We start from the raw sequence: 243117 nt of genomic DNA on the forward strand, positions 1-243117 counted from the left end.
CACATTGGCTTATAAATAACGAGTTTATCAAGGTTGAGAGCCTACAAGACACTCAAGACTTTGCATTTTCGTTTCCAAACATGAAGTGCTTTCCAGCTTTCCCTCTCCTTATGGTGTTTTTCTTAGTTTTTTCAAGTGGTAATAATTCCTTTCCCTTAGCTCCTCCATTTTTTTTTTTTTTTTATTTTTATTTTAGTGGATGGGTTAATTATACTTACAAAGCCTCTATATATCGTATTGATAACTAGAAACGGTTTTTCTTATATCGAACGCCAACTAAATTGCACTTGCAAAAGAGAGAAAACGTAAACAATATGGAGCCTGTCAAGGATGCCGATGGAAAAACTTCTATGCATGAGTCAAAAGTGTACGTTTTTTAAGAGATGAGAATCGAAAAATGCTTAGATTCGGAGTTTTGAATAAAGGCTAAAAGTCTCTTTTACCTTTCATAGTATTCCTATAATTTCTTCATGATAAAACCGTTTCCAAGCCATGATTTTCTCTTTGACGCATGTAGACTTATGTGTATCACACACAAATTCAGTTATTCCTAAGTGCTAGCCACATTTCAAAGTTTGTCAACGACTTTGAAGGTTCCGAGGAGCACGAATCTTCACACCCACAATTTAGAAAAATAATAGGTCACTTTTAGCTAGGTTTTCAGGTAGCATTTTCGCTTGTATTTTTTCTTTATTAGATCTTCCCCTTGACAATAGAAAGGATTACCTAAGAAATACACTACAGGCTAAATAAACTTCAATATTCTTGCATATATATATGTGTGTGTGTGTGTGTGTGTGTGTGTTTAGTGATTTCCTTTTGGTGTTAATTGAAAGCAGGTACTCTGTTAGGAGAGGCGCAAACATGCTCCAAGCCTCCTATCAATATTATCAACTGCTCAAAGTGGGCATGTGTCCAAAGCTGTGTTGAAAACCAAGGCGGATGGATTAATGGTGCATGCATCGATCAGGACACTTGCTGTTGCCAATTGGAGATATTGCGAAATCAAGCCTAGATATTCCATCAATTTCTTCCTCATTTACTTATGTTGAAAAATAATTGTGAGGGGGTGGGTGGGGTCAAAAATAAGTTCAAATGAATATGAAATAAATCTGTGTTATTGGTTGGTTGTCATGAGTACTTATTTATTAATTAATGGGCCAAATCTTAATATTGCTCCTATTCTTCGTTGCTAGTTGTTGTTTATTAATGAGTGTTGCTAAGGGCGAAAGTGACAGAATCGGGATTTCTCATTTAGAAAGTCAAAGTATAAATGAAATATCAAATTTAATTTTGATAGGGATTAAACCTAAAAAACAATATATATAGTGTATATGTAGTATCATTCATGACGAAGGGTATTACAAGCTTTTTTTTTTTTTTTTTTGACATGTCCGCACAAAGTGGGAGGAGGGGGATTCGAACTAGTGACCTTCGCTTCATTAAACGTAGTCCCATAAGATTGAGCTACCTCTTTAAGACATTACAGCTTTTACTACAACGTAATAATCCACATAACACTTATTATGTTTACAAATTAACGTGATAGTTCACACAACACTTGTCACATAAATCACTAAAATGTTGGCTCTCATGTGGCGGTCCACCTTGTACTCATTTTCATAAAGAAAAATGTTAGGCTTATAAATAAATTTTACAAAAAAAACTTTTATAACATAATGTGGCACAATATGATTAGGTTTCTCAAAAGTTGAATTTATCTTATTTCCAATCATGTTGTGCCAAATCATGTTGTAAAACTTTTTTTGTAAAATTTGTTTGTAAACCTAACGTTCCTCTTTCATAAAATATGGGCTAGTAACAAAGAGAGATGTTAGGCTTACAAACAAAACTTTATAAAAAAAAAAAACTTTTACAATATGATTGGAAAAGAAATAAAATCAACTTTTGAGAAACCCAATCATATTGCGCCACGTTATGTTGTAAATTTTTTTTTTGTAAAATTTGTTAGAAACCTAGCATTTTTCATCAAGAAATCTTATTTTCAGTGATTCATTAAGACATGAAACGGCAAGTCGTGTGGACCGTTAATTCCCAATGCCGTATGGGCTTCTGAAAACCGCCTGAAAAAATGACTAAATGACTGTTGCATAGGCCTGGCGGCCCTGGCCCTGGCCCAACTGTGATACTTAATAATCGGTCTTAAACCCTGTATCTTTGTGTTTGTCTTGTTTATTCTCATGTTGTCGGTTCCTAGTTCTAAGAAAATATACCTGCAAAGACTCTTGTCGATACAAGTGGATGGGATTCACACACACACAAAAAAAAAAAAGGATAGAAATGGTTAGGCATTTTTTTTTGTAAAATAATCAAGTGAATTTGATAAGTTAGATTTTTTTGCTTAAGAGTGCCATTAAGGGTACTATAATTTTTACTACAAATTGTTTTACAAACTAATGTGACAATTCTTAATTGATAAAATTATTTAAAAAAAAAAAAAAACTTGGCTTATCAATTTAATTAATTAGGTGACTAACTTGTCAACCATACACTCTTAATTATAGATTGTATTAATTTGTTTCAAAAATATAATAATCTCCAAACATTTTTCTTTTACTTAAATACTAGTGAAAATACAGTGACCCTAACACCACTCTTATAAGTAGTCATAGGTTAGCAAATATTGATGTCATAAATAGGTATTGAATGTTTGATTTTTATGTAAGCATCTATGATTTATAACTTTGTAGCTTCGGTTATGATTTTTCAGAGCTTTTTGCTTTATGATATAAGGACGTTATGCTCGTAATCCTTCTTCAATGAGACTGAAATTTTTTCAAAAAGAAAAACACCACTCTTATAATTCAGGAATTCATCAGCTAGCTTTAAATACATTTATTGTTTTCCCACGCGACAAAATATTTTAAAAGATCAAGTGGATTTGCTTTGAGATTGGAAATTACAGATATCTAGACACCTAATAACTCCATTGGCTGATTGGGTTAATTGCTTGCAAGCTTTGAAATAAATGAGCATTAATTCTTTCTTTAAAAACATGGCTAAAATGGAATTCTGCTAGAGGGAAGAATTATCATATTTATTCACCGTCCATCGAGGACACAGAGTGTTGCTAGTGTCTAGTGATGCTATAAAATTAATGGTAGATTGAACATTTCACATGAAGGTCCGTTTGAAATTGCGATTTTAATAAAAGTGATTTTAAAAATTGTGTTTTCGAAATCATAAAGACGTTTGATAAAACATATTAAAAAGTGTTTTTTCTATCAAATATTTATTATGCGAAATCTTGATTTTGGTTTAAATTCTTTTTTCAAATAAGTGCTCTTTAGGATTCTTTTTCTATTTTAGATCATGTATTTTTTAAATCGCAATGCCAAACACCTTAAGTTTTACGATGTCTTTTAAAAACGCAGATTATTTTTATGAAATCACAATTCCAAACACACCTTAAGTAAGGCTTGGAGAATACAAAATATCATTTCTCATCATTTTTACACCAAATTCCTTACAAACTGAGATAATAATACACATAATACTTATCAGGTTAGTTACTAAACTTATTATACGACTGTAGACCTAGCCCTAAGGCTTCCATTCTGCCACCTCGGCCCACCTCTTCTGCTACTTCCTCCGCCGCCTTGCCTTACAGGGCCAACAACTTTCGTCCTCGTTTGACGAAGCATTATCCTTTTAAAATAATCTAACAGCTTAAAAGGTGAGGCTATGAGGACCACCATGGGAGTGCTAAAAATGAAATGCACTTAAAACCCTGATTTTCCGGGGGAAAGACTGAAAATATTCCATTAAACTATTCTCATCACAACCACCTATAATAATAATTCGACCAAATCGACACCCATCAAACCCCAAATCAATGCTTATTAGTTTTTTTTTTTTTTTTTTTTTTTTTTTTTTTTTTTTTTGGAAAAATCAATCGTTATTACTACAACAAAGAGTCAAATTAATTGAGCAAATACTTCAACCTTTGACCAATGCCTAGGGTTCATCGTTTGATAGTGTTTGTTTCCCAAGACTCATGATTACAATCAAAGTCTTCCCTCCCACCCTCAGCCAAAAAAATATTTTCAAATTATTAACAATTTCGGACATTAAATATGACAGAGCTCACATGTTTGAACGAGCAAAAAGATGAACTCTTTCCGACATGTTTAGACAGATAAATCTTATAAAAATATTTTTGTTATTACTGTTTAATTTGTTAGCTATCCGAACAACCAAAATCTCTTTTCCCAGCAAAACCACCAACCAAGAATGTTACAAGGACCACATACATAGTCATGATGCAGAACATGTTGAAGCAGCATAGGGAGAAGTGTAATTATGAGTCCTAGACATAGAAAGTTAAGGCCTGCGAGATTATTCATTGCCCTATATATATATATATATATATATATATATATATGGATCCAACAATAGCCAATAACCTCAGACTGGCATTGGGTATGATGTGATTACACTTTAGCCTGCAGCTTTGGGAAATATATATATATGTTAATCAGGAGGAGAGGTTATTAAATTTGATTAATCAACACAACATCAAAAATCAAAATAAAAATGGGCAGCCATTTCTCATAACCAAAAAGTTCTGTAACTTATTAGAAAGAAAAACAAATGTTCTGTAACTTCCGGTCTTTTTTCCCCGGTAATCTGGCCTTTGTTGAAGGGAATGTCGAGGGTTACAGAGAAATTAATAATTTGGAGCTCAAATAATCAAGAGAATTAGGATCGGGTGCAAGGAACTGATTATATTGCATGTGCAATGAAGTTCATGTGAAAAGGTACCCGACCTCACCTCTTGTGTAGGCGTCAGTCAGTACTTACTCGGATATCTAGCAATTGTCTGAATGTATAGGATTCGGGTATCGTCTCACATAAATTATTTATTGCATTCCATGTGGTCTTGAGGCTTTTATGCTCACCAATAAGAGGTCGACATATCGGCCTGAAGTAAGACTAGAGGAGAGAATAACCATTGCCCGTCGCCGTACAAGTCGGGATCTCTCTCCGCAGATCTAAGAATTACCCCGCCCACCCTGGCATCTCTGAGAATCATCGCTAACTACACCACAGCCGATTCTGCTGTTGATCAAATCAACTGAAACCATAGAGATAGACAGATGATTCTCATAGCTAAGGAGAGAGATCCCGGCCTGGGAAGTGGGGTTCGGCCTAGGTGGTTGTGGCGTCTGGCGTGGCTGACGGTGGGAGATGACTGTGCTGGGAATGGTTTTTTTTAAGAGTGAAAAAAAAAAAAAAAAAATTAGATCCTGTATTTTCCTAAGACAGCGTTGAAGTTATTCTCTTATTGTACATGCATACAATACGAGCAGCGAATTTGCACGCTCTCTAGATCTTGAGCGTAATATATGGACTAGGTTTTTGAGCTTATCAAGCAAGAGTCTTATAAAAATCTGCCACTGGTTTTGCAATTGCTTAAAAAAAAAAACGTGATACCTCGTGAACTGATCGCGTTAATGGAGTTGATTAATTAACTGAAAACCAGCTATATAGTCCGACTATTAAATTATTATATGTATTATATGAAAATAAACAATGGGAAATGTGCATGCATGCAGGTGATTCTGATGGAACCCCTGAACAACTGGATGATGATTAATTATAGAACCCCCGAGATTCCTTTTTGTTTTCAGAGCATAAGGCCACAACATTCTTGACTTGAGGCACAAGACCCTTTATAATCTAACCAAATTATTTGCCTCTAAATCCAATGGGCCTCTAAAATAAGAAATATCAAGCAAGAAAATGACTTTATTGAAAGAATTGAGCTAAAGAAGGTGATGAGCTAGGTTAAAGAATTCACAGGGTATTTGGGTGAGAATGATGCGTCACTCTCGATTGAGCCATTTCCAGCCTTTTATGGAGTGTCTTTTCGGCTCTTAGTTGGTTAGGGAGGGGGCCTAAAGATAACCCCCCATTACATTGAGTAAGTGTCTCTTTCGTCCCAAGAACATTGTGGCGTGATGATTGCGTGTAATACGACCAGGATATTCTTCGAGTGCACCCTTCTCAAAGTCGTTGCACCACTTTTTTGGGCTTGGCTTGCATTTTATGAAAATGAGTATCACATTGACTGTCGTATAATTATTTACATTTTAGTGGCCGAAATAACAAGTATCGTTCATAAACTGTCACATCAATCTTTATAAAATTTATAATAAAAATTATAGTACTTCAAACACGTTCATAAAGTGAGTGATCCTGTAGTGGACTCCGTTTCAAAAGTGTTTATAGTGGAACATGATACTAATTACAGCTAATCCCATTTCCCATCACAAGTAGTGCACCACTAATGATCTTGAAGTAGAAAGGGAATTTGAGCAGCAACCGTTATTCAAATTCAGATTGAAAAGTAGTTGTTCGTTGAGATAAGAAAAATGATTTCACGATCCCCTCAAGTTGGATCGTTTGGTGAGAAAGACAAAAAAATAAAAAAGGACAGGAGAAAGTTTGCCTTCATTCTACTAAATTAATATTTATCTTTAAAGCATACAATTCTCATGCGCATTTTAACACATAATTTATTAAATTCTATATAAAATTTATGTCAAAATTATTTGTTCTAAGTAGGGGTTGAATATATATATATAATCTTTCTATACATGCGTGCGTGCATATTCATTTTTAAAAATACTTATAAAATTCACTTATTGTAAAGAAATAAGAAATGAATTAGTGAACAACCTTCATTTTCCTATGAAATGATATATAGAATCATATATATATATATATATATATATATGAGTAGTGATTTTTAGCACACCGGCGTGCTTACTGTTATTAAAATAATATTTAAACAGTAAAAAAATAATAATAATATTTTAACACCGGTGTACTTACTGTTCAAGCACGCCGGTGTGCTAAAAATCACTACTCATATATATATATATAAATCGCGAGTTACTAGAATTACATATTCTATTAATTTTCAAAGAGAATCAGAGAAAAATTAAAGAGTATTAGTCAACTTAAAGGATGCAATTGTAATGTGGATGAGTTATGTATAAATTATGAGGAGTGAATACAAAAATAATAATAATAATCAAGAGAGAGCACGTGTAAATAATGGATTTCACGATTAATTAATTAAATACCAATGTGAATGAATTCAAAATGCTTGAGAGTACATGTATAAATAATAGGTCAGGATCCATATTTAATTTTAAATTGTTTGACACCATATTTAAATAATGTGGTACAATGTACATACTACATAATTAAATACAATAAAACAAAATATTGACCGTAAAATAAATTTTCATTACACCTGAAGGTGCAGAGTGCAAACAATTAATAGATTATGCATTACTGTTAAAGGGGATTCATAAAGCTATAATGACGCGGTCTACTAACAAAGATTGAGAACTTATAGGAATGAATCCACAAAAAATACAATCTTGAGATCAAATTAGGATCGAGATCCCCCACATTTAGGAATCTTTGAAATTTTCATTGTTCATGAAATCAAGGGATTAGAATCTACTGAAATACGTAGGGGAATTCCAATATCTGAAATTTTAGATCTAGGCCGTTTATTTTTCATCTAAAAGTCATTGTTCTGCCACGTGTCCTACTACTAATAAAATAATAAATTTTTATTATTTTATTAGTAGTGGGACACGTGGCAGAACAATGATCATTGGATGAAAAATGAACAGCCTAAATCTGAAATTTCAGAAAGTAGAATTCCCTAAGGATTTCAGTGGATCCAAATCCGAAATCAAGTAGAAGGTTGTGAGAGCGCTTTAATATGTAGGGTCCTCCTGCCCGAACAAGAGGCACATTCTTCCGAACAAGTTGCTCCGATAAGTCACATCTCGCCGTCCACTACAATTTTTTTTGTTCCTCGCACTTTGGACAAAGGATTGTAGATTATTTAACATTTAGAGGAACCCAAATGTATTTTAATCTAATATATGATGTCAAACTAGTTACTTCCAAACATTTCATGCAAAACTTGGGATGATTTACCATATTCTTTCCAAATCTAGGTTATCTTAAGCTTAATATTCTAATAAAAAAAACAAATTTTGAGATGGAATAAGTCAAATTATCCGTTAATTACAATCATGGTAACTAGACATGAAAAATCAAGCTTCCAAAATCATGAGATTTGGAATATATATATCACACAACAATTTTTTCAAATACCAGAAACACCATCATCAGCTCTGAAATAGATCACCCTCTTTCAAACTCTTCTTTTTGTTTTGAGGCCTACACCTTAAAACATGTCCTTATAGAAAACGCCTAGAGACAAAAGGGCTTTTCTTTTTTCTTTTTTCTTCTTTTTATTTTTTATTTTTTATTTTTTTGAGGTGGAGACAACAGGGATTTTAGTCGTACATGGAATGCTATACCCTAAGCCTTTAGCCAAAATGATGCGTTTTACACACACACACAAAAAAGTGAACCCACCACCAAAATCTGCACAGTCATCGTCCCCACCAAGTCACCCGCCACCGCCGCCCAACAAAAATTATCAAATCTACACCACACATTCTAATCCAATTTTACAGTTAATATTATAGTAGATAGTGAAAGCATTAAACTTGAGAAAGAAGTAGTAGTAATATTTTTTTACCGGAGTAATTTCTACTGTTTACTTTTATACAAAAAGAGCACCAATAATTATTCACTAAAGCACACGACAAAATCACTCCCTTCTTTTTCAGGGATTTGTCCCTGAGGCCCTGACGCACTCGACCAATCATCAACACAGACCACATTTTCCAATACAGCAGTCAGCAGAATAACACAACATTTTTCCAGAGAAGAGAAAGAAATGAAGGAATACAGCGCATTGCAATATATATATAATTTTTTTTACCATTTATTATCTACAGATTCTAAACCACCGATCCCCATTAAATAAAAAAGGGACTAAGATTACATTAACCCCCGTGAAAATTCCAAAAAAGTTAATAAATCATTAACGCTAAATTTATGATGAATTTAAATATTTCCGTTTTCACCATCATCGTCATAATCGCCGGACTGGCGGTGGTTCACCTTGGCAAAACTCAACCCACGGGCCATTGCCGGAGCGTGCGGCGCGTCGACCACGGTGGCCGATGACATTTCCATCTGGGAAACCCTAACCGCGCCTAGAAGCCTCTCCGGCAGCTCTTCCTCCGCCTGCGCCTCCACCACGAACCCCATGTCGATCGTCACGCTCGTCACGTACCCCAGCGCGAGGTGCAGAATCGCGCTCGCGATCGCCGAGCTCCCGATGTCGACGTCGATTTCCAAGTAGTTAGGTGCTCTATGGTAATTACACGTCAAGGCCTTGCCTAGTAAGCACGCGCTGTAGTTCCCAACCGCCTTTTTCACGATCCAAGGTCCTTTGACGATCCGATTCACGATCTTGAACCGCTGGTTCCGGAACGAGTCGTCGCCGTTGACAAACCGGTAGAGGAGAGAGCCGGCGGGGATAGGTTCCTCTGCGGCGAAGTAGAACACGGCGCTGTGGTGGTCCTTCCCGGGGACCTGGAGGTTCACAGCTAGAATGAAGCTCTTGAGGGACTTGCCTAGAGCCTGAGCCTTACGGAGCGCGTGGAACACGCGGTTATCGGGCCGCGCGAGTACGTTGTCGAGCTTGGCGGTCGATTTCAACCAGTCCATGCCAACCGGCGAGAGGAGGTACTCACCTGCGGGGGATTTGATCCGCTTGGTCAGGTACTGCTTGGAGCGGAGTGAGAAGAGGTCGCCGGGCGGCGAGGCCCAGCCGTTGGTTCCCGTGTGGAGGTCCACGTGGCGAAGGGATCCGCCATGGATGGCCTCCGACTTCCACTCCATCCCGGTCGTCGCGTTGGTGGTCTTCGTCGTAGTGTGCTCACCAGATTTGGAAGCCCGGCCACCGTAGCTCCGATGCTTTTGCTTCGTAGGACACATGTTCATGTCACACACACACTCTCTCTCTCTCTCTTAAAGGACTCTCTCGATTGTTGAGGGATCGAAGAGTCTTGAAAGCGAAGGATGCGGTGGTGTATATTGTATAATAAGGGAGGGACAAAAAAGCACCCCTGTATTTGGAGGTAACTACGAGAGAGCCCTCCGCCCTTTAACATGGGACAGCTAATTTTCGTTGCAAAAAGTCTATTATGAAGGCTTTGCCTTTTTATTTGCATTTCCCACACTTGTCCGGCAATTAAAAAAAAACACGTAGAGCTTTTACTAAAAAAAAAAAAAATTAATTAATTTTAAAAAAAAAAACATGGAGAGCTTTTGGCTTTTCCTACCAAAATCAAGGATTTAATAAAATAAAATAGACTTATTATCTAATTCCAAAAATGAAGAAAAAAGAAATTTAGTTTATCAACTTATAATAAACTAAAAACATGTTTAGAATTGTGTGTGAGAAATATAACTTTTAAGTCAAAAAGAATTTTTAAGCAAAAGCTTTATTTTTAAGCTTTTGTCAAAAGTACATTTTGGCAATTTTTAGGCTTTTTAAACTCTTAAAAGTGCTTTTAATTTTTTTACCAAACGAGTACTTTTTTCTTTAAATGAATTTTTTAAGTGCTAAAAGCAGTTTTAGACTCCTCAAACACAATCCTAAATAGACCCTAAATTATAAAACTTTCCTTCAACTATGTTAGAAAGAAAACTTTGTCCTTTGAAAACATTAATTATTGGGTTAAAATCTTTTAAGATAATTCTATGATGAAGATTTTGTTAGGGGTCTAATAATAGAGGTATTTTAGGATTATATTACCTTATGATAATATGTTATCTATATAGATAACATTCGAATTATGGACTATAATTTAAATATTAGAAATAAGTATTATCATTTGAGTAGTTTATTGTACTTATTCTTTTATTTTTACTATGCATTGTAATTATCTATTTAAAGACATCAAACTCATTAATAAATTAAGCAATTAATCCCAAACCTTAAGTTTGAAAAAAGATTTTTAGGTTTCCTCGAAATCTAAAATGTTTAGGTTCCCGAACCTTAGAATCTAAGGCCTAGATTTTAAGATTTTTGTATTTCAATTATTTAGTTATTTATTTTAGAGTCAGTATTACATTAGTTATCGTTCTACGGGTTTATCTCCAAATAAGTGTAAGAGTTCTACTCAAAGTCTAAGTCGTTGTAATGTTCCTATGATATTTTAACAAAAAGAAATCAAAAAATTAATCTCAAACCTTGCGTTTGAAAATGGTTTTAGGTTTTCTCAAAATCTAAAATGTATAAGTTTCCTTAGAATCTAAGGTCTAGGTTCTCTCAGAACCTAAAATCTATTCCCCTTTACGTATTCACCTAACATATTCTATTTGTGTATATATATATATTCTCAAAACAAAAATATCAATAAACAACCTAAACACAAAACACTTCTAAAAATAATTAACAAACGTAGCCAAACTCTAACTATTAGTTTTAATCGAATAATTCAGATTTTGTTATCTCAACATTTATCACCTCTCGCATCATATCCTTAACTTTTTTTTTTAATTATTAAATCTCACTAACTTACATGCTAAAATAGTAAAATTTAAATCATTTTGTAGAATTGCCTAAAAAGTAGAGCATCTTGATCTATTAACTACTTAAATATCGTATTATTTGACCCTTTTGGATTGAAGTGTTTTAAAAACAAGTGTAATGGAAAGTTTAGAATTTTAGAGTGTGCCAACTAGCAGCACCATTATAGAACACAATCTATTCACCTACCCAATATGCCAAAAAATTTAAAGCTAATGAAAAAAAAGAAAAAAAAAAGAAAAAAAAAAAGAAAGAAGTTAGGCTCTTAAATATATCTCATATTAGGCTAGCCCAATATAGCTTTTATATTGCAAAGGACACAAACTTTCTCTAAACCAGTTTAAAAGAAATTTCATTCAATGTCAATATAGAAACATAATGGTCCGACACAAATTTCCTCCAAACCAGTTTAGAGAAAATACATTTACGACAATCTACTTTATTAAAATCACAAATAAATTAATTCGATATAAAGGGGTGTTGATGTGGCTTAAAAACGAAAATAATAATAATAATAACATTTTTTTATGAATGAAAATGAAAAAAAAAAAAAAATTGTTTATTCATGTGAATAAAATAATTTAACCTTTTGGATTAAAAAAAAAAAAAGGATTAACTTCACAAAGGCTCTTGAACTTTTAGTTGTTTTGAAAAAAAAATCCTCAAAGTTCAAAAACTCATATTTTCACCCCCTTAAACTTATAATTTGATGTAATCTACCATTCTCTTAGGATTTGGCTTTAAATCCTAAGAGCATTTCCAATGAAAGAATCAAATGTTACTTTTATCTAAAATAGCTATTCAAATGTTTAAAAAAACCCTACATTGGATTAGCAAAAAAAAAATGTAAAATAGATATTTGATTGAAAGAGTTAAAAAAACTAAATGTAGCAGCATTTTTTAAGGAAGCCATTTTATTTTTTACTCTTTTTCTCACATGTTTTTTCTTTTTCCTAAATCTTGTCCTACTTTTTCTCCAAAAATATAGCTAATCGGATGTAGATACATTTAAAAATTCATTAGCTAAAAGTAAGTTTTGATGAGCCATTTTGCATAAAAATTTGGTTTCTCAATTGTGAATGCTCTAACCGAGGTTATAAAAAATATCAAAATATCCTCAACTTTTTTTAATGTTTAATTAATGGTAAATTTAGAAAGTCTCAGTGGTATAAAATGTCATTTTATCAATTTCAATATCTTTTTAACGCCAAACCCTAACTAATGAGGTTAAATTACATTAAATTAAAAGTTCGATAAGTAAAATTGAAAATTTTTAAATTTGACTCTTTTAAAAACGTGTTAAAGTTCAAAAGCCTTTGTGAAATTTTTTAAAAAACAAAGAAAATGGTTGCTAAATATCTAATATTAATCAGGATATTAAATGAGAAGAAACTGACAATTTGGACGGTAACTTTGACAGACCGCTGGATCTCATCGACGTTGACGCTAAAGATAGTGACACGTGGTGGTTAATAAGGACAAAAAAAGACGTTAAGGATAGAAGTAGAAGGACGCTTTAATTAGGTGACTTGAGAATGGACTGACTGCCACATCTTACAACAACGTCATCACAGGCGTACTAGTTTCTCTTAACTTTAAGCTGATAACAGCTCATAACGGTGTTGCAGAATAATTATTGTTTGCATGCGATAATTAAATAATGGTTTACTTTAATAATAATATTAAGCAAGAAAAATTATTCCCCCCCCCCCCTTCCCACTAATGAATATATGTATATTATTTTTATTATAATATGGACAAAAAAAAAAAATCAAATCAAATTGAGTTAAATCTATTAAATGGATATTTTTTTTTTTCAAAGTAAGTATATTTTTAATAGTATTGAAAGCATCTAATTCTCAACTTGGGCTTATCTCTAATAAATAAATCACGAAATATCTTATCTACAAAAATAAGCAGTAAAAGTTGTAAGATTGTGAGAGAATTCTAATTACTTTTTGTTGAAGACAATCTCTACCGTTTATTTTTGCACGTAAATATTTCTGGTGATTTTTTTTCACCGGAGGTAAGGCATCACATGCTCTAAAAATAAACGTCAATTTAATAAATATGAGTGAAGAAATTTTCTATAACTCATTTTTTTTTTTTAAAAAAAGGTAAATATATCATAAGTCTTTAAGTTAACTCGTCAAAACTGAAAAATTCATAGGTTTATTTTTTTTTTAGACTTTTTACTCTCTTGATTAATCGAAATGTCAAATAAATCTCTACCATTAAATTTTTGTAACGCCCGTTAGTCCCAATCAAAACGTATTGTTTTACCGCATTAGCATAATAACTTTTTCATCAATTTAACTTTCAAAAAAAATGAAAAAATTGAAGGGTTGGCCAGTAGTTGGGCTGCCACCCCTGGCCACTCTCAACCCCATGCTAACGTGGTAAAATGATAGTGTTTTGATTGTGACTAATAGGCGTTACAAAAATTTAATGATGAGAATTTATTTGGCATTTCAATTTACACAGAGAGTAAAAAATAAAAAATAAATAAAAATAAAAAACTTAGAAATTTGACTACGGACTTATGCTATATTTATCCTAAAAAAAATTAAGAAAATTGCCCTTATAATAGTCAAACTTCTATTTAAAGAATAATAAAATGTATTAATGGTTACAGTTAGGTGTGGTGACCCTAAGTCGTGTTTGTTTGTTTATTCTATTAATTGATTGACAAATTTGATCCTCTTGCGACTTTCTTATATGCTGACTTCACTGTCGTTATTTCAGTCTCTTTCCATAGCGCTGAGTGTTGACCGAAAGAAACTTACAAACCTGCATTTTTAATTCATTTATTTAGATTCTTTTATATAATTAAATAAGAGTTCAAATACATATTCTGGACACTTCCTGGATAAAATAAGCTCATTTTCCTTACCCAGAAAAAAAAAAAACAAAAAACAAATAGTTCCTTTCCCTCGAATCCATTTTTTGCTTGCATGTTGTATGGTTGGATAAAATCCTTGATGCAACTAGCTTTTGTGGGTGGGTCATGTATGTATATGAAACTTCAACAGTTAAATACGCGGGATTCGGATTAATTGCAATTTTCTGTTTGAATTATAGTTTGCATGATGGTAAGTATGAGCGAGTCTTAATAAAAATTCTCATAATTGTCTGTTCAACTCTAAAAATAGACAATTTTAAAAGATTCATAATTGCACGGAATTTCAATCTTAATATTTGTATTTACTCATTTGCGTTAAGAGGCGAACTCAAGTAGTTTGAGGTCCTACAAATTTTTTTTATATCTATATTTGAATAAGATGATCCCAAAAATTAATTATTTTCCCTCAAATTGTTTTATATATAGTTTTGCCCCATATCAAAATTATTTTTGTTAACCATATAAAGTCGACAAGACAACCTTTGACTATGTGTTAACCATATATACAAAGTCAATATTTCCAGTGTCAAAATGACCATTGTAAATTTCAATTCAAGATGTCTCTTAATCAGGATAGAAAATATAACCTGATGCCCCTTTATTACATTCAAATGGCCCATTGACAAGAGCATGATGTTTCCTTGTCAATGGCTTTTGGGTCAAATTGACACTTCCATCTTCTTAACATGTAATGATAGTGATATCTCAGGTTTACCAATAAAAAAGAAACTAATAACAGGATTATATAACATGTGGGTAAACCTTGAGCACTTGAATTATCGTATACCCAATTCGAGTTAACAATAGGAAAAATATACCCACTTATCAACTTGACTGCAATTTATAGACCGATCCACAAACACACCACATTTTCTAACATTTCAAAGTTCATCTACTCAAATAAGTGAATCTCATCGAGCTTTTTTTATTTTTTTTAATTGAAAATTAACTATAATTTGAACATCCAATCATAAAAGATATCCTTATCAATGCTGACTAGTCTCACCAACCAAAACCAAAGAGTATGCCCATCTTAAAAAGGATATGAGCCCCACTCATGTTCTAAGCATTTCGTCAGTATTCCACCAACTCTTGGAGGGAATGCTTTCATTAAAAAAAGTGAAATTCCATTTCTACTCCTCGTTCTTAGAATACAAATAAAAGAGAAAGATATGATTATCAAATTTCACAATTTTGATTAGAAAATAAAAAAGCTTAGAAAACACTTTCACAATTTTCATTCATTTTTATATATTTCATCGTCCATATTAAAATTTACAAATTTAATGGTGTATATGTTACTAAATTATTTGAAATTTTATATGACATAACATAATATTCAAATGACCTAACACTATTAGATGCAATAAAATAAAATCTAACCTAAAAAATAAAGACCCATATGAGTTCTGGGCTCACACTCCGTTTAGCCCGCCATTTAGCAGCCTAAAAATGCATTTTTAAACAGAAACTGCTGAAAAATGTTTCGTTCGAGTGTCTGAAAAAACAGAAAGAAAAAAGAGGTTGATTTTTATGTTTTCAAATAGCAGAGAGAGAGTACATTTAAAAATTAAAAAAAAAAAAAAAAAAAAAAAATTAAAGATTTTAAATGTCAAACTACAATTTACCAAACATTTAACTGCTTTTGTGTGCCCACTTGAAATCAAACTGCTCATAGACCTCAAAAAGGATTATTTATTAGAGATATCTGCAGAGAATCGGCTAGTTTATTAGTAATGAATCTAGTTCATCGTCAGTAAGTACCAAAAAAAAAAAAACTCCCACACCTACTGAGAAAAATCTTTCAAGTAGAATTAGAAATGTTAGAATTAGGATACAAGTAAGCGTAGGGATAAGTTACAGAATATACCATCCAAACTTTCTGGGAAGAAAGAAACCAAAACACAACAATTTGAGCAAAAAAAAGATACGGTTCCATTTTGGGGAAGAGGGATGATATTTTGAGCTGGGTTTATATAGCTCAACTATGCTCATGCTTTTCAGGTAAGGAAAAAGAAATGGAAAAAGAAAGGAATATCTGTGCAAAATTTAATCCATCATCAATCGTAAAACCGCCAGTAGCATAGGGCCTTCAATTGCACCATCAGTATTCCAACAAGAATCTGCATGTCCACATTGCAAATGACAACATCAATTTTGCAGTTTGTAAAACTCCACATGGAATTATTAAAAAGTACTAAGACACTAGAAGGAGCATGCCACAATCATGAAAATTTATCTGATTATCACGCTTATTGCCTTTTTTAACTTGGACGCCACTAATCAGCCCATACTTCTGTTAATCAATCTGTTTTATGTAGTTTCTAACTTTTATATGCACACAAGTTTTGAATTGTGTTTCTTGAGCACAATCCACAACCAAAAAATATGACAAAATTCATAAAAGCAAAATTGTGAAAATATTTCCGCTGTGAGCTAGATATCAGCAGTATTTTGGTCTCCTACATAAAATAGCTGAAGTTTAACATCGAAGAATGGGTTAGACCCAACATGAATGCAAGGTTTGTCATCGTACTCAAATCCCTCTAACTCCTGGACAAATAAAAGGGTGCTTAAATTAAAAACATCTGAAAGCCCTGACTTAAGAAATTCTTCAGTTTCAGAGAGAAAAGGCATAAGAAAACAAGAACCCTACTCATAACCCATCATATCCTCACTAACAAACCATTGGCAAGAATACAAACTGATGCAAGCCATTCAAACAACTGCTGAAAATGGCAGGCACCCTAGAATCAAATTAACAGTCCTCGTACCCAAGCACAAGATATGGAAACACCACCCTTATGATTAGGATTTCCTTTATTAGTTTGAATCGGTTTAGGAGTTATTTTACCAGTTTTAGTTAACTTAGGATGTTTTAGGAGTTTTAGTTCATTAGGAATTATTATCCCTTAAGGATTAGGAATCCTTATTTAATGCTTAGGATTTGGATTTGTAACCTACATAAAGACATACTATGGACTTGTTTTCATTATCGTTGATTGAGTAAAATTTCTTTTAAAAGAGTTCAGTGGGTTCCAATTATCTTTCTGGTGGATTCCAGAACCACTTGAGTTAATGTGTTTAAGTTACACCTTCCACTACATCAATTAGTATCAAAGCAAAGATTGGCCTTGTTGGATGTCTAATTACAGAGTTTAGGGTGTGGGGTTTCCTGGGGCCATTTCTTTAACACCAAAGGCCTATTTGTCATATGCCATGGGGTTCTATCCAAGAGAACACATGCCACATTATGTTTACCAGGTTCGTTACTATCTGAGATCATGCTATCAATAGAAAAAGCATTGGAGATGCCACTCACAACCAGCCTATTGACAACCATTATAAAATAATAATAATAATAATAATAATAAAAATAAAAATTAGGTTAATGATGCTATGGACTTATGAGTCTTTATTTTTAATAATTAGGTTAATGATGCTAATAACAATCAGCTTCTATTGTTATGAAGCCTGAGGTTAAGGATGAAAGTATGAATTTAGAGAAGGAGAAAAAATATATCAAGAATAGAAAGGAATTAGAAGAGGCTAATGATATGGGGTTACAAAGTTTTGGTCACGAAAATAAAAGAAGATGAACAAGAGCCAAAAGAAGGTAAAGAGATGCATCAATTAATAAAGTTGTGAGTCAAATGTTAAAGATAAAAAAATAAAGAAAGGATCTTCTAAAGTCTTCCATCAAATTAGTTCCAAGTAACTGCTTGTTGGAGACGGAGGATATGTTTGTAGATACTTGGAAGTCACTTAGTGGCACCTTAGGGGATTCCAGGCTGATTTTTGATCCAGGCATTGGAGGAAATTCAACTGAGAATATAATGATTCTATGGCCATCAGTGAATCATCATTGCAATCAAGTGCGGTAATTGTTGATAGATTCTTTATTTTGATTTAGGGTGTCATGGTAGATCAAGGAAAGTTCAATCAAAACTCAAGAACGAGTTTTTCTAAAGCGGAGACTGATGTAGTTCTACATCAGGGATCATTCATTCATGAGTGATTTACGTGAATGGAGACAATAGGATTTTCTTTATTAGTTTAATTCAGTTTAGGATTTGTTTTATGAGTTTTAGTTGATTTAGGATGTTTTAAGGAGTTCTTCCAAGGCAGGGCCCTTCGGACCCACCCCCGGAGAGTAAACCCTGATCCCGTGCACCGCACCCTTGGAAGTTTCTCTACACAGAGGGGGTGTAGCCCCAAGGGATTGTTTGCACCCATGAGGTGTTAAACCTTAGACCTTGAAGGGAGCAAACCCTCAAGACCAAGGCAATCACCACTTGGGCCAACCCCTTGTTCATTTGAAATTTATGAGTCTTTATTTTTAATAATTAGGAATTCTGATTCCTTAAATATTAAGAGTCTTTAATTAATTTGTATCACAATTGCTAGTATTCTCAAGATTTGGATTTGTAGCCTATATAACGGTATGCTATGGACTTGCTTTCATCATCGTAGATTGAATAAAATTTATTTTAACGGAGTTCTTCTATTTTCTTAGTCGATTCCAATTATCTTTCCGGTGGATTCCATAATTACTAGAATTAATGTGTTTAACTCTTTGTTATTCTACACCTTTTACCATCAGAAACAAAACAACTTAATCAGGTCAGCCTGAAACCAGATGCCAAAAGGGATCTCTTTTGGATTTCCATTTGTTTTCATCAATGATTCACTCGAATATAAGATAGAGATAGAACCACCAAAAAGACAAAAGAAATATTCAAAGCTAACCCATAACTCAAAACCAAATAAACTCAAGTAGGTCTATATCAATTGCTTGAACCTTTAGAAGTGTGCATTTCCTAGTGATTCAGAAGTATTAGTACAAAAAACCTCAGTTTAACTCAGGAAACTGTAAAATATTTTATACATGTACACATATACTTTGTGTGTCTTTATTTTCTTTCACATTTTCTCAGCTACCAAACAACGCATATAGCAGAGCTACTACAAGGAATGTATATCTACAAATGCCCAAAACAAATTATTTGTTTGTTCTTCCTAATTTTCTCAGCAACCAAACAGAACCTATACAAGACAACTAAAAATAAAAAAACTGCTATAACACGCAGCGGCAAGAAAATGGCACAGCAACTAATTCTTTCTAAAACTAGATTTTCCCAAAGGAAAAAATAAATCAACCCCTCAGAAAAGTCAACAACCATGATCCAAAAACCACTCAAATGGATTCCAGTTAACTTGCTAAAACCCTGATGAATCATCCATTGAAAAGTAACCAAAGTCTAGTTAAACACCAAACAGTGGAATAATAATACTGATTATGACAACTTAGCATTAAAAAAGAATTCAATAAAAAATTAGGGCTTGACCAACCTTTTCCGTTTGTGAGTGTTCCTTAGTGTGCCTTCCTCCTCTGAGGTTGTTTTTCGGTGGCTAATCTGTAAATCCAGTAGACCTGGAAGGAAAATAATATGAATGAAGAGTAAATCGGAGGTCTGCTCGGAATTGGAAGGGAAGGAAAAGCAAGAGTGTGAATAAGAAAGAAATAAAGGGCTAGTACCAATGCGAAGACGTGAGCTGCTATTAGGAGAACCACCATGAAAGGCAGTGCTTCGAGGAGCCATGACCGCGACGACGGTGACGGTTGCTCATTCGCCATTTTTTGTGTGTATGAGAGAGAGAGAGAGAGAGAGAGAGAGAAGCTCTCGAACGAAGGAAGGGCTTTGAAAGAGAAGCTCTCTCTGTCTGGAATTTTTTTTTTTTAAAAAAAATTAAATTAATATTTTAATAAGGTAAAATAGAGTATTTTTATTAGGACTAACAGTTGTTAAAAAATTTTAACCGTAAAAATTTTATTGACATTTTAATTAATCTAAGGAGTAAATTTTTGAAAAATAAAACTTAAAAAAATAAAAATTTTGTCGCATAACTCAAAAACTTATAATATATTTACCCTTTTTTAAAATATAAAATATAAAAAGTTAATAAACATAAAATATTTAAAGTTAATGGTTTTAGGGGCAAGGGTAAGGGTAAACGGATCCGGATAATAATGCTAACCGTATAAACCAAATCCATAAAACCATTACTTATCAAACAGAGCATCCAATTCGCTCCCACCAGGCTCTATAAATTACACGACACGTGGGTGCCCTCTAGAGGTGCCAAGTAGACTATACGCGGCAGTTTTCCCATTCCTCAAGCAATACTCTTTCCGGAGCGACACTTGCGCACACGAATACACAGAAAGTACTGTTGTATGCTGATTGCCGAATTGGGGTCTCTGGCGACTCGGGCTTCGTTTCTCTAGCGCATTTTAACAAACACTCGTTGTGCAAAATCTCTCTCGCATGCTCTGTCGCCAATGAGGAATGTCTTTGCGAGTCTCAACCGTCGCCGCCATATCGCAGTGCTCTCCAGAAGTAACTCCTCTTCACCCACACTTAATCTCCTCTGCTATTTTCTTTGAATTTTATTTTAGCTTCTGTTGGTTGATGAGAAAATGTAGGATTGTTTAAGCCGGAAGAACCGGTACCGTGAGAATTGAGATTCATAATTTGTTTATTGGCAATGGAACGGAGGCTAGGTTTATTCTTGTACTTGGCAATGTGATCCTCTCGTCATGTGTACGGACGGGCGTCGTTGTTTCAAATTAGTTTTTAGGTGTGCTATTGTCGAATTGCTATTTGATATTTTTCTTTTAATATACTAAGTGCATTTTATAGAAATTCGTTCTGAGAGAGTTCGATTTTGCTAGTCGTTGGCTGAAATGACGATGATCTATATGAGGAGTATAATGTTGGCTGTGATTTTGCATTACTTCAAGTAATTCTCGATGACTTAACTGTAAATGACGTCCAACATCATGAGAAGGCGCTTTTTGATCCTTTTTTTTTTTTTTGGGATGAATCACGCTTTTTGATCTTCACTTTTCTGTTCACTTACTAGGTCATAATGTTTCACCCAGGGGCAGAGCCAGAATATATATATAGGGGGATAAGAATTTTAGAGAATTAGCCTCATTAGGCAGAGATTGAGACTGATAAAATAAAATTTACTGTCCTGGAATATTTACATTTATGGGGTGTGTGATCTTGATTTTCTTATTTAAATGAAAGAGATGTAATCCCTCTTTAGTTTATTTGCCACTTCGTTTGTTGCTGTATACGCCCCTTTACTATCAGCATGGATCATGATATGGGTGTTGCTGTCTTAACCTATGTTCTCTTTGCAGCTTTACGCCGTGATGCTTCCATTGAGGCCATCTTTCAGAAATGCATGTCATTGGGATGTCAAACAGATCTTGAAATTGTTAGAAGACAAGACAATTCAGCTTCATTATACTTGTTGCACCGAAATTCGTAAGTGGATGGCTATCTTAAAAACTGTGAATTTGTGAATTCTTGACAATGGTCTCGTGTGTCCAGCACTCCCTGAACGGTCATTATTCTTCTTTGAAGTTTTTCTACATTTCTATGATTGTTGCACTTCAGCTTATAGATATTGCTGCAGATTTTCTACAGGCTTCACCAGCGTGCACGGTGAAAGCCCATCTGCAGAGTATGCAAAGCTGAGGAAGGAATCACTAGAAAGTGAATTTGGGCATGCTCTTGGAACCTATGGGAAAAGTGTTTCCTTTCTCCCCCGTTTTGGACCATTTTTGGCTTTGTATAGAGCAGCAATTATTTCATTGCACGTGTTTCAGCTAAGCATTTGGCAGTTTTTTGTTCAAGACATAAAAAAACGCGCCATAAAGGTATGCGACATTCTAGTTTTCATCTTCCCACTGGCTTCTGCCGAGTTTAAAGCTTATGATGAAGTACGGTGCTTAGCTTATGATTTCTTCCTATAGTTTCATTCAGTTTGCAACCTCAATTGGATGCCATTCTATCCTTGCTAACCACCCCCCCCTCTCAGGAACATTCCTTATCTAAATGAACTGATTTATTCTCTGCTTACATAGATTCAAGAATGTTGGACTGGCACTTGTAATGATCACAATGCATCAAAGTGGCATTTGCCAGCACTAAGCTATTACAGTTGCATTTTCTTTTTGCTGTTTTAAGCTGCCCGGTGGTTTCCAATGAGCTATCCATATTGTGGATAAATTACTCCTCGTTCTCTTGTATACTTCATGTCTACTAGGATTGCACTCCTTTGCACTTTTTGATATATATACTACATTACTTATCATTTTTTTTTTTTTTTTTTTTGGAATTGCAACTGGTTGTATTTCTCAACCCTTGAGCCTAGGCACCATAGGTTTTGTGTTGGGAGTCTGGTTTCCAGTCATCTCTTCATGCTAAGACATGTCTATATGATTTTGTGAAATGTTGGCCAGCAATATCAACCAACGAATTCTGTGATTGTTGGCTGCAGCCAATGCCATAATGCCTTTACTCTTCCAGTTATGCCAGCAGAATTATGACACAAATTTGTTAGGTTGCTTCACTTGTTTGTGCACATCGATCACTTGATTATGTACGTTCCCTAGGCACACACGTCATCTCTGGGTCTGTGGTGAAATGTTCAGATCATGGATGGGTTTGTAGGTCACTGATTTGCTGAGTGTGCATTCCTAATTGATGTTGGACCCTGTTAGTTGATGCTCTCATTGTTATAAGCTTTAATTTTCTTATATTCAGGTCAGTGTCAGCTTTGGTTAGCAATATGATGGCAACATTGATAACGTACACCTGTCAGTAGGGTCACTGTGTCCTACAGAGGCTGCATTGCTTGCTCTATTGTTTCTCATTAACTAGTTTTTTATTTGTTTTTCCCCCTAAAAGATAAGGGTAATGTGTGTCAATTGCTTTTATGTATAAGTGATCTGCTGGTTCTGCTACAATACATGTGCCTCTTGCCCTTACATATCAGTGAATCTGGTGGTAAGGGAGTTTTCTCTGCTTTTCTGAAGATGCTTGGGCTTTGTATGAAGCCAAGGCTTCCTTCTCAGAGGCAGTTGTAGCTTCTCATATTATTTAAATTTTAATAAAATCTAGCCCTAACAAGGTGACCCTTACACTCCATGCCTATATGTTAATGATATTGTTTTCTTAGGTTGTATGTTTGGGGTCAGCAATCTAAGCCTTCAACTGTTTATGTGTCCCATAGTTAACCATACCTTAATGTCTTCCTCGAAGTAGAGTTTGGGCTTCTCCGTCTGATGGATTAATTTTAACAAAATTGAGATATTATGCAGAACTTGATGTTGCTAAGAATTTTCTTGATTGATAGTGGTTTAACTTAATTACTCTCACCCAAAACAGTTCCTGCATAGATTGGGCTCTAAGTCAGAATGGGTGATTCAGCATCTTAAATTTAAAGTTAACTTGTGCATAATAAGTATCCATAATACCGTGTTGTGACTATATATATTGCTGCCAATAAGTATGTTGCATGCTCCATGTTACCAATGGAATTTCCAGTGAAACATTGGCAAACAGCAGGCTATGATTTAAATTGTAGATGTTTGGCGCATGAATATTTCTTGAAGCTATTGCATGTTTTTCTTTCCCTGCTGGAGAAACACATGAACACTTGTAACTGACTGAAATTTACATGAACTTTTGTACAATTTATTGCAGTTCCGTGAAACTCTAATCCATTTGGGGCCATTCTACATCAAGGCAAGTCACTTATATTGTTGTGAAATTTTCTTGTCTTTTCCTTTTTAACAGTCTTTAAGATTCTTCATGGATTCCTTCCTTTTTCATTTTGTTGTTTGGTTGGAACTAGATACATTAAAATTTCAAAGTTTTGTGTCTAAGTAGGCTGCATATGTACATGTTGTTTGCTGCTAGTACGTCAACCTTTTAAGGTTAATATGCATCAATTAATGCTAAGGGTTAAGGATTTGATTCTACCAATGGTTGAAGATGAAGAGCGGGAGGAAAAGGAAGAACTTGATGACGGTGCTAAAGGCAATATACATGAAGCACATAGGTGTACTTAGGCTCTTTGATTTTGAGGGAAAGAAACATAGATGTATTCAAAAAACAAATGTGTGATGAATGGGTTCCTATGTAGTAGATTGTGGTGAAGGTGGCTAGCTGGTAAATTCTCTTGGTAAGTCTACCATGACTTGGGAGAAAATCCTGCCTTTAAGAACTGTTGCTCCTTTGGTTGGAAAAGAGGGGGAAGAGAGAGAGAGAGAGGGAGGAAAAAGAAAAGGGCAGGAGGTAGAGGGAGAGAGTTGTTTTTATTTTGAAACACATCATACAAAAATGTGCCATTACAATTGTTTCTTTATCCGTCTCTATGTGATGAATGTTGTACAGTGATCGGGATAAGGATTAATCATCTAGATTATAATTTTCATTAAATAACTCTCAAACTGCTGTATGGTGAAATTTATGCATCTGACCTAGTATTATTTCTATTTACAGCTTGGGCAGGCTCTGAGCACAAGGCCAGATATATTGCCACCTGTATATTGCGAAGAGCTTGCTAAGTTACAGGTTTACTAGATTTATTTCTCCCATTTGCCTCTTCACCAATAAATTTTGTAACCAAATACCATGACTATAGATCTGCCATGTCGATTTTTGTTCTCATTCTCATGATTGAAGCATTCCCGTTTGTTGTGTAGGATCAAATACCCCCATTTCCAACTCATCGTGCAATTAAATCTATTGAAACCCAGTTGGGTGTTCCTATTTCACAAATTTTTGCTGATATCAGCCCAGAACCTATTGCAGCGGCATCGTTAGGGCAGGTTTATAAAGGTTAGAGAATCTTTAATGAATATGGAACAATAGATGCAATCTATTCTGGTAGTACTGATATATCTCATCTGTTCTATATGGATGTCCTGAGAAGATCTGTTTGTTTGGAGAAAACTCAATCTAAATGTTCTGTTTTGTTGCTTCAAGTCTTGCAGCTCACCTGCATTCTGGAGAGCTGGTAGCTGTTAAGGTACAGAGGCCAGGTATGAGGCTTTCACTTACCCTTGATGCGTTGTTATTCCATATGATTGGAGGTCAATTGAAGCGCTTTGCTAAGGCACGCAAAGACCTATTGGTAGCAGTAAATGAAATGGTAAGCCTTCTATACCTCTACTGTGTAGATTTTCTGCATCATCTGTTAATTATTTCTGATATAAAGTTGCGCCACAATTATGATTTTCCAAAAGATCCTTAATAACTGATTATGGATACAAAATCTGCCACTTATATAATTGAAATGGGCTAATCTTGAAATTCTATTCCTACACAAAATGCAACAGCCAACAACCCCACTACTGGCATGCAGATTCAGGAAATAACTATTCCCAGAGTTTCAGTCTCTCTCTTCTCAATATCTAACTACCGCACCTGGTTATGAGATAATCACTTTCAAACTCTCTCTCTCCACAACTCTTATGAGCACAAGAGTTTATCTTTGACTCTGTTATGGATAAGCATCGTCGCTGCATCCTTTATCTTGTCATTGATTATGGATACAAAATCTGCCACTTATATAATTGAAATGGGCTAATCTTGAAATTCTATTCCTACACAAAATGCAACAGCCAACAACCCCACTACTGGCATGCAGATTCAGGAAATAACTATTCCCAGAGTTTCAGTCTCTCTCTTCTCAATATCTAACTACTGCACCTGGTTATGAGATAATCACTTTCAAACTCTCTCTCTCCACAACTCTTATGAGCACAAGAGTTTATCTTTGACTCTGTTATGGATAAGCATCGTCGCTGCATCCTTTATCTTGTCATTGATTATGGATACAAAATCTGCCACTTATATAATTGAAATGGACTAGTCTTGAAATTCTATTCCTACACAAAATGCAACAGCCAACAACCCCACTACTGGCATGCGGATTCAGGAAATAACCATTCCCAGAGTTTCAGTCTCTCTCTTCTCAATATCTAACTACCGCACCTGGTTATGAGATAATCACTTTCAAACTCTCTCTCTCCACAACCCTTCATGAGCACAAGAGTTTATCTTTGACTCTGTTATGGATAAGCGTCATCACTGCATCCTTTATCTTGTCATTTCCCATCCTTTTTTTTTTTTAAAGAAATTTTTAATTCATTCCATTGTTAATCCCACCCCTTTTTTATTTCTTTAATTCATTCTACCATTAATTCATCTTGTCACCTGAGCTCAACTTCTAGTGTGTGTACACACACACACATATCCTTTTATGTATGCTCATTTTTTTTTTCTCAAAGTTCTGTTCATTTCCCTTTTTTTTACTCCGTTAAGTATATAGCCTCTTTACTATTATGATCTTCTGAATAAAATTGTCAATGTACATTCTTATGGATAGCTTCAGGTTTCTCTTTAATGAACAGGTCAGGCACATGTTTGATGAGATTGATTATGTCCTAGAGGGTAAAAATGCTGAGCGTTTTGCTTCTCTCTATGGTTGCGATCCATGTAAGTTTTTCCTTACTTCTAACTATTGCAGCATATTTGTTAGTTATTAAGGTCATGATGTTTGAGGATGTTTACTCCGTGTTTGACAAAGAGTTCTCCTTTCTCCTAAAAAAGTCAACCTCATTTCTTCACATTAACAAACAACTTTCTTCACTTTTCTCACAAAAAATTCAAAACTCCTTTCTACTTTATATCACATCAATCAATTCCTTCCTCCTTTCTCCTCTCAAAACTCTTTGCTAAACGCACCCTTAATTATCCCATTCTTTATGGTTTTTTTAAGGACCATATGGTCAAGTTGAAAATATAGTTCTGAATGTTGTTAATGGCAAAAGATTGCATCATCAGTCTCTAGCTTAGTCATAACAGCTTGTAAAGTTGTAACATCTGCTTTTCATAGAAATGTGTTGTGGATGCAGGCAGAGCCCGGTGGCATCTTCTTACATACGAGATTATTTATTTAGGATATCAGTTCCCTTCCCTCAATGTGTGTGTGTGAGCGCGCATGCATGTGAATCAAGAGTTGTATGTGATGCTGTTGATTTGATTAAGTTCGCGCATAATTTGTTTTAAGCACAGAAATCTGATGGGTGAAACAGGTGATAATCAAAATAGCAGTCAACAAGCTACTGCTAGGAAAACTGTGAAATATAAAGAAGCAAACTGTGTTAAAGTTCCAAAAATATATTGGGACCTTACACGGACTGCTGTGCTTACCATGGAATGGGTTGATGGAATTAAGCTCACAGATGAAATTAGCCTGAAGAAGGCCTGTTTAAACAGACGGGAACTGATTGACCAGGTATTGGGCAGAAATTGCTCCTTATGTTTGTGCATTGACAGTTCATAATAATTTATTTTTCTGTGCGTCACATACACAATCTCTAAGCAAATACATTGCATGTAATTTTGTCTCGAGTTCCACATGTATCTTCCTCTTTCACTTGTCTTCATAGGGATTGTACTGCTCTTTGAGGCAATTGCTTGAGGTGGGATTTTTCCATGCTGATCCACATCCAGGAAACCTTGTTGCTACTGACAATGGCTCTCTTGCATATTTTGATTTTGGAATGATGGGGGATATTCCTCGCCACTACCGAGTAGGACTTATTCAAATGGTAAGGAAATATTTACATGGTATTTACTGAGGGCAAGGCTCAGTTTGAGTGTAGATTCATTATAGAAATTTCAAACAATCTTTTGTGACGTTTTATTATCTGTTGATGAGATAATAGAACAGGGCCAGTGTTACTTTTAGAAGATCAATGTGTGGATTATATGTGGGTTATAGATCACATGCAAATAAGTTCTATACAATCACTTGATTCATGGCTATTATGATTTTTTTCTTGCTTTTGGAATGACACATTTATCACAAGAAAATACAAATATTGTAAGTTGGCATGGTTGTATGCTGGTAGTTGAAGTGAAGCTCTATCATGTTTATACCGTTTGCAGTGCTTCCAGAGAAGAATGTATTACATGGTGATTGTTACTTGAGCTTGTAAATATCATTGATTCAACCAGATTTTTTTTTTAATTTTTAATTTTTAATTTTAAGATTGTGATATTTTATAAACTAGGATGTATTTAGTGGAATAGTATGTACTGGTGAAAAAAAAAAGTTGGATATACTTATACATCAAGAGTGACAAATATGCACTGATTTGGCCGTTTATCTGGTTGAGAGTTTCAATACATGAATTTTTGAGAAGGCTTCTCATCATCTTCTCATCAACAAACTCATCTTGTTGGAATTCTTCATCAACAAATTCATCTTCCTCCTCCACATGAGATGGATTCGGTAGATGAATTTGAGGCTCAAGAACAATGGTCATGGCAGCGCGCTGCGGACTCCGCATGTCAAACCGTTCCTTTGTTGAGACCGCACCTCACTAAAGGTAACCTCGTTATCCTCATCCGTGAAATGTAGATTTGGTTGACGGCGATGATTGTTAGCAACACCCATGGCGGCAAACTGCTTGTTTAAGGCTTCTATTCGAGCGTTAATTCAGGTGTCCAGTCGCTCTTCGACTCGATCAAATTGAACAGCAAATTGCTCTTCCATGTGTTGCGCCCATGCCGACAATTGCTCATCATGTGTTGTTTCTTCGCACTCATGCATGACACCAAGGCTTGCATATTTGTTTCCCCCGTTGTGTCTTCTTCCCGCCATGGTAGGAAAGTTGCTGGGCTCTAATATCTACTGATGTAGTGTGACATAGTGGGTTCGCAAAGACAAACAATAAATAATTCACAACTCTTCTCAAAACCAAGAGTCTATCATGGATTCAAGGTATGATAGAAGTAAAACCACTCCCAAATGGTTTCCCATTGATAATCAATCAAAATAACATCAAAGCTGCGTTTTTAGGTCACCTATAACATGTATTTATAGGAAACAAAACCCTAAACCTAGTAGAACCTCGAAATAAGTTGGTTACAGACATTTGTTTCAACAAGTTCGAACTAAGCCACTTACCAGTTTAAACTAGAACAAAAATCGAACTCACTTGAAGCCTTTGTCCAGGCCCATCCCAAGTTAGTTCGAATTGACATGGAACACCAACTTCTGTCTACCTTTTTTTGTCTCCTCATCGCAGCTCATTTTGACCCTGCAAACGTTGGAATCAACAAAACTTCATGAAACATAACTTTGACCTTTGAATCAACTTTCTAACGCCACCAAGCTTGCCTCTATCTGATGTCAAAAACTTGAGATATGGCCTTTTCATTAAAGCAGGTCTGATTGGAAACCACTTTGCATTAGGAATGAAGGTGGCATTCAGACTTTTTCAAACATACCTCTAGCATGAAAATCATTGAAGACATTCATGACATACCTCTTGCATGAAATCATAGAAGACATTCATGGTGCCTACGTGTAGCACCTCCCAACAAGCTTGGAAGAAACCCAAAGTAAAACCATCAGGATCCGGAGCCTTGTTGCTATTATGATGTTTACCAAACAATTTCCTTTTGTGGACTCCACAAACAACACGTTTATGATGTGAACCCCACCAAAAACACTTTTTAACTTTCTGTCACATAAAGAACTATTTTTAAATTAAAACATAAAAAACCGTTTTCAAAACACTTACCAAACTTGCATCAAACGCTAGAGGTTTTGATTTGCATGGGAAGGGGTAACCACAATCAAAGTGCTACTTTTGCTCTCTTTGTAACACTCCGGTCCTATATTGGGAAGATGAGTAGCCCACATAGTGTGGTTTATAAGAGATGCTCATGGGTGCTGAGTCCCACATTGCTTATTTACTAGGTGAAATTGGGCTTTATAAGTGATTCTAGGGAAACTCTAAATTGACTAGTCCTTTTGGGGTGATAGCGCATATGTGATTAGCGTTTTTCCCTAGGTCGTTACACTCTTACTTGAGTGATCGGCAGTCTAGATTGAGAGTTTCATCTACTACTTTTTGTATGTTTTATTTTGGAGAAAATTTGAGAAATAATGAATCGGAATGTAGGGTTGTGGTTCAAAACTGCCAAAAGATCACAACAAACACATTTCTCTGGTAGCTTATGCATTTATGCATTTTGAAGATAGCATTCAATGTATCATTTTCCAGTTGAATGCAGCAACAAATTCTCTTTTTCCAGCATGAAAAAGTACCTCATCACACTCTTAACTTCTAATGAAGCAAATTTTACAAGTTAACCCCCACAAAACCCTCATCTCTGGCTCTTGTTACATGTACCAAACAAATGTGTTTCAGGTTAAATTTTAAACCAGATAGCATTTGAGTGCCTACACACTATTCCTGTCTTTTATTTTTTAATAACATTCTTTTGGTTTTGGGCCCATCGTTCTCCTTTTAGCCCTTGTTATTGTTTCTTTTTAACTTATATTTGAGTTTTGCTTCGTATATGAAAAAGTGCCTTAGGTGCCCAGTCATGGTAAGTGCTCCATAGTTGGTGTGCTGGACATATTTGATGTTGTAAGAAGTTCATCGGTTCAGGTTACGTTTATTTCATTATCCCATCAGTAATTGAAGATGGGTTTTCTTCTTCTTCTATGCTTTAGGGTTCTCTTGTATACTTTATGTGTATTAGGGTTGCGTCTCTTTGCACTTTTAATGAATTGAATGACTTATGAAGAAAAATGTATTTGATGATGGGTCCTTAATATATCTTTGCATGTTTGTTTATTGTTCCAATTTATATTTGAAATCCTTTAGTGATGTCAACCTGTCTATCATGCAATTCTACTTTTTCTTCTTCTTTTTTCCCCTCAAAGTTAGGTCATTTGAAAGTGTTTCATCTTGATGCATCTTGTGCGTTTTTTAATTATTCTCTGTTGTCTCGTGGTTTCTCTTCCTCAGCTTTCATCTATTCGAAAGTTGCTGGAATTCACCCTAGATTGTGTATCTGTTGATAAATTTTTGTTTCTTTCAGCTTGTGCACTTTGTTAATCGTGACTCTCTGGGTTTGGCAAATGACTTTCGTTCTTTGGGATTTATTCCTGAAGGGGTTGATAGACAGTTAGTTTCAGATGCACTGCGAGCATCCTTTGGTGATGGAACCGGACAATCTCAAGATTTCCAGGTTTGTGCTTTTCATCCATATACCTTTCCATCTAAACCTTGTTGCAGCTGTATAATCTTGATAATTTTTTTTAGAGTATGGGATGAACGTAGGCATTATTAGCACTACATATTTATTAGTCTATGCATGTTTAGATATAATTAGGCGTATCACATATTTGATTGTAGAATCTTTTGTTTTGGTTATGATTTATGCAATGAAAAGTTGGAGCACCTATGTCATGATTTGAGAAGCTTTAACTATGTCCTACCTGCATCCTTATTGCCTATTTGATTTTATATACTGAATTTATATTGTTGGTTAGTTTTCATTTTGCAATAATTATTTTGGGGATCGTCACTTTTCAGTTATACTTTAAATGTTCTAAATAGGATAAATGCTTCAAAATAGTAGTAGTATAGTTTCTGTTGAGTGTGGGCATTGGAAGACAAAGCTTTGTCTGGTTTGTGAGAGATTACCTTTGGGTGTACTGGGCTTTTGGGTTTGTGCGAGTTTGTGAGAGTGCAATCCAAATCATTGATGATGGATTTCTTGTGGACATATGCAATTGACAGAATCATATTGAACAAATTTTGTTATTTTGTGTTAATTTTTTTTTTTTTTTTTCACAACACACTTCATATCTACTACCACATTGTTTCATTTTGGGAACGGAAATTTTGCAATCAGATTCGTGAAAGTAAAAATCAATAGAAATTTGGGAAAATTATGTTGTCTTTCTCTATACCTTGGTCTATGTTCTTAATTGTACCATCTAAATATTGGTTTCAATGTGATAGAAAGATATAGTGAGCTGGAGTACTCCAAAAAAATAAGATGCGAATGATGTTGCACTACCAGCTTCTTTAAATGATCTATATTTCTTTTCTGATAGATATGCTACAGGATCATCTTCCATTTTTCTTCACTGTATTCCCATGGGTTTCCCTCTTACGGAATTTTTTTTTTTTGGTTGGGGTTTTTTTAGTAGCAACCTCGTAGATTGGATTTTTTCTTTTTGAAGCCATTGTCAAATATCTCGTATTTTATTTTTTTCATTTATCTGGAGAGACTGTTTAACCTCGGGTGCTTTTCCTAAGACATGGTTACCATATTATTTTTTAGAAACTCCAGTTCTAGATATGGTTGGCATTTTCATTTGAATATCCACTTGTGTTATAATTCTATGGTGTACCCTGCATTATGTTTCTTATTTTCAACTACTAGGGCAGCAGCAGACATGTTCTAAACATCAATCTGTTTAGATTAGATGTCTAATGATGTTCTAGAAGCTGTAACATCCATGTGGTGATGTCTCTACAACCGAAATATGGGCACGATGGCTCACTGGATATATGATGGTCGCATTTTCTTAATTTGTTCTTCTATTCTTATCAGAAACTCCTCGAGTGTGATTGTGGTAATAAAAGCACAAAAATTTACTAATTTATCTTTGCATTGAATTTCAGGGAGTAATGAACCAGCTATATGATGTTATGTATGAATTTAATTTCTCTCTACCCCCAGACTATGCCCTGGTGATAAGAGCTCTAGGATCACTAGAAGGCACAGCAAAGGTTCTGGATCCTGATTTCAAAGTCATAGAGAGTGCATATCCTTTTGTTATTGGGAGACTTCTGGAAGACCCAAATCCTGATATGAGAAAAATTTTGAGGGAATTACTCATCCGTAATAATGGATCCATTAGATGGAATCGGCTAGAGCGGCTGGTAGGCTGTCTCTTCTCTTTTTATCTAATGTAAAATGTAGTTTATATTGCTTAATATATAACTTGATTGAAACAGTGCATGCCATTTTAAACGAGAAGATTCTTTGTTAATGTTAAAATTGTCATAATTGATTCATATGGCTCATCCAATTTAAATGAATGTGCTCACTGTTCATCCAACACCTCTGTTACCTGTCATTTATCTTTAGTACTGATATCTTTTTTTTTTTTGATAGGTAACAAATGGCTGGACGCATTATTTATTAGTTGGTTTTTACATTGTTTCTTGACTTGAAGTCTTCTGTATGCATGTGCATCATATCGAATCTGTGTCCAAGCTATTGGTAGACTAAACTTCGATTGCAAATTTCTATAAACCTCAGACATCACTGGAGATACAGAATTTATATGACCCATGCAATCAATAGATGATCCGAAATTGTGAAGAAATATTCCAGCATAAGCTAGTAGGAAAATTATTCATTCTTGCTTGCTTTTTTTTGTTCCAGTGGAACTCATGATAAATTGGGCCTTCCGTCATTTGTTTATGACTACAACCATTATCTGTAGTACATGTGCTGCTTATTATGGTCTAGCTGTCAAATTTCATTGTTGATAAGCATAATGGCGACTCATGATATGGTGTCAACATTATGAATATGAAATGCAATTTGAAGATTGACAAGATGACAAGAAGATTTTATGTAACTTAACCTTTTGTTATCTCTTTGAATATTTTGTTTGTGCTATGATTTTTCATTAATTTGGTGTTGCTACTTTGAATTATTTTAAAAAGGGGTGTATTTTTTTTCAGATTGCAGCAATATCTAAACAGTCTTCCAAGTCGAGTGGAGAACCCCCTAATTCTGAGCAAAATTCTTCAAATCCTCTGGGATGGAAATCATTTGACATGCGTGCTGTCGTTAATGCCACTGAAGATCTTCTGCAATTCATTTTATCTGAAAAGGGTGTGAGGGTGCGTGTTTTCCTTCTTCGGGATATAATTCGAGCAGCTGATGTTTTTATGCGGGACAATGTTGTCGGTTGCAGTCCTAGTGAGAAGCTTGAAGCAAGAAAGACATCAGAATCCGAGGTTTGTCGAAATTCATGTTGTTAGTTTATCTCACAGTTGAGTCATGAAGGCTTGAACAATTTTTCTTGAAGTAGCTTCCTTAACTTGAATGTAGTCAGGTAAATTCTAAAGAGCACATGATTCACAAGCTTTATGTGATTCTTCTAATTTATAACTGGCTTTTGATGGAGAGTATATTGATGTAAATCTTGAATTACTTCAAAAACTTTCTCAGTGCCATGATTTTTTGTTTGCCCTTAAAACTTTAAGAGGGATTGCAGAATAAACTAGTTATATTTTGTTCGCCATTGCATCCTAGTTTCCTCCGTAAGCCATTGCCATGTGCATCTTACTTGTGATGCTTATTGAATAGTCGTTTGTGTCATGAGACTTCGCGGTCTTCCTACTCAGTTGATCATATGGGGATATAACAGCTCAAGTGATACTTTTGACAATCATTTTCATTCATTGAAAACCCATCATGGATATGATATGTAACTTTTATGATGTTTTGAAAAATTAGGAAGTAATAGATTTGTTTCTGTTTCCCATGGTAATTATTAGGAAGGAAATCCACTTTTTTATTCTAATATGGTAATGCCCTTCATACCCATTTATCAAACAACTTTCATACCGGTTGATGCAGCGTGTTTTAAGTGGTTTTTCATGTCAGCTACTTAAATAAACAGAAGTGTTAGTCACTTAAAACTCACTACATCAGCCGGTATAAAATGAGTGTAATAAATGGGTATAAAAGTAGCATTACTCTTATGATATTTGTATCTAATACAACCATTGGAAAATCAGAAAAGGCAATATATGATATTTCGTTTGACTTGTTTCAAAGAAAGGTATTTAGTTCCGATGTTAAATTGTTAAATTATTTAGTTTCGATGTTAAATTGTTCTCGTGTTTCTCGTTTGTAAGTGTAAAAGTAATGGGATATTGATACTTTATTTCTGTATTCTGCAGGAAAATTCTATGCTCACAAGGATTTTTAATGGTTTTCGATATTTCCGTGAAGCAGTAAAGTTAGCCCCAGAGGTGTGGACAGCAATGCTTATACGCATGGCGGCGAAGCCAGAGGTCCATAAATTTACTTTTGATAGCATTTCAGCCTTGGTCATGCATTTTAGCCACAGACTTCCAGAAACTTCATGGGTTTGTATTTCTAGATTTCTGCACAAGTTGGTGAAAAACTGGAGCCCTGATGATCTAAGAAATCAGTAATCCCTTTTTATCAAATTTCATTGTGAGCCATTTTTATTTGTTTCCTTACAATTTTAATATCCTTGGTACTCTTGGAGGTGTATATATTCAAATGAGTGCCTCGTTTGTCGACGCTTTTTGGAGAGTTTTTTGCTTGAAAAAGTGTTTTAATATGACATAAATATAAAAGTAATTTCGAGTGTTTTGTAAATATCTTGTGGTTGAAGTTGTTTAGCAATCTTGTTTTTTTGCTAAAAAGCAAAAAGCTCCCAAAAAGCATTTCCAAACGAGGCATCAAATTTAGATTGAAATGAATAAATTTAGGATATTTTTATTTCAGCATCTTACGCAAATGATATTGCGGTAAACTTGAATAAAAAGAGATCTAAGCCAAGCCATTGATATTATTATGGTTGCTAGTTGTTATTTGCTTGTGGGTTTGTTTGGTTTAAGAAAGGCGATTCTTTGGATGAGTTTGGCGACGAGAATAAATGATTTGAGTGAAGAAAGCTTCTTAGATGGTATATGATCATTTTATAGTCTATATTAGATTTTGTAGCATTTAATCGTGTATATATTGTCTAAGTTGCCACTAGAGAGGGGAGGGGAGGGGAGGGTATATTTGACATCAATGTTATTGTGTGTGCTCCTTAAAGTATTTGCAATGGATTCTCTAAATTTCTATCTAAAATAACTATTGAAAGCTATCCTTTTTTATTTTAGCTAAGGGCTTTTCAAGTATATTTACCATCTGATTATTTTTTTTTTTATATATATATCATTTAAATACTCTTATTTTTATTTTTTTTAACCCAAACCACGAAGAGAGAGGGAGATATAAATTATAAAGAAAGAAAGAGTAGAAGAGAGAAACGCATAAAATACTTATGCATTGGTTTAAAGAATCGGATGTAAATGGTTTTTAGGCTTTTGAGCTAGCCGTTCTACATAAAACTCTAAAATCCAAGAATGGAAAAGTTCTTCTTTGTTGCCTTTTCCATATTCTATAATACCTAAGATATTGTTCTTCATATTTATTTTCGTAGAAGCAGCTTCCATTCTTTTAAAAAGGGGAACAAAGTGGTAACAACTAACAATATTGCACCCAACTCAATAAATTCTCAAAAATAGAAAAAGAAACTAGAATGTACGATTTTGAGCATAACTGGGAAACATATTACTTTAGCTATGCAACAAGGAAAATGGTAGGTATTCTTTTAATATTCTCCTCGTTAAATACATTATAATTGGGAGGACACCAAATGAACACGTAGCATTTTCCTACTAATAATAACACTTTTTCTAATGCTTGAAAACTCTTAAATGAGTCGAGACGTGTATGGTTAGCAAGATCATCCAAAGAGACTCCGAGGTTACTGTATATCGTCACACAAACGGCGTCGTATAATCACAGAACTCCCATATTCAAAACGTTTAGGCAGATTGCAAGAGTTTCTGCAGCATCTTTGCGCATGCCCAAAAACAAACTTTGCCTTCTCGGGTTGGTTCGCAAGATCTCCCTCTTTGCGAAACCCAGATCTCTCGCGGTCGAAGAGACCTCGAGCTCGGGGCTCCGAGTTTCCCGTTCGCGCCTCTGGTCCTGTTTTGTTCGGCTCTCTTTCGGTAAACAGCTTGACCCCGACCCGATTTTCTCTGCGTTTTGTGGTTTTTTCAGCTCTCTCTGTTCTTTCTTCTTCTTCGAGTGTTTTTGGTCCACTCCGTGTTTGTTTGGTTTTTCCTTTTCTGCTTCTTTCTCTGGAGATACTGCATCAGATAAGCTTATGCTTTTCTTCGACTACATCAGGAAATGGGTACGACTGCTAAGTCTACAAACTCTCTTGCTTTCTTGTGGAATCATTGGGTTAACGATCCTCATTATTCTCATTTAAGAGTTTCGTTCCATGCTCAAAATTTTTATTATTATCGTAGTTTTAGTGCTACTTCTCCTAACACTACCGATAGTGGTAGAGATAATGTGGAAAGTCCCAATCAGTTCTTGAAATCTGTGAGAAATCAATGCACATCTGGAAGCTTAAGGAATCTTGGTGATGCTTTATGCCTGTTTGATAGAGTGCTTCATATGCACCCTTTGCCTTCCATCGTGGTTTTCAATCAATTGCTGAGTGCAATTGCAAGAATGAAGCATCACTCAACTGTGATTTCTCTGACTAAAGAAATGGAACTATTAGGAATTGCTTCTGATGCTTGTACTCTAGGCGTTCTAATTAATTGCTTCTGCCATTTGAACTGGGTGGATGTCGGCTTCTCCATCTTAGCAAGAATTTTGAAACTTGGTTTTCAACCCCACTATATAATTCTAAACACTCTTGTTGGGGGGCACAGTCTTCAGAGTCAACTTGCTGAAGCTTTAAGGTTCGTTAACGAAATGGAGAAGAATGGCTATAAACCTGATACAATTACCTATGACATTCTAATAATTGCTTCTACCATTTAAACCGAGTGGATGTCGGCTTTTCTATCTTAGCAAGAATTTTTAAACTTGGTTTTCAACCACACTATATAATTCTAAACACTCTTGTTGGGGGACTCTGTGTTCGGGGTAAAATTGCTGAAGCTTCAAGGTTCGTTAACGAAATGGAGAAGAATGGCTACAAACCTAATACAATTACTTATGGAACGATAATAAACGGTTTATGTAAAATAGGTGAGACCAATGTGGCTATTGGGTTGCTTAGAAAGATGGAAGAAGGAAATCTTGAGCTTAATGTTGTAATATATCACACAATTATCGATAGTTTATGTAAGGACAAATTGGTAATTGAAGCTTTAAACTTTTTCTCGGAAATGACAATTAAAGGAATTCAGCCAAACCTTTTTACTTACAAACCTCTAATTCAAGGCCTATGCAATTTTAGCCGGTGGAAGGAGGCAATTGAACTATTGAATGAGATGGTGCAAAGGAAAGTCATGCCTGATGTGTGTACATTCAACATATTGGTGAGCACACTCAGTAAAGAGGGAATGTTGACAAAAGCAAAAGAAGTTTTGGACGTGATGATTCGGAGAGGCTTAGAGCCTGATATAGTCACTTATAATTCTTTGATTGGTGGCTACTGTTTGCAAAATAGAATGGATGAGGCTGTCAAAACATTTAATACAATGGTTGAGAAGGGTTGTTCACCTTCTATTGTTAGTTATAACATATTGATCAATGGATATTGTAAAAATAGAAGAATTGACAAAGCAATGAGTCTCTTCCGTGAAATGCCTAACAACGGAATAATTCCCGTTGTTTTCACTTACAACACCCTTATTCTTGGTTTTTGCCAAGTTGGAAGACATAAGACTGCATTAGGGCTACTCCATGAGATGCAAGTTTGCTGCCAACATCCTGTTCTCAAAACTTATGTTGTTTTGTTAGATGGCTTGTGTAAGAATCGACACTTTCCAGAGGCAATAACATTGTTTCAAGAGATGGAAGACAAAAAGTTAGACCTTAATATTGTGATTTACAGCATTTTGATTGATGGTATGTCTAATGCTAGGAAACTAACGGCTACAAAAGAGCTCTTTAATACTCTTCCTTCCAAAGGTTTGCAACCTAATGTTCAAACTTATACTATAATGATCAAAGGGCTTTGCAAAGAGGGACTACTAAATGAAGTAAGAGAATTATTTGAGAAAATGGATAAGAACAATTGTTCACCTGACCATTTCATATATAACACAATGATCCAAGGCTTCTTGAAACATAATGAGACGTCATTGGCAGTGAAATATCTCCAGATGATGGTTGACAAGGGTTTCTCAACCGATGCGATCACTACAACCATTTTGATGGACTTCTTGTCTTCTAATCAGGCAGATAAAACATTACAAGAATTCTTTCAAAAGTTTGTGTGAAAGCTTTCTAATTCTTCAACGTGCAGGACAAATTTCATATTTTATCTCTTACTGTGTCAATCTGTAAGGAATAAAAGCATATTTGCTGCAAGTCATTAGGGTGATATTTCTTTCCGTGTCTTTTAAACTATTGTTGTGTATTGCTATTCCTATGTTGTTGCCTTTTCTTACAATTGTCTGTAGAGTTGTGTTGTAATTATACTTGTTTTCTTGAAGATTTATTCAAACGTTTTAGTGATGCAGAGTTATTGCAGAATATTGTTCATTTGAAGTTTGGGGTTCTTGATGGTTGCATGCTTATTTGCCCCCAAAGTTATACTTTTAAGTTTTTCATCAGTTAAATTAATTTTTCATTTATGTGATAAATATTTTGGAATAATGATATGAATATTATGATCAAACAAGTGTATCACTGTTATGATATAGTTCAATGAATACCTTACGCATATTTATAGCCTGAGCGTTTCTTTGTTCCATATGCCTTGTGAAATCATAATGGACATGGGACTGCGAAACCAATTTGCATAATGTCATTTGGTTAGCTTTTCAACATAAGACGTTGCCAATAATTATCTACATGCTTCTTCGTCCATTTAACTCCACTACTAGGGGACCATGACTCATGAAACAGAAGTCATTAGTTTGAATATCTCATTCCCCTGTCCCTTGTGGTCAAAGAACTTACAAAAAAAAAAAAGGACTAGGAGATAGGCAACTTAGATTGCAATTCTCAACTTAATAATCAAGAAATCTACTTTTTAAATGAATTAATTGGATGCTTATTGACCTAATTTGTTTTACGAGCGGTTGCATATTTATTTTAAACTTATAAATTAACTGTTTCAAATCAAATCTTATTTTTATTAAGAGATAAGTATTTCAATTCCATCTCTTTAAAATATCGGTTGGCTTTGTTGATTACTTATTATCATTCTCTTTTTTTGTTTTTTGTTTTTTTGTTTTTATTAATAGTTAAGTCCTATCGCGTTGAACATGGCTATAGTTGTCCTATCATGGTGAACACGGTTATAATTTTTCTATCAAGGTGAACTTGATTGTAATGGTCCTATCATGATGAATATGATTATGATAAGTTGCACATCTTTTATCTTTGTTTATTACTTAATATTATAAAATTCAATAGAAACACAGTTAGTTTTAATCATATGATGCAAGTATGCAAGTGTTGAAATGAATTGGAGTTTAGCCACATCAACGTTAATCATGCTCTATAGACAAAGTTAGTTTATCTCACAGTTGAGTCATCAAGGCTTGAACCATTTTTCTTGAAGTAGCTTCCTTAACTTGTATGTAGTCAGGTAATTCTACTCATGTTTCTAAGATTCACAAGCTTTCTGTGATTCTTCTAATCTATACCTGACTTTGGATGGAGAGTATATTGATGTAAATCTTGAATTACTTTAAATACTTTCTCAGTGCCATGATTTTTTGATGATAGTGACGATATTGACCACGACCTTGATACAGAGCTGGAGCTTCTAACTATGACGAATGCAGTATGGATAAGATGCCAGAAACTGACCAATTTTATATCACCAGTGCATCTTACTCGTGATGCTTATTGAATAGTCGTTTGAGGCTTGAGACTTCATGGTCTTCCTGCTCAGTTGATCATATGGGGATATAACGGCACAAATGATACTTTTTACAATTATCTAATGCAACTTGTGTGATGATATAATTTCAGCCTTGATCATGCATTTTTGCCACAAACTTCCAGAAACTTCATGGGTTTGTATTTCTAGATTTCTGCACAAGTTGGTGAAAAACTGGAGCCCTAATGTTCTAAGACATCAGTAATCCCCTTTTAACAAATTTCACTTTGAGCCACTGTTATTTGTTTCCTTATAATCTCCATATCCACGGTATTCCCTGAGGTGCATTTATTCAAATGAGAAGAAGATGAAATAGTTGCAGATTTAGATTGAAATTGAGAAAGTCAGAGCACTGGCTTTGGAACAGAACCAAAAGTTGTGTGTAAAATAAAGGACAGAAAATTGTAGGAAACACCGTTCATATCTTTAGTACGAGATTACTGTGGATAGAGATTTTCAACAATTTTTCTACTTGAATTGTTAACAATTAGGGTAGTAAATGTAAAAGAGTTTTTATAGAACCCTCTTGCCTGAGCAGGGAGGTTTTTTTATATTTATATTTGCTGTCTAGCAATCCCGACAGCAAATTGCTAGAGAACCGGATTCGACTATGTACTGTACCACTCGATATGCTTGACATATGGCAACTTGTAGTCATATGCATCTCTTCCCCCATCAGAAGGGACGTGGTAACTAAAGAAGATAATGTCTTTGTCTCAAATTGCATATTCCATGCCCTGGTCGAATTAGCAAAGATTTGACATCATTATAAATTTACAAGTCTTAATCATAATTTTCACATAGTGAATGGAACAAGTAATATGCAGTTTTATATTTAAATTTCAAGCTCATAGTGTCGTGCTAAGATTCTATGAAATTTTTTGTCTTCATTCATCTGGACTGTTCTGGATTTTCATATAAAAATATCTCGAATTGAAAAATAAACAAAATAATTGACACGTACCAGCTAAAGTCTAAGCATTCTCTCTCTCTTTCTCTCTAATCAAAACCTTCTTTGAATTTCACCTAATACATTCTTTTGTAATGCTAGCCATGACTCGTGAATTATGCATTAAAATAAGATAAGATCGAAAAAAGATAAGCTAACTGGAATGAGACGATATAATCAAGAACCCAACTCCCGTGGACTAACCAATAAAAGGACCCTAAGTCTAACTACCGTGGAATACATAACCTATAATTGAAGACCTTGGAAGTTTTGGAGCAGGAAGGGCGGGAGTGCTTGATGTAATCTTATGTGCATTGAGAAAAATTGGGATCCAAATAACTAGGGGTGAAAAGGTAGACGGTTATTACCGTTAGCCATTTTTTAAGGGGTTAGGAAAAATTGCTAACCGCTAATCGTTAACTACTAACTATATATATAAAAATACATGAAACGACGACATTTTTATGTTTAAATATATATAAAAATGTATAAAAATTTAGAAATGATGACATGTGTAGTAAGGTATTATCGTATTACCATAGAAACGATATTGTTTTGGTTTTTTCTTTAAAAAAAAAGAAACAATTCTTTTAAAAAGCGGGTAACGGTTATTTGGGTTATTAACCATTTATGCAGTTAGCGGAGGCTGTTACGGTTAGTTGTTTTAGTCAATAACCACTAATCGTAACCGTGAAAAGACCTATACAAAAAACCTATAATTGGGCTATCCGACGCTTATAATTAGATTGTTTGAATTGCATTAGTTGGGATTTAGATTGCCTATAATTGGAGTGCAATTCAGACAGTCCACATAAAAGCGGTAAGACCGGCTTATTTTGGTAGTTTATTGAGAGGAGGATTGTATAGCCACTTGTCCCACCCTGCCTCCAATCTCTAGTTTGCCCGAAATATGTGGGTCTTATAGCTCCTTTACGTGGTTGCCTGCACTCCAATCTCTAATTGCCCCAAATATTTGGGGTCTTGTAGCTCATTTATGTGGCCGCCCAAATTGTACTATAATTCAGGCTGATCAATTATAAAAACGTTGGCAAACGTTCTTATCAATGAACATATTCATATTTTTAGAGAAAAATTTAATGCTCCCAACGTTCTTATCAATGAACATATTCATATTTTTAGAGAAAAATTTAATGCTCCCAACGTTCTTATCAATGAACATATTCATATGTTTAGAGAAAAATTTAATGCTCATGGAACTCTTTATTATGATGCAAGAGGCAATGTATTATACCAATGCCTTTAGACTACATTGGAGAAAGTGACATATTTTATATAATATTTGATTGTTGAGATTAAACAATAAACATGCTTGTTCCAAGTGTATAAATGTGCTGTGGCTTTTTCTAGCCAATTGATCTCGATGCAATTAGGCTAAATGTCAAAGAGAATACAATCAATTAAATCAAAGTTATCCTCAATTGTTTTTATCCAACCGACATATTGTACACCTAAACCGTACGAAGTTGTCAAAGCTAAATAAAGACACAAATTTTCTTCCAAATTGAGTTTTAGAACATTCTTTTAATCTGATATGTTAAATTAGGATTTGGATTTCCAACAACTTATTCTCTAATTGTTAATAGTTTAGATAGAAAATGTGAGAAAACATTTATGAGACCCACTTGCTTAAATAGGTGGATAACCTGTCCGAAATGGAAAATGATCATCTTTATTTCAAAATCCTTATATTTTTTTTTTATTTAGTACATTTTGAAGGGTAGCGTTGTCCAAAAGTTTTAATAATGGTAGTGCGTTAAATGCAATACCCTTTAAAATACACTAAATAGAGGAAATAGAGAAATTTTAAAATGGAGAGAATCATTTTTCATCCGAAACCTACTTAGATAAATAGGTCCCATAAAAGTTTTCTCACATTTATTGCTTGAATTACTAACAATTTAAGCAATAAAATTAACGAGAATTTCTATCCGTTACACGTGTCTTAAGAGTTAAGGGCATCCAATTTTTTAGATTAATCTCAAATTTAATATTTGTCCATTTTACCTTAAACCGAGTGAGAGTGGGAGAAGATAAAATAAGGATCTTATCCCTTAAAACATTTCGACAGAAGAATCTAAAGAAAGTCAACACATAAGATTCCAATCTGAGAAAGGTCAACATTATACATTCACCAAACTCGATTGTCACCAAATGAAATCGAAATTCAGTGATCACCACACTTTCTGCATGTGTGCCACGTGTATCGCTGCACCAATAATTGGTGGAAACATGTATCATATTTGTTGGCTTTTTGACTAAGACTCGGTATTACACCCCCGCCGTGTCAACCTAGCCTTTTCCCCCCTCACCCCTTGCCTACGCATACGACACACCCCATGTTTAGCATGAACAAACAACTTCCCTTTTTTTAATCCCTATATTAAATTTTCCTCCCTTTTTTTTTTTTTTTATTAATTGCATAGTCCAAAATCATTTAAAAATATTAAAAAAAAAATGAGTAATTCTATAAGCCCTTCAAAAAATAAAGTGACTCTTAAAATTACAATTTTATCAAAATTCAATAATGATCAATCACAAGCTCAATAGTGATTTTAAGAGCCGCATCATCCTTAGAAGGATACAAGAGTGACCCAAGAGAAACTTATAGCATTACTCAGCGTTAAAAATCACGCTTTATCTCACTATATTGATCCGTCATTTTTAAAAAAAAAAATTTAAAAGCTAATGGGTACTTTCACGTCAGTCAAAGTAAAATGTAGTGAAGTATGTAGCATTATTCTAAAATAAAATTTAAAAACTAATTAACAGTGTTACATCAAAAAAATAAAATAAAAATATGGTATAATATCTATCTTTCTCCATATTTATCTTTAAATCATGAATTATATATATATAAAGATATTTACAAAGGTGACACTATAGTATTGTAAAATTGAATCTGATCCATAAAAATGACCGGATCGGATTTAACTTGATTTCGCTTTCAATTTTGTTTATACTTAACTAATCAATCATATTTTTTTTTCGCCCTTCTCTTTTCAAACACCAAAACTGAATTCTCTCTCTTTCTCTCGCTCTGAGTTTTCTGTTTTTCAATTCCCCTCTCATTTCCCTTCCCTCCTTCAGGTACGCTCTGTAACTTTCTATATCTGAATTGCTAATTTCGAATTTTCAATTTCAGAGATCGACGTGAATATCTGTTTGCTAAATAAGGTCATTTTTCGTTCTTGTTCATACGCAGGTTAAATTTGGAAATTCGTAAATATCCAAATGGTCCCTCTAATTGTGAGATCATTGAGCTTCATTGGCCTGCGAAAATAATTGATTTTCCTTTTGTGTCATCAACTGCTCGTGCATACGTTATCCAAAATCTGTATTTGTTCGTTTTTTTTTTCTTCTCGGCAATTCGTGAATTCAAGCGATAATATGGGTTATCTCAATTCGGTGTTGTCATCTTCAAGCCAGGTTCATGCCGAAGACGCGCCCGTAAGCGGCGGGGGCCTCAGGTTTACCCTCTTTTGATCTTTGTGTTATCAATTTTTTTTTTTTTGGCTGGATTTGTAGATTGTAGCTGTTTTGTGTTGCGCTTTGTTGAATTAGATGTTTTTCATTGATGTGTATGTGTAATTGGTCGAGTATTGTATATCCATTGTGCATTATTTACTACCTTCTGTTTTGGGTTGAATTATGTATTTGTTGTATTATATATCATATATACCTTTTGTTTTTCAAGTAATTATAGTAAATTATGATGTTTTTATTGTTATGGATAAATGTTCTTTCTTTTTAGGAATCTCAAGGATTGGCTATGAATATTGATATATTTATCTGTTATCTAACTTAATCAAAAGGCCTGTCAGAATATGGGTTCCTTATTGATATATCCATAATATGAGGTTTTTGTTGGTCTGGTTTCTTCTTCAAAAGCTGAATTGTGAACTTTATCTCAGTCCAATGGGGGTAATGGGTGACAACTTTAGTTTCCATTTGCTCAAAAGGAAATGAAGTGAGGGAAAAGAAATTGTTTGTAATGATGGTTCAAAAGTCAACTTTAACACCTTTTATTTGTTAGGAACATTAGTCAATCATATAAGAATATACTTCTTTTTATATTTCATTCCCTTTGTTCTGTTTGTCGATTTCGGGGACGTTATTATTAGGTATTACCCCTGACATGCATTGTTCTGCATTTAATTCAACTGGATGTTGCTTAACTGTATTTTTGCACTTTCATCGTTGAAGAAGTTTGTATGTATATCATGTTTTGTCGTGTTGGGTACACGTCAATGGGTCAATGTCAGCTGACGGAACAAAGTTAATTATCCTTCTCATTCTTAATGACTGACTTAGTTGCGGTTTGTCGTTTTGGGCACAGACCAACAGCGTGGGTGTCCCAATCCTTCTCTTTTTTTTTTTTTTTTTTGAGCATTTTACAAACAACCATGTTTAAATGGTGTTGACTGAGCATTTTTTTCAGAAGTATTTGTTATTGTCATAATTGTGCTACAATTACCAATTATATCCTGTTTATACTTGGAATATATATTTATATAAATTGTTTGTACATGTCTTATATAACCCAGTTTTTGGAATCTCATTGATATGAGTTCTTTGCAGTTTGTTGCTTAATAGAGGAGTTTGTTAGTGATATAGATTTTTTTTTTCTTAGCTTGGAGACTTGGAGTTGGTGAAATAAATGGGCTAACATTTCAAAATTTAGTGATTAATACGTCAGAACTAGTTCTTGGGTTTGTTAGTGATATAGATTTTTTTTTCTTTAGCTTGGAGACTTGGAGTTGGTGAAATAAATGGGCTAACATTTCAAAATTTAGTGATTAATACATCAGAAATAATTCTTTGACCAAATTTAATATGACTCATATCTCTTTCTCTCTCTCTCAACAATGAAATTATATGGGATGCTTTTAACACTAAATGTATATATGTCACAACAGTCAGAATGGAAAGTTCAGCTATGGATATGCAAGCTCTCCTGGGAAAAGGTCTTCAATGGAAGATTTTTATGAGACACGAATAGATGGTGTTGAAGGGGAGATCGTTGGTCTGTTTGGAGTCTTTGATGGTACCTCTCTCTCTCTCTCTATACACACACACAGACCCAGACCCAGACCCAGACCCAGACATGCCCGCACGTACATGCACATAGGCATGAGAAAAGGAAGTTTTCTATGTAGAACTTACAGACAATTGTGTACTTTTGTGTCTGTGAGTCTGCATGCACATGCATGGGCATGTTGATTGTATCTATGCTCATGCTTAGTGTTGGAAACTTCATCTCTGATTCTGTCTGTTGTACCATGGCTTCTGATGTATTGATTTCTTTCAGCTGCATGCTGTTACCTCTAATAGCATTCACTGGATAACATTGAATTAGCACGTTATCCACATAATGGTTCCTTTTAAAGGGATACTGCTGAATGATTTTTTACATTTTTAGATATTCGGATATCTGCTTCACGTGGTCACAGAACTTAAAAGCCCTTTTCCAAGAGATGTTATTGACTTGGATTGGTACTGTGTATTTTATTCTGAGGTTGTTGTGGCTTTTCTTCAGAATTTCGATGGCACCATCCTGGACTGTGAAGCAATCCTATCCTGACCGGTGATTCGTGTTTGCTATGCCATGAAATCAATCTCTGTGGTGATTGCCCATTAGGGGAATCCTCGCATGCGTGATTTGTGGATACTTCAACCTTCTCTTGCTTAACCCACTCGTAATGTGTGATTATCTTAAATAGCTTTTGCATGGGAGTAGACTATTTTAGATATGATTTGACTATGTTTATGCAAGCATATTTGCAGCATTATTTTCAATTTTGATAAGCAATTATTTTCTTGTAATCATACCATGTATTATTTTCGTCATAGGCACCGTTAACCAAGTTATTGTCATTTTCCAAACCTCTAAAAACCATGTGCTGTTTCCTGCTTATATAACCGTTAACCAAGCTATTGTCACATTAATTTACTTTATTTTTCTTTCCTTTGGAATGTCAAAGACAAATAACACTCCAAATCTCTCCTTTATGGTTGTCCAGGTCATGGGGGTGCCCGAGCTGCTGAATATGTCAAGCAAAACCTTTTCAGTAATTTGATCAGGCATCCAAAGTTTATTTCTGATACCAAATCAGCTATAGGTTTGTCACTTCTTATCCGTACACCATTATGATTTCTTTCTTAATGTTTTGCATTTTGCTATAAGTCTAAACTTGTTCTTTCTCTGTGCAGCTGATGCGTACAACCATACAGACTCAGAGTTTCTGAAATCAGAAAATAGCCAGAACAGAGATGCTGGATCAACTGCTTCCACTGCCATCCTAGTTGGTGACCGTTTGCTTGTTGCAAATGTTGGGGATTCTAGAGCAGTTATCTGTAGGGGTGGTAATGGTAAGGCTCATAAGTATTACTTAATTATCTACTTAACTTTGACATTGATTTGGTATATCCATTGGAGTATTGGACGAAACCAATTCAAAATCTTGTGGATGTTAAAAATGATTTTTTTTTTCTTTCTAGTTTTAGTCATCGTTCTGATGCACTATTTCTTACTAGAGTTTTGGATTTTATGTGGTCTTTATCGTAAGAAGCACTTATAGTCGAGGGTCCATCTAAAGGGACTTTCTTTCTACTTTTGGCACTCATTTATTACAATAAAGGCTTTGGAGAAGTTCTATATTTGTCCAACTTTTTTCTTTTAGCACATTGGATTCCATGGCTAGGTTTTGTTTCCTTTTTAATATTGTTGTTGTCATAATGTCATGTAATGGAACATGTTGTAGTAGATGCTAGTGTTCCCCTGGTTTTATTATAATGGTTTCTCTCTATATTTTTCTTTTACAGCTTTATCAGTGCGGCATTAGGTAATAAGTATATAGGTGTTTGGTTATATATTGATTTTAAACTTCCTTGTGATTCAGTTATTTCCTTTAGTTCCTGGCAGCATTGGATTTTTTTCTTAGCTAGAATTTGCTAATTATGTTGTTTCCTTACCATCCCATTTAGATTTTAGAACTCATTCTACCATGCATACTTGCATTTGGGGAACATATATGTTTGAGTACTTTATGGGAGGTTTAGTTATCAGTGAAATCCCTTGACAGCTATACAAAAGGAAAAAAAGGATTAAAAAAAAATAATCCTTTTTCATTTCTTTATATGAATATGCTAATTAGCAAACCTTATGATTCAGTTATGCCATTTCTTTATGATTTCAGTTTTGGTTAGTAGGGTCCCGTTGCTTTTCTGAAATCCCTTTTTTCATTTTTATATCTCATTTTGAGCATGCAAGAGTTTTGATGAAAGGTCCTTTTGAGGCTTAGTCTCTCTTCATTTTGGGAGGCTTAGTTTAGGTTTCATTTTTAGGAGTGCTGCTGAAAAATGCTGCATATCAACTCTCATGTGAGCGGATTCTGTTGATAAATTATTTGGTTCATTATGTATTTGCTTATAACCTTGTGATTTCCTGCAGCCATTGCTGTTTCTCGTGATCACAAGCCGGACCAAACTGATGAGCGGCAGCGGATTGAGGAAGCAGGAGGATTTGTTATGTGGGCTGGTAAGGTCATCACATGTTAATTTTCATGCTTTCTGGTGATTGAGTGAATTGCTTGTCTTGGTGACTAAACATTATATAATCAGGAACTTGGAGAGTTGGAGGAGTTCTTGCTGTTTCTCGTGCATTTGGTGATAGGCTCTTGAAACAATATGTTGTTGCTGATCCAGAAATTCAGGTGCGTCTTGATGTTGACTTTTGATGCTTATCTAAATAAAGTGTCTTGATTAAATTTTTGACGTGATAAATGGTTCAAATGAAAGAAGCTTAAGAGCACGAGATTGGAGTCCCGTAATGCAAGGCCCTCTTTAGGAAAGGAGTCTTCTGATTGATATTGTTAGAATTGGAGTGCATCAAACTTGTTTGCCAGGCATCCCATTTTCCGTTTTTGAGAATAATTAGCCACTGACATCATTATGGAACTTTCAGGAGGAAAAGATTGACAGCTCCCTTGAGTTTCTTATCCTTGCTAGTGATGGACTGTGGGATGTTGTCACAAATGAGGTATGCCATGCTTTCAAATTCTGGATTTTTTTTTTTTTTTTTTTATATATATATATAAGTAATTGAAATTCATAAAGCGCAAAGGCGCAACCCAAGTACACATGCACCACCGTCCTCTCACGGTCTTCAAAGCTTTGGCCATTTCTTTCTTTCCATATACACCGCATTATGCAGGATGGAATCATCTTCCACAATGCCGCACTATGAACACTACCAAACTGACCTCTTCCACGTGCAAAGAGATCTACCACTCGACTTGGCATGACCCAATCTAACCCAAATAGACCAAAAATAGAATCCCATAAGATGCTAGCATCCTCACAATGATTCTGGGTTTATTCCCCTTTCCATGTCTCGATGAGGCTCTTGCATGTAGCAAAAGCCCAAGAGTGGATAGCGTGTCTTCAGAACTCATAAGTACTTTCTTTTCACTCTACCTCATTAACCTCATGTATACTCACCTGGCATTTTCATCACTTGCAGAAAACAAACATTGGCTATTTATTGTTTTGAATGGGTGTCAAGTGTTTTCTTGGCATTTTGAAATTGGACGTGTGGGTACTCCCAAGCTTTTTAACTCACTGATTCTTCCTCTTTTTCTCAGGAGGCTGTTGCAATGGTTAAACCAATTCCGGAGCCAGAACAGGCAGCAAAGAGGCTGATGCAGGAAGCATATCAGAGAGGTAGTGCAGATAATATTACCATTGTTGTTGTCCGTTTCTTGGCCAATCAAGGGGGTTCCTCTCACAGCAGCTCCGGGTAAGCACCCTTCCTAATTAGCTGGGTGTGGAAGATGGGGGGTTGCAATAAAATCTAGTAGTTCGTAGTGATAGAAAATCTTAGAATTGTACTCCTTAAGGATAGAGATATAAACAAAGTCATCGGGCTGCTGGTGTGTGTCACACATTATCAGCTTCTAGCATAGAGCTGTATCTGGGAGCTTATTTTCTGTAGCTAGAAAATATGCGTGTTTGAATATGTAAAAGAACCTCGAAATTCCAATGTCATTTGCTGTCTGACTCTTTTCATTTGCAATTGGATTTTTCTTTCTTGATGTAGTCTACAGTTACGGCGTCTTTCTGAAACTTATAACAAGTGTGATAATCATATTTTTCGGATAAGAAAGTACAAAACAGTAATGAATTGCTTTTTCTGAGTGTCATTTTCCTTTCTTTTTGAATCACACGTGACTGTCTCCCCCACCCCGGCCAGCCGCCTCATTCGGTTTGCAAAAGATCAACTCTTATCGTTTGCAACTTTTGGTGGGGGCACGATGTCAATTGCCAACCCAAAAGGATGGGCGGCTAACAGCTTTGACAAGCCAGGCACTACTTTTGGCTAAACAGTTTTCGAGTATTGTCTGAACTTGACCTCATTTCATCACTCTAGGTAAAAAAATTTGACAACTTTCAATATTTTGACTTTTTTTTTTTTTTTTTTTTAAGTGAAATTTAGGCTTATTTTATTCTCACATTATTAAATTGTGCGTAAATCATTTAGTATAGAACAAAATTGTGAGGATATTAAACCCGGTGAATAGCATTATTATTATTTTAGGAAAATTCGGACTTTGTTATTAATAATCACAAAAAACAGGAATACAAAACTCCTTCAAGACATAAGTCTTAACTGCACTCTAAACCCCATCCTGTCCCAATAAACTCAAATTTCTCCAAGATGGAATACAGGCAGTGGTATGCGCCACCGAAGGCTACCCAACACCACTACCCCCATTAGGTTATTCGAAATCTGAGTGGGAACATACTTGTCTACAAGTTGCTGTAGAGAAATCTACTAAAGCATCTTTGGCCTGTTGAACCAATACATTCGGGTGGAGAAAAGGACCACCATGGACGAAATCATTTCTCCGATGCCACACTCCGTGCAATCCCCGCAAACAAACGAAGTTCTTCTCTATCGCAACTCTTGAATAATTCTTTCATCACCCGCTCAAACATTGGACCGCCGAGAGAGCTCTTTTGAAATTTTTTTAGATTTGCACTTCACACATCCCTAGCATATGGATAATCCCACAAGATTTGGAATTTGATTAAGGATTATACCTCGTGATATGGGATGGAGGTTACTTTTGACTTTTTCTTTTTCTTTTTTTTAATTGATGTAATGTGCGATAATGATAATGGCCTTCATCTTTCTTTAGTCACTATGAGACGACTGCGTGGCCGTGGTCCTTTGGTTGGCTCATCAACCAACAATAAACAACCACTTTACGTGGCATACAATTAACAATAAAAATTAAATAAATAAATGTGACACCGAAAGTGACAATCAAATAAAAACACTTCCAATGATTTTGCCGTGATTTTCTGGTTGGGAATAGCAGATGACTTGATTGAAACTGAGGTCTGATTAGAGATTCACAACACTTGGTGAAGAGAATCGAATACCAAAAAAATCAACTGTCTTCGTACATGTTAGATGAGTGCCATAAATGCGATTTATAAATGCATCCTCGGATCAACTAGAGAGGAGCCGATTCTTCAAAACATAAGAATCCAATTTCAGTTAACTAGAAGTAACAATTAATGTTTCAATATCTAGTTGTTGGTAATAAGAATTTGAATCATCAACAAATTTATTATTCAGATTATTAGCAATTTAGACCTTAAGTATAAAAAAGTTATTATAAGACCTACATTTCAAACAAATTTCAAAACGGTCTGCCCCCGGTCAGATAGATGGGTTTTGTAATTTTGTATAACTGTAAATCTCCCAACTTGTTAAGTTGCAAAACTAGTATTGGAAACAGTGCAACTCTTAAGAACCAGAGTGGAGGAAGCAAGCAAAAACTATTCACCAGGAATGTCATCCAAACGCAGAAAGCGGAAAAAAAATACTATTAATACTTTCACTCTTACACTTAAGTATATATTTGCTGACGTGGCAATAAAAATTACAATTAAATTTTAGATCTAATAATAAATTTTTATTCCACATACCAAGTTGCCACCACCTTAGACAATTTGGGTACCAAGGGTATGGTGTCAAGTCAAGAGTTCAGACTGTCGAATGAATTGTGGCCTGGTGGGAGGACTTGTGTTACGATGCAGCTGGCACCTTTGAGGTCTCGTTGCAGAGTAGGCAGCAACTCTTGCGTGCACTGCACACAGTTGGCCCCTTCGGTGTGTAGACGAAGTGCAGAAATATGTGTAACATTTCTAATAAAAGAAAACATTGAGTATTTGTAAATAATAATAATTAAAAAATAAAAAACTTGTTCCAATGGCGAATGGCAATGTGCGTAAATTTCAAAAATGAGATTTTAGTGTAGGAATATGACAAAAAAAAAAAAAATCAAAATCAAAATCAAAAGTGATCATTTCCTTCTCGGCAACCAGACAGAAGGAGAAGAAGTGAATGCCTAACATCCATCGGGCAGTCTTCACCACCAAGCCCTACATTTATAAGCTCCAACTTGGCGGCCGAATCATCGGTAAGGGGGCCGAAGTCGAAGATTGGCATCGGCTGAACGACAAGAAAAGGTCAGGTAGATATTTAATGTGAATTTTAATAGATTATTATTGAATTTTGATTAAATAATAATTTTAAAAGTTACATCAACTTAGAAGATTTTTCTTTTCTTTTTTTTTTAAAAAAAAAAGAAGGGAAAAGATGATAGAGTTATATGAAGAGATAGAGTCTATACAGAGAGAGAGAGAGGACTCAGATGAATGAAGCCATTTTCGGCAAGGCATGCAAATTGCCATTACGCACGACGAGCAAACCATAATATTTTTATCTTCATCATCCTCCATAAATGCTAATATTAATAAATACCATAAAATAATAATCAACCCGTTTGTATGAAATTTGTATCTAAATGGAAAACAAAATTAAAAAAAAAAATAAAAAAATAAAAATAAAAAAGGAAAAGAAAAAAAGAGAAAAAAAAAAATAGAGTTATTGAAGAGATGGTGATTGACATGTACATATATGGAGAGAAAGAGGACTCGGATGAATGAAGCCATTTTCGGCAAGACATGCAAATTGCCATTACGCACGACGAGCAAACCATAATGTTTTTATCTTCGTCGTCCTCCATAACTATAAATATGAATAAATACCATAAAATAATAACCACCAAATAATAAAAGGAAAGAAGAAAACAGCCATCTCCTTCTTAAAAAACACACACACAGAGGAGGTTTATATAGAGGGAACAGGGAAGTGTCTTCTTTTTGTTTCACTGTTTTATCATACATGTGCGCATTGTATGTCTTCCTTGCCCATCAAGGAGTCAAATATTCAACAAATGACCACTATTAATTATTATACTTTCTGCCTTGCTCACCAATCCATGAATATTCAAAGAGAATGAAAACACATGGTAGGAGTCAAATATTCAACGACAATGACCAGTATTAATTATTATACTGTCTGCCTTGCTCACCAAGCCATGAATATTCAAAGAGAATGAAAACGCATGGTTTTTTAGCATCTTCTTAATTTTTCTTTTCTTTTTTCTTTTTTGTGAGTCTTTTTCTTTTTCTAGTTTGTGGGTTAGAATATGAGGTTTCCTATATGACTATATGAGTAATTCTATAGCCCATAACTGATCAAAGGAATAAATGAGACTGCCTCCGTTTCTAGCTAGCATTACTCTTTTTATATATGATACATTAAATTTAGTTTAAGTAAACTGCTATTAATGACGTTAAAAATTTAATGTGCGTTTTAAATGTATATAGATACTTGACACTATTTTAAATGGGTTGGAAGATATTTCCTTCAGACTGGTTTGAAGATAATTTTTTGTCCTTTTATATATATTAGGATTAATTAGGTTTTCCCCTCTCTACTAGGTTTCATCTCTAGCAGAGAGCTCTGTCAGAGGGGGAGAACCTTTGTTCTCCCCATCTGACCCTCCTCCCCTCTCCCTCCTCTACCTCCCCCCTCCACTCCCATTGCATCACCCCCTTTCTCTTAGCAAGCTAACCTATTTATCTGATGCTCTTAGGTCTTTGGGCGATTTTCCTTTTCCCTTCCTCTCCGCCTCTTCTCTCTCCTTTGGTCTTGTTTTTTTGCTCTAGGCTTTTGGATCCGCCGTTCTTTGCCCGATCTACTATCCTTGGCGAACCCACGTCGTCGCTCGCCCCTCTGCCTGTCCTCTTCGGCTCCATCCAGGTTCTTCGCGTTCCAGCCATTTTCCCTTGGCAACCTTCCTCGCCGACGTGGTTTTCGTTTTGGGTTTCTTGTTTCTTTGTTTTATTTTTTTGTATTCGCTCATTTTCTTGGTTTTTCTAGAGTTTTTTTTTTTTTTTTTTCCCTGTTTTTGCTTTTGTTGTTTCTGCTTGTTTAGGTACTCTTTGTGAGTGATGCTCATGGGGTTTCACTCAAAGTTCTCCCTCCGTTTAAGTGCGCTGCCGATCTCCTCTGTGCCTGCTCCGCTGCCCACCGTCCTTTGCTGGGCTGTTTTCTCGCGCCCCCCACCGCGATGAGCTTTCAACGTCCCTTTCCGTTTTCGGTTTTCGACGAGCACGTGATCGGCTCTTCTTTTCAGCTGCTGTCATCCTCTTAGTGTTTTTTTTTTTTTTTTTTGTTAGTTATTTCCTTGTAATTTTGTCTTGCTTTCCTTTTTTTTGTTCTTTCAGTCTTGTTTTGTTTCCCTGTATCGGTTTTATTTTTGCTTGTAATAATGTTCGGTCCTCTCTCTCGATCTGCCCGCCTAATGCCCTTCGGGGTAGTTGATTTGGTCAAGACCTTTAGGTTGTGGGTGTGAACGTTATCTTGACTTTTGGGTCGAGGATGATGAGTTTTGACTTGGGTTCTCTGCCCTCAATGCCAAAGAATAGGAGCCACATATGCATTGGTTTGAGAGTGTTTGTCGCAGATCTGCTGTTTAATTTCAAAATTAGTCATAGGCTAGCGGATTTTGTTTGAGTCTAGAATATAATATGTCATTTTTTACGCTTGTAACCTTGTAGCTTCGGCTATGGTTACTTCAAAGCTTTGCTATGTGTTGTTTGAGTTTTATGCTTGTTTATCAATGAATGAAATTGAACTGTTTAAAAAAAAAAAAAAAAAAAAGATTAATTTGGTTTTTTTTTTTTTATTGAACCATCTACATTGTAATCAAATCTTTGATTACTTTTTACTACTTATATATATATATATATATATATATATATATATATATATATATATAGGAACTTTTGTATTAATATATAAGTCATGGCAGGTATGGGTCATGATTTCCAATTGGGAATTTATTTTTCAAAGGGCTTTTATCGGAGTTTGGGCTGTTTGGCCATTTTGCATTTTGGCTCCTATCCAATAAAACCTAAAAGGCCAATAGGCCCTAATCAAACTCTCAATAAGGAAAATGTTGGATATATGAAAAATGTACAAAAATATGGAAAGCAAGGAAGAACACGTGGACATAAAGAAAGAATATAAAAGCAATTACCACAATTGTTATGTACTAGCAGGAGGTGTTCTTGGCCCATGAAAGCTTTTTGTAGTACAGCTCCCAAAAAGTCGGTTAGCTTGGCCATGTGGACTCCCCTTGAGGGTGTGGACGGGTTATTGGGCTTCGGGCAACGGTCTAAGGGTCCTTGCTGTTTGGATTGGACCCAAGCCTGCTCGAACCCAAGGGCCACTGGGCTTACTGTTCAACGATGAGCCTTCAAGTTTGTTGTGTTTGGGCTGAGGGCCGGTTGGCTCATCGATACTCAGTCCAGCACCTACAATAATGATAAAGAATAACTTTGGGTGTTTCAAGTTGGAATAGGATCCCCAAATAAAATGGAGAGGAGTCATTTACACAAAATGATGAGATCAAATTGTCTGATCTTTTAAAGTTTAGGACAATTTTGTCCTAATTTCAACTTATGGGTACGTTTAAAAAGCCTATAGAAATTTGTCAACTTGTTGGTGATTCTAATTATTTTATATGGAATTTAACATAAGGAAGAAGTTGTATGGCCTAGAAAATGCCACCCATAAATTAAAAAAGTCAGATGTCACATCTCAGGGGGCCTTTTCGTCTAAGTCCATAAACAAAGCTCAAAAGATGATGATTTTGGCTAATCCAACATCTTCCTACTAATCATAAACTAATTATTTAATTAATCTAATCCAACCACATAATCCAATAGCAACTCAGATTTTGATTCACTGTCATTGCTGAGAAAGTGCGCCACCTCAAAAGGCCGGAGAAGGAGAAAAGCAAAATTCCATTAATTGCTACAACATACCATTAACTTTTTCTACAAAATCAACGGTCGATCAAACACCTTAACAAAAGTATATACACAAAAAAGCGTCAATTTATTACGACGGCAAATCAAGCTTAAAACGACGGAACGACGCCGTACCCGCCACATACACGATCAACTTCGACATCCGCCATGTCCACCCGCTTAGCGAACCTCCCTTTGATTCGCGGCCTCGTCTCGGCGTAGGCTTTTCGGGAGGCGTACCGGATCGTCTTCTCGAACTTTCGGTTCTTCCTCTTCTCTCGGTACCTCAGCACCCTCGCTTCACGATCGGCCGATGATATCTGAACCGTCCGATTCGCAGACTCCATCACGGGTTTACCGTAAGAATCGGACACTTCGGTCACCGCGCTGCCATCCGGTACCACGCTAACGTCGAGCGAGGAGGAAGACATCTGTGCAGCGAAGTACAAGATCAGCACTAACATAATTTTACCATTTTCTCAATTAACAAACAGATATTTGTTCTGAGCAAGAAACTTACACTCTGACTGAGACAGTGAGTGTTGTAGGCATAGACGTAGGGCTTGGAAGCGGAGAAATCGAGATCGAAGCAGTTGTCACTGAGCTGATGAACACTCTTGCTCTGAACGGGCACGACTCCGTCAGTACCCGAACTGTTCTGCTCCTGCGCTTCTAACTTTGGATCCACGTGTCCGTAATCCAGATCCAGATAGGGATCCATGTCCGGAAACACGAACTGTCCCGTATTCAGATCCGGATTCTCAGTCACCTTGTTGTTGGCAGGGTTGGTGGGAGGGTTTGGGAGCAACCAAGAGGCGGCCTCGGCCTCTTCTCTGCTTACATCACCGTCGGACAAGTAACGGTCGTCGAGGAGGTTGGCGGCGGCTCCGGACTTCACGGCGACTGTGTCGTAGAAGGGCGTGACGGGGACTCGCTCGTGGCGGCGGGCGAGGGGATTGGCGGAGTGGATGTCGCGGTCGCACGTGACGCAGAGGGCGGCGGCGTCAGCCTTGCACGTGACGTGGGCGGGAGCCTGCTCGCAGACCTCGCAGACCAAGACGCGCGCGTGGCGGGACGCGAGCTTGTTGGCCGCGTGGACCTTGGAGTCGCAGCCCACGCAAAGGAAGGCGGAGTCTGCTCGGCAGAACAGCGTCGCCGTTGCCGATTTGCACGAGTCGCAGAGCTTCGATGCCATAGTCCACTCTCTTTTCTTTCGGTAAACTGCAGATTCTCTTTCTCTCTCTCTCTCTCTCTCTCTGTGGTGGCTGTTGATTAGGTGTAAATTAATTGGGTCTATCTTGTGAGGCTAGGGAGATCCGGGATCTAGCCAATAGAGAAACGACACGTGACCAAGGCTTAGCCAAAATAAATGGACAATGGTCATTGTGGGGGAGGTTGGGGTCCGGTCTGCTTTTGGACTTTTGTCTTTTGGCTACGCTTTTGCGTAAAAAGTCGTAATTGCAGGTGGGTCCCACGAGGGTGCCATGTCGGTGTCCTTTCGAGAGGGATCTGTACTATGCCGTGAACTTCGCTGGCAAAAGTGAAAAGTGAAAAGTGAAAAGGAAGTACTCGTGTGCGCTGCGGTAGCCTGGATGTCAATGCTTTGCCATGTTTGATACTCTATCCTTGGCTCCTTGCCAGCAATTTGGTGTAATGATGTAAGAAAAACTATAATTTTTTTTTTTAAGTCTTATTTAAAATTATTATTCAATTTGAAATTATTATTATTAAATTTTAATTTATTGATAATTTTAAATGTTATATCAAATTTGAGATAACTCTAAAAAAACTCTAATCTTCTTTATATTATTACTCAGTACTTTATTGTCCCATATTAGTTTTGCATTGCATTTGGTCCCATATATATTATTGGAGTATTTTTATATTTTTGCTAGTCTTGAGAATATTCGTGGTATTTTGATAATTTAGGAGGACAGAGTCACAAATAAATGTTTGAAAAAGACATTTTTAATTTGATGGTAGTTTAAGTGGGGTATGTAAACTTTACCAAATATAAAAATAATATTGGCAAGTGGTGTTAAAAAACAAAAATAAAAAAGACTCTCTCACACATGGATGGAACTACCTTAAAGCTTGGAGGGCCAAGGGCATAACTCATAAGGTGGTCCAAAAAAAAAGAAAATTATATATATATATAATAGACTTAAAGTTTTAATTCCGTTCATGCTACCCACACATTAGGAAGGCAGACGCCATGGGCCTCATCCCAACCCGACGCTGGTATTTATGGCCGTCTCTATGTTACGTGTTTTTGGGGCAATACTATGGCGTGGAAGGAATGCCCAAATAAGTCTTTTGGCTCTATTGATTTATTTTTCGGTGATATTTAATATTTATCTTCTTGAAATGATTAAAAGGGGGTATTTGTTATGTGCAAAATATAGCATTATTTTATCGTGTAGATTGTCTCATATTTTAATAATTATTTTAAATAAATGATTAAATGTTATAATTTTAGATTTATTACTTTGAAAATATAGTAAAATATCATAAATACTAAAATAAAAATTATTGAATCTATAAAAATGATAGATGTTGAAATCATACCATGGTGGAGCCATGGAGCGCCCAAAGATGGTGCCGACAATGAAGAGTGGGAACTAATTACACGAAATTTGAGATGCACACCTTAATGGAATATGCCTCTGACTATTCTGCTGCTTTGACTGGTGAGGGGTGACCTTTTGCTTTGTGCTCAAACATCTCACCATCAAATTTGTAGACATTTATGAAAAAAAGACTTCCGCGTTTTTTCTATAGGAAAGGGGATAAAGCTAAGTTGAAGAACAAACCTATATATATTTACTAAACCTATCCTCTGAAACATTAACTAGGGCTGGATTTTGGCTTACATTTAGTGATTAAATAACACTTGAGATCTCTTGTGGTTTAAATAGATGGTGTTGAAGCATGTTTTTGGATGGTCGGGTAAGTCGGTGAGCCACCTACAAAGTATAGAAGAAGTTACTAAAAATCGTTGGTTTGCAGGAATTGGAGAGCATTTGATGCTTAGGTACTATGATATTTTAGAGAGAAATAAAAATGAAAAGAGAGTTCGGAGAGGGAGGGGTCTTTGCGTACTTGGGGGGAGGGCCTTTTTATTGTGAGAGGCTCCTTAGAAATGGTCCAATATGGTAACATTGGTGTTAGTAGTATGTAGTTTTTCTTGTTGGGTATGTTATTCCGTGTTTGAGTGTATTGCTAGACGTTAGTTATTGATGCGGACGTATGGTTTCCATGTGGAAATTATAAGTTTTTCTTGTAATAGTGGTTGAATGGTCAGAAGGTGAGCCATAGATTGCTCACTACTATGGATGCTTGCCACGTGGCCGGCTAAAATTGCCTCTCTCTTTTTTTATTTCAATTTTTTTTCATCTAAAGGTTATTTGAGTAGGCCTATGGTGATAATTTATATTCACACCAAATGGTTTGGATCGCAAGAAGAATCTTAGCATTTACCATTATTAGCAATTTTTTCCTTAATATTGCAATATTCACTATCGATTTGAACCAAAAGATATCTCTAGTTATTTAATCATCGGAAGCAAGCCAAATCTTGGGTGCACAAGGATCTCATGGCCCATATTTGACTCTTATGCTGGGTTGGAACATTGGAGGAGGGAAAGAAGAAGGGTAAAAGGAAAAGTGAATGAAAGAAAAAAGTATCTATGTTTAGTAGGGAAAAAAAACGGAAGAAGGAGAGGGGAAAATGAATAGTTCCGTCACTCCCTTCATATATAAGTGCTGATGTGACACTTTGACGATGATCATCAAAATTTTGGATGGAATGTTGGTATTGAGGCATATTAGTGAAACTTTGAGAGCTAATTTTATTTTATTTTATTTTTTCGAAAAAAAAAAAAAAAAAAAAAGTAGTTGGATGTTTAGAAAGCCATGTGAATGTGAAATTATGAGGGTGAAATGGACGTGAAACCATATGGGTTCTTGCTAGGGCATTTATACCCAGACATTTTGTGATAGACCGGCCCTCATGAGTCATGAGTGAGAGAGAGATGCAAATATAAAAGTAAAACAATGATATGTCTACATCGTAAGAATATTCGAGTATGACTAGCATCAAGGGTTTTGTTGAGCACCTATTACACGGTATATTTTTAATAAAATTTTATTCTATAATAAAGATTTAAAATTAGTGCATATATAATTTTATATAATTTAAATTTTTTTAAAAAAGTCATTGACTTCATATATTGACTTTAAATTATAATAATAAAGTGGGGACACCCTATTCCTTGTTATGTCCATCAGTCCATCGTCGAAGTCCAAACACAAATAAAAAAAATTAAAAAAAAAAAGCATGCGTTAAGGGTACCAATAAAAAAGCAATTATAGTAATTAAGCAGTTGGACAAATGATATTATGTTCTTCTCTGACCAGTGGCCATCCTCATCTCAGACCCTGGCCTACACTCCTATAATATTGTAGCTCCCTTATAAATATGATTTCTGTTGGGCTTAAATAGTCCCAACAGCGACCCATCGATGAAAGCAATGAGAAGGCCCGACACAAAACTCAATGCAAACATTGTTTTACGAAAAAAAAAAAAAAATCAAATTTAATCTTTAGTTTTTTTTCAAATAAAACTTTCCGTCAACTTAATATTTAATTAATTAACATAATGTCATGTTAGACCAATCATGTGATTGTTGTTTGATACATCATTTTTAACATAATTGTGCCATGTGTCACATATAGTGAGTACATGATGTGTAAGACGAGAGCCACGTAGCATTAATACTTTAATTAATTAGATAGTAAATTGATGGAAATACCTATTTAAAACTACAAAATAAACAGAACGAAATATTGAAATTAAAAACCCTAAGAACTAATAAAAATTGCATGAAAACTGGATGACTAAATTTAATTTTTGTTTTCCTTTTTCTTTTTTCCTTTTTTTTTTTTTCTTTTTTTTAATTGATTCCTTTGCTGTCATTGCTGATACAAACACTACTAGTGTTGGACGAAGTCAAATTGGGAGGATCTATTTTATGATTTACATTAGATTTGTGAAATCTAATGGTGTATAAGTTGATTGTTGTTATTGATGTTTGAGTAAATGGCTTATTGAACAAAATACTTGCACCCTGCTTTCCTTCCCATTTCTTCTTTTTCTTTTTTTTTTTCTTTTTTTTTTTTTTTCTTTCTTTCCAATTTCTTTCCTAACATACATCTTTCTGAAGATGAATTCTTCATCATAGATTTTTCTTATTGTTGCATTTTGTATTTTTGAGAAATTAAAAGATTATAATAATTACAACGATGCAGTGACAATGACTTGTAATCATGGATGGAAATTGTATTCGTGATCTCGATAACATGATAGCAACAACATTGATAGACAGCGTTGATGGTGGTTGATGAAACGTTGCGATACTAGTGCTAGGCTGCTAGAAGTTAATAGCAACATAATGAATTCAAATCCATATGGGCTCCATCTGTCCAAATTGCAGAAGATCCCAATCCACATTACAACAACAATAGAAACTACACCGATAGCAATGTGAAGAGTAATTAAAAATGAAATGAGAATGGTAATATTGGTCAATTTTTCATAAAAAGAATCTACTTAAATATTTTAAGAATTGATATGAATATGATACAGATTACAGGCTGATGTGTTTGTGATGACACTAGGTGGCTTGACTGCTTTGAGAAATAGGCAAAGTAACAAGAAGGGTGTAATTTGTATTATGGAGTAAAATGGGCTACAAATATCAATATTTGGAAAACACAATGCTGCAATCAACGAGAGAAGATACCAGAAAATGAATGGAGCTAGCCTTTCACCCACTGAGAAGCAATACTGCTACTTGGAAATAGGAGGCTCTCCTAACCACTTGGCACGAAAGCCTGTTCCCTTACAATCAGAGCAACACATTGATCCCTGGAAGTATAATGACAACATATAAAAGGGTCATCCATGCTGCAATTATAGAAACGGCGGATTGAACGAACGCTAAGGATTTATACTAGCCGTAGATTAAAGACCTTGTAGATTTAACTTACCACTCCACCACAAATAACACAACTGGTGTTTCTTGAGGGGACTTGGCAGAGCATGTTATCACCAAGAATAAAGAATCCTGTACCCCCACACCATTTGCATTCAACATGTCCATTTGAGTTGCAAGAAGAACAACCAACTGGCCTTGGTTGCTGAAAGTGGCATGAACAATGGAGAAACAAGGAAACAAGCAAAATATAGATTATTAACATGTCTTCATAAAGAAAGAACGAGCCTCAACATCAGGCCAGTTCCACAGAAGTAGCAACGCATGATAAATAAACCGCAATCCTCTATTTGTAACATAAAGTATCTGACCAAGAAAATAGCTATCTTTCTGCCCTTTCCAATACTTTAGAGGGAAGTAATTTAGCCCAAAATCTACTCCATGTTCACTTTTCTACATCACTGAACATGGCTCAATATTCGAGGATGAAATAAAATTGGTTTCTCCTGTTATTATTTCTTTACTTTTCTTCTTCTGCAAGAATTAGCTTGATACTTAAATCAAAGACGGAGATTTCTGGAACCATTTCCTAGATACTCTTTGAAAGCAAGTGAGTGGTGAAGAACCTCAGATGAACAGGAGTTGTTTAAAAGAGAACAAACAAAATTACTGTCCTTTTAAGTTACTAAGGCAGAACTAAATATATAAACAAAGCCATGGTTACTCAAACCACAAGCATAAATTCTCATAGCAATCACCCACGAGACCAAGTATGCTACACGGGAAACTTAAAAATAGCAATTCATCTACTCCCTCCCCACAAATAAGATGAGGTTTTTTCCTTTTTAGACTGTCCTAAAATGTATGAAAGTTTCACAAACAAAAGCATTTATCCATTTAACTTCCTATGTTACCCTCAAATTTAAGCCCAAATTTTTGAAATTTTGAAAGCAGCTTTTTTGGTTCACCTAAGAGCATTTTAGGAGAACTGTTATGTTTACTTTGTTACATCATGCATGCCGTTTGCAAACTTCCATCTATTTTGATATAGAGGGAGTAATAAATAGACCAATCACATAAGAACTCAGAAACTATAAAACTAAGGGCAGAATGTGAAATCTATATTCCTAACAAACGGATTAAAAAGATCTCAAGTTTAAAATGGACAGCAAACTAGAACACTGAAAAAGCCATTTATCACACTTGAAAGGGGCAAAGCTGGTAACAAATACTCATTGAAGCATGCATATAACACATTTGTAGCTTAGAATTATGAGGATATGACTGCTATCTTGACCTGTTTACTTCTGCTCCCAATGGGAACAAACAACCCCTAATTTAAGCATATTATACACCAACACAAGAAAAATACTCACGGAATAGAGGGTTGCATAGAGGTCCTTTCATCTTTTAATATACTGGCTTATATAAAGCATCCTAATAAATTAATTCAAAAATTAACTTTATGATCTTTAAAGAAAAAAAAAAGCTAACTATTATAAATGGAGTGATCATAATTAGTTTGACAACAACTTCCCTTGATAAGGAAGGAGATGTGACAAGGCCAATCGCAATGATCTAAAAGACTTGTAGGCATGGTTAAAAAATGTTCATGCGCCACCCCCCCCCCCCCCCACATCATCCCTGTCCCCACACCAAAATTAAGTAAGTTGTCCTAATTCACCTATAGTGATTTTGTCATCAATGACTAAGAATCAGAAAAGCACAAGTAAGAATCATGTATTAGTGTATTACACGTTCTGTTTCTACTTTTATCTCATTGGTCCACTTCCTATTGCATTGTTGTGGTACACTCCTACCTCCTAATGAACAAAATCATATCATTTCTCCACACAATTTTCCAACATCTTCAATTTCCATATCAAACTAGGTTTGAGGAAAGAAAATAAATTGCTTTTCAAAACATGAGCATAAAGCTACAGATATCAATTTAAGCATAGAAGTGGATTCACTGGATTGTTTGTTTTACCTATCAAAAAAATTAAAAATTCATGGAAGTATAAAGAATGACTAACAAGCTCTTTTCGTCATGCATTGCACTAGGGTTGCCCAAATGGATTCCTCAAGTGAGCTAAGCATCTGGTCCATGAAGCAATCACTAATCACCAAAGACCTCATTAAGGCAAAATCCTAAAAGGAAGATACTCTCAAAGGCTAGAGCATTGTGATACTGCCACTCAAATCACTAAACATAGGTGAAAGGTATGAAGATTTGTACTTTTCCATCACATTTCAAGATTTAAATGGCATGTATGAACACCTGACATTTATTCTATGCCTGGTAAAGTGCAAACAGATCTCGTTTTCCTAAATGCCTTGTCATTTTAATATGTAACATTTTCCAGTAGCTTCCTTGGAGACACTTTGTTCAAAAGTGTAAGCTTTGTTGCATCTAACATTGGATTCCTAAACCCGACCCTACTAACAGATTGGCACGCAACTCATTACCAAATAGACTATCATTGTAATTATCAGTAAACAATTAGGGAAACCCAACTAACAAATAGTTGAAAGAATTAAGAAAATATTAATGTGCTCCTGCTACAAATTAAGCTCCAACTCCATATGTGGATTTCGCGTAAACTGCTATAAAGAGGTATGTAGATTTAGTAACTGGCTCTCCAAAGATGTTAAGTTTTATTTCAGATTAGCTGTGGACCAATAGAAATAAATCCAAAACTACTCAAAAATCTTAATTTTCCTAAAGCTACGTTTCTCGTTGCGCAGAATTGCATCTAATTCGAGGATTCCACTTCTGCAAAACTCAATCATATGCATATATGTATATATAAATGCGCGAGCGCGCGCGCAAATTCATTATATTACGAAACCTACTGAATCTAATTCTATGCAACCAAACACCACTTCATTCGAGAAATTGAATAGAGGGAAAATTTAACAAATAAAACAAAAAAGATTTCAATAATTGATTGTCACCAACACAGACCGGAAAAATAAATTATAAAGGGAAAAAAAGAAAAAAGAGCTTACCTGAGAGATTAACCAGGCTTTCTCCATGCGGTTGGCGAAATTGAAGGAGCTCTCGTACGAGTCCACCACTGAAGCCCGAATAGCACAAACCCTAGAACTCGTGGACCTCGCGGCGGCGGCGGTTGTACCATGAGGTACAATCACCCGGACACCAATCGGCGACGCGAAGGTTTTATTCTGGATTGGTTTCGGCACAATCACATGCCTACTACAACACGTACAATTCATCGTTTCTTAATTCTCTCTTTCTTTTTTTTCTTTTGCTTTCTGTAGGAGAGAGTTATTAACGTTTCCGAGGTCGTTTTGTGCGTTTACGTAGGGAAGTTCCCTCGATTTTAAAGAAGATTGCTGAGAGATATAAAATAATAATAATTAATAATAATATAAAAGTTGATGGATTGGGTTAATCCGCCATAAAATTTTTAAAAAGATAAACTATAGATTATATTAAAGGAAAGTGTTTGCGGCCCTGCGGGCGTATTAATCCCCTTATAAATTTATGTGTCTGTCTAGATAAAAAATTATATTTTTGTGATTGGCCGGAGATGACAAGGCAAAGTCATGACGGCGGCTGTGCCATGGGGCACCAAGCGCGGGGGAGGAAGCCTTGGTGCCCTGTGCAGCGCTCTCTAAATAGTTTAACTATTTTAACTAACAACTTTTATTATTCCCCATTTAAGTTAAAATTGAGAGTATCTATTTAGTTTAAAATGAATGGTAATAGTCTTAACATTAAAGTTGAATGACAAAATTTTACAATATTACTTCTCATTTTACACTAAATGGAGAGGATCATATTCCCCGGACCACCGAATTTATTATTATTATTATTATTTTATGTGCCTTAATCTATTTAGATAAAATGAGAACGACTATTCCTTGAATAAATCAAATAAAATATTATTCTATAGGAATAGTCATTCAATTCTACGAATCTATTCCGTATATTAAACACGCCCTTACAGTAAAAACTGTAATACCCATGACACCACTCTTTTATTTTATTTTTATAACAAATAGATCATAATTAAACGGACAAAAAGATGATAAATGATTATATCCACATATTTAACTTGCTTCCTGTGATTAAATAACTAGAGAATCTCCAGTTGTTCAAATTAAAGATTGCAAGTCATCGCCTAATTCTACAATCTTTGCCGTCTATTTAAATCATTGACAATTTTCAGAAGCCAAATCCCATATATCCACCTCCAATCTTTGACAATATTGGAGAAAATGAATGAGATAGGAACAAGACCAAATATAATATAATAACGCAATTATATTGACACTTCTAAATAATGTTTATATATATTTATCAAGTTGTATATATACTAATTTTATAAATTTTGAAATTATCTAATTAAAATATAAATTAGAGTTTTTCATCATTGTGAAATTATATATAATAGAAAAAAATCTAAAACATCCTAATTCCTAATCGATTTGGCCAACCGTATTCGGTCCAATAGAAAAAATAATAATAATAAAAAAAAAAAAAAGAATTCCCAAGTTTTTAAGCTAGCAAAGCAAAGTTTGACCCACAAGTACCAAAGTTGAAATCTGAAATTGATTTCCCCAAACTCCGTTCCGTTCCCACTGGCTTATTAAAGCGACAGTAAACAATCAAAATAAATATGACGACAATTTTGGCGTCCACCTCATATAAATACAAGAAATTAAATTCAACGCAAAAAATTATATTCAAAGCTGTATAAAACTTAATAATGATTATCTTTTCGTTGAGTAATGTTATAAGTTTTCTTAGAATCTTTTTAGAGTCATTCTAAATGTGTTTCCAAGAGATAGCTCAATTAACTGGGATTACGCCTAATGAAGGGGAGGTCATTTGTTCGAATTTTCCTCTTCCCTCTTGTGCGGACATGTCAAAAAAAAGAGTCATCTTAAACGTGATGTGGCTTTTTTTTTTTTTTTTTAACATGTCCACACAAGAGAAGAGGGAGGGAAGATTCGAACTAGTGACCTCTGCTTTATTAGGCGTGGTCCATAACCGATTGAGCTACCCCTTGGGGACGTGATGTGACTTTTAAAAATTACCAATATATCAAAAGTCAATAAATTACATTTCAAATTTAAGTCGCATTATATTTGAGATGAATTTAAAAAGACTATTGGAAAACTTATAATATTACTCATTTTCATTTACTCAAACGTATCCATTTAGAGTTTGTACAAGAGTGGGACAAATATACTAGAATATTATAAAAATAAGCATAAAAAAAATATGTAGGAATAAAGCAAATATGATAAAATATTAGAGAATACATATAATATTTGACTTGTGGGCCTGTGGGCTTTGAGCGGGAAAAAAAAAAACTCGGATGACTTCATTGGGATTGGCCCTCATATCAAACAGAACTATGAAACAGACCAACCCGAACGACAATGGAATGCGACAAACTAAAAATAAACGGCACACTTCTGCGGTTGTGCCCAAAGGCCCTTAACTATTTAGTCTTATTATTGATAAATAATAACGCTACCCTCCACACTTATTTTATAATGATTGATGTATTGTGTTTTAATTTTTTTTTAATTGTTAATCTGATAAATCACTTAAAACACGACACATAAGTTAATGTAAGAGAAATGATTGGCATCAATAATTTGTTCATATTTCTTATATTCTCTTACAAATTCAATAGATCAACTTTTAGATTTTTTGGGTCTGTCGTTGGCTTATGTATATCGTTGACTTATATACATAAGTCTACAAATTTAATGGTTAATTTGTAAGATGAGATGAAAAGAAAATATATTAATATCAATCATCTCTCTTAATGTAAAATGAGTCTGAAAAATAACATTATTTATCAATAGAATAACTAATGTGCATGGTGTGCGGAAAAAAAAAAAAAAAAAGTCGTTTTAAAATAGGCAAGAATCCCTATTTCCTAGGTTTTGGGTTAAGGGAAAGAGTTTAACTTCAACGTGGATGGGCTGTAAAAGACCACTTTTATAGCCCCCAATAAGGAATTGACACATAGGAAAAATGCACAAAACTATCATATAGCCTGAAACACTATATTTTTCCTTATTTCTTCTTCTCTCTCATTTCTTTTTTCTTGCCGACAACTCTTCTCCCATTTATTCTTCTTTCTTCTTCTTCCTTCTCCTGAAACGCTGGCCTTGACCCACGGCTGGGTCACGCTGTGTCAAGGCAGCGGCTTGAGGGTGATCCCTTTAAGGTGGTAAAATCCCTAAAGGGTTAACCTTCCCCTCTAGGATTTAGTTTTGAATAAATAATAAGTTTTAAGGCATTATAATTGATTTTTGAAGTTGGTTTTGCATTTTCCGGTGGGTCTGCTGGGTTCGGCGGCCATGGGTATTTTTGGTTTTTTTTGGTTATTTTTTTTTCACTTTGATTTGCTGTGTTTGTTCTCATTTTGGTTTTCTGCAATTTTCTTAAATGGATGAGGTGTCACAAGGTGGTTGGATGCTGCAAAACACCACTTTTGCATCCCATCCGCATGGTAGGGGCTCTCTAAGGGAAAACTTCAGTTAAAACCTCTGAATTACCATGCATTTTGAAAAAACTTTTCAAATTTCAAAAATTTACAATTTTAATTATTGAGCTTTCAATTTTATACAATATATTTCATCGGTCATATTTTAAACGTTAAAATTTATAAAATAACCTTTATATCCTATTCCCGGTTTATGGTTAATGAGTACATTCGTTTACCAAAATGAAACGCAAAGTAATAACGCAACTTTCCAAATGCAACTATAAAAGTTGTTGTGGTTTAACTTGTTTTGAAGAGAGCCCACATATAATATCAATTATGAACACCATGACTTTCTTCCCTTGCTCCAACCCACTGTTTTTTTTTTTTGGAATGATGTAGGAGGAATTTCCATTTGTCCACGTCCTTCATAAAATGTAAATCACACTCCTTCCGTTCCTGTTAAACAAATATCGAAGATGTATGACTATTATATTTTTTGTTTTTACAAATTTACTTACATTATTTTAAAATGATAAAAAATTAAGCAATAAAATTTGATAGATAAACAATTGATAAGATATGCACTATGTGAATTGTTATATTAATTTGAAAGCAACTTGTGGTGAACGCTATAATACCATAGCTAACACTCAGGGACGGAGTCAAAAACTATTATGGGTACGGGTTAGAAGTCAAAAAAATCTGTTGCTAGGGGCTGATTGGCTTATTATTATTATTATTATTTTTTGTTTACCTTAAAATGTTTTTGTTCTTAGAAATTGGAAGGCGGGTCGTGGCAAATACCTGCCCCCTCCCTCTGTCCCTGCTAACACCTGAGTATGATCATCTTTATTTCAAGTAAGGAAATCACGACACATTGACTTTAAAAAATAAAAGATAAATAAAGATATAGTTCAAAAAAATTACTTTTTGGAGTCAAATTAAGAAAAAGCTATTTTATGATTGAAATTAAATAATTTAGTACCCGATGTTATTATGTGATTTAACTTTAGGTGTATGAACCATATATAAAATAGTTTAAACTCATTTCCCCTTGAAATTGAGAAGGATTTTATTCAGAAAAGGCCTCCCAAAATTCATTCCTTAAAAACTTTCTCACAAGCCAGTCGTCACCACATCAGAAAGCATATAACATCTCCTTCTCTCTCTCTCTCTCTCTCTCTCTCTCTCAAATGGAAAAAAACAACACCATGGCTTCGCCATCATCGCCAACCGCAACAACCTTTGTGCAAGCAGAAACACACACCTTCAGAGACCTAGTCCAGAGGCTGACCGGGTCGTCGGTGGACTCGGAGAAGCTCCCGGTCAACCCATCTTCAAAACTCTCCCCAAAAACCTTCACTCCCGCCGGTGAGCCCACCGGGCCCCGCCGGTCACCCTTCAAGCTCCACGAGCGAAGGCACACCCACACCATGAGAAAGCTCGAAATCAAGCTGGGCCTCACCACTCTCCGTAACAACTCGCCCCTCCAAACTCAGCGAGTCGACTCACCGGTTCAGAGCCCTTTAACCCCACTCCGGTCCGAGCCAATGTTTCTACCCATTTCCTGGGCCGAGTTGCCGTCGTCACCGCCCTTGTCGGACGAGGAGAAAGCTGTAGCCGAGAAAGGGTTTTACTTTCACCCATCGCCGGTGAGTACGCCGAGAGGCACCGAGCCACCAGAGCTCTTGACCTTGTTTCCACTGAGTTCGCCGAGTCAGAAAATTCGCGATTCGTAAAGATATTTTTGGGCTTTTAGGAGTTCGACAAAAATATGTTGTGTTTTTCTTTTCTTCTCGGCTAAGATATCTTTAAATTCAATACTTCGATTGCATGCGGGTTTTGGGTTGTTTATTAATATATTTAAATAAAATTTTCCACTTATGTTTTTTTATTGCTATTTGTGCGTAAACTTTCTAAGATATATGTGAGTTTGTGGGTTTTTTTTTTTTTTTTTTTTTTTTTTTAAAAAAAAATTTATTGATGTAACAGTGCGCTGTGGTATTATCACGTTAGTTCTCAAAAATAAAAAATAAAAAATAAAAAATAAAAAAATCTCAATTTCTCTGTGGGTGGTTGGGCCAGGTCGGCCACCCTAATCAAGTCTCAGTGATAGCTTGCGTAGATGTAACCATTCTATCATGCCATCTTTACATTTGGTGGTTGCGACCACTAAATTTGTACGATCATCACAGTGGGTGGTCCGACCACTAACACAAAAGACTAAAGACCGAAAAAAGAGTGATGTGTGGCATTTCTAAAAATAAAAATAAAACGGTACTATGAGAGGTTTGTACGTCTCTAATCACTTTTTCAACAGGCAATTTGACATATCTTTCTCTTTTCTTCTCTTCTCTTTTCTTTTTTAACTTCTTGTTGGTAATAGGGATTGACTAATGCATGCATGATTTCTTTGGAGTGTTGAAAATGCTCCTTGTGAGAATACTTTGTGTTACAATATCTACTCTACCTAACTAGGCTACAAACAAGTATTTATGGTTGTAGTAAAATTAAAATATTTATTTTTCGACAAGAAAATATTTTTGACGAAAAATGAGCAACAACAAAAATAGGTAGACAACTTCCGGCAAAGGCCTAACGGTGGTTTGTAAGTAGTCCGACTGTTTAAGAATGAGAAATTCAAACTCAAATGATGATTTACAAAATTTAAAAACGAAAACCATTTTCAAAAACTAAATAAGCTTTTTTTGTCAAATTGAAAATATTTTCGATCACATCAAACAATGAAAATATATATATATATATATATATATATATATATATATATATATATAATTTTACACCAAATCAAACCCAACTTAAATTATAAGGTAAAGTCCACTTAACCCCTCAAATTACCACCACAATGACAATCTACTCCCCAAACTATCAATTATGACAATTTACCTCCCAAACTATCAATTACGACAATTTACCCCCCAAACTACCAAAACAATGACAATGTATCCCCCAATGCTAGCAAAATGATGAAATTATTCATATAAAATTTTCAATAAGGCAAAAAAAACCCTTAAAATTTTGAAAAAAAAATTAAAAATTGGGGTTTTTAATTTTTTTTTTCAAATTTTTAAGTTTTTTTTTTTGTCCTATTGAAAATTTTATAGGGCTAATTTCGTCATTTTTTTTTGAATTAGAGGTACATTGTCATTATTTTGGTAGTTTGAGAGATAAGTTATCGCAATTGATAGTTTAGGAGATAGATTGTTATTAAAATGGTAGTTTGAAGGGATTATATGGACTTTACCCTAAATTTTAATGCCCGTAAATAACAACGCTCTTCGTGGGTTAAAAAAAAGGAGCTAATTAAAGTAGCGTGAATGAGATGATCCTTATCAATATCATTATATCAAAATACAACCCAAATTACCCAATATAAATAAATAAAAAGAAAGAATTCGGAAAAAAAATGATCAAGGCGTGTTTGGTGCATTGGTGGATGTCAGGGTCAGTTAACTGTTTCTTTTAACTCAAAGCTGACTTGCGTGTACATATTCCCCAGTCACCGGACGCAGTGGCGTCTAGATTACATGGGAAGGTACGGGCCCCACACGGAGGTCTCCGGGGCCGACTTGGTCTTTGTTGGGACGTTAACGTCATTGTCCAACCACGTCGCACCAGATCCTTCCCTGCTTCAGTTCTTATCCTCAAAAGTCGAATCACATGGAAGAAACTTCGCTAGCTGGTCCCGATCCTCCTATGACAGACATGCATCGGTACCGGTAGACCAGTTTTTCGTGTCAGAATATCACTAGCTAGAAGCGCATGTAAAAAAAAAAGAGATGAGATCTGTCTTTTCTTTATGGACAATTATTATTATTATTTTGTCATCGGCTAGTCGGTGGGATTATGCCTAATAAAGCAGAGGTCACTAGTTCGAATCTCCTTCCCCTTTTGTACAAATATGTAAAAAATATATATATATATGATTATTATTATTATTTTTTAATTTTAAAGAAATGATAAGTTTTCAAATTATAGAATTTAGCTTCTTTTTTTTTAGGCATTCTTATTTTTCAAAACTTAAAAGCTTTTTTATAATATAGCGAGTAAGAACTTATGAAAATATACTTAATTCTCAACGGTAATATACCACATTTATAATAGGTGACATTTTCCTAGCATGTAAAAAAACTACCTAAATTATGTAATTTAAGAATAAGAAAATCCTAATCCCTCATTCATCTCCTATCAATTTTCTTTTCTCAAGTTCACTATTAAATTTGTAAAATTTACATGTGGTTAATTTGTATATATATAAATAAAAGGTTCCAAATAGAAATAGAACAGAATTTTCCAAAAAAGGTTCGAATAACTTTATCGATAGCTTGAATATATGTTATGATTTCGGTGGAATTGAAATTAGACTATGATTCTCAATTTCACTTAATTTATTTAATAATTTAGATTAAATTTACTAGCATACATATTGTCTTAAGATTTACAAAATCTAAACTCAGTAAAATAATCAGTTACCTCAAGTAAAATAGAGTGAATCGTTATCCGCTTATATCAATATCATTCTATCAATATAACGTTCATATAAGAGGCGTCAACCTTAATTTGGTCACCCCTTCTTTCTTCGTCCATATATATTAAAAAAAAAAGATTCGTTATTATTTATTCTCCTATAAACTAATAAAAGATGACGATATGTTATTAGCTTGGTGTGAAAGGGTAGGCCTGAAAATAAAAGAAAAAAAAGAAAGAAAGAAGAAGGTACTAGTACTGTACTACCTTCTTTTTTAGCCCTGTCCACGTCTTTCCCTAGCATTTGTACGACAAAACGCATAAAACTATTTTTTTAAAAATATTTTTGTGATTTCAAAAAATAAAAAATAAAAAATAATTTTTTGTGCGTTTGGGTCTTTGAGACCCTGAGATGAACTAATTTCTGGTTTCTGACATACAGAATAACGTAACACATAAATTGTGATTTAATATTGTGTTAGAAAATAAGTGAGAATGTAATAATATTTAAGTGTAACCTCAGTCAATAATTTGCATCAAGGAACTCTAAACTCTAAAACCACTTGGTTAAGAAGACAAAAAAAGAGAAGAAAAAAGCAAGAAAGAATTTGTAATTTGATATCGAGAGTAGCCGCAATCAAAGAAAAGAAAGAGAAAAGACGAGGGATCCAGATCAGGTGCAATTAGACTGCTCATGTGAGAGAAAATCCAAACCCACCCACTCTGTTTGAACAAGTGCTAGATACATAGTCGAGTAAGATGAGGTTCGGGTAATTTCTCAAATGAAAATATCTATTACACGTGCAATAAACAACCTCATAGTACCCTATACCATCCCTCCCACGAAAAAAAAAAAAAAAAAAAAAGGGAAAAGAGATTGAAATGAATTGAATTTTGATACCCAATTAGAATTCTTTGTACATAGTTTTGCATTTTAGAAAGAGATGATTGTTGTTAACAGTGCAATCGATAATTATCCCATTCTCTCAGCTCTCCCAGTCAAAGGTGTGATCATAAGGCTGTCAGCCTAACGGCTCATTGGTCTTACATTTCACAAAGGGGAAGAAGCACCAAAGGAATTATTGGCATCAATTGATGGGGACATGTATGGAGTTGTCTCCTTCTTTATCAGAAATAGTCAAACTTAAATGCACCATTTTTCAACTCATACCTTAAGCAGTAATCTAATCAGTTGAAGAAAATTGTAAGCAAATTAGGTCCACCATGTCCAAATATGCATGTCCTCGAGAGACATGCCATGGGTATTTGGTCAATGACAAATGAAAAATGTCTCTAAGAAGTTTCGCCCAATTTACACATTCAATAATAATTCTCTCTCTAGCCCTACATGGTGCACTAGAGCATTCACACCCGGCTAATCGAGCCAAAAATTTGGGTGATGGCTACTTTATCCTAAAATTTGGTCAGTATTATTGTAGCTCACTAACCTTATTTATTTTTTATTTATTTTTTAAATTTCTTTTTGATAACACAGAGTAATTCTATGTGACCTACTAAAAATAATGTGACTATTAAAATCACCATTGAGCTTTTGATTGATCATTATTGAATTTTGATCAAATGATAATTTTAATGGTTACATCATTCTTAGTAGGATACAAGTAGGCCACCTAAAATTATTCAATAACACATATACATGACTTTGAAAAGTAGGCATTTTTTTTTTTAAAAAAAAAAAATTTAAATGGAATAGTAAAAGTGAATAACTAAATTAGAAAATGAGATGTAAGAGGATAGTTAAAGTAAAACACAATAATTTTTTAGGTGAGGTTTAACTTGTTTCGACGTAAAATGTTTTATGAAAAAAGTTTTTTCTAATTTTTGTACGAGCAAAACGCCAACAAATATTTTCATCAAAATCATTTTTCTTGAGAAACGATTTGTTGAGTTGGATGTAAATGGACAGAGTTTTCTTCCAAAGTCTAAACTGGGTTGGAAGAACTTTCTCCAACTCAATCTATAAAAATGACATGTGTATTTTGAACATGTAAAAAAACACATGCATTTTTTTTTTTTTTTTTTAAAAAAAAGACACGTCATTTTTATAGATTGAATTAGAGCAAGTTTCTTCAACCCAGTTTGAAAAAAAAACTTTATCGAATTTAAATTATATTTTCACCACATTTCCTTTAAGCAAAACAGATTTGAATACCAGTTGATCAATTTTCCATAATTACTCTATAAAGTTACATCCTTTAATTTAAGATAAGGATATGTCTCCAAAAAATTAAGGAAAAATATCTATGTAAAAAAGAAACGATTTTCTATAGGCACAAACAAAAGTCAAGCTGTTCTCATGAGCTGCCACATAAGGAGAAGCAGCCATGATTGTTTAGGTCGTTCTCATGGATTAAGGCTGCACATATTCTTTGAAATTGTCACTAGAAAAAGACATTCCCCTTGTTATTATAAGCCTTTGAATTATGTTGAATATAGTGGATTTGAGCATATGGATGAGTGACGCAAGTATTTTCGACAAAAGGTTGAACAACTTTCGTGAAAGAAAAATTCTCGATGTCCTGTTCAAGTTATGTTCCATAAATCATTGCCAATGTAGAAAGAATTGGACCACCTCAAGATTTATTATTTATTTAAGGGTTAAATACTCCATACCCCCTTAAGGTTTTTCAACTTTATTTTTTCTTCCTGTGGTTTCATTTTTATCACAGGAGGTCTCTGTGGTTTTGATAAGTGACCAAATTAGTCTATCCGTTAGTTGACCGTTAGGACTGATACGTGGACCAATCAGACGTCGACACGTGGCACATATTTAATTTATTATTTTTTTTTTAAAAAAAAGTATATATATTTTTTTAAAATTAAAAAAATGTATTTTTTTTAAATACATTTTTTTTTTAAAAAAAAATAAAAAAAAATTAAATATGAGCCACGTGTCGACGTCTAATTGGTCCACATGTCAGTCATAATGGTCAACTAATGGTCAACTAACGGATGGACTAATTTGGTCACTTATCAAAACCACAGGGACCTCCTGTGATAAAAATGAAACCACTGGGAGAAAAAATAAAGTTGAGAAACCCTAAGGGGGTATGGAGTATTTAACCCTTTATTTAATTTGTTGGAAAAACTTTACTTACATCCTGAATTGTCACCTATTTTGCAATGTTTTTCTCAAAGTTAAAAACCTCTCAATTTCGTGTATTGAACTTTTAATTTTTTTAATGTTTCCCTCCGTTAGAATTTTCCGTTAAATCCTAACAAAATTTCCAAAATACCTCACATTTTTTTGGAAAACATATTTACAAATTTTTACAAAGATTGAGGCATGGATAGTTTTGTTAAATTTACAAACTCTAAGTTAGACCGTAGATCAGACAGTCTAATCGAAATTAGACCGTTTGATTGAGACAAATGTCTCATATACTAGTTATATATTGAACCTTTTTGACAAAATCCCCCTTTTCAAGAGGAAGGGCAATCAAAACATTGAACTTCAATTGCACCAGAAAGGGCAAAGTGCAGCAACCCACATTGCTAAAGTAGCTAATTCGCAACATATAAATTATTTTTTGACATAAGTGAGTGCTGTCTTCAGTAACTGATTTTGTTTTCCCCTTTAAAATTATTTTCTTCAGCTATTTAGTGTAGATGTATAAGAGGCAGAACGGTGCAAATGTATAATGTAGCAGGTGTCAAAGAATTAATCTTGACACATAACCCTCTGTTGATCCTTCATGTTTAAATCATTTAACTTTTAAGGCCAAATAATAAGAACCATTGGTGTATGGTAAGCATATTCCAATATATATACTTGTGTGTGTGGTTCAGCAATCAGCATCCCCCATCTACATGTAGATGAAACATTTCTCTCACTTTCTTGTTTTCAGTTGGCCAAGCCTCTGTTCCTAATTGATTTTCAGACTAAGCCAGGCCAATGACAACTTCATATATGGATGAAAAATGATTGCTCAATACATAATTATTTCAATGCTTTGCAAACGATTTAAAAAAAAAAAAAAAAACAAACAAACAAACCTATGAAAACTATTTGTAAACTTTTGAATTCACTCAGAAAACAGGTATTGTCATAAAATCGCATTTACTGGCTCTTCAAACCAGAAGTGTAACATGGTTACAAGTAGAATTAGGGCTTCATTTTCAAGAAAAGATAAAAATTATAGATATTTAGATTCTCCAAAACATAAGCTAAGCCAAACAACTATAAGATATTACATTAAAAACAACAATCTACCTGCTATCACCAATGAAATCAGTAGACACCACACCATCTTCAGTGTAACCCAAAATGCCTTAAGCTTGCCCTCGGACTCATCCCTGAGCATTGACAGATTGAAAAAGATATTGAATAGAACATATATATATATATATATATATATATATTTGCATCATGAAGTATGATAAGAAAGCATTCCCTATATGCTTCAATAACCAACAGAAAATAACAGTTGAAAAGTCCAAGGGTAAAAGATTGATACTCCAAAACTCGATAGCATTTTTGGTCTCCTGCTAGGTTGCCTTCTTCAAAAGCCCATTCTAGTCGATTTGCCATTAAGTTTCAGAAGAACTTTTCCAACAGCCTATTCGACCACAAAATAATACTCATCAATTAGTCAGGCTGCTAAATATGGTATACTCTTCTAAAAATGAATGCCAATTCTAGTAGATATTTATGCACAACAACATTTACAGCAAGCAACATTGTAAATAAGATGTAATTAACTACCTACGCAGATCCCGTGCTGCTAGGAGTAATGTTGAAGGAAGCAGCTCTTCTACCCCCCAGTCCTTTCCTTAAGGGGCCATCCATAGTCTTCCGTGTGAAATGGCTTGCTCTCAATATACAAGAGAGAAGTATAGCTAGAAGTGGGGAAGAGATCTAGCAATACAAGAAAATTCAAAAAGCTAGAATCTGAGGGAGCGGCCCAAAGAAAGAGTTTTAAAGAATAAGGCCTTTAATGCCACTAAGGTCCTCTCATGTTCCTTAAAGCTACAATTGATTCTTTTTTCCCTCCATATACACCACATAAGGCAAGGCGGAATAATCGTTCAGACTGCATCAAATTAGGACCTACCCCATGGCGCTCTCCAACAAGCAAAGAGGTCTACCACCCTTCTAGGCATAACCCAGGCCAATCCTACACTGCTGAAGAATGTATTCTGTTAGTTTTAATTATTGGCTAAATGTTCGGTGATCAAAATGGATTCAAAGTGTGCCAAATCTCTATGACGTCTGGATGGGACTCATAGCCGTCCGGACGGGATTTCTCCCGAGAACCTCGTCTACAAGTCCGTCTGAACACGCCGCACCAAAAGAACGGAGAAAGTGATGTTGCCCTAGAGCCCGTCCGGGCGAGCCCATTTACTGTCTGGACGGCCCGTAGTCTGCTAGGTTTAATTTAAATGTAATTGAGTCCTAATTAGACTAGGCTAGGTTTAATTTGAATGTAATTGAGTCCTAATTAGACTAGGGGTCTTGGTATTATATATATAGATCTCTACAGATTTGTAGGATACGAATTTTGACCGCCAGAGAGTTCGTGTGAGGCTGTGCTTGAGTGATTATTTTGTTGTGAGCCAAATTGATTCCTCTTAGAGGATTTTTGTTAGTTTTGATTGTGTGCTTAATTGAAGTCTATCGGAAGGGTTCGATAAAGGAGAATCACGTTGAAAAAGATTATGAGCGAGGAGACAAGTTGGAGGCTTGTCGATCTTACAGAGCCAAGGTCTTGCAAATGGTTGTAAGTGTTCCTAATGTCTGTAATCTCTGTTCCTAATGTCTGTAATCTCTGAATAATCTTTTGATAGTGATTTCCTGAGTTTGGCTGTTCCGGAAAGGTTTTATTTTTAGAGCATTTTCTAAAAGGTTTCCTCTTCGTCACCAAAATCTTTGTGTTTGATTTTACTTGTTTTTTGTGATTGTTTGCTTTGATTTAAATATCTGTTAATTCCGCATAAAATCGTGATATTTATCTGTTTAGAGTTTTTCATATTCCAAAGTACACATACGAACTCATAGTCGAGCAGAAGATCGTCTATTGACTCTCCACTCTTTTTACACATGCAATACCACTCAACTACAATGATATGTTGTGTCCTTAGATCGTTCACAGTGAGAATCTTTCCTAAGGCGGCCAACCAAGCAAAGAAAGCAACTTTCAAGAGAGCCTTATTCTGCCAAATACTCATTCAAGGGAAAGAAGTGTTGTCTTGGGGAACAAGAACATTATAGTAAGATCTACAATCAAACAACCCTCTCCTTAAAGGTATCCAACAGTGTTTGTCCTCCGCTCCCAGTCTTACTCTAATGGAATACAACAAAATGTAGAGAGAGGTAACGAGATGGATCTCCCAATCATGAGCTGCTCTGTGGAAGATAAAATTCCACTGATAGGAGGCACTAGAAAGCTCCAACCACCTAGTTTATAACTTATTTTGACTGGGAAGTGGCCAAAATGTACACTAGATTGTGGACAAACCTGTGCTCCGGTAAAAATAATCAGTACATCTGCAGTTAAAATAATTAAAGCATGACTTCAGTGTGGGAGCGCCCTGCCACCCTCCCTCCAAGGCAGATTAGGGCACCTAGGTCTGAACAATATGAAAACGAACCACAAATTTTGTTGTCAATTCCTTCAGAAAACTGAATACGAGAAGCTAAGAACAACGACAATGGACAAAAGCAAAAAGAAAAGCAATAGCAATAATAATGAAATGGATTACCTTAACTTCTGAGAAGAGGACAAAAACTATGTACATCAAATCCCTGCGAGGATCAACAAGATCAGGTGAACCATAAACAGAAGACCCAAACAAAAACTTTAATTTCCAAAAATTTTACAGAACATTATGTCTAATTTCAAGAAATCATACCAACATTATCGACAACCAAGCATCAAAACTTCAAATATCAATGGAATCTAATTTATAATTTTACACTAATACAGGGCACAAAAGATAACGTCAAAGGGAGGAAGCAGGGGACCATAGGTGAAAAAGAAGAAAGAAGAAAGAAGGAATGAAGTTGAAAACAAGAAAACGGAAAAAGGAAGCAATAAGCAAGAAAAAGCACAAATTCCTTGTGCATTTCAACATAAAAACTTAGGTTATATATCTCTATCCTTAAGAATATCCTAATTTATGCTTTGCAACAATCTCACAAAAAACCCTGAAATTAACACAAGGCAGAAGTACATATAAGGTATAAACAAGAACCCAACTCCTCCCTAAAGCCCACCCATTCTCACCAATTCTGTGACGGCCGTTTAGAAGCCTCTTGTAAGGGCCATGAGGCATGAGTTTAAAGTGGAAACATGATAATCACTTAGCTCTGTTGTGCACATAATGAGGAGGCTATTCAACAAATCTCCTAATTTTGTTATCCAAGAAAAAGTATCAATGACAAGGAGCTCTCTTAATCTCATGCAAGTAAAGGCTCTAAAAGGAGAAGAAAAGCGCTATCAATATGGATGATACCAGAGAAAAACGACACCGATCAACAAAGATTGCAAGAATACACTAAGTCACAAGGACCCTTCAGTTTCTCATGAGCTTCCTTCATGGTCTTTCCATCTTTCTCCTTCCTCCAAAGTGTCTCAACACCTCCATTTGCTTTGCATTTAAAAATTTGCATCACCTCCATTTTCCCACCAACAAAACGGAAAATTTATTCTTCTCAGCAACTAAATACACACAGTCCAATGCTTCCAAAGCAGCATCTTTTTTCTCTTTTTCAAAAAAGAAAAAGAAAAGTTGATTGCTAGAATCAATAGAAACACAGTTCCGCCGGTTGAGGGAATTACTTATAAAAAAAAAAAACGACTTTCTCCTCATCCAAACTAAACTTAACCGTTATCAGAGACAGGGAGGAAGACAGAGAGACGATATTATTCCACACGCTCATTTTCCCTCACTTTCTATTCAGCCAAACACGAAATCATCATTATACAAGAAACAGAGAGAGAGAGAGAGAGAGAGAGTTGTCAGACATGGTGGCAATGGCCTTGAAAGCCTGATTAAGCGAAGGGTCAGCTGGCGATTGCCCAAAGACAATACCCCCTCAAGATCTAACGGTTGAAAATAACCAAAAAAAAAAAAGACGCAGTCTAGTGAAGTGAGAAATATGAATTCTTGATAAATCAAAAATCGGAGAGAGGAAGAGTCATTGTGGAGTTGGGGGCTTACGGAGAAGAAGGCTCAGATACAGGAGGAGTGGCAGATCGGAGCGGAGATGAATAAAGGACAAAATGGTCATTTAAGGTTTCAATACAAAAATCACGATTACATGAGAATTGACACGTGTACTTTGTATGGTTAGAACTTAGAAAGATCATCCAAAGAGAGATCTTGAGTGAAAACTCGGTCTGCCGAGAGAAACGACGTCGTGTACTCTGATGTATAAGAACCCAGACCTCACCGTCTTCTCTTCAGAAAGCTTCGAGAGATAGAGAAAGTTTCTCTTTATTTCTCTTGGGGCCACGACTGCATCAGATCTGCTTCTTCTGCTTATTTCTCTTGAGCAGAGCCACTGCATCAGATCTGCTTCTTCCGGAAATGGGTACGACTGCTAAGTCTAGAAACTCTCTTGCTTTCTTCTTCAATCATTATTGTCATTTAAGGGTTTCTTTCCATGCTCTCAATTTTCATTATTGTCGTAGCTTTAGTGCTACTTCTCCTAACACTATCAATAGTGGTAGAGATATTGTGGAAAGCCCCAATCAGTTCTTGAAATCTGTGAGAGATCGATGCAGATCTCGAAGCTTTAGGAATCTTGATGATGCCTTAGGCGTGTTTGATAGAATGCTTCACATGCGCCCTTTGCCTTCCATCTTGGATTTTAATCAATTGTTGACTGCAATTGCAAGAATGAAGCATCACGCAACCGTGATTTCTCTTATTAAAGAAGTTGAACTGCTAGGAATTGCTCCCAATGATTATACTCCTGCCATTTTGATTAATTGCTTCTGCCATTTAAACCGGGTGGATTTTGGCTTCTCTATCTTAGCAAGGATATTGAAACTTGGTTTTGAACCAGACTCTATAATTCTTACTACTCTTGTCAAAGGGCTCTGTATTCGGGGTAAAATTGTTGAAGCTGTGAAGTTGGTGAACAAAATGGAAAAGATGGGCTACAAACCTGATACAGTTACCTACGGAACAATAATGAATTATTTGTGTAAAATAGGCAAGACCAGTGAAGCTATTGGGTTGTTTAGAAAGATGGAAAAAAGAAATCTTGAACTTGATGTGGTGTTGTATAATACAATCATTGATAGTTTGTGTAAAGATCGATTGGTCACTAAAGCTCTGACATTTTTCTTTGAAATGACAAGTAAAGGAATTCAGCCAGACATCTTCACTTACAGTTCTTTAATTCAGGTCCTATGCAATTTCGGTTGGTGGAAAGAGACAACTAAATTATGGAATGAGATGGTGGAAAGGAAAATCATTCCTGATCTGCATACATTCAGCATATTGGTGGACACGTTTGGTAAAGAGGGGAAGTTGAAAGAAGCAAATGAAGTTTTTGGTGTGATGATTCGGAGAGGCATAGAGCCTGATACAATTACGTACAATTCCTTGATTGACGGTTACTGTTTGCAAAATAAAATGGATGAGGCTGTCAAAGTATTTAATACGATGGTTCGAAAGGGTTGTTCGCCTTGTATTGTTAGCTATAACATATTGATCCATGGATATTGTAAAAATAGAAGAGTTGATGAGGCAATGATTCTTGTCCGTGAAATGTCTATGAAGGGAATTTTTCCCGATGTTGTCACTTACAGCAATCTTATCGGAGGGTGTTGCCGAGTTGGGAGAGTCAAGACTGCGTTAGAGCTACTCCATGAGATGCAAGTTTGTGGCCAACATCCAGATCTCCAAACTTGTGCTATTTTGTTAGATGGGTTGTGTAAGAATCTACACTTTTCTGAGGCAATGACATTGTTTCAAGAGATGGAAGAAAAAAAGGTGCACCTAGATATTGTGATTTACAGCATTTTGATTAACGGTATGTGTAATGCTGGGAAACTTATGACTGCAAAAGAACTCTTTAATAGTCTTCCTACCAAAGGTTTGCAACCTGATGTTTGGACTTGCAATGTAATGATCAAAGGGCTTTGCAAAGAGGGACTATTAAATGAAGCAAGGGAGTTTTTTGAGAAAATGGAAGAGAACGGTTGTTCACCTAACCATTTCACATATAACACAATCATCCTAGGCTTCTTGCAACATAATGAGACATCATGGGTAGTGAAATATCTCAAAATGATGGTTGAGAAGGGTTTCTCAGCAAATGCGACCACTGCAACCATTTTGATCGACTTGTTGTTTACTAATCAAGCAGATAAAACTTTGCAAGACTTTTTTCAGAGGTCTGTGTGAAAGCTTTCTACTTCTTTAATGTGTATCACTTTTATGATATAATGCAGTGAATACTTTATGCATATTTATAGCTGAGATTGTTTATGCTTTTTGGGGTCATATGGACAGTGGAGTTGGAAACTAATAGGTATGATATTTTATCTGCCTGAGGTAATATCGGTTGACTCTTGGTTATCACTTATTTTTGTTGTTTCTATGAATATTTGAGTCCTATCATGATGTTCATGGTAATGAAGTCACTTGCAGGCTCTTTGTTTCAAATAGCTAACTTGTCGCATAACAACTTGATGATAACCACACAATCAAATTTATTTATTTTATTTTATTTTATTTTTTTATTATTTTATTTTTTTAACTTTAATATTGATCCATTAATGGATATTGGTCTTTGTCTTTTTTTTCAAAATTCCTTAGGTCCCGTTTGGTTTGCGGAATAGGCCCTTGAATGGAATAGCTATTCCTGTGGAATAGCTATTCCTTTGTTTGATAAGGGTCTATTCATAGGAATGATTATTCCATGGGAATAGCTAATCTCTTCCTCAAAGGAATAACTATTCCTCTAAAGAATGAGAAGAATAGCTATTCCTTTCCAGTGGGAATAAGGACTCCGTTTAATTTGCCACAAAAGCCCTTAGTGCCTCTTGACTCTCATCGTTCCCATCGACCTCTTCGTCAAGAACCATGACTGCTTGAAGAAGAAGAGCTTGAAGATCGTCTTCCTCCAACTGCAACTCGTCCATCTTCCAACTTTGTGTCTCTCTCTCCATCTCTTCTATCTCTCATCTCTCGCCCCCTCTCTGTTTCTGGTTTCGTTTTTTTGTGTGTGCTGTGTTTGTGGTTCCGTCATGTCTTCTTCAAACTGCAATCCATCTTCCAGCCAGGTATTTCTCTCCATCTCTGTTTTTCTGATAAGGGTTTCTGTACGGTTTGTTTTGGAAGAAGATAGGGTTTCATTTGATGTGTTTTGTGATTTGGTACTTATTTCTTTGTGGGTCTGATAAGGGTTTCTGTACGGTTTGTTTTGGAAGAAGATAGGGTTTCATTTGATGTGTTTTGTGATTTGGTACTTATTTCTTTGTGGGTCTTATATTGACATGTATTGTGATTTAGATTCGTTATTTCGGTCTCTGTTTCATATTGATTTCGGGTGATTTTGGTCGATGTAGCTAAAATCAATTTGGGTATTTGTTTCGGTGATTGAAGGGTTGATTAGGTGTTCTTGTTTAGTTGTAGTTGATTAATTGATTGCAAATCTTGGGGTTTGATTTTGGAGGTTTTGTGGTTGAATTGAAATGTTCTGGGCTGTCAAACCAATTGGGTTTCGAGAGGGAGTTTTGATTTGGTGATTTTTGGGGGATGGCCGAACTTGGGTCTTGATTGGGTGTTTGTGTTTGTAGTTCATCTTAGGCTTATGATTTGTTATTCTGGTTGGTTTTAAGGGTTTAATTAGATGGGTGCTTTGATATGGAATTGACCTAAAATGTGTAGGATCTTATGCTTCCTAAAAGCAAAATAATTAACAATAAACACATAATTTTGTAAATCTAAACCTGTAAATCTGAAGACCTTTTAACAGATCAAAGAGTAAAAATCTCATGAACCATCCTAATCTTAACCATTAGTGTAAATGGATCTCATGTAAATTATCATCATGCATCTTATCTCAATTTCCAGAAGCCCAATGTAGATGCCTAACTCAAAATCTGCAAACCAAAAAAGGCCATGAATAGATTTCATTTCATCCAATAGCCAAAACTCAAATAAACTGAACATAATGGCTGAGTTGCAGATGTGCTGATAATATAATCTTTCCTAAGTACGATTGCTCATTTACTTGTTGCATTCTATCACAATAACCCATTAAAGCCAATCTCTGTTTTCTCATCCTACTTTGCTGGAGTAATCCTAGAGAATGGAGGTATCATATCAAATACATTCTAATTGCATTAGCTGATCACTATTTCTTTCCAATTGCATAAAGTCACAGAAAATTTTAAATGCTGACATTGACAAAACAGAGAGCACCAACAGTTATGGTCCAACATAGGGAGTAGTAACAGTGATATGGTCCGTAGCTTTAATGAGTCATAAAGTGTTAGATATTAAATCCCCGCATGCTGTTAGAGCAATAACTTCTTGTTAGATACTTATTCTAGTGCTCCTTTTCTTCTGTTATGTTTCTTGCTGGCCTGGTTTTGTAATCCTTCTATGCGTTGGTTGTTTTCTTATACCTTATAATATAGACATGTGTTGTTTGTTTACGGCTATGGCGCAATTAAGTTTGACTACAAGGAACATGATAAAGAAGAGGAATTTGACTTCAGTGTTGATGTTTTGGGTGGATATGTTGTCAGTTGTTGTTACTTTTTTTTGAATTGTTATGTGTTTTGGTAGAGCACCATATTTGAAAGAAATCTTTGAGAGATACATACTTTATTGATTTTTATTCAGTGCAATGGGATCTTTACCGTTTAATATATGAGGATGATGAAACTTGCCATAACTATTTAAGAATGGATAGAAATGCATTCAGCAATTTATGTAATATGCTTGAAGCAAGAGGTGGATCAAAAGCCACAAAACACATGTTAGTGGATAAGCAAGTTGCAATGTTTTTATGAGGATAACTTTTATAAGGAGGTGGTTTACACCATCTCATTTCTGCCCACCAATGAGCATTTGACAACTAGGATTATTACACCAACTAAAATAAGATGCAGAACACCTGATTAAAAACTCTCTCAAAATTACAAAAATCCCTCATTTTTCCCTCTCCCTCCCTCTCTCTCTCTCTCTCTCTCTCCAGCGGCGCTCTCCTTCAGACCCTTACTCCCTTTCTCTCTCTCTGATCTCTCCCTCTCCTCCATCTCTCTCTTTGACAACAACAGAGGTCTTGCTGTTGAAGACGCCCAAGTCCAATACGCCAGAGTCCAGCCTAGATTTTTTCGGAGAAGATGTCGGAGCCCAGCCTGATGCCCGAGAAGACGCCGGAGACCAACCCTACGCTGGGAGCCCAACCCAGACCTCTCCGGTGCAACGGGGATTTCGTGATTTGTGTTGTGTGGTGTGGTATTTTTTGTGAGGTTGTAATACACAAGATACTTTTTGTGGGGTTGTAATATGGTTGTATGTGGTTCATTGGTTCATATGCAGATTTTGATGATGGTCAGTACAATATGAAAGTTCATGATAACTCAGAAATTTTGAGTTAATTCCCAGCAATTGTTCACTTTGGTATTGTTGAACTGGTCCAAGTTTTGGCCAAAAATGTTGTAGCATTGATGGTTGGTAGCGAATCTACAAGATCAACCAAAAAATTTGAGAACAATCATAGCTTCAATGTCTCTTTTGTCCACTAAAGAATTTGAAACTAAAACCAGATCCAATAAAGAACGAATTTATGCACTGAAATTGATGGCAGCTTCAATGGCATTGATGGTTGTGGTTCCTTTGTTTTTTTATTGGCAGGTGAGAAGGAAAATTTTACACAAATTTTGCTAGCCAGTTCTCTTTACAAAAACAAAAATTTTGCCTTGACCAAGTTAGATGTTTTTTCTTCGCCGCCAGCGAGGAGAGAGAGAGATGGAGCACCAAAGAGAGGAACCGGTGTCGGGCTAGAGAGAGAGAGAGAGAGAGATGGAGCACCGGAGAGGTCTAGTCTCTGGCATCAGGCTGGGTTGGACTCCGGTGCCTTCAATCGGAAGCTCTGGGCTAGGCTTCGGCAAGATCATTGCTACTGCCGGAGAGAGAGAGACAGAGGAGACGGAGAAGTGGGGGAGAAAAATGATGGGTTTGGGAAAAAAAAATGATTTTTTTTATTTGGATGATGTGAGAAAGGATTTTAATCTAGTGTTTTGCATCTTAATTGATTGTGTGTGATTTTCCTAGTTGTCAAATGCTCATTGGTGGGCAAAAAGGAGGTCACCACCTCCTTATAGAAGTTATCCTCTGTTTTTATATATCTTAGCTCATCACGTCAAGAATAGAATCATAAAACGTCAATTTAGGCATTTAGGAGAGACAATTAGTAGGCATTTCAGAAGCGTATTAAATGCGGTTATACGATTACACATGGAGTTTCTTAAGGAACTGGAGCCAGTTTCCAAAAACTCTACAAATGAGAGATGAGAATGGTTTAAGGTATATTATAATGCGTTTTTTGCTAAGTTTATGTCATTCAACTATGATGTAACATACTTATATTTTTGTTTTTATATATAAAGAATTGTTTAGGTGCATTAAACGAAACACATTTTAGGGTGAGGGTACCTTTAGTCGATAAACCTAGATACCGCAACAGAAAGGGAGAGATCACCACAAATGTTCTACGCGTATGCTCACAAGACATGCATTTTATCTACGTTTTAGCTGGTTGGGAAGGCTCTGCTGCAAATGGTAGAGTGCTTCGAGATGCAATAAATAGGAGAAACGGATTGAAAGTACCACAAGGTAAGGAAAACACATTTGCCAATTTAATTATTTTAATAATCCTTCTTTGTACTAAAGTCATTTTTTTCTTCTTAAAACAAAAATTTAGGTTACTATTATCTTGTTGATGCTGGCTACACAAATTGCAATTGCACCATATAGAGGGAAGCGATACCACCTAAACGACTCGAGAGTTGAATATCAACCAACAACCGCAAAAGAATTCTTTAACATGAAACATTCTTCTGCTAGGAATACCATTGAGATTTTTTGGGCTACTTAAATTGTGTTGGGCTATTTTAAGAAGTCCATCATTTTATCAAATTAAGATACATAATCAAATTATTATAGCATGATGTCTTCTGCATAACTAAGTACGAAGGGTGATGCCTGTGGATCCATTAGAGGAAGAATTGGACCGACAACACCACACACATATTGTAAATAATAATGATCTAATAACGCAAATTGAGGCTTCAGATGAATGGAGTGCATAAAGAGCAACTATGACAAATGAAATGTTTAATTTGTGGAGGGGAACTAGGCGAGACAATTGATCATGTTACGATACATTACTATATGTAACATTTATTTAAATCTTTTTTTGTGTGGATGGCAATTGACTATCTTTTTTTACGTGATTAATTGAAATTGTGATATGATGATTATGTGCTTTTTATTTATTTCTTTTTATTAATAATTTTGTAACATAAATGAAGGGGAAAAAAAAAGCCCATATACTTGACAAAAAAAAAAAAAAAAATTATATATATACAATATAGTTGTTTATGTTTCAAAAATAAACAAAAAATAAAAGTCCTTAATAAAAATAAATTATATTTCTATTATAATGGTATTTTAGGAAATTTGATTACAATATGATTCAATTCACTATCCTATTAGATTGTACCAAACAAAGGAATAGAAATGGCTATTACATTCTACACTCTATTCCAGTGTTTCAACCAAACTAAGGAATATGAATAGTTATTACATTCTACACTCTTCTATTTCCAGGAATACCTATTCATTTTTCTGATGAAATAGTCATTCCACGAACCAAACGAGCACTTAGTTATTTGTTTTTGCAAATCCTTCAAGATTTACTTGACCGTTTAGATTTTTTATTGGCACAAAAGGTCAAACCGTTTAGATTCATTTGTGCTTCATTCTACCCATTTTGCACCTTGACAAATGAAATTAATACATTTCTATTGGTACAATGAATTCAAGGAATAATAAAGTTGTTTCTCATTTGTTTCTTATTTGTTATCATGTATTAGAACGCACCGAGTAAATTTACCCACCTTAAGGTGGGTAAGTTTCAAATGATCTTCTCTATTTTAAGTGACAATAAGAAATTCGTTTTGTCATTCAGATTAGATTTTATAAATCTAATGGGTTATATATTGACACATGATGAATATATTGTCACTGTTATTTAAAAATAATGATTTACAAGAACAAAATAAAATCCAAACCATGAATTAATTCTTTACATTTCACTTAAAATGGGGAGGATCATCATCCATTTTCGATTATTCTCTTTGAATTGAAGAAACTACGTTGAGAGATAGAGAGGAATATTTAATACCCATTTTGTTATGTATCTTATCGGTAATAGAGTCCAAATTTTGTATTGTGTATGAGCAAGACTAGAGATGTGTCTGATATGTTGAAACTGGGCATTATTTAGCTCAACCAAAATTTTGTCCACCACAATAAATACTATATGTATATATTTTTCGAATATTCCATTTGATACATATTAAAAACATATTATAATATTAAAAAATAAAATAAAAAAGCTATTGCACCCTCTTGTCCACGCCAATATGATTAAAAAACATGAACCAATTTAAAAGATTTTGCTTTTATCAAATCTTAAAGACAAACAAAGAGTACCAAGTTTGATTAATCCAAATGAAAGCCGAGAAGTTGAAACGTGTGCTTGATATGGTTGGTAAAAGACCATCCAAAGGGACATTTTTGACAACTTCGGCATGCTGACAGAAACGACGTCGTGTGCTCTGGTGAGAGTTTGTCTTATATCTCTTAGAGCATTCCCAATGGAAGAGCCAAATGTTACTTTTATCTAGAATAGCTCTTTAAATGTTCAAAAAACCTTCCACATTGGATGAGCCAAAAATATATGTAAAATAGATATTTGATTAGAAGAGCTAAAAAAAAAGTTAAATGTAGCAGCACTTTTTAAGGGAGCCATTTTATTTTTTAGTGTTTCTCTCTCCTGCTTTATCTTTTTTCCAAATCTTTTCTCACCTATTTTTTAGAAATATAGCTAATCGGATGTGTAGACACTTAAAAATGGCTTAGCTAAACTAGATAAAAGTGAGTTTTGAAGAGCCATTTTACATAAAAATATGGCTCTTCCATTGGGAATGCTCTGAGGGTTCAGATCCTCTTATTCTTCTTGGCTATGTTTGCCCCCGGCCAAGGCCGGCACTGTAGCTGGAACGGCACTGTTCCAGCTACAGTACCAACTGACACGTGGCAACAAAAATTGACTTTTGCATCTTAATTTTTTTTTTTTAAAGCAAAATATTAAAAAAAAAAAAAAAATGAGGGGAAAGATGGGGTGGTTCCAGCCACCCCATTTTCCATTTTTGGCCAGGAGCCACCCCCTTTGAGCCACCCCCTGGGCCGATCTGGGGGTGGTCGAACCACCCCTGTGGCCAAAGGGGTGGTCCGGCCACCCCCTTGGCCAAAAAAAAAAAGGATCGGGTGCATTTGAGGGTGGCCGGACCACCCCCAAGGGGTGGTTTCGGCCACCCCATACGGCGACCACCCCCTTGGCCACATGGGTGGTACGACCACCCCCAGATCGGCCAGGGGGTGGCTCCAGCCACCCCCTTGGCCAAAAATGGGGTGGTCCGGCCACCCCATTTTGGCCAAGGGGTGGCTGGAACCACCCCATCTTTCCCCTCATATATATATATATATATATTTTGCTTTAAAAAAAAAAAAAATTAAGATGCAAAAGTCAATTTTGCTGTCATGTGTCAGTTGGCACTGGAGCTGGAACAATGCCATTCCAGCTACAGTGCCGGCCTTGGCTGGGGGCAAACATAGCCCTTATGTCTCTTCAAAGTCTAATCTGCTTCTTCCGCTTTTCTTCCACTACATCAGGAAATGGGTATGACTGTTAAGTCTACAAACTCTCTTGCTTTCTTCTTCAATCATTATTCTCATGTAAGGCTTGCTTTCCATGCTCTAAATTTTCATTATTATTGTCGTAGTTTTAGTTCTACCATTAGTGGTAGAGATAATGTGGAAAGCCCCAATCAGTTCTTGAAATCTGTGAGAGATAGATGCAGGTCTCGTAGCTTTAGGAATCTTGATGATGCCTTGGGCGTGTTTGATAGAATGCTTCACATGCACCCTTTGCCTTCCATTGTGGATTTTACTCAATTGCTGATTGCAATTGCGAGAATGAAGCATCACTCAACTGTTATTACTTTGATTAAAGAAATGGAACTGTCAGGAATTGCTCCCATTACTTATATTCTGGGCGTTTTGATTAATTGCTTCTGTCATTTAAACCAGGTCGAGTTCGGTTTCTCTATCTTAGCAAGAATTCTGAAACTTGGTTTTGAACCCGATTGTATAAATCTAACAACTCTTGTCAAGGGGCTCTGTCTACAGGGTAGAATTGTTGAAGCTGTGAAGTTGGTTAACAAAATGGAGAAGATGGGCTACAAACCTGATATAATTACCTACGGAACGATAATGAATGGTTTTTGTAAAATAGGCAAGACCAATGAAGCTATTCAGTTGTTTAGAAAGATGGAAAAAAGAAATCTTGACCTTAATGTAGTGTTGTATAATACAATCATTGATAGTTTATGTAAGGACAGATTGGTAACTGAGACTTTGAATTTTTTCTCTGAAATGACAAGTAAAGGAATTCGGCCAAACATTTTCACTTACAATTCTTTAATTCAGGGTCTATGCAATTTCAGTCGGTGGAAAGAGACAACTAAATTATGGAATGAGATGGTGGAAAGGAAAACCATGCTTGATGTGTGTACATTCAACATATTGGTTGACGCATTTGGTAAAGAGGGGAAGTTGAAAGAAGCAAATCAAGTTTTTGATGTGATGATTTAGAGAGGCGTAGAGCCTGATACAATCACGTACAATTCTTTGATTGATTCTTACTGTTTGCAAAATAGAATGGATAAAGCTGTCAAAGTATTTAATACGATGGTTCGAAAGGGTTGTTCGCCTTCTATTGTTAGCTATAACATATTGATCCATGGATATTTTTAAAATAAAAGAATTGATGAGGCGATGAGTTTCTTACATGAAATGTCCACGAAGGGAGTTTTTCCCGATGTTGTCACTTACAACACTCTTATCGGAGGATTTTGCCGAGTTGGGAGACCTAAGACTGCATTAGAGCTACTCCATAAGATGCAAGTTTGTGGCCAACATCCAGATCTCCAAACTTGTGCTATTTTGTTAGATGGCTTGTGTAAGAATCTACACTTTTCTGAGGCAATGACATTGTTTCAAGAGATGGAAGAAAAAAAGGTACACCTAAATATTGCGATTTACAGCATCTTGATTGATGGTATATGTAATGCTGGGAGACTTACGACGGCAAAAGAACTCTTTAATAGTCTTCCTACCAAAGGTTTGCAACCTGATGTTCGGACTTACAATATAATGGTCAAAGGGCTTTGCAAAGAGGGACTATTAAATGAAGCAAGGGAGGTTCTTGAGAAAATGGAAGAGAACGGTTGTTCACCTGACCATTTCACATATAACACAATCATCCAAGGCTTCTTGCAACATAATGAGACATCATTGGTAGTGAAATATCTCAAAATAATGGTTGACAAGGGTTTATCGGCAAATGCAAACACAACAACCATTTTGATCGACTTGTTGTCTACTAATCAAGCAGATAAAATTTTACAAGACTTTTTTCAGAAGTCTGTATGAGCTTTAAAATTCCTCAACATGCAGGGCAAATTTCATATGTGTTGTAAGTCATTAAGGTGATATTTATTTCCATGTCTTTAGGACTATTGTTGTGTAATCTTTTCTTACAATTAGTCCTAAACTTGTGTTGTAATTAATTAATTTATTTTTTTAGATTTATTTAAACATTTTGTTGATGCAGAGTTATTGTAGAATATTTGTTCATTTGGAGTTTGGGGTTCTTGATGGTTGTGTGCTTATTGGCCCACCAAGTTAAACTTTCAAGTGTCTCATCAGTTAAATTAATTTATCATCTATGTGATAAATACTATGGAGTAATGTTATGAATACTGTGATCAAAGGAATGTATCATGTTTATGATATACTGTTAATGCTTTTTGGGGTCGTATGGACATTGGACTGTGAAACTAATTTGCATTTACGGATAATTATTTAATTTATTTGGTTAGCATTTCAACATGAGGAAGTTGCTGATAATTATTTACATGCTTCTTTGTCTACTGGCTCCGAGAAATTGATCATAGTTGTCCTGTCATGGTTATACTGATCCATTAAGGCCTGTCTTTTATTTCAAAATACTTGAAGCTATTTGGTTTTGCAAATCCTTTGGATACCTGACATTTCCTCCAAGCAGCACAAACTCAAACTCAGTCAATCATTTTTCCTTAATTGCTGTAGACAAGTTACATTCTTTGATATAAGGATATGTCACTAGAAAAACACATTGCTTTGTTATTATAAGCCTTTATTTTTTCTTTCTAATCCAATTTAGGAAAAGAGAAAGGGAAAATTATATAAACAATAAAAATAAAGGGTGGATAATCCAAACAGAACGCTCAAAACAACCATCATTAGGTGCAAAGACACCTAAATTTATTGGCAATGGGTCAAATAAATGACCCAACCCATTGAGAGAATTGATACCGCCATGAACGGCGGTTAACAAAAGCAAAGTTCCCGTAAAGGAAAAAACCTAAAAGTAGGCTTCACAACAAGAAAGCATGCACTAAAAGACGGTGAAAATGAGCAGCCCAAAGAAAAAAATACACAATAGAAATACATAGAAAATAACATAAAAACAACAAACCCAAAAATCAGCGGTGGAAATGGCGGTGACGTGCCGGCATCAGCGGTGTTATTATATGCTTTTGAAATATGTAAAGATAGTGGATTTTTGAGCATATGGATGAGTGATGCAAGCATTTCCAATGGTACAGTCAATTCAAGAATTGGAACACCTTTAATTCATTTGTGCTTCATTCTACCCATTTTGCCTCTTGACGGATGAAATTAATACATTTCTGATGGTACAATCAACCAGGCATAATAAACTTGTTTCTCAATTGTTTCTTACTTATTCAACATGTTTATGTGGCCATCATGTATTAGAATGCACCGGATGGATTCCACAAAAGGATGTGGCATACATGATTTCTTTCTTCTGTAAATTATTCGTAGAAGTTATTAGTTCACTAGGTGGTAAAGGTATTTGTAGACTATTGTAATTTTTTTAAGGAGAAAATGTAAAATCAATCCTTGTGAAAGTGACTTAAAAGCCCTTGTGGTGCCGAACCTATCAAAACTAATTTTGTAGCAAAAGTTAAAACAAATACAAGAATTTTTCGAGTAAAATGCATTATCATACATAATCCAGTACAACATGAAATCAACTGAATTCAACAAAATCAATATCAAATAATGTACACAAGTTTTTGGCCACACTACAGTATTTACCTTATTGTTCCCTAATTTCAAAGAGAAATGCTAAACATCTCAAATTTTTGTTCCAAAAGTTAGTTCCCAAATGATGTGTCACTATTCCATGAGTTGGTGACACATTTTCCAAAATAATAAATCTCATGGTGCCTGGAGGTTGGAACATGATGCTTGGCGCGCACCCAACCATTTACAGCATGTTCAGTTGCTTTAGACTATAGCTGAGAAGAGTAATTTGTTAATATCCTGAGAATCCGATTCATGCCTCTCATCATCCTGCCATCCTTTTCTTTTCTCAGAAATTTACATTTGTCATGTTGATTTCAGACATGTAATATGAACACAATTTGCTCAACTAAACCATTTCCATCATGAATGATGAAGAAGAAAATCAAGACAGAGCAAGATCACCAATCAGCTCCCATCAGTATAATTTGTAGAAATTTGAAAATCAATTGCAGTTATACACCCTTACCTGTCCTTGATCTCACTTGAACTGCCCACTCATCAACGATCTGCATAATTCAAAGATCAAAAAGGTGATTAGTGTGTCTTCCAACACTTCGTATGTTTTGGTTGCTTGCTGGCAAGTGGTGCAAACACTCCAAACACCACTTGGAAAAAACATAACCTTCTTAGTGATCATTTTTTTTTTTTTTTGGAAAATACAATTTAACCCCCAAATTTGAAAAATACAATGAGAACATTTTTGGACATCACATAGAGATGAAATCCCCAACTTTGAAAAATGATGGTGTAAGTAAAACTCAAATGCCATCAAAAGATAGTTAGAGCATACTTAAAAGAGAAAAGGTTGTGCGACCATTTTGATCGACTTGTTGTCTACTAATCAAGCAGATAAAACTTTACAAGACTTTTTTCAGAAGTCTGTGTGAATGCTTTCTACATCTTTAATGTGTATCACTTTTATAATATAATGTAGTGAATACTTTATGCATATTTGTAACTGAGATTGTTTATACTTTTTGGGGTCATATGGACAGTGGAGTTGGAAACTAATAGGTATAATATTTTATCTGCTTGAGGCAATATCAGTTGACTTTTGGTTATTACTTATTTTTGTTGTTTCTATTAATATTTGACTCCTCTCATGATGTTCATGGTAATGAAGTCACCAGAAGCCTCTTTGTTTCAAATAAGTGACTTGTTGCACAACAGCTTGATTATCACCACACAATCAATTTTTTTTTTTTTAGGTTTTAATTAATCACAACAATATTTCTAGAAAGATCTTGTTCTTTTATACCTTTAATATTGATCCATTAAATGGTTTAGGTCTTTGTCTTTTATTTCAAAATTCCTTAGTTATTTGTTTTTGCAAATCCTTTGAGATACCTAATCATTTAGATTTTTTATTGGCACAAACTGTCAAACCGTTTAGATTTGTATGTGCCTCATTCTACCCATTTTGCATCTTGACAAATGAAATTAATACATTTATATTGGTACAGTGAATTCAAGGAATAATAAAGTTGTTTCTCATTTGTTTTCTATTTGTTATCATGTATTAAAACGCACCGAATAAATTTACCCACCGTAAGTTTCCCACTTAAGGTGGGTAAATTTCAAATGATCTTCTCTATTTTCAGTGACATAAGAAATTCGTTTTGTCATTAAGATGAGATTTCATTAATCTAATGGGTTATATATTGGCACATGATGAATATATTGTCACTGTTATTTAAAAATGATAATTAAAAAAGTTCTTAGACTTAATTAAAAAAAAAAAAAAAAAACGTTTTCCTTCTCTTTTGCTCTAATCTTCTACCAGATTTTTATTCTTTGGTTTGAAAACCATAGAACAGAAATCCCCACTTATCGTTTCATACAATCGGTTCTTTTTTTAGTGAGATCTCATTTTCCCAAAACCAGGATGCGAGTTTGTGCAGTCCCACATTATACAATTTCTTATCTCTTCCTCCAAAGTGTTGAAAGAAGAAAGTACCTGTTTGGCTGCTAGAAGTTCATGACATTGCTCTTTCAACGTCAACATATCTTCTTGTATCTTCTTCATCCTAGACACCAACTTCATCGGGTTTGCCTGTAGACAGCATATCAATACTACCAACCTAAAATTGCTTGACCTATGTTACCTATCAGTTCTCAGTAATAGTCATATAAAGAACTATATCCATCAAACAAATCCCCCAAAAATGCAAGGACAACTCACACTCTTGATAGTAACTTTCCACAATTACCCTTATCAAATTCATTGAAAATTGAAAAATAGACATTCATTTTGCTCGCATTGATTTTGATAGTTAAGGATAATATGGGAAAGAAAGTAATTAGCATTGATAATTGAACAACAAATGTTTATTTTGACACGTACGAAAAAGGAATGAGACTCGCTAAGGGCCTGTTTGAGATTGTGTTTGAGAGGTCTAAAAGTGCTTTTAACACTCAAAAAGTCTGTTTAAAGAAAAAAGTATTCGTTTTGTAAAAAAATTAAAAGCGCTTTTAAGGGCCCAAAAAGCCTAAAAATGATCAAAACGCACTTTTGGCAAAAGCTTAAAAATGAAACTTTTGTCAAAAAACGCTTTTTGACTTAAAAACTATATTTCTCAAATGCAATCATAAACGGACTCTAAGAATGGAAGGAGTACATACCATATGCAAACCAAAATGATTAAATATCTTGGTAGCAAAATGTGTGAGTTCTACCGGATCAAAATATAGATACTTTCTCTTTAGCCAAACACGAAATCGCCATTATAGAAGAAACCAAGAGAGAGATGTCAGACACGGTGGCAACGGGCCTGGATATTTTGGGACCTTTGGCGAAACTTTTAAATGGGGCCTTATTTTTATTAATATTTAAATATTAATTAAATAATATTTATTTAAGAGTAAACCTTCAATCCAGCCTTGGGGTAAAACATCATTTTTACATCCTCCAATAAATAATTGACACGTCAGAAAAAATGAAACATACAATAGAGTTGGAAACACATGATTTTTAGATCCAAACCATTGTATAGAACAGAAAAAAAAAAAAAAAAAAAAAAAAAAAAAAACACCCTAAATTTCTAACGCCATGGCCACCGTATCTACATAGTAATGTTACAAGTCTCTCTTGAGTCCCTCCAAGTGATTAAAATTACCATTGGGCTTGTGATTTATAATTATTGGATTTTGATAAAATCATGATTTTAATAACCACATCATTCTTAGAGCGACTCAAGGGCTGGCAATTTTGACACGACTTGCGAACCCAACACGAACATGACACGAAGTTAACAGGTATTGAGTTTGGGCTTATCGGGTTCGGGTTTTAATTGGGTCTACCTGATTAAAACACGGTTAAGTTCATGTATGGCGGGTCAACCGGGTGACCCGCCAGAACACGATTAAAAAAAAAACAGAAAATCCTAAAACAATTCATTCCTAACCCTAAGCGCCTAAACGATTCATTCTCATTTTCTTGCTTTCAGCTTCAGCCTTCACTCTTCAGCCGCCAGACAGCCCCGAGAGGCCGAGCCCCCTCCCCAAAACCCATAGCCGCCACACCTCTCTCTCTCGAGTCTCATCTCTGAATCTTTGCGTATGTGACGGGTCCTCTGCCTCTGGTGTCATCTGAAGCTCCGCATCCTCCGATTAGCCACGCCTCTCTCTCTCTGCACTCTGTCTCCAGTATCACGGTATGTCACTCTCTCTCTCTTACTCTGATTTTGTTTTCCATTTTCTGTAGTATTTTTCATTCTTTGTTGTTTGGTAGCTGAAAAATGGTCTTATTTTTAATTTTATGGGTCTTATTCTTGACGCTCTTGTTTGGTAGCTGAGAAAGGTCAGGAAAATGAGGGAAACGGATTCCGATTACAAACTTTTTTTTTGAAATAATTATCTGCTATAATTTTTCTTGTCTTGTTTGGGTATTTCATTTGCACATGAAATCATATAACACCAAATCTGGATGTCGACATATGCAGACGCATGTTTTCTGTTTGAAGTTAAAAGTTTTTTTTTTCTGCGTGACTGGTTCAGGTCAGTTTGGCTCTCATGGAGTTCCAAGCAGAGATGGATTGAGCAAGAGTCGTCTTATGGATTTACTCCATGGTTTTGAATATGTACTCACCTATGAAGACAAAGATGGTGATTGGATGCTAGTTGGTGATTGAATATGTTCTTTTTTTTCTTCTTTTCAATTTGTAATTTAATTTTTTTCTTCAATTAATTTTTAGTTGTATTTTGCTTTTTGGTCACTTATGTAATCTTGATGTTCTCCTTCATTTTCTTTTTTTGTTTGTAATTTAATTGATTTCTTCAATTTGATGTCTCTTGTAATTCTAAATTGTAAATTCTTTATGAATCATAAAGAATTTTTTTTTGCAATTTTTCAGTAGTTTTAGATTTTTGCTGCAAATTTGTCATTTATTTTGGATTGCTAATTGAGTTTGAGTCTTTGAGCTTGTAATTTTAAATTGTAAATGCTTCATGAATATAATTTTTTCATTATTTTTCATTTATGTTTTTTTAAACCGGTCTTATTGGGTCGTGTCATGTCGGGTTATCTGTTAATAACTCGGGTCGAAATTAGACCGTTTGATTGAGACAAATGTCTCATATACTACTTATATATTGAACCATTTTGACAAAATCCCCCTTTTCAAGAGAAAGAGCAATCAAAACATTGAACTTCAATTGCACCAGAAAGGGCAAAGTGCAGCAACCCACATTGCTAAAGTAGCTAATTCGCAACATATAAATTATTTTTTGACATAAGTGAGTGTTGTCTTCAGTAACTGATTTTGTTTTCCCCTTTAAAATTATTTTCTTCAGCTATTTAGTGTAGATGTATAAGAGGCAGAACGGTGCAAGTGTATAATGTAGCAGGTGTCAAAGAATTAATCGTGACACATAACCCTCTGTTGATCCTTCATGTTTTAAATCATTTAACTTTTAAGGCCAAATAATAAGAACCATTGATGTATGGAAGCATATTCCAATTTATATATATATATATATGTGTGTGTGTGTGGTTCAGCAATCAGCATCCCCCATCTACATGTAGATGAAACAGTTCTCTCACTTTCTTGTTTTCAGTTGGCCAAGCCTCTGTTCCTAATTGATTTTCAGACTAAGTCAAGCCAATGACAAATTCATATATGGATGAAAAATGATTGCTCAATATATTATTATTATTTCAATGCTTTGCAAAAGATTAAAAAAAAAAAAAAAAACCTATGAAAACCATCTGTAAACTTTCGAATTCACTCAGAAAACAATAGGTACTGTCATAGAATCGCATTTACTGGCTCTTCAAACCAGGAGTGTAACATGGTTACAAGTAGAATTAGGGCTTCATTTTCAAGAAAAGATAAAATTATAGATATTTAGATTCTCCAAAACATAAGCTAAGCCAAACAACTATAGGATATTACATTAAAAACAATAATCTACCTGCTATCACCAATGAAATCAGTAGTCACCACATCATCTTCAGTGTAACCCAAAATGCAAGCTTGCCCTCGGACTCCTCCCTGAGCATTGACAGATTGAAATATATATATATATGCATCATGAAGTATGATAAGAAAGCATTCCCTATATACTCATTCAATAAACAACAGAAAATAACACTTGCAAAGTCCAAGGGTACAAGATTGATACTCCAAAACTCGATAGCATTTTTGGTCTCCTGCTAGGTTGCCTTCTTCGAAAGGCCATTAAGTTTCAGAATAACTTTTCTAACAGCCTATTCGACCACAAAATAATACTCATCAATTAGACAGGCTGCTAAATATGGTATACTCTTCTGAAAATGAATACCAATTGCAGTAGATATTTATGCACAACAACATTTACAGCAAGCAACATTGCAAATAAGAAGTAATTAACTACCTACGCAGCTCCGGTGCTGCTAGGAGTAATGTTGAAGGAAGCAGCTCTTCTACCCCCCAGTCCTTGCTTGAGGGGCCATCCATAGTCTTCCGTGTGAAATGGCTTGCTCTCAATATACAAGAGAGAAGTATAGCTAGAAGTGGAGAAGAGATCTAAGAATACAAGAAAATTCAAAAACCTAGACTCTGAGGCAGTGGCCCAAAGAAAGAGTTTAAAAGAATGAAGTCTTTAATGCCACTAAGGTCCTCTCATGTTCCTTAAAGCTACAATTGTTTCTTTTTTCCCTCCATATACACCACATAAGGCAAGGCGGAATAATCTTTCAGACTGCGTCAAATTAGGACCTACCCCCTGGCGCTCTCCAACAAGCAAAGAGGTCTACCACCCTTCTAGGCATAACCCAAGCCAGTCCTACACTGCTGAAGAATGTATTCCAAAGTACACGTTTGAACAATATGAAAACGAACCACAAATTTTGTTGTCAATTCTTTCAGAAAACTGAAAGGCAATAGCAATAAACGAGAAGCTAAGAACAACGACAGTGGACAAAAGCAAAAAGAAAGGCAATAGCAATAATAATGAAATGGATTACCTTAACTTCTGAGAAGAGGACAAAAACTATGTACATCAAATCCCCGCGAGGATCAACAAGATCAGGTGAACCATAAACACAAGACCCAAATAAAAAAATTTATTTCCAAAAATTTTACAGACCATTATGTCTAATTTCAAGAAATCATTCCGAAATTATCGACAACTAAGCATCAAAACTTCAAATATCAATGGAATCTAATTTATAATTTTACACTAATATAGCGCACAAAAGATAATGTCAAAGGGAGGAAGCAGGGGACCAGAGGTGAGAAAGAAGAAAGAAGAAATGATGTTGAAAACAAGAAAACGGAAAAAGGAAGCAATAAGCAAGAAAAAGCACAAATTCCTGGTTCATTTCAACATAAAAACTTAGATTATATATCTCAATCCTTAAGAATATCCTAATTTATGCTTTGCAACAATCTCACAAAAAACCCTGAAATTAACACAAGGCAGAAGTACATAATAAGGTATAAACATGAACCTAACTCCTCCCTAAAGCCCACCCATTCTCACCAATTCAGTGACGGCCTTTTAGAAGCCAGTTGTAAGGGCCATGAGGCATGAGTTTAAAGTGGAAACATGATGATAATCACTTCGCTCTGTTGTGCACACAATGAGGAGGCTATTCAACAAATCTCCTAATCTTGTTATCCAAGAAAAAGTATCAATGACAAGGAGCTCTCTTAATCTCATGCAAGTAAAGGCTCTAAAAGGAGAAGAAAAGCGCTATCAATATGGATGATAGCAGAGAAAAACGATACCGATCAACAAAGATTGCAAGAATACACTAAGTCACAAGGACCCTTCAGTTTCTCATGAGCTTCCTTCATGGTCTTTCCATCTTTCTCCTTCCTCCAGAGTGTCTCAACACCTCCATTTGCTTTGCATTTAAAAATTTGCATCACCTCCATTTTCCCACCAACAAAAGGGAAAATTTATTCTTCTCAGCAACTAAATACACAGTCAAATCCTTCCAAGCTGCATCTTTTTTCTTTTTTTCAAAAAAGAAAAAGAAAAGTTGATTGCTAGAATCAATAGAAACACAGTTCGAATCTCCCCTCGCCCCGCCAGTTGGGGCAATTACTTACTAAAAAAAAAAAAACGACTTTCTCCTCATCCAAACAAAACTTAACCGTTATCGGAGACAGGGAGGAAGACAGAGAGACGATATTATTCCACACGCTCATTTTCCCTCACTTTCTAGTCAGCCAAACACGAAATCACCATTATACAAGAAACAGAGAGAGAGAGAGAGAGAGAGAGAGAGCTGTCAGACATGGTGGCAATGGCCTTGAAAGCCTGAATAAGCGAAGGGTCTGCTGGCGATGGCCAAAAGACAATACCCCCTCAAGATCTAACGGTTGAAAATAACCAAAAAAAAAAGAAGAAAAAAGACTCAGTCTAGTGAAGTGAGAAACATGAATTCTTGATAAATCAAAAATCGGAGAGAGGAAGAGTCATTGTGCAGTTGGGGGCTTACTGAGAAGAAGGCTCAGATACAGTAGGAGGAGTAGCAGATTGGAGCGGAGATGAATAAAGGGCAAAATGGTCATTTAAGGTTGCAATACAAAAATCACGATTACACGAGAATTGACACGTGTGCTTCGTATGGTTAGAACTTAGAAAGATCATCCAAAGAGAGATCTTGAGTGAAAACTCGGTCTACCTAGAGAAACGACGTCGTGTACTCTGATGTATAAGAACCCAGACCTCACCGTCTTCTCTTCAGAAAGCTTCGAGAGATACAGAAAGTTTCTCTTTATTTCTCTTGGGGCCACGACTGCAGCAGATCTGCTTCTTCTGCTTATTTCTCTTGAGCAGAGCCACTGCATCTGATCTGCTTCTTCCGGAAATGGGTACGACTGCTAAGTCTAGAAACTCTCTTGCTTTCTTCTTCAATCATTATTGTCATTTAAGGGTTTCTTTCCATACTCTCAATTTTCACTATTGTCGTAGCTTTAGTGCTACTTCTCCTAACACTATCAATAGTGGTAGAGATATTGTGGAAAGCCCCAATCAGTTCTTGAAATCTCTGAGAGATCGTTGCAGATCTCGAAGCTTTAGGAATCTTGATGATGCCTTAGGCGTGTTTGATAGAATGCTTCACATGCGCCCTTTGCCTTCCATCATGGATTTTAATCAATTGTTGACTGCAATTGCAAGAATGAAGCATCACTCAACCGTGATTTCTCTTATTAAAGAAATGGAACTGCTAGGAATTGCTCCCAATGATTATACTTCTGCCATTTTGATTAATTGCTTCTGCCATTTGAACCGGGTGGATTTCGGCTTCTCTATCTTAGCAAGAATATTGAAACTTGGTTTTGAACCAGACTCTATAATTCTTACTACTCTTGTCAAAGGGCTCTGTATTCGGGGTAAAATTGTTGAAGCTATGAAGTTGGTTAACAAAATGGAAAAGATGGGCTACAAACCTGATACATTTACCTACGGAAAAATAATGAATTATTTGTGTAAAATAGGCAAGACCAGTGAAGCTATTGGGTTGTTTAGAAAGATGGAAAAAAGAAATCTTGAACTTAATGTAGTGTTGTATACTACAATCATTGATAGTTTGTGTAAGGATAGATTGGTCACTGAAGCTCTGACATTTTTCTCTGAAATGACATGTAAAGGAATTCAGCCAGATGTTTTCACTTACAGTTCTTTAATTCGGGGCCTATGCAATTTCGGTCGGTGGAAAGAGACGACTAAATTATGGAATGAGATGGTGGAAAGGAAAATCATGCCTGATCTGCATACATTCAGCATATTGGTGGACACGTTTGGTAAAGAGGGGAAGTTGAAAGAAGCAAATGAAGTTTTTGATGTGATGATTCAGAGAGGCATAGAGCCTGATACAATTATGTACAGTTCTTTGATTGACGGTTACTGTTTGCAAAATAAAATGGATGAGGCTGTCAAAGTATTTAATACGATGGTTCGAAAGGGTTGTTCGCCTTCTATTGTTAGCTATAGCATATTGATCCACGGATATTGTAAAAATAGAAGAATTGATGAGGCAATGATTCTCGTCCGTGAAATGTCTATGAAAGGAATTTTTCCCGATGTTGTCACTTACAGCAATCTTATCGGAGGGTTTTGTCGAGTTGGGAGAGTCAAGACTGCGTTAGAGCTACTCCATGAGATGCATGTTTGTGGCCAACATCCAGATCTCCAAACTTGTGCTATTTTGTTAGATGGGTTGTGTAAGAATCTACACTTTTCTGAGGCAATGACATTGTTTCAAGAGATGGAAGAAAAAAAGGTACACCTAAATATTGTGATTTACGGCATTTTGATTCAAGGTATGTGTAATGCGGGGAAACTTACGACTGCAAAAGAACTCTTTAATAGTCTTCCTACCAAAGGTTTGCAACCTGATGTTTGGACTTGCAATGTAATGATCAAAGGGCTTTGCAAAGAGGGACTATTAAATGAAGCAAGGGAGTTGTTTGAGAAAATGGAAGAGAACGGTTGTTCACCTAACCATTTCACATATAACACAATCATCCAAGGCTTCTTGCAACATAATGAGACATCATGGGTAGTGAAATATCTCAAAATGATGGTTGAGAAGGGTTTCTCAGCAAATGCGACCACTGCAACTGTTTTGATCGACTTGTTGTTTACTAATCAAGCAGATAAAACTTTGCAAGACTTTTTTCAGAGGTCTGTGTGAAAGCTTTCTATTTCTTTAATGTGTATCACTTTTATGATATAATGCAGTGAATACTTTATGCATATTTATAGCTGAGATTGTTTATGCTTTTTGGGGTCATATGGACAGTGGAGTTGGAAACTAATAGGTTTGATATTTTATCTGCCTGAGGTAATATCGGTTGACTTTTGGTTATCACTTATTTTTGTTGTTTCTATGAATATTTGAGTCCTATCCTGATGTTCATGGTAATGAAGTCACTTGCAGGCTCTTTGTTTCAAATAACTGACTTGTCGCATAACAGCTTGATGTTAACCACACAAATCATTTTTATTTTTTTTTTATTTTTTATAACTGTAATATTGATCCATTAAAGGGTATTGATCTTTGTCTTTTATTTCAAAATTCCTTAGTTATTTGTTTTTGGAAATCTTTCAAGATGCCTAACCGTTTGGATTTTTTATTGGCACAAAAGGTCAAACCATTTAGATTCATTTGTGCTTCATTCTACCCATTTTTCATCTTGACAGATGAAATTAATACATTTCTATTGGTACAGTGAATTCAAGGAATAATAAAGTTGTTTCTCATTTGTTTCCTATTTTTTTTTTTTTTTTTGAATAGAAAGAGATTTCATTACTTAAGAAGAGCCTTGCTCAGTGAGTACAAGATCCCTAATGCATAAGGGGAAATTATCAGTCCATAGAGTTGCTTGTTGGAGAGTAAGAGCAAATTGTGCTAGGCTATGTGCCACACTATTACCCTGGCGATGCACATGTGAGACTTTCCATTCCATGTGTTGACTTAGCTTCTGTTTTGCCTCCTGCAGAATATGTCCATAGCTCCCCAGCCAAATCCCTTCATTCTTTAGGACATTTACAATCTCCAGAGCATCCCCCTCCAGCACTATTTTTCCCAGACCCTTACTGTGACTAAGTTCCACTGCTTGCCAAGCTGTTAGAGCCTCCGCCGTGGCAGCATCTGTTATAAAATCCTTGGTTGCACAATAAGCAGCTAGCAGTACTCCATCATGGTCTCGTATTGCTATCCCCATACCCATCCTCTTCTGTGAGACATCCACAGAGGCGTCCCAATTAATTTTAAGAAAGCCTACCGGTGGTTTGTTCCACATGACAGAGATGGGAGGTTGCCGTGCTACAACCCTTCCCAAAATACGACCTGCTTCCGCTTTGTCAAAAGCTGCCAGTTGGTCCGTTGCCTGTCTTAGTATCACTGCTGGAATGGTCAAGGGTCCTCCAAAAACGAAGAAATTCCGCCTAAGCCACAGTTGACGTGCAATGGCTGCAAACAAACTGAGCTCATCTGGATCCAACTTTCTCGATAAGTCTCCAAATATTGTCTTAAAATCTGTTTCAGCACTCCTACACTTCTGCAGCTTCTTGGCACACTCTAACCAAACGTCCTGCGCCGATCCACAATTCCACAGTATGTGTGCTGTGGTTTCTGGTTCCAGTCCACATATCGGGCAGCATGGATCCGGAATTATTTTACGTCGGTGGAGATTTTCTTTCGTGGCTAAAGCTTCTCGACATGCTTTCCAAAGAAACAATTTCACCACCGGTGGTCCTTGCACCTTCCAGACTTGTTTCCAGAATTCCTTCATGGGCCCTTCACTTGATCCAGATGGGATATCCCTCCTCTCCAATGATTTTGCCAAGTGATAAGCAGACCGCACAGTGAATAGACCATTCTTAGTTTCCTTCCATCTTAGACGATCCGGTTGTCCACCTGGGCAGATGGCCAAACCGCAGATTCTATACGCCTCCTCTTCAGTGAACAGATCCTGGATCAGAGGAAAATTCCATTGCCGAGTCTGTGAGTCAATCAAATCACTTACCATTGTGTCCCTAGGGAGGCCCCTGGCTGGGGACTGAAACGAAATAGCATGTGGGTATGGTATCCATCGGTCCCCACCAATTGAAATTGATTTGCCATCACCCACGCGCCATATTAGTCCCTCTTTTAGGAGCTGTCTCGATTTCCAGATACTACGCCATGCTACGGATGGTTTAGAACCCAACTCCGCATCTAGAAAATTTTTCCCTCTGTAATATTTCTCCTGGAAAATCGTGGCCACCAATGATTGAGGGTATTGAATAAGCCTCCACCCCTGCTTTGCAAGAAGCGCTTGATTGAAAGCCTCCAAATCCCTAAAACCCAAGCCGCCTTGTTCTTTTGAAAGACTCATTTTCTCCCAACTCAGCCAAGCAATTTTAGAGAAATTCTCCTTGTGACCCCACCAAAATCTTGCCATCATAGAGTTGAACTTTTTGCACAAAGCCTTTGGGAGTTGGAAAATACTCATCGTATATGTAGGGAGTGCCTGAATCACTGCCTTTAGGAGCACCTCTTTTCCTGCCTGAGATAAGAACCGCTCTTTCCATCCGTTGAGTCTATTCCATGCTCGATCTAGTAAACTTTGAAAGGAGCGGGTCCTAGAACGACCCACCAAAGTAGGGAGACCCAAATATTTTTCGTAACCCGATGTAGAGCGCACCCTCGAGACTGCAAGAATATGATCACGAGCATCTGTTTTCGTATTCTTGCTGAAAAAAATATTAGTTTTGTCCCGGTTAATCTTTTGGCCCGAGGCTTTCTCATAAATCGACAATATCTCTTGGATTTTGTTCCATTCGGCAGTTGTAGCCCTACAAAAAAGCAAACTGTCATCCGCAAAAAATAAATGGCTAAGTTTTGTGCCCCCCCGGGAAATGGGAAGCGCGGATAACCCACGTCTCATCACAGCTTTCGAAATGAGGTTACTTAACCCTTCGGCACACATAATGAACAGATAAGGGGAAAGTGGATCACCCTGTCGTAAGCCACGTGTGGGAACAATGTGTCCATAGGGCTGCCCATTGACCAAAATGGAATATGAAACAGTAGTAACACAGGTCATAATCAAATTGATCCATCGATCCGCAAACCCCAATCTCCTCATTATTTCCTCCAAAAAAGACCATTCAACTCTGTCATAGGCTTTACTCATGTCCAACTTGAGTGCCATATACCCACTTTTACCCCTCAATCGTCCATTCATAGTATGTAGCGCCTCAAAGGCTACTAATAAATTATCAGTGATCAGTCTCCCCGGTATAAAAGCACTTTGCGTAGGGGAAATGATATGTGGTAATACATTTTTAAGTCGATTAGCTAGAACTTTTGCACAAAGTTTGTATACCACATTACATAAGCTTATCGGGCGAAAATCAGTTACACAAGTGGGGTTCTTTTTTTTGGGTATTAAAGCTATAAAAGTTTGATTGACAGTAGGATCAAAAGTACCTGTGTTTAGAAAATCCAACACTGCAGTACATATGTCGTTCCCCACAGTGGACCAAGAGCTTTGATAAAAACCGGCAGCGAAACCATCGGGTCCCGGGGATTTGTAGGGGTGCATTTGCCGAAGAGCAAGCTCCACTTCTTCTGCCATAAAGGTAGCTAGCAGACGTTCATTCATATCCGGCAATACTCTGCCTTCCAGCCCATCTACGCATTCTGCCATATCACCTTCACCTCCCGACGAAAACAGAGACTGATAGTAGTGGTGGAAAGCTGTTTGTATCTCAGACTCAGTTGACCATTCCCTGCCCTCTTCATCGAGGACACTCTCAATTCGATTTTTCCTTCGTCGTTGAGAGGCCCAGGCGTGGAAGAAGGGAGTGTTCCGGTCCCCCTTTTGATACCAGTTTTGTTTTGCTCGTTGTCTCCATTTTATGTCCTCCTGTTCTAGCATTTTCTCCAGTTGCACCTGGATGTTGCGAATTGCTTCTCTGTTGTGAGGTCCTTCCTGATGCTGTAGCTCTTCAAGAACTGCAGTTTTGTTTTTTATGTCTTGCTCCCCATGCGCAAATTTCCCCCTACTCCATCCCTTTAGTGCCCCCCGACAGCTCTCCAGTTTTTTCCGAATATCTCCCATTCCTCCTGTGGATCCAGCCGTGGACTCCCATGCTTCTCTAACAACTCCCTGATAATCATCTTCCAAAGCCCACGAAGCTTCAAATCGAAATACGCCTGAATTAGGCCTACGCCGATTCAAAGATTTCCCAAAATGAATGAGTACAGGTTTGTGGTCGGAGGACCTGGCTGCTAGAATGCATACCACGACATCACCAAACATGGAGCGCCAGGTACTGTTCGCTAACGCCCTGTCTAGGCGTTCTTTTGTAAAAGCAGCATTTTCCCTACCATTATTCCATGTGAACCGTGCACCTCTGTAGCCCAAGTCACTTAGGCCACTACTCTCCATAGCCTCCCGGAATTTTTCCATTTGACTTACCCGACGTAAAGATGCTCCCCTTTTTTCAGATTGTGAAACAATCTCATTAAAATCGCCACAGCATAACCAGGGTCCCAGAGAATGCTCTTTTAGATGCTTGAGTATGTTCCAGCCTTCATCTCTTTTCATAGGGTCAGGATGTCCATAAAAACCGGTTAGATACCATAGCCCTCTTCTAGATTGCACTTCTGCATGGATATGCCGCCTGGAAAAATTTTTAATAGTGAGATCACTCTCCTCATGCCATAGAAGTGCCAAGCCCCCACTCCTTCCAATGGGATCAACTACAAATAATCTTGAGAAACCTAGCTTTATTCGGATACCCTCCATTTTATTCTTCAAGCTTTTTGTTTCAATAAGAAACAAAAAAGTGGGTTTCTTTTCCTTCACCAGCTGGCGAAGGTCACGAACTGCCGTGGGATTCCCAAGCCCACGACAATTCCAGCTGAGGAGAATCATGATGACTGGCGGGGTTGCGTAGCAACCTCCGCCACTTCGCCAGGACTTGAATCCTGCAACTTACGTCCTTTTTTGATCACTACCCCCATCTTGTCTCCCGAACCCGAGAGAACCAGCATACTGTTTACTGCATCTTGGCCAACCTCCAAAACAGTTAAGTCCTCATTCTCGCGAGCTTTACGTTTCCAGGATCTTAAACTGTTGTTCCCATGCTCCCCCGCCACCATCGTCAGGCCTGGTGTATTCAGCGCAGTAGTCTCCTTTACTTGCTTCCCTTTGTTTCTTTTCCCTGGCCCATCAGGTGAGGATTTTGACATCGGTGTTGGGCCACATTGTGCTTTCAATAAGCCCATTTCTCCTAGCCCATTCTGCAAACCCCCAGCTGACTCAATCCCCTTATTACGACCTGCCGCCTTGTCCACTTTAGGTAAGTCACTCCGTTTGAAAAAACTTCCTTCCGTTACCTTCCGTATATCACGTTTCATAAATGCATGGCGCTCCTTTTGTTTAGTTTGGAAATTGTCAGGATCATCCCCGATTTCCTCCGTGGTTGGGGCCTTTGTTGCATTAATTTTCCCAGAATATCCGCCTCTTGCCGAAACAGGGGTTGAGGACGACTGCTGTTCACCGTCTGGAAATTGATCGTCCGGTGACTGGGTTTTCCCCTCCTCCGAAGCCTTCGCCGTAGGTCCCCAGTCAGAGACTTTCCCGGCCTCCTCCGCTCTAAGCCATAAGCCCCACTCCCTGCCGCCACCTCTGGTGCCTGATCTGGGGCCCCGTTTCACCATGCACCCTCTACTTCCATGGTTAATGCAGCCACAGAAAAAACAGAAAATTGGCAGTTTTTCATAGCGGAGGTTAGCCTTTATCACTTTTCCTCCTAAGTGCAATTCTCGCCATCGTTCAAGGGGTTTCGTTAGATCAATATTGACCCGTATACGAAGGGATCTCCCCCAGCCTGTGCCATCACTCTCCACATCAATATCCTCCAGAGTCCCGAGGGATTCGCCAATTCTGGTACCCACTTTCCTGGTCATACATACCAGTGGCATATCGTGAATTTGCACCCAAAAAGGGGAGTGATCAAAAGCCATCTGTGATGGTGGAGTGTTCCCATCAAATTCTTGTAAAACCAGAATTTGACGTTCAAATGACCAGGGCCGGCCTTCCATAACTCTGCTCCTATCCTCCCCATCTGAGAATTCGATCAACCAGAGATTATCCTGGAGTTCCCTAAAGCTCACCCGTCCAACTGCACGCCAAAGCCTGGCAAGGACTGTCTTGAAAGCTTCTTTGTTATACTTCTTTTCCGACCAGTATCGGGCCACTAGGCAGTTTGTACCACGCTGCTTTGCCTCTTCAATGTCCTCATCCGTGATCGTAATTCCTTTCTTCTCTCCTTCTGTTGGGAAATTTCTTCCAATAGATTCCCCCCTATGGTCTGCCGGTGAGTGCCCACAATTCCCTTGGGAAAACATGATAACCGCAACCTCCTAGTCAGAATCAGACAGGAGACAAACCCTCATTCACACCAGAGTTTAACTCAGATCGCCTTCGAGTGAAACCCTAGCAGAGGACGATTATGACAATTATTGTTATAATGTATTGGAACACACCTATTTGTTATCATGTATTGGAACACACCGAATAAATTTACCCACCATAAGTTTCCCACTTAAGGTGGGTAAATTTTAAATGATTTTTTTCTATTTTAAGTAAAATAAGAAATTTATTTTATGAATATATTGTCACTATTATTTAAATATGATGATATACAATAACAAAATAAAATTTAAACCATGAATTTAATTCTTTCCATTTCGCTTAAAATAGAGAGGATCATGACCCATTTTCGGGTATTCTCTTTGAATCGAGGAAACTACATTGAGAGATAGAGAGGGAATACTTAATACCCATTTTGTTATGTATCTTATCGGCCATAGAGTCCAAATTTTGTATTGTGTATGAGCAAGACTCTGTCTTCTGTGTTGAAATTGGGCATTATTTAGCTCAACCAAAATTCTGTCCACTACAATAAATACTATATGTATACACAAGTATTTACCTTATTGTTCCAAAATTTTAAAGAGAAATGCTAAATATCTCAAATTCTTGTTTCAAAAGTTGGTTTTCAAATAATGTGTCACCATCCCATGAGTTGGTGACACATTTTCCAAAATAATAAATCTCATAAGATAGTGACACATCATTTAGGAATCAACTATTGGGAAGAAAATTTGGGATGTGTAGTACTTCTCGATTTCAAATCCTCTAAGTGCCTGAGGTTGGAACATGATGCTTGGCACCCAACCCTTTCCAGCATGTTCATGCCTCTCATCATCCCCTGGCCCTGAGATGGTAAAAATAAGATGTTCAATACGTAGTCTTATAAAAAAAAAAAAAACACTTGCTAGCTGTTTTTTGTCATCAGTAACTCATTAACCACCCATCTAGGCAGTGAATTCTTAAAGGCATAAATTCCTACAAGAAGGCAATTTTCTCAACTAAACCATTTCCATCATGAATGATGAAGAAGAAAGTCAAGACGGAGCAGGATCACCAATCAGATCCCATCAGTATAATTTGTAGAAATTTGAAAATCAATTGCAGTTATACACCCTTACCAGTCCTTGATCTCACTTGAACTGCCCACTCATCAACGATCTGCATAATTCAAAGATCAAAAAGGTGATTAGTGTGTCTTCCAACACTTCATATGTGGATGAGCTGAGAATCAATGAAGAAAATCAATTTCTCTAGGCCTCATCGGCATGAAGAAAGTTACCCAAACATCTTTGCATGGATATTTGCTAAAATAAGAAAAGCCTCCCCATGTTTTGGTTGCTTGCTGGTAAGTGTGCAAACACTCCAAACACCACTTGGAAAAAACCAACCTTCTGAGTGATCTTTTTTTTTTTTTTTGAAAATACAATTTAACCCCCAACTTTGAAAAATACAATTAAAACATTTTTGGACATCACATAGAGATGAAATCCCCAACTTTGAAAAATGATGGTGCAAGTAAAACTCAAATGCCATCATAGGATAGTGAGAGCATACTTAAAAAAGTAAAAGTTGCGCAGTCCAAATGCAGTGTTAAATACAACAGAGCCAGTTAATTCTTATGCAAAACTTCTCATGATGTATGCCTTTCACCTTCCAATTAGGTTTAATTCATTTTGACCATCAAACGTGTGGGTGAGTTGCTGATTTCTACTACCAAGGACTCCATTATTTCAAGCAAGTGGACTCCACCTAAACAAATTGGAGGACTAAAACTACCTGGTTGAAGTTAGCAAATGCTGGATCATTGGAATCACTGGTGAGGGGGATGCCCACAGATGCTTGTATCCGCTGCAGTAAATTTCTGTTACCTAAAATTGCTTGACATATGTTACCTATCAATTCTCAGTAATAGAGTCACATAAAGAACTATATCCATCAAACAAATCCCCCAAAAATGCAAGGACAACTCACACTCTTGATAGTAACTTTCCGCAATTACCCGTATCAAATTCATCGAAAATTGAAAAATACACGTTCATTTTGCTCACATTAATTTTGATAGTTAAGGATAATATGGGAAAGAAAGTAATTAGCATTGATAATTGAACAACAAATGTTTATTTTGGCACGCACGAAAAAGGAATGAGACTCACTAAGGATGGAAGGAATGAGACTCACTAATGATTAAATATCTTGGTGGCAAAATGTGTGAGTTCTACAGGATCAAATATACATTCAGTTTCTCATGAGCTTCCTTCCTTCATGGTCTTTCCATCTTTCTCAGCAACTAAATACACACAGTTCAATCCTTCCAAAGCTACATCTTTTTTCTTTGTTTTTCACAAAAGAAAAAGAAAAGTTGATTGCTAGAATCAATAGAAACACAGTTCGAATCTCCCCTTGCCCCGCCTGGTGGGGGAATTACTTACTAAAAAAAAAAAAAACAAGTTTCTCCTCTTCCAAGCAAAACTTAATCGTTATAAGAGACAAGGAGGAAGACAGCGAGATGATATTATTCCACACGCTCATTTTCCCTCACTTTCTATTCAGCCAAACACGAAATCACCATCACACAAGAAACAGAGAGAGAGAGAGAGCTGTTAGACATGGTGGCAATGGCCTCGAAAGCCTGAATAAGCGAAGGATCTGCTGGCGATGTCCTAAAGACAATACGCGCTCAAGAACTAACAGTTGAAAATATCCAAAAAAAAAAAAGACTCAGTCGAGTGAAGTGAGAAACATGAATTCATGATAAATCTAAAATCGGAGAGAGGAAGAGTCATTGTGGTGTTGGGGGCTTATGGAGATGAAGGCTCTCAGACAGAGGAGTTGCAGATTGGAGCGGAGATGAATTAAGGTTGCAATACAAAAATCACGATTACATGAGAATTGACACGTGTGCTTTGTATGGTTAGAACTTAGAAAGATCATCCAAAGAGAGATCTTGAGTAATTAGAAAAAAAAAGAGAGATCTTGAGTGAAAACTCGGTCTGCCGAGAGAAACGACGTCGTGTACTCTGATGTATAAGAACCCAGACCTCACCATCTTCTCTTCAGAAAGCTTCGACAGATAGCGAAAGTTTCTCTTTATTTCTCTTGGAGCCACGACTACATCAGATCTGCTTCTTCTGCTTATTTCTCTTGAGCAGAGCCACTGCATCAGATCTGCTTCTTCCGGAAATGGGTACGACTGCTAAGTCTAGAAACTCTCTTGCTTTCTTCTTCAATCATTATTGTCATTTAAGGGTTTCTTTCCATGCTCTCAATTTTCATTATTGTCGTAGTTTTAGTGCTACCTCTCCTAACACTATCAATAGTGGTAGAGATATTGTGGAAAGCCCCAATCAGTTCTTGAAATCTGTGAGAGATCGATGCAGATCTCGAAGCTTTAGGAATCTTGATGATGCCTTAGGCGTGTTTGATAGAATGCTTCGCATGCGCCCTTTGCCTTCCATCGTGGATTTTAATCAATTGCTGACTGCAATTGCAAGAATGAAGCATCACTCAACCGTGATTTCTCTTATTAAAGAAATGGAACTGCTAAGAATTGCTCCCAATCATTATACTCCAAGCATTTTGATTAATTGCTTCTGCCATTTGAACCGGGTTGATTTCGGCTTCTCTATCTTAGCAAAAATATTGAAACTTGGTTTTCAAGCGGACTCTATAATTCTTACTACTCTTGTCAAAGGGCTCTGTATTCTGGGTAAAATTGTTGAAGCTGTGAAGTTGGTTAACAAAATGGAAAAGATGGGCTACAAACCTAATACAGTTACCTATGGAATCATAATGAATTGTTTGTGTAAAATAGGCAAGACCAATGAAGCTATTGGGTTGTTTAGAAAGATGGAAAAAAAAAATCTTGTACTTGATGTAGTGTTGTATAATACGATCATTGACAGTTTGTGCAAGGATAGATTGGTAACTGAAGCTCTGACTTTTTTCTCTGAAATGACAAGTAAAGGAATTCAGCCAAGCGTTTTCACTTATAGTTCTTTAATTCAGGGCCTATGCAATTTTGGTCGGTGGAAAGAGACAACTAAATTATGGAATGAGATGGTGGAAAGGAAAATCATGCCTACTCTGCATACATTCAGCATATTGGTGGACATGTTTGGTAAAGAGGGGAAGTTGAAAGAAGCAAATGAAGTTTTTGATATGATGATTCAGAGAGGTATAGCGCCTAATACAATTACATACACTTCCTTGATTGACGGTTACTGTTTGCAAAATAAAATGGATGAGGCTGTCAAAGTATTTAATACGATGGTTCGAAAGGGTTGTTCACCTTCTATTGTTAGCTATAGCATATTGATTCATGGATATTGTAAAAACAGAAGAATTGATGAGGCCATGATTCTTTTCCGTGAAATGTCCACGAAGGGAATTTTTCCCAATGTTGTCACTTACAACAATCTTCTGGGAGGGTTTTGCCGAGTTGGGAGACTCAAGACTGCATTAAAGCTACTCCATGAGATGCAAGTTTGTGGCCAACATCCAGATCTCCAAACTTGTGCTATTTTGTTAGATGGCCTGTGTAAGAATCTACACTTTTCTGAGGCAATGACATTGTTTCAAGAGATGGAAGAAAAAAAGGTACACCTTGATATTGTGATTTACAGCATTTTGATTCATGGTATGTGCAATGCTGGGAAACTTACGACTGCAAAAGAACTCTTTAATTGTCTTCCTACCAAAGGTTTGCAACCTGATGTTTGGACTTGCAATGTAATGATCAAAGGGCTTTGCAAAGAGGGACTATTAAATGAAGCAAGGGAGTTGTTTGAGAAAATGGAAGAGAACGGTTGTTCACCTAACCATTTCACATATAACACAATCATACAAGGCTTCTTGCAACATAATGAGACATCATGGGTAGTGAAATATCTCAAAATGATGGTTGAGAAGGGTTTCTCGGCAAATGCAACCACTGCAACCATTTTGATGAACTTGTTGATTACTAATCAAGCAGATAAAACTTTACAAGACTTTTTAAAGAAGTCTGTGTGAAAGCTTTCTACTTCTTTAATGTGTATCACTTTTATGATATAAGGCAGTGAATTCTTTATGCATATTTGTAGCTGAGATTGTTTATGCTTTTTGGGGTCATATGGATAGTGGAGTTGGAAACTAATAGGTATAATATTTGGTTATCACTTCTTTTTGTTGTTTCTATTAAGATTTAGTCCTGTCATGATGTTCATGGTAATGAAGTTACTTGCAGGCTCTTTGTTTCAAATAACTAACTTGTCGCATAACAGCTTGATCATCACTGCACAATCAATTTTATTTTTATTTTTTTAAAACTTTAATATTGATCCATTAAAGGGTATTGGTCATTGTCTTTTATTTCAAAATTCCTTAGTTATTTGTTTTTGCAAATCCTTCAAGATACCTAACCGTTTAGATTTTTTTATTGGCACAAAAGGTCAAACCGTTTAGATTCATTTGTGCTTCATTTTACCCATTTTGCATCTTGACAGATGAAATTAATACGTTTCTATTGGTACAATGAATTCAGGGAATAATAAAGTTGTTTTTCATTTGTTTCCTATTTGTTATCATGTATTAGAACGCACCGAATAAATTTATCCACCTTAAGTGGGAAACTTAAGGTGGGTAAATTTCAAATGCACTTCTCTATTTTAAGTGACAATAGGAAAGTTGTCTTGTCATTCGGATTAGATTTCATAAATCTAATGGATTATATTGACACATGATGAATATAATGTCACTGCTATTTAAAAACGATGATTTACAATTACAAAATAAAATTTGAACTATGAAATTAATTTGTTCCATTTCGCCTAAAAAAGTAGAGTATCATGACCTATTTTCGATTATTCCCTTTGAATCGAAGAAAGTACAATGAGAAATAGAGAGAATACTTAATACCCATTTTGTTAAGTAACTTATGGGCCATAGTGTCCAAATTTTGTATTGTGCATGAGCAAGACCAGAGGTATGTCTGATATGTTGAAATTGGGCATTATTTAGCTCAACCAAAATTCTGTACACAACAATAAATACTATATGTATATATTTTTCCAATATTCCATGTGATACATATTAAAAACATATTATAATATTAAAAAATAAAATAAAAAAGCTCTTGCACCCTCTTGTACGTCCACGCCAATATGATTAAAAAACATGGATCAATTTAAAAGATTTTGCTTTTATCAAATCTTAAACACAAACAAAGAGTACCAAGTTGATTAATCCAAATGAAAGCCGAGAAGTTGACACGTGTGCTTGATATGGTTGATTAAAGACCATCCAAAGGGACATTTTTGACAACTTCGGTATGCTGACAGAACGACGTCGTGTGCCCTGGTGAAAGTTTGTCTAACCTGCTTCTTCTGCTTTTCCTCCGCTACATCAGGAAATGGATACGACTTCTAAGTCTACAAACTCTCTTGCTTTCTTCTTCAATCATTATTCTCATGTAAGGCTTTCTTTCCATGCTCTAAATTTTCATTATTACTGTCGTAGTTGTAGTTCTACCAATAGTGGCGGAGATAATGTGGAAAGCCCCAATCAGTTCTTGAAATTTGTGACAGATAGATGCAGAATTATATTCTGGGCGTTTTGATTAATTGCTTCTGTCATTTGAACCAGCTCAAGTTCGGTTTCTCTATCTTAGCAAGAATTTTGAAACTTGGTTTTGAACCAGATTGTATAAATCTAACAACTCTTTTCAATGGGCTCTTTATACAGGGTAGAATTGTTGAAGCTGTGAAGTTGGTTAACAAAATGGAAAAGATGGACTACAAACCTGATATAATTACCTACGGAACGATAATGAATGGTTTTTGTAAAATAGGCAAGACCAATGAAGCTATTGTGTTGTTTAGAAAGATGGAAGAAAGAAATCTTGAACTTAATGTAGTGTTGTATAATACAATCATTGATAGTTTGTGTAAGGACAGATTGGTAACTGAGGCTTTGAATTTTTTCACTAAACTGACAAGCAAAGGAATTCGGCCAAACATTTTCACTTACAATTCTTTAATTCAGGGCCTATGCAATTTCGGTCGGTGGAAAGAGACAACTAAATTATGGAATGAGATGGTGGAAAGGAAAATCATGCTTGATGTGCGTACATTCAACATATTGGTTGACGCGTTTGGTAAAGAGGGGAAGTTGAAAGAAGCAAATAAAGTTTTTGATGTAATGATTCAGAGAGGCGTAGAGCCTAATACAATTACGTACAATTCTTTGATTGATTCTTACTGTTTGCAAAATAGAATGGATGAAGCTGTCAAAGTATTTAATACGATGGTTTGAAAGGGTTATTCGCCTTCTATTGTTAACTATAACATATTGATCCATGGATATTTTAAAAATAAAAGAATTGATGAGGCGATGAGTTTCTTACATGAAATGTCCACGAAGGGAGTTTTTCCCTATGTTGTCACTTACAACACTCTCATTGGAGGATTTTGCTGAGTTGGGAGACCTAAGACTGCGTTAGAGCTACTCCATAAGATGCAAGTTTGTGGCCAACATCCAGATCTCCAAACTTGTGCTATTTTGTTAGATGGCTTGTGTAAGAATCTACACTTTTCTAAGGCAATGATATTGTTTCAAGAGATGGAAGAAAAAAAAGGTACACCTAAATATTGTGATTTACAGCATTTTGATTGATGGTATGTGTAATGTTGGGAAACTTACGACTGCAAAAGAACTCTTTGATAGTCTTCCTACCAAAGGTTTGCAACCTCATGTTCGGACTTACAATATAATGATCAAAGAGCTTTGCAAAGAGGGACTATTAAATGAAGCAAGGGAGGTTTTTGAGAAAATGGAAGAGAACGGTTGTTCACCTAACCATTTCACATATAACATAATCATCCAAGGCTTCTTGCAACATAATGAGACATCATGGGTAGTGAAATATCTCAAAATAATGGTTGACAAGGGTTTCTTGGCAAATGCAAACACAACGACCATTTTGATGGACTTCTTGTATACTAATCAGGCAGATAAAATTTTACAAGATTTTTTTCAAAAGTCTGTATGAGCTTTAAAATTCCTCAACATGCAGGGCAAATTTCATATGTGTTGTAAGTCATTAAGGTGATATTTATTTCCATGTCTTTAGGACTATTGTTGTGTAATCTTTTCTTACAATTAGTCGTAAACTTGTGTTGTAATTAATTAATTTTTTATTTTTTAGATTTATTTTAACATTTTGTTGATGCAGAGTTATTGTAGAATATTTGTTCATTTGGAGTTTGGGGTTCTTGATGGTTGTGTGCTTATTGGCCCACCAAGTTAAACTTTTAAGTGTTTCATCAGTTAAATTAATTCATCATCTATGTGATAAATACTATGGAGTAATGTTATGAATACTATGATCAAAGGAATGTATCATGTTTATGATATACTGTTAATGCTTTTTGGGGTCGTATGGACATTGGACTGTGAAACTAATTTGCATTTACCGATAATTATTTAATTTATTTGGTTAGCATTTCAACATGAGGAAGTTGCTGATAATTATTTACATGCTTCTTTGTCTACTGGCTCCGAGATATTGATTATAGTTGTCCTGTCATGGTTATACTGATCCATTAAGGCCTGTCTTTTATTTCAAAATACTTGAAGCTATTTGGTTTTGCAAATCCTTTGGATACTTGACATTTCCTCCAAGCAGCACAAACTCAAACTCAGTCAATCATTTTTCCTTAATTGCTGTAGACAAGTTACATTCGTTGATATAAGGATATGTCACTAGAAAAAGACATTGCTTTGTTATTATAAGCCTTTATTTTTTCTTTCTAGTCCAATTTAGGAAAAGGGAAAGGGAAAATTATATAACAATAAAAATAAAGGGTGAATAATTCAAACAGAACACTTAAAACAACCATCATTAAGTGCAAATACACCTAAATTTATTGGCAATGGGTCAAATAAATGACCTGACCCATTGAGAGAATTGATACCACCATGAACAGCAGTTAACAAAGGCAAAGTTCCCAGAAAGGAAAAAACCTAAACAACAAATGCAACAAGTCAGCTTTACAACAAGAAAGCATGCACTAAAATATGGTGAAAATGAGCAGCCCAAAGAAAAAAACACAATAGAAATACATAGAAAATAACATAAAAACAACAAACCCAAAAATCAGCGGTGGAGACGGCGGTGACGTGCCGGCATTAGCGGTGTTATTATAAGCTTTTGAAATATGTAAAGATAGTGGATTTTTGAGCATATGGATGAGTGATGCAAGCATTTCCAATGGTACAGTCAATTCAAGAATTGGAACACCTTTAATTCATTTGTGCTTCATTCTACCCATTTTGCCTCTTGACGGATGAAATTAATACATTTCTGATGGTACAATCAATTCCAGGCATAATGAACTTGTTTCTCAATTGTTTCTTGCTTATTCGACATGTTTATATGGCCATCATGTATTAGAATGCACCCAATGAATTCCGCAATGGGATGGCATACATGATTTCTTTCTTCTGTAAATTATTCGTAGAAGTTATTAGTTCACTAGGTGGTAAAGGTATTTGTAGACTATTGTAATTTTTTTAAGGAGAAAATGTAAAATCAGTCCTTGTGAAAGTGACTTAAAAGCCCTTGTGGTGCCAAACCTATCAAAATTAATTTTGTAGCAAAAGTTAAAACAAATACAAGAATTTTTCAAGTACAATGCATTATCATTCATAATCCAGTACTACATGAAATCAACTGAATTCAACAAAATCAATATCAAATAATGTACACAAATTTTTGGCCACACTACAGTCTTTACATTATTGTTCCCTAATTTCAAATAAGTGCATGGAGGTTGGAACATGATGCTTGGCACCCAACCCTTTCCAGCATGTTCAGTTGCTTTGGACTATAGCCGAGAAGAGTAATTTGTTAATATCCTGAGAATCCGATTCATGCCTATCATCATCCCCTGAGATAGTAAAAATAAGATGTTCAATACATAGTCTAAAAAAAACACTTACTTGCTAGCTGTTTTTTGTCATCAGTAACTCATTAACCACCCATCTTGCACATCACGAAAGGCGGTTAATTCTTAGAGGCATAAATTCCTACAAGAAACATTGCCTTTTAATCCAACTCACACAAGAATGGATCACAAATGCAAGGCTGAGCCCTTGTTGAATATGGCCTCAAAACGAATTTGGTTGTATCTTGAGAGATCATTTTAACTACCCACCCCCATCATCGCTGCCCAACCTTTTTCTCATGAAAGTGCTTGTGCCTTAATAAATCTTGAAACTAAATTGGCTCAAATAAAGATCTAAAATAAGGGAATGAATACAGCAAAGAAGTAACCTCCTGCCATCCTTTTCTTTTATCAGAAATTTACATTTGTCATGTTGATTTACATCTAATATGAAAACAATTTTCTCAACTAAACCATTTCCATCATGAATGCTGAAGAAGAAAATCAAGTCTAAGTAGGATCACCTATCAGCTCCCATCAGTATAATTTGTAGAAATTTGAAAATCAATTGCAGTTATACACCCTTACCTGTCCTTGATCTCACTTGAACTGCCCACTCATCAACGATCTGCATATTTCAAAGATCAAAAAGGTGATTAGTGTGTCTTCCAACACTTCGTATGTGGATGAGCTGAGAATCAATGAATAAAATCAATTTCTCTAGGCCTTATCAGCATGAACAAAGTTACCCAAACATCTTTGTATGGATATTTGCTAATAAGAAAAGCCTCCCCATGTTTTCAATCTTGGTTGCTTGCTGGCAAGTGGTGCAAACACTCCAAACACCACTTGGAAAAAAATAACCTTCCAAGTGATATATTTTTTTTTGGAAAATACAGTTTAACCCCCAACTTTGAAAAATACAATTAAAACATTTTTGGGCATCACATAGAGATGAAATCCCCAACTTTGAAAAATGATGGTGTAATTAAAACTCAAATGCCATCATAAGATAGTGAGAGCATACTTAAAAGAGTAAAAGTTGCGCAGTCCAAATGCAGTGTTCAATACAACAGAGCCAGTCAATGCTTATGCAAAACTTCTCATGATGTATGCCTTTCACCTTCCAATTAGGTTTAATTCATTTTGACCATCAAACATGTGGGTGAGTTGCTGATTTCTACTACCAAGGACTCCATTATTTCAAGCAAATGGACTCCACCCAAACAAATCGGAGGACTAAAAGTACCTGGTTGAAGTTAGCAAATGCTGGATCATCGGAATCACTGGCGAGGGGGATGCCCACAGATGCTTGCATCCGCTGCAGTAAACTTCTATTCCCAACAAGAGTGGTCCGAGCCTTATCAATCAAATCCTGAAAACGAAATCAGTAAGCACAATCAACTTCAGAGTGCCACTCCCTCCTCAACTTTTTTTTTTTTTTTTTTTTTTTTAAAAAAAAAAAAAGTTCTAAGACTTAATTAAAAAAACGTTTTCCTTCTCTTTTCTAATCTTCTTCCAGATTTTTATTCATTGGTTTGAAAACCATAGAATAGAAATCCCCACTCATCGCTTCATACAATCGGTTCTTTTTTTAGTGAGATCTCATTTTCCCAAAACCAGGATGCGAGTTTGTGCAGTCCCAGATTATACAAATTCTTATCTCTTCCTCCAAAGTGTTGAAAGAAGAAAGTACCTGTTTGGCTGCTAGAAGTTCATGACATTGCTCTTTCAACGTCAACAGATCTTCTTGTATCTTCTTCATCCTAGACACCAACTTCATCGGGTTTGCCTGTAGACAGCATTCAAAAGTTCAACTTCCTTCATCATAACGACATGTTGAGTAATACCCAAAAACAAACGAAAAATGTTCAATAAAATGAGAATATTATGCTGTTTAGATTCTATGTAACCAGATGAAAGAACAAGAAAATCGGAAGGCCCACATTAACAATTACTTGGTTTCTCTATGAATGAATAATATAGATTTTAAATGAGCCACCGAGTAAAGAAAATAAGACCCTTTGAAGTTTATTTTCTTATAATTTTTAGGCAAATCATCCAAAACTCATATTACTCGTTGCTTTTCTTGGCAAAAAGAATGAATTAAATATTATCTTTAGAAGCCAAATGTTGAAGACGAAGAGTTCGCTATTTCAACAGTTTCCCCGCAATTTCCCATCAATCAAACAGTGCCTACGACTACAAAGACAGACTGAATTAAATAATCTGTTTCCAAAATATATGATTCAAAAGAAAGAAAGAAAGCAATTCAAATTTAGAAAGAAAATTTTAAAAGAAAATGAGAAGCGTCAAGTTTCCATAGCTATACGTTTTACAGTTTCCTCAGCAACCAAACCTGACCTTGTGTCGAAATTGAGCATGAAATTCAAACACCCCCCCCCCAAAAAAAAAAAAAAAAGAGATTCACAACTTTAATTCTTTCTTACTAATTAAATGCTCACCTTGTCCGGATACACCTGTTGAAACTCCTTCTCAAGCCTGTGCTGAACCACCGTGAGATCATGGTTCGCCTTTGTGAAGAGGTTCACCAATCCCTCCGTTGCTTGATGGTGTTCCTTGTTGTTGTGCCCCATTCTCTCTCTCTCTTTCCCTTAGGGTTTTTCACACTCAGAAATTCCCCCGCCTGTGCCTTTTGAGTTTGATTTTTAAGGCGCAAAATGTTTTTTTTTTAAAAAAAAAAAAAAAAAATCTGTGCTACAAGTCGTTGAAGGGGTGTAATAAGAGAAACTGGTGGACTAAATTTTTTTTCTATTTTTTTTTTTTAAATAATATCTACATAGTATTGAAAAAATACCAATAGAACACAATGGGTCACATGTAATTTCCTTTAAGCTTTGAAGGCTTATATGATTTTGGTTTTTAGGTTTTAGCCCTATAAGATGGCCAAGCCACCCCTTGGGACCAGGCCACCCCCAACCGATCCCCATGGCTCAAATTGTGGTGGCCGGCCACCCATATTTTTATTTTATTTTGTCTTATATTTTATTTTTATAATTTAAATAATAAAATATTTTTTTTAATTAGTAAGACACATGGCGTCTTATAGACCCTTGGATAAAATTTAATGGCCAAAATTTTTTTAAAAAATTGATGGGCAATTTCTCAGCTATTTCTGAGAATCCCGATCCCACCAAGTGAGGCACATGAAATCCTCCCATTACTTCACCATTTAATGGAGACACTCCCTCAAAGGCACATGAAATCACTCCCTAAACTAAACCATCAGGCTTGCTATAAAATCTATGGGGGGAGAATTGACATATGACATATTCTATCTTCTCATTTTTAGTATGTTCTTAATGATTTCCTATTTATTTTGTTAATGTCCTCCTAGTCTAACTTAAGCACCAGATGTGGTGTTGTTGTCCTCCCCCACTATGTGCGGCACCACTGCTGATATCCTCGTTTTCCTTGCATAATTTAGGGTCAAAGGCTACTAAACGTGACAACTGCATCAACATTAACAATGGCCTCTCACAACTGTAAATCAATTAATTGCACTCCAAATAGGATACTATCAAGTTGAATTTATTAATCCTTGCACAATTAAAGTACTCCTTTGTGACGGATCCTTTTCAGAAACCATCAATGTCTTTCATTCACTAGCAACTATTTGGGCGTCTTATATGTTGCTTGCTTGTGGGGACTTGAAAAGTGTTATTGCCCTTTTATGTGGCTCTTAGTTTTGCTTTAATAACTGCATTTTGCAATCCTTTTAGAGAGGACTGGGTCATTTTTAATTAATTTTTTATTTTTATTTGTATTTTTAACACTGTAATTTTCATTTAGGATTTGTTATTGTAGATCCTACCCCTTTTCCAGTATTTTGATTTATTAGTACCCATTCATTGTTTGCTTAGAAAAAGAAAGTATATTATTATTATTATTATTATTATTATTATTAATTTAATAGATATTATTATTAAAGAAATGCTATCGTTTTTCAGGATTCTACGTGAATATTATTTTCTATAATAAATATGAGAAACCGAAGAAATAATTTTTTTTTTTAAAAAAAAATATCCAGGATGGAGACAACACCAACATTCCATTGTAATTTCCTTAATGCTTTGAAGGCTTATTTGATTTTTTTTTTTTTTTTGGGGGGGGGGGGGGGGGGGGGGCTAAAGAGAGAGAGAGAGAGAGAGGGATTACTAGTAAGAGCACTACCAGATGCCCAATATGCCATTCACTTTCCTATGTTTAAGAAAAATTAAAAAAATATATATATAAAAACACACCTATATCAAAAGTCCTATATTTAACTTACATCAAAGGGTATCTACAGTGCTTCTTATTACATTGAGAAACACTGTAGATACCCAATGCTTTACTAAATTAGGGGAAAGTTCACATAACCCCCTCAAACTACCACTCAATTGACAATGTCCCCCCCCAAACTATCAAAAATTGTCAATGTTTCCCCCAATGACGAAATTACCCTTAGTAAAAATTTTTTTTTTTTTTTTAAAAAAAAAACTCAAACTTCTAGAAAAAGCCTAAAACTAACAAAAAAAAAAAAAAAAATCCAAACGTTGGCCATTTTTTTTATTTTTTTTTAAATCAATTTTATAAGAAAAAAATTAAAAAAAAAATCGATTTTTTTTATAAAAACTGAAAATTTTCGTTTTATTTTTATTTTTATTTATTTTTTATAATTTTATTTAAATAAAAATTTACGTTTAAAAAAGATAAAATTTTCGTTTAATAATAAAATGAAATTTTTTGTTTTTTAAAACTATATATATATATATATATATATATATATATATATATATATATTTTAAATAAAAATTTCCGTTTTAAAAAAAAATAAAATAAAAATTTTTGTTTAAATATTATTTTTAAATTAAAATTTTTCGTTTTTTAAAAAAATCAATTTTTTTTTGAATTTATAGGGGTATTTTCGTCTTATTGAGAAATCTATAGGGGTATTTTTGTCTTATTGCTAGTCTTGGGGGGGACATTGACAATGTTTTGGTAGTTTGGAGGGGATATTGTCACAATTAAAAGTTTGGAGGAACATTGTCAATTAGGTGATAGTTTGAGGGGGGTCTTTGGACTTTACCCATTAAATTATAAACAAATTATTCTCTCTCATTTACATGTCTCAACAATTTCCTTTCCTCTTTCATTAGTTGCAATGATAAAAAAAATAATATTTAATTCATATAAGAAAAAATAAGAAAATCTATTTTTTATTTTTATTTTTATAGAAAATCCAAAGTAATTTTATTTTCTAAATTGAGAAAAAATGGTTGAAAAACTGTGCTAGTGGTCTAAGGTAATAAACAAAACATGCCTTAATCGATCTTCTACCTCTCTCTGGGGACCGAAACGTGGAGCGAAAATGGCGAGCGAGGAAGAGAGACTTCTAGAGAACCAGCTGGAGCTTCAATTGGAAGAGCAAAGAGACTCACTTGCCATTCTGAGACAAGCCCTAGCCTCTGACCCCGCCAATCCCGAACTTCTCTCGGTACGTCCTCTCTTCATACAGAAGAAAACGGTATCGTTTTGTTACGAATGGAAATTTGGATCTTATCTTCTTAGGTTTTCCGTTCACCGGGATTAAAGAAAATTATAGAATCGAATTAACTGTGACAAACACGACAATATGGTTTGCGCGACTTCAATTTTTCTAATTTTATAGATTAGTGGCAGAATTGGATTATTTATATTCCCAATGTGGGACTGAAATGTTATAGAAACACTCTGGAAATATGCCTGTTTGTGTTTAATGGAAGACTTACTAAGCGCATATAAATTGTAGCCCCCATAAATTGTCTTTTGCGTCATTCTCATCATGGCAGAGCTTCTGTATGTTCCCTTAATGAGTAAATACTGTTTCCCCCTGTTGATTTTTTGAGTCTTTTATGGATTCTTGTTTCTGCATGTATTTCTCATATTATCCAATGTCTATGGTTCCCACGGATCCTGTTTTGGAGAAGGGCATGAACTCCGAGCTTAGAGCATCATAATTCATAAACATACAAATTTTCTACAATTAAATTACTCGCTAAAGATGCAAGTGATCCTTATATCAGCTAATGCTAATCATTGAAGAAAGATCAGAGCTTCTTTCTGTTTTTCACAACTTTTGACTTTATGGTTCCCTTTATCAAAAAAATTGTGTAACTTCTGTTGCAGTTGTTGTACATTCCTTTCATAAAATGAAAGAGAATGATATAATAGTCTTAGATCAATTAACCAAGACTTATTATAGGTAATATAAAGATAAATTTGGTTGTTAAGTCCGTCATTTATTGCAAAAACACACATGCATAGAGACACTCGCAGGTGTATCTATGCATTTATGATTTTCAACTGCAATAAGTCTTGGAAAATTAAGGTTAGGTGTAATATCATTGTGGATCCTACAACTTGCTAGACTCTGCTGTTATATTGTCTCAGGTTCATGAGGAGCTTGTTCAGGCAATAAAAGATGCAGAGGAAGGGCTGTTTCACCTGAAGCGTGCACGATTACTACAAGAAGCTGATTCAGTGCTATTTGGTTCCAATGATACAGCTGAGGATGTTAAAGTAGAGCCTCTTGATCCAGCAGATGTTGAACTGGAACCGCTGGAGGAGCAAAGCTACTCAGTTGGATCAAAATGTCGATTCCGTCACAGTGATGGCCGTTGGTATACTGGTCGAATCATTGAGTTGGATGGTTCTGATTCTGCAAAGATTTCTTTCCTCACTCCAACATCTGAAAATATGTTGGTATGTACAGTTGTTTTATCATCTGTTTTCCTGCGTGGCTGTATCAAAATTGTATATTTCTCTTTTAATTTTGAGAAAAAAATATCTCCTAGATTTTGTTTTAATCTATGTAGTTTGCTCGATTGCGTGCTCAAATTAGTGCTACAACTAATGAAATTCAATCCACATATACTATTGATTGAAACCCCATGGTATTTGTGCAGATGTGCAAGTTTTTTCTACAGCAACGATGTCGATTTGGTTCTAACTGCCGCTCATCACATGGTATGTTAATTGTTTATATTATCTGGACCAGGAATCCTGCAATTCATTTTGAAAAGTCTCACTAATCTCATGCGTGCACTGTTATTACCATTCATGGCAAAGCAAGCTAATGAGATGAATGGGATGATATAGTCTGCCTATATATTAGAAATGCAGGTAGCAAAGAACGATAAATATCATTATGATTTAACCTAGAAAATCGAAGAAATATTCTTGGTCTTGATTTTGCTTCAATATAGGAGATTAAGAGATTTGTTTGATGAGTCTGTTTCCGACAGAAGAGAAATGTGGTGACTGTGATAGAAGTGCTGGCAACTGCATATGGCAATGTTGGTTTTGATGTTTCTTAATGAGTTATTATAACATATTATATAGTTTTTTTTTTCTTAATCAAAGGATACATAGTTTGATTTTTCCGTGTTACATCTAATATGCAACTAAGAAAAGTGCTGCTTCTGTATGCATCATACAATGACTACAATGCTATTATTAATTTATTACCCTTAGTGTTGTTTATCATTTGGTCATGCAGCAGCAGCTTAGAGCCCATATCGATTTGTATGTGTGCAGGCATTGATGTCCCATTGTCCTCCTTGAAGAAGTACATCCCAACAATTTGGAAGCAATCACTAGTGGGTTCCAGTATTTGGGCAGTATCAGATAGTAAATTTGGCATTTGGAGGGAAGCTGAACTTGAATCATGGGATGACAAAATTGGAGTAGGACAAGTTGTTTTTCGAGAGGATGGAAGTTCTGCAAAGCTTGGAGCGGATGCAATCGCATTATCTGAATATGCTCAAGTGAGGCATGAAGAGGAGAGTGATTCCAGCTCAGAACAATCTGATTGTAGCGACAATGAAGAAGACGGTTCACAGGGTATAGGATTTCTCAAAAGCACCAGCCAACAGAGAGGCATACAGACAGAAACTACCATATTTGCTAAGTGGGAAAATCACACCCGTGGCATAGCTTCCAAGATGATGGCCAATATGGGTTATCGTGAAGGGATGGGTTTAGGAGCATCTGGGCAGGGAATGTTGAATCCCATTCTTGTGAAGGTCCTGCCACCGAAGCAATCTCTTGATCATGCTCTTGAAACTTGCGAAGGCGAAGAGACCAACGAGAAGAACCAAGGGAAGAAGCGGAGCAGAGGTGGTAAGAGAAAACGAGATAAGAAATTCGCAGCATTGGCTCGGGCAGCAAAGGAGGAAGAAGAATCGAGGCCAGATGTTTTTAGTCTTATTAATAGCCAACTCGCAATGCATGGTGAAGCTTTAAATGGTGTGGGGTCGGGAAAGAAGCAGCCGCAGAATAAAGGTTCTGGAGAGGGGAAGAAAGTAGACAGGCGAGATTTGATTGCTTATGATGATGAAGTGAAGGACCTGAGGATGCGAGTGGAGAAGCTTGAGGAAATGGTTAATAGAAACAGGAAGGAGAAGGTGGTTTACGAAGCTGCCATGAGAAAGTTAAACGAGACTCGCAAAGCTTTAGCACAGGCTGAGGCAACTCATGCATCTGCATCAAATGCAGTTGCCAGCGGAGAAAAAGAGAAGAGATGGCTCAAGTTTTGAGGCTTTTTATTTATTTATTTTAATTTATTTTTTTTATAGTTATTATTTATGTATCACGAAGTAGATTTCACCCAAAAAAAAGAAAAAAAAAAGGTGGAAATTAAAATACAAAAACTACATCGAAGTAGGCCAGGTGAGGTGTAGCTATTTTCCCCGCCACATTAGAGTTGTTATATTCCTAATTTCCGACCAAAAACAGTTACCCTTCTTGTATTAAGCACGGTATTTTTATGGAGTAACCAGTAATTACTCAATTGTAAATTATTGTTAGTTCTTGAATTGAAAGATTGATCAATTTTTTTTTTTTTTTTTTTTTTTGTTGAGGATATAGGGATGAAAAGTTGGGCGGTTAATAACCGTTAATTGCACTGACTATTAACTGCTAACCGCCTATATATATGAAATGATGCTGTTTTTGTATTTAAAATTTTAAATATCTATAAAAATCTATAAACGATATTATGGTATTACCATAGAAACTACTTATTAGAGTTACTAATTGTTAGATGGTTAACCGGCGGTTAGCAGACCACTAACCGCCTAGGCGGTTACGGTTGCCAATAACTGTTAACACTAACCGCTTATTTACTCATAGAATTATATTTATACTCTCAAATTACCATCTAATTTGTAATATCTTTTTAATTTTTTAATTTGATTAATCTACCCTATCAATTTATTATTGAGATTGCAATGTCTCGCCGGAATAAATGCGGAGTTTATCTCCTGTTTGTAAAGTTATTCGAATTTAGGTGCAAATTGAAAAGCTAATTATACGAATTCGGATCCCACGTGCAGCACGTTTGAAAATTTTCAAACCAGTTCGGATGCCCACGGGTCCCAGCCACAGACCACGAGAGGCCCAAGTCTCAAAGAGTCTACCGTTGGTCTCACAAAGTGATTACCACCGGCTCTACGCAACATCGCCGTTTGGAAAGCTGTCAACTATAAAACCTCTCCCCCAACTTCCAAGCTCACTTCTTCCCCTCCAAGAACCTTTCCACAACGGTCGAAACCCCACAAAACCCCTTTTTGTAAATCATAAAACCCTTGGATTCTGTTGTCTTTCTTTTGGCTTTAAGACCAATGGGTGAAGAAGCGAGAACAGCGGATGACTTTCTTGGTGCCAATCCAAGAACTCCGGCGCCGCCGCCGACGATCGGGTCGTCGGTGATCCCTATCGTCAACAAGCTCCAAGACATTCTGACGCCGGTGCGGGGCCAGCTGGCCCAGATTTCGCTGCCGCAGGTGGCCGTGGTGGGCAGCCAGAGCAGCGGTAAGTCTAGCGTGCTCGAGGCGCTGGTGGGACGCGACTTCCTCCCCCGCGGCTGCGACATCTGCACCCGCCGACCGCTCGTCTTGATGCTCGAGAACCTCCCTCGCAGGCCCGACGAAGATGGAGTAGCGGAGTGGGGTGAGTTCCGACACTTGCCCGGCAAACGCTTCTACGATTTCTCCAAGATTCGCCAAGAAATCCAGGTGATTTTCAAGTGGAGTCATGTAGTTTGTAATTAAATTCACTGATTCAGTAATTCTTATCAGCTTAGATTTTTAGAGATAGACGATAATTTGTCCAAGTTTGAAATGGTTATGTGATTAAATTCACCATTTTCTATTTTAGCCTTCGGGAAATTAGATAATAGATTTCAGTTTATTGAAGCCTTGGTGCTATTGAGCCTGGGCTGCATTGCCGAAAGCCTTTTATTTAAGTATTGAGAAAATTATCTAACTTTGAAATGGGAATTAACATAACAATTACGAAGAGATATGCCTATATTAATTCCGTTTTGTAGTTTAAAAAAAAAATATTTGGTGAGCTTTGTCTATGCTTAGTGCAGGCGGAGACCGACAGGGAAGTTGGGTATAACAAAGGGGTTTCAGATAAAGAAATTCGCTTAAAGATTTCCTCTCCAAATGTCCTTAATATGGTCCTTGTTGATCTACCTGGTATTACCAAGGTTCCTGTGGGTGATCAACCCAGTGACATTGAAGCCAGGATTAGGAAGATGATAATGGCACATATCAGGCAAGAAAACTGTATTATTTTGGCAGTTAGTCCTGCAAATTCTGATTTGGCAACTTCTGATGCGCTTCAGATGGCTAGAGAAGCTGATCCAACTGGTATGACAATGGATTTATCTCTCTTTTTGAGTTGTTTTATTTCTTGAATAAAATGTACTCATCTGCGTATAAACGTATGCATTTGGTTCTACTCTTTGATACCTGATGTGGTCAAATGCTGACATAACTGCATTAACAGGTTCTAGGACAATTGGTGTAATCACCAAGGTGTGTGTTTCTTGCCCTCAAGAGTAAGAAGGATATTTTCATAGTTACCAGTATGTTAATATGCTAAAGTAGCAGTATAATATTGTAATTCTGTATCGTCTGTAGCTTGATATAATGGACAGGGGTACTGATGCCCGTAAATTTCTGCTTGGAAATGTTATTCCACTTCGCCTCGGCTATGTTGGTGTTGTCAATCGCAGCCAGGAGGTATAAATTGTTATAAACTCATTTTGCAAGATTTGTATGATCTATTTGCATTGTGACCAACTGTCTGGCTGTTGTCATTCCTCATGTGAAAAAAAAGTTTCTTTGATTGTTTTGGGAAAGGGGCAAGGGGTTCCATAATTAAGAAATCACTTGAATGGTAGCATGATTTAAGCTGCAGCACAATTTGATTCTTTGAAGTTCAATGACCATCGAAAAAGGCCTTACTCTCAACTTGGCATTAAATGGCATGGTTGGATTATTTTGCCTCTACAGCTCTATTCTTTGTCTTTGGTTCGTATGTTTTAAGAAGGTTTTGAAAAGAGGTTATGAAAACTAAATGCCTGGAACTTAAAAACTCTTTTTTTTTTTTTTTGATAAGTAAACCTGGAACTTAAAAACTCCTTCCTTTATTTCATTTTTTAAGATCTTTTTATAGGGCCATCATGTTGTAGCTTTGATCATTCGTGAAAGCAAATGGTGTGGTACTATATGTGGCTAATGTTTGCTGCTGAATATTTTGTGGCGGCATGGATTTTTTGGTCCCTTTGAAAAGCTACTGAGTCATCGTGACTAAGCTCATATCTTATACAAAACAATATTCCATCTAAGGGTCACCTTTACCAATAGGGCCTCTGGTGAAGATTTTTCTTTTTCTTTCTTTGATCAACAATTGGACAGCTGAAGCCATTGGTATCTTTAACCTATTAAAGTGGGCCAATCAAATGCCAGGTCCTCAGCTAGTTATAATCAGGATGTTGCAGCAATATCTGCCTGACTATATTGCATTTAACCGAGCCAAAACTGTAGAGGAGGTGAACCCTGTTTTAGTCTCTTTTCTGAGGGTACTTTGAGATGCTCAGAGGTAATGTCTAGATCACCCTTCCCTTTTTCAAAAAATTTTCTTGTGCACTATACACATGAAGAGTCTAGAAGGTATCTCGTTTGCTTTGGTGAAACTGGAAGTTTTTGTTAGCAATGTGTAATGTGAATCTTTAGTGTTCGTTCTGCTTACTATATTGAAAAGCCATTACTAATTAGCTTTTTTATCGTGAATGTTTTGTTTTGCTGTGGCTATTACTAGTGAGTCATATCAATTTTTGTTATTGTGTCACAGGACATCAATAAAAACCGGAGCATTGCAAACGCTCTTACTTACGAGGAGCGATTCTTTCGTGATCATCCTGTAACTTCACTTTTTTAAATGATAATTTTGACTTCACTGATGATTTTCGTTTGAGGTGATTTTGAATATTTTGCATTTGTTAAATGCCATACATGTGAAAGGTATATCGTGGTCTATTGGATCATTGCGGCATTCCCCAGTTAGCAAGGAAGCTGAATCAGGTTGGTTTGCACCCCTTTCTTCAGTCTGGATATTAGCATTTGTCGCTTACAAATGATTATACTGAGTTTCTGAGTTAAGCTTATGTGTTTCTGGTAATTGTTGCATATTTTATTAATTAGGGGTTAATAACAAGCGTAATTTCATTTGGCTTACGACAAATGTAAAAGGTCCATGTATGACACAGACAAGAAAAAGCTGAGTGCCTTTCTTTGCATATAGATCACTTAATGCATATCATGCATGATGCATGTGTGAGATGAATTATATGATGAAAATTCTTTGCTTTGTACTTGTTCAACTTGTCGGATGTGGAAGTAATGGAACTTATCAAAAAAAAAAAAAAAAATGTGGGGGTAAAGGAAACTGAAATGTTAGTGATTGTCCATTTGTGATTTGGACAATTTCATGCTCTTTATTATGTTTTTGTATCTTTTGTTATTTTGATTGATTTTGTTTTCCCATTCAGATTACTTGCTCTTCATTATTTTCCTTTTGTTCTTTTGATTGGTCATTTTTGATGTTGTTTGTTTCCTATTCAGATTCTGGAGCACCATATCAGAACGGTTCTCCCAGATTTGAAGGCTGAGCTCAATTCTTTTATGGTTGGTGTCATCAAAGATCTGAGAACATTTGGAGAAGCTATGGAATCTAGAGTGAGTTAGCAATATAAAATATACAAGTTGTTAGAATATTTTTAGTAGTCTCCGGTGCTTATAATGTAATTTGGAAAGTTTGGGGAACTGGTGATATACTATTTCCTGTACTGCATACTGTTATTCCTTTTGGGACCTTGTAAATTTTGCTACTTGCTTACATACATTAAGTCACTTGGACTTCTTCGTGGGATCAGAAAAAGAAGTAGTGACAAAATTCCATATTTAGATTTATAGTCTGGCATCTGCTGGCAACTGTCTATTTGTGCTCTTAGAAGGAACTACTTTAGAAGATCTGGGTAAGTAATAGTTGTTATTGCCTTGCAACTAATACTTTGTGTGTCTCATTTGTCTGGTAATATCTCTTGGCTTTTAAGTCGTGGACTATCTCATATCTGTACGTGTTTACCCCTTGTTTTGCATATGGAGATGTGCACTCACATTCACTTTTATTTATTATTATTTTTTATTTTGGTTGGGTGTGTGTTGAAAAGGAAGATTGCTAGTTCTGTAATTTTCTGTCTCTATTCTGTCTAAGTTTTTTTTTTCTTATTCATGTGCCATTAACTAGGGGGAGCAAGGAGTGATTCTGTTGAACATTTTGACAAGATATTGTGAAGGTAAGAACTTTCTTGCTATGATAATCATTAAGTATTTTCACTAACTTATCTAAATTGTTTAATTATTTTTCTTTTTTCTGTTCGATCTTTTTTTTTTTTTTTTGTGTGTATGTGTGTGTGTGTCTATTTCCTGTGTACTTTGGTGCACCTTTTGGTTTTTAATGAATTTTCTATTTATTAAAAAAAAAAAAAACTAACTTATCTAAATTGTTAGTGCATGTCTATCTGTAGAGTGCCTACTTTGTGTTCATTTACTTGATTTGTGTTTTTGAACTTTTTAGTTTTTTTTAATCGTTACTTTCAATGGGTTAATTTATGTATTTTTTAAGCCTAATACATTGCTATTGGCTGTTATAAGTTGGAAAAATATTTGAACTTCACACTATTGTTATGGGCTGGGGAATATTTGGACCATGGATTCTAAGGGAATGTTAGGGTATAAAGTAAGTTTTCCTGTCATGAATATGATAATTTGTTTTGCCCCTTACGATTCTAATAAAATTTGCTTTACTTAATAAAAAAAGAATATGATAATTTGTTTTAGGTTCATGAGATAATTCATGGTCATTATATCATTATCTCTATAGCTATTTCTCTCTCTTGTAAACTACCCATGTACTTGGGTGACACCCTTCCTTTCTTCTTTAATATAAACATTTACTTATCCGCCCCGCTGGCCCCCCTCCCCAAAAAAAAAGAAAGAGGGAAAATCTAAAGCCATCGTGTACCATTCTCCCCATGCCCGTCTTTTGGTTCAGTTACCTTCAATTCATAGTACCTTCATCATAATTCAAATCTCTTGCTACGTTATGTATTTGGTGGATGTCTGCAATAGCCTAAGCCTTGGGAATGTAAGATATCCAACTCTTGCAAGGGAATCCATATTCTAACTGAAGTGAGATTTTATGGGATTCTGATGCCTACAGGCACCTGGATTTCCTTGACAAACAAGGGAATGCAAAAGATCCTCTTAGGATTTTGAGAATCCTGAAAGATGACCAAACCAAACTACTTTAGTTGTAGACCAAGTGAGTTCTTTTGCTTTGATGTGACAAAACACAAGATGTATGCTATTTTGATCATTAGTATTGTTGTAGATTTATCAGCTGCTTTCTTCTAGTTCCGTTCTATTTGTGATGAATAATCCAGTTAGTGTGTAAAATGTTTTAAAATAAAAGGAAACCTTAGAAATCCTGTATCTAAGCATTGATGCAAATGTTCACTTGTTTGCTTATGGTTTTCTGTCTTCTCTGGACTTGTAATCTTAAGTTCTTCGTGCAAATCTGTAAAATTCAAGTAGTACTTGGCTACTTTTTATGGGTTTGCTGCTATAGCTGATATCCCTTTGGGCTTCTCTTTCATCACTAACAGCCTTTTCTGCCATGGTGGATGGGAAAAGTCAGGAGCTGTCAACTAAAGAATTGTCAGGCGGAGCCAGGATTCAATATATTTTTCAGTCAATTTTTGTAAAGAGCTTGGAGGTGCACGATTAATTCAAGCACATCAATTATTTTTAGTGCTGGTTGTTATCTGTACAAAAGTTTTATTCTCTGACATGTGCTACCCTGTAGCCATGTAAATTCAAATCTCCATTGCTTCGTTCTGCTTAATCCTGTTCTCTCGGTTATGGATGCTCTAAGATTAAAATAAATCATTATATCATGAGTGTCACTAGATTACTGTTATTGAATTATATCTGTAGCTGGTGTTAAACGTTATCTAGTTGTTCATTTGTCTGCTGAAAGGTTATTTGTGACAACTTTTAACCATCACATTAGCTGCTAACTACCTCAGAGTATTTGTAGGAAGTGGACCCTTGTGACGATCTGAATGATGATGACATCCGAACGGCTATTCAAAATGCGACTGGTCTGAGAAATTCTTTGTTTGTGCCAGAAGTGAGAATCATGATGATTAAATATGGTGTATTTGTTTTGCATTTCCCTTTGGTGATTGGATGGTAAATTCTGGCATTGGTGTTTAAGGTTCCATTTGAAGCTTTGGTCAGAAGACAAATCGCACGGCTGTTAGACCCTGGCCATCAGTGTGTTCAATTTGTTTATGATGAACTGATGAAGGTGATTTACACAGCTTATGTTTGCTATCCTCTTATGAGTTCCAGTTGTGTTAATTTTGTGATGAATTTCAAGATGTAACATATTGTTTTTTTTTTCCACTGCAGATGAGCCGTGCTTGTGAGACAACTGAATTGCAAAGGTTTCCACTCTTGAGAAGGCGTATGGATGAAGTCATGGGGAAGTTTTTGCGTGATGGTGTAATACCTGCTGAGAGAATGATAGAGAATCTTATTGAGATGGAGGTTATCTGACATCTCTGCTCAATTAGTTCTTTCTAATGCTTTAGTTATTGAATAAAAAGGCAAAGCAGACTCAAAATCATTTATAGATAAAACAACTAACTTCATGTTGCATCTGTCATAGTTGACATTAACGTAGGCGCACAATATCTTGGAATTCAATTGAAATCTGATATGATATATAGTAATATCTTTTAGAAAGTGGTCAGGAATTTCAAGGGTTTGTTTGGTGTTAAAATCTTTGTATTTGTCACTGGGTACCTTCCAAGAGAGGCTTGTTTGACGTTAGCTCATTCTACAATGTTCTTATTCCCCATGATAGTATTCCTTTCCCTTGGAGGGGTATAAGGTTCCCTTGAGAGTGTTGTTCTTTACTTGGTCGGCCGCATTAGGAAAGATCCTCACCATGGACAATCTATGGAAACGATATGTTATTGTGGGTGAGTGGACATGCATGTGCAAGAAGAATGGGTAGTCAGTGGATCATTTTTTACTCCATTGTGAGATTGTTAATGCTCTTTGGAATACTATCTTCAGTAGTGTAGGGTTGGTTTGGTTATGTATGCCTTATCGGGTGGTAGATCTTTTTGCTTGTTGGAGAGTTCTTAGTGGTAGGTTTCAATTTGATGTTGTTTGGAAGATGATTCCGTCTTGCCTTATGTAGTGTCTTTAAAGGGAAAGAAACTATCGGAGCTTTGAGGCCGTGAAAAGACTTTGGTGGAATTAAAAGCTTTATTCTTTAAGACTTTTTTATCGGGCTGCAGCTTTTGATTTTAATATTTTGAACTTATGTGTTTTTTTTTCGTGCTTCTAGCTAGGTGTCTCTCTTGTATACTTACTGTGTATATGGGTTGCACCTTTAAGCTTTTTAATGAATTTGTGATTTCTTATCAAAAAAGAAAGCAAGAACTTTTATCTTGCTTTTAATAGAAATAAAACCATGGTGTTGTTGATGGGGACACTTGATACATGCCAGTGACTGCATGTGCATTTGGGTCCTAATCTCGGAGGACGACCAACCTCGAGAGCTAGAGATTTTACTTTTGGCACTTTTGATTATGTTGCATTTTATTGTTATGATATTTTATTTTTCAGTGTTGTGTCATTTAGACTTTGGATTCTTTTAATTTAGTTGGACGTTATGTTATTTTAGTGGGCTATCAGCCCAAGGGAAATTAGGGTTGGGGTTAATTACTAGTCTATTTAAGCATAATATTGTACTCTGATAATTAGTTTTTGATTAAATAAAGAAAATATCGACTGTTGTTGTCTTCCCCTCCTGATTTCTTCTCTCTTCCGCACTTCTTCTTCTTCTTCTCTTTTACTTCTCTTCCCACTCTTCAAACTTTCTTCTCCATTGTTTGTTGTCCTGCATCACTTGGCTACTCAATAGCATAGCAAAGAGTTGAGGAACTTGTTTCCTGAGATCAAGCATCAAGAGTCACTGAAAAAGTTATATTATTCTTTCAGCTTCCAGTAGCTTTGAAAATTTCATGCTTCTATCACTCAATGCTGTTGAAATCATATTTGTTAAAAAGAAACAATTGTGCTTAGATAATACAAAATTCTCTGTATGCTGTTTGCTGTCCTGAATTCTATTCATCAAATAATTTCATTAGAGCATTTGATGGCTTTGATTCTGCTGCTTTGTTCACTTAATGCTTCTGGAATGAAAGTGATAGATTCATTTGCTTTCTTGGTTCCCACATAATAAGTGATTGTGCTTTAGTTACACTGAAGTTTCATACTAAATGGCAATCTTTCTATTGATCCAAAAATGTCCCGTTTTCAGTGACATCAATTCTGACACACAAATGCTGACATGGTTCACTGCTGATATACAAACTTATTTCTTTCAGATGGATTATATAAATTCTGCAAATCCAAATTTCTTAGGCGGGACCAAAGCTGTTGAGCTTGCTAAGCAAGAGTTTAAATCATCACAGGTATCTGCCTCCACTTTGTGGAACAAATATATAGTTTGAAGGTAGCTGACAGAATTAAGATTAAAAACCATGGTATATGCTTGTCAATGCATAAATTCAGTGTGAATATGGCATGATGTGAGTTGAGAACCAGCAAGACACTTTGGAATTCATGATCTATTTGAACTTGTATTAACAGATCTGAATCAATTGCATATTCAAATTTTGCACCACTTTGACTCTATGATTGAACCCATTGACAGCCCTAACACATAGTGTTTGCCCATATTACCTTGAAAACAGTTTGTTTATATTATTCAGGGCGATATTGATGGTGAAAGGGTACCCACGTCAGGGAGGGGCCAGAAATTACGAGCTGCTCTCCCTAAGTTGGTTGTGAATGGCATTTTGCCTAACCAGGTATATTATCATTTTCACAGTAGACAATTTAAAAAGGGAGGGGGGGTGGGGGGAAGAGTAGGAAAGTTAGCCAAAAAGATGTGTATAGTCACAAGGAGAGAGTGGAGGGAGCAAATATACAAGGCCAAGAAGTATTTCAGTTGGGTGGGAATGACTCTAACATGCTCCTAGGTTGAGGTCTTTCTTTAAGATTTAGATTAGCTTTCTTGTAAATGGATTTCTAATCCAAGGGAAAGGAGAAGAATATATATATATATATTTTTTAATTTTTTAATTAATTTATTTTTTATTTTTTAAATATACTGAAGAAAATACTGTGCTGAAACGTCTTTATTATTTGCTCATACCTCCACTGGTCTCTATACTGTCCTTTGCTTAATCCCAACACTGGAATATTCTTTTTGATCCACCTTGACAAGAATATTTGTATCCAATATGCCTTGCATTATTGTTAGAGGCTAAGCATAACCTCTAGGCACCACGTCCTTGTATTGTCTGTGGTGCTGGTAGAAATGGCACTCACTTGAGTGCAGTAAGATGCCAATTTCTAAACATTGTACAAATATAATGAACCAAATTATAAAACTAATGAAGTCCTATCTAATTCAGTTGTATCTCGAAAACTTATATTTATTGAAGCTTGTATATGTTTTAGAGAATGAAATGAAGAAAAGATAGGGTATTTTGTTACATTTTTTTTTTGTTAACAGAAAAAAGGTGTTAAGAGATTCTGCATTAAACTAAAGATTTTTAAAATCAAACAAAAACTAGGAAAAAAAAGAAAAAAACAAAATTCTAATTTGATAGAAGTTAAAAAAATAAATAAAAAAAAAGGTAGCCAATGCACAGTTTATATGTCTTATAGAGTAAAAATGCAGATAATCTGGGCTATTGTGTACCTTTTGAGAAAAAAATAATTTAAAAGTAAAAAAAAATTAGAGAGTCAGAGTAGAACTAAAAAAAAAAAAAAAAAAAAAGAAAAAAAATGGAAAATCCCTAGAGAGAAACATGTAGGTCTTGAAAACACTCTACTCAAAGAAGCTGAAGGAATTGAAAGAGAGAGAGGTTGGGGGGGGGGGGGGGGGGGGGTGAGGGGTTGGACTTGAATGGACCTTCGTAGCCCAGCTTTCTTACTATGATTGATTCCTAGCTCATCAATTTTTTTTTTTTTTTTTAATCACGTAAATAAAAACAAAATAGCCAAGTTGACATGGTTACATTTTAAAAGTATAGAAATTTTACGGGTGCTCTTCTCAAGTGCCGGGACTTCATAAAAGGCACTTGCCTAAGTTCTAAAATGAACACCTCAGTGAGGGCGGCTTGCCTTAAGGCTTTACAGGCACCTTGCCCTGCCCAGAGCACCCTTGAATCATCTTTAACAACACTGGTATGTTTACTGCATGTCTAACCAACTTTTTATTGCTCTCCATGTCACGCAAGCCCAAACATGTTATGTTTATCAGTTTATACTTATGATAGATTACTTATATTGGTATGAAGAGGCATGGTGGATATGAACTGAGCTTGATCTATGTACCTGAAACCTATTATCAAACATAGCATTCTCCAAAATTTGGAAAGTTCTAAAAATTATAGTGAAATGATGAATGTCACAATCTCCTTTCCTTTGTCACGTTATGGTAATCAAAATTATAGTGATTGTTTTGATTGCCTCTGTTTTGTGTGGTTCAAATTATTAGTATTGTACTAGCTATTGGTTTAATATCATTCAAATAAGTATGGGAGATACAAATCAGTTTCTGTTAAGAGACAAGGATACATGACAAAAATGTTCAGAAAGTTTCCCAAAAAATCATGGAAAAATAATGAGTAAGAAATTTAAACAGCTAATGAAGTAGGGGCAATCAATCTAGCTTTCTTCCACGTTTATACATATCAAGTGGCACAGAGAACATTTCAGCTTGAGACTTTCTATGGTTCAAGTTGAAGGCGCTGTTATAATTGAAATTGTCTCTCTCTCTTTCCACTCCTGCCTGTGTCGGCGCGTGGGGGGCGCGTGAGAGCTGTTTTGTGCTAGTTTTAGGCTGTGTCATGGCTGGTTCGAGAAGGTGGTCGGTGGAGTCCAAGGAGTTTGAGGTTTTGATTAAGGTAGGGGCATCTAGGGTAAGGATTTTTGAGAGGAGTAATAGGATCAAAAGGTCCATTTTCATGAAGAAAGATGAGCTAGCTTGGATGGTGCGAATAGTGGAGGATTTGGTGGCAGTGGATAATTCAGATGTCTTTTGGGATCAATCCAGAGCTGGGTATCCTAGAATAATAGCTCATAAATGCTCTAATAGGAATGGACTTTTTCTAACGATGGAAGAATTTGATGGAAGAAGGAAGTGCGGCTCGATCATCATTCCAGAAGGACGTCGTGGGTTTGGGCAGGATCGTTTCATCGAGGAAATGCGAGTGGCAAACTCTTCTCTCCATGAGTCTTGAGTGGTCAGTGAGCATCGAGTATTCAGGGAAGAAAAGAGAGATAAGGAGGTTAAGGAAAGAAAGAGCTATGCGGAGACACTAAGAATGTCATCGAAGTCAACCAAGGAATGTTGCAATTCCTACCAAGAACCGATTGTTAGGGTGACAAGGGGGCCGAAAGGTGATTTTGGTTACATGGAACAGCAAGTCCAAGAGTATGGCAAGAAAGCGTTGGTACCGACGAAGACCCATGCTTCGGCAAGGGCTCATGATGTATCTGGGGTGGTTCTGATGAAGTCGTTTTATCCGGCGAGGTCTGATCAAGGTCTGGTAGAGTCTGGAAGGCAAAGTTTGAGGGACGGAGGTTGCGTGGGGGCGTCGTTAAGAGCTCCAGCAAGTCGTAACTCAACGCCGACAGTGCAGCATGCTTCAATGTCAGTCTCTGAACACTTGAAGGGACAGGAGGGAGAGGGGAACCATGCTGGGCTGACCTACTCTGATGTAAGTCTCGAGCTCCTCAATGTTAGGGAGTCGTTGAGACGTCTGGAATGGGAGTGTGACGTGGGGCTGACAAAGTTAGACATGGTGATCAATCAGATGGAGGTTAGTAGGCTTGGGCAGGGAGATAAGGAAGCAATAGGCCAGCAGAAATTAGCTCTGAAAGGGAAGGAGACGTGTGGGCTAGGGGGAAAAGGTACAAAGCCCAATAATAGGATGAAGGTGAAGAAGAGAGTGGTTTTTAAGCTCAAAGGAGTTTTGGGCTCAAGCGTGGGCTATGGCAGTAGCCCAGTTCGAGCTGGACCAAAAGGAGTTTTTCTTTCAGCTGAGGTGGCGTCAACGGAGGAGGCTGAGAAAAATTCGAAAGACTCGAGACCTCACATGGCAAGGTCGGAAAACTCATCGGTGTTGGCCGAAAGGGTTCTATCAGGGGGAGGGGGGGCTGGGTTAGCGGCAGGAGGAATACCCACGAAGGTTATTAGCAATTCTGCATGGGGTGTGATGGGTCTATGGCCGGAGAGAAGCCAAGCAACAGGGTTTCTTTTAATCCGGTGATTGAGGCTTAGTCCACCGGCAAGGGCAAAGATCTGTTGACATATAGGAGGAGGAAGATTGGGCCGCAAAAATGGGACGTTGCTTTGGTGGGCCCGTTAGAAGTTTCAGTTTCAGCTTGTGGGCAAGGGAAAGGGATCCTTGGGACGAAGCCGGAATCTATTCAGAGGGTGCCGGAGACGCAATTTTCGCCGGAAAATCCTCAGAGTCCGCGGACTTGTCCTGTGGAGACCGGAGATGCTGGGGAAGGTATGGGCTCGGCCATAGATCTGGTTCTGATGGAGATCTCCTCTCGTCGGAACACTGGAATGGCAGCGGGGGGTTGTTCGCAGAAGGTCTGTCAGGGGGAGGCAAGTCTGGTTCTGCTGCTTCTTGATGGACAGGTAAGAGTGGAACGTATGCTGGCGATGGAGCCCATTGGGCGTGGTTCAAGTATGGAAGAGGAAAGTATCTCAGAAACAGTTGGGTTGAAGGAGTTAGGGCCAAAGATGATTTCTTCCAGCTGGGTAGTTGAAAATTGTCTCAATTTTTGTCCTAAAATTGGTGTAACTGATGAGGGGAAGAAGGGGAGTTGGCGATTTTGTTCAATTCTATTGAAGCTTCTAGATTGCAGTTTGATTCTGATTTGGGAGGCATTTCTGCCTATGTTCCTGCTCCCACAGGATTTAAGGAGCTCAAGGATTGTGAGAGGGGCGCATTGGTGGACCATGAAGCTTAACATTGTAGTATGGAATGTGAGAGGGTTGAATGCCCTCAAAAAAAAGGTTGTGTATTAGGGGCCTCTTGAAAGAGTGGAAAGTAGATATAGTTTGTTTGATTGAGACTAAGATGAAGGTTATCTCCCGAGAGGTGGTTCATAGTCTTTGGGGAGGTCAACATGTGGGTTGGAAGTTTAAAGGGTCTAATGGTTTGCCCCGGGTTGTTATTGATGTGGGATAGGAGGGTGGTGGAGTGTAAGGAGGAGTATGTGGGGCATTTCTCCTTGGCATGCTCTTTTCAAAATGTGGAGGATAACTGGGTGTAGGCATTTGGAGGGGTGTATGGTCTGAATGAGGGTGTGGAGAGAAGGGCCCTTTGGGAAGAGCTGGCTGGTTTGATGAATGTGTGGGAGGTTCCTTGGTGTCTTGGATGGGATTTTAATATTGTACAGTTTCCTAGTGAGCGTTCTAGTGTTTCTTATTATTCCTCTGGCATGATGGATTTCTCGAATTTCATCTCAGAGAACAACTTGGTGGACATTCCGATGATGGGGGGTCAATTTACTTGGTCTAATAACCAAGAAAATGAGAGCTGGTCTAGAATTGACCAATTCTTGCTATCCTCGAATTGGGAAGATCACTACCCTGCATTGTCACAAAGAAAACTTCAACGCCTGCCCTCCGATCACTTCTCTTTATTATTGGACTGTGGGGCTCCTTGCGGAGATAATAAGTGTTTTAAATTTGAAAATATGTGGCTTAAAGCTGAAGGTTTTGTTGACAAGGTTAGTTCTTGGTGGGGGTCTTATTCGTTTGAGGGTTTACCTAGTTTTGTGTTAGCTAAGAAATTGAAATCCCTTAAATTGGATTTGAAAAAGTGGAATGAGGAGGTGTTTGGGGACATTGGGAGGAAGAAGAAGTTGTTGGGAGGTATTCAGGAGTTGGATGAGTTGGCAGAGGTGAGAGGCTTAGCTCAGGAGGAGAAGGTTCGAAAGGTGGATATGGTGAAAGATCTGGAGAATACCTTGTTGTGTTAAGAAATTCATTGGCGCCAAAAATCGAGAGCTTTGTGGCTTAAGGAGGGGGACCGAAATACTCGTTTCTTTCATAAGATGGCTAACTCTCATCGCAGGTATAATCATGCGGAAGTGCTTCGTATTAATGGCGTATTATCCGATGATCCAATTGAGGTAAAAGATTACATTGTGCAATATTATCAAAGCTTATACTCGGAACAAAGTACTTGACGACCTAGAATGGATAACCAGCCTTTTTTGTCCATTGATGAGGAGGATAATAGGTGGTTAGAAAGAGATTTTGAGGAAAATGAGGTATGGGAGGTGGTTAAAGGCATGGATGGTGATAAGGCTCCGGGTCCAGATGGCTTCTCCATGGCTTTTTTTCAAGCCTGTTGGGGTGTTGTTAAACATGATGTTATGGGGGTTTTTGCTGAGTTCCATCGTAGACGCTAGTTGGTGAAGAGCTTGAATGCAACTTTTATTTCCTTGATTCCGAAAAAGGCAGATGCGGTGGAGATGAAGGACTTTCGGCCCATTAGCTTGGTGGGAGGGGTGTACAAAATTGTTTCTAAGGTTCTTGCCAATAGGATGAGAATTGTGTTGGGTAAGGTCATATCCTGCTCTCAAAATGCTTTTATCGGGGGTCATCAAATCCTAGACTCTGTTCTCATTGCAAATGAATGTGTGGATAGTCGCATGAAGTCAGGGGTGCCAGGTGTTCTTTGCAAATTGGACTTGGAAAAGGCTTACGACCATGTGAATTGGGACTTTGTTTTGTATTTGCCGCATAGGTGTGGCTTTGGCGAGAGGTGGAGGGCTTGGATAGAGTGGTGTATTACGTCGGTAAGATTTTCTATCTTGTGAATGGTTCTCCGGAAGGCTTCTTTAACAGCTTAAGGGGAATTCGGCAAGGGGATCCTCTTTCTCCGTTACTTTTTGTGCTTGTTATAGAGGCATCGAGTAAGATGGTGAATGCGACGGTTGACCAAGGCCTTTTGACTAACTTCTCAGTGGGAAATAGGGTATTATCGGAGTTGGTGGTTTCTCACTCTTTATTTGCTGATGATACTCTGATTTTTTGTGAAGCATCTATCGAGCAAATCCGGTATGTGCGTCTCATTCTCTTATGTTTTGAAGCTGTTTTGGGTTTGAGAGTGAATCTTGGAAAGTCTAAAATTGTGGCTATTGGTGAAGTGGAGAACATTAGGGTTTTAGCTAATATCCTTGGGTGTAGTGTTGCCTATTTGCCAATGAAGTATTTGGGTCTCCCTCTTGGGGCGGCGTATAAGGATACGGTTATGTAGAATGATGTGATCGAAAAGATGGAGCGTCGGATGGCAAGTTGGAAGAGAATGTATCTCTCTAAAGGAGGTCGTTTAACTCTCATTAAGAGTACGCTGACTAATCTTCCGACTTACTTTTTGTCTCTGTTTCCGATTCCTATGAGTGTAGCTAAAAGGCTTGAGAAAGTCCAAAGAGATTTCTTATGGAGAGGGATGGGAGACGAGTCTAAGCTACATCTTATAAATTGGAATCAAGTATGTCGTCCCCTACGATACGGTGGGCTTGGCATTCAAAAGTTGCATCAGTTTAATCAAACTCTCTTGGGTAAATGGCTTTAGAGATATGCGAATGAGGGTGAGACTCGTTGGTATAAGATTATCAAAGCTAAGTATGAAGACCAGGATGGTGGGTGGTGCACGAAGGAGGTTTCGGCTTCCCATGGTTTGGGCTTATGGAAGCATATTCGACAAGGTTGGAACTTTTTTGCCAAAGGTATACAGTTTGAGGTGGGGGTGGGTTCGAAAGTTCGTTTCTGGCATGATATTTGGTGTGGGGAAACCTCTTTGAAGCATGCCTTCCCGTCCTTGTTCAGTATCGCTAGACATAAAGAAGCTTGGGTGAAGGATAACTTTATTTGGAGGAATGGGGCTGTCGAGTGGAATGTCATCTTTGTGCGGCCCGTACAGGATTGGGAGATGGATTTGATTTCTCCTTTCTTTGATCGGTTGTACTCTTGCAAGATATCCATAGGTACTATGGATCGAATTCCCTAGTCATCGTCTAAGAAGGGCAAGTTTGAGGTTAAGTCGCTCTTCAAGGCCTTGTCCAATTTTGACCATGAGGTGTTTCTTTGGAAGAGTATTTGGCGTACTAAGATGCCTTTGCGAGTGGCTTTTTTTGGGTGGACCGCGGCCCTAGGCAAAATTTTGACTCACAACACTCTGCAGAAGAGGAACCTAGTGGTAGTGGAGTAGTGTTGTATGTGCTAGAAGAATAGAGAGTCAGTCGATCATTTTCTTCTCTACTATGAGATCGCAAGTGTTCTTTGGCATACTATTTTTGATCGGTTTGGGTTGCATTGGGTCATGCCTTGCAGGGTGAGGGACTTATTCGATTGCTGGTGGTCGGGAGGTCGTTTACAAAGCGTGGTAGTGTGGAAGATGATCCCTCTATCTTATGTGGTGTATTTGGAATGAAAGAAATGCTAGATGTTTTGAGAATTCTACTAGAACTATAGAGGAATTGACTCATCTTTTCTTCTTTATTTTGTACTCTTGGACGGCCGCTTGGCTAGCTCCTATAGGGATTAGTTTCACTGATTTCCTATTTCACTTATCTCCCTCTTAGGCGCTTTCTTTTTATACTTCATGTGTATGTGGGTTGCGCCCCTCTGCGCTTTTGATATATATCATTATTACTTATCAAAAAAAAGATAACATTTCAGTGATAATTTGGTTTCTTAAAGCTATTCATGTGGCTGTATCTATTGGTCTGATGACATTATTGGCTATAACACTTGGTTTTGACTATTGCCACAGTAATGGGCTTTTTCTCCCACTATTTAAATCATACTTTAACTCCTTGGGTTATTCATTTTGCTTTCAATTATGTCCTTTCATCTAACTTTTGCTTTGCTTTTAGCAGGGAAGTCACCCTCCTTCAAATAACGAGAGACCTGTACCATCTGGTAAATTCTTTTTTACCTTGATATTTTTCTAAGTTTGGTTATCATTCGTTACTTGTAAGATAGTTAGCATGCATAATTTTGTAGTTTGGTATACTCTAATTCAAATGGCACTTCCTTCTCTTTTAAGAGTGGGGTGGGGGGAGAATTCATGGGTTCAAGTTCTACTGTGTGTGTAATTTACCATTAAAAAAGGAGTGTAATTTTGTTGTATCTCTATATCTAATTCTTTAGAGAATTTCTTCATCTTTCTACTTTTGCTTGGGATTTCTTTCTTTGTTAATAAGATATTCATTTTTTTTAATAAGAAAACCATCTAGCCAATGTTAATAAGATAGATATTCATATCAATAATAAGAAGAAAAAAACCTCATGTTTGATCAGGAAAACCGATGGTATGGTAATTATATTGGTGCAAGAATAGTACTTTTGGTTTGGGATAGTATAGGTAAATAATCACTGTTTATGGTGACCTATGCTGCAAAATCTGATTTTGAGAGTGTGACATGTTATGTGCATGTGCTTATCATGCATGCTAGCATATAATAATCTTCTGATGGAGTATATGTGCATTATACTCCATATATTCATATGGAGTAAGCCACGTGCATAACTGATGGAAGATAAGAAGGAAGAATTCTTGTTATTTCTCAATTCCTCAATGATACATCTACACTTGTTTATACAGAGAAGCCACACACACTAATGTGGAATTACAATAAATGAGAATGTGTATGGAAAGGAAATCAAATCATATTAGCTACGTATCTTCAACAATAACAAATTTCAATGTATTTTTGTAACGGCCAATTTTATTTTCTCACCCTAAATGATGAGGTCAGTTGCAGTGTCTCCCCAACTCTAAATTTGAGCAGTCTGCCTCCTATAGTTTTGTGTTAGTTGCAATGTCACTTTACCGTTAAAGTATCTCCAATTTTGTTATACTTAAATCATTAATTTCATGTGCTTATCCAGTGATAAAGAAAACCAAAAAGGAAAAAATGAGAGAAAAATAAAAGAAATGAAAGAACCCTTTAGTTATATATTTTCATCAACCAACTGTAAATAAACAAACGAAGGATAGTCTTTTATTTTATTTTTATTTTTTTTCCTTCATGATTCATGTGATAAGCATATGGAAATTAAGATTACATGCGACAAGAATTGGATAAATATTAACGACTGGGGAACATTGTAACTAATGCCATTATTTAGGGGTTGACTGCTTAACTTTAAAGTTTAGAGAGGATGTTGCAGATGACCCTTCGAGCCAACATTGGTTTGGGGTGGCTCTTAGGTTATCTTGCCAACTAATTATAAGATGAAAATAGAAGCTACAAGAAACAATTGAGATGTGGCTTGATTCAATCCTACACGAGACAAAGGGGATGTGCTTTGGATGTGTAGATACCGTTTTGACTGCATCAGCATTTTAGCGTGGCAAAAGTTATGTTCCCTTCATTGTTAATGTTGTCAATAGCTTGCTTTTTGGTATTCAAAATGTATTAGTTGAATTTTGGTACCAGATAACCTTTTCTACCTTTCATAATTTGCGGAAGGATAAGTGATAAAAAGTTTCAAATATCTTATAAAGAAAAAATATTTTTATTTATTAGTCGGATGGAGGATATGTTTCTGTGAAATCCACAGAAGTTGCTGAAATTTTCTGAAACTGATAAGCATTTTTATGTTGTGTACATATGGATGTTTATGAAATTTTCTGCATCAGCATTTTAGACTTGCTCATTGTAGTTGCTATGGTCATTGATCACATGAGCAGTAATATACTAGTGCAATGTAGGAGGTTACAATGCCACGAAGAATTGGGGAATCAAATCAATATTTGGCAGCAGGGTATCATCTGGAGAGAGTCAAGCTAGCAGATCTCTTAGTGAAACTGTTTCATTCATGGAGCAGAAACCCTCTACAATCCAGTTGAGTGAGGTAATAGTGTGGTTCACAGATGTTTATTTATGAATCAGTAATTTGTTATTTATTATCTATTTCCTCATTTTCCAATTTTTGTCATTCTCTTCCCTCTGCCACTGATTCCAGCCCCCATCCACCTTAAGACCACTTGAAGTGACTGAGCATGATGAAGTTATAATAATTGCAACGAAATTACTCTTGCGGTCTTACTATGACATTGTCAGAAAGAACATTCAAGACTTAGTTCCAAAAGCTATAATGCACTTTCTGGTAAGGCCTCTGCCCTCTTTGTCCTTGTCCTTTTGTTCTGCTTTATATTTGGGTTATTTCCTTGATCCTTTCTTTTTGACACCTGGTCCAGTCCCTTTAAATGTTTATGTTGTTGTTAATGTCCTCTAGGTGAATCATACAAAAAGGAACCTTCATAGTGCCTTTATAAAAAAACTGTACAGGTATGTGTTTAACTGAGGGAGACTTGGGTCTTTTGTTTATTTCTTCATTTTATTATTATCTTGTTGTTGGTCCTATTGGATTTGAATTCTTAAAATTTTCTATATTTTGTTGGGCTTAAAATTTTAACCTTTTATTATCTAAAAAAAAAAAAAAAATCAGAACTTTAATTCATGAAATTATCCTAGAAATAATGACAAAATATCTAGTATGTTTGATAAGCGATCTACTTTTCTGTTTGTTCAGCTAACTGTTGCACTGTATTTTGATTAGCATGCATTGTTGTAGATCCCACTTTGTGCAATAAATATATGCATAAATGATCCATTGTGTTCCAAGAAGATAGCCAGTCTTTCGATTAGTTCCTTATTACTTGATTGTTATGACTAGTTCTTTTTAAGTATAAGCACTTGAAATAGTTCTTAAAAGTAGGTCTCTTGAAATGTGAGATATTAAAGTTCATGAAACATTTGAGATCATATATCAATTGAGATTGTTATATAGACTCTGGTTTTCATTATGGTAGCGTTATAGTAATCGAAACTTCTAGTCATAAGAAAATTCAGCGGTGTTGGGACTTCGAAGATATGAGAACCAGTCAATAATAGCCTAAATTGTGTAAGCACTCTTGACACATGAAAGAAACTGTACTTGTGAGGACTACCTATCCTCCAGAATCCCCGGATTCATCTTATTTTTAGGCTTGCTAATCATGAAACAATGGATTGTTTTGAAACTGAACATCTTTGACTTTTGTGCTACTTTATTAGAACATCATTTAGAATCATTGAATATAAGTGTTGAGAGCAAACTTTGAGCATATATTTACTGGTAATCATGCAGAGAGAACCTCTTTGAAGAGCTATTTCAGGAGCCTGACGAGGTTGTTATAAAAAGAAAACAGACCCATCAACTATACGATGTTTTGCAAAATGCTATTCAGGTAGCCAGCGTTTTTAATAGTACGAATATTAATTGTAACTTGGGTCTCCCTTTAGCTTATGTTTTAATGGGCCCAATTCCCAGAAAGAAAGTTTTCAGTTATATCATGGAAACCTAATCAACATAACTGATCTGAAACAGCTTCAGTTGGTTGTATAGGTTCCATCTTCTCTCTTCATGTCCTTCACAGAATGACTCCTTTTGAATCATATTTAGCCTTACCATATGAACTTTGGTTACTTCTGTTGGACATTATGGGTTTTGTTATTTCTCGTCGAGTAATGCTATTTATACGACTGTCATACATTTAAAATGATGTGGTAGTAAAAATTAACATTTGAATCAACAAGGGCTTGTCAAAAGAAAAATCAAGAATTAATTTTCACTACCACGTCATCCCAATCATATAGCAGTCTATTAAATAATATTTCTTTTTCTCATCCTGTTGAAAAGCTTGAACTATCTCTTGTTATTTGCAGATACTCGAGGAGGTTGAATCCGATGTTTTGCCCCAAAGTTCAAACTTAAGATTGGGTGCTGATACTACAAATGGATTGCCAAAAACCCCCGAATTTTCTTCATCCTCTCTACGCTTAACAAATTATAGTGCTAGCAGGTCATCCTACTTACCATCATTTACTGGTTCTAGTTCTCGTAGGTTGTTTCATTCAGAAGAGCACTCAAATGGACTGTAACTATCGGATGGTAGTGCTGGATCCTTAATACTACACGAATTACTATCCTTAATACTACACGATACAAACACACCTATGTCAGCTTGTATAGTGCTTTGATTTCTTGTATTGAAATTCAGCTAGTGCCCCGAGTTTACTGCTTCAATATTCTTTTGGTTATATTCGAAATTTCTTTGGGGCCAATTACATAATAAAAAAATATATTCTTTGGTTGTATGAATGAAGGAGTTAATTGTTTGATGAGCAAATGATGTAAATCTCTTATCATTACTTTTGTTTTATTTTGAGAACCTCTCTTTCAATTGGAAGTCTTAGGCTATGTTTGTTAAAATATTTGTCTTATGCCTTTTGTTTTCTGTTATCAAAATAATAATATTAATAAACAACTTCAAATACAAAACACAACATTTTATTTTATTTTTTATTTTTATAAATATGTATTCTTCCAATGTTGAAATATTTTAACAAAATAGGTGTTTCACTTTTGTAGAAGTCAGAGTTAACTTATTATTTAAAAAATAAAAGAGAGTAGGTTAGCCTCAATGGTTGTGTGGCCACCCTAAGTGGAGATTGGTCAGGTGGACTCACAGCCACACTTCCCAATTTTTCTCCTTTTTTTTTTTTTTTTTTTTTTTTTTTCTTTTTTTTTAGAAGTAGGGTTTTACATTTGTTTGGGTTTTCCAAAATAAGCAAGTGCACTCATTGAAAATATTTTCTCAAACGTGGACTATACTATAAAACATCTCTGAAAAAGCAGTTTTTACATTTATATCATATTGAATATTTTTTCAAGCTAAAAAAAAAAAAAAATTATCTTCCAAATATATATATATATATATATATATCTTTTAAGTAATGCTACAAGTCTTTCAAGTCTCTTCAAGAATGGTGTGACTATTTAAATTATCATTAAGCTTGTGATTAATCATTATTAGATTTTGATCAAATAGTTAATAGCAAAACAGGAGGAAAAAGAGGACAAACATGAGCAACTTGGTAGCGCATAGAGGAGAAACAGAATTTCTATGGAACCCAAATTGGAGAATTTTGGGCACCTGTGCAATAAAAATCTTGATAGTAGAATAAACTCCAACACCATAATCTATATTTGAGTACCATATTATCCCTTCCAAGCAACCTTGTAATCCTATGGTCTTTTACAATCTCCTATGCGTCCTTATGAAGTTTGTTGTGTTCAATGCAACGGCGGCTGAGCATCCATAGGCTCCAGCAGAGCATACGGTTGCCGATACCAAAAGAATGGCCTTCCACTGCCTTCCAGACACTAGAATTGCCAATGCGGCCAGTGCAAGAGCCATAGCAGAAAGGGCATTTTTCCAGGCTTGGAAAGCTTTAACGATACTTCTGCATGCCTTGCAATGTATTACATGCCGAAAATACCGGTTGGCCAAGTTTGGAGCATGCATTGTTCCAATCCCTCCCTTAGCCGGTAAAGATGCAGAAATTCCGGCAACCAGTCCGGCTGGTGCATGTTCAACCACAGCAGGCTCTTTAGGCAATGAAATAGTGCTGTGCCCAAAATGATAAGGCATCCCATGCCCTACTTTGTCCATCCACCTCCGGTATTCAGCTACCCATGTATCAGAGGATTTTAGATTAAGGTACAGCTCCTTTGTGGGAACTTTTTCCTTTATTAGAATCTCATTTTGGGACGACAGGAAACCCATATCTTGCTCAAACACCTTGCCTGCATTTTGATGGAAATACCACTGCGGGAACAATTTGGCCAATGGGGATCTTTTTGTTCCTCCAAACCTTACAATAAGCATGGATTTACCTTGTCCGGTCGGTCTACAAAGGAACAGGCCTGTGAAGTAGTGCTTCTCCCCCTTCTCATCCACAATCTCCCGGTTATTCTGAAGAACACAAGGGGCTTCAAGCCGTAAGAAGTTTTTCGGGGGTTCATCTGTTGCCTTTCCCCACCAGCCAGCAAATCCTCGATCTGTACGTTCGGTCACCTCGAAACGCAGTGGTTGAGCATCTTCCCTTTTTGCACTCCAGTCTGTTCTATCATGCGAAATTGGGACGTGGGCTGGATCCATGAGGTTCTCAAGTAGTATGGAGTGATCATATGGAAGCTCATGGGTGGTTGAAATATCCCGAAAACCTGGCCTGGCAAAATTCTCAAACCAAGGTAGTTTATCAAGGTTTGGTGGTGTCTTCTGACACATCCATACCCATATAACTCCTTGGGAGTCCCTCACCTCATACGTTCTCAGGCAAGCTGATCGAGGAATTTTGGCATCAGCTGGAAGCTGTAGCGAAGAAATTCGACATCATTAGTCAGACGGAAAATGCTTGAGGTACTACTACTTTAACTATAACCTTTGACAAGCTCACGTGACAATTCACATTCTATGGACGTGGGTGCCACATGAACTATCATGTGGCAATCCACATTTTAGGAGTTAACGTAACAAGTGTTATGCAGACTATCATATAGATTATTGCATCAATTTGTAAAGGACTTGTAGTCAAAGCTATAGTATAATTCTAGAAGTAAATGAGGCATTTCTTGTATCAAAAAAATTGTGAACAAGGTAAACTAAGACATACCTGAGGTATCTTAACACATTTACCTTCTTCAAATTGCCAGCCATGGTACAGACATTCTAGTCTTCCATCAATCAACTGGCCTTCAGAAAGTTTTGCTAACCTAAATGAAGCAGTGAAAAGATTAAGGTTTTGTTCATTGTGGAGTTCAAACTTCAAAAGTTATATATCGTATTTTTTTTTACAAGTAATTAAAATATCATTAAAAAGCGAAAAGTACAATCCAGATCCAATGAGATATGCAAGAAAGACACCTAACTAGGAGGCGAAAAAAGAAAAAAAAAAAAAATCAATATATATCGCATTAATATGCATGTTATCAACCATTTGGCACACTGTTTATTAGTGCTTACAACTAGGCTGAGTAAGATTACCTCGTATTCAAATGCAAACTCCCCAGAAACTATATATAGGTTCATCATAAACATGACATCGTAAAAACCTTATACCAAAGATACAAAATGCAGGAAAACATAGTATCAATTTATTCTAAGATGTAATGACTCAGGAAAAGTGTAAACTACATTTGCATTCTCAGTCCAAAATAACTACTCAAGTTGCAGTTGGAGCACGTTAAAATCACTTATAAAGTTTAGATTCATCTAGCAAGGAGTCCATATTAGACTTAGCACTGATGAACTCCTTTATAATCCATCCACTTTGTTGGGTGAGAAACACCAACAGAGTGAAAAAAGAGAGTAAATTAATATACATAGTAGAACACCACTTCTAGCCCAAGAGCCTAAACTAATGAGCTTGGATTTACTTAGATATATTAACCACTCTTATTTCTTTATTCTTTCTCAACGTGAGACACAAACCTCATAAATGCATGCGCAACATACTCTATGTGTGCTAATCATCTTTCTAATCCGAGACCAAGGGGTTACAATCTCTCCCCTCCTAAATTCCAGACGTCTTCCTTGTTAGGGCCACGGTGTTCTACTATTGCATGGCGTTAAGCTAACATTTGTAACAGCCCAAAAAAAGTGCTAGATATCACTTTTGCTATCACTCCAAAAATGACTAATGACTAATCAAGTAGCAAAATCCAAGTTCAACCTCAATTTTGAGATCACACACAAACAAAGAAACTCCACACCATCACTCCTGGTATAGCATTAACAAACAACTCTAACATACAAAACACTCAAACACGTACATCACAACCTGTCAACCAAAAAGCAAAAAGCAGAAGGATTACCAAACGACCCGTACATGTCGGCACAGGACATGGTGATCCGATTACCTGTGGGGGCAGCGATCCTCGTAACAGCGAAGGTGGCCATTGCCGTCCCTATACAACACGACTTGCTTGTCAAACACGTTGAGACCCAGAGGTGCATCATCGGGCAGGTCCTGGGCCAGGTACAGCGGGTACCATTCTTGCGTCCAATCGTAGTCCGCTACGACCCTCTCACCTCGCCTTTCCTCTTCACTGGACGGACCCACAAGAACCTTGTGATCATCGCCCTCCCCCTCATCCTTCCCATCGAGCACCGGAGGCGCAGCTTTGACATCCGAGACGGCAGAGCACTTGGCGCTGCTTTTTCTTCGCCCGAGGGGTTGTGAAAGAGAAGCCAGCGGTGGTTTGTGGGTGGGTGTGGATAGAAAGAAAGAGAGTGAGGTGTTGTGGGTGGGAAATCTTAGCAACAAAGCCATGCTTGCTCGTCTAGTGTAGTGGGAGAAAGAGAGAAGTTACTATAGCTAGAGGAAATGCGCGAGAGAGAGGAAAAGCTGGGTGTTGCTTGCAAGAGAGTGGCACCATTCCTGGCCACACAACCATTGAATTGCGGTCCGTCAGAGATACTGAAAAGCAAGTGACTCACTCTTTTACACGTCAAGTTGTTAGGTTGTTTATAAGAAAATGCAAGGCTTTCTTTTAGTGTACTTTGACTTTAAGTGAATATTATTTTGTAAAAAAATAAAAAATTACTCTTATTTTTTTTTATTTGATTTTAAAAAATAATATTCACTAGGACCAAATGAATACCAATAAAATATTAGAAGAACACATAACATTTTTCTTTTATATATATATATATATATATATATATATGAGAGTGGAGGTAGGTGGCATTTCTCATTACATGTAAATAGTCGGTGGACCAATGCTATATACATTATACACACCACCATCTCATCATTATTTCATTATGCTAGCAATACTATTGTCACACATTGTTGAATTATGATTATTTTCAGTTTATCTGAATTAAAAAATACTCAGTTAGTTATATTTGAAAAGTATTTTTATCTTTCTTAAAAAGTAAAAAGATAAAAATATCTCTCAAAAAATAAACTAGAGAAGATTGCATTCCCACATTGTTAAAAGAAAATAAAAAAATTTAATGGTGAATTGACATGAGCTACACGATGGAATGACGTTAGTATTATATATAACATTACTCTTATCTATTTATTTAAAATAAATGTTATATATTTCCCACTTTTATTTTATTTTGCTAATATAATATTGAGCTTTTGTTAATAAAAAAATAATAATTAGGGTTTATTTCACCTTAACAAAGTCAAAAAAAAAATGATATATAACATTTTATTTTTATGATTATTATCTAATAATGGGTGTTATTTGAGATGGTCAGTATTAGTTGTTGTCATACGAATATGCTATATTTCTAAAAGTAGGAGAATACTAAGGTCGATACTTTGATATTAATGTTTATCCTCGTAGACTCTGGATTCAAAATAGGATGAGGATCCTCTAATTAGGCTGCTCTAGTTTTACCAAAATTTTGGCACTATATGAGAGGAGACTATAGGGTCTACTTGCCTTAAGTAGTCCCAAAATGTGAAATCAATCCTATTCAGAGAAGTGGATCTAACTCCTCTCTTAATCTGTTTAAATTTATAATAACAAAGAATTCCAATCCCATGCAATGAGTGGTTACAAATGAATCACGTCATCTTATAATAAAAAATAAAATAAAAACCAAGCAAAAGAAGTTAAGGCTTAATGGGATGGTTGGCCAAATTATCTCAAACAATTATTAGATTGAATTTCGAGTTATTCAAACAAATAATTATGAGAGATACTTTTATGAAACTCACTTATTAGAACGATTAAGCACTTGTTCAAACAAGTCTACCCATGTGAGCCCTTTTATAATTGCTTAGCTGAATTGCTAACGATTTGAACAAATAAGCCATAGAAATCTCATTCTAATTGGCCAAAACATAGGATTATTTTTTTTCTTCTCTTTCTTACTTTGCTTGGACTTATTTCCAGCCGTTCATTATAACAAACGACTGAAATTGAGGGAATTCAATCAGTAGATTGTAGTGTGGCACCCAACCCAAGGCCATCTCACTACGCCACTTGCTGCTATAAAGTTTAAACAGAAACTAAACTCATAATAAACGGCATGTCGTACTGATAATCAAAACCAAATCCTTTCCCTTCCTGGGAGAGGATTCACTTTTCCTTTCAAAATAGCAGAAAGAAAAGAAAAAATCTTCAAACTGGAAAATAGAGACAATCCCAAACCCAAAACACAGGTTTTTTATTAGCTGCTTAAACGTTAAACCCCCCCAAATCTCGTTTCCCTCCAAGATTGAATTACCACAACAATGAGAATCGCCATAGAAGGCTGTATGCATGGCGACCTTGACACCGTCTACAAAACCCTGCAGTTCGCAGAAAGGAAAAACGGCTTCAAAATCGACCTCCTCTTATGCTGCGGCGACTTTCAGGTTGGTTTTTTTTTTTTTTTTTTTTTTCACTGTTCAAGTTTCAAAATTTCTGCTTTTGAAAGCACTGAAATATGCTTTCAAAGATACCCAGTTGTTATTTTGTTGTTTTCAGCTACTTTCGTTGTTGAAGTCCTAAAATTTATGCTTTTGAAAGCACTAAACATTGCTTCCAAAAATACCCATTTGTATTTTGTGGTCGTTCTTGGATTTAGGCTGTGAGGAATGAGGAGGACCTGCAGAGCCTGAACGTGCCACCGAAGTACCGGTCCATGAACTCGTTCTGGAAGTACTATTCGGGCGAGGAGGTAGCTCCCTATCCGACTATCTTCATCGGCGGAAACCACGAAGCCTCCAATTACTCGTGGGAATTGTGAGTCAATTTTCAAGCTATGGTTTTAATAGTTGTGTGTGCTAGTATTAGCTTGTTTTAGCATAGTTGTTTTATTGTTGGAGATTTGGCACAGTGGTTTCAAAGCACTGATTTTGGATAATTTCTAATGACTTTTTCGTCAATCTAATGAAACCCAAGTGGTGGTTCAATTTTGACGACTCTTGATGGTGCTTCTTGGAACCCAGGTTGGCAATTATGGTGATTCAATGAAATGGGCTTTGTTGTATTAGTTTCGTGTTCATTTTAATTGATTTAGCATAAATTAGAACTTTTCAGAAGTATTCTACATATGTTTGATTTTAATGGAGGTTTCCGGTTTTTGTATAGCTACAATAAAATGGACCCTGCCAATTATATAAGGGTTTATGTTGGATGTTTTCCCTAGGTACTATGGAGGATGGGCGGCGCCTAATATATACTTTTTGGGGTTTGCCGGGGTGGTCAAGTTCGGGAACATTCGTATTGGTGGACTTTCTGGAATTTACAATTCACGTGATTATCATTTAGGTTGGTTGACTGTTATTTGCCTGTTGCTTAAACCATTATGTAGTTTTGAAGTGGCACTTATTGCTGGTGTTAATGGTCCTTATGTGGGTCATGTTGTATTGTGTTTGCTATCATCTTTTTGGTCATAACTTCTGGCTTTGAGTTGAAAAATCTTCTTGAGAACCAGCTCATTATAGTTTGCATACTCTGCTTGTCATTAATTGATAAAACTATAGGTAGTGTATGTGGCAAATATCCTAAACCATTGTTCTTTGTGGCAATTATTCAATGGTATCAAACAAAATAGATTTTTTCTCTAAGCAGGTCATTACGAGAGGCCTCCTTATAATGAGAAGACTATAAGGTCTGTGTATCATGTTCGTGAATATGACGTCCACAAACTCATGCAAGTTGAGGAACCAATTGATATTTTTCTTTCACATGATTGGCCTGTTGGCATCACTGATTATGGGAAATGGGAGGAACTTGTTCGGCGCAAACCATATTTTGAGAAGGAGGTAATTCTAGGCGTGTTAAAATAATGTCTATATTGTATGTGTTTTATGGATTTAATAGAATAGGCCTCAAGCTGCTTAATTTTTTAAGTTACTTCTCTGCAGAGTTGCTAATACCTTTAATAATTTAAAGCTAAAATCTAAGGCCAATGTCCTTGAGAGAGACTATTTTAAAATATAAGGACACTTGCTGCTAAAGGAATCTAAAAAAGAGTACAAAACAAATGCAGTTGTGCTTATCTTTCAAAATTAAATGAGCAATGGAATAACTCCTTTCGAAATGAGGAAAAGGAGTGAAGTCGTTGATAGAAACATTGAATCAAAACCTCAAAAAACATTTCAAAATTATTTATTTGAATTTGGACATTATTAATTGGAATAAAGTGATAAAAGATACGGATATACATATGATACGGGAATTCATGGACAGTAACAATCATAAACAAAGATAAGTTTTTCAATTTATAATTAAATTGTGATTAAAGTTGAGAGAAAACATAGATGTTTCTCTTGCATATTTCTTTTCTTCATCTAGGCTACTTCTTCTCTCCACTGTTACTATTCTGGGTGTATTTTTCACATCTCATAAAAAGCCCTTTTTAACTGCCTAATTGTAACTCTAAGAATGACCTTTTATACATTTATAAACTCTAAATTTCCATATTTCTCCTCATCTCTAGTGACCGAGTAAGACATTGGAGGCAACAATAAAATCCTTATCTTTGTTTTTGTTGAAAAATTCGTGCAACTTGTATCCTAATTAGTTCTTTAACATATTACTTATATTATAATCATGGTCTCTGCTACAATCTCAAACCATTAAAGCATAATTTTCCAAATCCAGCTCAAAAAACAAGTGGAAATAGGAACTTATAATGTTCTGAAAAATCTTTAGGTTTCTTGTTCATCTTTACTTTTTGATTAACTGGCTAGTTTCTGTAACATCTACCACAGAATAACGTTGTCTTGATAAAAATGAAGAATTTTTATGATTGCGTATGTGGTTGAAAAATGATTTCCAGATTCAGGAGAGGACTCTTGGAAGTGTAGCTGCTGCTCAACTTCTGGAAAACTTGAAACCACCCTATTGGTTTTCAGCTCACCTTCACTGCAAATTTTCTGCTCTTGTTCAGCACAAGGAAGGCACACTGACAAAATTTCTTGCACTCGATAAGTGTCTTCCTGGGCGCCCATTCTTACAGGTACATAATGTGATGATTGTTATCTAAAGGGCCTTTCTTTTAGTCAATGCTGGAAGCTAAAAATCGTGTCATTTACTGGGCTGTTAGATACTTGAAATTGAATCGGAGCCAGGACCACATGTGATCCAGTATGATGAAGAGTGGCTAGCAATAACACGGAGGTTCAACTCTATCTTTCCTCTGACCAGAAGAAATGCAACTTTTGGGTTTGTATTCTATACACTTTTGAAAATGCTACATATGACATTTTTGATTACTCTGTCACTCTTCCCTCCCCCCTTTATCATTTTGGGTCCTCTCATCATGCAAGAAGGTCTGTTTTACACAGGAGTGTAGATCTTGAAACTGAAGATTGTCGTCAATGGGTTAGAAGCAGGCTACAAGCAAGAGGGACCAAGCCTTTTGAATTTGTTCAAACAGTTCCATGTTACAATCCCTCTCAATCTGGGTCCAAGGGTTCCTTTTCTGGTATAATTATGGAATTATTTTATCATTCTGAATGTTAATTTCATTTTGCATTTTGAAATCTTGGATAACAGGCCTTTACTGTACATTCCTCTTATGCGGTCCCCGGCAGAAACATAGTTACTTCTTGTGTTGCAAATGCACTGAGGGTGTCTGAGCACAATCTGATGATTTCTATTTGCTGACTTTTGAATAATTTTTTTTTTTTTGATAAGTAACTTTTGAATAAAAAAAATTAACAAGACCAAAGAAGCTTTATACCCCAAAAGTAACTGATGAGTGGTTTCTTCAGATGAATCCAATTTGAAAAGGATTTTTTTGAGTGAGACATGGAGGCTGGAGGTGTGAAAGAGTTTCTTTTGTGTGTGTGTGTTAAGGGAGGGTGTGGGGGTTGGTTGGGTTTTGGGGTTTGGGTAGTGTTATGTATGCTCATATCTCATACTTATTGAGGGTCCTTGCAAGCTGTATTTTTTTTATAGCTTTGAATGCTCTCTGACCTGTGGGTTGTTATGTTGTGTTGTCTAATATAGTCCAGCTAGTCTATATTATTTTCCACAAGCATATATTATTAAGAAGAATAACAAGATGGTCGAGAATTTATACATAAATCTATGTAATTACATATGTGATTGTCATCTTCTTCTTTTTTTCCTTTGTAGTGGGAGGGGGCGCTTTGCATGGTGTCCCGAGGATCTAGTTAGAGGCAAAGCCCCAGATACCCCTGCTATCAATTTTTTTTTTTTTTGGTGTAGTGAGCAATTTGATGAATTTCTATTTAGTGGTTTTGCCAATGGTTTGCTATTTGACGGTTCTTGTTGCAACTTTCATGAGTTCTGGTCACTCTTTCAGTCATTATTACTGATTTGGAGTGCTAAAAGATGTCTTATTCTCTTTTTCTGTTTGCTTTGAGATAAACTAATTGTGGTAATACTAATGTCTACCCTTTTCAATTCTTTGCAGGATACCCTCGGAATCCTCAAACAGAATCTTTCTTGCAGTTTCTAGGACTTCCATATCTTCTTGATTGCATGTCAGAACCCAAGGACCTATCCTATAGTCCTGCTTCCTCGAATCAAAGAGGTAATCAATCATTCTCTGTACATGCCAGTGGAAATTAACCAGCCCCTTTTACACGGACTATAATTGACTTTGGAAAAGACAAGTTTTCAGACCAGTGAAATCTAAGAAGAGAATTTGAATTACATCTGCTCATTTGTGCTCCTCTGCAGTCTAGTCAATATCAAGTCTTATTTTTATATTCCTTTGCACTAGTATGCTGCTGTTTTGTTTTTATTTTGAGTTTTCTTAGTTTTGAAGTCAAGTGTACTTAGATGAGGGATTTTGAAGAGGAATTTCACTTAAAAGTTGTAATTTGGGAATTTCCAATGTTGATTCCTGTCGTTTGGGTTAATAAGAGAGTCATTTCAAATTATTATACTTGAGCATTTCTTCTCGTGAATACTTTTCTTTTATCCTTTTTTCATTTTTTTTCTCAATTGTCTTGAAAACTATCTAAACTACATCTGATATGAAACCATTCATTTAAACTTGTAAAGAACTCCCAAGCCTGTGATACAAGAATTTCTGCATAACCTTTGATTCTGCCTCATACTGTTTTTATTCTGGTCTTCTTTTCAAGAATTTTATGCAACAATATTTTTGCATAGTGCATTTAAAGGCTTTTCATGTTAGATCTAGTGCCTTATTGTGGGTCATGTTTACAAGACTTGCCCAAACTGCTTACCCTCATCTTCTGTGGAAGTTCTTTCACGAATGGCAGTGCTTAAAGTTGGAACAAAGTTTTTTTTTTTGTTTTTTGATGAGTAAAAAAAAAAAAAAGCCCATCCATAATTTCTTCTCCTCCACTCACCTGAAATTGTGAGGGTTCTATGAGTTGATAGTGGAAAATTCTTTTGAGTCAGTCATCTCCTCATGTGCCGTGTCTAAGAAATAAGCATTTATTGTATTATGTGACACCTTCATAATTTTCATACAAGACACTGGTGCCATAACTGCTCGGTAGAACGTAAATTGTGGCCTATTTTTGTTGACAGTCAATGCCTATATTCCGAAGACAGTAATACCAATAACAAAAGGAACTAAAAGGCATTGATAGGCCAACTCCTAGACTGGAATTAGGTCCAGCATAGCAATAGCAATAACAATAACAAAAGGAACTGAAAGGCATTGATAGGAATTAAACAATTATATTCTAGCCATCAACCAAGAAGGAATTAAACAACTAGAATCATATCCTATTTTAGATTTTCTTGTGAATTTAATCTTTTTTGGTATCTAAAGTTCTTGTTCTCCCTGTGTCTTCTTTTATTTCTTATTCTTAAGGCATGGTTCCTAAAGATTATGCATCAAAACAAAAATAAAGAAAAAGGGTAAAGTTCCTAAAATCAATTACTGCTACTTGTGCAGGTTCTTTTGATGATGACAGTGAAGCCATTCCCATTGATGATGTGGATGAATTGGAAGAACTTGCAGAAGATGATGATGAGGAAACCTGATCAAGAAAAATTTTGAAGCTTGCATGTGGGTGTTTTTTTCTCCCATCATCTTCATCATCACCACCATCTCTATGCTGTTAGGTTATACCTTCTGTGAGATTGGATGAGTTCTGCCTGTAATTGCTTTTAGGCAGATATGTTGACTCACTGTTTGAGTTGTACGGCATTTCTATTAGAATTCAATTGGAAGGTGGTCCAACCTCTTGATAGAGAGCATTGTTTGTTCCCATTGTAACCTAATAGGCTTAGTAGGTGACAAACTTATGGTGTGTACCACAATGCATTAAAGGTTTTTATGACTTTTCAATTGTAATGATCTATTTATTGGTCACATTTCGTATGTGGAAAGCAAGTTGAGGAGTGAGGACTATAATGGAAGTACAAGGAGTTGCATCTACTTCAGTAATTTAGAAAAATAGTTGGTAAGCTGTTTCAGTGCTCGTCAAATTTGGGAAACACTTTTCACTTGCCAAACATAAATACACAGTTTTTTTAATCTCTAACATTCTCTCTCCTCCCAATAGAGAAAAAGAAATTATCGAGAAATAATGTTTAAATGGAATAGTGAAAGTAGATTGCTAAAATAGAGGATTTGATATAAGTGTTTTGAAAAAATTGGTAGTTTTTGATCGAGTTATCTCTTCATTGACATAATAATCAAATGGGGCAAATTGCATCCTCAATACAATGCCAAAGACATAAGTTGGTAGTTAAAATAGAAAGAAAAAAAGTGATATTTAGCTAAAATAAAGAGTAGATTTGCTGAATTGAATGTAAATGCTAAGATTGCAAGTTGTATTAATGAGTGTACATAATTGCATCTCACGTGTAAGGTAGAATCAGCTGGAGAAAGGGCCTAAGATTGTTGGATCTGTGTATACTCTCTCCACTCAATGTTGCCTTTTTTTTTTTTTTTTTAATCATCTTCTAATCAAATCTTGGTTTAAAATCATTATGGAAACTTGGAGAGGACATAATTTTCCTCTAAATTTGGTTAAAAAAATTCCTCAAGTCCAATATAGTAAATTGACACATGCCCAAAATGCAAGTGATTCCTCCAACCTAGACCATGTGAATCACATGCATTTTAGACATATATCAATTTAATATATTGGATTAAAGTAAATGCGTTCAACCCAATTTGAAGGAAAACTTTCATTTTGGCAAAACTTTTTAGATAGTGCTTTTTGTTTTTTTGGTAATGATATAACATAAAGGTAAAAGTAATTTTGAGTTGTTTGTTAATGTTTTTACTCTTTTACTAAAAACCAAAAGCTACCCCATTGTCAAACGAGCCTTTTTGTTCTTCTGTAAATCACCGTAGTTGACTAAACTCTATTAGGTTTCAGCAGATTATAGGTGATTATGGATGTAAAACTTGACTTGAACTAATTGCAATGATTTTGTTGAAGCATAATATAATTTGGTCAATAGTAATTGATGTCAATGATGTTTCTTCTAAACGTTTTACTTTCATCTGGTACATGCTCACAAATACCAACCCAAACTGGCCTGGTATATGGGGAACATCTAAACAGAAAAACACAAGTTGAAGCACCCATTCAATCAGAAGTGAGCTGAATTGGACCATCTCCATCAGTCCCCCACATATTACTAAACTTGGGACCAGAAGGGTGGTCCGTAGGATGTACGAGGTGATGAACTTATTAAATTATCTGTTGTCTTAAAGTTTAAGCTAATAAAATTCTAACATTTTTCCACTCGTGCTGTCGTGCACCCTCAAACTTCAATTCAAAAAGTGAAGCCTAATAAAAGAATATTTAATTGAAATGGGCTGTAAATTGCGGAGTCGGGGTTCAAATGTAAGACCTCTACTCTATACTATGGTAAATCACCACTTATCCAGAAACACAGAACTTGTATTAACCACGTCAGCATGTTAAAGCTGCTTGGTGTTGTACAGTTTTTATATTTATTTAATTGCCTACGTGGCAGGTTGACGTGTATCTCAATTCATGTGTCACGTTTTCATTGGTCTGACATAAACAATATGACACGGGACAAGTTTTCGGTTAGAAACTGGACAGAAAATCTAATATTGGAAGAATCTATTTATCACTCAAACAATTATCAAAATTAGAAACTTGGGTCACAAAAACAATGCCAGAGGGCAGAGACTTTACAGAAATCTACCAGCCACATATATATATAGGTGGCAATATATATCTGTATAAGGGAAGTTACTGGCATCTTGAAAGCTTTCACTTTGAGAGTTCATCTTCTTCTGCTGACTTTTACACTGAAATTCTATATATAATTACAACCCACCTACTTCCTGACATCACCCAACTACATAAATGCAGTTTTAAATAGAGCTAATGCATGGCCAGCTGGGAGCTGGGCACTCCCCTTTAGATGGTTTTCAATATGAAGTAAAGAGAATCAAATGAAACGCGTTTACAATTACTACTTTGTACTCCAAGAAAACCAGGACCCTTGTTATGGAGAGAAGAGAAGTAGTTTTTTCTGCAGCAATCTTCATTCTTGTGCTGTTCTCCATTGCTGCTTCTTCTTCTTCTGCCAACCTCTCATTTAACTTCTATGCTGCTTCATGCCCTACAGCTGAGTTCGTCGTTAGAAACACAGTGAGATCAGCTTCCTCTGACGACCCAACTATCCCCGGGAAGCTCCTTCGCTTGCTGTTCCATGATTGTTTCGTGGAGGTGAGTCCTTTTGTTTAAACAGCGTGCTGAGATTGCGTTTATGAAATAGAATTTTTGTTTGAGATATAGCTTCCATAAAACACCGCTTTGAGTTTTTTAGAGTAAAAAAGTAAAAAAAAATTAAAATAAAATAAAGAAATTTTCTTGTTTTAAAAAGTTTTTACAGAACGAACTCATTTTTGCTTGGCACAAATTTTATGTACCAGAAGCATTTTGAAGCTTTTTAACGCAATCTCAATCAGACTGTATCTCCGTGTAGCAGCTTCTAGAATGGTCTCCTTTAATAAGATATGGGTTATATGACATTAGCTACAAGAAAACCTACTAATTGCTGCATTTTCTTCCTTAGTCTAATTACAATCGATCCTCTAAAAGGTGATTACCCTATTATGGAACATATCATAGATATTCAAACAGTTTGAAGTTCTCTTGATCATATAATCTTAGCCAATTTGGGTACCGTAACCAAATCAAGAATTTTTTCATGTTTGTGATGATCAATAGGGTTGTGATGCATCTGTGCTTTTACAAGGAAATGGGACAGAGCAAAGTGATCCAGCAAACAAATCTGTTGGGGGATTTTCAGTTATAGATTCAGCTAAAAGTGTGCTGGAATTCTTCTGTCCAGGGACTGTTTCTTGTGCTGATATTGTTGCTTTGGCTGCTAGAGATGCTGTTGAAGCGGTGAGACCTTCCCTCATCAACTACTTAGAGCCTGTTTGGGATTACGTTTGAGAAATAGAGTTTTTAAGTCAAAGATCGCTCTTAGGCAAAAGCTTCATTTTTAAGCTTTTGCCAAAAGTGAGTTTTGGCTATTTTTAGGTCTTTTGGACCCTTAAAAGCGCTTTTAATTTTTTTTTATCAAACTTGAACTTTTTTTTTTTTTTTTAAACAAACTTTTTGAGCGTAAAAAGCATTTTTAGGCTCCTTAAACGCAATCTCAAACAAGCTCTTAATGCTGTCTTTTCACTTAATTCCTATATCTTTTGGTTGTGTGAGTTTTATTCATCAAGGCTTGGATTCAGGCTGGCGGACCATCATTTCAGATTCCAACAGGTAGGAGAGATGGGATGGTTTCAGCAGCTTCACATGTCAGGCCTAATATTGTTGACACAAGTTTTTCTGTGGATGAGATGATAAAGCTCTTCTCTTCTAAAGGGTTGTCCTTGGAGGACCTTGTCACCCTTTCAGGTAATTTTACATTCTGATGTCTTCATATAAATTAGTTGAGTGAAGGTATTCAACTAATATCTAATTATTTCCCTTCAACACGACCCAAAACCCGACACGTGATGTTTAGGGTTAACAGTTTTTTACATGACTCGCAAACTGAACACGAAATTAACGAATTAGTTTGACCCGTTTAATTAAATGAGTTGAGTTATAATTGATTTATATAGTTTTATACATATGCTTTAACACGACTTAAACCTGAAATGCAAATACAAATTGCAACCCTTAATGCATTGTAGTCAAATATGATTTTGGGTTCATTATCCTCTGCATTCTACAATCTAGGATTATTATAAGAGGCAAGCCAAACTCGTTTTTTTTTTTAAATATTTGATTTCTCTCACAAGAGGTAAATCATGAAAAGAAAGTGTAGGAACTAATGGCTCATATTAGAACAGCCTCACTCTCGGTAGACGTAAGCACATTGCTGAACCACGTTAAATATGTATCTCAACTCTCTCTTAATCTCTCTCTTTTTTATTTTATATTATTCATCATTGTTGTGCACGATAACAACCGAAAGACATTGAAGGATTTAACTCTTGGTTGCATTACCAGATAGTGATGCTTAATTTGGCTCATTCTGCAGGAGCTCACACCATTGGAACAGCTCATTGCAATGCATTCACTGATCGGTTTCAAGTAGACTCCAAGGGGAAGCTCAAACTCGTTGACAAATCCCTCGACAGTATTTATGCAGATGAGCTCATGAAAAGGTGCCCTGCAGGCGCAAGCCCCTCTGCAACTGTTAACAATGATCCTGAAACATCCTTCATGTTTGACAACCAGTACTACAGAAATCTTCAAGCCCACAAAGGGCTTTTCCAGTCAGATTCTGTCCTCCTAAACGACAAAAGAACCAGGAAACAGGTAGAGAATTTCGCAGTTGACCAAGTTGCTTTTCTTGAGAGCTGGGGTCAATCATTTCTGAAGCTCACAACCATTGGAGTGAAAACAGGGGAAGCAGGGGAAATCCGAAGATCTTGTTCAACAACAAACATGTGAATGACATGGAAAATATTTCCCATTTGGTTATTCAAGAGAAGTACTCAAAGCATTAATGGCTCCCCCAAATGACTTCAACCTGCAAATACAAACTTCATAGTTTGAGTCGTAAAAAAACTCTTCTTGTATGTTCTAAATTTCTTCTTGCTGTAATTTTCTCTTTTGGGAAGATTGAATATTATATTTGAGTGTCATTGTTTCATAGGTTAAAGGTGTGGAGAGAGGGAATAATATTGTCTGTCCTATGTTGTTTCTGATTGGAAATAATAATAATGTCTCTTATCACTGTAATAATAATACTGAACCATTCTTTTCTTCTAGATTACTCTCTCACAATTGTTAAGAGTTTTTTTTCTATTGGCTATGATATTAGTGCTGTATTGGACAAATGTAGATTATTTTCATTTCTTAGTGTGAAATCACCAGTTCAGTTGTTTCAAAAAAATTTAAAATTTAATTATTTTAAGTAATATTTTAAGTTTCAAACTTAGACCTTAACTCTGATATTAGATCATCATTTATTCTAAAAGAGTAAATCACTGTTTAGTCACTCAACTTATACTTTAACACTTGGAGCCTATTTGAGATTGCGTTAGAGAGCTTAAAAGTCATGTCAAACAAAAACTGACATGTTTGGTAAAAAATTCTAATTTTTTTTTTTTTTTTTTAACTTAAAAATTATATTTCTCAAACGCAATCTCAAACATGTTCTTATAGAATTTGGCTTAGATGTGATTTTTTATAATTTTTTTAACTATCCAAATTTAATTTTACTGGCTCTTTTTATCAAAAAAAAAAGAAAAAAAAAGAAAAAGAAATTAAGTCTCAACCAAAGTAACTCTTCTTACAGCACGCCAAATCCAAGACATAGAAATTTGGCACGCCGCGTGCTCTTTATCTTTACCCCTTTGGATGTGTTAACAATCCGGTGTTGGTTACCATAAACAACATGTATAAACCAAATGTCGTTTAACGATTTCCTTCAACGAAACCACGTGAGAAACGACTATGTCGTTTATAGAAAAGACCATTTAAAATGCGGAGTTTTGGGCCTTTTGGCGAAACAGACCTTCATATAGTGCTTCTCTTGTTTTACAGCTATCAAATTGATTGTGGAGCTTGATTCTGTTAAAACAGAAGTCTTTAGCAAATGGGTATGATCGAATTGACAAGATTGTGTGCCTTATGATACTGGGTATTGAAGAAGATTAAGAAAAAAGAGAAGGATTTGTGGTTATTTAAGTAGTGAAAATCCTTATGGTCGTTGCTAATGAATGAGGCCATTGCACTCACTCATTGAGAGCTCAGCGTATGCTTCCTTCAAGGTTTTGGTAAACCATTGTCGGGCAATCAAATTAGGTGCCGTCGCAGACATCTACACTGCCAACAATATCTTATGTGGCTATACAAAATGCAGGGATTTATGCGTTGCTCACAAGTTGTTCGAGGAAATGCCCCACAGAGACACTGTGTCTTGGAATACAATGATCGGTGGGTATATAAACTGTGGGAATTTCGAGATTGCGTGGGAAATTCTGAGAACCATGAAGAGATATGGATTTGATTTTGATGGGTATACATTTGGAAGCATACTCAAGGGGGTTGCTTGTGCTTATCGGCTAGATCTTGGGCAACAAGTGCATTCGATGATCATTAAGATGGGCTATGCCGGAAATGTTTATTCGGCTAGTGCACTCTTGGACATGTATGCAAAGTGCGAAAGAGTTGAGGATGCATATGTGGTGTTTCAGTGCATACCGGAGCCTAATTCTGTTTCATGGAATGCGCTGATCGCTGGTTATGTGCAAGCGGGTGACCGTGGGACTGCATTTTGGCTTTTAGATTGTATGGAGCGGGAGGGTGTGAAGCCTGACGATGGCACATTTGCTCCGCTTTTGACGTTGCTTGATGATGCTGATTCTTACAAGTTAACGATGCAGATTCATAGTAAAATTATAAAGGATGGGCGGGCATTTTATAACACCATGTGCAATGCCTTAATCACTTCATATTCAGAGTGTGGGTCCATAGAAGATGCCAAAAGAGTGTTTGATGGTGCTATTGGCGTCCAAGATTTGGTGACATGGAATTCCATGCTTGCTTCTTACCTCGTATACAATAAAGAAGAACTTGCATTCCAACTCTTCATGGATATGCAAGGGCTTGGGTTTGAACCAGACATCTATACTTACACTAGTCTCATTAGTGCTTGTTTTGATGCAACACATAAAAGGAATGGGAAATCCTTGCATGGATTGGTAATGAAAAGAGGACTGCAACTATCCGTACCAATATCTAATGCATTAATAGCCATGTATCTTAAATCAAATAACAGATCTGTGGAAGAAGCATTGCTCATTTTTGAGACCATGGAGTCCAAGGACCGTGTTTCATGGAACTCTATTTTGACTGGACTTTCTCAAATTGGCTTAAGTGAAGATGCCTTGAAATTCTTTGGTCATATGAGATCTGTGGTAGAAGACATTGATCACTATACCTTTTCAGCTGTCCTCCGATCTTGCTCAGACATAGCAACCCTCCAATTGGGTCAACAAGTCCATGTCTTGGCACTTAAATCGGGCTTTGAATCCAATGAATTTGTTGCCAGCTCATTAATCTTCATGTATTCCAAGTGTGGGATCATTGAAGATGCTAGGAAATCCTTTGAAGATACCCCGAAAGACAGCTCAATCACTTGGAACTCAATCATTTTTGGGTATGCACAACATGGGCAGGGAAATGTTGCACTTGACCTCTTCTACATAATGACACAGAGTCGGGTGAAACCTGATCATATAACCTTTGTTGCGATTCTAACTGCATGCAGCCATATTGGTTTGGTAGAAGAAGGACGCAAGTTTCTAATATCTATGGAATCAGAATATGGGATTCCACTGCGAATGGAGCATTACGCCTGTGGAGTCGATCTATATGGGCGAGCTGGGTGTCTAGATGAGGCAAAAGCTTTGATTGAGGCAATGCCTTTTGAACCTGATGCAATGGTGTGGAAGACTTTGCTTGGTGCCTGTAGGATTTGTGGTGACATTAAATTAGCTAGTCAGGTAGCAAGCCTTTTGCTAGAGCTAGAGCCTCAAGAGCACTGCACTTATGTTCTTCTCTCGAACATGTATGGGCGTCTTAGGCGGTGGGATGAAAAGGCTAGTGTGACGAGGCTTATGAAGGAAAGGGGAGTGAAAAAGGTCCCTGGTTGGAGTTGGATAGAAGTTCATAATGAGGTGCATGCTTTCAATGCAGAAGACCATTCCCATTCCCATTGTCAAGAGATATACCTTGCATTGGGAGGGCTAATGGAGGAAATCAGGAGGTTGGATTCTGTTGCCAATTTAAAGGTTTTGATGCATGATTTTGATCATATGGGTATGTGCAGTGAATTGAGACTCTGATGCTTATTCGAATCCTATTGTTTGGGTTTGCTGCTGCACTTTATGTTAGGTAAATTATCTTTTTGAAGATGCAAATTATTTTTTTGTATGGGAAAAATATCACAAGTTCAAATTTTAGAGCTTGTGCTCAATGCTGGAAGCTTACTATAATAGCATTCTCTGTGATATTATAGCCAACAATTTATTCAGGTTATGTATCCTGCTTTTGGCTGCAGGCAAATAGAGGGAAGTAACTAATAGTGGAATGCAACCAGTACTGCTGTTCTAACTCGTAGTGATTGTTCCTCAAAGAATGGCTCTGTTTATCAATAAATATTTCACTTGTTTAATTTTTGATCACTGGTTTGATTTGAATTTTGAGATGTTTTATCAATGAAATTCTTACAATTATCTTCACCAATCAAATTATTTTATTATTCACCCTCCTCAACTTTGGATTAAATAATACTTTTTATTAAACCTTCACTTTCCAAATATATACCAACATTTGGAATTTTGCTATTGGTATTGGTTTGGTTTGGCTTACATCCTTTTAAGAATTGCTATTGGTTTGATACCAATAACAGTTGTCGTTTAAGAATGACAAGAATTCATATGAATCTGCGATTGAAAAGTCATTAATGTGCAAGCCTCTCCCATTGGAGCCCACTATGCCAAAAGCGAGAGAAACCCCATTTTCTCTCTTCTTCTTTTTTAACAACCACGTCACCTGTACGATTTAGATTTAAGAGCAATTTGTTTAAGGAAAACGATGTCGTGCAACTTTTTGTTCTGGTGAAAAATGAAATTGGTATGGAGAGTATTGCCAATGTAGTTAAGTAGGTACATGCTCTTTGGTGTAAGGTTAACAATTTTTAACATGACTCGCTAATCTAACACGAATTTAGTGAGTTAATATTGAGGGGTTTGACCCATTAAATAAAACGAGTTAGATTAGGATTTACTTATATAGTTTTATATCCTATGCCTCGACACGACCAAAACTCAATACACAAACACAAATTACCACCCGTATTTGATGATTCTAGATTTTGTTTTTTTAATAAATAATGATTTTGAAAGTTGCTATGGTATACGATAAATTAAGCAAGAATTATTTGGTAGCCAGTATTGTCAAATGGATTAGTTTTAGGCATAATAATATGAATGTAATTTTTAATAATATGAATGTAATTTCTTAGATATGAAAAAAAAAAAAAAAAACTTTTAATTTGGATACCCTTCTTGAAGGCTAATGTACATTTGATATATGGAATGACAATTCCATTAAGAAAATAAATAATTTTTATTGAGAATAAAAGAACTATTCTCATGAAAATAGAATAATGATCTCGCTTGTACTTTAGAAAGAGAGAGATTTAAATTAATAACCTTCTCTTCATAAGGCATAATCTCCAACTAATTGAGCTATTCTTTAAAGATTTTTTTATTTTTTTATTTCGCTTACTAAACATACCATAATTCAAGGAAAAATACTTGTCATAAAAGGGGCCTTATTATAAAATAATGAGTTTACCATACAAATCCCAAACGACACCGTACTTACCCACGTATAAAACCTCTGTAAAAGAGTTCCTGAGCTGCAAAGCTAGCACAGAGAGCACGCCCTCCAAGGAAGGAGCCGTGTGAGATGGAGACCCAAAAGCAGTTCGAGGTCGACTTTGGCAATCTCATGGCCTTCAATCCTAACCACCACATCCCCTCCCTACCCTCCTCCAGGTTTGGCTTTAGTTTCCCATGTATAAAATCCATATATATGCATATGAGTATGTGTTTAGCCATGGGGTTCTGTTTTTCTTTCAAGTGGTACAGTTATTAAAATCTATGTGAAGGTTCTGATTCTGGGTTTTGTTTTTGGTGTTTTTTTTTTTTTTTTTTCTGGGGAATTTTTTGTTTCAGAAAGCGAAGATTTTTCGAAATTTAATTGAAAATACACGCAGTAGAACACACATTGAGATAAATATATTCATGGCATTGGCTTTTGTTGCTTTTTGGAGGTACGATTTGAACTCAGAGAGGGTATGCTATAGATGGTATATGAAGGTCTTGTTAAGAATGGTTACAAGTAAGCGTAAGAAAAAGAAGCCAGAATATGAGAAAAGAAGCTTTCTATGCACACATTCGATATTGAACCTTTATTCCGCCCGTCTATATGATACTATTCCAATTCTCTTTCTGCAATTCTTAACAACAATACCATTTTCTGCAGTGACAAGTTCTCAAAGATGAGTCTGTCCAAGAGAAAAGCAACCAATTCATACAATTGCAAGATTGCCAAATATGGCAACTTCAAACATATATAAAAAAATCCCAAAACAGACTGAGGCCCAACTGATACGGAAAACCAACTCGGACCCTTTTGGAAGATTCATCCAAAAATAAGAAAAGCTTTTGAAAATTCCAGAAACATATGTGAATATAGTCATTCTACTTATTCTCATGAACCATATTGCAAATTCAGACAATATATTCTGGAACTCAGGTTGATACTAACAAGATGGCTTTGTTCTAAAAAACTAAAGAAATTCCAACCAGTTCATGTTTTTATGGAGGACATTTCTAAATAAACTCAAATTCCTTAGTGGGACATTTCTGGGTTTTCTGACCATCTATGTAAATAAAGAAGACCCTATTTACAGCGGTGTTCTTCTCAATTCACTGCTTCTATAGAAATTTTTTTGCCAACAGTTTTACTAACGACTGCTATAGGCTATTGGCAAAAAAAATTAAAATTAAAATTAAAATTAAAATGAAAGGGTGTGACACCCACTAACAAATAAGCACCTGTTATTGCTCATTTCTAATATGTTTTTGTTTTATTCCTTCATTTATTTCAAATGTAGAAAAAAAAATGAAGATCTAAGTCAACAATCAACTAACTCATAAGGAAGTTCACATAAGAGCTTAACTTGGTTTTCCCAGGAAGTTCAAATAAGAGCTTAACTTGGTTTTCCCATGACATTTATTCCCAAGTGATGAGTAAGAGTGGGATGGTCATGTTTCTGGTTTTAAAATTTTGGGTGGGGGGCAAACATAGGTCGACCCCCTAGGAATGTGTGGATATTAAGAAAAAATTATTTCCAAGTTTCACCGTGCATCTATTTGGTGATAACCTTTTTATCTGACATTTTCATAAGTTCTGCAAGGTTTTTTATTTTTCAAAACATCATTCTGTGTGGAAGATTACATATTTGGTTTGAGGAGTGCATTTTGTTTCTGTGTTTTTTAATTGATCTTCCAAAAATCACAGGGAGGATTTAGTGAAGGAATGTCTAGAGAAGGGCACTGAATTAGTTCAACCATTGCAAATAAACTGTTCGACTTACCTTCAACTGAAGACGTAGATGGTCCCCTGGTCAAGTTGCCTCCGCCACCAACAAGACTGCCCAGAGAGAAGCCTGTAAGTTCTTCCCTTTTATTTATATACCCATATCTATTTAATCTTCCAGATATATGTACTTTTTATATAGGTTCTGCATATTTACATGTAATCATTGCCATTTTGTGCATACTAAGGTTACACTGAAGTGCGATTACTTATATGATAAAAAGGGAAGATGGCTTATAACCGGCATTTTTAGAACTTTCTACCTTCTTGAATTTCTGTTGCCAAAATATAATATATTGCAGTAGCTTCTACAGCTTACTAGCTGGGAAACTAGGTTTTTAATGGCAACTTTTTTGAGAGAAGGGTGAATATGTGGAAATGACCCTTGGTTAGGTTGGTTAGGAAATTCCAAGACAAGCGAAGGAAACCTGATTTCTCATGAAAGGAGCAGAAGGGAAATCTATGTGTCACACCTTGGAGTATAAATACAAATAGAGGAAGATGCATATTCCTTGTATAGGAATCTGTATTTGTTGATATTTAAATTGTATAATGTGCCATGCAGTTCCTAATTGTGTATATATGGCATAAACACTCGATCGCTTATCTCAAATACATTGTGTTTTCAGCTGCCAAAGCCAAAACCTCCTACGAAATGGGAACTGTTTGCCAAAGCAAGAGGTTAGTATATCTTTATAATCATCTGCAGCCTATATGGGTAATAAAATATTCGTTTAATATTCAAGACCTTTTTTTTGGACTTCTATATGCATTTAGTAGATCTGATCTGTCATGGCTGAAGTTAGATGTTCTTGGTTCTAAGGGTTTGAGATATCATGCAGGTATAAAGAAGCGTATGAAAGACAAGATAGAATATGATGAGCAAACTGGTACTTGGAAACGTCGCTACGGATATGATCGGGCAAATGATGAGGAAAATATACCTATCATTGAGGCGAAGATGACTGATGGTAAATAATTCAACAAACCCTTTGGCAAGAATCCATTATTGCAATTATTGCCTTCTAGAGCTACTATTTTATTCTATTTTTTTTTTATTTTGTCAAAATGGGAGAAGGATTTTACTATTTTTTTTTTTTAAAAAAAAATCATTAGGTAACTGAGATTATAAAGTGATGAACTTTTATCTACTAATTTACAAGTGTCAAATATCATATCAGTTCTATATTATGTATGACATAGTGATCACCTTTTTGTAGTGCCAGGGGAGGACCCTTTTGCTAAAAGACGAACAGATAAGAAGAATCGTGTTGAAAGCAAGAGAAAAATCGGTTGCAGAACTTGAAACAAGCAGCAAAAGTTGGTGCTTTACCAAGGTTTGCCTTTTTATCACCTTTCTACTGTTCCGAAAGCATAAAAAATTTCTTAATTGGTACAATTCATTGTCACGTGAATATTAAATTTGGTTATTAATGGCTACAAATTTACAAATTGTATTCTTTGAGCCTGTTGTATCCCTGATCAATTCAAAGAAATAATGACATGTAAACCATGATTGTCTTTAATTGCCCCTGTTGCTCTTTTTTTTTCTTCCCTTTGTTGGAGGATGACCCTAGATGCTAACGATGGTTTCACTTTTGCAATTTAAGAGTGAACCTATGATTATGCAATCTCCAAGGTTGTTAGTGTTTATAACTAACATGACTTCATCAGATATGATTACTACCTGAACAACACATATTGCAATTATTTTTGAGCATTATGAATAAGCTGTGAAATATCAAATTGACTAGATCACCTCAACTTTATACCATATATCCTTTGACCCAATTCTTTCAGGACATCTGGCAGTGCGTTGTTTCTTCTCCTTGCTTGTTGCTAATGGCCCAGCCATCCCAATTGATTTTTCATCTTTACGTTAATTGGTACTATACCAAGTCCTCATGAATTTATTCATTTTTAATCCTGGCCTTTCTTGCCCAGTGCCCACCATATCTCATCAGTCTTCGCCATTTTGACAATGCTTTAGGAGCTCTTCTTGGCTTAATTACTTGAGTCAAATAGACCTGTATGTTGTGTTTTCTTGTTCTGATAGTTAGTTTGAAAAAGTTTTTTGGGGTCCAATCCTCGGTCTTTGGTAGAGCATTCTCTTCTTGCGAGTCCATGCCAACTTTGTTTGATTACCATTCTTCTATATTTTCATTTCTCCTTTGATTGATATATTGTTTATTCACGCACAAAGACTAATATGTATACTTCAGTCATATTTTGGCGGTATCATGTTATTATTTTTATATATCTTATAAGTAATGCTACTTTTCACACCCATGTCACACCGGTTGATATGACGTGTTTTAAGTGGCATATACTTTTTCTTCTAAGTGGCTGACATAGAAAGCCACTTAAAACACGTTACGTCAACCAGTGTGACATAGGTATAAAGAATTTTACCAAACTAATATCCTACTATGCTGATGTGATATTGTCAATTTACACTTAATTTTTTATTTTTTTATTTTTATTTAACAATGATTGATCTAAAGGTGGATTGACAATTCCATATTAGCATAGTGAGATAGTGTGGAATATTAGTATGGAATACACCATTATATACTCATCTTATATTTTGCAACACTGGACCTGACGAAACTCTTTCTGCAGCCACGTCCAACTAGCTGCCACAGCTTTGCTCATAACGGAACGCCGGCTGCACCCAAGAAAGTCACAAAGGATGAACTTGGGAATGTAGCCGGAATAGCAGCAAGTGCCACAGCCAGTGGTGGGAAATTTGACAAGAAGTTGCCAGGAGAAAAGCCTGCACAACATAAAGAGAAATATCGCAAGGTTTGTAAACTTTTACAAATGCAAATGCTTCTCTGAATAAAGTTGTACTCTTAGCAATTGAGTGGTTCAACATCTTCTGTAAATCCTTTCAGTTCCTACTAGTCGTGGAAGGAAAAGGGATATCACAAGAGAAGGAGCAAACCGAGAAAGTTCTGAACAAGCTAATCTCTAAGAATTTCCATGAAATTTTAAACCTTGATAAGGTAAAATTTATCCATTCAGTTACATCTTTCCTTGTGTGGACCACGCCTAATGAAGCGGAGGTCACTAGTTCGAATCCCCCCTCCCCCTTCCCTTGTGTGGACACTTCAAAAAAAAAAAAAAAAGTTACATCTTTCCTTGGTGGTCAAGCCTTCTGCTTTGTTGGTCAAATCAAGTCTTGCTTATCAATTGGACATGTATTGTTTGGGATCTAGGCTGTCAACATGTACAATGTGAAAAAAGAGAAGAAGCGAAAGTACCATAAAGATAAGTCTACACCAACCTCAAGCAAGTTGAAACCGAAGACGAAACCTCATAAGAAGGGATCTTCGAACTCGAAGAAGGGATCTTCATACTCGAATAAGGGATCTTCATCCTCAAAGAAGGGATCTTCCAAGAAAGCAAAGGCAAAATGAGTGTAAGTGATTGGAACGCTGGAGAGCTTGTAGAGTTTTGGGTCAGGGAAAGTTTGTTTACTTGGAACAAGTGTTTTGTATAAGATTGTAAAATTTTGGTGCAAAAAATTATGTTCTCTCTCTCGTTCACGCGCACAGACGCATCTTTGGATTATACCTAATTCAATTTTGAAATAAATCATCGTAGGTATGATATACTCTACAACTCAGGCTAGGAATAATGCTATTTTTCATACTTATCACACACATTTCACATTGATTGATATACTATAATTTATGTGGAAAATCATTTTAAATATGTCACGTTGGTCGATGTAAAATGGATGTGAAAAGTGACATTATTCCTTAGCCTAGTGGCAGTGGGTAACATCTAGAAATAATGCATGTTTTGTTGTTTCTTGAATTGCCAGATGAGACTATGGACACAAACTTTCTCTATTTGCCCAAATGTCTGGACATCAAGGACAAATGTCCGAACATGAGAGGTAAATAGGGTTAATAAAGTTCTCTAAATGATATGATATTGTCCGCTTTGAGCCAAGTCCACTCGGTTTTATTATTGGGTTTACCCCGAAATGCCTCATACCATTAAAAGAGTATATTCCATATAAACACATCATATTTTTTATGCTCAGGCAATGTGAGACGTTACAATCACCCCCTCTTAGGACCCAGCGTCCTCACTGGCGACTCTCATGGGCTTTGGGCCAAGCCCGCACGGATTTATTATTGGGTTTACCTCCAAAATGTCTCATTCCATTTAGAGAGAGTATATTTCATATAAACATATCATCTTTTCCATGCCCAAGAAATGTGAGACGTCACAATCACCTCCTCTTAGGACCTAGCGTTCTCGCTGGCAACCCTCATAGGCTTGTGCACGCTCCTCTCAAGTCTCATCTCAGGTTGGGCTATGACTCTGATACTATATGTAACACCCCTGCTCTAAGTGGTATGATATGATATTGTCCGCTTTAGGCCAACCCCACACGATTTTATTATTGAGTTTACGCCCAAAAGGTCTTATACCATTTAGAGAGAGTATATTCTATATAAACACATTATACTTTCCATGCTCAAGCAATGTGAGACGTCACAAACATGATGTGATTGCACAAATGGGAGGAACATGTTGTGACTACACAAAAACAACTGAAGTCTAGTAGTCTATAGTGGGAGATTGGTAAGGATTTGCTTCAAGAAAATTAGCCATTAGATAAATACTTGTAAAAAAAAAAAAAAAAATGTCAATTTTTACTGCTATGTTATTTCAATTGTATGACTAGTGATGAATCAAGAATTTATCTTGTTAGGGACAACAATAAAATAATAAAATATAATGAAGATGTGGCTTGCGGAAGACTACTTACTGCTCAGACAGGAGAACTTTGATCATAGGTTTCAAAGAACAGAATTACGGCGTAGTAGTAGCCAACAACAATGAACAAGCACAAAAAAAAAATAATAATAAATAAATAAAAATTGTGGTAGCCTAGTAGGTAAAAAGTAGAGTAAAACACCATCTCCTTCAGTTTACTCTAATTTTTGGGCTGAAATTTGGGCTTGGCTGAGTTTTATAGGGGTTAAAAGTGTCAAAGATATAAAATTTGGGTTTATTTTATAGGAGCTAGTAGAAAATTTGGGCATAAAAAATATTTTTTTTAAAAAAATAAAATAATTTTTTTTAGAAATTAAAAAAAAAAAAAAAAATACTAGGGGCGGGCCCCTTGCTCACCCTTGTGTGTATCCGCTACTGTATATGACAATCGTATACTAATCTACTAAATAACATTACTTTTGTAAAAAATAGTGCCATTTGATGGCTAAATGGCCTCTTAGTTATGTGGATGAAAGACTACATTAAATGAATTTTACATATAGAATAATATGAAAAATTAAATTTTTATTCTATAATACTAACATTGCTGTCTAAAAAAACGATTGTTAATTAAAATTGTCAATTCAACATTGTTAGATAATTGGTGGATAAAAATATGAGTATATAACATTTTTCTTAAATATATGAGGACTAAATTGACCAAATCAATCTCTCATAAATAAAAGATAAAAAATTGGCCTAATCAAAACTTTGAGGATCAAATTGATATCAAACCCAAACTGAGTGGGACTTTGGCCTTCAGAATTTAGAATTTAGAATTTAGTTGATTTTAGCCACTCAAAATCAACTTTTTTAGTTTAACTACTACTTTTTTATAAGAGTAATTTTAGGTAGCCCACTTGTGTCCTACTAAGAATGATGTGACTATTAAAGTCACAATTAGACTTGTGATTGATCATTATTAAATTTTGATCAAAATGTGATTTTAATAGCCACATCATTCTTAGTAGGACACAAGTAGGCCACCTAAAATTACCCTTTTTCACAATGCACTCCAGCAGACTATCTATTTTACAATTTACTTTATTTAAATATTATTTTTTAATCTATTTTTAATTATAGATAGAGGAGAGAGGGAGAGGGAGAGGGAGAGGGAGAGAGAGAGAGAGGAGAGAGGAGAGGGAAGAGAGAAAGAATAAAAAATGTTTACAATGAAAGTTCACTCTAGCAAATTTTATAAAAATTGATATTCTAGAAGGTATGTTGGAGGACCCAAATTACTAAATTTAACTTAAAAATTAGTTTAAAAGCCCTGCCGGAAATGCTCTGATAATTGATACGCCATAGAAAAGAAGCAAGTAAATCGTTTATGTTTATACTTGCCTAAACATAATTACATAAGATTAATGGCAGAAAGAGTGTATGTGGTTTTTTAAATTATTGATAAATCAAAATTTAATAATAATTATATCAAATTTAATAGTCAATTTAAAAGAAAAGACAAAAAAAAAAAAAGAAGAAGAAGAAGAGAATAAAAGATAAAAGTCATACTCTTAACTTTACGCATAAACATAAATCACTAAAAATAATTTATTTGCTTTTAAATTTTATTATTTATTTATTTATTTATTTTTTGACTTCGTAACGGTATTTACCATTCGCCATTACAAACTGTTGAGGTAAGCTAAACCCCACCTTCACAGTATCTTTTCCAACCCAATAAACCCTAGAAATCTCATCACTCTTTCTCTAGAAACTCCCCTTCTTTGTGTGGGTCTCGCTCTGTGGAGAGCCTGAAATCCGAAGAAAGAACCATGGCGGACGTGATGGTGATGAAAGAAATAGAGGAAACGGCGGATCGGCTCGGCATCGATCTCGCCAGTTTAGACCTCGACGCCATTCGCGTCCCTCCGGGCCAAGATTTTGGCATAGCAAGGTAAATAATTCAAAACCCAGAAAAAATACCTAGCTTTTAGCCTTCTGATTGATTCTCGAGAAAACGTGGAAATAATTTATGACCGAGTATTGAAAATTGGCATGTTTTAGAGGAAAAAAAAGGTTAACTTTATGTTTATATGCATGTATTTATGTATTTCACATATGTTGTGTAACATGTCTATCTATTGTTGCAGCGTCGTATTTAATTTTTCGAAATAGCGTTGTAGCTGCATACTTGGGCTGTATCAAAGTTATGGACTTTGTTATTTGAGAATGGAGAATAATAGGATATTTAATTGAATTGAGCTGATTACAATTGTTAGTCCAAGAAAGTACTAAGGAAAAAAGTGTTCTACCATATGGATTTATTTGATTTGCTGAGTAGAATGACTGAAGATGTAAAAAGCGCAGATTTTCAACTAACGTTTTCCACAATTTAATTTTAGCAATTACATGGGGGTTAGTTTTAGTTTGGAATTTTTTTTTTATTTTTTTTTATTTTTTCACTCTGTATTATGTTCCGGTTCTGATTCTTTGTTTTTGATTTTGTAGTGACGATGAAGATCTACATCAAGGCGATAATGTGGAGTTAGACACTGGATTTGGCAATATTATCATTGTTGACAATTTGCCTGTTGTGCCTCGGGAGAAGTTTGAGAAGCTTGAAGGTGTTATTCGTAAAATCTACAGTCAGATTGGTCTGATTAAGGACGATGGGCTGTGGATGCCTATTGATCCTGAGACGAACAAAACATCAGGATATTGCTTTATTGAATTTAATACTCCTCTGGTAATTCTTTCTCTCCCACTCTCCAGTCATTTGTTATATTTAGCAAAAACTTATTCATCGTTTGTTTAGAGGTCTTCAAATATTTTTACTTTTGTATTTAAGACAGTAAAATATTCAGTTGCCTCCTATTGAAGGAGTGATAAATGGCTTTAGGAGTACACAAGATACTGAAGAAACATCGCTTTACTTGCAATCTATCTTGATAAACCAACTGGTCTCCAATTTAAGATTGGGTTAAAATTTTACCCTGTCAAGGGTTCCTTAGGACTCTGAGTTAAACTATTAGATGTGTCCATCCACTCTTACCAAACTCTCTCTCATTTGGGAGCTTGTTAGAAATAGATTCAAATAAAACAAAAATTTATATATGAATTCTTTTTATTTATATAGTTATTAGAAGTTTTGCATGTTAAAGAGTGTAGAACAATCCTCCTCAGGCCAGCAATTGATGGGTGTAAAAGATGAACCATCTATCCATTATATTTAATTTTATTGGGTTTTAGAATATCTGGTTCAAGTCAGATTAATTCATTATGGATGGAAATCGACTGCCCATAAACTTCATGAAAAATTACGTTCCTTTTCCATTGCATTGTCCTTTTTTTTTTTTTGAAACATGTTAGGAGTTTGCTTTTTTGGTTTTAAGATTTGTTGTTGAATGCTGTGGGATTTGCTTCCTGAGTTCTAAAATTTGCTTATCCAATCTCAAGTTGATGGACAAGGCTTGATTGAAAAATGACCAACGTAGTGATAACCTTTGGATAATAATATACACAATTGGATTATTCTTAAAAGTTTCTGTTCATCTGCTTGTAGCTAGTTTCTAGACATTTCCAAACACTAGCTGTGGGTATTAATGCTGTTCTGTACCGTAGTGTGGCGTGGTTCAATGCATTTTCATTAGATCTGGTTCTTTTATGTCCCTATTGTAGGAAGCTGAGCTCGCTAGGGAGAAGACAAATGGATACAAGCTGGACAGGTCTCATATTTTTGCTGTGAACATGTTCGATGAGTTTGATACATTCATGAAAGTTCCAGATGAGTGGGCCCCTCCTGAATCTAAGCCTTATACTTCAGGGGTAATTGCTTCAACCAGTTTGTTTCATGTATTCTGTCATTGATCTTAAATTCTAGCTACTGAGTAATTTACCTATCCTCAAATGCCATGCCTTAAACATCTACTGTTTTTTCCTGTACTTATATGAGGTGATACAATGCTCCTTCTTGCTCTTTACCATTTGGTATCTTTTGAGATTTCTCTGATGAAAATTTTCAATTACAAATAATACTTTTTTCTCTGTCCCCAAATAGATAGGGTGCTTTCCTTTATTGGCCATCTTAGAATAAATGAGATTTAAAAAAAAAAAATATTTATCTATTTAACTTGATATATTACCCTTAAATTTGAATTCTTTTGAAATTTGATACCATCTTTCTTGGTCCTTACCATGCATTATGCCAAAACTAATTGTGGATTCAAAGTGCCATTATATCTGCAAATAATGTGAACTTTTTTAGTGTCATGTAATTTTTTTCTTCCATAGGGAAAGAAAAAGGTATTACACATTGGTAATGGTCTTAAAAAACCATTTTCTTTTAAATATGTAGCATTTTGTTTGTAGCTCATTTCTGAGACTAATATAACTAAAATCATAAATGCATTAAAAATAATCTAAATATGCATAAAGGTGCATTCTTTGCAATTCATTAAAAAAAAAGGTGCCTTCTTTGCCAATTTTAATATAATTTATCTTGCTGCGAAGTAAGCACCTTGTATGATTTAGGTGGGTTTTTAGGTTTCTCCAATGTTGACCAAGTAGATGGGTTTTTATTGTCTCTAATTGCCCACAAACGGATCCCAACTCTATCTTTGCTATTTGTTGTGTTTTTTAAATGTCTTAACTATGTTTTACACTGTCATGTCATTGCAGGAAAATCTTCAACAATGGCTGACTGATGAGAAAGCTCGTGATCAGTTTGTCATTCGTGCTGGTTCAGATACTGAGGTTTTATGGAATGATGCGAGGCATCTAAAGCCTGAGCCTGTTTATAAGCGTGCTGTGAGTAGGAATTACATTTAATTGTCCTGTTACTATCACTTAAGACGATTAATTATGTGTTAGTTGGGAGGATCTCTCTCTCTCTCTCTCTCTCTCTCTCTCTCTGAGTGTGTGTAGGTGAGAGGGAGAGAGAGAGAGAGATTGATACTAAAGCTCAGTGTGGCTTGTTTCTACTGCATTGTTTAATAAACTTCTGCTCACTGCTACAACATCATTTATTGAAGTTAACAAATTTTTCAATTTATAATAAGATACTTATCTTTTTATTTAGTAATTATCACTTTGATGAATGGTCCTACTTGTTACCCTTTGCAGTTCTGGACTGAAAGTTTTGTGCAGTGGTCTCCACTGGGAACTTACTTGGCGACAGTTCACAGGCAAGGTTCTGCTGTTTGGGGTGGTGCCAGTACTTTTAATCGCCTTATGCGTTATGCGCATCCTCAGGTTGAAATTTGGTTTCTAGCTTTTGATTTCACGCTGTGTTCCCTTTTCTCCTGTCATTTAGCTTTTTTGATATTAACTTCAGGTAAAATTGATTGATTTTTCCCCTGGTGAGAGGTATTTAGTTACCTACAGCAGCCATGAACCGAGTAATCCCCGTGATGCAAATGTGAGTTTTTCTACTCTGCTGTCCATTAAGTCACTGTAAAGTCATTGAGCCTGGGACCATTGATAATGTAATTTTATGTTTCAGATGGTCGTGATAAATATTTTTGATGTGAGAACTGGAAAGGTAATGAGAGATTTCAAGGGAAGTGCTGATGAATTTTCTATTGGAGGAACTGGCGGTGTTACAGGAGTGTCGTGGCCTGTTTTCAGGTTAGTTTTTCAATCTACATAAACTTGCTAATAAGTCTTTCCCCCTTTTCTGACTGCATTGCTGTTTTCGGCGTCACCCGTTAGTCTAATGGGAGATTAAGAGTGTGTTTTATTTTATCAGATGGGCCGGTGGAAAAGAGGACAAATATTTTGCGAGAATTGGGAAAAACGTTATTTCTGTCTATGAAACAGAGACCTTTTCACTAATTGACAAGAAATCCTTGAAGATTGAAAATGTTGTGGATTTCAGTTGGTCACCAACTGACCCAATTCTTTCAATCTTTGTTCCTGAACTGGGGGACCATCCTGCTAGGGTGAGCATTGTTGTTGATTATGAAGATGCTCTTTAATTTACAAGTTGAGTTATTTATTTATTTTTTTAAAAAATTATTAATCAAGGTAACTTGATGTTCTGCAATTAAACTGTCTCTCAGGTGAGTCTCATGCAAATACCAAGTAAAGATGAGCTAAGGCAGAAGAATCTTTTCAGTGTTAGTGACTGCAAAATGTACTGGCAAAGCAATGGGGATTATCTAGCGGTTAAGGTTGATCGATATACAAAAACGAAAAAAAGCACATACACAGGCTTTGAGCTTTTCCGCATAAGAGAAAGGGATATTCCTATTGAGGTTTTTGAGCTTGAGAATAAGAATGATAAGATCATTTCCTTCGCTTGGGAGCCAAAAGGCCACAGGTTTGCAGTTATCCATGGTGATAACCCAAGACCTGATATAAGTTTTTACTCCATGCGTTCTGCCAACAATACAGATAAGGTTAAAAAGCTCACTACTCTGAAAGGAAAGCAAGCAAATGCTCTTTTCTGGTCACCTGCTGGCCGCTACATAATACTTGCAGGATTAAAGGGTTTGAACGGACAGTTAGAATTTTACAATGTTGATGAGCTTGAAACCATGGCAACAGCTGAACACTTTATGGCGACAGATATTGAATGGGATCCCACCGGAAGGTAATTTTGAGATTCGTTTTAGTAGTGTCAAAATAAGGGGTGCTCAAGTGCTATGCCTTGTTTAAATCGAACTGAAGTGCAATATTTTGTTTCTCGTCTTTTTCTCTCGGTTTTGATATGTGACCTTTCTGGATATATAGGTATGTTGCAACTGCAGTGACTTCTGTTCATGAGATGGAAAATGGTTTCAACATATGGTCTTTCAATGGCAAACTACTTTATAGGATTCTGAAGGATCATTTCTTTCAGGTAAATGAGGCAACACCTCACCTATTTTTGCTTATAATGGTCTTTGTAAATTTTAAGTGATTCAGTAGATGTATATGGGTGAGAAGAGATAACAAAGTAAATAAGTACAAATTTAATGCGCTTTTTTAGGAAAATGGATGCATGTTTCTTGCTCATGCATGCAATCCTAATAAACTATAACATAAAAGAAAATGTAGATATAGTGCTCCTAGTATTAAAGAGCAAACTCCATATTTGTATCAACACTCAATTGTATGTGAAATGGGCGAGTCATATTAATATCTGCTCTTGCTATTACATATCAGATTATCAGCTGATTTCTTGTTTTCTTATTGTTTGCGACAGTTTTTATGGCGCCCAAGGCCACCACCATTCTTGAGTCCCGAGAAAGAGGAAGAAATTGCAAAGAACTTGAAGAAGTACAGTAAAAAGTACGAGGCGGAGGACCAGGACGTCTCATTGCTATTGAGCGAGCAGGATCGCGAGAAGCGGAGGATGTTGAAGGATGAATGGGAGAAGTGGTTGAATGAGTGGAAGCGGTTGCACGAAGAAGAAAAGCTGGAGAGGCAGAAACTCAGGGATGGAGAAGTGAGCGACGAAGAGGAGGAGTACGAGGCTAAAGAAGTCGAAGTTGAGGAGATATTAGATGTTACAGAGGAGGTCATTTCTTTTGAGGAGTGATAAATGTTTTGGAGCTTTTAGATATCCCTCTGTTTAAAGCACAACAGACCTCAGCAAGACAGCGCTCTTCCAGATCCCTCTATATTTTTTGAAGCATCTTGTGGTGAGCTGCTAATTGCTTTGTTTCTCCATCTTGTATTTTTTTTGGGTTAGTTTAATATTATCATTGACCAATTTTGTAGTTCTGATCCATGTACACTAATTTACAAATAGTAATGTTGTTTTCACGGCTAATATGACGTGCTCTAAGTGAAGCCACTTAAAACATGTGACATTAGTCTGTGTAAAATGAACAATAAATAGGCGTGAAGAGATGCATTACTCGTTGCATATATAGCTCTAAATATATGCGTTACTCTTCACCCCGAGTACAAAGCTTTTGTTTGGTAAGGATCTATTTTTAAGAATAGTTATTTTCGTGGAAATCATGAATTCCTTACACATGAATAGCTATTCCTTAAGGAATAAAATACATTTTTCACAAACACATATATTTTTTTAAACTTCGAAAAAAAAAAAATATATAAAACATGAAAATTAAAGTGGGTGGCCGACCTCCAAATCTATTTTTTAGGGTTTTTATTTTTTTATTGTTATTATTTTTTTAATATGAGTTGAAAAACAAAAATAATATGGGGTTTTTTTAGTAATTTTAATTCAATTCTAATTATAGTAAGTTTGTTACCAAACTAAAGAATATGAATGACTTCAATTCAACTCTAGGGGTGGGTATCAGTCAAAACGGTCCGGTTTTGGCTCTTATCAGTTATTAATTGATAATTTTCGGTTAAACGGTTTCTTAATTGATACTGGGCCGATAAGGATTTTAACCAAAATTATCGGTTATAACAGTACACGGTTAAATGGTTTAGTTAAACTGGTTAACCGGTTTTAAATCTCACCTTCTTCACTTTTCTCTGCTTCTCTAATTTTCAAGCACCAAAAGGCAAAACTTTTACCAGAATTGAATCTTCTATGCTAAAAGAGAGGTCTGTGACTGAGAACAGATGTTGTGAGAACCGGAAAGAAAAAAAAAAATGGAGAAGAAACCCATTCTCTTGCAATGGTGAGAAGGAAAATTGGAAAAGAAAGAAAAAAAATGAGGAAGAAACTAGAAAGACCTGAAAGTGAAAGACGTCTGCGCGGGAGGAGTAAGAAAAAAAAAAAAAAAAACAGAAGAAAGAAAAGAAAAGAAATATGTGGCGTCAGGCGTGGGAATTGGGAAAAGAAAAGAAACGACTAAGTGGAGAGTGTGAGTGGGACTGTCGGCCAAGTGGGAAAGAAAAGAGAGAAAAGATAAAAAAAAATAATAATAAAAAAAGAAAAAAGAAAAACAGATGGCCACCATAGCAGCTTGAACCAGCAACCACAAGGTTAAGAGCCTTGTCCTCTAGTGCCCTACCAACTGAACTAGACTGACTTCATAAATAGCCTTTCCCCATACTGGATCTTAGCGGCGAAAACAATAACAAATGGTTAACCAGACTAGATCGGACCGATAAGAATTTCGGTACAACATTTTTAACCGATAAGAATATCGATTAAACGGTTACGGTTAATATCGGTTCGGTCAAAACCGATAGATGGCTGGTAATCGGTAACCGGTTAATCTGCTCAACCCTATTCAACTCTTCTCTATTTCCAATAACAACTATTCAGTTTCCTAATGGAATACACATTTTGCAAACTAAACGAGGCCTAAAAGTGTAGTTAGCACGACTAGACAAGTAATTTTTTTTAATTTGGTTAGAGTTTTTTTTTAGTCTATTAAATTGATGTCTTTAAAATGCAGGTGATTTTAACATGCATTTTTAGTAATGATTCTTGCATCCATTTCTATTTCCAGCAAAGTATTTTTTTCAAAGGAATTTGTTTTTTTTTTAATTAGTCTATTAAACTGATATATATTTAAAATGCATGTAATTTTTACATGCATTTTTAATAATGATTCTTACATGAAATAGAAGTACATGTAATTCTTACACCTATTTTGGACACATTAGTTTAATGAGTCGTGCTATCCGGCATCCTAGAGAACGCTGACGTGCCTGCCTCTAAAAAAAAAAAATAATAATAAAAAAAGGGAAATGAAAATTTTGTTTTTGTTTTGTTTATATATATAAAACACGTTTATATGAGAATAAAGATTTTTGTTGTTTTTTTTTTTTCGTCATTGGCAGTTTATGTTTATGTTCTTGCATTCTGTATGTTTAATGAAATTTCCATGAGAAAGAGCAAGTTTTTTGGGTTGTATTTTGAGATATTTGAGTGATATTAGCTAAATTTTCATAAGCTAATATTTGGATTCTAATGCCTCAAAACTCATTTTTGGATTTAAAACTAAAACCTAGAGGTGGAAGGTTAATCCTTTAGGGATGGTATTACCCTAAAGGGATTCGGTCATCCTAAATTTGGTGCTAATGCCTCAAAACGTTATCTTGATTTTACATACTTTTGCTCATACCAATTTCTGATCAGTGATTCATAGAAGCCAGTGGATTTGAAATATAATTTGATCAATTTTTGATCAGTAATTCTCAGTTTTAAATTTGGAAGACGCTTCCCCCTTGTAACCTCTTTCCTCTTCAATTAAAAAAATAAAAATAAATAATAATAATAATAATAATAATAATAATAATAATAATAATAATTGGAAGACGCTTGGCTGACTCTCCTTTGGCAGCCAAAAATCTCTTCTCCAGTTTAATAGACAAGTTTGAGAAAAATTGTGTCAATGTTAAAACCTTTCCTTGCTGTTATTTCTATTTTAAATTGGGCATGGCATTATTCTCCAAGAAAAATGGTTACAATAAGGGTAAGGGTCGGTCTGGTTTTATGATTCAAAATATGCGATTTTGAAAAATGCAATTAAACGTTTTGTAAAATTATAATTTGGTCTTTAAAATCGTAATTTGACATTTAAACTTTGCAATTTTTTCAAGAAACTTTTCTCAATTTTGTTTAAAAACGCCATTTAAACTTTCAAGATTGCAGGGCCAAACAGATTCTAAGAGTCATAAAAGCCAAGGCTAGCTCTCAATTCCAATTGGGAATGAGACAATACCGTTTGATTTCAGCAGGACCATACAAGAAAAAAATCTATTATATCCTACTCCTTCCACTTCCCACTCTCAAAAATCCTTTTCATATCCATAGATGCATCAATAATTAAGTAGATGACACTGACACATCATCATCTTTGGTTTGCATTGCGTGTGGTTAACAAATTGATAAATCTAATAATGCTGATGTATTTGCTTCCTTTGAGACATCCAAACACAGCCATATAATATGTATCTAGGAGACCCCAAGAGTGTGTGTATAAAAATGTACTTAAATCATATATATCTAGCTCTAAGAGTGTGAACATGAAGATATTTCAGACAAGCAAAAAAACCAAATTAAAAATTTCAATATGTTTTTGTCTTTCCCACTTTTGGTGATATATGTCTGTTTTAGCAGCAGCCATCAATTGATTTTTTCTATCTTTTTGTTTGAAAGATTAGGGAAACATGAGCCAACCCTTTCCACATTACCTTTATGGGAGTTTGCTTAAAGCACAAAGACATAATTGGTTCCAACCAATACTTGTTTGCATAGAATGTCTTGGAATCTAATGAGTCCACACCTAACTCTTTTCTAGTTTTCTTCTACATTTGTGGACACTTTCAAGGATGTAATGAGGCATGGAGAAGGATATTGGACCCCATTTTAAACAAAAAAATATGTAAAGAGTGATGTTTGGGAATACTACAGCTTTTACTACAAGTTCATCAGAACATTTATATTCAATCCTATAATCAACATTTTTTCTTTAAATTATGACAAATCATACCTCAAAATCACCCAACATCTGATTTTCGTTCATCCTTCGTATTAAAGAAAACGCTACAATGATATATCACTGTATATCAATTTATCTTTTATTTTATCAATTCCTATTTCCAAATTCTACTTCTTTGTTTAATTAGAGAAATGTTATAGGTACCAAATATTTTATTAAGAGATGCTTATCAAATTGATGTGTAACTCATTCATTGGAAATGATCAAAATAATTAATCAAGAAAAATGTAACGGGTACCAATAAATGAGTTCTACATCATTTTAGTACTCTTCTCTTGGTAAAAGATTTAGTACTTGTAGTATTTATCGTTTAATTATTCTTTCTTTACGCCTAAAAGAAAGAATAAAAATTAAATCATTCTCCAAAATAAAGAATGAGACGTAGAGCGTTTTAAATTAAAAGTGGTTCTTTAAAATAGAAAAAGAAGAGCTATTCTTCAAAATTCGAAGAAAATTTTGAAAGATTTGATGCAAATGCTCTTATAAACTACTATAAACGTACTGAAGTAGTTAAGATGAAATTTATCACGTCAACTACTTCTATTGCTTAATTTTCTCATTCCATGTGAGTTCGTAAACAATAATTGCACTGAAAGCTGTAATAATCAATGATTATTAAAAGAGTAAATTGTTGAAAATGAATGATGAGGCAGTTAACACATCAAAATCTCTCTCTCTCTCTCTCTCTCGTGTTGTGAAAATTAAATCATGAGACACAGATTCCAGCTTTCTTCCACCACCCGGCACACGCCAGAAGTGGAGCCCGGCCTCCCGCCAAACAAGATTCCAATCATCGTAATCTCTCTCACTGTTTAGCTCTTTCTGTCTCTTTCCCATAAGAATCCAGCTATTTTAGACCCACTAAAAATGCATTATGGCCCACAGCCAAACAAGGTTCCAAGCATTATGAGAATGAGTGCTTATAATAAGGGCCACAAGACCGCCACTTGACCGTTTTCTTGGTGGCCAGCGATATATGTATATATATATATATATATATTTCTGGCCGGCCATATATGACAATGATGGCTTGACCTCTTAAGTTTCACAAATATCTCCCTGCAACCAAGTTGAAGTACCTGCACATGGAAACAACTTTATGGGTTTGGATTTTCCCCCGTGATCATAGCTGTTGCATTTACAAGGAATGCTTAACGTGGTGTAAGATATTAAGAGAGATGCTAGATTTTTTCTCCATTTGTTTCGGCGTAAAATATATATATATATATATATATATATATATATATATATATATATTTTAAAAAAGAAGTTATGTTTGTTTGCTACCTGTAAAATGTTGCGTTTAGTTCGTATGAAAAATTGCTAAATATATATTTTTTTAATTTTTTTTCTTCATATAATTTGAGGAGTTGCGACAAAGATAAAGAGAGATGGCGAGAAAAAGCTGTGGAGGAAGAGAGTATGTGAGAGTAAAAGGTTTTTAGAGATGAGAATGAGATTTAGTGCAATTGTTTACCTATATTATTTATAATTTGGATAAATAATTGTAAGATGGTTCTTGTGGGATTCACCTATCTAGACAGGTATTCAGACAACTCGAGACTTTTTTGAGCAGGTAAGCCCACAATTGCTTTTCCAAGGGTGTTGGAGAGCAGCAAAAATGGTCTATTCAGATGAGAAAGTAAATCATTTTACGCATTGTGAATGTTATTGTTTTTAGTCAACTGAAAATATTTTGAGATTGACCAACACTTTATATCGTGCTAAACGCTAAAAAATATTTTGAGATTGACCAACACTTCTACGCCGAAACGAACGGATGACTTGGAATTGAGTTCCATCATCAAGAAGTTCGGCACCAATTACATAATTTTCCAAGCAAAAGTAGACTTCTGTATGCAAGCCCTGACATTGTGGTCCTGTGGAAGTGGTGGAGTACTCCCCATTAGTCTAAGATTTACATTTCCCGTCTGTATTCCTGTTGAATTTTTGCTCTTTCTTCTGACAAAGTTGATCATCAATATCACTTTGTCTTGTTGTAGAAACTTCCAAATTGCTTTGTAAAAATCGACCTTGTAAGATTTGGGATTCAATGAATCCTTTCACACAGGCACACAAATGTCACAAGCAAATTAAATAAAAACACATAGATTTTTGAAGTTTGGCATCCTAATAATTTCATCAGATTAATTATGTTTTAAACCCAATTCTAGTACCATGATGATCTATAGTTCATATTGTATAACTATATATATTGGGGGCCTCAACCCCTATATGGGTCTTGCTTCTATTTAATTAGTTAATAAAACTAATTCTTATCCATTAAAAAATAAAAAAAAGTGTATGATTAATCAATATAATTACAGATACTAATCAAATTATAAGCCAAACTCAGGGTGAGATCTCCCATGATAAGAGGTAGACATTCAACCAGAGCATGTATGACACGCATGTACCTTTAACGGTAAGAGCATGGAATTTTCATCCCTCCATATCCCAATTCCCAACCTAGCTATCTATTATGCCTCCATCAACATAATTAGGTTTAGTCTGAAAGGAACCAGATTATATACAATATGGTTCCATCAATCAATCTCTTTCAAGCCTCAAATTGAAATCTGAAAATCAATTTAATAACCGTTTTAATTACAATCTGCTGCATGGACCCAACTGGTGAAACACATTAATCACCCAATTTTTGGAGGGAAATTATTTATCGTAATTCTAGCTCTTAATTATTCGGAAAAAAAAAAAAATAAAGAATCCCTGATGATCATCTCAGATATCCTTGAACTCCATTCCTACTTCTTCATCTTCAAAGACTAAAATAGTTTACAAGGGTGTCAATTTCTACGCTAGCTCACAATATGGCAAAATGAACTACGTACCACACGATATTTTTCAAGAAGCATTCTCATTTCTTCGCCTTTGTGCATACCTTTTCGTCTTAAAAGACTAAGCAGTTTACAAAAGTGCCAACTTTTACCTCACAATATGATAAGATGGGCTATCTTCAGGAAACATTCTCATTTCTTTCTCCTTTGCACTTATTTGGCTGAACAGTGGAAAAGATTCCCTTTTTCTTAGCTTTTCTTTGTAATCTTCCAATTCTGAAATTGCACAATTATTGACCTTTGCAGGAATTCAACCCTAATCTCTGCCTTGGATAGAGACAGGATATAGCATCCAGTGCAATATTGGGCCATGCTCACTTCAAAAGCATTAAAAAAATATGGAAAATTCCATGAGAATTTAAGGGTGCTAGGAAAATCAAGATAGCCTATAATAGATAATTAGAGGTTCATTGAATATGATAATTAGGGAATAGGTATAATTATTTTTTCAGCTATCTAATCTAATGACTCTATTTTGTATAGATTCAACTATAAGCAGGCATGGATATATCTATGGGTGGTCCCTGGAGGGCAAAAAGAGAAAAAATAAAACCAATATATTGACTAAGTTTGTTAATTAAATTCTACCTAAAAGGAATTATATGTGATTTGTTGAAACTAAATGTGTCACATGAGAGATTAAGAAGCCCCAATTAAACTTGTCACCTTAATTAATTAACCCTCAAAATCTATGAAGCCACCCCTAATTTGCCCTCATAAAATATTCTGATTCCATCAAGGATTAAAAGTTTGGTTGAGCTTTGCACACCACTAGTTATATAAAGCTCAATTATTCAGGATACCCTTGAAATAGCATGAAATAGAAAAATTCAATTATTCAGGATACCCGTGAGAAATAGAAAAATTGTGGGTGACGTGTAAGAATTGGCAATCTATTGAATTTCAAATTAGTATATAATAAGGCCAACAAAGACAATAAAAGTTCACATGCAGCAGCAGCATAGTTGAGAGAGAGAGAGAGAGAGAGAGAGAGAGAGAGAGAGAAGGCTAATTAAGCAATGACCACTCCCAATTCCTCCTCCTTCCTTGGGTTTTTCCTCGTGACCACTCTTCTTGTATTTCTTTCTTCTTCAAAGAAGCTGGGATTCGCCTTTGCAGGAAGACAGAAAATCGAGAGCAATAACCATCTTCTTCATCATCATACTCATACTGTGGAAGTCAGCTCTCTACTGCCATCAACCACTTGCAGCCCTTCTACCAAAGGTATTTGATTTAACACAACTTTGAAAAATCTCTCTCTCTCTCTCTGTCAAATTCTCCTTTCCCCCTCTCCCGCTTTGATTAGAAAAAAAAAAAATTAATGGCAGAAGAAATCAAGAAAATTCAAATAAAAATCTTGTTGGGATTCATGGCTCTATCTATGAATCAATTATTGATATTCAACACCCATTTCTACAGTGTCTTCATGTGAGGTGTAAAACTTCAATCAATGTTTGGTCACTTACCCAATACAGTAAAATGAGATACAAGCAATAGATTGTTTGTTTTTAGCACAAATTCTGCTTTTCAAAGTAAGTTTTGCTGTCCGCCAAAGCCAAAGTTTTCATTGAAATTGCGTTAAAATAAATTCCTTATACTTAGTTTATTAAATTAGCGTAAATTCTAGAAGTATGTAATTCACACGTGCTTTTTTAAGTTGTCTTTTCATGACCAATTAGTGGGTTCATTTTGTTTTTGGATGATTGTAATTCATAATTTAAGGAAAAAGTTTTTCTTTAATCCAGTTTATTAAATTACAATATATTCTTAGAGCTCATAATTTTCTCATACATTTGCATGCTTTGTTAATCAAATTACATAGTTTAAAGAAAAATGTCAATTTAATAGAGTGGATTAATACAATTAGATATTGATGTTTTTGTTGGTATTAGATGTGAATGTGTTCTAACTGATTGGGAATTTAAAACAGCTCCTAATGGAAAGGCATCCTTAAAAGTGGCACACAAATATGGTCCATGCTCCCAACTTCACCAAGACAAAGCGAAAACTCCGACCCATGCTGAAATCCTGCAACAGGATGAGTCAAGGGTGAAGTCAATCAACTCCAGGCTCTCCAACAAGTTGGCCGGCCGTGGCAACAATGATTTGAGGAACTCAGAGGCCTCCACCAATATTCCGGCCAAGTCCGGTAGCACAGTCGGCACGGGCAACTACGTTGTGACTATCGGCTTTGGCACACCCAAAAAGGACTTGACGCTCATATTTGATACCGGCAGCGACATCACTTGGACCCAATGTGAGCCTTGCTCCAAAAGCTGCTACCAACAAAAGGAACCAATCTTCAACCCATCAGCATCCAACACTTACACAAATATCACTTGTAGCTCAAATTTGTGCTCTAAGCTCGTTTCTGCAACAGGTGATACTAATTATAACCCTGACCTCTATCTATAGGACTTAAAACATAATGATTGTTACCTTATTTACGGATCGAATTCTTTGGAATCAAAGTAGAAATTTTTTATTTTCCTTTGGACCTTTGGTATATATGCGAAATTAATAATCCTTATTAATGGCTTATGATGATCAAATATCCTCTAACTTGTTTAGTACATGTAATTTGCTTTTGTTATTTCTATTATTTTTCCAATTTATTATCTGTCCAGACAATGAACTTCTTAATTAATATTAGAAAGAAGTTTTTTTTTTAAAATTTTGTATTTTACAATCCCTTTACAAACACATGTGATAGTCTATATATATTTTATAGAAACAAGTATCACGTGAACTATCACATAATAATTTAGATTTTAGTTGATAACTATCACTTTAGTCTATTATAAACAAGGTAAGTATTATGTGAATTATTACGTGATAAGTAATGCTTCACTTCATACTCATTTATCACACCCATGTCATACCGCCTAACATATATAACATTTTTTAAGTGATTAAAGTATTATAGATAAGTCACTTAAAACACGTCATATATATATTGAATGCACGTAATAGAAAGATTAATTTATGAAATTTAAACATTAATGAGGTGTCAAATTTACAGCCAAATAGATTATGTACTTTCCATATAATTAAATAGAAATATTTTGCATGCAGGAGTCACACCGGGTTGCTCAACCTCCACATGCGTGTACGGCATACAATACGGCGACCAGTCGTTTTCCGTGGGATTCTTCGGCAAAGAGAGGCTGACCCTCACACCAACAGACGTGTTCGACGACTTCCTTTTCGGCTGCGGCCAGAACAACCAAGGCCTCTTCGGCGGCTCCGCCGGGCTGCTCGGCCTGGCCCGTGACCCGCTCTCCTTCGTCCAACAAACCACACCCAAGTACGGCGGCTTCTTCTCCTACTGCCTCCCCTCAAGCTCCAGCTCCACCGGCCACCTCACCTTCGGGAAAGGCAGCGGCGGCGCTTCCAACGCCGTCAAATTCACGTCCTTGTCGAAAGTCTCAGACAGCACGTCGTTTTACGGCCTCGACACCACCGGCATAAGCGTCAAAGGAACCTCGCTAGCGATCTCGCCCTCGGTTTTCTCGGCCTCCGGGACCATCATCGACTCGGGGACTGTCATCACGCGCCTGCCGCCCGCGGCGTACAGCGCGTTGAAGTCGGCGTTTAGGGAGGCGATGAAAGCGTATCCTCTAACGGATCCGCTCTCCATACTCGACACGTGCTACGATTTCAGCAAATACGACAACGTTTCATTCCCGAAAATAGCCTTCTCGTTCAGCGGTGCGGCCAATGTTTTGCTGGACGGGACGGGGGTGTTCTATTTTACAAAAACCTCGCAGGTTTGTTTGGCTTTCGCCGCTAATGGTGACGCGAGTGACGTGGCAATATTTGGGAATGTTCAGCAGAAGAGGTTGGAGGTGGTGTACGATGTTGCCGGAAGGAGGGTTGGGTTTGGGCCTGCTAGTTGTTAGCTGAAAAAGCCTGGGTAATTAATCACAAAGAGAATCTTTGTGATTAGTGGGCTTAATTAGCTCTTGTGGGGAATTAGTAATATGGATTAGGGCTTCAACACTTGCATACTTATAACCCATTGGAAAAATCAATGGAAATAAATAAATAATATTGCAGTGAAAAGGGGTACGTTAATTAAAATATATATTTCAAAAATGATGCATATACCTATGTTTCAATGACTATTTCACAATGTTATTTACAGGAAACACTATTGTATGTATGACTATTGTATAATATCATATCATGTGTAAATGGAGTGAGTTTGGAGTTGTATGTAAAATGTTATGAAAATGAATAATGAATGTGAGGCTTTGGAAGCACACCGAAAGACGTTTACGTGAATGTGTATAGCCTCAATGTAGATACGTTCATCGGCTATAACAAGGGATAGGTCAATAAGGTTTCGAAGAGAGTAAATCTGTAGAGCCAGTCTTACGCTGATATAGAGAGTTAATCAAAACATTAGTGAAAAATAAAAGATAGAAATTAAAAAAACGATGACATATTGCATAGTGATAAGAAATGTTTTCCATGAAATGACAGTGTTTATGAAAAAAAGTAAATAATAAAAAATAAAAACCAATTATTTTCTAAAAAGTAAATAATTGTTGAAAATGTTTGAGGAGACAGATGATGAGTAGATAACCCATCAAAATCTCTCTTTCTCTCACAATCATGGGACAGATTACAGCTTTCTTCCACCACCACCCGCTAGAAGTGGAGTCCGGCCTGCTGCAATCTTTTTCATTGTTTGGCTCTTTCTGTCTCCCCTCTATAAGAATCCAGCTATTTTATACCCACCAAAAATGCATTATGGCCCACAACCAAACAAGGTCTCAAGCAGCATGAGAACTACAAATGAGTGCTTGTAAGGCTCACAAGACCACCACATGACGGTCATGACCCATTTTCTTAGTGGCCAGCCATATACATATAATTTTTTTTTTTTCCTGGTAGGCCATGACAATGATATCAAGACCTTTAAGTTTCACAAAAATGGATGCAACCAAGTTCAAGTTCTTGCACATGGAAACAACTTTATGGTTTGGCATTTTCCCATAGCTATTGTACTTGTACAGAATGCTTAAAGATTTTTCCCGGCTTGTTCCGGTCTGAAAATTTTTTCAGTTGAAAATATTTATTTTTCTTAAATAATAGTAATTAGTTTTCACCATTTATTTGCAATTAATCCTTAAAATGGTTTGAAAAATCCTTCTTTTTTTTTTTTTTTTGACTTTTAATCCTTAATTAAGGGCTACAATGGGGTCTTCCCCATTTTTTTATCCAAATGAAAGAAAGAATGGGAGACTGGCCAATTGGAAATGCTCCGAACACTAGGTTAGAAGCGGCCCATCTAGCTAACAAATGTACTCGAACATTAGCACTTCTAAAAACTTTACTAACTTTCCAACTATATAGGAAAAGATAATAAGAAAAAAGTTGATATCTGAAATAATGAAAGCAAAGTTCTAATCCTTAAAAAAAATCCCAATTTTAAATGATTAAGAGGATGTTGATTGCATCCCCTTCTAGAATGGCTTAATTAGATTTGGGTGCCATTAGTGGATGGACACAAGTGGACACCAGGTACATAATTTTCCACGCAAAGTAGACTTTTGATTACAAGCCTTGACCCTCGTGGTCGAATCCTTAAAGGGCTACAATGGAGTCTTCTCCATTTTTGATCAAAGTGAAAGAAAGAATGGGAGACCGGCCAATTGGGAATGCTCTGAACACTGAGTTAAAAGTAGCCCATTTAGCTAATAAATGTGCTTGAACATTAACATTTCTAAAAACTTTACTAACTTTTCAACTATATATAAAAAGATAATAAGAAAAAGTTGATATATGAAATAATGAAAGCAAAGTTCCAATCCTTAAAAAGATCCCAATTTTAAATGGCTAAGATAATGTTAATTGCCTCCCCTTCTAGAATGGCTTAATTAGATATGGGTGCCATTAGTGGACGGACACAAGTGGACACCAGGTACATAATTTTCCAAGCAAAGTAGACTTTTGATTACAAGCCTTGACCCTTGTGGTCGAGTGGAAGTAGTGGACTCCCAATAACCCTAAAAATATATACATTTTTCAGTCTGAATTCCTGCGGCATGTTTGCTCTTTCTGACAAAGTGGATCAATATCACTTTTGACTTATTGTAGAAAGTGCCAATTTGCTTGGTAAAAGTCGACTTTGCAAGATTTCGTATTGATGCAGGACAGAAGGATAACAAGAGAAAATAGATAAAATAATAACATAAAAAATAAATAAACCATATTCATCAGAGTCTTAGTCAATAGAATTTTGGTAGAATTTAACTATCAAGAAAAAGATAACATTAATTATGTCTTCATGAAAACATGTTTTTCATTAAGAGAAGTGTTAGAGAGCCAAACAAATGAACCAAATTTTTTTTTCAAACTGATGTGGCAGATCACGAGTGACAGGGCAGATAAGGGAGCTCTCTCAGAGAATAACATTTTTTTAAAAAATTTAAAAATCATTGCCACGTCAGTTTAGAAATTTTTCTGGGTTCATTTGTTTGGCTTTCTAACACTTCTCTTTCAGTAATCATAATTTGCCCTCCATAGGAGTACAAAATAGCATTTAAATAGACATGGTAAAATAAATCATAACCCTAATTTAACTAACTTTAGGCTAAGTCTATTATCTAATTATAAAATATCACTAACTCTAGATTAGATGACTTTGGGCCAAACCCATTACAATAACTCTTAAAATATGGATAAAATACCAATCTAAATATAAATAACTTAATTTACTAATAAACCAAATAAAATTAAAAGCAGAACTTATTTATTTTTCCTTTTGCATTAGGGATTCAATCAATCCTTTCACAGTTACGGATGGGATCATTTGGACACGAGGTGCTTCATAGTCTTTCTTAATTTTTTCTTATTTTTTTCACTTTTTAAAATTACTATTGAATCTATGAGGTTTATGTGTGAGACCCATATAGCTCTACAATCCAATGATAATTTTTTTTTTTTTTTATTTTAAAAAAAAGAATGAGAAAAAGGACCAGAAAGAGGAAAAAATGCATTTTCCTTTGAACTCAAACACACAAATGACAAAAGAGAATGAGAAAAGGACCAGAAAGAGGAAAAAAAATGCATTTTCCTTTGAACTCAGACACACAAATGACAAGCATATTAAATAACACACCTATTTTTTAAGTGGGAAACTTAAAAATTGCATCAGATTGAGTATGTTAAACCCAATAATTCCTATAGTTCATCTGGTAGTTCCGGCATTGTAAATATTGGCTATGGAATTTGCAAGGAATACATGTCTTCTGTTCACCAACCGCTGGACATCTCCTTTATCAGACATTATAATAGAAGACTTGTTTGGTAAAAGCTTTGAGCTTTTTTACTGTAGTAGAAATTGATTGATGTAGAAAAAAGTAAAAATGTTTGGTATAAAAATAAAAAATTTTGTTTTATAATAATTTTTTTTATTTAAATAATAGTAAACAGTTAGTGATATAATATTAAAAGTAAGAATGTTGGAAAGTTAAATTTTTTGAAAGAATAGTATCGGGCTTGTGAGGTCTTTTGCCTAACAGCTAGGGCCTGAGTTTCTTTGCATCCATTAATTAGTTTATCTCACTCTACCTCTTGCTGCCCCCAAAGGTGTAGCTCACAAAAATTGACTTATTTTTTAGGCACTTTCTTAGTTAGTGGACCAAGAAATTTTTTGGACCATATCATTTAATTAACTTATTTTCAATGTGTATATATATATTTTTTATTATTTGTATAGCGCAACAGTTTTTCTATTGCTGCTCTAAACATTGAGAATGCTTTAGGGTAGCACTTTAACTTCTATATCTATTATTTTAACACAAAATATTTCTCTTTTCTCTCTCATATCTCATTTTTTTTTTTTGCCTTTTATTGAAAATTGTAAAGTGTATTTAAATAATAAAGCAAAAAATACCACATATTTTTTCAGGAAAATTCTCATTTCTCTCCCCCTTTGCACTTGTCTATTTGGCTGATCAAGAGATTCGGAATCTTTTCTTAGCTTTTCTGTGTAATCTTACTTATTAAAAAAAAAAAAAAAAAAATCGAGTAAGTGGGTTGTTGTATATATATTCGCAATTTTGTATTGAGAGACTTTTCCAGTAGTCGTATTGTTTTTTTACAAGTGGCATATATGTGTTGGTCTAGATAACCTTCAACTTATTATAATGGTATGGGAAAGAATTAAACAATGCAATCCCAAAAATTGCACTTCAGTCAAATCATGTAATAAGTGAATTTTGTGCGCAAAAATCAGTATACTGATTTGTGAGATGAAACTTGGGGCCATTGAGAACCAGGCTTAGCCCTTTATACATATTGTAGCCCGCGAAACCATAAACTTTGGATGAGCTTTGCCCACCACTAGTGACATAAAAGCTCAACTAATTATTAAGGGTACCTATCATATAGTCTGAAATAGAAAATGTTTGGGAAAAATATACTTTGGCCCTTCAAAACTATCACTCATTTTATTATTACGCTTTCAAACTTTAAAAAGCTCCACATGTTCCTATCACATGTCAAATTAGACACTTTTGCATTTTTTTTTCCCAAAGTTATTAAAAAACAAAATTCAAAATATATAAAAACAACCATTTTGAAAAAAAAAATTAAAAAATTAAGGGGGCTAGTATAAAAAAGGGTCACCCCTTTTTGGGTGTTTTCAGTTTTTTTTTTTTTTTTTTTTAATTTTTTTTATTACTAATTTTAACCTTTTCAAATTGTTATTTTTTTACTAACTTTAAAAGAATTTTAGGGAGAAAAATGAAAAAGATGTATAATTTGACTAACGGTAGTAGTATGGGAAACCCCAATGGTACTTTTTAAATTTTAGAGATGTAAGTGCAAAATAAGTGATAGTTCAGAAGGCTAAAGTATATTTTTTTCTCATGTATGTTTAATTCCTCAAGTAATAGGATTCTTAAAATAGTGGGTGACTTGTAAGATTTGGCAATCTATTGTATCTCCAACTAGCTTATATAAGGCCAATAAACACATGTAGGAGCAACATAGTGATCAAGAGAGAGAAGGCTAAACAATGGCCAATCCCCTTTCCTCCTCCTTCCTTAGCTTTTTCCTCTTGAGCATTACTCTTGTATTTCTTTCTTCTTCTTCTTCTTCAAAGAAGCTGGGATTTGCCTTTGAAGGAAAAGAGACTATAGAAAGCAATAACCATCTTCATCATCATCATACTCATACTGTGCAAGTCAGCTCTCTACTACCATCAACAACTTGCAGCCCCTCCACCAAAGGTATTTATCACCTTTGAAAAATATCTCTCATATGTATTATTTTTTTATAGTATTGTTTTTAACTTCATAGTGAAAACATCTTAAGTAAGATAAAATGGATTTTTATTTTTGTTTCTAATGTGATAGACATAGTTTGAATCTTTGTAATTGAGAATTTTATATATGTATGTGTATGTGTTTATCGTAAAAACATTACTATAGACTTGAGATTTGATTGTTTAAAATTTTCGATAAGGTTATCAAATATAATATAAATAGTCTATTTCATGATAAAGAAAATATTATATTTGATTCATTACAAATACGTACAAAGATCAGTGAAGTTACTTTTTATAAGTTTTCAAATAAAATCAAGTTGTCTAGTTAGAGAGCCACTTCTATTAGGATGTGATGTAAAACCTCATTTTACAGTCTTTAATAAAAATTTAACACATCATGTAAAAACAGCAAATACAATAGAAATAAAAATATCATATCTTTAATATAAATCAATACTGTGAACGTTTCCATTCATTCTAATTCAACGCCCACCATCAACCACCAAACCCTCCCCCCCCCTCCCCCCCAACCTTCGAGCCTTGATTCCAGAGTCTCCAAAACCAACTAAGATGGTGTCTTCGGTGGTTTTGTTGATGGTTTTTTTAATGAGTATTTTGTCTATGAGGTATTTTGTTAAGAGAAATAAAATTATTTAGTGTGAAGGGTTATATTATTTTTTGGTATTTCAAGCTTAAGTGTATGCTTCCTATTGGAAAGTACAAAACACCCCGTTTATACTATGACCTAATTGAAGTTATTCTCAATGATAAAATATTAACAATAATTAAATAATTAATGATTAGCTTGTATTTATGAAAAAATATAAACAAAAGAATAAATAAGCTGATTAAGCAGCTCGTGAACAAGATAAAGCTCATTTGGAAAATAAAAATAAAAATAAACAAAGTGCTTTAAATAGAATATTTAACTCTTCAATAAACGAGCTCAAAGTTGGAGATAAGTAGTACTCAACCAAAGAAATCGGGGTTACCTACTAATGGAAGTTATAATTAAGTATGAATATATAGGCAGGTCCAATTCATTTGGCAAAGAGCATTGATTGTTTGGACAGCTATAGTTGGCCCTACAAATAGGTTGTGGCCGTCGCAATAATGGTTTTAAGGGATTGGTTAATATTTGGAAAAAAAAAAAAAAAAAAAATCTCATTCGTTGAAACCTCAATCTTTGAAATAATCTCATTTTTTGGCGTTTTCTTTTTTAATATTCAACTTAATTAAGTTTAATTTTAGTTGGAACCGAACCAATTGAGATTGAAATTGTTGCTTGTGTCCTACTATATATGAAACACATGTTCCACTATAACGGGTCAACTTTAACGGGTCAAGTTTCAACTCAAACTAAACAAAAGTCAAAAACCTATTAATTAAACTATCATGTCAATCTATTTGTGTTCTTTTTATATCTAAGTGGTTTCATTTATTGTGAACATCGTCAAATTGATAATTATAATTTTTTTTTTTGGTTGGATGTTTGTAATTCACAATTTGATGACATATGTTTTTAGAGCACATGATTCTCACATGTATTTTAAAAAATGTGGGAAAAATTGTACGTTTTATTAATCCTATTAAACATGTATGTAAAAATAACATATTGATTGTGAATTGAAAACACAGATCCAAATAGGAAGGCATCTTTGAAAGTTATACACAAATATGGTCCATGCTCCCAATTCGGGCAACACAAAGCAAAAACTCCTACACACATTGAAATCCTGAAACAAGACGAATTAAGGGTGAAGTCAATCCACTCCAGGCTCTCCAACAAGTTGGCTGGTGGCCGCGGCGGAGATTTGATAGACTTAAAGGCCTCCACGAATATCCCGGCCAAGTCTGGTAGCTCCGTCGACACAGGCGACTACGTTGTGACCATCAGCCTCGGCACACCCAAAAAGGACTTGACGCTGATATTTGATACCGGCAGCGACCTCACTTGGACCCAATGTGAGCCTTGCGCCAGAAGTTGCTACAATCAAACGGAAACGATCTTCAACCCATCAGCATCCAAGACTTACACAAATATCACTTGTAGGTCAAATTTGTGCAATGAGCTCATTTCTGCCACAGGTTATACCCCTATGTCATGTTATATTTCAAAAATTATATTTATTATTTATTATCAGGGAATTATTACAATAGAATCATTAATTTGGGAAATTTTATAATTACGGCCAAATACTACTTTATTTTATATATATATATATATATATATATATATATATATATATACATGCAGGAATCACACCAGGTTGCTCAACCACCACATGCGTGTACGGCATACAATACGGCGATCAGTCGTTTTCCGTGGGATTCTTCGGCAAAGAGAGGCTGACCCTCACACCAACAGACGTGTTCGACGACTTCCTCTTCGGCTGCGGCCAGAACAACCAAGGCCTCTTCGGCGGCTCCGCCGGGCTGCTCGGCCTGGGCCGCAACCCGCTCTCCTTCGTCCAACAAACCACACCCAAGTACGGCGGTTTCTTCTCCTACTGCCTCCCCTCAAGCGCCAGCTTCACCGGCCACCTCACCTTCGGGAAAAGCCGCGGCGGAGTTTCCAAAGCCGTCAAATTCACGCCCTTGTCGGAAGCCTCAAACGGCACGTCGTTTTACGGCCTCGACACCACGGGAATAAGCGTCGGGGGAAGAAGGTTAGCAATCAAGGCGTCGGTTTTCTCGGCCTCCGGGAACATCATCGACTCGGGGACTGTCATCACGCGCCTGGCGCCCGCGGCGTACAGCGCGTTGAGGAGTGCGTTTCGGAAGGCGATGAAAGCATATCCTCTAACGGACCCGCTCTCAATACTCGACACGTGCTACGATCTCAGCAAGTACGACGAGATTACGGTCCCAACAGTAGCGTTCTCGTTCGGCGGTGGGGTCACCGTGGAGCTGGAGGCGGTGGGGGTGTTATACATTCCAAGAATCTCTCAGGTTTGTTTGGCTTTCGCCGGGAATAGTGATGCGAGTGACGTGGCGATATTGGGGAATATTCTGCAGAGAACGTTGGAGGTGGTGTACGATGTTGCCGGAGGGAGGGTTGGGTTTGGGCCTGCTAGTTGTAGCTGATTAATTAAGAAATGATTAAGCTGGGCTAATCACAAAGAGAATCTTTGTGATAGCGGGCTTCAACAGTCTCACTAGAAACCATTGGGAAAATCAATGGAAATAATATTAGAGTGATCAAAAGGGTGATGATCAAATAAAAGTTTGCAAGTCGTGTGTATATATATAACCAAGTTATATTCTGTTTGCAAAGGGTCACTTTATATATATATATATATATATATATATATATATATATAAGAGAAATGCTTCTACACACTAATAATGGACGGAGTTGGGGGTGTACAAGTGGAGTGGTTATTAACTGCATGCTAACTGCAAATAAACTCAACCAGATAAACACAAATAACCTCAATCGGATAATCACATAACCGCCTAGGCTCATTGGGGTTACCGATTATAATTATTGGGTAAAGCAGTTAATAACCGAATAATCACCTAATCGGTAACTGCAAATGTATGAAATAGTTCTAGGGATGAAAATTGTGACGTGAATTGACTTTAAAGTTGTTTATTTTAAAATAATGTATGATATGTTTCAATGACTGTTTTATAATGTTATTTAGAGAAACAAATAAGGAGAAAACATCTTTTTATATATATATATATATATAAAGTGTTATTAGAAAAAAAAATATATATATAAAGTGTGATAGATATATTTTTTGTGAGACACAGACACATTGTATTATAATTTCTAATAATTTGAATTGTTTTGATCGCACTTTTATATATTATAATGAAAATATGGTATATAAAGACAACAATTTTTCTTTTTAATCTTATCATTACATTTTGTTATTTTAATTTCGCCTCTACTCAAATATAAAGATCTTAGAAATATTCTGTTTGCTTAATTAAAACTAATTCCGTTTCCTAACTCCCTCTTAAAGTTGTATGTATATATGAAATTTACATGCGCAACTTTCAAGAAAACAACACTTGTTATAAGTGTGTGGTTAAGTTATTATTATCGAACACGAGTTTTAATTAATGGAGTGGCTCGTCCACCCGTATTAGTTTATACACCGCAAACCCATGCACAGAAACAATTACTTCAATTGTTACATCCATCCTTCACTAATGGATATAAAAGTATAAGCTTCCATCATTTAAATTAATTACCTCTCATTAATTAATTTCTTGCAATTAATTGACAAATTAAGCCCATTTAATTAAGAAGAAATTAAAAAATGGGTTCAGGCAAGATTGTGGTATTGGTTTTGATGATGAGCATGATTGCATCCATGGTTGTCGGAGATGAAGACTACGAGAATTGCTACCGGGATGTCTTCAACGAGTGCGTAGGTCGACGAGGTGCCGCTCTTTCCGAGGAATGCAACATTGAAGCTGCTCAGGCATGCGACCCTATGCCCGTTTGCTGTGGCAACCCAAATCGCATCAACAACTGACATATATATACATATATACTAACATCTGAAATTGGAAGGACTAATCTGCAAGATTTGCTATCTATATAACTATTATTTAATTTCTACACTAAGAAAAAATTATTGTTATATATAAAACTCAATGTACGAACCTTTTCAATTTTATGTATTGTCTTTTTAATATTGGGTCGTATAAATATTGACTTGTGAATTAATGTTGTTGTGTCTTATTAGAAAAAAAAAAATATATGAAAGTTGAAGTGATGTGTGTTTGCATTTTTTTTAGTGAGAATTTTTTATTTTTATTTTTTAATTTCATGCGTATTGGCAGACAATTATAGCTCATTTCAGTAAGAAAAAGAAAAGAAAAAAAGAAAAGAAAAGAAAAGAGAGGCAATTTTACATCTGTGGTTAAAATACCGTTAAATAACAATGTACCATAATTGTTCATTGCTTTAACAAAAAAAAAAACAAAAAAACAAAAAAGAGAAAAAAGAGAAAAAGATGTTAACAAACATAGCCAAAGTTTTTCTCCAAGTTATTCCAAATATATATATATATATATATATATATATATATATATAATTGATATTTGTGCTTACTACAAGAAAATTAACTTTTAGGGGCGACTCATTTTGGACGCTAAAAGTCGCCCAGTGGACGATCAACAGCGTCGACACTTGGACGCTATTGGTTCGACGCTAATGATATCATCAGCATCGACTACGAAGTGGACCCTAATAATGACTTTTAGCGTCCACTATGTCAACGGTAAAAGTTCTGTATGTTGGACGCTGTACCAAGCTAGAACGAAAGATGGAGTCGACGCTAGTGCTCCACCATCAGCATCCACTCATAGTGGACGCTGATAGTGCAACCATAAAGTGGACGCTAATGGGTCTTAAAAAAAAACTGTTAGCGTCCAAATGATGATGGATGCTGATGGTTGCATCATTAGCGTCCAAACGATAGTGGACACTGGTGGGTCTTTAAAAAAATAAAAATAAAAAACCATAAGTGTCCAAATGATGATGGACGTTGATGGTTGCATCATTAGCATCTAATGTGCCTTAAAAAATAAAAATAAAAATCAACCATCAATGTTCAAACGATAGTGCACACTGATGGTTGGACCTCTAGTGGACGCTAATGGGTCTTTTAAAAAAAAAAAACCATCAACGTCCAAACGATGATGGACACTGATGGTTGCATCATTAGCATCGATTAAAGTAGACGCTAATGTAACTTAAAAAAATCAACCATCAGCGTCCAAACAATAGTGGACGCTAAAGTGGACGCTAATGGTTCTAACTAACTAAAAAAAAATAAAATGTTATTAGGGTCAATTCGACCCTATATATATATATATATTTTTTTTTTTTAAAAAAAACAATTTAAAAGATGTGGCCATATTCAAAAGATATATAAATGATCCTAGTAAAAAGAATAAAAATTTCATGACAAAAAACTACCAAAAATAACTCAGAGTTATCAATTAATTAGGAAAGTTTGCAGGCTGCCTAAAGAAGGATGTAGTTGAGACTCCAATTGGAGGTTTCAATCTTAATTGGCTTTAATACCATATCAGGTTTATGATAAAGAGTTTTAAGTATATTATTAAAAATCGAGTGAGGCCATTTCAATGGAGGCCAGGAAACCAAAGCTTAGGCACAAATTAGACTAGCTTGTGCTAACCCTTTGTAACATGTAAAATTGTCCAAGGAAGAGGCGCATACCAATACAGATAAGCAAATATTTAAGATAAAAGAAAGCTTTAAGGAAAAAAAAAAAAAAAAATTCTCAAAGTGGCCGGAGTACATATCCATTCAAAACCATTGCTGCAGATTGCACGGGCAAACAAAAAATTTCATGCTTCAAAACAGCCATTGTACCACCATAGTAGTTACATTTCAAATGCCATAAACAAATCTAAGTATTTTCACTAGAAAGCTGACCACTACTACAAACCAATGTGGGGCAAATGAAAACCAAAGCAGACATAAATAAATGGCTAAAAGGTTAGAATAAATCCTCAAAAAGGAAAAAGGAAAAAAGAAAAAAAAGGGTAGAAAATTTGAGTACCATAAAGCACATTGGAGCAGTAATCTTGAGCATATATGACTTTAAAAAGTGACCTCCAAGAGACTGAATTAGCTGAAAGGTGAAATCGCAACTCAATTAGATATTGATTATGTGAGAACTCAAAACCATCAAAAGTAACTCAAAAGGACTTACCTCATTAAAATCATCAAAAATATGTGAGAACTATCCCATGAACCAAACCTACCAAGGGAGAAAACTATTAAATAATTGGTCTTTCAACTCCAAAAATTGTAAGCAAATTTATTTTCAAAATGTCTTTCTAAATCGATCTGGAAAATAAAAAAGAAGACTGAAGTATAGAACTACCATGGCTGAGAGGCATTGCAAGCTGGATGCCCTTAAGCAGTGCCTTTGATGTTCGTCCCCTTTCTCATGAGTCAATGCACATACTTTACGAACCCACACTTTTCAATGTTATGCGTGTAAAACAAAAATTTTGCTTATTAATGTTTGATGAAGACAAAAGAAAATGTATTCAACTACACAAAACTTAATTAAGGGACGTGTGCTCATATATATTTTTTAAACTGTATGCAAGAATCACATGTTCTATTATTAAAAATGTATGTGAGAATCATATGCCTTATGATTTTACCGTCAATTCATATTTAGTATTCTTTATATTAGTGGGAGCATTTTATAAATAGAGTACAAATGTAAAAATAATAAACTAAATTATAAAAAAAAAATTTCCAACCTAATTTTAAGGAAAATTTTATCTATGTATATATATTCATTAGATACAATAAATTTTAAAAAATAAATAAATAAATAAATAAAAGATAAATATTGATATGATAAAATCTAAGGTCCCTTGGCCTGCCTTAAAACATCACTACGCTTTTAGTAGTTCAGCTTTAAGAAGTTTTTTTTTTTTTTTTTTTTTTTACTTTATTTTCTATTCAGCTTTAAGGAGTTATTATCCGCTGTCAATGCCTTCCAACAAATAGATACTAATTGACCAAAGCAATATTAAAATCCCCTTGTAATTACAATAAGGAGAAGAAAGAATATCTTTGGAAAAATTGAAAGGCATCCCAAGGGCATGGGAAAGAAAATTAAAAGGAAAATTACACATACCCTTTTCAAATTACGATTCTATTGTTATATATATATATATATATATATATATATATATATATATATATATATAATAAAAATAAATTAAAAATATTAATAATGAAAACTAGCAGGATTGCATTGCGAAACAGGTATACATTATGATAATATATAGTGCCTACAATGGGGCAACATTATCATGACTTTATATGATTATATATATATATGCAGCCTGCACATTTTTTCATCTCAAGTCAGAAAGTGGAAATGGCCTTTTCACTTTATAATATATATTAACTTCTAGTACAAGTTTGGGTCTTTCTGTCTCTCCTCTAAGAATCCAGCTATTTTATACCCACCAAAAATGCATTATGGCCCACAACCAAACAAGGTTTCAAGCATTATGAGAAGTGAGAAGTTTGAGTGATTATAAGGGCCAAAAGACCACCATTGGACCGTTTTCTTGGTGGCCAGCAATACATACATACATACATACATACATACATGTATGTATATATATATATATATATATATATATATATATATATGTGTGTGTGTGTGTATGTAGGAGCAACATAGTGAAGAATGGCTACTCCCATTTCCTCCTTCCTTGGGTTTTTCCTCTTGAGCATTACTCTTGTTGTATTTCCTTCTTCAAAGAAGATGGGATTTGGCTTTGAAGAAAGAGAGACAATAGAAAGCAATGACCATCTTCTTCATCATCATACTTATACCGTTGAAGTCAGCTCTCTACCATCATCAACTCCTTGCAGCCCTTCTACCAAAGGTATTTAATTTTTCACACAACGTATTTGAAAAATTGCATCCTCTATTAATCTTATTAAAAATATATGTAAAAATCACTCACCGATTGTGAATTCAAAACACAGATCCTAATAGAAAGGCATCATTGAAAGTGATACACAAATATGGTCCATGCTCCCAACTTTACCAAGACAAAGCAAAACCTCCCACCCATGCTGAAATCCTGCAACAAGACAAGTTAAGGGTGAAGTCAATCCACTCCAAGCTCTCCAACAAGTTGGCTGGCAGCGGCAGTGATTTGAGAGACTTAAAGACCTCCACGAATATCCCGGCCAAGTCCGGTAGCACCTATGACACGGGCAACTACGTTGTGACCGTCGGCCTCGGCACACCCAAAAAGGACTTGACACTCATATTTGATACCGGCAGCGACCTCACTTGGACCCAATGTGAGCCTTGCGCCGGAAGTTGCTACAATCAAACGGAAACAATCTTTGACCTATCAGCATCCAACACTTACACAAATATCCCTTGTAGCTCAAATTTGTGCTCTATGCTCCGTTCTGACACAGGTATTTCTAATTTAATTAATCATACTCATGATCATGTCACGCACGTGAAATTTAACAGAAGTATTTTCAAAAATCATATTTATTTATTGTCAGGAAATTATTACAATATTATACAAGATAGATAAATTCTAATTGCACGCACGTAATAGAATCATTATTTTGGGAAATTTTATAATTACTGCCAAATACTAGTTTATATAATAATGCAGGGAACCCACCGCAATGCTCTTCCTTCTCCACATCATGCATGTACACCGCAAACTATTACGACAAGTCGTATTCGGTTGGATTCTTGGGCAAAGAGAGGTTGACCCTCGCGCCAACAGACGTGTTCGACAACTTCCTATTCGGCTGCGGCCAGAACAACCAAGGCCACTTCGGCGGCTCTGCCGGGCTGCTCGGCCTTGGCCGTGACCGGCTCTCCGTCGTCCAACAAACCGCACCCAAGTACGGCCGCTTCTTCTCCTACTGCCTCCCTTCAAGCGCCAGCTCCACCGGCCACCTCACCTTCGGGAGAGGCACCTACAACGCTTCCAAAGCCGTCAGATTCACGCCCTTGTCGAAGGTCTCAGAGGGGGTGTCGTTTTATGGACTCAACACCATGGGAATAAGTGTCGGAGGAAGAAGGCTAGCGATCGCGCCCTCGGTTTTCTCGGCCTCCGGGACCTTCATCGACTCGGGGGTTGTCATCACGCACCTGCCGCCCGCGGCGTACAGCGCGTTGAGGACTGCGATTCGGGAGGCCATGAAAGCATACCCTCTGACGGACGCGCTCGCGATACTGGACACGTGCTACGATCTCAGCAAGTACGACAAGATTAAGTTCCCGAAAATAACCTTGTCATTCAGTGGTGACATCAACGTGGAGCTGGACCAGGCGGGGGTGTTCTTAGCTGAAAAAGTCTCGCAAGTTTGTTTGGCTTTTGCCGGGAATGAAGATGCGAAAAACGCCGCTATCCTTGGGAACGTTCAGCAGCAGAGGTTGGAGGTGGTGTACGATGTTGCCGGAGGGTGGGTTGGGTTTGGGTCTGCCGGTTGTAGCTGATTGATAAATGATTAAGGACGGCTAATATATAAATAAATTTAAGTTTCCGAAAAATCTTATATCAGATAAGTTAAAAACAATTGATGAAATTTTTTAAGAAAAAATATGTTGATTCAAATTCGACATCTAATATTCCTCAAACTTCAACTCCCGAGCATCACCTTTCTAAGATTGCAAGAATTGAATTTTAAGAAATTGAGTCGATATCTACGACATGATTCAGGGTTATGTCTTCAAATGTTGCAATATCCAATCAACCGAATGAGATTAGAGGTGTATATTTTAAAGCCAGTGTATATATATAGCTTCACTCATTTTGACGATTCTGGACATTCATTTTCAGGAACTGAAAAAATCGTCGGATACTTCAATCATCTTGGTATAAGATGTTTCATTGGTTAAAATACTTTCTTCCAAAAGATGTTGCATATTGTATATATATAGTTTCACTCATTATGACGATTCTGAATATTCATTTTCAGGAACTGAAAAAATCATCGGATACTTCAATCATCTTGGTATAAGATGTTTCATTGGTTAAAATATTTTCTTCCAAAAGATGTTGCATATTGTTTACTGTATCTTTTTGGTAAAACGCCAATGAGACAACTTGGAGCTAATGCATTTATTATGAAGGATTTCATAATTAGAAAAAGGAAATGGTATGAATGGTCCTTTTTTGGTCTATATGGGAAAAACCCATGCATGTTCATCTCATAATAATGTTGTTGAGTGTTATGACACTTTGATGAAACCAATCTCAACATATTGATAATGTGATATATGAGCAAATTTCAAAAAATAATTAAAAAAAATTGAATAATCGATTATGATTGAAGACTTCAATCGATTGGATTTGGTATTTAACAACTCAAGGATGTACTCTTAGGGTTCATAACGAGGGTCTCAATTTAAAAAAGCATGACAATTTCCTTTGGTTGATAAAACTTATATCCATGTACAACAAGAAAGTTGTTGAAATTGTCTTAGAAGATGCTTCACGAAATGCTAATTATACTTCAACTCATGAACAGAAAATAGATTTACATGTGCAATGATGGTACTAACTGCAATTCATGAAGAAATTGGTTATTCAAATTTTGTATTATTGTTGATGAAGTATAAGATGAGTTTAAGAGAGAACAAATGACCATTTTTTTATTAATATTTGTTGACAAAGATGGTTTTATACAAGAACACTTAATTCTTTGATCTTATCAATGTTAAAGATACACTGGTGCTAACTTTGAAGAATGAAATATTTATTTTTCTTTCTCATCTTGTCTCATATTCAAAATATTCATCAACAGTGGTATGGTATGATGGTACTAGCAATATGCATGGTTTGAGAAATAATGTTAATATGCATGGTCTTAGAAATAATGTTCGCTTAAAACTAATTTTGTTTCCTAACTCCCTCTTAAGTTGTATGTATATATGAAATTTACACAAGAAACTTTCAAGAAAACAATACTTGTTATAAGTGTGTGGTCAAGTTATCATATATATATATATATATATATATATATATATATATATATATAAGCCGAGTTATGGCTTAAATAGTGCCTAGAATTGCGACACGTATTAAGGATAATAACATCAAACTCAGATTTATTCCAACAAATCCAAATTCTGCCCATGACATGCTTCTCATAGTTAACAACAAAGCCTCAATCTGGAACAATTGCATTTTTTATCAAGTCAGCTTTAGTTTCCTTAACCCTAGTCTCAATCAAGCACACTAAACCAATCTTATGAAGTTTAACCTCCCTTTGTTTAGAGGGGTGATTTAAACCCCTCACATTCCAAATGAGAAGATTCATAAAGTAGGGGAAAACCCTCTCATCAACACCTCCTCCTCTTCCCTCATTTCACCCCAGTAAAACTGTCACTCTTAGAGATAGGTTCAGTTTCCCTAGGCATCCATATATCATATCATCTTCTCTTTTACACTCCGAATTGGATCCACAACCACAGCCATATATATAGCTCGTTGAGTCAGACTTCAAAACTCTGCAGAAAACAGATTTAACTCATTTAAGCATATCAAGAATATTTTTGATGAGGATTATAAAAAAAGTAATAAAATATTATAATTTTGAAGAAAATGACATGCTCAACTCATTCTCTCTCCTGGGATTGGGAACATCAGTTAACCACAGCCAACAATTTCATTTATCCATCCTCTTCCCTTTCTCTCCCTCTTGGTATCCTTTCTCTCTGTTACAGACAAGTCTAGCAACCACTAATAATCTCCCTCCCTCTCTTTTTCTCTTACTCTCTTACTCCCTCCATCCCTCCCTCCCACCCTCCCTCAAGCAGAAAAAATAAAAAGGAAAAGAAAAAGAAATACATAAGAATTGTCTACACAACCTGCTGCGTATTTATGTCTATTGTACTTTTCGCCCATTTGGAAGGATTTGTTTTTTTTTTTTTTTACTCTGCAAGATAACCAGAACATTTACAAGCTTCTGTCATGGCAATCTCACTCACCATAAAACGCATTCATAACAATTGTGTATGCCCAGAATTCTTTTTTATACAATATTTACAACAAATGAGAATTGTATGTATGTATGCTAGTCTTGTTATTCAAGTTCAGTACTTTTTGAAAGCTGAAGGAGCAAATGGTCCAGAATCAAAGCGTCTGACAGGCAAGGGGGCTGCAGATCCGGATTGACTCGGATGCTGCTGCTCACTTGAACCAACAACTGGCACACTGGTGGGATGCTGCTGCTGCTCACTTGAACCAAAATCTTGATTCCCATAAGGGGAGACAACAGGCACACTGGTGGGATTAGATATTTCTGCAGCATCTTTGTTGGCCAGATCCTCCAGCTGCGCCTAGAAATTAATGAAAGATTTATATATCCCTAAAAAAATAAATAAATAAAAGTAGTTGCCAATAAAAAGGTAAGAACATTCAAGAAAACACCAATACGTACAAACCTTCATGAATGACTTTAACTGGGGCACCAAAGCAAACCGGTAGTCAAACTTAGCTACAACCCCAGATTTCAGCGCCGTCTGCTCCATGGCAGCACGAGTCGCTGCGATTATTACATCAAGTTGGTAAATCTGCAACACTTGACATGGTGAGAGACCATAATTAAGGAACGAGAATAGATAGATTCCATATGCATTAATTAATTTACCTCTTGAGCAAGGCGATTTTTCTGCCTCTGGATTGCCGTTTGAATTTCAAAATCTGCTTCTTCTGATTCCTTCATAATACTCCATATGATATCTAACTCAGCAGCAGCACCCTCATCATCCTCACTCTTACGCTCGAGCTCTTGCCACTGTTTGAACAAGAGGGATACATAACCCCTTTTTCTATTTTCATCAACACTACATAACCTCTTAACATTCATCAATGGCATATCATATCTCAAATACTCGCCTTTTCTTTCACACATTCGGTGCAAACGGCGAGATTCAGCTCTAACGATCTCGTCCAACTCCATTCGCTGAGATTTGCTAGCTCTTTTCAGACTTCTCCATTTCTTTGTTTGCTCCTCAATTGTAGGACCTTCCGTCCATAGCCAAGAAACAAAAGCATCACTATCACAATCAGCAACACAAAAATCTTCAGCATTAATTGAAGTTAACACTGCAATTCCATTGTCTGGCTCAACAGTCTCTCCTCGCAAGAACCGGACATCGAAAAGGAGAGCTGATAAGTCGCTGCTGAAAAAAACACTCTCTCGAATGTTGCCCCAAAACCAGTTATTGCCTCTAACGTCTTCCTTCGAAATGATATTACCAAGACAATGCAAAGCGCAAGCATTTGCCAGATCTTCCAACAACTGAAAAACAAGATTGAGCTCCGGAGCTTCCAAAGTGCATATCAATTGGAGCGTGTGCTGACGCCAAAGATCCGTAATTACCGAATTAGGAATATTATGGTTTTTTTGCAGCAATTCCATTATCAAGTTCTGCAGCGCAACCAGAGTGGTACAAACAAGACATTTTCTACGCGTAAACAATTGCAGTTTGGCACGAATTCTCTTTATGATTTCTGCCCGCTCACTGTCTTCAACATAAGGCCAATCTGCAGTAGCGGTGGTGGCGGAAATCGATTCCACGGGCCTCCAAATGCCCTTTTTGACCTTATCAACGGCCGATTCGGGAGCTTCATTCGGCAAAAGAGATTGACAACTCTCGGTAAGATGTATATGACTCGTAAGATGCTTGTTGATATCTGGATCCAAAGCCCTGTCTCCACAGTAAGAGCACACCCAATACCTCCATATCTTCTCTGCCTTAGCGTAATCAATAGCTTCCGTCAAAACCTTATTTGCCATTCCAAACTTATTCTTTTTCAAATACTCTTTGAGATCTTTGATCCCAATTCTCAACAACTTCCTCTTTTCTTTCACACTCATCTTGTCGTTCCAGAACGCCCTGACTCGACTGATCGTAGCGACGTCGTTGGACTCGACTTCCTGGTGTTTCTTTGGCAACCGATCAAAATCCGGAGGCGCCCTCGGCCCTGGGACCCCCCACTTTTGCCGTCGGGCATCCTCGAACTCGGCCTTTACCTTCGCCAGGGAATTATCCTCTACGAGCCGTTTCCACTTGTCCCTCCTGTTCCCACCTCCAAGAACGATGATCTGGCACTTGGATTTCTCTGCCAGCTCCACGATAACCTCCCTGATCTTCTCGAGCCGCGAAGCCTGGACCGGGACTTTGTACCCTGGCTCCGTCGGGTTCTCGATCAGCAACGCGTGATCGCATTCTTGGACCACGGCATCGTACGGACCGGCGTCGTTTCGGGCGAGTTGGAAGAGCAAGACGGCGTGGAAGAGTGCGAAGGAGATGGTGTTCGGGGAAAGCGCTAGAGCTTGGCTTGAGGACTTGACGGCGTCGTTGAGGCATTCGACTCTGCCGGCGGTAGAGTCGCAGAGCAACGCCGTTTTGTAGCGGAGGAGGCTCTGGCTGCTGAGCATAATCTCCGGGCTGTGGGAAAGGATGGACTCCACGGCATCGGTGCTGTGATCCTCACCGCAGAGGGCAATAAGGCATTCTTGGGCCGTCGAAGTAGACACATCGAACGGTGGGGGATCGGTGGATGGCAAAGCAGAGGAAGAAGATGTTTTAGGGTCCATTTTCTTGGAGGGAATCATATCGCAGAGACTTCGATTTAAAAGAATGGGTGGGAGAGTGTGTGGTGGGGTTAAATAGGTAATTTACTAAATAACTGATTCTGGTTTCAGTTGGTTTCTTTGGCGGGTTTTTCTTTCTTTCTTTCATTTTTCGTTAACTCAGGTAAGTTTGTTTATTAAGTTTGTGGTGGGCGAGTTAGAAGGCTCCATTTTTTTATTAATTAATTTAATTAGCATCAATTTGGATGCTGCCTGTAGAGAAATAGAAATTCATTAAAAACTTTGTTTATTGCATTTTTTTTTTCTCTCATTTATATATATATATATATATATATATATATATATATATATATGGCTTGTTCTCTTGGTATAGAGTGTTCGGAAACAGGGTGAAGCTCTCTCCTTCAACTTGAGGATGGCAAAGAAGAGAGAAATCTTATGGATATGAGAATGGCTACAATTGCACCCAAGTCCCACCACTTTGAATAATCCAGTTCAACACCCAGAAATAGAATGCTTGAGGATAATTTCCCCTTTTATTTTTGGGCCCCTAGGTACAGAAGAATCAAACTCAAGGCCAATCATATTATTCTTGTATGCTCCCTTCTGCATTTTTCAGTATAAACATGCTAGCTGAATCCAATGCCTATGATTATTAATGACTTTATATGATCTTTATGTTATAAGGTTCTGCATGGAATTAATATTGCTGCATTTTTTGTACATTGCTTCAAACATAACTTTCCATATATATGGTGGTTGCATTTTCAATCTAAGATTTTTGAATAAGTTATTCATTGAGCTGAATATATATATATATATATATATATATATATATATATATATATATATATATATATATAGCATGCTCTAATCTTGCCTGTGTGCCAGGAAAATGAATCCTAAGAGTCATACCAATTGTAAGGTTGAAGATATGAAACATGTAATTTAGTTAAACTAGCTGTATTGCCCATGTCCCACATATAATTGATGTAAGAAATTGAATATCTCCAGAAAGGCTCGGGAAGATCAGGGAGGTCATCGTCATAATTCCCTATACACAAAATTTTGTAAGTGGGCATGTAATGTTGTAATTGGGACTTCGGGAACGAGCAAATTGACAACTAGTATTCAAACTACCTAAACAAACCATTAAGGTGGTTTGATAAAGAACAGTATTTTTAACTAATTTGTTGGGGTTTTTAGGACTAGATTTGAAGCTCCAAATTTTTTACGATAACTCAACAACAAGCTTGGAAAAACAATCAACAACCAGCCGATTCTAGGCTAATTGTTATGCTTCACTTATTAAAAGGAGTTTGAGCTCACAAGCCATGAGATGTTGTGTTAAAATGTTGATTAAATTAACTACTTTCAAGGAAAATCCTTTATACTAAATAGCATATATATGAATGTCTAGAGAAATTATTTAACCAACAACAACCAACAACAACTCTTTTATTATGTGTCAAAAGTTTCCTTTGACCTTGTTAAGTAGATTGATACAATGGGGAGTATTTTTTTTTTTTTTAGTGAGTTCAGAATATTACATGTTGAGACACCACACAATCCAAAATCTTAAGCTTATTAGTTTGGATCCAACAATATTATATAACCATTCACACTTCTTACATCTTTCCAATGTGGGACTTTTTCTTTTTACATTCGCGCATATAGGTGGGTTTAAGTTCTTAAAACTATAGATGATAAAAAAAAAAATTAAAATAAAATAAAAAATAAAAAATAAAGTTTCATATCTTTCAGTTTAAAAATTCATTTTCACTTGATTGACACTCTGAAAAACAAGATCTTGAAATACAGAGTAAGTGCTGATGATGTAAATCCTTAGAAATTGGAAAAGAATAATGATGAGAAACAAGAATTCAACCATATCACTACTCTACACACTATTTGTAACCGAAATTTGATCCAAAATTCACAAACTATATCAGTACCCAGTAACAATTGAAACCAAATACCCTAAACAATTTGATAATAATTGATTTCATTGAAACCAAATTCAGTTGGAATAATAGGAGGGAAGTTGGACAGAGTTAAAGTGGTAAGCTTTGGTCCCAAATCGTTCAATTACTTCAACTTTTTTGGGCTGATCATGACAGATTTTTACATTGAAGGTGTTGGCGTTTCTATGTTTCGTTTATACTCTAAACTCAAATATGTGTAACAGATTTTCTAGTTCCTATATGGAATTTGAGATATTAATTGAATGGATAATGGAATGGATAGAATGACTGAATATGAAAGATTGGATGGTAATTAGGAATGGGCACTTCAAGAAGCCCAAGAATCTCCAAGGCTGATTTGAGAACAGTTAATCTCCAAGAAACCTTTTACTGAATAATCCTTTTCACGCCTTATTACGAATCTTATATAGAGCTAGCCCTAAACTCAAGCCTAACTATTTGGGCCTTACTCACCAAAGGGCTTTGGCCCACTAACCTAATACACCCATTACACTTAAAGAGTCCCTACTATTATATCACTATGATCAATTTCTAACTAGTAAGTAATAAATTATAGCTTGTTATTCTGACTTTTGTTGCTTATTTCGTTTCACAATTCTAAATTTTACTTTTGTTAATTAAGATATTAAATTTATTATTTTCTAGTAGTTTAGCCTTCTTTTTATAACTTACCTTACATTTCACATGAATATTTCACATATTGAGGCAATGTTTGAACCTAGCTATAACCGAAAGAGAGTGTTATAATATTAATTGAATGAAAAAACTTCATCATTTATTCTTAAGTTAACTAAGTATTTTGGAATAAGTGGTGATTTAACACTTTTCAAGTTGGACATAAATTTTCTAAAAAATCGCTTTTAAAAGTGACATGTGTCATTAGCATGTGAAAAACATGTATTTTTTTTAATAGCATGTGCTTCTCACATAATTTTTTATAAGCTTAAATAATATGTGTTGCTTTTAAATGCTTTTTTGTAGGAAATAAACCTGATTGTAGGAAATTTATGTCCAAGTTATTCAGGAAATATTACATCCCCCAAGGCTCAAACTAACTCTAAATTTGCAATATCCAAGTTATTCGGAAAAAGAAGATATATTTCTCACATACATTTTAAGAATTGCATGTAAGGATCACATGCTCTAAAGACATATTCAAATTTAATAAACTAAATTGAAAAAAATTTCTCCAACTTAATTTGGAGGAAAATTATATCCATCTTTAAGTGCCGGCATGAGGGGGAATATGATGTTTTTTTTTTCTTTGTTTCAAATTGTAAAATGCAAGATTGATAAAGAGCTAAAGAAAAATATATATGTTGATGAGATTTTAGCAAGTAAAATCATTTTAATCTGATCCCTATTATATATTTAAAAATCATTTTTTAATAAGTATTAGTAGGAATAAATACTATATATGGACTTGACGAGTCCATCCCGTGGACGGAGAGCAAGGAGTTAGGTGGCAGTTTCCGAGCTATAAGAATATAGAAGATCACCAGCTTTAGAAGCTCATTCCCTACTGATCTCATCTCTCTGCTCTGCCGTTGCCATATATATATATATATATATATATATATATATATATATATATATATATATGCCTTAAAAAGCTAGCTTCATGTTTTATATATTCTTCGATTGTGATCGAAGAATTCAATCGATTGGATTCGGTATTTAACATCACAAGGATGTACTCTTAGGGATCGGTCTCGACTTAAAAAAGCGTAACAATTTCATTCGGTTGATAAAACTTATATCCATGTACAACAAGAAAGTAGTTGAAATTGTCTTAGATGATGCTTAACAAAATGCTAAATATACTTCATCTCATGAACATAAATTAGATTTTACATGTGCAATATATGATGGTACTAACTGCAATTCATGAAGAAATTGGTGATTCAAAATTTTGTATTACTATTGATGAAGCATGAGATGAGTTTAAGAGAGAATAAATGACCATGTTTTATTAATATTTGTTGACAAAGATAGTTTTATACAAGAACACTTAATTTTTTGATCTTATCGGTGTTAAAGATAAACCAGTGCTAACTTTGAAGAATAAAATATTTGTTTTTCTTTCTCATCATTGTCTTCATATTCAAAATATTGGTTGACATGGTATGATGGTGTTGGCAATATAGATGGTCTGAGAAATATTATGTTCGTTTAAAACTAATTATGTTTCCTAACTCCCTCTTAAAGTTGTATGTATATATAAAATTTACACCCGAAACTTTAAAGAAAACAATACTTGTTATAAGTGTGTGGTTAAGTTATCATATATATATATATATACAAGTCAAGTTTTGGCTTAGAGAATGCGTAGAATTACGACACGTGTCTTAAACCCTTTTTTTTTGTGAGTGAACCGGTCCTATTAGAGAGTGCCTAGAATTGCGACCCGTATCAAGGACAGTAACATCAAACTCATATTTATTCCAACAAATCCAAATTCTGCCCAGGACATGCTTCTCTTAGTCAACAACAAAGCTCCAATCTGGAACAATTGTATTTTTGATCAAATCAGCTTTAGTTTCCTTTACCCTAGTCTCAGTCAAGCACACTAAACCAATCTTATGAAGTTTAACCTCCCTTTGTTTAGAGGGGTGATTTAAAGCCCTCACATTCCAAATGAGAGGATTCATATAGTAGGGAAAAACCCTCTCATCAACCCCTCCTCCTCTTCCCCCATTTTACTCTTTCCCTTATCCAAAGATGTAGGACAAGTAGAGCTATCCAGAGAAGTCTAGCAACCACTAATAATCTCCCTCCATCTCTCTTTTTATCTTACTCTCTTGCTCCCTCCATCCCTCCCTCAAGCAGAAAAAATAAAAAGGAAATGGAAAAGAAATACATAAGAATTATCTACACAACCTGCTGCGTATTTATGTCTACTCCAGAGAGCCAGCATCCAAACAAAAGCAAAGCAAAATAAGGCAGAAAAAAGAATGAGATAAGTGAAGCCAAGAAAGGATATCATCAAAGTATGCTTGTTAAACTTGGAAGCTTTGATATCAGAACCTAAAATCTAAAGCAAAAACCTCATTCTGGGATCATAATCTTCGCATCGATTTGGGTCCCCATAATTATGCAAACACGATCGAGCAATTGAAATCAGTGCCAACACAAGATGCACTTGTTCCAAAATAGAGGGATGGCAGACAATACACATTCAGCAACTTAACAAACTTGTTAATCTCCCAAACTTTTCCTTCAATTACTCTTATTAAAGTGATAAAAAAAACTCTTCTTGGATAGTTTCAAAGCATACAAACAGCAAAGTCTAATTATCCGAGTTGAGTTGGAGTATTTACATAAAGCATAAGTCTTTAATTTGGATATTATTCTTAATTGAGTTTTAAATTAGTTCAGGTACAATCTCCTAAAAATCAATAACAACATATAAGTCAAGATTTGGAGCCCGTATAGTTGTTATCTTCTTTCTCAATCAATAACAACATATAAGCCAGACGAAGCACAAAAAGTAGTCTGAATCCCATCAAGTCCACATAGCAAATGGATAAAGCAAAACTTGCCCCAAAGCGCATTCATGATAACAATTGTGTATGTCCAGAATTCTTTTTTATTCAATATTTACAACAAATGAGAATTGTATGTATGCTAGTCTTGTTATTCAAGTTCACTACTTTTTGAAAGCTGAAGGAGCAAATGGTCCAAAATCTATGCGTCTGATAGGGAAGGGGGCTGCAGGTCCGGATTGACTCGGATGCTGCTGCTCACTTGAACCAACATCTTCATTGGGTTCAGAGGAGACAAGAGGAACACTGGTGGGATGCTGCTGCTCACTTGAACCAAAATCTTCATTCCCATCAGGGGAGACAACAGGCACAAAATCTGCATCTTTGTTGGCCAGATCCTCCAGCTGCGCCTAGAAATTAAATTTATTACCAAAACTTCCCCAGTTTAAATTTAAATTTTTTAAAAATATATATATAAATTTAAATGATGGAAGCTTATATTTTTATATCCATTTAATAAATTTAAATTTAAATGTGCCACCCTTTGAATTATGAGCAGAGCACAAGAGGCGGCGCCGCACAGCAGGGGAGGGGGAGATCTTTACTTTATATTAACTTTAGTACAAGTTTTCTGTTAGCAAAGCATTTTGCTAAAGTTTATATTGAGCTCTATTGCCTTATCAAACAGAAAGAAAAAGGAAAATAAAAGTAAAAATAAAACATTGACCGTCATTTACCAAAGTCGGCCTATAAAAATATATGATATGTATAGTGGGCTTGGTAGTGGGCCCAAACTAATCAAACCATGTGTTAAAAAAACAAACTTGAAAGAAACTGGCAAGTAATAATTCAAATTTCAGTTGTTGACTTTATAACTGGCACGTTAATTTATAAACATGGACGGTTACGTGACGAGCAATGCTACTCTTCATACCCATTTATTACATTCATATCATACCGACTAACGTAACATATTTTAATTAAGTTATACTTTTATTTTGGTGTACGATGTTGCCGGAGGGAGGGTTGGGCTTGCGCCTGCTAGTTGTAGCTGATTAACAAATGTTTTCCATGAAATAAAGTATTTAGGAAAGAAATGTTATGAAAAAATACTGTATATGAAAGAACGGTTTATACAAAGAAATATTTTTAGCAATGTGAATTTTATGCTCTCAGTAAAAAGACAAAGGTATACGAAAGAAACGATTATATACATCAAAGTGTAGTTTTTGTATTTATGATTTTTTATTTTAATATATGGTGTACATATACACTATTAAATATGTGAAATTTAATTAAAACCATAAAATGAATCTTCTTCATTTTGACTCTCTATTTCACTTGAAATTGAGATCTTATCCATATAGGTTCCAACATAGCCTATGAATCGCAAGTTTTGTACATAAGATATATTTTTCAAGTAGGTTATGTGAAAAAAGATAATATAATTTGACTTATGTGAAGATGAATGTAGATATATAAAATAAAACGATGAGCAGCTATAAATGTAGTTATATTTTATAGAATGTGATTCTCAAGTGCATTTTTAGAATTAATATAATTCTTAAAATGCATGTGAGAAATATAATTTTTGGGGTGTGCTCTCAAGGTCTCAAGTTTTTTTTTTTTTTTTTTTTTTGACATGTCTACACAAGAGAAGGGGGAGAGGGGATTCGAACCAGTGAACTCCACTTCATTAGGCGTGGTCTACAGCCGATTGAGTTACCTCTTGAGGATCCCAAGGTCTCAAGTACTAATCCCTTTGAGTGCTACCTTTCCTTTGGGGACACTCCACTTGGGCAAAGCCCATCTCTCAATGCTTAATATCTCTAGTTGAGGAGGTATTAAGCTAGGGGATTAGTCTAGTGGATCCTATATGAGGTCTCTATGCTTGGTAGCCCACATCTTAGGTGTGGGAAGCCCAAGGTACTGTTTCGGACCATAGGTGAAACTAGAATACCCTAATATATATATACGCACGCATGTTCAAAGGACAAATATTAATTTAACAAACTCATTTCTTCAACCCAATTTGAAAAAAAAACAAAAAAAGGGTGTATGTGGTAAGGTATAATATCCTACCACCTCTTTTGACTTAAAAGCAAAATATTTGAAATGCCCAAATTCCAATTCTTTGTGATAAGTAACTTCATGTGAGAAAAAAAAAAAAAAAAAAAAAGAGTTGCATAGCCCACTCAAGAAAAGAAAAAAGAAAAAGAAAAAATTTGGAGATGCGGTAAGTAATAAATTCTAACTTTGAACTTGTAAGCTACAAAAACATATTTTGTAAGCATTATTAGTAATTTCACCAAATTTTACTCACCAAAATAATCAAAAGTACATTTTTTTTCTATTTTAACTTCTCACTTTTTTATAGCATTCCCAATAGCCTCACTATTTTAACAATTCACTTTCACTATTCCATTTAAATATTCTTTTTCAAATTTTTGTTTATTCTTTCTTTCACTGTTAAAGGAGGAGAGAAAAACCAAAAAGAAAAAGGGGGAGAGACAAACTATTTTTTTATTCAATTGGTGAGTGAATAGTACTCAATATTAATAGTGAGTTTAATATTGAGTACTGTTTACTCACTATTTTTTTTTTTTTTTTCCATCAAAGGTGAGGCTGAAAATGAAACTTTTTAAGCATTTTCATTAAATTGCCTCACCAAAATAACCAAAAAGTGATTTTGGTGAGGCTACAAATAATGTACTTTTGATTATACAGCATTCCTAACGGCCTCACTTTTTTAGAGCATTCTAATTTTGATTCATTACTTCTTTCTTTTCATAGTTTTAAATTTTTTTTGTCAAGTTGAAAAAGAAAAAGAAAGAAATAACTTATATATGAAGTTAGTAATAAATTATCACTTCTTACTTGTAAGCTAAGTAAACATATCTTGTGAGGAGGTAATGAAATATTCTAATTTTGATTAATTACTTCTTTCTTTTCATGGTTCTAAATTTTTCTTTGTCGAGTTGAAGAAGAAAAAGAAAAAGAAAGAAATAACTTGCATATAAAGTTAGTAATAAATTCTAACTTCTAACTTGTAAGCTACGTAAACATATTCATTGAGGAGGTGAAAATATATTTTAATTTTGATTGCTGATTTCTTTTCACAATACTAAATTTTACTTTGTTAAGATATTAAATTAGTATAACATTTTCTCTTCTTTTTTTTTTTTTTTTAATTCACCTCACATTTCAAATCAATATGTTACATATTAGTCTCATTCATTGAGGTGGAGTTTGAGCCCACACTATATGGGAAGTACTAGTATTAATTAAATGAAAAAAAAAATTACCATGAATGACAACAACCCACAGTCGAGTTAGGAACCAAAAAATCACACTATGGGCCGTTATAACCAGTTTTGTTGGCAATATTTACACTCTCTTGCTTCATCACAATGTTAATCCCCCGAGTTGCTAAATTTGACAAATTAATGTAAGCCCAACAACTTTTGATGCAATTTGACAAATGAATTGCCTTTCCATTGATATTCTGCAACTTGGATAATACATGGACTCAACTGAAATGCCGAGTACATTGGACGAGGAACGACAACAACTCACAATCAAGTTCTTGGACACATAGCTGTGTACGTGGCTGTAGCATGTTGCTATTGTTGGACATGTGTATGTGTTTCTAGCAAACGGTTGGTTTTGTTTTGTGTTTTTTTTGTTAACAATATTTGTAATGATTGTTGAATAATAATAAGGAATCCCAATCTTTTATAATACAAATTAAGGACATTTTTGGCTCCATATCTAAGAGTCCAATCTTTTACTTTTTGAATCACATGATATAGAAAAAAATTTAGTCAAGTTACAAATAAAAATGATAATCAAATAGAGACGGGTTTAAATTTTGTATATATATTAAAAGAAGAAGAAGAAGAAGAAAAACTTTAGCTTAAACAAGTATTCAAAGGTGTAAATGGTCATTGACCTGTGACACGTACTATTTTGAAGCTACGTACGTACACTGATGATCAAGAGAAACAACCTTCCCATTAATATCATGCATTAACAAACTCGGTATGCATAAACACAATATACAATACAAATTAGCAATTTATTGACCAAATTCTTTTTTTCATATAACAAATCCTCTAGGTGGACTTTCTCGACTGCCACCGGGTCCAGTACTTAACTGTTTTTACGAGACACAGATGACAGAAGTTCCAATTTAATTCGTATCGAGTGCCTTTTACGCCAATGCCATCAAAAGTCGTCTTCCCACATTTGCGACATAGAAAAGAAGACTCAGCCTTTGGGACAAAAGTGAGAGGGTCCTCGCCACCATCTCTGCATGTGAAAGTACTTCCAAACTTAATGTATGGATATTTTCCTAAAACGCATTGGGAATGAGCAGGGAAGTCGCATTCAGCACAATAATAGAACCATTGTTTGGGATCTCTTTCTTTTTCGCAAATTAAACAATAATATTCTTTACAATGAGCTTCAGCACTGTAGGTGAGCTTGAGGAGATGATCGTCATCTTTGTGTCTAGCTACGAGCGGAAGAGTTGCACATTCGAAACCCAAGGCAAAATCGCAATCAGTGCATACAAATATGCCGGGTTTCTTGTTAGAAGTGAAATTACAAACATGACATTTTCTATTAGAATTAATAGCAAGGAAGAGGGAGTGTTCGTGACCTTTGTGTCTCAGAGTTTCCGGAATTGAACAACATTGAAGGTCAAGGTCGAAACGACACATGTCACATCTATAGGTGAATCCACCATTGAGACGTTCACAAGTATCACAACAGAACAATTTATCAAGGAAGGGTCCTTGTAAGAGGGTGAGCTGGTGTTGGTGAAGTAGGTGTCGCTTTTTTCTTGGTAGTTGAGCACATTTACCGTGGAGAAAGAAATTACATTGTGTACAACTATAAAATGGGGTGGAGATTAATTCCATACAGCCATCACATAGCTCATCCTTCGTGAGCTCCTCGTTGCTAAGAATTAAATCATGTTGATGGCTAAAATGTCGCATCTCCTGAACCCCTTCAACCTCCTTAACAGTAGTTGCTAAATCAACAGATTCTTCATGCAGCCACATAAAATGTTCAGCTTTTTTATATTTAAATGCACAGGCCAAGTGGACCACATAACTGCATTTTTGACAATAATAGACTGCATATTCTGTCTTCACCTTTTGATAGCAGAGATTACAAAATATACTGTTGTGCTCTTTGACTTGACGAAGAGAGTAGGTGAGAGTGAGTGAGTGATCATGAAATGTAATTTTGATGATTTTTGAAAATCGAGCACATTTGATGTGAATCAAAACTTGACAGATGGTACAATGGACCGCCAACTCCTTGCTTTCCTCACCACAAGCTTGGCAAGTGAATTGGATTTGGTTAAAGAAAGAGATGAAAGAATGTTGGCAGTCTTCAATATTAATTCGTGAGTGGGTAGCACATGCGATATCAAGGTTGAAATCGCACTTACTGCAATGGTAGAAGGGGTATGCATTGCAGCTTTTACCGCAAGCATTACAATATTCATCATTTGGCTTCACAAGAGAAAGGGTGTGGTTTAGGCGGTGGAAGGGGTGTTGTTGTATTTGGGGAGGCAGCTCAGCACATGATTTGTGGAGGACCAAATTGCAATGGGAGGTGGAGCATTTGTATCCGGCACCAGATACTGGCTTCTCACAGCCGAAGCAAACAAGGTTAACGTCCTCCTTGCCATCATTTTTCACTTCTTCTGTGAAGATGAAGGGATCATGCTCCAGGTAGCCGAAGTGTAACAAAAGGGCTTTGTGATTTGTGGGTACATTGAGGCATGATATGTGAAAGTACATCCTGTCTCTATCCCCGCATTGAAAAGCGGCACCCAATATCGGTTTCCGGCACGTCCTACAAACAACTTTCTCATCATTTTCATCCACCTGTGTTGCGTACAGCTCTGCATCCCCATAATATCTCTCTTCTAGAAACTCTTGGACGATGCGCATGCCGTTCGTCTCCATATATATATATATATATATATATATGGATGATGGAGTGAAATTAGGAAATAATAATGAGGATCCGAGTAGTAGTAGTAGGAGGAGGAGGTAGTAGTATAGATTTGAAGATGGAAGTGGTTATTAGTATTATTTGTTGGAATTGGAAAGGCTGCTGTTTGGTTTGGTTTGGTTTGGTGGTGTTGTAGTAGTGGAGGGCCGAGGGAAATGAATTGCTCCAATATTCAATATTTATTTATTTGTTTCTACTTTAATTGGAATAATAACCTTTGGCGTTCACTTGCCTACAATTAACGCAAAGAATAGATTTAATTGCATTAATTGCCCCCAATTCCATTCCAGGTGTGAATAAAGTGCCCGCCCACTCAAATCCCACTATTTTCTGCAAACTAATTAAGTACCTTCTTTCCGGTTTACCTATGTGTTTTTTTTTTTTTTAGACAAAAAAAATATTAGATATTTTTTTCAAAGATTCGGGCATGTGTTTTTTTTTTTTTTCAAATTCCGGTAAATTCTGCCCAATGCCTAAATCCTTGCAATTTGTTTTTGTTTTTGTTTTTTTTTTTTTTAATTTCTAAAAAAAGGAAGGGGTATTTTGAGAATTTTAACACTCCTTCATTAGGATTTAACAGAAAATTCTAACATATTGGTGAAATTGAAAAAAAAAATAAATAAATAAAATTAAAAGATAAATACACTAAATTGAGAGTTTTTAAAGTTTGCGAGGATAATTATACTTGTGATGAAAATTTAGGGAGTTAAGTGAAGTTTTTCTTTTATATTAAATTTTGATTGCTTATTAAATTCTCAATATATTTTTTTTCCTGTAATATTTTACCTCACATTTCAAATGAAAGAGAGTTAAAATATTAACTAAATAAATAAAAAAATCATTATTTTCTTTTAGCTTCAATTTTTTGAATAATTGGTAATTTAACACCTTTCAAGTTTTATTTTATTTTTTTTTATTTTCTTCAACTTCTATTTTTAGTTTCTCGGTTTTATTTTTATTTTGTGCGATACATACAATGACGTTTGTATATTCTGAGGGAAAGAATACGCCTTTAAAGTTTGCCAGATATATGGATAACTATCAAATTAGTTTCATACAAATTAATATTATTCTGTAATATATTTCTTACTGATATTTCAGCAGATTGACCATATATAGAATAATATATTAAACATTTAATTAATAGCTTCTTCTTCTTCTTCTTTTCTTAGAGTATTTCATGGGTGGCCTTGAAATGGGACGATGACATTCCTTTTATATATATATATATATATATATATATATATATATATATTGTTGTATCACTACAGAGACTAACTAATTAATAAATAAGCAATAAAACTAGCCACTTTGAGGGACCGATTTCGCAACTTTTGTTGCAATTTGACAGATTGCCTTTCATTGATACTCTGCAACTTTAACAATACATGGACTCAACTGAAATACCAAGTTAATTGGTATTAGTATTAATGTATTTGATTAAATTTACATCTTCTTATTTGATTAAGTTTTTAGGACAAATATTGATTTAACGTAGTATTGGAACCAGAGATCATGGGTTTGAATCCTAATTCCACAATTTAACCATCATTTTAGTTAAATACTATTACACCTCGCGTTGGGATTCACCTATTAAAGGAGAATTTGAGTCCACACGTGAAGGAAAGTATTAAAGTATTGATTAATTTACTTCTTTTTATTAATTTAACTTTTTAGAATAAGTGATCATTTCTCAATTGATAGTATTAATTACACTCGCTTGTTCCATCAAGACAAATATCTCTAGTTGTGAGAAGGATTTGTGCTTTTTTTTTTTTTCTTTTTTTTTTTCTTTTTTCTCTAAATGTTGTTCAGAATAGTATTTTCTACTTGTCGATTAGATCATTTGTATTTGTTTTCTTGTTTCCCTATAATTTTTCTTGTTCTTGTTAATCTCTACTTGTTTCATCTCATCTAAAAATAAAAAGAGCTCAGGACCGACAATGTTGGACTTTCAACTTAAAATCATGACTTAAATATAATGGGTTGGACTCAACTAAAATTCATGGACTCAACTTAACTTGACTGAAATAAAAGAGATAAACATAGAATGAGAGATCTGTTTTACTATCAAGATTTTGTTTTATTGCATCTAATAATACATATAGTGTTATACGGTATACATAATGTCACGTCATTTAAAATTTAAATGACGTAAAATAGAGAGGATCTATATTAGTATTAAGATTTTGTTTTGTTACATATAACGGTGTACATAGTGTTACGTGGCATTATATATACCATTAAATATGTGAAATTTAATCCAAATTAAACCATAAAATGTATCCTCTCCATTTTGACTCTTTCTATTACACTTGAAATGAATAAACTCTTATATGTATAGTTTCCAACATAGCCTATGAATTGCAAATTCTCTACATAAGATTAATTTTTCAAGTAGGCCATGTGAAAAGAACGACGATGTAATTTGACTTATGTGAATATAAATATAGATATATATCATAAAATAAAACAATAAGTAGCATAGTTACATTTTGGACATAAATTTCTTTCAAACCAGTCAAGAGGAAATATCTTCCAACCCATTTAGAATAGTATCAAATATCTATAAACATTTAAAATGTTAGTCTAAGTTAGTAAACTGCATTCACATGTATTTTTAGAATCACATATAATTTTTAAAGTGCATGTGAGAAACATATGCTCAATGGACAAATGTTAGTTTAATAGACTTGTTCCTTCAACCCAATTTGAAAAAAAAAAAAAAAATTGATCCTTCACAAAAATCAACGACCATTCTCTTGCTTGGAAATTTTTCCAACAAAAGGAATATTCAGTTGTTCCCTCTAATATGCATGTGAAAACTAAATCTTTAAACCTTTTTGTCCATATTAATCTATGAGACCTAGTTGTACAATATAACTCCAAAATCAATTCGTTCATGCTATTTGTAATGGTATCAACATACTCAACACATAGACATGAGATGTTAAAGTTTCGACTTTGAAAAAAAAATTATATGAATAAAAGCTAGCTTGGTATAATATGAATATGATCCAAACAAATTCAATCATTTGTGTTAAGGTATATATTCTTCCACCTCTTTGACTCAAAAGCAAAAGATTTGCATTGCCCAAATTACAAACTTCCCATGTGAAAAAAAAAAAAAAAGAAAAAAAAGACAAAAAAAAAAGCATAAGAGTTGCATGACCCTCTCAAGAAGAAAAAGAAAAAGAAAGAGATAAAGAAAGAAATAACTTGTATATGCAGCAAGTAATAAATTCTAACTTCTACCTAGTAAGCTACAAAAAAATATCAGAAAAAGAAAAAAGAAAAAGAAAGAAATAACTTGTATATGAAGCAAGTAATAAATTCTAACTTCTTACTTGTAAGCTACAAAAACATATCAGAAAAAGAAAAAGAAAAAGAAAAAGAAAGAAATAACTTGTATATGTAGTAAGTAATAAATTCTAACTTCTAACTTGTAAGCTATAAAAACATATCTTATGAGGAGGGGAAAGTATATTCTAATTTTGATTGCTTATTTTTTTCACAATTCTAAAATTTTCTTTTGTTAAGATTTTAAATTCACATTTTCAATGAATTAAACCCTGTCTTTATATTTCACTTCATATTTCAAATGAATATTTCACATATTGAACCTCATTAATTTAGGCGGAGTTTGAGTCTATATATAAAGTAGAGTGTGAAAGTTGCTAGAGTATATTGTGCGAAATGATATTGTAATTCATTATAGCAAAATCAAATCAGATTTGAATACATTCAATTATGATTTGATTTAATCTCTCATACCATTTTTTATTTCCCCATCTCCCCTATTTGTATTGTAAAATAATAAAGTGAATAAGAGCAACAATATAGCCTTTAGGGCTTTATATTGTGAACGACTGAACATAGGTTATAGACCGAATCACATAAAATTGTTTGTCTTTATTTTAATTTATTTCCGCTTTTATTATTATTTTATTTTATTTCCGCTCGAAAGCTCCTACACTCCCCATTTTGGTTCGTTTTAAAATTAAAAAGTTAATAATGGGGCATCTTCACTCTCATACATAATCTTTTAGGTTTCTCCTTCTAAGCTACCTAAATTCTTACTTCTAACTTCTAAGCTACCTAAACATATCTTGTGAGAAGATGAAAGAATATTCTAATTTTGATTACTTACTTCTTTCTTTTCATGGTTCTAAATTTTTCTTTGCCAAGTTGAAGAAGAAAAAGAAAAAGAAAGAAATAACTTGTATATGAAGTTAGTGATAAATTCAAACTTCTAACATGTAAGCTAGGTAAACATATCTTGTGAGGAGGAGAAAGTATATTCTAATTTTGATGCTGATTTCTTTTCCCAATACTAAATTTTAATTTTGTTAACATATTAAATTAGTGTAACTTTTTTTTTTTTTTAATTCACCTCACATTCCAAATCAATATTTTGAGGCGGAATTTGACCTCACACTTTATAAGAAGTACTAAAGTATTAATTAAATGAAAAAAAAAAATTATCACGAATGACAACAACCCGAGGTCGAGCTCGGGACCAAAAACATCACACTATGGGCCACTATAACCAGTTTTGGTGGCAATATTCACACTCTCTTGCTTCATCAAAACGATTCCCCCGAGTTTGTTGTGAAAATGGCTTGCTTTGGATTGTTGTTAAAAAAAATAATATTTTCCATTTGTTGGTCTGTTTTGTGTTTGTTTCTTGTTTCCCTGTAATTTTTCTTCTTTTGGTAATCTCTACTTTGTGTTCATCACATGATTCCATCTAAAAAGCTCATGACTGACAATATATACTGAACTTTTAACTTAAAAAAACATGACTTATTTTAATGGACTAGACCTGACTATCCCAAAGGTGATATAAATTGAGAGGACTTAGGGATCGACCAAATTGACAATTGTTTTTCAAACTACCTAATAAACAAACCATTTAGGGGTGGCTCGTTTTTTTTTTTTTTTAGTGAGTGCATAATATAGCACGTTGATACACCACATAATCCAAAAGCTTAAACATATAGTTTGAATCCAAGAATATTATACTAACCACTCATACTTCTTGCATCTTTTCAATGTGGGACTTTATCTTTTTACACTCGTACATATAGGTGGGTTCAAGTTTTTAAAACTATAGATGATACCAAAAAAAAAAAATCATATCTTTTAGTTTAAAAGATTATTCATTTTCACTCGATTGATACTCTGAAAAACAAGATGTTGAAATACAGAATAACTGCTGATGATGTAAATCCTTAGAAATTGGAAACGGATAATGATGAGAAACAAGAATTCAACCATATACTACTCTACACACTATTTGTAACCGAAATTTGATCCAAAATTCACAAACTGTATCAGTACCCAGTAGCAATTGAAACCAAATACTCTCAACAACTTGAAAATAATTGATTTCATTGAAACCAAATTCAGTTGGAATAATAGGAGGGAAGTTGGATAGAGTTAAAGTGGTAAGCTTTGGTCCCAAACCATTCAATTACTTCAACTTTTGGGCTGATCATGACAGATTTTTACATTGAAGGTGTTGGCGTTTCTATGTTTCGTTTATACTCTAAACTCAAATATGTGTAACATATTTTCTATTTCCTATATGTAATTTGAGATATTAATTGAATGGATAGAATGATTGAATATGAAAGATTGGATGATAATTAGGAATGGGCACTTCGAGAAGCCCAAGAATCTCCAAGGCTGATTTGAGAAAAGTTAATCTCTAAGAAACTTTTTACTGAATAATCATTTTCATGCCTTAAACAATTCTATGAATCTTATATAGAGTTAGCCCTAAACTCAAGCCTAACTATTTGGGCCTTACTCACCAAAGGGCTTTGGCCCACTAACCTGATACGCCCATTACACTTAAAGAGTCCCTACTATTATATCACTAGGATCAATTTCTAACTAGTAAGTATTAAATTATAGCTTGTTATTTTGATTTTTGTTGCTTATTTCGTTTCGCAATTCTAAATTTTACTTTTGTTAATTAAGATATTAAATTTATTATTTTCTAGGAGTTTAGCCTTCTTTTTATAACTTACCTTACATTTCACATGAATATTTCACATATTGACGCAATGTTTAAACCTAGCTTAGCTATAAGTGAAAGAGAGTGTTACAATATTAATTGAATGAAAAAATTCATCATTTCTTCTTAAGTTAACCAAGTTTTTTGAATAAGTGGTGATTTAACGCTTTTCAAGTTAGACATAAATTTTCTAAAAAGCCGCTTTCAAAAGTGACATGTGTCCTTAGCATGTGAAAAAAATGTATTTTTTTAGAAAAATGTTAGGGAGCCAAACAAAATGAATCTAGAAAATGCTCAAACTGACGTAGCAAGAGTTTTCAAATTAAAAAAAAAAAAAATGCAATTCTCATTTTTTTAGTAGCATGTGCTTCTCACATATATTTTTTTATAAGCTTAAATGACACATGTCGCTTTTAAATGCTTTTTTTGTAGGATACAAACCTGATTGTAGGAAATTTATGTCCGAGTTATTCGGGAAAAGTACAAATATTACCTCCCCCAAGGGTCAAACTAACACTCAATTTGCAATGTCCAAATTATTCGGAAAAAGAAGGTATATTTCTCACATACATTATAAGAATTGCATGTAAGGATCACATGCTCTAAAGACATATTCAAATTTAATAAACTAAATTGAAAAAAATTTCTCCAACTCAATTTGAAAGAAAATTCTGTCCACGTAAATTAAGTGCTAGCATGAAGGGGGGTCAATATGATGTTTTTTTTTTCTTTGTTGCAAGTTGTAAAATGCTAGATTGATAAAGAGCTAAAGAAAATTATATATGTTGATGAGATTTTAGCAAGTAAAATCATTTTAATCTGATCCCTATTATATATTTAAAAATCATTTTTTAATAAGTATTAGTAGGAATAAATACTATGGACTTGAGGACCCCATCCCGTGGACGGAGAGCAAGGAGTTAGGTGGCAGTTTCAGAGCTATAAGAATTTGGATGATCACCAGCTTTGGAAGCTCATTCCCTACTGATCTCATCTCTCTGCTCTGCCGTTGCCATATATGTATGCCTTAAAAAGCAAGCTTGATGTTTTATATATTCTTCGATTGTGATTGAAGAATTCAATCGATTGGATTCGGTATTTAACATCACAAGGATGTACTCTTAGGGATCCGTCCCGATTAAAAAAGCGTGATAATTTCTTTCGGTTGATAAAACTTATATCCATGTACAACAAGAAAGTAGTTGAAATTGTCTTAGAAGATGCTTCACAAAATGCTAAATATACTTCATCTCATGAACATAAAATAGATTTTACATGTGCAATATATGATGGTACTAACTGCAATTCATGAAGAAATTGGTAATTCAAAATTTTGTATTACTGTTGATGAAGCATGAGATGAGTTTAAGAGAGAACAAATGACCATTTTTTATTAATATTTGCTGACAAAGATAGTTTATACAAAAACACTTAATTCTTTGATCTTATCAATGTTAAAGATATATATCTTGGCGCTAACTTTGAAGAATGAAATATTTGTTTTTCTTTCTCATCATTGTCTTCATATTTAAAATATTCATTGACTGTGGTATGATGGTGATGGCAATATACATGGTCTGAGAAATATTATTTTCGCTTAAAACTAATTATGTTTCCTAACTCCCTCTTAAAGTTGTATGTATATATGAAATTTACACGCAAAACTTTCAAGAAAACAATACTTGTTATAAGTTTGTGGTTAAGTTAATTATCATATCATATATATATATATATATATATATACATATAAAAGTCGAGTTTTGGCTTAGAGAGTACGTAGAATGGCCTTGAACCCATGTTTTTTTGTGAGTGAACCAATCCTATTAGAGAGTGCCTAGAATTACGACATGAATCAAGGACAATAACATCAAACTCAGATTTATTCCAACAAATCCAAATTATGTCCATGACATGCTTCTCATAGTTAACAACAAGGCCCCAATCTGGAACAATTGCATTTTTTTTATCAAAGTCAGCTTTAGTTTCGTTTGCCCTAGTCTCAATCAAGCACACTAAACAAATCTTATGAAGTTTAACCTCCCTTTGTTTAGAGCGGTGATTTAAACCCCTCACATTCCAAATGAGAAGATTCATAAAGTAGGGGAAAACCCTCTCATCAACACCTCCTCTTCTCCCATTTTACTCTTTTCCTTATCCAAAGATGTAGGAAAAGTAGAGCTATCCAGATTTATAGCCTTATCAATATCTTGTTGAAGAGAAGTAATAGCAGCTCCTGACCTTCTCACTTCTCTCAATTCATACTTTCCATCAGCTGGAGCTAGTAAGTACCAAAAGGAATTAATTAGTCCAATGCTTGTTACTATCTTTTGCAATAGCCTTTGTAGTAGGAGTTCTCCTTGAAGACCTAACTTCACTCCAAGACTTCTGAGCTACCTCAGTAATAACTTTAGCTACATTCAAACCATTAGGTTTCACCCCAGTAAAACTGTCCTTCTTAGAGATAGGTTCAGTTTCCCTAGGCATCCAAATATCATATCATCTTCTCTTTTACACTCTGAATTGGATCCACAACCACAGCCATAGCTCGTTGATTCAGAGCTTCAAAACTCTGCAGAAAACAGATTTAAGCATATCAAGAATTTTTTATGAGGAATATAAAAAAGTAATAAAATATTATAATTTTGAAGAAAATGACATGCTCAACTCATTCTCTCTCCTGGGATTGAGAACATCAGTTAATCCATTTGGAAGGACCTTTTTTTTTTTTTTTTTTTTTAACTCTGCAAGATAACCAGAACATTTACAAGCTTCTGTCATGGCAATCTCACTCACCATAAGACTCTGAGTTTTGGCTGTAGCTCCTTGACAGGGAGGGCAGATGAGGAAGTGCCTCAAACAGTATGATCCTGCTCAAATTACTGCCAAAGCATTGATCTGTTTCAATAATAAATATGTAAGCAATATCTGTGACACCCACTCAATACTAAAACTAGTTCCATTTCAACAAAAAGGCAGATTTACAATAAATTGTGAAGAATCCTATACATTCTCAAACTGAATATTGTAACATTCCATCGCTGATTGAGACAAACATATGTCTTTGATGGTATTGATCGCATCTAGTTAGAAATTGCAAGCCGTAAACTTTTGGCGCAGTCAATCTACCAACATCCACTTCTAAAGTGTATAGGGTCAACCCAAAATGTATCAAAAATGTAGTCAGACGAAGCACAAAAATGTAGTCCGAATCCCATCAAGTTCACATAGCAAATGGATAAAGCAAAACTTGCCCCAAAACGCATTCATGATAACAATTGTGTATGCCCAGAATTCTTTTTTATACAATATTTACAACAAATGAGAATTGTATGTATGCTAGTCTTGTTATTCAAGTTCAGTACTTTTTGAAAGATGACAGGCAGTTAGGAGGAGCAAATGGTCCAAAATCAAAGCGTCTGACAGGCAAGGGGGCTGCAGATCCGGATTGACTCGGATGCTGCTGCTCACTTGAACCAACAACAGGCACACTGGTGGGATTAGATATTTCTGCAGCATCTTTGTTGGCCAGATCCTCCAGCTGCGCCTAGAAATTAAGGAAAGATTTATATATCCAAAAAAAAAAATAGTTGCCAATAAAAAGGTAAGCACATTCAAGAAAACACCAATACGTACAAACCTTCATGAATGACTTCAATTGGGGCACCAAAGCAAACCGGTAGTCAAACATAGTTATCATCCTAGCTTTCAGCCTCGTCTGCCCCATGGCAGCACAAGTCGCCGCGATTATAACATCAAGTTGGTAAAGCTGCGACACTTGACATGGTGAGAGACCATAATTAAGGAACAAGAATAGATAGATTCCATATGCATTAATTAATTTACCTTTTGAGCCAGACGATTTTTCTGCCTATGGATTGCCATTTGAATTTCAAAATCTACTTCTTCTAATTCCTTCATAATACTCCATATGATATCCAACTCAGCAGCAGCACCATCATCATCCTCACTCTTACTCTCGAGCTCTTTCCACCGTTTGAACAAGAGGGATACATAACCCCTTTTCCTATTTTCATCAACACTACATAACCTATCAACACTCACCAATGGTGTATCATATCTCAAATACTTGCCTTTTCTTTCGCACATTCGGCGCAAACGACGAGATTCATCTTCAACGATCTTGTACAACTTCATTCCCAGACGTTGGCTAGCTTTTCTCAGACTTTTCCATTTCCTTATTTGCTCCCCAATTGTAGGACCTTCCGTCCATAGCCAAGAAACAAAAGCATCACTATCACAATCAGCAACACAAAAATCTTCAGCATTAATTGAAGTTAACACTGCAATTCCATTGTCCGGCTCAACAGTCTCTCCTCGCAAGAACCGGACATCGAAAAGGAGAGCTGATAAGTCGCTGCTGAAAAAAACACTCTCTTGAGTGTTGCCCCAAAACCAGTTATTGCCTCTAACGTCTTCCTCCGAAATGATATCACCAAGACAATGCAAAGCGCAAGCTTTTTCCAAACCTTCCAACAACTGAAGAACAAGATTGAGCTCCGGAGCTTCCAAAGAGCATATCAATTGGGGCGTTTGGTGAAGCCAAACATCCATAATCACCGATTTAGGAATATTATGGTTTTTTTGCAGCAATTCGATTATCAAATTCTGCAGCGCATCCAGAGTGCTACAAACAAGACATTTTCTACCCGTAAACAATTGCAGTTTCGCACGAATTCTCTTTATCATTTCTGCCCGCTCACTGTCTTCAACATAATTAGGCCAATCTGCAGTACTGGCGGTGGTGGCGGAGGCGGAAATCGATTCCACTGGCTTCCAAATGCCGTTTTTGACCATATGAATTGCCCATTCGGGAGCTCCATCCGGCAAAAGAGATTGACAACTATCCGATATGGATAGAGTAGGTATATGACCCATAAGATGCTTCTCGATATCTGGATCCAAAACCCTGTCTTCGCAGTAAGAGCACGCCCAAAACCTCCAAATCTTCTTTGCCTTAGTGTAATCAATCGCTTCCGTCAAAAGTTTCTTTGCCATTCGAAACTTATTCTTATCGAAATACACTTTGAGATCTTCGATCCCGATTCTCAACAACTTCCTCTTTTCTTTCACACTCATCTTGTCGTTCCAGAACGCCCTGACTCGACTGATCGTAGCGACGTCGTTGGACTCGAATTCCTTGTGTTTCTTGATATTCTTTTTCTTTGCCAACAGATCAAAATCCGGAGGCGCCCTCCGCCCTGGGATCCCCCACTTTTTCAGTTGGGCACCCTCAAACTCGGCCTTTACCTTCACCAGGGAATTATCCTCTACGAGCCGTTTCCATTTGTCCCTCCTGTTCCCACCTTCAAGAACGATGATCCGGCACTTGGATTTCTCTGCCAGCTCCACGATAACCTCCCTGATCTTCTCATGCCGCGAAGCCTGGACCGGGACTTTGTACCCTGGCTCCGTCGGGTTCTCGATCAGCAACGCGTGATCGCATTCCTGGACCACGGCATCGTACGAACCGGCGTCGTTTCGGGCGAGTTGGAAGCGCAAGACGGCGTGGAAGAGTGCAAAGGAGATGGAGTTCGGGGAAAGCGCTAGAGCTTGGCGTGAGGACTCGACAGCGTCGTTGAGGCATTTGAGTCTGCCGGTGGTAGAGTCGCAGAGCAATGCCGTTTTGTAGTGGAGGAGGCTTTGGCTGCTGAGCATAATCTCCGGGTGGGAAAGGATGAACTCCACGGCTTCGGTGCTGTGATCCTCACCGCAGAGGGCAATAAGGCATTCTTGGCGTGAGGACTCGATGGCGTCGTTGAGGCATTTAAGTCTGCCGGTGGTAGAGTCGCAGAGCAACGCCGTTTTGTAGTGGTGGAGGCTTTGGCTGCTGAGCATAATCTCCGGGCGGTGGGAAAGGATGGACTCCAGGGCTTCGGTGCTGTGATCCTCACCGCAGAGGGCAATAAGGCATTCTTGGGCCGTTGAAGTAGACACATCGAACGGTGGGGGATCGGTGGATGGCAAAGCAGAGGAAGAAGATGTTTTAGCCGTTTTCTTGGAGGGAATCATATCGCAAAGACTTCGATTTAAAAGAATGGGTGGGTGGGTGGGGTGGTGGGGTTAAATAGGTAATTTACTAATTAACTGATTCTGGTTTCAGTTGGTTTCTTTCGCGGGTTTTTCTCTCTTTCATTTTTCGTTAACTCAACCAGGTATGTTTTTCTTTCTTTCTTTTTTTATTAATTAATTTAGCATCAATTTGGATGCTGCCCGTAGAGAAATAGAAATTCATTAAAAACTTTGTTTTTTTCTCTCATTTAATTAGTTATATATATATGGTTTGTTTCATCATAAATTATTGATGCTCTCATCATTTTATGGATATAAGCACACATATAC

At 35.6% G+C, this 243117-nt stretch overlaps 24 protein-coding genes, 1 long non-coding RNA gene and 4 pseudogenes across 36 annotated transcripts; 20 read left to right on the plus strand and 9 right to left on the minus strand.

Annotated features, from left to right (window-relative positions):
• Window positions 1–8807: 8807 nt before the first annotated feature.
• Window positions 8808–9967, minus strand: LOC132190108 (protein ENHANCED DISEASE RESISTANCE 2-like pseudogene; annotated as a pseudogene).
• Window positions 9968–16205: 6238 nt separating this feature from the next.
• Window positions 16206–20111, minus strand: LOC132190303 (uncharacterized). The gene is made up of 3 exons (XM_088510614.1): window positions 19957–20111; window positions 19770–19851; window positions 16206–16540 (listed from the first exon to the last, which is right to left on the minus strand). Exons 1-2 carry the CDS (start codon window positions 20053–20055, stop codon window positions 19792–19794), a joined length of 159 nt encoding a protein of 52 aa, XP_088366740.1. The 5' UTR covers window positions 20056–20111; the 3' UTR covers window positions 16206–16540; window positions 19770–19791.
• A 461-nt stretch (window positions 20112–20572) lies between these two features.
• LOC132189941 (Protein kinase superfamily protein) lies at window positions 20573–35428 on the plus strand. Its single transcript, XM_059604798.2, has 14 exons — window positions 20573–20818; window positions 21631–21757; window positions 21909–22152; window positions 23984–24025; window positions 24785–24856; window positions 24988–25123; window positions 25279–25436; window positions 26701–26785; window positions 27385–27587; window positions 27742–27903; window positions 31199–31348; window positions 32797–33057; window positions 33871–34149; window positions 35101–35428. The coding sequence occupies exons 1-14, from the start codon at window positions 20761–20763 to the stop codon at window positions 35356–35358; spliced, it is 2235 nt and encodes a 744-aa protein (XP_059460781.2). The 5' UTR covers window positions 20573–20760; the 3' UTR covers window positions 35359–35428.
• A 1366-nt stretch (window positions 35429–36794) lies between these two features.
• Window positions 36795–39427, plus strand: LOC132189496 (uncharacterized; annotated as a pseudogene). Its single transcript, XR_015909080.1, has 2 exons — window positions 36795–36960; window positions 37142–39427. The product of XR_015909080.1 is annotated as an uncharacterized LOC132189496 (transcript).
• Window positions 39428–44785: 5358 nt separating this feature from the next.
• LOC132189669 (putative protein phosphatase 2C 59) lies at window positions 44786–50860 on the plus strand. Its single transcript, XM_059604430.2, has 9 exons — window positions 44786–44874; window positions 44990–45254; window positions 46704–46831; window positions 47808–47906; window positions 47998–48156; window positions 49238–49324; window positions 49408–49499; window positions 49751–49825; window positions 50430–50860. The coding sequence occupies exons 2-9, from the start codon at window positions 45175–45177 to the stop codon at window positions 50586–50588; spliced, it is 879 nt and encodes a 292-aa protein (XP_059460413.1). The 5' UTR covers window positions 44786–44874; window positions 44990–45174; the 3' UTR covers window positions 50589–50860.
• Window positions 50861–57002: 6142 nt separating this feature from the next.
• On the minus strand, window positions 57003–58287 carry COL4 (zinc finger CONSTANS-like protein). The gene is made up of 2 exons (XM_059604932.2): window positions 57548–58287; window positions 57003–57458 (listed from the first exon to the last, which is right to left on the minus strand). Exons 1-2 carry the CDS (start codon window positions 58220–58222, stop codon window positions 57138–57140), a joined length of 996 nt encoding a protein of 331 aa, XP_059460915.2. The 5' UTR covers window positions 58223–58287; the 3' UTR covers window positions 57003–57137.
• A 3995-nt stretch (window positions 58288–62282) lies between these two features.
• On the minus strand, window positions 62283–66408 carry LOC132190052 (DnaJ/Hsp40 cysteine-rich domain superfamily protein). Its single transcript, XM_059604933.2, has 3 exons — window positions 66036–66408; window positions 63079–63228; window positions 62283–62956 (listed from the first exon to the last, which is right to left on the minus strand). Exons 1-3 carry the CDS (start codon window positions 66261–66263, stop codon window positions 62879–62881), a joined length of 456 nt encoding a protein of 151 aa, XP_059460916.1. The 5' UTR covers window positions 66264–66408; the 3' UTR covers window positions 62283–62878.
• A 4170-nt stretch (window positions 66409–70578) lies between these two features.
• On the plus strand, window positions 70579–71399 carry LOC132190054 (VQ motif-containing protein 33-like). Its single transcript, XM_059604934.2, has one exon. The coding sequence runs from the start codon at window positions 70699–70701 to the stop codon at window positions 71242–71244; it is 546 nt and encodes a 181-aa protein (XP_059460917.1). The 5' UTR covers window positions 70579–70698; the 3' UTR covers window positions 71245–71399.
• Window positions 71400–82375: 10976 nt separating this feature from the next.
• On the plus strand, window positions 82376–84440 carry LOC132190055 (uncharacterized). 2 transcript variants are annotated; one of them, XM_088510491.1, is made up of 2 exons: window positions 82376–82550; window positions 83372–84440. In XM_088510491.1, exon 2 carries the CDS (start codon window positions 83423–83425, stop codon window positions 84374–84376), a length of 954 nt encoding a protein of 317 aa, XP_088366617.1. In that variant the 5' UTR covers window positions 82376–82550; window positions 83372–83422; the 3' UTR covers window positions 84377–84440. The 2 variants fall into 2 exon arrangements, with proteins under 2 accessions (XP_088366617.1, XP_059460918.2); XM_059604935.2 differs by having other exon boundaries at window positions 82376–84440.
• An 8659-nt stretch (window positions 84441–93099) lies between these two features.
• LOC132189500 (uncharacterized) lies at window positions 93100–93772 on the plus strand. Its single transcript, XM_059604243.2, has one exon. The coding sequence runs from the start codon at window positions 93116–93118 to the stop codon at window positions 93770–93772; it is 657 nt and encodes a 218-aa protein (XP_059460226.2). The 5' UTR covers window positions 93100–93115.
• Window positions 93773–98918: 5146 nt separating this feature from the next.
• Window positions 98919–99837, plus strand: LOC132190530 (uncharacterized). Its single transcript, XR_009441144.2, has 2 exons — window positions 98919–99150; window positions 99494–99837. It is a non-coding gene; the product is annotated as an uncharacterized LOC132190530 (long non-coding RNA).
• Window positions 99838–103700: 3863 nt separating this feature from the next.
• On the plus strand, window positions 103701–105810 carry LOC132189959 (uncharacterized). Of its 2 annotated transcripts, XM_088510388.1 has the most exons (2): window positions 103701–103803; window positions 104584–105810. In XM_088510388.1, exons 1-2 carry the CDS (start codon window positions 103800–103802, stop codon window positions 105627–105629), a joined length of 1050 nt encoding a protein of 349 aa, XP_088366514.1. In that variant the 5' UTR covers window positions 103701–103799; the 3' UTR covers window positions 105630–105810. The 2 variants fall into 2 exon arrangements, with proteins under 2 accessions (XP_088366514.1, XP_059460800.2); XM_059604817.2 differs by having other exon boundaries at window positions 103800–105810.
• A 9051-nt stretch (window positions 105811–114861) lies between these two features.
• LOC132189979 (uncharacterized) lies at window positions 114862–117099 on the plus strand. Of its 2 annotated transcripts, XM_088510412.1 has the most exons (2): window positions 114862–115057; window positions 115879–117099. In XM_088510412.1, the coding sequence occupies exon 2, from the start codon at window positions 115930–115932 to the stop codon at window positions 116881–116883; it is 954 nt and encodes a 317-aa protein (XP_088366538.1). In that variant the 5' UTR covers window positions 114862–115057; window positions 115879–115929; the 3' UTR covers window positions 116884–117099. The 2 variants fall into 2 exon arrangements, with proteins under 2 accessions (XP_088366538.1, XP_059460826.2); XM_059604843.2 differs by having other exon boundaries at window positions 114862–117099.
• Window positions 117100–118261: 1162 nt separating this feature from the next.
• LOC148583560 (uncharacterized) lies at window positions 118262–119899 on the plus strand (annotated as a pseudogene).
• A 1645-nt stretch (window positions 119900–121544) lies between these two features.
• LOC132190528 (spindle/kinetochore-associated protein) lies at window positions 121545–124417 on the minus strand. The gene is made up of 5 exons (XM_059605547.2): window positions 124262–124417; window positions 123493–123588; window positions 123046–123171; window positions 122385–122424; window positions 121545–121799 (listed from the first exon to the last, which is right to left on the minus strand). The coding sequence occupies exons 1-5, from the start codon at window positions 124391–124393 to the stop codon at window positions 121723–121725; spliced, it is 471 nt and encodes a 156-aa protein (XP_059461530.2). The 5' UTR covers window positions 124394–124417; the 3' UTR covers window positions 121545–121722.
• Window positions 124418–127118: 2701 nt separating this feature from the next.
• LOC132189401 (zinc finger (CCCH-type) family protein / D111/G-patch domain-containing protein) lies at window positions 127119–130681 on the plus strand. Its single transcript, XM_059604138.2, has 4 exons — window positions 127119–127296; window positions 128232–128543; window positions 128747–128807; window positions 129378–130681. The coding sequence occupies exons 1-4, from the start codon at window positions 127171–127173 to the stop codon at window positions 130376–130378; spliced, it is 1500 nt and encodes a 499-aa protein (XP_059460121.2). The 5' UTR covers window positions 127119–127170; the 3' UTR covers window positions 130379–130681.
• A 499-nt stretch (window positions 130682–131180) lies between these two features.
• Window positions 131181–152610, plus strand: LOC132190560 (dynamin-related protein 3A). Of its 6 annotated transcripts, none has more exons than XM_059605587.2 (20): window positions 131181–131857; window positions 132217–132499; window positions 132639–132667; window positions 132773–132874; window positions 133989–134057; window positions 134159–134218; window positions 134759–134872; window positions 135444–135492; window positions 136864–136973; window positions 137298–137390; window positions 137478–137570; window positions 137675–137812; window positions 139669–139755; window positions 140038–140154; window positions 148271–148316; window positions 150115–150257; window positions 150369–150512; window positions 150642–150694; window positions 151536–151635; window positions 152114–152610. In XM_059605587.2, exons 1-20 carry the CDS (start codon window positions 131465–131467, stop codon window positions 152327–152329), a joined length of 2439 nt encoding a protein of 812 aa, XP_059461570.2. In that variant the 5' UTR covers window positions 131181–131464; the 3' UTR covers window positions 152330–152610. The 6 variants fall into 6 exon arrangements, with proteins under 6 accessions (XP_059461570.2, XP_059461571.2, XP_059461572.2 ...); XM_059605588.2 differs by having other exon boundaries at window positions 148274–148316; XM_059605589.2 differs by having other exon boundaries at window positions 131182–131857; window positions 140056–140154.
• A 692-nt stretch (window positions 152611–153302) lies between these two features.
• On the minus strand, window positions 153303–156715 carry TIC55-II (translocon at the inner envelope membrane of chloroplasts 55-II). Its single transcript, XM_059605025.2, has 3 exons — window positions 156153–156715; window positions 154907–155006; window positions 153303–154605 (listed from the first exon to the last, which is right to left on the minus strand). Exons 1-3 carry the CDS (start codon window positions 156563–156565, stop codon window positions 153487–153489), a joined length of 1632 nt encoding a protein of 543 aa, XP_059461008.2. The 5' UTR covers window positions 156566–156715; the 3' UTR covers window positions 153303–153486.
• A 1554-nt stretch (window positions 156716–158269) lies between these two features.
• DBR1 (debranching enzyme 1) lies at window positions 158270–164525 on the plus strand. Its single transcript, XM_059604246.2, has 9 exons — window positions 158270–158617; window positions 158830–158987; window positions 159394–159515; window positions 159819–160012; window positions 161032–161211; window positions 161299–161417; window positions 161540–161679; window positions 162637–162756; window positions 164104–164525. Exons 1-9 carry the CDS (start codon window positions 158495–158497, stop codon window positions 164190–164192), a joined length of 1245 nt encoding a protein of 414 aa, XP_059460229.2. The 5' UTR covers window positions 158270–158494; the 3' UTR covers window positions 164193–164525.
• Window positions 164526–166577: 2052 nt separating this feature from the next.
• LOC148583561 (peroxidase 46-like) lies at window positions 166578–169413 on the plus strand. The gene is made up of 4 exons (XM_088510594.1): window positions 166578–166876; window positions 167381–167560; window positions 167902–168067; window positions 168699–169413. Exons 1-4 carry the CDS (start codon window positions 166655–166657, stop codon window positions 169112–169114), a joined length of 984 nt encoding a protein of 327 aa, XP_088366720.1. The 5' UTR covers window positions 166578–166654; the 3' UTR covers window positions 169115–169413.
• Window positions 169414–170200: 787 nt separating this feature from the next.
• Window positions 170201–172857, plus strand: LOC132190059 (Pentatricopeptide repeat (PPR) superfamily protein). 2 transcript variants are annotated; one of them, XM_059604941.2, is made up of 2 exons: window positions 170201–172492; window positions 172734–172857. In XM_059604941.2, the coding sequence occupies exons 1-2, from the start codon at window positions 170389–170391 to the stop codon at window positions 172739–172741; spliced, it is 2112 nt and encodes a 703-aa protein (XP_059460924.2). In that variant the 5' UTR covers window positions 170201–170388; the 3' UTR covers window positions 172742–172857. The 2 variants fall into 2 exon arrangements, with proteins under 2 accessions (XP_059460924.2, XP_088366599.1); XM_088510473.1 differs by having other exon boundaries at window positions 170201–172857.
• Window positions 172858–174118: 1261 nt separating this feature from the next.
• On the plus strand, window positions 174119–179268 carry LOC132190128 (ribosome biogenesis regulatory protein homolog; annotated as a pseudogene). The gene is made up of 8 exons (XR_015909093.1): window positions 174119–174237; window positions 175769–175918; window positions 176476–176527; window positions 176689–176817; window positions 177067–177183; window positions 178469–178651; window positions 178744–178854; window positions 179068–179268. The product of XR_015909093.1 is annotated as a ribosome biogenesis regulatory protein homolog (transcript).
• Window positions 179269–182271: 3003 nt separating this feature from the next.
• On the plus strand, window positions 182272–188297 carry LOC132190204 (eukaryotic translation initiation factor 3 subunit B). Its single transcript, XM_059605115.2, has 11 exons — window positions 182272–182543; window positions 183098–183335; window positions 184268–184414; window positions 185267–185395; window positions 185711–185839; window positions 185922–186005; window positions 186090–186214; window positions 186336–186528; window positions 186649–187181; window positions 187322–187430; window positions 187776–188297. The coding sequence occupies exons 1-11, from the start codon at window positions 182422–182424 to the stop codon at window positions 188109–188111; spliced, it is 2145 nt and encodes a 714-aa protein (XP_059461098.2). The 5' UTR covers window positions 182272–182421; the 3' UTR covers window positions 188112–188297.
• Window positions 188298–195762: 7465 nt separating this feature from the next.
• LOC132189702 (aspartyl protease family protein At5g10770) lies at window positions 195763–199026 on the plus strand. Its single transcript, XM_059604475.2, has 3 exons — window positions 195763–196034; window positions 196741–197190; window positions 197886–199026. The coding sequence occupies exons 1-3, from the start codon at window positions 195830–195832 to the stop codon at window positions 198710–198712; spliced, it is 1482 nt and encodes a 493-aa protein (XP_059460458.1). The 5' UTR covers window positions 195763–195829; the 3' UTR covers window positions 198713–199026.
• A 4818-nt stretch (window positions 199027–203844) lies between these two features.
• On the plus strand, window positions 203845–207364 carry LOC132190355 (aspartyl protease family protein At5g10770-like). The gene is made up of 3 exons (XM_059605324.2): window positions 203845–204058; window positions 205735–206184; window positions 206354–207364. The coding sequence occupies exons 1-3, from the start codon at window positions 203845–203847 to the stop codon at window positions 207181–207183; spliced, it is 1494 nt and encodes a 497-aa protein (XP_059461307.2). The 3' UTR covers window positions 207184–207364.
• Window positions 207365–212307: 4943 nt separating this feature from the next.
• On the plus strand, window positions 212308–214131 carry LOC132189505 (aspartyl protease family protein At5g10770-like). The gene is made up of 3 exons (XM_088510613.1): window positions 212308–212520; window positions 212624–213070; window positions 213280–214131. The coding sequence occupies exons 1-3, from the start codon at window positions 212319–212321 to the stop codon at window positions 214113–214115; spliced, it is 1485 nt and encodes a 494-aa protein (XP_088366739.1). The 5' UTR covers window positions 212308–212318; the 3' UTR covers window positions 214116–214131.
• Window positions 214132–216716: 2585 nt separating this feature from the next.
• On the minus strand, window positions 216717–219229 carry LOC132189507 (uncharacterized). The gene is made up of 3 exons (XM_059604250.2): window positions 217274–219229; window positions 217068–217196; window positions 216717–216962 (listed from the first exon to the last, which is right to left on the minus strand). The coding sequence occupies exons 1-3, from the start codon at window positions 219227–219229 to the stop codon at window positions 216717–216719; spliced, it is 2331 nt and encodes a 776-aa protein (XP_059460233.2).
• Window positions 219230–224860: 5631 nt separating this feature from the next.
• LOC132189510 (uncharacterized) lies at window positions 224861–230668 on the minus strand. Its single transcript, XM_088510439.1, has 2 exons — window positions 228863–230668; window positions 224861–225106 (listed from the first exon to the last, which is right to left on the minus strand). Exons 1-2 carry the CDS (start codon window positions 230666–230668, stop codon window positions 224861–224863), a joined length of 2052 nt encoding a protein of 683 aa, XP_088366565.1.
• An 8179-nt stretch (window positions 230669–238847) lies between these two features.
• On the minus strand, window positions 238848–242787 carry LOC132189511 (uncharacterized). The gene is made up of 5 exons (XM_088510440.1): window positions 240601–242787; window positions 240395–240523; window positions 240120–240301; window positions 239551–239636; window positions 238848–239035 (listed from the first exon to the last, which is right to left on the minus strand). Exons 1-5 carry the CDS (start codon window positions 242785–242787, stop codon window positions 238848–238850), a joined length of 2772 nt encoding a protein of 923 aa, XP_088366566.1.
• Between the last annotated feature and the right edge of the window lie 330 nt (window positions 242788–243117).

The sequence above is a fragment of the Corylus avellana genome, chromosome 9 (genome assembly GCF_965113065.1).
Source record: "Corylus avellana chromosome 9, dhCorAvel1.hap1.2, whole genome shotgun sequence".
Taxonomy (NCBI): domain Eukaryota; kingdom Viridiplantae; phylum Streptophyta; class Magnoliopsida; order Fagales; family Betulaceae; genus Corylus; species Corylus avellana.

Bases quoted from the DNA above. Each gene is read 5' to 3' on its own strand.
- LOC132189505 (XM_088510613.1), top strand. From the start codon at position 212,319: ATGGCTACTCCCATTTCCTCCTTCCTTGGGTTTTTCCTCTTGAGCATT. The intron at 212,521-212,623 runs GTATTTAATTTT...TTCAAAACACAG, and splicing joins TTGCAGCCCTTCTACCAAAG to ATCCTAATAGAAAGGCATCA. The intron at 213,071-213,279 runs GTATTTCTAATT...ATAATAATGCAG, and splicing joins TATGCTCCGTTCTGACACAG to GGAACCCACCGCAATGCTCT.
- LOC132190303 (XM_088510614.1), bottom strand. From the start codon at position 20,055: ATGGCGAATGAGCAACCGTCACCGTCGTCGCGGTCATGGCTCCTCGAA. The intron at 19,852-19,956 runs GTACTAGCCCTT...TTTTCCTTCCAG, and splicing joins CAGCTCACGTCTTCGCATTG to GTCTACTGGATTTACAGATT.
- COL4 (XM_059604932.2), bottom strand. From the start codon at position 58,222: ATGGCATCGAAGCTCTGCGACTCGTGCAAATCGGCAACGGCGACGCTG. The intron at 57,459-57,547 runs GTAAGTTTCTTG...TTCGCTGCACAG, and splicing joins CTCACTGTCTCAGTCAGAGT to ATGTCTTCCTCCTCGCTCGA.
- LOC132189510 (XM_088510439.1), bottom strand. From the start codon at position 230,668: ATGCGCATCGTCCAAGAGTTTCTAGAAGAGAGATATTATGGGGATGCA. The intron at 225,107-228,862 runs GTAAAAACAGTT...TTTAATTTCTAG, and splicing joins ACTTCTGTCATCTGTGTCTC to GCGCAGCTGGAGGATCTGGC.
- LOC132190528 (XM_059605547.2), bottom strand. From the start codon at position 124,393: ATGGGGCACAACAACAAGGAACACCATCAAGCAACGGAGGGATTGGTG. The intron at 123,172-123,492 runs GTACTTTCTTCT...TTTCGTTTTCAG, and splicing joins AACTTCTAGCAGCCAAACAG to GATTTGATTGATAAGGCTCG. The intron at 121,800-122,384 runs GTAAGGGTGTAT...TTACTATCTCAG, and splicing joins TCAAGTGAGATCAAGGACAG to GGGATGATGATAGGCATGAA.
- LOC132190355 (XM_059605324.2), top strand. From the start codon at position 203,845: ATGGCCAATCCCCTTTCCTCCTCCTTCCTTAGCTTTTTCCTCTTGAGC. The intron at 204,059-205,734 runs GTATTTATCACC...TTGAAAACACAG, and splicing joins TTGCAGCCCCTCCACCAAAG to ATCCAAATAGGAAGGCATCT. The intron at 206,185-206,353 runs GTTATACCCCTA...ATATACATGCAG, and splicing joins TGAGCTCATTTCTGCCACAG to GAATCACACCAGGTTGCTCA.
- LOC132189401 (XM_059604138.2), top strand. From the start codon at position 127,171: ATGGCGAGCGAGGAAGAGAGACTTCTAGAGAACCAGCTGGAGCTTCAA. The intron at 128,544-128,746 runs GTATGTACAGTT...GTATTTGTGCAG, and splicing joins CAACATCTGAAAATATGTTG to ATGTGCAAGTTTTTTCTACA. The intron at 128,808-129,377 runs GTATGTTAATTG...GTATGTGTGCAG, and splicing joins TAACTGCCGCTCATCACATG to GCATTGATGTCCCATTGTCC.
- LOC132190052 (XM_059604933.2), bottom strand. From the start codon at position 66,263: ATGAATTGTACGTGTTGTAGTAGGCATGTGATTGTGCCGAAACCAATC. The intron at 63,229-66,035 runs GTAAGCTCTTTT...TGCCACTTTCAG, and splicing joins AAGCCTGGTTAATCTCTCAG to CAACCAAGGCCAGTTGGTTG. The intron at 62,957-63,078 runs GTAAGTTAAATC...TTATACTTCCAG, and splicing joins GTGTTATTTGTGGTGGAGTG to GGATCAATGTGTTGCTCTGA.
- LOC132190204 (XM_059605115.2), top strand. From the start codon at position 182,422: ATGGCGGACGTGATGGTGATGAAAGAAATAGAGGAAACGGCGGATCGG. The intron at 184,415-185,266 runs GTAATTGCTTCA...ATGTCATTGCAG, and splicing joins CTAAGCCTTATACTTCAGGG to GAAAATCTTCAACAATGGCT. The intron at 187,182-187,321 runs GTAATTTTGAGA...CTGGATATATAG, and splicing joins GAATGGGATCCCACCGGAAG to GTATGTTGCAACTGCAGTGA.
- LOC132189507 (XM_059604250.2), bottom strand. From the start codon at position 219,229: ATGGACCCTAAAACATCTTCTTCCTCTGCTTTGCCATCCACCGATCCC. The intron at 217,197-217,273 runs GTAAATTAATTA...CAAGTGTTGCAG, and splicing joins AAAATCGCCTTGCTCAAGAG to ATTTACCAACTTGATGTAAT. The intron at 216,963-217,067 runs GTTTGTACGTAT...ATTAATTTCTAG, and splicing joins AGTTAAAGTCATTCATGAAG to GCGCAGCTGGAGGATCTGGC.
- TIC55-II (XM_059605025.2), bottom strand. From the start codon at position 156,565: ATGGCTTTGTTGCTAAGATTTCCCACCCACAACACCTCACTCTCTTTC. The intron at 155,007-156,152 runs GTAATCGGATCA...TGCTTCATTTAG, and splicing joins GAGGATCGCTGCCCCCACAG to GTTAGCAAAACTTTCTGAAG. The intron at 154,606-154,906 runs GTATGTCTTAGT...TCTTCGCTACAG, and splicing joins AATGTGTTAAGATACCTCAG to CTTCCAGCTGATGCCAAAAT.
- LOC148583561 (XM_088510594.1), top strand. From the start codon at position 166,655: ATGGAGAGAAGAGAAGTAGTTTTTTCTGCAGCAATCTTCATTCTTGTG. The intron at 166,877-167,380 runs GTGAGTCCTTTT...GATGATCAATAG, and splicing joins TCCATGATTGTTTCGTGGAG to GGTTGTGATGCATCTGTGCT. The intron at 167,561-167,901 runs GTGAGACCTTCC...GCTTGGATTCAG, and splicing joins CTAGAGATGCTGTTGAAGCG to GCTGGCGGACCATCATTTCA.
- LOC132189941 (XM_059604798.2), top strand. From the start codon at position 20,761: ATGAGGAATGTCTTTGCGAGTCTCAACCGTCGCCGCCATATCGCAGTG. The intron at 21,758-21,908 runs GTAAGTGGATGG...ATATTGCTGCAG, and splicing joins TACTTGTTGCACCGAAATTC to ATTTTCTACAGGCTTCACCA. The intron at 27,904-31,198 runs GTAAGGAAATAT...TGTTTCTTTCAG, and splicing joins GAGTAGGACTTATTCAAATG to CTTGTGCACTTTGTTAATCG.
- LOC132190054 (XM_059604934.2), top strand. From the start codon at position 70,699: ATGGAAAAAAACAACACCATGGCTTCGCCATCATCGCCAACCGCAACA.
- LOC132189511 (XM_088510440.1), bottom strand. From the start codon at position 242,787: ATGATTCCCTCCAAGAAAACGGCTAAAACATCTTCTTCCTCTGCTTTG. The intron at 240,302-240,394 runs GTTTGTACGTAT...CTTAATTTCTAG, and splicing joins AATTGAAGTCATTCATGAAG to GCGCAGCTGGAGGATCTGGC. The intron at 239,036-239,550 runs GTGAGTGAGATT...GGTACTTACTAG, and splicing joins CCAAAACTCAGAGTCTTATG to CTCCAGCTGATGGAAAGTAT.
- LOC132189979 (XM_059604843.2), top strand. From the start codon at position 115,054: ATGGGTACGACTGCTAAGTCTAGAAACTCTCTTGCTTTCTTCTTCAAT.
- DBR1 (XM_059604246.2), top strand. From the start codon at position 158,495: ATGAGAATCGCCATAGAAGGCTGTATGCATGGCGACCTTGACACCGTC. The intron at 158,988-159,393 runs GTGAGTCAATTT...TGTTTTCCCTAG, and splicing joins TCCAATTACTCGTGGGAATT to GTACTATGGAGGATGGGCGG. The intron at 162,757-164,103 runs GTAATCAATCAT...CTACTTGTGCAG, and splicing joins TGCTTCCTCGAATCAAAGAG to GTTCTTTTGATGATGACAGT.
- LOC132189669 (XM_059604430.2), top strand. From the start codon at position 45,175: ATGGGTTATCTCAATTCGGTGTTGTCATCTTCAAGCCAGGTTCATGCC. The intron at 46,832-47,807 runs GTACCTCTCTCT...ATGGTTGTCCAG, and splicing joins TCTGTTTGGAGTCTTTGATG to GTCATGGGGGTGCCCGAGCT. The intron at 47,907-47,997 runs GTTTGTCACTTC...TTCTCTGTGCAG, and splicing joins TGATACCAAATCAGCTATAG to CTGATGCGTACAACCATACA.
- LOC132190059 (XM_088510473.1), top strand. From the start codon at position 170,389: ATGAGGCCATTGCACTCACTCATTGAGAGCTCAGCGTATGCTTCCTTC.
- LOC132190055 (XM_059604935.2), top strand. From the start codon at position 82,547: ATGGGTACGACTGCTAAGTCTAGAAACTCTCTTGCTTTCTTCTTCAAT.
- LOC132189959 (XM_059604817.2), top strand. From the start codon at position 103,800: ATGGGTACGACTGCTAAGTCTAGAAACTCTCTTGCTTTCTTCTTCAAT.
- LOC132190560 (XM_059605587.2), top strand. From the start codon at position 131,465: ATGGGTGAAGAAGCGAGAACAGCGGATGACTTTCTTGGTGCCAATCCA. The intron at 137,571-137,674 runs GTGATTTACACA...TTTCCACTGCAG, and splicing joins TTTATGATGAACTGATGAAG to ATGAGCCGTGCTTGTGAGAC. The intron at 140,155-148,270 runs GTATATTATCAT...CTTTGCTTTTAG, and splicing joins ATGGCATTTTGCCTAACCAG to CAGGGAAGTCACCCTCCTTC.
- LOC132189500 (XM_059604243.2), top strand. From the start codon at position 93,116: ATGAGTTTCTTACATGAAATGTCCACGAAGGGAGTTTTTCCCGATGTT.
- LOC132189702 (XM_059604475.2), top strand. From the start codon at position 195,830: ATGACCACTCCCAATTCCTCCTCCTTCCTTGGGTTTTTCCTCGTGACC. The intron at 196,035-196,740 runs GTATTTGATTTA...AATTTAAAACAG, and splicing joins TTGCAGCCCTTCTACCAAAG to CTCCTAATGGAAAGGCATCC. The intron at 197,191-197,885 runs GTGATACTAATT...TTTTGCATGCAG, and splicing joins TAAGCTCGTTTCTGCAACAG to GAGTCACACCGGGTTGCTCA.